This window comes from Lepus europaeus, chromosome 9 (assembly GCF_033115175.1).
Source record: "Lepus europaeus isolate LE1 chromosome 9, mLepTim1.pri, whole genome shotgun sequence".
NCBI classification, from domain to species: Eukaryota; Metazoa; Chordata; class Mammalia; order Lagomorpha; family Leporidae; genus Lepus; species Lepus europaeus.
The window spans coordinates 83824248-84112605 of NC_084835.1; the positions used below are offsets into that span (position 1 = coordinate 83824248).

A 288358-nucleotide genomic window follows, 5' to 3' on the forward strand; every position below is an offset into this window, starting at 1 on the left:
CAGAGTGGACAGTGAGAGAGAGAGACAGGGAGAAAGGTCTTCTTTTACTGTTGGTTCACCCTCCAATGGCCGCTGCGGCCGGCGCATCGCACTGATCCGAAGCTAGGAGCCAGGTGCTTCTGCGGGTCTCCCATGCGAGTGCAGGGCCCAAGGATTTGGGCCATCCTCCACTGCACTCCTGGGCCACAGCAGAGAGCTGGCCTGGAAGAGGGGCAACCGGGACAGAATCCAGTGCCCCGACCGGGACTAGAACCCGGTGTGCCGGCGCTGTAGGCGGAGGATTAGCCTATTGAGCCGCGGCGCCGGCCTTGTTTTGTTTTAATTTGAGAGGTAGAGTTACAGAAAAAGAGAAGGAAAGACGGAGAGAAAGGTCTTCCATCTGCTGATTCATTCCCTAAATGGCCACAGCGGCTGGAGCTGAGCAAATCTGAAGCCAGGGGCTGGGAGCTTCTAGTCGCCCATGCACACGCAGGGGCCCAAGCACTTGGGTCATCCTCTACTGTTTTCCCAGACCATAGCAGAGAGCTGGATCAGAAGAGGAGAAGCCAGGACTAGAAGCAAGCACCCATATGGGATGCCAGCACCGCAGGCAGAGGCTTAGCCTACTATGCCTACAGTACCGTCCAAGGCCAGGTGAATTTACAAAGTAAACTCTTTTGGCGATCCAGCTTAAGAAATAGAATGTTATTGGCAGCTAAGAAGCCTCTGTTTCATACTCACCACCAATTTTAAGAGGCTACCATACTCCAAGGTTACCACTATCCTGGCTTCTAATATTCATAGAAATGCATTCATATGTATATGCACTATATGTATTCAATCACATGTACACAGCATCACCCACTCTGGGTGCTGGCCCTTCCCTCCTGCATACACAGTGCATTTTCTTTGGTGAGATTCATTTTTGTGGCATATATCAACACTTCATTGTCATTGCTGTACAGTTTTCCATTGCAAGAGTATATCACAGGGGACCAGTGCTATAGCGCGTATCGGGTAAAGCCGCCGTCTGCTGCCGTCTGCAGTGCCGGCATCCCATATGGGTGCCAGTTAGAGTCCTGGCTGCTCCACTTCCGATCCAGCTCTCAGCTATGGCCTGGAAAAGCGGTAGAAAATGGCCCAAATCCTTGGACCCCTGCACCCACGTGGGAGACCCAGAAGAAGCTCCTGGCTCCTGGCTTCGGATCGGCTTAGCTCCAGCCATTGTGGCCATCTGGGGAATGAACCAGCAGATGGAAGACCTCTATCTCTCTCTCTCTCTCTCTCTCTGCCTCTCCTTCTCTCTCTGTGTAACTCCATCTTTCAAATAAATAAATAAATCTTTAAAAAAAAAAAGAGTATACCACAGGGTATCCTAGATTATATCAAAAATGAAACTGGAATTTCAGGATCCCAGAATATTTGATAATACTGTCAAATAATTTTAATAAGTGATTATGGGGCCAGCACTGTGGAGTAGCGGGTAAGGCCACTGCCTGTAGTGTTGGCATCCCATATGGGCGCCAGTTCTAGTCCCAGCTGTTCCTCTTCTGATCTAGCTCCCTGCTATGGCCTGGGAAAGCAGTAGAAGATGGTCCAAGTCCTTGGGGCCCTGCACCCACATGGGAGACCCGAAAGAAGCTCCTGGCTCCTGGCTTCAGATCGGCTTAGCTCCAGCCATTGTGGTCATCTGGAGAGTGAACCAGCAAATGGGAGAAACTCTCTCTCTCTCTCGCTCTCGCTCTCTCTGCCTCTCTGTAACTCTGCCTTTCAAATAAATAAATAAATCTTTTAAAAAAAAAAAGTGATTGTTCCAAGTTCTTCCTGAAAGCAGCAAATGAGTTCCAATCATTCCTCATGACCCACGACTTTTTCACAGAAATTCATAATGGATAATGTTTGCCAAACACATGCCTAGCTAGGGATGAGGTTGTAGGGTATAGCAGAAATCACATTCAAGCAAACCTCCAGTGAAGCATGCGATTGTTCTAGACCAGGAAGCTCTCATTTTTAAAGCATTGATGATCTATAAGACCACTTTCATCTACAAAAATCCTGGCTCATTTTGTGATTTTTCATGAGACGTATTGTTTTCTTCACCATTTACTTTCCCGTGTCTCCGTGTACCAGGCCCAGGACCTGCCCTGGGTGAACATGAGACAACAGATGCAAACATGTGTGCCACAGATGAGCTGCTTGGAGAGCAGAGATTGAATCGGTACAAAAACACTGACCTGCTGAAGGGTTTATGAAGGGTGAGTGGGAAATGAACAAGAGGAATTTTCATGAGTTTTGGACTCCAAAGTGTTGTTATATTTTGATCTGGACAGCAAGGCTGAGCTGGCAGCAGGCAGTGCTATGGCCACCAGGCACAGAGCACCCCACTGCCTTGGCAATACACCCTCCTATTCCTCCAAGCCTGGGCAAAGTGGGTGGGATGCTGCTTCCTCTCCCAGCCTCCTACCCACAAAGCTCTTCCCAATGAAAGTTTGAGCAAGACCATTGGGTGGGTGGAGCTGTCGTCTGTCCTCAGGCCCTCACTGCAAGGGAGACCTGGAAAATGTGAATCTGGTATTTTTAGCAACCATGGAAGAAAGGGGGCTCCAACCCCACAATGTTCAGATATTAGACCACCAGAGCTATACTTACTGATGATAACCACCACTGATGATAACAACAGCTAATGCCATTAACAGTTGGTCACCCTTCTGGGATAGTTTTTTTCATCACAACTAAACAGCAACCAAAAATTGTTATTCCTTGCTTTGTTTTATTTTATTTTATTCTTCTTTGTTTTCTACAATTAAAGTTCCCAGGATCCATAGCTTAGACTCACCCTATCCTGAAGGTACAAACTGTCACATGTCCAGAAGTGACACAACTTTTCATAGCTGTGCAAGATATGCAAAATCTTTGCCAAATGAGTGTTGGCCAAACAAGCCACTGTAGTTTCCCCTTATCTGAAGCAGCCATCTAATGGGGCAAGTTTTGCTCCCAGACCTGTAACATAATGACTTGGGATTGCTCAACCAAAGATCTGAATGCTTTCAGTCTCTCCTTTAAGCAAAGACAGCATAAGGTTCTCCCTCTAAGAGCCAAGAACACCTGCTTCCTCCCATCCACCCGGATGCACAGCCTCACAGGAACAAACACATGTCGCAAACACACGCACTGCCATCTTCCTTAGCCACCAGTTGTCCTGCCTGCCGCTGTGGCTAGCCAGGCCAGCTGGCTTCTGCATCACTGAGACTCCTTCATGGAGCCAGCCATGAGCAGACTGTGAAAGAGTCACACCTGCCCTTCCTCTCCTCTCTTCCCCCCATGCTTCTTCCAACCAGGAAGCTTGCCTTGTTCTCTCATGGGGGCTCTTCCCTATCTTTCCCACAATAGGGTAAGAAACCCATCAGCTCGGTCTGAAAGGAGAGGACTTCCTCCAGAAGAATCTGACCTAACATACGTCCTGGGTGGGAGCCCCAGTGCCTCTGCAAACCCTTGGTGAGCCATTGCAGGTGCTGCATTTGCCCTGGGACTTCTTGTAAAAGCAGATGCTCCTCAACAAACTCACCAACCCCTGATGGTCACCATGGCTTCTTTTTGCAGGATCACTTTCCTCTGAACCTAAAGATGGGGAAAGCCAAGGTGAGACGATAGAGCAGAGCATTAAGGAGGGGACTTGGTAATGAGTCTGATCAGGGCGTGTGTGTCCCCTACCCCCTCCTCCCATTAACCACCTTGGCTCCACGTTGGCCCCATCTGAGAGAAGAGTCACATACCAAGCTGGTGCCCCACCCTGTGTGCTTTGGGGCATGGTCTACTACCACTTAGCCGGTGTCAGTCCGTATCTCCAGCCTCATCTTCTGACCCTCCTTGGGTGGATAGTCTAGACTTTGTTCCTCACATCCCAAGCCCTCTCATCTCCCTACTGAATTCTCAGGAAACCACATTGTGTCACTCCCTACTCAACATGAATGCAGCCAAACCAGGTGCTGGAATGACCCTTAACAGTTTACGAGCACTTTCACAAGTATACTTAAACCATTTAATCTTCGTAGCAAATCTGCCAGTGGGTTGCCATTATGTCTATCCCACCAGTCAGGAAACTGAGGTTCCAAGAGGTTAAGGGATGGTCTAAGGTGACTCAACTATGCAATGACCCAGCGGTTCACATTAGCATTTTACCTGATATCATGTACTGGGGAACATTAGAGCCATTCCTGGAGGACTCAACACTTCAACTTGTCAGGCCTGAAACAGTGAGCATTCCCCATCTTTCTTGCCTACTGACCAGAACAAGGGTGAATCAAAAGAGAAAAAAAGGGTGAATCAAAGCCATAAGAGGGGTCGGCGCTGTGGTACAGTGGGTTGACACCCTGGCCTGAAGTGCCAGCATCCCATATGGGCACCAGTTCAAGACCCGGCTGCTCCACTTCCTATCTATCTCTCTGCTATGGCCTGGGAAAGCAGTAGAAGATGGCCCAAGTCCTTGGGCCTCTGCACCCACATGGGAGACTCAGAGGAGGCTCCTGGCTCCTGGCTTCGGATCAGCACAGCTCCAGCCATTGCAGTCATTTGAGGAGTGAACTATTGGACGGAAGACCTCTCTCTCTCTCTCTCTCTCTCTCTCTCTCTCTCTCCCTGCCTCTCTGTAACTCTGACTTTCAAATAAATAAATAAATATTTTTTAAAAAAGCGATAAGAACAGATATCCTTATCTTATTCTAGATCTTTGATCATTAAGGAAGATATGGTTTTTTTATAGAGGTTCATTATCAAGTTAAGGACATTCTTCCTATCCCTACTTTACTGAGTTTTCAGTCAGGAATGGAAGTTGGGTTTCATCAAATACTTGTTCTGATTCTAGTAAGGACATTAGAGAGTTCTGCTTTAGTCTCCTAATATGGCAAATTAGATCGATTTTTAAATGTTAAGCCAAGCTGGCGTTGTGGCTCAATAGGCTAATCCTCTGCCTTGCAGTGCCGGCATACCGGGTTCTAGTCCCGGTCGGGGCGCCGGATTCTGTCCTGGTTGCCCCTCTTCCAGGCCAGCTCTCTGCTGTGGCCCGGGAGGGCAGTGGAGAATGGCCCAAGTGCTTGGGCCCTGCACCCGCATGGGAGACCAGGAGAAGCACCTGGCTCCTGGCTTCGGATCAGCGTGACGCGCTGGCTGCAGCGCACCGGCCGCAGTGACCATCGGAGGGTGAACCAATGGAAAAAGAAGACCTTTCTCTCTGTCTGTCTCTCTCACTGTCCACTCTGCCTGTCAAAAAAAAAAAAAAAAAAAGTTAAGCCAACCCTGAATTCCTGGATTAAATCCTGCTAAGTTATAATGCTTTATCATGTTAATCCTGAATTTGATTTGCTAAAATTTTGTTAAGAATTTCTGACTCTAAAGAATAGAATGATTTGCTGTTTTTTGTCTTTTGTTTTTGTTATCTCTCTCTGGTTTTGGTAATAGGATAACACTGATCTTGTAGATTGAGTTTAGAAGTATTCCTTCCTCTTCAATTTTCTGTAATACTTTGTACATTATTTATTCCATAAGTGGTTGGCTTCACCTGTGAAGCTATTTGTGGCTGCTTGAGGCTGTGTGGTTGTTATTAAAATAAACAGATAATAATAATACAGGAAATGTCAACAACTGACAATGCCAATTGCTATTGTTAGTATCAACATCCTTCTCACCAACAGTAGACAGTGTCCTTATTTTTAATAATCCTTGCCAGCTCATAGGAAGAACGAAGCTGGCATCTGAATAATGTTCTAGCATAGCTTGTGGGACTGAATTCACAAAGAGCTCCTTCTCATTTGACCCAAATATTGCAGAAACCAATGGCTTCTGAGAATGAGCACTATCTCTATTTCTTTAAAAGATTATTTATTTATTTGAGAGGCAAAGTTACAGAAAGGCAGAGGCAGAGCGAAAGTGAGAGAAAGAGCAAGCGAGAGAGAAAGAGTGAGAGAGAGATCTTCCATCCACTGGTTCACTCCCAGATGAATGCAACAGCTGGAGCTGAGCTGATCCAAAGCCAGGAGCCAGGAGCTTCATCTGGGTATCCCACATGGGGGCAGGGGCCCATGGAGTTGGGTCATCTGCTGCTGCTTCTCCAAGCACATTAGCAGGGAGCTGGAATGGAAATGGAATAGCCAGGACTCAAACCAGCACCCAAATGGACTGCCAGGGCTGCTGGCTGCAGCTTAATTTACTATGTCACAGCACCAGCCAGAGAATGAGTACTATCACAGATGCCTTTGGCAATGTTTTCAGCCCCCTCACTCAGAACCCTCAGGTAGGCAGGTTGGTCCTCAGCACAGTTGGTTCTCACCCCTTCCTCTGCACCCATGATCTCCACCCCTCAAACAGCATGTCCCCTCTTTTGTACTCTTTAGATTCTCTCCATCCTTCTAGGCCGAATTGGTGGTCCCGCCTTCCCTGAAAACCTGTCAAGTCCACACAGACCTTTCTCTGAGTTTTTGTCACCCTGACAGCCAGAATACGCTAAGCCCTCTGTTTAACCCTACCTTATGCTATTTTTCATATATTTCTATAATTTTGAATGTATAATTAACTCTTAAAAAAAAAAAAAAGACAGAGACCAATATCTCCAGTCTGCTGGTTCACTCCTCAAGTGCCCACAACAGCTGGGGCCAGGCTAGACAGACACTGAGACGGCAAACTCAATCCAGATCTCCCACGTATGTACCAGGGATCAAATTACTTGCCTCCCAGAGTCTGCATTTGCAGGAAACTAGAATCAGGAGCTTGAACTCGAATTAAACCCAACTGCTCCAAATGAGGGCCATGGGCACCTTAACCCCTAGTCAAACATCTGCTCCTAAGATATTTATATATCCCTCAGAGTGCCTGATGTGAGGCTGGCTGATCTGTTTATTTGCACCTGATGTAAGGTTGACTGATTTACTCATTTTTAAAAGATCTATTTATTTATTTATTTGAAAGTCAGAGTTACAGAGAGAGAAGGGAGGAGGGGAAGGGAAAGATCTTCCATCTGCTGGTTCATCCCCCACGATGGCTGCAGCAGCCAAAACGGAGTCAGGTCAAAACCAAGAGCTTCATCCAGATCTCCCATGTGGGTGACAGAGGTCCAAACACTTGGGCCATCTTCCACTGCTTTTCTAAGGCCATTAGCAGGGAGCTGGATTGCAAGTGGAATAGCCAGGACTTCAACCTGCACCCATATGGGATGTCACTGTTGAAGGCAGCAGCTTAACCCACTATGCCATGACACCAGCCCCAGGTTGACTGATTTAAAGCCAGTGATTACAGCAAATTGTATAGCATTCTAATTTCACGATGCCTGCTTATTCCACAATAGTCCCACTGGAAAGCAAACACCAGGGAGATTGCCTTTTCATATCCAACTTTCTTTCATAACTGATTATGCAAGTTATATGTCAGATCTGTGTATCTCTTGGCTTTCCTACTGGCAAAATGACTGGCTTGACTTTTAAAAGAAAATCCTAAAAACGTGTGTGACAGAAGTTTTTCTCTCTTGTTATGACAGTGTTTTCGCCTACATTTCACTGCACTCTGTAATGAGGTTGAGAGAGCAAGTATCATGTTCTCACTTTACAAGGCCCATCTTTCCAGTCATGGCACTGACATGCTCTCCCTGGGCCTATGCTTGGTATCCTCTCACCATTCACTCCCTGGACCCCCTTTCACCACGTGCTACACATGCTAGTTTATGCTCCAGGCCTCGTACTGTTTCTGTGGCCTGCAAATCTACCCAGCTCCCATTCAGATCCATGTTCAAGTGAATTCCATTCATTCCTACCCCAGGGAGAATTAATTGGGCTTGAATATAAATTTTAGAAAAAGCACACTTTTATTTGCTTCATCATATACTTTAAAAAAAAAAAAAAAAAAACCTTGTAGCACTCATTAACAAAATGTGCCTTCATTTCAAAATTAAACATTGAGGTTGAAAGTCATGCTCCTTGTTGGAGAGTTGGTCAGTTATTTCAAAGGGCAGTGAGCATTCATTCTGATGGCCCAAACCCAGACTAGCAGTACTAGCAGGAATTATTAAAATACTCATGTTTATCACCAAAATCCACAAAACCTCTCGATATCATCGCTCTGTTTTCTGCCCCCTGTTTCTCCATGTATGAGCATATATTCCTTCTTTTTTTTCCTTTTTTTTTTTTTTTTTTTTTTTGACAGGCAGAGTGGATAGTGAGAGAAAGAGACAGAGAGAAAGGTCTTTCTTCCGTTGGTTCACCCTCCAATGGCCGCTGCAGCCGGCGCATCTCGCTGATCCGAAGCCAGGAGCCAAGTGCTTCTCCTGGTCTCCCATGCGGGTGCAGGGCCCAAGGATTTGGGCCATCCTCCACTGCCTTCCCAGGCAATAGCAGAGAGCTGGGCTGGAAGAGGGGCAACCGGGATAGAATCCGGCACCCCAACTGGGACTAGAACCCAGTGTGCCGGCACCGCAAGGCGGAGGATTAGCCTGTTAAGCCATGGCGCCAGCCGAGCATACATTCTTGAATGTGTTTCTATAGCTGTTCAAGTCCCTCTGTTGGCCAGGGTCTCCTGGCTATTTGGTTTCGCTCTCCTTTTCCTGCCTCCCCTTGTTGCTTTCCTGATGTTTTTATTGCTGTGACTCAGGCTGGCTCAGCGTTGGGTCATCCCAGGTCTTGGCAACGAGGAGTCAAAACGGACAGTGACTCTCATGGGCAGAGTGAGAGGGCAAGATGGAAACTCTCAGCACAGAGCCTCACGGGAACATTCCTCATGGGAATATTGGGGAAGACATCAATGCTTCGACTTGTTGCCCCAGAGGAAGCTAGCTCAAGCATATGACTGCGTGGTTATCTCCTTCTTGCCTAACCTGTGGAGGTCAACTGTTAGTTTAAAACTGGGTTACACCCAGCAGGTACCTTGAATGATCCTGAGTGTAAGAGGGACGCAGGGCCGGCGCCGTGGCTTAACAGGCTAATCCTCCGCCTTGCAGCGCTGGCACACCGGGTTCTAGTCCCGGTTGGGGCGCCGGATTCTATCCCGGTTGCCCCTCTTCCAGGCCAGCTCTCTGCTATGGCCCGGGAAGGCAGTGGAGGATAGTCCAAGTCCTTGGGCCCTGCACCTGCATGGGAGACCAGGAGAAGCACCTGGCTCCTGGCTTTGGATCAGCGAGATGCGCCTGCCACAGCGGCCATTGGAGGGTGAACCAACGGCAAAAAGGAAGACCTTTCTCTCTGTCTCTTTCTCTCACTATCCACTCTGCCTGTCAAAATAAATAAATTAAATTAAAAAATAAAAATAAAACCTATTATTATGGTTCAGATAAAGTTTTGATATTCCCAAAGGCCCATGTATTGAGCCTTGGTCCTCCAAGTCTTATGTCAACAGTTAGTGGATCAGGTCTGGCATTGTAGTAGAGCAGCTGCTCTACTTCTGACCCAGCTCACCACCAGTGCACCTGGAAAAGCAGTGAAGGAAGTTCGGCTCAAGTGCTTGAGCCCCTGCCACCCATGTGGGAGACCTAGAAGGAGTTCTGGGATCATGGCTTTGGCCTGGCCCAGCCCCAGCCATTGCAGCCATTTGGGGAGTGAACCAGTAGATGGAAGATCTCTCTCATTGTCTCCCCTTCTCTCTATATATAACTCTGCCTTCCAAATAAATAGAGTAAATTAAAAAAAAAAAAACTCAGTAGATTAAGAGTGGAAATTGATCTTATTAAGGCATTAAGGAAGTAGGGCCTAGTGGAAGGTCTTGAAGTCAGTGCGGAGAAATTTAGGAGGCGTGCCCTCTGAAGGTAGTTCCTCCAGGAAAATTGGTTATTTTTTTAAAGACTTTATTTATTTGAAAGGCAGAGCAGAACAAGGGAGAGAATGGGAGAGAGAGAGAGAGAGAGAGAGAGAGAGAGATTGATTCCATCCACTGGTTCGCATACTAAATGGCCGAAATGGCCAGGGCTGGACCAGGCTGAAGCCAGGAGCCAGGAGCTCCATCCTGGTCTCCCACATGGGTGGCAGGGACACAAAATCTTGGGCCATCCTCCACTGCTTTCTCATGTACATTAGCAGGGCTCTGGATTGGAAGTGGAGTGACCAAGATTTGAACTGGGGTTCATATGGGATGATGGCTTGCAAGCAGTGGTTTAACCCACTGTACCACAACACTGGCTCCAAGAGTTTTATTTAAGCAAAGTCCTGTTCAACTAGTCTCTCTCTGCTTCCTGGCTCACCATGTGATCCTCAGTCAACACACTTCCTAACATCCATCACCCCCAATCAGAGGCTAAACTAATAGGGCTGTACAATCTTGGACTGTGAATCTCCAAATTTATAAATCAAATTATACCTTCTTTCTTCCAAAGAAGCTCCTCTTAGGTATTTTAGTTAGAGTAACAAAAAGCTGACTAACGCACCTATTTACAGAGAAAATAACACTTTAGCTTTAAAAGTCCATGGTGTATTTTTGCAACTCCAGTTTACCATACACCTAGGGTATTTTTTAGTTCTTTTTTAAGGTGTTACTCCTTTGTATTTTACATAAAATTATCTATCCAGGAGTGTGTATCTAAAATTGAAAAACACTCCTCTCCTGAAAGATCTCCCAGACTCACCCTCTGAACTCCCTGTCCCCCACTTCTCATGCTTCCTGCCCAAGGACTGACTGGAGGGAAACCAAAGGCCCTTTGCCCCCTGGAGCTGGATGGGTTCAGCCAACAGGGAGCCTCCATGGGAAGTGGGCGAGGGAGAGTGGAATGAGGGTATGTATTCTCTTAGCTTACTTGGGCCAGGTCACCTTGAATGAGTACATTCCTCAGCCGGAGGTCTGGCTGGAGGTCTGGGGAGCCGCCGACTTGTGTGTGGCTTCCTCCTCACAGCCTCCTGTAACAGCCCTGGGAAGCACACCGTTCCTAGGGCCTCCTGACACCCAACCCACACTTTTCTAAACTGTTGCTTCATTAAACCTTCTGTGAATGTTCCTAATTTGATTGTGTCATTGATCCTGCCAATACACTTTAAAACATTTAAATCCTTATTCAGGAGGAGATCGAAATGTCATACTACATAGGGGAATAGACACTGACAGAATCTCCCCAACCAGGAGAGCATCCAACTCAAAGGGGAATCCTGGGTGAGTAATCCTTTGATTTCATTCAAGATAATCGCATCTCAGATTTACCATTTGTTTCATGCAAAGGTCCCATAACAGCCAAAACTTAGTGCCCCATAGCTGTAACTCCAATAATTGGGATTAATTAAAGTCTTAAGATTTTTTTAAGAGTTATTTATTTTATTTAAAAGACAGAGTTACAGAGAGGCAGAGGTGGAGAAAGAGAGGAAGGTCTTCCATCCACCGATTCACTCCCCAAATGGCTGCAACGGCAGGAGCTATGCCGATCTGGAGCCAGGAGCCAGGAGCTTCTTCCGGGTCTCCCACGTGCGTGCAGGGGCCCAAGGACTTGGGTCATCTTCCACTGCTTTCCCAGGCCATAGCAGAGAGCTGTATCAGAAGTGGAGCAGCCGGGAATCGAACAGGCACCCAAATGGGATGCCAGCACTGCAGACAGCAGCTTTACATGCCACAACACAGTGCCGGCCTCTTAAGATTTTAAAATTACCAAAAAAGAACAAATGCTGTCAGTTATTAGGAAGCTTTTTTTTTTTAAGTATTTATTTATTATTTATTTGAAAGGCAGGGTGAGAGAGAGAGCGAACAAGCGCATCAGCTGGAAACGGGCCAGGCCAAAGCCAGGAGCAGGAACTCCATCCGGGTCTCCCAAATGTGTAAAAAGTATTTGAATCACCATCTGCTACTTTCCTGGAAGCGTTAGCAGGAAGCTAGTTTGGAAGCAGAGTAGCCAGGATTTGAACCAGACATTTTTGATATGTGATGCCAACATCCCTAGCAACAGCTTACCCTGCTGTGTCACAACACTTGACCCCAAACATGATTTAAAATCACACTTGAAATTTAAAATCCTAGACATTCTTAAACTCTTCTCCCCTTTCTCTTCGAAGGACAAAGGGAAGTCACGTTTTTGTGCTACTGGTATAAGCAACTCTACTGTCATGATGGCTCAATCAACTGGTTAAGTTAGCTGATGCCAAAATTCAGCCTGAGAGCTGAGCTCAGCAGTGCTCACGTGTTTTACGTCCTGCATGCCAGGGCCTGTGCCTGACATGACACATGCATGGCCATACTCATCCTCAGGTCAGTTCTATGAGGGGGTGGTGTCTGTCTGTCTTTCCTGTCTTCTCTTTCATACATTCCCATCCTAAAAAAGCATCCGCCAGAGAACTAAGTGCCCTGGGCACCATGTTCCGGTCAAGGAGGAAGCCTGAGGTCCAAGTCGAAGAGTTCACAAAGGAAAAGTGTCCCTGCTTGGAGAGGGGCGAGGTCTCTCCTCACAGCACAGAGAGGAGGGATGAGGTAGTGGTGAGCAAGTGTGTGTGTGACATTTAAATGTCACTGGAGCTTTACAGCCCTAAAAAGTAAGTTAGCTTGAGATTCTGGGAGTCAGGAACGAAAGTTCATCTAAGTCTGTCCCAAGGCAGTGAAAGAAGTGCCAAATAAAGCCACTTCCTGTTTCTACCCCCTGCTGGTTGGGCTTACGCAGTAGACTGTGTTTCTTCAGCCCTGGGTGACTGTCTCTCCGAGGGAATCCTACTCCCTTTCTGTTGGTTCCAGACAGCCTGGCTCTGACATAAGAGCATGGGCTTTTGGAAGATAAGTAAGACTTGGCGATTACTCACTGGCCTGCCATGTCCCTCCTGAGCGGAAGTGAAGACAGGGTTAATTCAAGTTCAGACAAGAAGGAAGGAAGAACTTTGAAGAGATTATTTGCAACACATTAGCCCCAGACATAACAGTCAAAGCACAATAGGAAATATCAGCGTAGCACAGGGGGACAGCCCTGCTGTGAACAGGCACCCGATGCCCCTTACAGCTTACACCCATCCTCCAGAGTTCGGCCTGCCAGGCGTGTCTCTCTGCGGCCTCAGGTTTCTCAACTTTCAAAATAGACACCCAGAGAGGTTCCAGCAACCTCACAAAAGTGGCATGGAGTCAAATATGATTTTATGGGCTCAACAAAAAAGGAACTCTGAAATGCGAAGACCTTGCAAAAAGCCACTGTGTGCCCAAAACATCCCCAGTTGTCATCATCGCCTTTACTGAGACCCTAATGGAGACTAGCTACCTTTGAAATTCTCCTCCGGCTCTATTTAGGGAACTCTTGTTGTGTCACTTTCTTTGGGATTTTGCAATCCAGTATTCTACTAAATTTAAACATTCACCACCTCAGCTTACAAACAAGTTAGGCTCCAAAAGTAAATTTACAGGATGGTTGGTTAGCACTCAAAGATTCAGTTTCACAGAAAAACAAAGCTAAAATAAATCCATAATCCATGTGCAACCACACAAGCAGAAAACAATGCTGTTATAAAATGATAACACAGCTAAATAGAAAATACATATCTGAAAATGGACCAAGCGACAGTACATACACTAGCTTAAACCCGGGCACTTGAAACAGTCTCTCCTAATGCTTGAATGTTGCTTTTTGCTGCATTTTGAAGGCCTATGCTGGGCATAAAACAAGTTAACAAGAAGGGATGTAGGAAATTGAGATAGGATTCCCAACAAGGCAAAGCCACCCACACATTTCACTTCTAGGACTTCCCTGAGTCACTTCCAGCCTCCTCCACCATCTTTGTCTATCTGCTGACCACTTCCTGAGTCCCCCACCCTCAGCCGTCTATCTTCTTCCCCCAACTCCAGCATGGATGATAGCTACACACAAGATGTTAAGGGTTAGGGGAATGAAAGATTGACATTTCCATTTTTAAATTAATTTTAAAATATTAATTGCAAGGGACAGACGCTGTGGTGCAGTAGATTAAGCCACCACTTGGGACACCCACTACCCACACTGGAGTGCCTGGTTCCAGTCTCTGCTGCTCTGCTTCCTATCCAGCTCAGTGTTAATGTACCCGGGAGGTAGCAGGTGCTGGCTCAAGTACTGAGCCCCTGAAACTCACGTGGGAGATCCAGATGGAGTTCGGGGCTCCGGCTTCAGCCTGACCCAGCCTGGGATGTTGTTGTGGTCATTGTGGAGTAAACCAGCAGATTTCTCTCTCTCTCTCTCTCTCTCTCTCTCTCTCTCTACCACACAAACACGAACACACACACACACACTTCAACCATTCAAATAAATAAATATTTAAAAAAAATTTTTTTTGAGAGGCAGAGTGGATAGTGAGAGAAAGAGACAGAGAGAAAGGTCTGCCTTTGCCATTGGTTCACCCTCCAATGGCCGCTGCGGCCGGCGCATCGTGCTGATCCGAAGCCAGGAGCCAGGTGCTTCTCCTGGTCTCCCATGCGGGTGCAGGGCCCAAAGACTTGGGCCATCCTCCACTGCCTTCCCGGGCCATAGCAGAGAGCTGGCCTGGAAGAGGGGCAACTGGGATAGAATCCAGCGCCCCAACCAGGACTAGAACCCGGTGTGCTAGCGCTGCAAGGCGGAGGATTAGCCTGTTAAGCCACGGTGCCGGCCTTATTTTTAAAAAATTTTTAAAGAAAGAAAGAAAATTGCAGCTGTTCAATTGCCAGGTTGCCACCTAACCTGATCTGAAATGGCCAGGTGCACTCTGGTGATACCATATCTGTATGGAAGAGACTCATTCTATATTTTTTTTAAAGATTTATTTTATTTATTTGAAAGGCACAATGACATAGAAAGAGAGAGGAAGACACAGAAAGAAAAGATCTTCCATCTGCTGGTTTAGGCCCCGGATGGCCATAAGGGCCTGGACTGGGCCAGGATGAAGCCAGGAGCCCAGAACTCCATCCTGGTTTCCCATGGGGGTGCAAGGGCCCAACAACTTGAGTCATACTCTGCTGTTTTCCCAGGAGCACTAGCAGTGAGCTGGATTGAAAGCAGAGCAGCCAGGACTCAAACTGGTTCTCCAGTATGGGATACAGGCATCTCAGGCTCAACCCACTCTGCCACCATGCCAGCCATGGAGGCTCATTCTAAAATCAGTCTCTGTCTCTAGTTCCAGGTTGGGTTTTTTGCATTGAGGACTGACTAACTTGTAGGTTCCAGTTCAAAACAAAAATGCAGGGCCTCTTGTTAAAAACGAAGAATTCTGAGGCCAGTGCTGTAGCATAGTAGGCTAAGTCTCTGCCTGCAGTGTTGACATCCCATATGAGCACCAGTTCATGTCCCGGGTGTCTCTTCTGATCCAGCGCTCTGCTTATGGCCTGGGAAAGCAGTTGAAGAAGGCCCAAGTCCTTGGGCCCCTGCACCCACGTAGGAGACCCAGAAGAAGCTCCTGGCTTTGGATTGGCCTAGCTCCTGCTATTGCGGCCATTTGGGGAGTGAACCAACAGATGGAAGACTTTTCCTCTGTCTGTAACTCTGTCTCTCAAATAAAATAAATTTTTAAAAATTAAAAAATTAAGAATTCTAAGACAGAAAAAGCAAAGCATTTTTTTTAAAAAAGATTTATTTATTTATTTATTTATTTATGTGAAAGGCGGAGTCAGAGAGAAGAAGAGACAGAGATAGAGTTCTTTTATCTTCTGGTTGATTCCCCCAAATAACTGCAATGGCCACGGCTAGGCCAGACCAAAGCCAGGAGACAGGAGCTTCATCTAGGTCTCCCATGTGCATGCCAGGGCCCAAGCACTTTTGGTATCTTTTGCTGCTTTCCCAGGTGCATTAGCAGGGAGCCGGATCAGAACTGGAGTAGCTGGGACTTGAACCGGGGTCCATATGGAATGCTGGCATCCCAGACAGCGGCTTAACCCTCTACACAGCACAGCCCCTAAAGCAGAGCATCCAAGCAAGCACAGGCCCTGTACGTAGACTCTGTGTCACTGCACAGTAACACTGGCCTTGAAGATGGCATCAACTTCATAGACCACCTTGATTTTCCTGGATCACAGCCTGGCTCTTGGAAAACAAAGGTCATTTCCTGACCAGATTTCTCAGATGACTTCCTTTAGTTTTTTTTCACTGTGTGGGTTGTTCCCAGGACCCTTGAGAAAGTTGACTGGTTCCTGGCCTCAGATTCCCTTTGCCTCTAAGGCTGCAAGTCTGTCTGACTAAGCAGAGTGCCCTAAACCAGCAGTTATACTCCACCTCCCACGGGGGCCCCTTATGGAACATCTCCTGTTACAGACTTTCTAAAGCAGGAGCAGGTCGTTCTAGGGCCAAGACCACAAGCACATGGCTACATCTGGATCTTTTTTGCTTCAGTCTTTCTTTGGGTCTTTAACTAACATTAAACCCCAGCATTGTGGTTAATTTTTACTTGTCAACTTAACTAGGCTTTTGGGTGCCCAGACTTTTGGTCAGACAGTGTTCTGGGTGTGTCTGTGAAAGTGTTGTGGGATAAGATTCACATGTAATTGGTAGACTGAATAAAGCTGATGCTCTCTCTATTGTGAGGCTCATCCAATCAGTTGAGGATCTAAATAGAACAAAAGATTGAGCTTCTTATGGGGGGGGGGGGGGAATCCTCCTGCCTGACTACCTTGAGCTGGGACATAAATTTTCTTCTGCCTTTGCACTCAAACTTTCTGAAACACTGGGTCTTCTTGGGTCTCAAGCCTGCCAGGTTGTGGACTGAGACTTACGCCATTACCTCTCCTCATTCCCAGGCCTTCAAATAACAGAATGAGAGATTCTCCAAGGAATAATGACATCACTGGGGAACTGCAGGGCGTTGCAATGAGAATAAATGGACCATAGCAAGCTGTGGATGTATTCAAAGAGGTTCAGGCAAGGGGAGCTTTTTTTGTTGTGGTTTATTTTTTAAGGTTTATTATTTATTTATTTATTGACAGGCAGAGTGGATAGTGAGAGAGAGACAGAGAGAAAGGTCTTCCTTTTTGCCGTTGGTTCACCCTCCAATGGCCGCTGTGGCCGGCGCATCGTGCTGATCCGAAGCCAGGAGCCAGGCGCTTCTCCTGGTCTCCCATGCGGGTGCAGGGCCCAAAGACTTGGGCCATTCTCCACTGCCTTCCCGGGCCATAGCAGAGAACTGGGCTGGAAGAGGGGCAACCGGGATAGAATCCGGCGCCCCGACCAGGACTAGAACCTGGTGTGCTGGCGCCGCAAGGCGAAGGATTAGCCTGTTAAGCCACGGCGCCGGCCTTAAGGTTTAATTTCTTGAAAGGCAGAGTGACAGAGAAAGAGATCTTCCATCTGCTGGTTCACTCTCCAGATAGCTGCACTGGCCAAGACTGGGACAGGCCGAAGCTATGGAGCTTCATTGGGATCACCCATGTGGGTGGCAGGGGCCCACGTACTTGGACCATCTTTTGCTGCTTTTCCAGGGGCATTAGCAGGGCACTAGATTGGAAGCTGAGCTGGAACTCAAACCAGGGCTCTAATATGGGGTGCCAGCACCATAAGTGCCACAACACCAGCCCAAAGAGAAGTCTGTTGATTTTTTAAATTATTTATTTACTTGAGAGGCAGAGTTAAGACAGAGAGGAAGAGACAGAGCGAAAAGCCTTCCACTGCTCATTCACTCCCCAAATATCTGCAATGCCTGGAACTGGGCTGATCCAAAGCCAGGAGCAGGAGCTTCTCCCAGGTCTGCCACGTGGGTGCAGGGGCCCAAACACTTGGGCCATCTTTCACTACTTTTCCAGGCCGTAAGCAGAGAGCTGGATCGGAAGAGGAGCAGCTGGACACGAACCAGCACCCATATAGGATGTCGGCACCTGGGATAGAGGCTTAGCCTACTAGCTACAGCATCACCGCCCTCCCACCCCCAAGAAGTTTTTAAAGGCAAACATGAGGAGGATGATATCAGATGTTTTGAAGGAATAATTTTTATCACAGTGAAATAACCAGGCTGGACAGGCGCCCTTGTAAAGCAGTGCTTGTATACAGTTGTGGTGGCCTCTGTGTAAACCTGTGGTTCTGGCAGTGTCTTTCGTAATGGTTGCCATAAGGCACCGTGCACGAGAGCTCTCCCTTCACAGCCTCCTAGCTTTATTTATTTGTTAAGGTTGACATACTGACTGCATTTCCATCCTGACCACTTCTACAGCACTCAGACTGGAGCTACGCCACCAGATTCCCAGGGTCTCCAGCTTGCTAACGGCAGACCTTAGTAATGCTCAGACCCAGTAATTGTACAAGCCAATTCCTGTTTTACATGTGTGTGTGTGTGTGTGTATCTCCTGTTGGTTCTGTTTCTCTGGAGAACCCTAATACGCCCAGTCTATCCAAAAAGTACAGTTAGGGTTGAAAGGACTCATAGTGAACAGGATGTCGATGGCCTCCAGCCAAAGGCCACCAGAAGGCGTCTATAGCTGATCCAGTTGGGTTTACTACCCATCACATTGAGAAAGAACACACAACAGGGGACACATGGGGCATCTCAATAAGAGGGCGTTAGAAGGGCAAGTGTTTGGTATAGTGGTTAAGTTGCCCTTGGAATACCCACATCCCGTAGCAAAGTGCCTGATGGCAGCAGGTGATGGTTCAAATATTCAAGAACTTGCCACCCACGTGGGAGACCTGGATTGAGTTCTGAGCTCCTGGCTTTAGCCTGGCCAAACCATAGCTGCTGGGAGTATTTGGGAAATAAACCAATGGATGGAAGATCTCTCTTTCTCCCTCTCTCTCTCTCTCTCTCTCAAATAAAATGAAAATAAATACATTTTGAAAATATAAAAGAGGCTGTTCCAAAGAACCTATTACAGGAGTTGGGCTTTAGGGGAGATTGGAAAGGATGCAGAATGTGGCGATTTACCCAAGACTGCACACTGTCACAAAGTAGGACTGATTCTGTGATGGGTATCTCAATGAAACTTATCTTTAGGAAGAGCAGACTAGAGCAGGGGTAAAGTTCCAACTGTGAAGGAGCAGTGGTCACTTGTATTAGCTGAGCGACGGGGATGTTTGCAATCCTGTGGGTGGAATATTTACTTTACTTTTGTCTGTGCTTAGACAAAATTGTGAAGTGGCCGTGTTTAGTCTAAGTGACCTTGTCTGATGTTGGTGCTCTGTAAGAATGTTTATGATCCTCTGCTCCATGTTCTCAATTGCCTCCACTGCCCTGGTTCTCCTTGTCCTTCCTTCTACTCTTGACCAGTCCCTCTACCCTGGAAGAGACCTCAAAGTCTGATCATAGAGGCAGGGTGGGCTGGCTCTCCCTTGTTCTAGCTGGAGGGGTTCTGGGAACATCTCGGGGAGTAGCTGCAATGCACACAAGCTTTTCTCTTACTTACTGTGACTCCCTTTCTAAAATTTGGTTACCAAAAAACAATGTGCAATGTGGAGCTCTTTATGCGTCTTCACCAGGGCAGCTCATTTTTTTTTTTTAAAGATTTTATTTAGGCCTGCACCGCAGCTCAATAGGCTAATCCTCCGCCTGCAGTGCCGGCACACCTGGTTCTAGTCCCGGTCGGGGTGCTGGATTCTGTCCCGGTTGCCCCTCTTCCAGGCCAGCTCTCTGCTATGGCCCGGGAAGGCAGTGGAGGATGGCCCAAGTCCTTGGGCCCTGCACCCCATGGGAGACCCGGAGAAGCACATGGTTCCTGGCTTCAGATCAGCGCGATGCGCCGGCCACAGGGCGCCGGCCGCAGCAGCCATTGGAGGGTGAACCAACGGCAAGCAAAGGAAGACCTTTCTCTCTGTCTCTCTCTCTCTCACTGTCCACTCTGCCTGTCAAAAAAAAAAAAAAAAGATTTTATTTATTTGTTTGAAAGGTAGAGTTACATGCAGAGAGAGGGAGAGACAGAGAAGTCTTCCATCTTCTGGTTCACTCCCCAGATGGTCACAATGGCTGGAGCTGGGCCAATTCTTCTGGGTCTCCCATGTGGGTGCAGGGGCCCGAGGACTGCTTTCCCAGGTGATAAGCAGAGAGCTGGATCTGAAGAAGCTGAGCAGCTGGGACACGAACTGGCACCCATATGATGCCGGCACCGCAGGCGGAGGCTTAACCTTCTACGCCACAACTTACACCCCACCGATTCAGCTCTTATGACAACCCTATAACGAAAGTACACACAGAGTTACCAACAACAAAACACATCAACAATGGCAAAGAACTGCTCTCCACCCACCATGGAAAAGCCTCTATACATGAGACTAGATGTGATGTCGCAACTGTACAATTGCAAAATCAGAGAACCTTATTTCCAAGGGTGCACAATAATCTTCTTCAGGTATTGCTTGACCCTTATCCAAAGCCTGTATTGCTCTCTAATTAAGTTCAAATGCCTTACATCAATATTCTTACCAATTTGACTCTCAACTATTCTAGTGTCTGCAACTCCCCATCCCTCTTGTGTGCTAGAAGCCATGCATTCACTGCCCCCTGAACACATCAAATGCATTTCCGCATTTAAACTTCCTTTAGTTGGAATATTCCTCTACCTCCATCAAATACCATGATCCTGTGCTCCTTTATATTGTTATGTATGCTCTTATACATCACTGTTGTTGCAATAAGAGCTATGATAGATACTTCGCAAGATGGTCACAAGAACTTCCCCATGCCTCTTTGCCACTTCTACCCTCAGGGGGCAATTTGTGTCTTCACTCTGAATCTAAGCTTGAATCCGAATGTGACTTGTTTGGGCAATTGTATTAGTTAATACTTAATTGTATTGGTCAGTTTTTCATCACTATAACAAATACCCGAGAGAAGCTATTTATGAAAGGTTTGTTGTGGCTCGCACTTTTGCAGGTTTAAAGTCCAAGATTGGGCAGTCCCATTGGTCTGGAGTTTGATGAGGACAGGTGATGGCAGAATGCATGTAGAGGAAGCATCACATGGTGAGCCAGGAGCAGAGAGAAAGCACAGCCAGGGCCAACTCAGCTTTTACAACCAACCCCTTAGCAAGAAACTACCTTTCAAGGGTGTATCCCCAGGACTTCCTACTAGGCTCAACTCCTAAATACCCTAACTAGATTAAAACTTCATCCTTGTTAGTGTCATTCACTTGTGACTTCGGGATTAAACATCCGCAAGAGTTGGGGGTCAAATCTTGTTCAAACCATAGCAACAGTGTTGTGGTGCAATGAGTTAAGCCACCATTTGTCATGCTGGCTTATCTGGGTGCCAGGGTGAGTCCTGGCTGCTCCATATCTGATCCAGCTCCCTGATGATGTGCCTGGGGAGCAGCAAATTATGACCCAAGTGCTTGGGCCCCGCACCCACGTGGGAGACCTGGAAGTTCTTGGCTCTGGACTTTGGCATGGCCCTGCCCCAACTGTTGGGGGCATTTGGGAAGTAAAACAGAGGATGAAAGATCAAGATTCTCTCTCTCTCTCCCCCCTCTCCCATGCCATCTCTCTCGCTCTCTCTTTCACTCTGCTTTTCAAATAAATCAATTATTTTCAGCCCCAGCTAAGCCAACCTGTGCCAGAAAAGTCATCCTAGCAACTTGGAGTTATGAACAAAATAACAACATTTTTTTTTCCAGGCAGAGTGGACAGTGAGAGAGAGAGAGACAGAGAGAAAGGTCTTCCTTTGCCTGCCGTTGGTTCACCCTCCAATGGCTGCTGCAGTGGGCACGCTGCGGCTGGTGCACCGCGCTGATCTGAAGCCAGGAGCCAGGTGCTTCTCCTGGTCTCTCATGGGGTGCAGGGCCCAAGCACTTGGGCCATCCTCCACTGCACTCCTGGGCCATAGCAGAGAGCTGGCCTGGAAGAGGAGCAACCGGGACAGAATCCAGCGCCCTGACCAGGACTAGAACCCGGTGTGCCAGCACCGCAGGTGGAGGATTAGCAAAATAGCAACATTTTAACATGCCAATCCTTTTTGGGATAGCTTGTTATGCAGTGAAAGCTGACACAAGATTCTGTGCTCCTTCAGGAGAACTCAGACTCCAGCTTGCCCATGGAATAAGAGGTTGGCTTTGACAACAACGTGAATAGAGAACGCTGAGGGCTGGGGTTTGAAGGAGGACAGACCAAGACTACTAAGAGCTGAGAAATCTGGAAGTGCCTGGGAGGACTTGTGTCAGCCTTAAAAGCTGGGTGGGGCCAACTGGGTGATATCTGCCTTTGTCATGAAACTCTCTTATCTTACCCAGCTTAGCTGTAGGCTAAGCAGGTTAACACCTGCTGGATTCAGCTGATGGAGTGCTAGGAAGGGATGACACTTGGCAAGATCGATGCAGCCTAGGGCTGCATTTTCTCATTCCTACACATTTTCTCATTCCTTCATCCCTTCATCAAATGTTTGTAGGACACCTGCCACATGCCCAGTGTTGTGCTGCAGTTGAGGAGTGAGGAAATGAATAACCCTGGTGCTGCTCTTCAAGGGACTCTAGATGTAGAGGAGGGACAACCATCAGAACACCCCTGTTGGGCCAGTGCTGTAGCATAGGGGGTAAAGTCGCCGCCTGTGGTGCTGGCATCCCATATGGGCATCGGTTCGAGACTGAGCTGCTCCACTTTCAATCCATCTCTCTGCTGTGGCCTGGGAAAGCAGTAGAAGATGGCCCAAGTGCTTGGGCCCCTGCACCCATGTGAGAGACCCAGAGGAGGCGCCTGGCTCCTGATTTCGGATTGGCACAGCACCGGCTGTTGAGGCCATCTGGGGAGTGAACCAGCAGATGGAAGACCTCTCTCTCTCTCTCTGTCTCTGCCTCTGCCTCTCTGTAGTTCTGCCTTTCAAATAAATAATTAAATATTAAAAAAAAAAACTCCTTATCTTAAAAAAAAAAAAAAAAGAACACACGTGTGCATCCCGTTGAAGTTCAATAGGAGGAGAGTTTACCTAGAGAGCTCCTTAGTGCCAACGCCTATGTTTCTAGGGCTCATTTGCCTGAGCAAATTGATCATGTTGCTCTCCGACCTCTTCCACTTGTGGGAAGTCATGGATATTTTCCCAAGACTATAAGTTCATATTTTCTTAACCAGATTGAGCTTTTTGTTAGGGAAGCAAGGAAAAATAAGGATCCTTAATGACGGAGTCACCTAACGCTTTCCGAGGTGAGAACACCACACTGCCAGATCCTGGCACCACATTCTCTGGTGACATCAACACCTTGAACTGTGCAGTCTAACAAAAGGAAGCCACGTTTGTGTCTCCATGGCCTACCTGATCGTGGCTCCCCATTGTATTACAACATTAGCAGTTAGTGGGTATTGCGTACCTACTCTGTGCCAACAGATAGAAATGCTCTGTATGTTCCTCTCAGCAACCCAGGAGGCAAAAACAATGCTGATTTCCTTTTTCAGATGAGTGGCCTGAAGCACTAAGAAGCTAAGTGACTTGCCAGAGGTCACACAGCTGGGAAGTCCCAGATCTGGGGCTTGTTGCCAAGTGTCTGGGTTTTGCTATCTCTGCAGCTTGCACCGTTCAGATCTTGTCTATTAACAGCACTGTTAGGAAACCACGCTGCCTCCTGTCCTTTCCTGTCAGGCGATCCAGAACTTCAGCCTCCCTGCAGCCCAGCAGCTATTTGCGTGGTAAGTGGCCTTATGCTATTTTAGCTGTTAGAAGATGGGAAGTGCTCTTTATATATCTCTTTGCTTCGTGTTTGCTTTATCTTTTCTACAGTTCACTGTGAAGTAAGAGAGAACCTGCCCTGCTCTCCCCAGGCAGCTTATGAATGGGAGCCTTGGCGTACTGCCAGCCAGCACCTGCTCACCTCCAGAATCGCAGCGTTAGCTGTGCCCACTCCCCCTTGTCTGGCAGAGCCTGGCACAGCACGGTGGCAGTCTGCTGGCTGACAGCGTGAGTCAGGGAGTGAATCTACATGATGGGAGCAACCTGTCCCTGCCTTTTCTACTTTTAGTTAAGGAGGAAATAAATGGAAGGAATCATTCTTGCATTTCCTATAGGATATGCATTACTGGATAAACATGCAGTTAATTGAGATAAATTTCTTCCTTATAATTAATTTGTTCTATTAAATACAAAATAAAATACACATTTAGAATATTACCATTTTGCAGCTCCTAACGAAGTAATGGATCTAGGCAATGATTGCCAATAGCTGCTAAAAACCATGAAGTAGAAGGTCAACAGGGAACGGCTAGGCTTTTTTGTTTGTTTTCTCTTCTCAGCTTCATTGGGATAATATGACAAACAGAAATCGTATATAGTTCAGGTGTGTAGCTTGCTGTTTTGATCTATATAAACATTGTGAAATGACCATCACAATCGAGCTAGTTTACATCCATCACTTCACATAACTACCTTTGTGTATGCATGTGTGTATAGTGAGATCACTTAGGATCCACCCTCTTGGCAAATTTCAAGTAGACAATACGGTATTACCAGCTGCAGTCACTCTGCTCTCCCCTAGATTTCCACAACTGATCCATCTTGCATAACTGAAACTTTATATCCTTTGACCAACATCTCCCCAACATTATATGGTAGTTCTTATTTTAATGTTTTAAGGAATCCCTTGTTTTGTTTTATTTTTATTTGAAAAACAGAGATAGAAACAGAGAGAAATCATCCATGTACATGTTCATTTCCCAAATGCCTGCAATTGACAGGGCTGGTCCAAGCCAAAGCCAGGAGCCCAGAACTCAATCCAGGTCTTACACAAGTGAAGCAGGGACCCAAGTACTTTGAGACATCACCTGTTGCATCCCAGGATGTATCCCCTGTTGCATTAGCAGGAAGCTGGATCAGAAGTGGAAGAACTGGAACCCAAACCAGGCACTCTGTTACGGGATGTGGGTGTCCCAAGTTGAAGCCCAACCTGTTCCTTCCAGGGTGCTCATTAGCAGGAAGCTGGATCAGAAGCAGAGGAGATAAGGTTCAGACTAGCCCTCTGACACGAGATGGCGTTGAGAGCTGGCTTAACACATTATGCCACAATATCGGCTCCTCCTCTTGCCCTCCGAGTGTCCGTGGAGACTGAATGGAAGGATCCTTAACCTAACTCTTCGGTATGAAAATAAATTTCTAAGTGAAAAGATAAGGCCAATGTCTTCAATTTGTGACTCAGAGACGTCTCCAAGGCCCTGAGCCTCCTACTGCCAGAGTTAGGTCAATCTCTTTGGAATGCTCTCGCTGCCTTCTAAGCTTGTTCTCAGGTCAGGAAACAAATTTCAATGAAATTATTCAACTATACAGAAACATATTCCTTGATAATCTCATAAGAAATTTATAATAAATAGATCTTGATAATGCAACTTAAATCTTCTGATAAATTTGACTTCACCAAAAAAAAAAAAAAAAAAAAGGATATCATACTCCTCTTGATGTGATATAACAGGAAACTCACAGAGCCACCTTTGAAGTATTCTTATCAAATATTCAGCCTGAATCCAATCAGCCTCTAGATGAAACGATCAATTTATAAGAAGTAGGGAATAAAAATGCCTGTTAGATGATGCCGCAGGGATGCAGCGAAACGCAGTCTGGGAATTCTACAGGATAAATGATTTGGCTTCTGTAAGAAAAAAGTAGCAAGAAAAGAAAAGGAGGAAAAAAATTCAAAGAGACATAAAAGCCCCATTAACCAACGGGTGTTTCAGACCTTGTCTACATCCTGATTCAAACAAATCAACTGTTTAAAAAAAAAGGGGGGGGGTTATTTATGGAAAATTTGGACACTGTATACTAGATAATATTAATTAGTGTTCATTTTTAAGATATGATAATGGTAGTATGGTTCCATTTTAAAGATAGTTTTTTAATCTCTTAGCTTTACATTTGGAAATTTTTACAAATGAAAATGGTATGGTACTTGGGATTTTCTTTGAAACAACAGATGGGGATCTACAGGAATTAGGAAAGTGCAGGAAAAAAACAAGATTGGCCACGTGTTGATAATTACTGGAGCTGGGTCATGTGCATCTTTGGGTTGATTATTCTACTCTCTACTTTGATGTTTGACAATGTCTGTAATAAAAATGTTTTTTGTTTTTTGTTTAAAAAGCTAAGTCTTGGCGGGTAGGACCCTGTAGTTTCCTCTCTGCCTCTACTCAGTTTCCTAGGGCTGCCGTAGCAAAGCACCAGAGCCAGTTTGTGTGAAGAACAGAAATCTACATTCTCATCGTTGTGGAAGTTAGAAGTCCAAAATCAGGGTGGCACTAGGTGCCACTTTGAGTCCCGGCTGATCCACTTCTGATCCATCTCCCTGCTAATGCACCTGGGAGAGCAGAGGAGGCTGGCCCAGGTCCTTGGGCTCCTGCATGCACTTGGGAGACCTGGAAGAAGTTTCCGGCTCCTGGCTTCAGCCTGGCCCTGCCCTAGTCGTTGCAGTCATTTGGGAAGTAAAAATCTCTCTCTCTCTCTCTCTCTCTCTCTCTCTCTCTCTCTCTCCCTATAACTCTTCCTTTCAGATAAATAAAATAAATCTAAAAAAAAAAAAAAAGTCTGAGAGCAAGGTGCTGGCAGAGTTGGTTCCTTCTAGGGGCTCTAAGGGGAGGATTTGTTCTATCTCTCTTTCGGCTTCCCCCTTGTCATCACATTGTTTTCCCCCTGCCCGGTCTGGGTCCAAATCCTCCTTTTCTTATAAAGACACCAGTCATCATGGATGAGGGTCCACCCTAACAGTGTAGTTTCAACTTAACTGCCTCTGCAAAGACCCTACTTTCAAACAAGTCACATTCAGAAGTAATAGGAATTTGGATTCCAACACATGGATTTTGAGGGGTACAATTCTACTCCATCCGCACACCACCCCACAGCCTGGAAAATACAGCGTCCTCAGTCATGAGTGAGTACCAGCTGGAAAGCTGCCAGAACCCTCCCTTCTCCTTCGAGTCGGCTTGCTGCTGCAGTTTTGAGGATGGGGAGTCCCCTCCTCCCTTCCCTGGGTTTGTGGCAATAAGAGGGTGGTGATCAGGAGAGCATGCAGGTGGGGCTTTACAGCTCCCACAGATCTGAAGGGCTCTTTCCTGTGCTCTCATTTACCCTGACTTTACTGAGAAGCAAGATAATCAGGCAAGACCAAGTTCACTGCCCCAGGTTAGGTCCAACAGGGGCTTCCGACACTCTGGTTTTTCCCAGGCTCTGTGCTTTCCCCAAGCTCAGTGGCCATTTAACCTCAATTAAGGAGTACTCAGAACCCACCCCTGAAAAACCAGGGAGAAGGAGTAACTATTAACAAGCAGGGGCCCTGTTGACATGCTTGAAAGCCAATAAGGTCTCTGTAAAGGTAGCTTTACGCATTAATAATCAAAATGGAACAGGCCCACATCTGTCATAAAAAATGCAAAGTAAAATCCTTTTAGTCTCCAATATATTTAATAACTTAATGTAGATCCATTTATTTCTTTGATTTTTTTCCTATTATGTAAAAGAATGAGAAAATTAATCAGTTCAAAGTTAGTGACTATATGATCTATTTAAAAATGTTTTTTAAGTCTCAAAATTGGGCAATTATAGAACATTAAAGCATTTTGGATAAATGCTGTTTTGTCAGGCTACTTCTTTCCTTTTAATTTCAGGCTTACAAATCTTATAAAAATTTTTAATTTTTAAAAATAATTTTTCCTAAGTATTCACTGAAGAAAAATTCTGAAAGATCAGGAAAAGCAGAAAGAAAACATTTTATCCTAACCTCAGAGAGGCAAGTTTTTAACTTTAGTGAATTTTCTTCCTGCCTATTTAAGGTAACATTGTAACTATTCTCTATACAGCATTTTGATTGATTCCTACTTAATATCATACCAAAATTTCCCCCATGTCACTAGAATTCCTTGTAAACATCACTTTTTATTTTTATTTAAGTTTTCATCAAAGTGCTTCTAATATTCAGTAAGTACACAACTATTTTAATATTATTTATTTATTTGAGAATCACAGAGACAGATGGACAAGAAGAGACAGAGAAAGCTGGTTCTCAAGTGCTCGGTCATTCCCCAGATGCCAGCAATGGCCCTGGCTGGAGCCGAAGTCAGCAGTTGGGAACTCCACTCAGGTTTCCCGGAAACTCAATCACTTGAGCCATTACTTGCTCAAGGGTCTGCGCTAGCAGCAAGTTGGAGTCAGGAGTCAGAGCTGGGAATTGAACGCAGGAACCACGATATGACACATGGGCATCTTAACCAACGCCTTAGCCATGAGGTCAAATGCCTGCCACTATCAATCTTGAGTGTACAGATTTATGAGCTCCGACATGTATGTACTAATGGAATGAATGCCATCCAGATCTATTTAAAAAAAAAAAAAAATCCCAGCACTTCGGAAGGCTTCTTTTTGCCATCTTCAGTTTTACCTGTTCTTGAGCTGGTTTTAAATGGAGTCACATTGGGGCCGGCGCTGTGGCACAGCGGGTAAAGCTACTGCCTGCAGTGCTGGCATCCCATATGGGCACCGGTTTGAGTCTCGGCTGCTCCACTTCTAATCCAGCTCTCTGCTGTGGCCTGGGAAAGCAGTAGTAGATGGCCCAAGTCCTTGGGCCAATGCACCTACGTGGAAGACCCAGAGGAAGCTCCTGGCTCCTGGCTTCCAATTGACACATCTCCTCCGGCTGTTGCTGCCAACTGGGGAGTGAACCATCGGATGGAAGACCTCTCTCCCTCTTTCTCTCTCTCTCTCTCTCTCTCCCTCCGCCTCTCCCTCTCTCTCTCTGTAACTCTGACTTGCAAATAAATGAAATCTTTTTTAAAAAATGGTGTTTATAGTGTCCTTTGCAGGAAGAGATAAATCATTTATTCATTTTACTAAAGATGGATCCAATTTGAGGCTATTGTGAATAAAGATACTATGAACATTCCTATACTGCCTCTTTTGGACATAAACACTCATTTCTCTTGGATATACATCCAAGATTAGAATCGCTACATCATATGAAAAATATATGTTTAGCTTTGGTAGATATTGCCAAACCATTCTGCAAATTGGCATAGCAAGTTAACCTTCCACCAGCATCATCTGAGAGTTTCAGTTATTCACATTCTCAGCAACACTTGGTATTGCCCATCTTTTTCATTTTAATCATTCTCCTGATAGTGTCATTGTTGCTCAGTGTAGTTTTGATTCTAATGTCCTTGGCTACTATTGATGTTTTTCATTTAGATATCTTAGTGTGAAATGACCGTTGAAATCTTTCCATTACTTTTCCATTGTGTTGTCTGCTCTTTTTTATTAATTTATAGGAGTTCTTTATTATATCTCAGGTACAAGTCTCCTATTCTGTAGTTTGCATTTTCATTCTCTTAATGGTGTCTTTCGATGAATAATAGTTCTTAATTTTAATGAAGTCCAATATATCCATCATTTCTTTTCTGTTGAGTTTTCTGTGTCTCATGGAGAACAATCTGTCTACACTATCATGGAGATATTCTCCTAAAACATCATTTTTAATAACTGCATAATAATTTATTTCAGAATTCACCACATTTCTATTATTAGATACTTAGAGTGTGCCCTATTTTCCTTTACTGTAAATAGTAACTTAAAAAATTTATGACTAATACCTAACCCAGATCCAAGAAGCACAGAGATGGTTAGATACATTCTGAAGGGGGAGACAACAACACCCCACATGCTCAGTGTATCACATTCAAATTACCGAAGCAAAAGCAAACAGGAGATCTGGAAGGTAATCAAAGTGAAAAGAAGCATTGTATACAGAGAACAAAAGTGAGGATGACTGCAGACTGGAGGAAGGGTGCGGTGAGAAGGACCACTATGCTCCTAAATCTGTATATATGAAGTACATGAAATTTGTTCGCCTCAAATAAATAAAAAAACTTTTTAAATTTTTAAAAAAAGAATAATTGTAGACTACCCATGAGAAAATAAGAAGATAACTGGGTGACATATTTAAAGTACTAAAAGATGGGTCGGTGTTGTGGCACAGCAGGCTAAGTTGCTTCCTGCAGTTCAGGCATCCCATGGGAGCTTGAGTCCCTGCTCGGAAAGCAGCAGAAGTGGGAGATGGGATGGAGTTTCAGGCTTCTGGCTTCAGCCTTGGGCAGCCCTAGCTGTGGCGCTCTCTCTCTTTCTCTCTCCTTCTCTCTCTCTCTCTCTCTCTCTCTCTCACTTTGTGTGTGCGTGTGTGTGTAACTCTGCCTTTCAAATAAATAAATCTGTTTTAAAAAGTGCTAAGGTTGGTGCCGTGGCTCAACAGGCTAATCCTCTGCCTAGCGGCGCCGGCACACCGGGTTCTAGTCCCAGTCGGGGCACCGGATTCTGTCCCGGTTGCCCCTCTTCCAGGGCAGCTCTCTGCTGTGGCCCGGGAGTGCAGTGGAGGATGGCCCAAGTGCTTGGGCCCTGCACCCCATGGGAGACCAGGAGAAGCACCTGGCTCCTGCCATCGGATCAGCGCGGTGCACTGGCCGCAGCGCGCCAGCCGCGGCGGCCATTGGAGGGTGAACCAAAGGCAAAAAGGAAGACCTTTCTCTCTGTCTCTCTCTCTCTCACTGTCCACTCTGCCTGTCAAAAAAATAAATAAATAAATAAATAAATAAATAAAAAATAAAAAGTGCTAAAAGTATGGGGCCGGAGCTGTAGCATAGTAGGTTAAGCCTCTGCTTATGGTGCCAGCATCCTGTATGAGCACCAGTTCAAGTCATAGCTGCTCCACTTCCGATCCAGCTTGATACTACTGTCCTGGGAAAGCAGTGGAAGATGGCCCAAGTGCTTGGGCCCCTGCACCCACATGGAAGACCCAGAAGCTCCTGGCTCCTGGCTTCGGATTGGCCCAGCTCTGGCCATTGCAGCCATTTGAGGAGTGAATCAGCGATGGAAGACTTTCTCTCTCTTTCTCTCTCTCTCTCTCTCTCTCTCTCTCTCTCTCTCTCTCCTCTGCATCTCTGTGCCTTTCAAATAAATAAATCTTTTTTTTTAAAAAGTGCTAAAAGATTTCAATCTAGAATCCTACACCCAGCAAGAAAAAAGGGACTTTATCAGTCAAACACTGAGGAAATTCATATCCAGCAGAACCATTTTACTAAAAATACTAGAGTATTCAGTATTTGTTTAGGTCAAAAATACATATATATGTGTCTGTATATATATATATATATATGTATGTATAAATCAGACTGAAACTTAGATCTGCACAAACAAATGTTGAAAACTAGAAATGGAATCAATTAAAGTAAATAACGATTTTTTCTTATTTTTAATTGCTCTAAGAAGTAACTGACTCTTATTGCAAAATAGTAGCAATGCAGCACATGCTTCAGGCATATGTTAAAGTTATTATGATAATAGCACAAAGGGTAGGTGGAAGAAATTGAGAATACACAATTGTAAAGCCATGTGAAATGCCATATTACTATTTCAAAGTAAACTTTAATTAAAAATGTATATTTTATATCTTAAGGCAACTGTGGAAAAATTTAATAATTCTAGAAGGAATATCAAAAAGAACAATAAAAATGATCAAATAACCAAAGAGAAGGCAGAGAAAGGAGAAAGGATCAAGGAACAGATAGAAGAGAGAACAGCTAGCAAGGGTGTAGATTTAATTCAATCATCAATAATCACATTAAGTGTGCCCCAGTGGAGAAAGATATAACATGCAAAAACTAACCAGAGGAAAGCTGGAGTAATTATGTTAATCTCAGAGAATAGAAACTCCAGAACAAAGAACAAAGAGATAAAGGGATAAAGAGCAATATTGCATACTGATAAATGAACACACACCAAACAAAATCTGTTGGAACTAAACGAATAAATAGAGAAATTCCCAATTATGGAAGAGTCTTCACCATTCCTTTCTGGACAGCTGGTTGGACCGCAGAAGTAGGCAAAAACTCAAGTGCAGATGAGAAAGAGCTGAACAACGCACTCAGCCACGTCTTCTCTGAGATGTGAGAACGGCTCTCAGGGCCTTCTTCCACTTGTTGAGCTGGGCATCAGTGGGCCACAGTGTTGGGAGATTCTACATTATTTCTTTGGTAATCTCTTCCCTTCTGCTTTTATGAAATTCCTATTAGATGTTGGATTCTTAAATCTCGAATTTCTTCTTTTTATTATCATTGTTCCTACCTTCCTTAATTCTGTTGTCTTTATCTTTTTAATCTACATTCTGGGAGTTTTTTTTCTAACTCCACCTTTTACTTGTTCTGTTGGATTTTATATAACAGTTACATCATATTTTAGTTTTCCAAATGCTCTTTCTTGCTTGCCAATTATTTCCTTTTTCAGAGACTCCTTTAAAAAAATGTTTTAAAGAAGTATTTATTTATTTATTTGAAAGAGCATCAGAGACAGAGGAAGACAGAGATGGAGATCTTCCATCCTGTGGTTCACTAACCAAATGTCCACAACAACAAGTGCTCACCCAGGCCAAAGCAAGGAGCCAAGAACTCCACCCCGGTCTCCCATGCAGGTGGCAGGAACCCAAGTACTTGAGCCAGCCCCTGCTGCCTTCCAGGATGCACATTAGCAGGAAGCTGGATTGGAAGCCAAAACCAGGACTCAAACCAGTGACCATGATACGGGATTTAGGCGTTCCAAGCTGCAGCTTAACTGCTGAACCAAACGCTCACGTTTCCATCTTCACTTTGCAGCACAGAGGCTGAATGCATTGCTCAAGGTCACGTGTGCTTATAAAGCTCTGCTGTCACCAACACCCGAATCTGCCTCTGGCTGTGGTCTTACACGACCGCATTCCTCCCACTGCCCTTCCTCTGTCTCCTTTACTGGATCTTCTCTGAGCTCCTGTCTCTTTTTTAATTATATTTTTAAGCCTTTTAATATAGAGAGAGATTTCATAAACTTCATAGACACAATTCTAAGAATATAATACTTTCCACTTTCCCCCTTTTTAAAAAAAAATATTTTGCTGTAACACACTCAAATTGCTTTCTAATCACAGGCTTAATGCTCCTCTAAATAAAGAGTTCTGTGGGTGAGAAGCAGAGAGCCCACTGTTCCTCAGGAATACAAACTAGGGCTATAAAACGAATCAAATCACAAGATGTCAATTTCGCTCATATACATTATGGGGTTTTTGGGTACTGTGTATATTAGCTACCACGAATCAGAGAAAACGTGATACTTGTCTATTTGGGTTACAGATTTTTGTTTCAATTTTCTATCCTTCCTTCATTGTCTCTGTTTTCTCCAAGTTCCACCTGCCTCTCTCTCCTGGGTTTTTTTTTTTTTTTTTTTAATATTTATTTATTTACTTAAGAAAGAGAGAGAGAAAGAGGGAAAGGTCGTCCATCTGCTGGTTCACCCCCAAGATGACCCAAAAAGCTGGAGCTGGGTTGATCTGAAGCCAGGAGCCAGCAGTTCCACCCAGGTCTCCCACTCAAGTGCAGGGACCCAAGTACTTGGGCCATCTTCTACAGCTTCCCCAGGCCATAAGCAGAGGGCTGTATTGGAACAGGAACACCCAAGACATTAACTGGTGCCCACATGGGATGCCAGTGCCAGAGGTGGTTGTTTAGCCTACTATGCCATAGCACAGGCTCCTCCTAATTTTTTATTATCTGATTTTCATGTTAAGGCTTTTCTTCAATATCTCCTCATTTTGATTGGAAGGAACTTCTTTATATGCAAGCAGCAGCTTCAGTGTATGTGAAAGGATGGGTTTTTCTTTAAAATGCTGGAGTCCTTTCTGTGGGTTCTTCTTAAATGAGTTTTAATCCGTCTTTCTTTTGTTAGGGCCCTTCAGAGACTATCAATAAACACGAGGGGAGCTGGCCTTCTGGCACAGGGGGTTTAGCTGCTGCCTGCGATGCCGGCATCCCATATCAGAGCGCCAATTGAGTCCCGGCTATTCTGCTTCCTGGTCCAGCTCTGTGCTAACCTGCCTGGGAAGAAGCGGATGATGGCCCAAGTGCTTGAGTCCCTGCCACTCATGCGGGACGCTTGGATGGAGTTCCTGACTTCAGACTTCAGCTTGGTGCAGACCTGCTGTTGCCCACATATGGGGAGTGAACAATTGATAAAAGATCTCCTTGACTGTCTCTTGCAAGCCCAGTCACTCTAAATTCCAAATAAACAAGACGTTAAGAAAAAAAAAATTGGGATGCAGGGAGATATTAAATGTTTGGTCACTTGTGTTGTAGACAGGATAGGAGGAAAGGGTGGAGATCTCACAGTTCACTGATATTCACTTACTTGTTTTTAATTGTTTTATTTATTTAAGAGAGAGACAGAGCGCTTCTATCTGCTGGTTTGCTCCCCAAACACCTGCTACAGTTGAGGCTGGGTAGGGACCAAGGCTGAGAGCTGAGAACTCAATTCAGGTCTCCCACACGGGTGGCTGGAGCCCAATTATTTAAGCCATCACCACTGCTTCCCATGGCCTGTGCCAACAGGAAGCTGAAGTCAGGAGCCAGAGCCCCAGACGTCACACCGAGATATTCCACTGTGTGATGCTAGTGTCTCAACCTGTGTCTTAATCTCTAGGCTAAATGCCTGCCCCTACTTTCACTTAACTTTCCCTGTTGCTGAGGCCACCAATGCACCTGTATCCCTGCATCTGTGCCTTAGCACTTGTCAAGACTAACAACGTAGCTTGTGGAGCCGAGTGGAAACTGAAACTGCAGAGTGCCTTGTGATGGCAGAGCATTAACCCATAAGTCACACACATGTAAAGCAAGCCATCCAGTGTGCTTGCACACAGGAATAGCCTCCCTGTGTCCTGTGGAGGGGGCTGGTGGCCTAGTGGAGGATGAGGTTCTTATAAGAAGAATTCACAGGGGCCATCGCCATGGCTCACTTAGTTAATCCTCCGCCTGTGGCACCAACATCCCATATGGGCGCCAGGTTCTAGTCCCGGTTTCTCCTCTTCCAGCCCAGCTCTCTGCTGTGGCCCAGGAAGGCAGTGGAGGACGGCCCAAGTGCTTGGGCCCTGCACCCGCATGGGAGACCAGAAGGAAGCACCTGGCTCCTGGCTTCGGATTGGCACAGCACCGGCCGTGGCAGTCATTTGAGGAGTGAAATAACGGAAGGAAGACCTTTCTCTCTGTCTCTCTCTCTCACTGTCTATAACTCTAGCTGTCAAAAAAAAAAAAATTCACCTGGGGGTCCCCCTGCCCTGGGTGCAACCTCACACCTCCCTTGCCTGTGGTTTTTGAGGTCTCCAAAGAGGAGCCAGTTAAGGTTCTGGGGAACCTGTCTCCCTTCAGAGAGCCACTCTGAAAACCTTCTGCACTTTTAAAAAAATATTTATTTGATTTTTTAAAAAATTATTTATTTGAAAGACAGAGTTACTGAGAGGTTCAGGGAGGGAAAGATCTTCCATCCCCTGGTTCGCTCCCCAAATGGCTGCAATGGCTGGGATGGGCCAGGCCAAAACCAGGAGCCTAAAACTCCATCCAGGTCTCCCACGTGGGTAGCAGGGGCTCAAGCACTCAGGCCATCTTCCACTGCTTTCCTAAGTGCATTACTAGGGAACTGGATTAGAAGTGGAGCAGCCGGGACTTTAACTGGTACCCTTATGGGATACCAATGCTGCAGGCAGCAGCTTTACCCACTATGCCACAACACCGGCCTCTCTGCTCACCCTGTTAAAACAATGTGTTCAAATTTCTCCTCCATTATTTTCTTTAATTTTTTTCGTCTTCATGGGTAAAGATACTACTTGTTTCTTTACTATAATTTAGTAGAGTTTTAAAAGGAGGAGAGGTAAGTGTATGGGATTGATCTGCCATTTATGACTATGTCAAAACATCAGTAAAGAAATAATGACTGGGCCGATGTGTGGCGTAGAGGGTAAAGCCACTGCTCCAATTCTGATCCAGCTCTCTGCTATGGCCTGGGAAAGCAGTAGAAGATGGCCCAAGTCCTTCGGCCCCTGCACCTGCATGGGAAGACCCAGAGGAAGCTCCTGGCTCCTGGCTTCAGATCAGCACAGCTCTGGCAGTTGTGGCCAACTGGGGAGTGAACCATCGGATGGAAGACCTCTCTCTCTCTCCTCTCCTCTCTCTGTGTAACTCTTTCATAGTAAATAAATAAATCTTTAAAAAAAAAAAAAAGAAAGAAAGAAAGAATGACTATGAGAGACCCAGGATAACATGGAGTCCATTCAGACCTTAAGTGGCTGAATGTAAATCTTCCTGCTGGGCGGCCCTGGAGCCAGACTGCCAGGCTCCCATCCCAGCTCCACCACTCAGCAGCTGCGTGAGCAAGGCAGGTTTACCAGGGTGACCTTGTCCCAGAGTCTGCAGGAATCAGCCGCTAAGTCCACCTCTGCACTCTTTGTTGGTTCACCCTCTTTTTTCTCATTTGTGCATCCAAGTCCAGGCGCGCATGCCTAAAGGGCCTGGATTCCTCCCCCACCCCCATCCCTGAGCTGGGCTGTGAATGACTGGGATCCTGCTGGCCTGAGGAGGGACAATGGCTGCCCAGAACCTTTTAAATTAATAGCAACCAAAATACAAGCCCCATAGAATTAAACAAGCCTGTTTTGGCTAAATTAAATAATCCATCACAAAGCAGAGTAAAGCAGGCCCCAAAACAACAGTAACAGTTTGTCCACTTATATCTGTGCATCTGCCTATGTGTGGCTCTCGCTCCCCCACAGGGGTACACGTGCTAGAGGCCACGGCCACTAGAAACTCAGAACCAGACTGAAGTCAGCAGACACTCCACCGTTTTCTACTCTTGTATGTTTGTGGCTTTTTGAGGTCATCTAAGGTATTATCCACACACCTGAGAGCAGAGGCTGGAAGTTAGCACTTCAATTGGAAAGATAAAGGCAGCTGTAACACAGCCAACAGAGTTCTCATCTCCTAGGAAACAGAGTGACTACAAGGAAAAGGTGAATGGAATCCAGGAGGGAAAACCTAGTACAGCAGAATGCAGGCTGCCTGAACCTTTGATCCTACTTCACCCAGGCCAGCTTTGAAACAAGCTGTGCGATGCGTGAGGCGCTGGAAATCTTCAGGGGCAGAAGTACTGCACCTGCATAAACAGTCTTCTTGCTTCCTCCTAAGCCCATCAAAAGCCGACTCTTTGTTAAAGGAGATGCTCATGTTTCTGAGTTCATATTTTCCCTGTCAAAAGAGTGATTTCTTATTATTCTGGCGCCACTTGAGAGAAGAGGTAAAATTCCTAGATCTATTAGGAGAAATAGCATAGTTCCCAGAAAGAAAAGAAACTAGGACATGTTAGATTCAGAGGAAGTGAACAGAAACAGAGCCTGAACCAAAATGCTGCTGACTAGAACCAAAAGGTAGCAGAAAAGAAGAAACGTGAAAAAAACAGTATGATTCCTGGAGAAACAATACTGAATCTGCAAAACCTTCTGGAAAAGGAACATAGGGTGGATGGATGGATAGACACAGACAGACAGACAGGCAATCATACAAAAAATTAGTCCTGGGCTCTCCACACTGGACAGTCACTCCACCAGAGAGGAGAGCTGCTGAAGGGACACAGAATGTTTATCAGAGGGACCACCTTTGTTCCAGATATGCCCACCTCAGTTTGCAAGCTGGTGGCAGGACTTTCAAGGAGAAAGGGCAGTGGGGGGAGGGGGTGGGGAAGCCGTAGGAAACAAAATGGGTCCTGAAATTCTTAGGCAAACTATAAGTCAAAACACTAGTCACAGGATAAGTCACAAGAATAGCAGTTAGCTTTTGTTAGTTAAAATGTGAAAAGGAAAGGGAAGGTTAGTGTTTAGACAGATAGATAATTGATAGATGGATGATGTTAGATAGGAAGATAGAAACCGGCCTAGGTGTGTGAAAGGGGCCCAAGGAAAACAAAGCACCTGCAGAAAGGAAGGGACTGGGCCGGCGCCTTGGCTCATTAGGCTAATCCTCTGCCTGCGGCGCTGTCACACCGGGTTCTAGTCCCGGTTGGGGCGCTGGATTCTGTCCCGGTTGCCCCTCTTCCAGGCCAGTTCTCAGCTGTGGCCAGGGAGTGCAGTGGAGGATGGCCCAAGTGCTTGGGCCCTGCACCCACATGGGAGACCGGGATAAGCACCTGACTCCTGTCTTTGGATCAGCGTGGTGCGCCGGCCGCAGCAGCCATTGGAGGGTGAACCAACGGCAAAGGAAGACCTTTCTCTCTGTCTCTCTCTCACTGTCCACTCTGCCTGTAAAAAAAAAAAAAAAAAAAAAAAAAAAGGAAGGGACTGGTGCAGCCTTAGAAGCAGTACTGTGTTTTACACTACAAAGTCCTGCCCATGCCCCAGCCCAGGGGAGTCCCCTCTGCCTGAAACAAGAGGGCTACCCATAAAACCTTGGGAAGAATTTCACCTATTTCACACCTACCAAACCTCTGTCCCTGAGAAGAGGGTTGAAGGGAAGGAGAAGCAGTGGGAAGAACTGGACGCCATTCTGTCTCTCTCTCTCTCTCTTTTTTTTTTTTTGACAGGCAGAGTTAGACAGTGAGAGAGAGAGAGAGAGAGACAGAGAGAAGGGTCTTCCTTCCGTTGGTTCACTCCCCAAATGGCCACCACGGCCGGTGCTGCACTGATCCAAAGCCAGGAGCCAGGTGCTTCCTCCTGGTCACCCATGCGGGTGCAGGGCCCAAGCACTTGGGCCATCCTCCACTGCCTTCCCAGGCCACAGCAGAGAGCTGGCCTGGAAGAGGAGCAACTGGGACTAGAACCCAGCGCCTATATGGGATGCCGGCACCACAGGTGGAGGATTATCCAAGTGAGCCATGGCGCCGGCCCCAGTGCACTCATATTTTTAAAAACTCAAGCCAAACCCATACCATTAGATAAGACAGGGAGAAGGTGTGGAGATAGGATGTTCCAGATGACGGTTCAAAATGAGTCAACAGAACAAAGCTATTGTAAATCTGGCTGACTGCACTAACAAAGTGTCAGCGTCTTCTCTAAGGGGACATGATGGCTCTGCCCCTGTAGCAATATCATGCCACGTGACAGGTCCAGGAAACAGCTTGGAAAGGACTGGAGGTGAAATGGACCTCAAACATTGGAGGGCCAGCCGGGGTACTTGAACTCCACACAGTCACGGCAGTGACCCCTCACCCTGACTCTCACACTGCACTCCCCTCTTTCATCTGATTCCATTCACAAAAGGTAATATGCAATGTGGCATGTACACTGGCGTATTATTTTGCAATGAAATGGGAGGGAATACTGATATAGCATGGGTAAACCATGAAAACATTGACACTGAATGCAAAAATCCAGCACATAAAGATACATGTTGCAGAATCCACTTGTATTAAATGTCCAGCAAAAGCAAAGTTATGGAGAAGAAAATAGTAGTTTCCAGGGGTTGGGAGGAGAGAGTAATGGGCAGTGACTATTGATGGGTATAGAATTTCTCTCTGGGTAGATGACAATGTTCTGGACGTTGATATAGTGATGAATGCAACTCTATGAATATACTAGGAAACACTAAATTGGTGCACCTTTAAAGAGTTAATTTTCTGGGGGCCAGCACTGTGTGCAGCGGGTTAACACCCTGGCTTGAAGCGCTGGCATCCCATATGGGTGCCGGTTCAATTTGAGACCCGGCTGCTCCACTTCTGATCCAGCTCTCTTCCATGGCCTGGGGAAGCAGTAGAAGATGACCCAAGTCCTTGGGCCCCTATATCCACATGGGATACCAGGAAGAGACTCCTGGCTCCTGGCTTTGGATGGGTGCAGCTCTGGCTGTTGCAGCCAATTGGGGAGTGAGCCAGCATATGGAAGACCTCTCTCTCTCTCTCTGCCTCTCCTCTCTCTGTGTAACTCTGACTTTCAAATAAATAAATAAATCTTTAAAAAAGAGTTAATTTTCTGGTACATGAATTGTATCATAATAAAGGTACTATAAAAATAATAATTGATATTAAAAACTCAATGGGGGGGGTTAAACTACTGGAAAGAATAAGTGAACTAGAATATAATTCTGAAAATATGATTCTAAATACAATACGAAGATACAAAATGATAGAAAATACACAGAAAATTTGAAAGTCATGGAAGATACAGTGAAAATATCTAATACATGTCTAATCAGAGTTCCAGATGGAAAAAAAAGAGAGAAAGGGAGAGGTTGTATCAGAAGAGATAATGGCTGAGCGTTTTCCAGAATTGATTAATTACAATTCTCATGTTCTGGAAGCAGAAAAAGTTCCAAGAAGAATTTTTTAAAAGAGAAGAATGGACAGGTGTTATGGCACAACGGGTTAAGCCATTGTTCCGGACTCCCATGTGCCATATCAGAGTGCCAGTATGAGCCCTGGCTGCTTTACTTTCAATCCAGCTTCCTGGTAGTGCATCCTGGGAGGCAGAAGATGATGGCTCTAGTACTTGGGTTCCTGTATCCCACATGTGAGTCTGAAATGAAGTTCTTTTTTTTAACATTAGTTATACATATTTAACATTATTTTAGAAAGCTTTTATTTAATAAAAATAAATTCCATAGGTACAGCTTTAGGAATATAGTGGTTCTTCCCTCCATACCCGCCCTCACAGCCGAACTCCCATCCCACCTCCTACTCCCTCTCCCATCCCATTCTTCATTAAGATTCATTTTTAATTATCTTTATTTACAGAAGATCAACTCTATACTAAGTAAAGATTTCAACAGAGTGCACCCACACAGACACACAAAGTATAAAGTACAGTTTGAAGACTAGTTTTACTGTTAATTCTCATACAACTCATAAAAGACAGAGGTCCTACATGGGGAGCAAGTGCACAGTGACTCCTGTTGTTGATTTAACAATTGACACTATTATTTATGATGTCAGTGATCACCTGAGGCTCTTGCACTGAGCTGCCAAGGCTATGGAAGCCTCTTGAGTCCACAAACTCTGTCAGTATTTAGACAGGGCTATAAGCCAAGTGGAAGTTCTCTCCTCCCTTCAAAGAAAGGTACCTCCTCCTTTGATGGCCCTGAGATGACTTGGCTGTTGTGGGCCCCTGGGGAGTGAACCAATGGATGGGAGATATCTCTCTGTTGCTCTGCCTTTCAAGTAGATGAAAAAAAAATAAACACTTAAAAAAAGAAATCACATGGATACATCACAGCTAATTTAAAGAACACTGAAGACAAATTTAAGTCCTCAAAAGCAGCCTGCTGTCAGGGCCATGGCTTTGGTATAGCAGGTATGGCCGCCACCTGTGGTGCCGGCATCTCATATGGGTTCTGGTTTGAATCCTGGCTGTTCCACTTCCAATCCAGCTTGCTGCTATGACCTGGGAAAGCAGTAGAAGATGGCCCAAGTGCTTGGGCCCTGCACTTGTGTGGGAGACCTGGAAGAAGCTCCTGGCTCCTGGCTTCCGATTGACACATCTCCTCCGGCCGATGCTGCCAATTGGGGAGTGAACCATTGGATGGAAGACCTCTCTCTCTCTCTCTCTCTCTCTGCCTCTCCTCTCTTTGTTTAACTCTGACTTTCAAATAAAGAAAGAAAGAAAGAAAGGCAGCCAGTTGGCTTATTAGTCCATCACAATAAGGGACAAAATAATGATACATCCAACAAGTTGGAAGGGTTTAAAAATATGCTAAGGGGCCGGCGCTGTGGTGCAGCTGGTTAAAAGCCCTGACTTGAAGCACTGGCATCCCATATGGGCACTGGTTTAGTCCCGGCTGCTCCTCTTCTGATCCAGCTCTCTGCTATGGCCTGGGAAAGCAGTGAAGATGGCCCAAAGCCTTGGGCCCCTGCACCCACGTGGGAGACCTGGAAGAAGCTCCTGGCTCCCAGCTTCGGATGGGCACAGCTCCAGCCATTGCGGCCATCTGGGAACTAAACCAGCGGATGGAAGACCTCTCTCTCTCTCTGTCTCTTTCTCTCTCTCTCTCTCTCTCTCTGTTTCTACCTCTCTCTGTTACTCTGTCTTTCAAAAAAATAAAATTAAAATATTTTTTAAAATATGCTGAATGAGCCTGGGAAGGCAGCAGATGATGGCCCAAGTTTTTACAAAGCAGCCAGGAACAAAAATTAGATTACTGATTAATAAATAAAATTTGTGATGGTGCCTGCATTGTGGCACAGCAGGCTAAGCTGCTGCCTAAGATGCCAGTATCCCATATCACCCATGGTTTGAGTCCCAGCTGCTCCACTTCCAGTCCAGCTCTCTTTCTAATGTGTCTGGGAAGGCAGCAGAAGATGGCCCAAGAGTTTGGGTCCATGCACCCCAGATGGAGTTTCTGGCTTCTTGTTCCTAGCTTTGGCCTGGCCCCAGTCTAGGCTGTGGCAACCATTTGGGGAGTGAACCAGCAGATGCAATATTTCTCTCTTTCTCTCTCTCTCTCTGTAACTCTCCCTTTCAAATAAAATAAATAAATCTTAAAAAAAATAATGTGTGTGAAAGATGATTCCTCAACAGTGACAAAGTCAGGAAATAGCAAGATGGAATTTTCAATATGCTGAGACAACTATTAATCTAGGACCGTATGCCCATGGAAACTCTTGGAAGAATCAAGGTGAATTAAAGATATGTTCTGTCGGTTATGTCCCATCAGCCTTTGTGTACCACATTCCATTCTCTTCCTGGGTGCTACCTACAGAGGTGGCAGCCCTCTACTTGGCATTGTGGCTGCCCTCAGATCCCTGGTGAAGCCCAGGATCATCAAAAAGAGGACCAAGAGGTTCATCCAACACTAGTCAGACTGATATGTCAAGATTAAATGTAGCTGGTGGGAACCCAGAGGTATTTGACAACGAGATGTGCAGAAGATTCAAGGGCCAGATCTTAATGCCCAGCGTTAGTTACAGGAACAAGAAAACAAAGCACATGCTGCCCAGTGAAGTTCCCAGGCCACAGTGGCGAGGAGCTGGAGGTGCTGCTAATGTGCACAAACCATCCTGTGCGGGGACTGCTCACAGTGTTCCCTCCAGGAACCACAAAGCCATTGAGGAGAGAGCGGCCCAGCTTCCAACCCCAGTGCCAGGTTGCACAGCAAAGAAAACGAACAGACAGCTTGGGTGCATGTTTTACTTGTGTTTAAATAAGACCTTGAAAGCTGAAAAAAAAGATACTCTCTGTCAAACAGAAATAGTTTAATAGCAATAAACCTCTTTAATACTAAATAACCTCTTTAATAACTAATAGTTGCATTTCAGGGAGAATCAAAAGACCTCATAGAGGTCTAAGATATATGAAGAAATGGTTAGCAAATAACTCAATCAAATTATCAGTAAACCTAAATATTGTTCAACTTTTCAGGACAAATAGAAATAGGGTACATAATCTCAAGACAACTAGATGGGTAAAAATAAAGAGAAGGGGAAAAAGCAGAATGAATTTTTTAAAGTATAAGGGACGGGAGTAGGAGATATTTAGCCTAGCGGTTAAGATGCCATGCTCCACATCAGAGTATCTGAGTTTGATTCCTACCTCTAGCTCCTGGCTCCAGCTTCCTGCTAATGTAGACCCTGGGAGGCAGTGATGATCGCTCAGGTAACTGGGCTCCTGCTACCCACACGGGATACCTGGTTAGCGTTCCAGCTCCCAGCGTCAGCCTTGGCCCAGACCTGGCTGCTGTGGGCATTTCGGAAGCGGATGAGCAGATGCGACATCCTTCTGTGTTTGTGTGTCTATCTGTTTCTCTTCTCTCTCAAATCAGTAAATAGAACTTGTACAAGTAAGTGAAAAACAAGAAAGGATAAAAGAAACAAAAAAGAAAAGTAGGGTAATAGAAACTATACAATAGGTAATAAATAAATTTAAATGTAATTCTAAATAGTATAAATTCAGTTTTGAAGAAAAATTGGTTTCAGAAATTAAAAAAGAAGCCATTTGCTGGAGACATACCTAAAACATAAGGCACAAGGAGTTGAAAATGAAAGGGTGTGGGGGACGCTTCAACAGAGAAACAGGAGATATAATATATTGATGTCAGACAAAATAGACGTGAAGGTGAAACTGAAGGTACAGATATCCTGTCAACGTAAAGGAGAAATCTCTAAGGGAACAGTAAAGAAAGTGGAATAGTGACCTCTGAAGTCAGGGAATTCACCATTCTCTGGGAAGTTCAAATGTGGGCTGATGACTATTTGGAGGGGATGTCAGGAAGGGTCTTAAGACACCAGAGCACTAGGACTCAACGATCATACAGTTTCTCACAGTCATGAAAAGCCTAACCTTTTATCCCAATTTTCCATTGTATTTCAAATGTTAAGAGCTTGTAAGGCTTCAAATTTATACGTTTAGATGTATGGTTGCTTACTATGAAATTTTAAGTGCACATTTATGTCTGCAAAATATATCAGACAATTGTTTTCTTCTCTAATTACACACAATATGCTACTTCTCTGTAGCCTGTTGAAATTTCATTCTTTCATGGCTGGAAGCTTTTCCAACCAGCCAGATACTAGAAAGCTCTGACATTGCCTTCTGACAATGAACTCTCATTTCATTAAAAGGTCTGTTGCATATGTATGTATATGCCAGGATGTGGTTATGTGCATATCAGAGTGTATGCATATATACACACACGTGCACACACACAGGCATGTACATTTTCCAATCATTTCTCTGACACAATTAATTGAGAACATCTCCAAAGGGAAACTTTTAATGTCCTATCTTGTCTAACTTAAGCAACAACAGTTAGTTGTCTAAGTCACTAACAGATATCCAAAGAAATAAAACAATGCGAGGCCTTCTGAACAGGGAGTACCCTTTGAGGGTGGGATGGTTAGCAACTGCTGGCAGTGATGCTTAGCTGTTCTTTTACAATACAGAGCCTTAGGTTTTTTAACTGCTGGAACAAGATCTATCCAAAAATCTCAATGATTTTCCTGGGAGATCCCTGGGCCTGGGAGGGGACACAGGCAGCCCAACATGCTCCAAGATACTCCAAGGCTGGGGCCAAAGAGCCATCTTTTACAACCTCTCCAGAGAGTTCTGAATCACACCACTTTCTGAGAAACATGATTTCAGCATTAAAGAAGTATGACCTTTTTTCTGTGCTTTGAAATATCAATTTTGGATCAGATATTTGGCGCAGCAGTCCCATATGGGAGTGCCTGGGTTCAAGTTCTGGCTCCGCTTTCAAGTTCAACTTCTTGCTAATACACACCCTAGGAGGCAGCAGGTGATGGCTCAAGTACTTGAGTCCATGCCACCCATGTGAGACCTGGACTGACTTCCTGACTCCTGGCTTCACCCTCACCGTCCCTGGTGTTGCAGACATTTGGGACGTGAACCAGCAGACGAGAGATTTCTCTGTCTCCATCTCTCTGCCTCTCAAATAAAACAAATAGGAATTAAAATAGCAATTTCTCCAGAGCTTGATTGTTTTCTTTTACTAGACACATGGAGATTATAAAGATTTTGGAGGTGGTATCCTCATGTGTTTATTTTTTGGGAGATCCTCTTGAGGTTGTATTTCCAATCACATCTCATTTGTTGTCATTTATTTTGAAGGAGATCATGCTGTTTTTCCACTATGGTGGCCTTAGACCACACCGAAGAGTGTAGCACAAAGAAAAGACAAAAATGATCATGGTTAGTGGATGCAATTTCTATGATTTCAAAGGAGAATTTAGCAACAGAATCCAGAAGATAAACCAAGACAGCAAGAAGCTTATCATAGATCCAGTTACTGGAAGGAGGAGACAAGAATAATTAATTTCAGCTCCTGTAGTCTTTTACCGAGTGAATGGTCTGTTGTAATATAATTTGAAAATTTTATTTTAAAATTACTTTTAGATGACAATAATAGAGAAGGATTGGTAGAAAAAGTAAATGTAGATTTTAGCAAAAGAAGATAACAGAGCAGAAACTGGCTAACTTTGTTCTGTCTTCAAAAAGTTACAGAATTTAATATTTTTACCAGAGGTGCAAAAATAAATATCCTCTACTATACAGAATCTTGTCAGATGCAAAGAAAATGGCTGAGCTCAATCTGGCTTAAGAATTCATTATATAAAAATCACATAATAATTCATTCTTTACCTAGACTGTAAATGTCATATAGATTGAAACTCTGAGAAATAATTGTGTTCCTCTTATATATTCCTCACATGTCTTTAACACTGCTGACCATGTAATAGATGTTAAAAATATATATGGGGGTGGGGGAGCAGCGCTGTAGTGCAGTAGGTTAATCCTCTGCCTGAGGCGACAACATCTCATATGGGCTCCGGTTCTAGTCCCGGTTGCTCCTCTTCCAATCCAGCTCTCTGCTGTGGCCTGGGAAAGCAGTAGAAAATGGCCCAAGTCCTTGGGCCCCTGCACCTGCATGGGAGAACCAGAAGCAGCTCCTGGCTCCTAGCTTTGGATCGGCGCAGCTCTGGCCGTTGCAGCCATTTGAGGAGTGAACCATCGGAAGGAAGACTTTTCTCTCTGTCTCTCCCTCTCACTGTAACTCTACCTCTCAAATAAATAAATAAAATATTTTAATATATATATATAGGTCAAATAACTGCTTTTATTTTAATTTTTAAAAAGTTTTATTTATTGGCCAGCGCCGCAGCTCAATAGGCTAATCCTCTGCCTTGCGGTGCCGGCACACCGGGTTCTAGTCCCGGTCGGGGCACTGATCCTGTCCCGGTTGCCCCTCTTCCAGGCCAGCTCTCTGCTGTGGCCAGGGAGTGCAGTGGAGGATGGCCCAAGCCCTTGGGCCCTGCACCCCATGGGAGACCAGGAGAAGCACCTGGCTCCTGTCATCGGAACAGCGTGGTGCGCCGGCCGTGGCGGCCATTGGAGGGTGAACCAACGGCAAAAAGGAAGACCTTTCTCTCTGTCTCTCTCTACTGTCCACTCTGCCTGTAAAAAAAAAAAAAAAAAGTTTTATTTATTTATTTGAAAGGCAAAGTCACAGAGAGGCAGAAAGAGATCTTCCATCTGCTGGTTCACTCCCAAAATCGCTGCAATAGCTGGAGCTGGTCCAATCCAAAGCCAGGAGCCAGGAGCCTCCTCTGGTTCTTCCACACAGCTTCACAGGCCTAGGGACTTGGGCCATCTTCTACTGCCTTTCCAGGCCATAGCAGAGTTGGATCAGAAGTGGAGCAGCCAGGACTTGAACTGGTGCCCACATGGGAATGCCAGCACCGCAGGTGGCTCAGGCAGCTGCTTTAGCCAATCTCCCACAGCACTGGCCCCAATAATTGCTTTTTAAAAAGAAACCATTGTGAACTCACATATCCCTATGAAACTTCTGTACACTAAGTTAAAGAGAAAACTATTTAAGGCTTTCTGAGAGCAAAAACATCTCATTTGCAGACGGAGACAAATCATTGGTTTTCAGATTGTCCAGCTTTATGCGGAAACACAATGGAGCAACGCCTTCAAAGTGGAAGTGACCTGGGACGTAGATTTCTGTGTTTCCAACTTATCAGTCTGTAAATCGGATTTAATCAACTCAACATTTAATTGCATTTCTGGAGGAAAAAAAATCACATGAGCAGATGAGCCAACAAAAGGAAAATGGAGATAAAAAAGCGAAAGGCAGGGCTGGCATTGTGGTGCAGTGGGTTAAGCCACCACTTGCATGCCCTATCAGAGTGCGGGTTGGAGTCCTGACTGATCTGCTTCTGATCCAGCTCCCTGCTAAGGCATCTGGGAAAGCAGCAGATGATGACCCAAGTACCAGGGCCCCAGCCACGCATGTGGGAGATTGGATGGAGTTCTGGGCTCTGGGCTCTTGCCTCAGCCTGGACCAACCATGGCTGTTGCAACAATCTGGGGAGTTGAACCAGTGGAAGGAAGCTCTCTTTCTGTGTCTCTCTCCTTCTCTTGCTATCACTCTGCCTCTCAAATAGAACAAATAAATCTTAAGCAGAAAAAAAAGATGAAGGTATAGAATCCATGAAATAATGGTCACACTCAGAAGAGCAATGAAAAGACACCCCCACCCCTGCCTAGGCTGTAGGCTGGGTAGCAGGTATGAATGAAGACAACCAGTTCAGATTAAGCACACAGTAGGAAGACTTAGAGACAATTGTATTCGTAAGAAAACAGATTCACTTCAGCAAATAAGGGTGAATTAAGAGGCTGTATGAACCTAATGATAGAGTGGAAGTGATTGCATCTCCTGTCTATAAGAAAATAGTAATACATTTACAAGGCCTAAAGCCCAACAGATTATTATCAAGCCCCTTCTATCAGATTCTATTTGCCTCTCAATCAGAAAAATTACTTGTAGCTTAGACAGCACCTTTCTTAGCTCCTCTAATAAAGACTCTGTCCTTTGTTCTAGACCCTGTCTAGCGTACTTGGGCCTCATTCCTTTGTAATCATAACCTCTACTCTACCTCCAATGGCTCTACTCCCAACCTGTGTGTACTGATGGTCCTCTTCCCCACTTAATGCTGTATAATTGTTCAAACCTGGTTAATGCCACTCTTAGGATCATTGGTTACTATTCTCACTCTGTCTTTTATGGCCTTGTCTAAATATGATCGGAGTCGGCGAACTTGGAAGGCTTCCATAGCCTTGGCAACTCATGACGACAGCCTAGGGTGGTTACTGGTGCCATAAACTAGAGTGTCAATTTGTTGGGTCAACAACAGGAGCCACTGTGCACTTGCTCCTCATGTGGGATCTCTGTCCTTAATGTGCTGTACATTTTGATTTGATGCTATAACTAGTACTCAAACAGTATGTTTCACTTTGTGTGTCTATGTGGGTGCAAACTGTTGAAACCTTTATACTAAATTGATCTTCTGTATATAAAGAGAATTGAAAATGAATCTTGATGCAAATGGAAGGGGAGAGGGAACGGGAGAGGGGAGGGTTGCGGGTGGGAGGGAAGTTATGGGAGGGGAAAGCCACTGTAATCCATAAGCTGTACACTGGAAATTTATATTCATTAAATAAAAGTTTAAAAAAAAAATTGAAAAAAAAAATCTTTATTAACAATTTGACGCTCCTGTTCATGGCGTCAGTAATCTCCCTAGGCTCTAGTCATGGGTTGCCAGGGCTATGGAGGCCTTTAGAGTTCGCTGACTTTGATCTTATTCCGATAGGGTCATAGTCAAGGTGGAGGTTCTCTCCTCCCTTCGGAGAAGGGTACCTCCTTCTTTGATGGCCCCGTTCTTTCCACTGGGATCTCACTCACAGAGATCATTCATTTAGGTCTTTTTTTTTTTTTCCATGATATCTTGGCTTTCCATGCCTGCTATACTCTCATGGGCTCTTCAGCCAGATCTGAATGCCTTGAGGGCTGATTCTGAGGCCAGAGTGTTGTTTAGGACATCTGCCATCCTATGAGTCTGCTGTGTATCCCACTTCCCATGTTGGATCTTTCTCTCCCTTTTTGATTCTATCAGTTAGTATTAGCAGATACTTGTCTTGTTTGTGTGATCTCTTTGAGTCTTAGACCTATCAGAGCTATCAATTGTGAGCTGAAATTGGTCACTTGGACTAGTGCGATGGCATTGGTACATGCCATCTTGATGGAATTGTGTTTGAATCCCCTGGCACGTTTCTAACTCCACCATTTGCGGCCAGTGTTAAAATGGAAATGGCATAGAAAATTAATTAATTTGAAAAAAAAAATTCTGTAGGATCTCTGTCTTTAATGTGCTGTACATTGCTATTTAATGCTATAATTAGTAATCCAATGGTAGTTTTTTCACTTGATGTTGCTATATGGGCAAAAAGTTGAAATCTTTACCTAATATATACTAAACTGATCTTCTGTATACAAAGAGAATTGAAAATGAATCTTTACATGAATGGAAGGGGAAAGGGAGCGGGAAGGGGGAGGGTAGCGGGCGGGAGGGAAGTTATGGGAGGGGGGAAGCCATTGTAACCCATAAGCTATACTTTGGAAATTTATATTCATTAAATAAAAGTTTAATTAAAAAAAAAAAAAAGAAAATAGTAATACAGCACAAGCTTCCTGAAAAATAGGAAACTACAAAAAATCAGTCTATACAAAGAAAATTAAATGGACCATGATCCCATGATCCTGAATAGCATACAGACTATATAATGGATACTAAACCATTTAATTTTGGTTTTTGAAATACATTGTAGATACATGTATTGAGAAGCGTTGTATTTCCTCCTCTATAATGCAAGTATGTTTCTCGGTTCTGCAGAAAATAGTATGTACACAATTACAGTATTGGAAGTGCCCTTTTTTGGCTTTTAGTCTTTTAAAATCAACTTATACACAAGGCACAGAATAATTAATTTTAGTTCTAAAACATAATGGAAATGCTATAAACCTTCATGATGTAAGAACTGTGAGACAGGGAAGAAAAGGTCTAAAAATGTAGATAGAAGGGGTATAAAATGTAAGGGTGTATATATTCTTATTTTTTATAATGAGAGATACTATCTAAAGTTAAATGATCAAGTAAGCACTTAATATAAAGGAATAAAGTAAGCCAGTAGAAGAACTACAGCTAATACAACCAGGGAACTTTGGGAAGGGGGAGACAGGGATGCACTGGGATTGCACTGGCATGGAACTCTTAGGGACTGAAGTAAGCTTAGGAAAACAAGCAAGGAAGAAACAAAAAGCATTAACAAATGTGGAGAAGGGGAAAGAGTGAGGGGGGTGGTATGGCTGGAGCAGAGAATCCTTATAGATGAGCTCTAGCAAGAGGCTTAGGATAGTTGGTAGAGGACTAGGCTTGCAATGCTTGGCGAACAAGTGTGAGCCCGGGCTGGTTTCACACAGTAGGTGTTTTAGGAAGACCAACATAGTAGGACGGGTTATGTGTTGAAAACAGTGTCCTCAGAGCTGGTAGAAACTACCTAAAAGAGCCATTTGGGGAAGTGGTGTAGCACATGGTGTGGTATTATTAAGTTGTATAGTTTTTTTTTTTTTAAATGATTTATTGATATGTTTGAAAGGCAGAGCGAGAGAGAGAGAAAGAGAGGTTCACTCCCCAAATAGTCGCAATGGCCAGAGCTGAGCCAATCCGAAGCCAGGAGCTTCTTTCAGGTCTCCCACATGGGTGCAGGGGCCCAGGAATTTATTTATTTATTTGAAAGTCAGAGTTTCACAGAGAGAAAAGGAGAGGCAGAGAGAGAAAGAGAGAGAGAGAGAGAGGTAGAGAGAGAGGTTCTCCATCTGCAGGTTCACTCCCCAGTTGTCCACAATGGCCGGAGCTGTGCTCCTGAAGCCAGGAGCCAGGAGCTTCTTCCTGGTCTCCCACGTGGGTGCAGGGGCCCCAGGACTTGGGCCAGCTTCCACTGCTTTCCCAGGCCATAGCAGAGAGCTGGATCAGACAGAAGTGGAGCAGCCAGGACTTGAACTGGAGCCCATATTGGATGTTGGCACTGCCAGGTGGCAGCTTTACCTGCTGTGCCACAGCACCAGCCCCAAGTTTTTAAAAACTATATTTATTTATTTGAGAGGCAGACACGCACACACACACAGAGTCACAGGCAGAGTGGACAGTGAGAGAGAAAGAGAGAGAGAGAGAAAGAGAGAGAAAGGTCTTCCTTTTGCCGTTGGTTCACCCTCCAATGGCCGCTGTGGCCGGCGCATCGCGCTGATCCGAAGGCAGGAGCCAGATGCTTCTCCTGGTCTCCCATGGGGTGCAGGGCCCAAGCACTTGGGCCATCCTCCACTGCACTCCCAGGCCAAGGCAGAGAGCTGGCCTGGAAGAGGGGCAACCGCGATAGAATCCGGCGCCCCGTCTGGGACTAGAACCTGGTGTGCCGGTGCCCCAAGGTAGAGGATTAGCCTATTGAGGCACGGAGCCGGCCGCTCCCATCCATTCTTTTCTTCCTATATACCTTCAATGGCTGGGACTGGGCCTGCACAAAGCCGGGAACTGGGAATTCGATCGAGGTCTCCCATGTGGGCAGCAGAAACCCAACTATTTGAGCCATCACTACTGCTTCCCAGAGTCTGTATTAGCAGGAAGCTGGAGTTAGGAGTGAAGGAAGGTACTGGACCCTGGCACTGCAATATGAGATAGGAGCATTTATGCCAAATGCCTGTCCTGTCACAACATAGCTTTTATTATACCCCTTGGACCTAAATTTCTAAAAAATAGTAAAGACTCACTCTTGTGGTAGAAATGTATAGGTTATACTGATAGGCTTTGGGTGCTTTGCACAACAGTGAAGGAAGGGGCCAAAAAAAAAAAAAAAAAAGTTTTTTCTAAATCCTCTGAAATCTATTCCCAACTGGGAATGATCTGCAGATCTCCCCCTTCCTGTGCAACTTGACATGGGTTACTTCACTGAGTCTTCCTAAACGCCATCTAAGTGATACGCACTTGTGGTTGAAATCGTGGTCATCTTACACATCTTTTGTGAACCAAGGATCCATCACCTCTTACATTTCTTATCATCTGAAGTTCTTGATTTTCTTTTATTCCCTCCAAAATTAACAAGTTTTTTTTCTACATGTCAACATTCTTATTAATACAGCTTAATCTGAAAACATCTGACCTCAAATGTGTTCTTTCCCTTTGGAATCTGTGAAATGAGAGAAAAACTTTCTTTTAAAAGATTTATTTATTTATTTGAAAGTTACATACACACACAGAGAGAGAGAGAGAGAGAAGGAGAAAGAGGGAGAGAGAGAGGTCTTCCATCCACTGGTTCACTCCCCAGTTGTCCGCAATGGCCGGAGCTGCACCGATCTGAAGCCAGGAGCCAGGAGATTCTTCTGGGTCTCCCATGTGGGTGCAGGGGCCCAAGGACTTGGGCCATCTTCTACTGCTTTCCCAGGCCATAGCAGAGAGCTAGATCAAAAGTGGAGAAGCCAGGACTTAAACTGGCGCCCATATGGGATGCTGGTGCTTCAGGCCAGGGAGTTAACCCGCTGAGCCACAGCAGTGGCCCAGAAAAAAAAATTAAAACTTATTTTGAATATATCAATATTCACTTCATTGTGACCTTATCTTTTTGCATCAAAAGGTTTTCTCCTCCCAAAATAAAATTTCTAACATAAATTCAAGATTCCTTTATATGAAAAATTTTTAAAAACCGATATACCTTCTAAAATAATGAGTTTACAAAACAGCAGCAGAATTTCTAGGTACACATAATGTAACATGGAGGGGCGTTCACGGAAACTATGAAACATGATCATAAACGCTTATGAAAAATTATAACAAGCCCTCTACTTATTTTTAGCTATTTCACAAATACCACAAGAAAATTGGGCACAACTTGTGAAGAAACTTAGAAAAGTTTCTTTTTGTCATAAAGCAAACGTGTAAATCTTTCTCTCCTCTCCCATTGCTTCTTCCAACCCTCCCTCACTGCGCTGAAGAGATACTGGGTTCCTCCAGAATTCTGGTTGGGCGGGCAACTTCCAAACACCAGGGCTCTCCAGACGGGAGGTTCCGGCAAGGGGTTTTCCTGTCACTGGACTGAGGACTTTCCCAACTTCGACAATGATCTCTGTCAATTCATGTTGTACAGGCTTTGCTAGTGGAACAGGTGAAGCTTTGGAAAGTACAATATCCCCAGCTGTGCACTGCTGAAGGGCATTGTGAGCAAAGCAGGGATTTTTTTTTTTTTTTTTTTTTTTTTTTTTCTGCTTACTAAACTATTTTAAGAAATGGAGACTGAAAACAAGCCTGGTCACTCTCACTTAAAGTTTTTTGCTTTGCTGCCCCCAACCTCTTCCCCACAATCCATTTGTTTCAGACAGATGAAACAGCTACTGAAATTATGTGGCTGTGGTTACTTCTAGCTACACCTTGCAACCCCCATTTGATTTCCTTTTTAAAATACCTACCCAAATCTACTGCCTCCTGAGACTACCTTCTAGAATCCTGGGTGATTTTTTAACTGACTTAAGGTTTTCCTTCTTTCTTGACTCCTGCTTTTCTTAAAAGAAATAAACTTGAAAAGCTTGTCTACTTTTGAACATTTTCAGTCTCTTAGGTTGATTTCTGCCTACCACCAGCTTTACCTTTGTTGACTGTGTGTCCAAAGAGCATTGTCTTCAGGCTTGCTCCTCTTGCTGGCTGTCTCACCTTTTCCACTTCTCTCCACCGTCTGACTTCAGATTCCAACTGGATCCTTGACCTAGATGTTTCTAGCAGTTTTTCTGCTATGGTACACATTATAGCCCAGAGGAATGTCCAACCTTTGTGTGTGTGTAATTCCCAGTAGACTAGCAGCAAATCTTTCCTTTCCTCTCTGACTCGAGAAAGCCAACTGGAACACAACAAACTGGGAGTGACATTTTTATAGGAATAATCTGCAGTCTGCTCTAATTTATGCTTTAAATATTTATTCTCAACTTTTGGTTTCAGACCAAGGTGGAACAGTGAGTAAAATATGCTTCCTACTAAGAACAGCTAAAAACTCCAGGCAGTGGATACGAAATACACAGAAGATGGATGAGTGGAGAGAGAAGGCAATTAGCTGCAGATCTGTGGATCTGAAGAATGGCAGAGTATCCAGTTCTCTGGCTTTTCCTCTTGTCTCATATGCCCTGGACCAAGTGCCGGAGAACTGCACAACCCAGGAACACCACAGAAGCAGATTTAAAAACAACACTCTTTCTGACCAAAGGACTAGGAAAGGGGCAACCTAGCAAAGCTGAAAACATGTAGGGCCAGCGCCATGGCTCACTTGGTTAATCCAGCATCACATATGGTTGCCAGATTCTGTCCCGGTCGCTTCTCTTCCAGTCCAGCTCTCTGCTGTGGCCCAGGAGGGCCCAGGTCCTTGGGCCCTGCACCCGCATGGGAGACCAGGAGGAAGCACCTGGCTCCTAGCTTTGGATCAGTGCAGCGCCAGCCGTGGCGGCCATTTGCGGGGTGAACTAACGGAAGGAAGACCTTTCTCTCTGTCTCTTTCTCTCACTGTCTATATCTCTACCTGTAAAACAAACAAACAAACAAACAAAAATGTAGATAATAACTGCCCTATTCCAGCCAAATGCCCCAGAAAAAAGAGGCCTCACCCTATCCCAGTTGGTAAAGGATGAATAGACAGCTCAAACTCTCACCTTGTGGTTCAAGACCCTTTCATCCCCTGCTTGGGGAGGTGTCAAAGAAGAACAAGTGGGGTGCTATCCCTGTCCAGTTAACAGAGTGGCTTGCACAAAACAGGTAAAAACATGACCCAACTATACGATTGAGTTTAAAAAATCAATCTTAAAAGATCATATCATAAACATGATTCCTCTTCTGTAACATTCTTGGAATGACAAAATCCATAGAGGTGGAGAACAGGTTAGTGGTTGCCACTAGAGACGGTGGAGGTGGGAAGAGTGGGTGTGACTGTAAAGGGCTGATTTCAGGGAGATCCTCGTGGTGACGGAATAGTCCTGTATCTGGATTCTGGTGTGACAAAATGGCACAGAACTATACAGACACATTGTACTGTGTCAGTTTTCTGTTTTTGCTTTTGTACTACAGTTATGTAAGATACAACGGCTGGGAAAAACTCAATGAAGGACTTTTCAGTCCGGTTTTTAAGACTTCCTGTGAATCTTTGATAACTTAAAAGTAACAAGGTAAAAAAAGTTATCCTTCAATCTTGATACTTCAATACTTGATACTTGATACTTGATGGTCATTAATGCAATAATCTAAATATTCCCAGCTTTCTGGGGACATGCTGGGATGGGTACCATTCTCAACTCCTTGGCAGCTGGAAATGGCCAAGTGATTTGCGTTGGCCATTGAAATGCACACATAAGAGACTAGGTTGCCTATGATCTGCCCCATGCCCATAAACTGTCTTTACCACTGAGGAGCCCTGTGCCACTATGGATTCCCCTTCAGCATGGGTTCATGGTTCCCTGTAGAGTCCTCACTGACCACAGCAGTGCTGGACAGGAACTAGAATTTGGGACGTTTGGATATAGCCATTTGGCATGGTACTACATCTATTAAGTCAGTTACTTCTCCACCTCCCATAATGCCTAAAATTGAACCCTCTCAACAGCAGAGGCAAGCTCTGACCGCCTCCTCACTGGTTCTACCTGCCCCAGCTCAGGCCTGCCCTCACTGCGCTGACACACCCTCACTGCCTGACCTCCCACCATCTCCACACAAAGGATACTAGGTCCAGGTTTCCACCTCCATCTAGTTTGCCCTCTTTTATTCCTGGGCCTCAGAGCAACATAAGGACACTGACCGTGGTGAGGTGCTGTGCACAGAGGAGCAATGGGAAAAAGCACACCCATGTACGTGACGCTGTAGTACATGGCAGGACTTGGTTTGGCAAAAGCAAAAATAAAGAAGAAAAAAGTCAGAAACAGATAGCGTCTGCGTGTTCTGCATGACTTCACATACTTCGTGCCACCTGACTCCCGGGTGGGCTCATCTTTGTTCAGCCCTCCTGTATCCAACACTCCTCCTTTCTTCCCCTCCCCCAGCTCCTGACGGGGTTCTAGGCAACCAGTGGCTTCTAGCCTTGGGCAGTTCAGTCTGCCTCAGGCAATTTCTCCAACTCTCCATTACAATGGAATCCATCCTAGGTACTCTCCCCTTGCTTTCTAGCAAATTGGAAACAAGGAGGCCTTATTCACAAGTTGAAAGACTATTAGTATCATTCATTTTAAAGAGAGCCTTACAGAAACAACACAGAGTTGATTTCCTGAAAGGAGCAGCCCCTCTGGGGGTTGGTGGTGGTGAGGGTGTCACCACAGATAGGCTACTTCCTGTGGGATCAATTTCACCCTGTCCCCAGGAACGGGTCCTGCGGGGGTTAATTCTGCCTACAGTAAAATCATAGAACGCCCGGAAAATCCTTGAACTAGCCCTGAAATCATGGAAAGTCTTCTGCAACATTAGCCCGCCCAAAGGCACCACTCCGCCCTGAGGCGTGCATCTGTGTAACTGCAGGAACCCGCAAGTCTTCAGGTGAGAGGGAAAGGGGAACAGGAGCAGCGCTGGGAAAGCCGAGCGAGGTCTTCATCCTGGACTCCCCGACCTGTGCCTTTTCACCCCTTCCTGCTTGGCAGGTCTCGACCCTGTCCCAGGGCCTCCAGTTTCTTCCTGCTCTCAAATATGCTTAGCCTCTTCCCCCCCCATTTCCTGTTCTTTTACCAGGTAAAGTGAAGGCCGATTTTTGAATGAATAGGAGTGGGTAGATAGGGGGTGTTGAAGAGTATTCCTACCTGGTTATACAACCGGGCTATAAAAGTGCATTTCATTAGTGTAGAATGCAAACAGCAGACAATTTTCCAGATGCCTCAAGGGGTTTTTGTTGTTTTCAATTGGAAGGAATTGTGGCAATCAGCTAAAAAATGTACTACTATTCTGGGTTACTTAATGGTACACAGATATGTTTTTTTAAAAATTGTTTTTGTTTTTTATACATGCTATAAAATTAAACTTGTTTCAAGCGCAGAATTACATTATTTTTAGTGCACCAGGAGTTGTGAAACCACTACCACAGTCCAATGTTAGCACATTGCTAATGCTAGAAACAGATCTCTTGGGCCCCTTCAGTCATGCCCCCACTCCTACCCTGGCTCTGTAACTGATAGTCTGTATAGAGTTGCCTTTTTCCAGACATTTAATATAAACGGAATCATACAATTCATGCTCTTTGGAAACTGGCTTCTTCCCTTAGCTTACAAGTATTTGAGATTTATTTATTTATTTGACAGGCAGCTACAGAGAGGGACACACACATACAGGGCAGGGGTACTTCCATCTGCTAGTTCACTCCTCAAATGGCCACAGGAGCCTCCCATGTGGATGGCAGGGGCCCAAGCACTTGAGCCATCTTCCATTGCTTTCCCAGGCACATTAACAGGGAGCTGGATCAGAAGAGCAGTTGGGAGTGGAACCAGCACTCACATGGGATGTCAGCAGAGCAGTGCCCGCTTCAGCCTTCTGCTTGTGAGGTTCCTCTCTGTTGGACCATCTACAAGGACTTTGCTCCTTTTTAATGAATAGTAGTCTACTGCATAAATACACATTTTGTTTATCTACTCCGCAGTTCCTGGACATTTGGATTGTTTCCACTTTGTGACTCTTATGAAATGTATGTGCAAGTTGTTTTGTGAATGTAATTTCAACTCTCTTGGGTCTATATCTAGATGTGCAATTGTTGGGTCATATGGGACTTTTGTGTATAGTTTTTAAAGAACCTGGCAAATTTCCTGAAGTGGCTTCACCATTTTACATTGTCACAGTGGGTGAGGGCTCCAATTTCTCATCTCTTCACCAACGCTTATTGTCTTTTTTAACACAGCCCTTGCAGTGGGCGTGAAGAGCTTTCCCATGGTTGTTTTTAATTTGCATTTCCCTAGTGACTAATGTTGAATATCTTTTTATGTAAATATTGATCATTTAAATAAGTTCTTCGGTAAAATGTCCTTTTCCTCATTTTTATTGGATTATTAGTCTTCTCATTCAGTAGTAGGAATTCTTTATACACATATATTCCTGGATTCCAGTCCTTCATTAGATGTGATTTGCAAATCTTTCCTCCCAAGTATATTTTTGGACACAGGCTTTCTGAAAAATCACATCTTTATTTCAAAGAGAATTTTTCTTGTGGAACATTACCAGGCTAGTCATAACAGACTGTGTTTCAAAAAACAAGCACTCTTTAAAAAAAATTTTGCCTTTTAACTTTCATTTTAGAATACTACTTGGAAGATGTAGATAAACACAAAATAGAATAGTGAAATTCCAGAAAATCTCCTATTAAAATTTTGCAAATTTTTTTTTTTTTTGGTTACATGACCATTTATTTAAAACTTTTCAATGGGTCCATTTAAATAATAGAAATCTCTTAGCATTTCAGTTATTGGTTGGCAAGGCCTAAGATACAGATCTCTTAACAAGTAGAAATCCAATTACTAAAACCACGGTTGGCTGTGCCCGGAGCGAGCGAAGCAGCAGCGTTTGGTCTTCAGGGCGGGCCACGGCTGGGTACTGGAATTGGTACTAAGGAGGAGTGCTTCCCAAAGGGGGCGCCGTGGCAGGCACCCCTCGGGGTGCAGCGCCGAGGACACTTTCCGAAGCAGCCCCCGTTCTGCAGGGATCCCGGCGATTCCAGTCCCCCGAGGCCCGGCTGTGGCCTCCCCTCCCACCGCCCACCCCGGGTCCGCAGGGCCGGACGCGGATCCGCCGACAGCCCTCCGGCTGCAACCCTCCGTGGAGCGGTGAGGGCACCTCTGTTTCCTCCCAGCCCGTGACCTGCGGGACGTGAAACGGCCCGAGTTTTATTTTTACTTGCTGCGGCAGCATCTTTTGTCCGTACGCAGGTTCAAGGGGTAGGGGTAGGGGTGGGGGTGGGGGGGCGGGGAGAGAGACCGCTCGGCCGGGACGAACCCCACGCAGACCCGGCCACCTGAGGGTCGGGCTGCGGGCGGCAGCCACGCCGACACGCCAGAACCTCCCAGGCCCGGAGGGCAGCGCGGCGGCCCCGAGGTGGGCTCGCCGCTGGGGAGGGGGCCGGCGCATCCGGGTGAGCGCGCGGCGCCCCCGCCGTGCCCGAGCAGCCTCCCCCGCGCAGCCGCACGGGCCGCCGCGCCGAGCACGCGGCGCGCGGTGTGGACCGCGCCGGAGCGGCCTGCGGGGCGGCCCTGTGGCCCCGGCACGCCGCGCTGAGGCAGCCCAGAGCTAGCGGCGGCGGCGGCATGCCGGGCGGCCCAGACTAGCGCGCCGAGCCCGCGAGGCCGGGCGCGGAGGCGGGAGCGGGCGCGGCGGAGGCGGGGCCCGCGGCGGGCCCGCCCGCCCGCCGGGGGAGCCGCCGGCAGTGGCCGAGGAGGCGGCGCGGCGGACGGCGGCCCGAGAGTAGCGCCCGCGCTGCGGCCCGCGGGACCGCGCCGCGACCGCCCGGGCCGGCCCCGAGGAGCGCTCGCCGCCGCCGCTGCCGCCGCCGCCGCCGCAGCCGCGCGCGAAGCGAGGTGAGTGTCCGCCTGCGCCCGGGCCGTCCCGGAGCCGCGGCTTGCGCGGGGCCGGAGGAGGAGGCGGAGGCGGCGGCGAAGGAGGCCCGACCGCGTCCGCGTCCCCGGTCCCTTTGTGGCCGGCGCTGCCGGGGGCCGGGGCGCGAGCGCGCTGGGCGCGGGGTCCGGGTCGGGGACTCCGGGGCCGCCGAACACGCGGCGTCTGTGGTTGGCAGCGGCGGCGAGCAGCGAGTTTCCGTCCTAGTTTGACATTGAGTTGGAACCGTTTTTTCTTTAGAAGACGGAAGTTTGTTTTATTGACAAAAATATCGCTAAATATGGCTTCTTGGTTCGGCCGTGTGTGGTACTTGGAGCCGCGGTGCCAGCCCGACCCTCGGCGGTCGGCGCGCCGGGGGAGGGGAGGACTCGCCGGCTGCCGAGGCAGGGGGCTTCCCGGGCGCTGCCCACGACGGGGACCCGGCCCCAGTGAGCAAATGTGTGTGGCTGGGAAGTAGCGGACTTGAGATCCTGTGGCAGCCCTACCTGGAAGAATGAATGAATGAAAATAGCATTTCTTCACCCTAGACTCCTACTTAAATATTCAAATTGTGATCATTTGCATCGTCATTGCCTGTCTCACCTGGCTACTTTTCTAAGTGAGGGTCATGTCCCCTTCCCCTCCAGTTTATGACCTTGGCCTAATTCTCACTGAGCAACCAACCCTTAAACCAAACTCGATTTTTTTTTTTTTTTGCAAGTGTGGGCAATAGAGTAGCTTTTGTGATTGTGAACTGTTGCTGGCGGGCAGAGAATGTCACCTTAATCATACCTTCTGTGTAGCTCACTGCTATATAATCCTGTCCAAACCCTGGGAGCTAGGAGGTCTGGTCCTCATTTCACAGATGAAGAAGTTGCCCTGAGGAGTTCTAACTTTCCAGATCACAGGCTAAGCGGCCCAATTGGGATTCCGTCGTGGACCTTGTTAGTCTAGTGCCCTTTACCTCACATCTGTGTCTACCCCAGGACTGACCAGTGTGGTAACCGCAAACCACATGTGGCTATTTAAATTAAATTTTAAAAAATCAACTCTTCAGTCACACCAGCCACACTTCTAAGTGTTCAGCAGCCAAATACGTTGAGTGGTTACAGTTGAACAGAGGTGGTCTGTGCCATACGTCCATTTATCCGTTAGATAACCTTTGAATGCTCTCTGTCAATAAGGCACAATTGTAAGTCCTGGGTGTACTGTGATGCAGGAGAGAGACAAAATATCTTTGCCTTAATGGAGTTTGCATGTCACATGATAGTTTGAGGATGTTTCATCAGAACCTTGCTGTTCCAGGTGTGGTTCATGGACCAGCAGTATCCTCATCACCTGGGCGTCTGGAAGAACTTCAGAATCTCAGGCCCCACCCTGCACCAACTGAATTACTACTACTATGACCAGATTCCTTGTTGTTTGTGTGCACTTTAAAATGGAGACACGTTTATTCAGATGTGATAACTGAATGTAATGATGGTTGGTTTGGAACTTCTTTTAAGCAGCAGGCTGCAGGACTCTTGGGAGCACTCTACAGTTATGCAAATACTTGTTAAATGCCTGGCTTCCTCCATGGAATTTAAACTTTATGAGACCAGAGATTGTGGCTTCCTTTTCCAGCTATGTATCCCTGGAGACTTTATGTGTCTGGAAAGCATTAGGCACTTAATAAATGCTTGTTGAGTGAACGAAGGAGAAAACTAGGATAGTCACAATTTGTTAATTCCAAGGAATCACAAGGGAGGTAGTTCTCATGGCATCAGGTGAGAGCATGGGGCCCAAGTCTGAATGAAGAGAGATCTTTCTGTAGCCTTTTCATGGAAGCCTCACCTTGGCTGGAGTTTGGCTTCTGGCTCACTTCCATGCCATACTTCTCTTTTTAATAATATAAAATATTAAGACATTTGAATCTTATACGTGTGTTGATCCCTCTGATACAGTTTTTAAAATTTATACTCTGGTTTTTCTTTAAGTCGTATAAATCTTTCGCCTTTTACAATTTTTAAAATTTAAATTACAGACTTTGTTTGGATTTTATAGCTTTTTTTTCCATTAATATTCTCTTTCTGTTCCTAGGATCCAATCCAAGGTACCACATTGTAGTTAGGCATCTTTAAAAAAAAAAAAAGATTTATTATTTACTTGAGAGGTTGAGTTATTATAAGGCCGCCACAAACCACACCAATCACCTGAGTAAGGGAAAGGGTTTATTGGGGGGAACCTGACAGACCAGAGGGAAGGGGTGAAGAGGGAGAAGAGTGTGAGAGATAGAGAGACAGGCAGAGAGAGAGAGAGATCAGGAGATGGAGAGAAAGAGAGCTTCGTGTTCAGGAACAGGTCCTTTTAAAACTGCCCGGGGCCGGGCAGGAAAGTAGGAGCTCCAAATCCCATTAGGATGGGGGTGGGGTTGACACGGGTGGTTGGGCCTTGTGGGTACTTGGCTTCCATCAGTAGCGGTGAGGGCTAGAGCCTAGGATAGTGTCAGGACTGTGCCATTTTACTAACAGTTATAGACATAGGGAGAGACAGAAAGAAAGGTCTTCCATCCACTGGTTCACTCCCCCAAATGACCACAAAGGAGGGAACAAGGCCAATCCGAAGCCAGGAGCCAGAAGCTTCTTCCAGGTCTTCCATGTGAGTGCAGGGGCCCAAGCCCTTAGGTCATCTTCTGCTGTTTCCCCAGGCCATAGCAGAGAGCTGGATTGGAAGAAAAGCAGCCAGGACTCAGTGCCCATATGGAATGCCTGCACTGCAGGTGGGGTGGGGGGGGTAGGGGGGGTTTAGCCTACTATGCCATAGTGCCAACCCCTAGGACATCTTACCATCTTAGTCTTTGGTGGCTGATAATTTCTGTCTTTCCTTGTTTTCCATGACTTGGTAGCCTGGAGGAGGAGTACTGTCCTGGTGTTCTTTGGTGGCCAGCTTTCCGTACATATGTTTTCTAGTTCTGGGAAAAGGCTCTTAAACTCAAGAAAGTAAGGGCACAACAGGGATAACCCCATTTCAGCTCCCTCTTATTTGTTTATATAATGCATATATCTCTTATATAACAACAGTGCAACTTTAGTACTTTGTTTCAGTAACAGAATTCTTGGATACAGTTCCTGATTGGTTGAGATTCAAGAGTGTTACAACATTACAGTTGTGAACTACCATTTTAAAATAAATGGAGTTTTTATGATGAATTAAGAGCTGGACTGAGATCGAGAAGGAAATGAGAGAGAATAGATAAAAGGCAATAGTTCAGGGTGACTGTGGTGAGGAGAATGACATGATGGAAGGAGTGGGGCAGATGCGTAGAAGAGAATTATGAGTGTTTGTTCATTTATTCAGTGAATATTTATTGACTGGTTATGGTGTGCCAGACCCAGTGCTAGAGACTCAAGATAATTGGGGAATGGATAGTATTAAGCAAATAAGCATGCAGATTAGTATGTACATAATTACAGCTCGTGATGAGTGCTATTAAATAAAAGAATGCTGGAGAGAGTGTTGGAGGATGGATGCTGCTTTAGGTTGACTGAGCTGGTAAGGAAAACTCTGAGTAAGTTAACATTCTAACTCCTGCCTGTGGCTTGAAATTTTTTTTTAAAGTTTATTTTCATTTTATTTGAGAGGCAGAGACTGAGATGGAGAGAGATCTTCTATCTGCTGGTTCACTCCCCAAATGCCGGGCAAAGCAGAAGCCAGGCACTGAGTCCAGGGCTCCTATGTGACTGGCCAGGACGCATGTACTTTAGCTGTCACCTTTGGCCTTCCAGAATGCACATTAGCAGGAATTTGGATTGGAAGTGGAGTAGCTGGGACTTGAACCAGGCACTCCAATATGGGATGTGTGGTCATCCCAAACAGCGACTGCTGCACTATCCTCCTGCCCCTGTCCTTGGCTTTTGGAGACCTTCCAGTAATTACCTCCACACTACTTGCCCTGTCTTCCTCTTACTTCACCACACACACACACACACACACACACACTGCTCTTTCTCCATAGGCAGCATGCATATTTCTGGCTCTGTATTTGAGTTCCTTTTTTTTTTTTTTTAAAGATTTTATTTTTATTATTTATTTGAGAAGTAGAGTTTCAGACAGTGAGAGGGAGAGACAGAGAAAGGTCTTCCATCCGATGGTTCACTCCCCAAATGGCCGCAACGGCTGGAGCTGCACTGATCCGAAGCCAGGAGCTTCTTCCGGGTCTCCCACGCAGGTGCAGGGGCCCAAGCATTTGGGTCATCTGCTTTCCCAGGCCACAGAAGAGAGCTGGATTGGAAGAGGATCAGTCAAGACTAGAACCAGCGCCCATATGGGAAGCCGGCGCTGCAGGCGGAGAATTAACCTACTGCGCCACGGCGCCGGCCCTGAGTTCTTTTTTCTAAGACAGCTCCCCCTCCACTTGAACTTGTTTAAATATTACCACTTATTCAGAGATTTACTCGTATCCCATCTCCTTTATGAAGGTGTTCTTTTTTGATTTATGCCTGTGCTTGTCACTCTACTTGAATGTATGGTGTCTAAGGGTAGAGTTGATACTTTACATTTATATCTGTGTACCTCACTTAGTCCAACATAAAGTGAGGGTTGATGGGACATCCATTCTGAAGTGTTCACATTTGGGTGGTTATCCTTAGAATAGTGAATAGAAGTGCAGTTTTTTTTCTCTTTTAATTAAACCCTTTTTATTGTGAGGTAATCATAGAAGCATTTGTAGTTATATGAAATAATTCAGAAAGATCCCACGCACCTGTTGTTCCTATAGAACTATAGAATAATATCACAACTGTGATAGGGGACAGTCAAGATATAGGACATTTTCATCTCTACAGAGTTTCCTTATGTTGGTCTTTTATATCTCAACCTACTTCCCTCTCTCTTTCTCCTCCTTAAAAACCCTGGTAAACACTAACACTAATCTCGTTGCCCATTTCTATAATTTTGTCATTTCAAGAATGTTTTATAAATGGAATCAGACAGCAGGTACCTTTTGGAATTGGCTGTTCCACTCAGCATATTCTCTGAAGATTCATCCCGGTTGTTACATGTATCAGTAGCTGCTTCCTTTTTATTGCTGAGTGGTAGTTCATAGTATGGATGTACTTTTATGATTATTTCAGCCATTCATTCATTGGACATCTGGCTGTTTCCAATTTGGGGTTATTAAAAATAAAGCTGCTGTAAGCATTCATGAACAGTTTTCTGTGTGGTAGTTGCATGTTTCATTTTTAAAGAAACTGTCAAGCTGTTTTCTACAGTGGCTGTACCAGTTTACATTCCCACCAGTAGTGTGTGATTGATCATTTTCTAGGCATGCTTGCCACATCTGCCGTTGACACTGTTTTTTGTTTTAGCCATTCTGAAAGGTATGTAGCGATAGAGAGAAAGTGAAAGAGAAAAATGCTTCATCTGCTGGTTCACTCCCCAAATGGCCCAAAAGACAGGGACTGGGCCGATCCGAAGCCAAGAACCAGGAACTTCCTCCGGGTTTCCCACGTGGGTCAGGGGCCCGAGCACTTGACATTCTGTGTTTTAAAGTTTTATTCAGTGTAGTATGAGACTTCCTCTTTGGTCCATGGATACTTGTGAAGATTCTGTCTAGATTCCAAGTGTTTGGAGACTTTCCTGTTACCTTTTGTTTGGTTTCTAATTTGATTCCATTGTGGTTGGAGATACACTCTGTATGATTTCAGTTTTTTATTAAGTATTTTATTTTAATCCTATTTTTTTAAACTTTTTTTATTTACTTGAAAGGTAGAGTTACAGAGAGAGAATGGGAGAGACACAGAGTGAGAGATCTTCTATCTGCTGGTTTACTCCTCAAATGACTGCAATGGCCAGGGCTGGGCCACGCCAAAGCCAAGAGCCCGGAAATTCATCCTAGTCTCCCACGTGAGTTACAGGGGACAAACACTTGGGCCATTTTCTACTGCTTTTCCAGGCCCATGTTTGGGAGCTGAATCAGAAGTGGAGTAACTGGGACTAGGACTACTGAGATGCTGGTATTACAGGCAGTGGCTTAGCCCACGGTGCCACAGTATCGGCCCCATCTGTTTTTGTTTTTGATTTCCACATTGATTTTAGTTTTTAAGTTGAGATTTGTTTTATGACCCAAAATTTGGTTTGTATTGGTATATAGTTTGTGTATGTAGTTTGTGTGCTGGTATTGGAAGGAGTTATTTTCTAAGTTGATGGTGATGTTGACTTCTGTGTCTGCTTATTTTCCATCTGTTCTGCCAGTTTTTGAGAGAAGAGTGTTGAGGTTTCCAATTATAATTATATTTATTATAAATTATATAAATATATAAATTATATAATATAAATAATTACATTTATTATATATAATTGTGGATTTGTTTGTACTTTCAGATTTTCGGTTGTTTTTGCAGCTCTCTAGTGCATGCAGTTAGATTTGTGTATTTTCTTCATGGTGTGTTGGCTTTTCTATCATTATATAATGTCCTTCTCTGTTTCTAATAATTTTCCTTGCTCTGAGTTATACTTTATCTAATATTAATGTAACCATTACTGCTTTCCTTTGATTGTGTGATACATTTTTTTCTATCCTTTTTAACTTTTATTTTTTAAAGATTTATTTATTTGAAAGGCAGAGTTAATGGGGGCAGGGTAGTGGGAAGAGAGCTCTTTCATTTGCTGGTCCACTTCCCAATCGGCCAGTTTGTCAGGTGGTAGCTTAACCTGCTGCATCATAATGCCAGCCCGTATCTTTTTATTTTCAACCTGCCTATATAGCTAAAAGTAAATTTATTTATTTTTTAAAAATATTTATTTGTTTATTTGAAAAGCAGAGTTACAGAGAGAGAGGTCTTCCTGTCCACTGGTTCACTCCCCAAATGGCCACAACAGCTGGAGTTGGGCAGATCCGAAGCCAGGAGCCAGGAGCTTCCTTTGGGTCTCTCACAGTGGTGCTGGGGTCCAAGCATTTGGGCCGTCTTCTACTGGTTTGTTTTTTTTTTTTTTTTGCCAGGCAGAGTTAGTGAGAGAGAGTTATAGACAGTGAGAGAGAGAGAGAGAAAGGTCTTTTTTCCGTTGGTTCACTCCCCTAATGGCCGCCACAGCCGTCGCTGCGTCGATCGGAAGCCAGGAGCCGGGTGCTTCCTCCCAGTCTCCCACGTGGGTTCAGGGACTCAAGTACTTGGGCTGTCCTCCGCTGTCCTCCCAGGCCACAGCAGAGAGCTGGACTGAAGAGGAGCAACCAGGACAGAATCCGGTGCCCCAACCGGGACTAGAACCTGAGGTGCTGGCGCCGCAGGCAGAGGATTAGCCTAGTGAGCCACGGCGCTGGCCTGTCTTCTACTGTTTTCCCAGGCCATCGCAGAGCTGGATTGAAAGTGGAGTAGCCAGGACTGGAACTGGCATCTATATGGGATGCTGGCACTGCAGGCTGGGGCTTTAACCTGCTGTGCCATAGTGCCAGCTCCAGTAAATTTCTTGTAAACAGCTCATAACTGAGTCTTACTTTTAATCCATTTGGCCAGTCTCTGTTTTATCAAGTAGTGTATTTAGACCATTGACACTTGGTATGGTTATCATTTTATTAAGGCTTAAGTCTGCCATCTTACTTTTATTTCCTGTTTTGTTCCCTCTATATTTTTTTTCTTTCTCTGACTTCATATAGTTTACTTGAATATTTTAAACAGTTTCACTTTGATTTATCTGTATTGTTTTTTATCATATTTCTTTGTGTAGTTGTTTTTTCTTTATGTTGATTGCTCCAGATGTTATGTTATAGGTACATAATTTATTGTCTGTTGGTGTTATTTCCAGTGAAGAATAGAAACATTACTTTCTTTTGCATCCCCCTGTTTATAATTGTGAATTTTCATCTACGTAAATTTAGAATCACATCAGGCAGTTTTATAAGTGCTTCCACAGTCTAACATAAATTGGAAAACTCAAAGGGAGAAGGAAATACTACTGTTTTTACCCAAAGCCTGTTGTATTTGCTCATATTTTTTACTGTGTTTTTTCTTGATAGCTGAAGATTTCTTCTTTTATCAATTCCCTAATGTTTCTGGAACTTTTCTTTGCCTTTTTTTTTAGGATATGTCTTCTAATGACAGATTCTTCTAGTTTTTTGTTCATGTGAGAATGTCTTAGTTTTTTCTTCATCTCTGAAGGATGTTTTCTCTGAGTAAAGGACTTTGTGTGGATAGTCTGTTCTTTCAGCACTTGTGAAATATTACAGCCCCTTTTTCTAGTCTCCATTGTTTCAAATTTGAAATCCATTGTCATTGAGATAATTTGTCCTTTTTGTAGTTAAGGTGTCATTTTCTCATTGTTCTTAGGATTTTTTTTTTCTGTAGTTTTCAAGTTTCATGATACATCTTTGTGTGGATTTCTTTGGATTTATCTTATTTGAGGTTTATTCAGCTTACTGAATGTGTAGGTTTACTTCTCTTGTCAATTTGGGGCGTTTTCACCATTATTTCTTTGAGTACTTTTTCAATACTCTCTTTTTCCTCTCCTTTCAAGACTTATGACTTGAATGTTAGATCTCCTTTCAATAGTCCACGAGTTTCTGAGGGTTTATCCTTTTATTTTTTAGTCTGTTTTTCTTTGTTGGGTACTGTATATTCATTTGTCTTCCAGTTCATTTCCTTTTATTGTGCTGTAGTCTACCCACTAAGCTTTTACTTTTGGTGTTTTTCAGCTCTAAACTTCCCATTCAGTTCTTTATATCTTCTGCTTGTTTTCTGAGGCTTTGTATTTATGTATTTTTAATTTGTTTCAAGCATGCTTGTACTTGCTGAAGCATTTCTGTTACAGCCGCTTTAAAGTTGTAATTCTAATGTATCTTGTCATCTGGGAGTTGACATCTGCTGATGTCTTTTTTTTCCAGTTTGAGCTCATTCTGGCTTTTGGTATGCTGAATGATACTATTTATGGAAGCCTGGACATTTTTATATTAGGCTATTAGATTCTGGATTTTATTTATTTTTCTATTTTAGCTGTTTTTTTGAAAGTTAAATTTATGGGCCAGCATTGTGGTATAGCAGTTATAGCATTCTATACGGGGGTTGGTTGGAGACCTAGCTGCTCCACTTCCCATCTAGCTTCCTGCTAATATGCCTGGGAAAACAGTGGAAGATGGCCCAAGTGCTTGGGCCCCTGTATCCATGTGGGAGACCTGGAAGAAGCTCCTTATTCCTGACTTCAGCCTGCAGCCTGGCTTAGCCCTGGCTGTTGTGGCGTGAACCAGAGGATGGAAGACCTCTCTATCTGTTCCTCTCCCTGTAACTCTGCCTTTCAAATAAATAAATCTTTTTTAAAAATTAATTTTAAAGGGGCCGGCACCGTGGCTCAACAGGCTAATTCTCTGCCTAGCGGCGCCGGCACACCAGGTTCTAGTCCCGGTTGGGGTGCTGGATTCTGTCCCGGTTGCCCCTCTTCCAGGCCAGCTCTCTGTTGTGGCCCGGGAGTGCAGTGGAGGATGGCCCAGGTTCTTGGGCCCTGCACCCCATGGGAGACCAGGAGAAGCACCTGGCTCCTGCCTTCGGATCAGTTACACTGCGGCGGCCATTGGAGGGTGAACCAACAGCAAGCAAAGGAAGACCTTTCTCTCTGTCTCTCTCACTGTCCACTCTGCCTGTCAAAAATAAAAAAAGAAAAATAATTTTAAATTTTTTCTTGTATTTATTGAAAAGAAGAGAGAGAAATTTCTCCCATCCACTGGTTTGCTCCCTAAATGTCCACAACTGCCAGAGCTGGGCCAGGCCAAAGTTGGGAGCCAGGAACTCATTTCAGAGCTCCCCTGTGGGGTGGCAGGGACTCAACTACTTGAGCCATCACCTGCTGCCTCACAGGGTGTATTGTCTAGAAGTTGGAATTGGGAGCAGAGCTGAGATTCAAACCCCAGGTATTCCCATGGAATGCAAGCACCCCAGGTGGCATCTTGAATGCTAAACCAAGCCCCTGCCCCTACTTTGATTTTTTTAAAAAACTATTTTTAATTAACACATAGTAGTTAACGCATACTTATGAGGTACAGTGTAACATTTTTTTTCCCCAAAGAAACCTTTTATTTAAGGCATACAAACTTCATGAATTTCATAAGTACAATTTTAGGAATATAGTGATTCTTCCCACCATACCTGCCCTCCTACCCACACTCCCACTCCTCTTCCTCCTCTCTCTCCCATTCCCAGTTCCATTCTCCACTAAGATCCATTTGGATTAACTTTATGCACAGAAGACCAAACTCTGTACTAAGTAAAGAGTTCAACAACTTGTACGAAAAAATAAAAAATAAACTGTTCCTCAACAGTCAAGACAAGGGCTGTTCAAAGTCATTGCATCTTGAAATTGTAGTGTGACATTTCAGACCACGTATATGGTGTATAATGATCAGATCAAGGTAATTTGGCAAATCATCCCCTCATTTATAATTGTGTTTTGGGAACAAACAAAGTCCCCTCTGCTAGCTGTTTTGAAATCTACAATTAATAATTGTTGATCATAGTTATCCTGCTATGCTGCAGAACATTAGAATTATATTCCTTCTTTCCAGCTGTACCTTTGTACCCATGAACTATCTTCTCCAGCTGGCTGTTTTTTGAACACCTCTCCAGGAGGCAAAGGTTGGGACAGAGGGGTTTTCACTAGGGTAAATTAGAAGTATGTTCTCCCTACTTGGCCTTCCTTGACTCGAGAGTTAGAGTATCTTGTTATTTCCAGATGCAGACACAGGTCTAGGACTCCTAGTGGAGAGGTTTTGGAAGGGTGTCTTGTTACCAGCTCATGTGGATGGAAGCTTGGGTTCCATAGTTGGTATGGAGGGGTTTGGGTTGTCTTGTTATATAGCCTGATGAGTGTGTGAAGTCTCGGTTATTTACTTGACTTTTGTTGACAGGAGTGGAGTCACAGTTTTTTCTGTGATACGTGTCTGAAATAGAATGTTTTTTTTTCCCCCGAGATACTTTTTCTTACTAGGATGTCCTTTCCTCGTCCTTTAGCTAGGGAAAGGGTTTTCTTGGGGCTTTTGAGGTCCTTCGTCAGTCCACCTTCTCACTACACTTAAATGCTTAAATGCCCTAGATTGGTTTTACATTGTGTTGGTTGTACTTTGTGGTGAGAATGGGATGCTGTGGGGCAGCGGGTTTAATGCCCTGGCCTGAAGTGCCAGCATTCCGTATGGGTGCTGGTTCTAGTCCTGGCTGCTCCTCTTCTGATCCAGCTCTTTGCTATGGCCTGGGATAGCAGTAGAAGATGGCCAAAGTGCTTGGGCCCCTATACCCACGTGGGAGACCTGGAAGAAGCTCCTGGCTCCTGGCTTCGGATCAGCTCGGCTCCGGCCATTGTGGCCATCTGGGGAGTGAACCAGTGGATGGAAGACCTCTCTCTCTGTAACTATGTCTTTCAAATAAATAAAATTAATCTTTTTTTTTTTTTAAAGAATGAGGAGTTGTGTGTCCACTTCATTGTCCTAGAAGTAGATGTTGCTGACCAGTATTTAACATTCACTTTTTTTTTTTTTTTTAAGCTTTTATTTATCTGAAGGGCAAAGAGAGAGAGAGTGGGAGAGAAAAAGAGAGGTCTTGCATCCATTGGTTCACTCCCAAATGGCCGCAACAGCCAGGGCTGGGTCAGGGTGAAGCCAGGAGCCAGGAACTTCCTCCTCGTTTCCCACACCGGTACAGAAGCCCAAACACCTGGGCCATTCTCTGCTGTTTCCTGGGTGCATTAACAGGGAGCTCGATCAGAAGTGGAGCATCTGAGCCGGTGCCGCGGCTCATTAGGCTAATCCTCCGCCTTGCGGCGCCGGCACACCGGGTTCTAGTCCCGGTCGGGGCGCCGGTTCTGTCCCGGCTGCCCCTCTTCCAGGCCAGCTCTCTGCTGTGGCCAGGGAGTGCAGTGGAGGATGGCCCAAGTGCTTGGGCCCTGCACCCACATGGGAGACCAGGATAGGCACCTGGCTCCTGCCATCGGAACAGCGCGGTGCGCCGGCCGCAGTGCGCCAACCGCGGCAGCCGTTGGAGGGTGAACCAACGGCAAAGGAAGACCTTTCTCTCTGTCTCTCTCTCTCTCTCACTGTCCACTCTGCCTATCAAAAAAAAAAAGAAGTGGAGCATCTGGGACTTGAACTGGTGCCCATAGGGTGCCTGGTGGCTTTATTTGCTATATCACAATGCCGACCCCACTCTTGTTAGGCTGATTTTTGCTTTAGGTTGATGTAAAATATGAATTTTAAGAAAAAGAACAGTTAAAAACTACAGTATTTAACTCCCATTTAAAAATTATTGGATTCGGGCTGGTGCAGTGGCTCACTAGGCTAATCCTCTGCCTGCGGCTCCGGTACCCCCTGTTCTAGTCCCTGTTGGGGCGCCGGGTTCTTTCCCGGTTACTCCTCTTCCAGTCCAGCTCTCTGCTGTGGCCCGGGAAGGCAGTGGAGGATGGCCAAAGTGCTTGGGCCCTACACCTGCATGGGAGACCAGGAGGAAGCACCTGGCTCCTGGCTTCGGATCTACGCAGCACGCCGGCCATAGCGGCCACTAGGGGAGTGAACCAATGGAAAAAGGAAGACCTTTCTCTCTGTCTCTGTCTCTCTCTGTCTCTCTCTCTCTCTCTAACTCTGCCTGTCAAAAAAAAAAAAATTATTAGATTCAGTAGATGCGAAATGCCTGTCAAATTGCTATCAAAGTTTCTGAGTGCTAACTTTTTTTTGTTAAAGATTTATTCATTATTTACTTGAAAGTCAGAGTTACACAGAGAGAGAAGGAGAGGCAGAGAGAGAGAGAGAGGTCTTCCATCCGCTGTTTCACTCCCCAGATGGCTGCAACGGCTGGAGCTGTGCTGATCTGAAGCCAGGAGCCAAGAGCTTCTTTCGGGTCTCCCATGTGGGTACAGGGGCCCATCTTCTACTGCTTTCCCAGGCCATGGCAGAGAGCTAGATTGGAAATGGAATAGCCGGGACTTGAACCGGCGTCCTTATGGGATGCTGGCACTGCAGGTGGCGGCTTTACTTGCTACACCACAGCGCTGGCCCCTGAATGCTAACTTTCAACCTCTATTCACCGCCTCAGGGTCAAGGTACCAGTTTACTGTCCAGGGATTCCATCTAACTCAGGGGACAGTGCTTTGGCATAGAGGGTAAGGCTAGCACCACTGGCATCTCATATGGTTGCTGGTTTGAGTCCCAGCCGCTCCACTTCTGATCCACCTCTCTACTGTGCCCTGGGAAAGCAGTAGAAGGAGGTTCCTGGCTTCAAATTGGCTCCGCTTTGACATTGCAGCCATGTGGGGAGTGAACCAGCAGATAGAAGACTTTTCTCTCTCTGCCTCTGCATCTCAAATAAATAAATCTTTTAAAAAGCTACATCATGGGTTGAGGACAAAAGAGAACTAAAACAGCTTTGCCACAGGGATTGGAAAAGCATAGTAAGATGGTCTGTGTTCTAAAACTTGAGAGGGAAAAGAGAAAGTAGAGCTAAGAAGAGTGTTTAATTTTAGACTAAGAAGCTATAGGCAAGGCTGGAGAATCATTGATGAACATTCTGGGACATTTCAGTGCATGAGCTAGATAGACGCTCCTGGAGACAAAGGACCTTTTGTGGGAGAAACTTTTTAATGGAAATGCTTTTGAGTTAGAGGAGAGGGTGCAACACTGACAACTTATTACCTGGTCTTTGTGCTGTGGTGGACTCTTCCCTCTGAAGAGAAAGTGTGGAGTACTAGGACAACAGTGACGTGCTTCAGACAGAATGGAATCTAGGTTATTGGTAATTAGAGATAGGGCTACAAAACACAAATTAAATAATACAGATTTTACTGGCCATGTGCCAAGCCCTATTCTGGTTATTGACCTGTATTAACTCATTTGATCTTTGCAGTGAGATTATATGACACAGAGAGGTGGATGGTGAATTAGGATCTGTATTTGTCCCCATATATGTGCTTTTAACGTGACACTCTGGCTCCAGAGGTCATGGTTTTCACCACCAAATCAGATGACTTATTAAGGTAGTTTGTGCAGTATTGAGAGGATGGAGAGTATGGATGTTGTTTCATATAGGATAGTAATTTCAAAAGACTGAGGGATGGGCTGGTGCTGTGGCATAACGGTAAATACACTGCCTGCCACACCAGCATATTATTATGGGTGCTGGTTGAAGTCCCGGCTGCTCCACTTTTTATCCAACTCCCTGTTGATGCTCCTGGGAAAGAAGCAGAAGATGGCCCAAGTGCTTGGGCCCCTTTACCTCACATAGGAGACCCAGAAGAAACTCCTGGTTCCTGGCTTTGGATTGGCCCAGCCTGGCCATTGTGGCCATTGGGGAGTAAACCAGCAGATGGAAGATCTCTCTCTCTCTCTAACTCTGCCTTTCAAATATATATATATATATATATACACACACACACACACACATATGTGTGTGTATATATATATATATATCTGGGGGAAGGAAATGAGGCTAATTCATTAGTTCTGGTGACTCTGTGTACAGGAATATACAGTTACACTTTTAGATTTTCATATAAGTGGGTGAAGGAAAGAGAGTAGTCAGTCATTTGACATCTGAGAGGATGTTGCTATTAACAACAACGAGGTGGGGGAACCCCAAGTTTATGATGGCAAATGAGTTTGTCTTGGATGTCATCCAGTTGTAGATGCTGGAGAGGGACTCCAGGTGGAGCTGTCTGGCAGGCATCATAGTAGAACTGAACCTTGTGGAGAGGGGTCAGGACTGGTAGTACGGATACAGATGAGGGTCATCAGCATTGAGATGATGAAGACAAGGAGTACTGAAGAGGGCTAGGAATAAGCCCAAGGGGATACTTAAAAGTTAGCGACCTAGAGGAGGAAAGTTTTTTCTGTCCTCATTGAGTAAGTATTTATTGAATATCTGTTGTGTGCCAGATACTCTGAAGATAAAACAGACATGGTTTCTGTCTTCGTTGATTATACAGTTTAACAAAGCATACAAATATAGAGACAATTAAGTAAATAATGGGTAAATGACATTTCAACTGAGGTAGAGTTCAGAAAGACTTTAATAAGACAAAGCAAGGGGCATGAGGATTCTGGTAAAAAGAATGGGATATGCGGAGGCCATGAAGCAGCAGGTACTTACTTTGCTCAGGGAACTGAAAGGTCACGTGGCTGAAGGGACATTGGTGGAAGGGAAAGTAGGGTGGAAGGTAGAAAAAGGGACTAGGGACAGCTGGTGGGCGTCGTTGTTCTCCATACTGTCTTTGAGCAGGTGAGTGCTCTGCTAGATTTTAGACAGATCCTCTCTGCTGCAGTCTGGAGAATGGGTAGGATGGGTGAAGAAGAGGCAGGATTAGTTAGGGTCTCTTGCTGGAGGCTGGACTAAAAGGATTTGAAGTGGATATGTCTGAGGCTGAGCAGAGCAGTAGGCTTTGGTGCTTCTCTGAGCAAGCTGCTCTGGCACTCCCTGACCTTTCCTTAGTGCCCCATTTTTCTTTATCATAGAACACGTTGTCACTCAGTGTAGCTCTCTATGACTGTTCTAGATTGTGAATTCCTTAGAAGAGGGTGAGGGACTTTTATTGTTCTCTTAAGCACTAGAGCCTGTTGCCTGAGAAATGATCAGTAACTAGTAAATCACTTTACTTAACTTTTGCCTTGGACTGAGTCCTTTTATTTCCCTTAAAAGAAACTCTTTTTAAGAGACTGGAGGCTGGTAGCGGTGTTACAGGGGAAGAGAGAGCATGCTGAATGGGGCCTGTGAGAAGGAAGCGCAGAGGAGGCCACATGGTTTTCAGAGGTGCTTTCAGATGTCCAGCCATTGAGAGGTCTGCATAATTTCCTCACCTGCAGAATTAGAAGAGGGCGAAGTCAGGAAAGCTGAGAAGGGGCTTGATAATGTTAATCACGAATATCTAGTGATGTTGAACAGATAGGACTGTGGAAGGATTTAATGTTTTTCTCTGTTTTCTTTAGTTTGAGCAGAGGTAGGAGCAGAAATCATATTACAAGGGAGCAGGAGTGAATATATGGTAACAATGTGGTATAGCAAATGTGGACCATTTCTTGAGGAAATACTGTGAAGAGGAGGAAGAGGGATGCTGTAAGCTTGCACTGGGGGTAGTTGAGGGAAATACTTTTTAGGATAGAAAGAAGCAGAGCCTATTAATGGAAACATCAGGGAGTGGCCTACTAGGGAAGTAAGGAGGATGGGTCAGTGTGATGGTGACAGGGACAGGGAATGTCTGTTGAGATGCACTAGAGGTGGCAAATACCCTATTGCAAGGGGCAGTCATTAATCAGCTTCTAGGATTTTGCTATTTGGTTGTTTGCTCATTGGAGGTCTTGTTTTACAAGATAATCCAGAAACCTTGATCTTTCAAGTGAAATGTTCTGCTTTTTAGATATTTGTAACAAATTTATTTATTTATTTTTAAAGATTTATTCATTTGAAAGAGTTACAGAAAGAAGCAGAGACCAGAGAGAGCGAGGTTTGCCATCTCTGGTTCACTTCCCAAATAGCTGCAGTGACCAGAGCTGGGGCCAGTCTGAAGCCAGGAGCCAGGAACTTCTTCTGAGTCTCCCATGTGGTTGCAGGGGCCTACATATGTGGGCCATCTTCTGCTGTTTCTCAGTCCATTAGCACGGAGCTGGATCAGAAGTGGAATAGCTGGGACTCTAACTGGCATCCACATGGGATGCTAACACGGTGAATTAACCTGTTGTGCCGCAGCACCAGCCCCTTTTACTAGCATTTTAAAAGGAAGTCAGGGGGCCGGTGCTGTGGTGTAGCAGGTTAGACCACTAGTTTTAGAACCTGTGAAAATATCTAATTCAACATAATTGAGAATTAAAAGGAGAGGTCTTAAAAACTAAAGAGAGATACCAGATTTCTGTTATATTTCTAATAGCTTCATAGACTAGTAGCCCAAAACATTCCATTTCTATAGCTTGAGTATAAGTAGTCCTGGGAAAGTCTTCTAACAGGGTTTTTTTCTTTTTTTCTTTTTCTTTTTTTTGACAGGCGGAGTTAGACAGAGAGAGAGAGAGAGAGAGAAATGTCTTCCTTTTTCCATTGGTTCATCCCCCTAATGGCCGCTACAGCCGGCGCTGCACTGATCCGAAGCCAGGAGCCAGGTGCTTCCTCATGGTCTCCCATGCAGGTGCAAGGCCCTTGGGCCATCCTCCACTGCCTTCCCGGCCACAGCAGAGAGCTGGACTGGAAGAGGAGCAACCGGGACAGAACCAACGCCCCAACTAGGACTAGAACCTGGTGTGCCAGCACCACAGGTGGAGGATTAGCCAAGTGAGCCACAGTGCTGGTTTCTAACAGGGTTTTTAAAACTTTCTTTGGCCGGTGCCACGGCTCAATAGGCTAATCCTCTGCCTTGCGGCGCCGGCACACCGGGTTCTAGTCCCGGTCGGGGTGCCGGATTCTGTCCCGGTTGCCCCTCTTCCAGGCCAGCTCTCTGCTGTGGCCAGGGAGTGCAGTGGAGGATGGCCCAAGTGCTTGGGCCCTGCACCCTCATGGGAGACCAGGAGAAGCACCTGGCTCCTGCCTTTGGATCAGCGCAGTATGCCAGCTGCAGCGCGCCGGCCGCAGTGTCCATTGGAGGGTGAACCAACGGCAAAGGAAGACCTCTCTCTCTCTCTCTCTCACTGTCCACTCTGCCTGTCAAAAAAAAAAAAAAAAAAAAAAAAAGCGCAAACTTTTCTTTCAGAGAATTTAAAGCCAGTAGCACTTTGGGGAACAAAATACCTTATGAGATCTTTCAGGTTGAGCTTTTTTTCATAACATTCGAAGTACAGAAATAGAATAGTATAATGAATCTTTATTTATCATCATCTCACCTCAGTTATTATCAGCATTTTGACAGTTTACAATCAGTAGCTTTTACGTGCTTACATTTGGCTCCTTTTCCCAGGTAAACTTTGGAGCTAAACTTTGTGTTTCTTGCTTCAGAGTTTTAGTTGCCTGCATATATATACACATATATTACAGTATTGTTCACTTTAGCATCATAAGGATGTGGAGTACTATGAAAGCAAGTATTTTTTTAGCAGCTATAGTGAAACAATTGTGGATGTTTAGCCATTCATATTTGTTTATGTTCAGATAAGGTGAGTTACACTATGCTAACAGACAACCCCAAAATCTTAGTATCTTTTTAAATTTATTTTTTAATGAATACAAATTTTATAAGTACAACTTTAGGAATATAGTTATTCTTCCTATCATACTCACCCTCCCACCACTCCTCCTCCTCCCTCTCCCCTTGCCAGTCCCATTCTCCATTAAGATTCATTTTCATTTAACTTTGTAAACAGAATACCAACTCTATTACTAGATAAAGATTTTAACAATTTGTGCAGGTGCACACACACACACAAAACTATTTGAGAACTGACTCATGTTAATTTAACAATTAACACTCTTATGTATGTTGTCAGTGACACCTGAGGCATGAGGTGCTTAGGCTATGAAAGCCTTTTGAGTCCACAAACTCCCATCAGTATTTGGACAAGGCCATAAGCAAAGTGGAAGTTTTGTCCTCCCTTTAGAGAAGAGTACATTCTTCTTTGATGGCTACTTCTTTCTGCTGGGGTCTCACTCACAGAGATCTTTGACACAAAACAATTTTTGCCACTATGTCTTGGCTTTCCATGCCTGAAATGCTCTCATGGGATTTTCAGCTAGATCCAAATGCCTTAGGGGCTGATTCTGAGGCCAGCGTGTTACTTAAAGTATTTGTCATTTTATGCGTCTGCTATTGTGGACTGCTCCCCATGTTGGAACATTTTCTCCTTTTTAATTATATCATTATTACCAGATACTTGATCCTATTTATATGTTCACTTTAACACTTAATATGATCACTTTAACAGTTAAGATGGCATTTTTACCACCAAGCTTAATGGGATTTGGAATTCCATGACAAGTTTTTGAACTGTACCTTTAGAAGTAAGTCCATAGGAATGTATGCAGAACTATACAGCTTTACAGGTACAAACTTCCTCCTCCCTCCCTTATTCCCACTCCTATTTTTTTACTGAGATCTACTTTCAGTTGACTTTATACACATATAATTAACTCTGTTAAGAGTTCAACACATAGTATGAAGAAAACAAAACAAAACAAAAATGAAACTGTTCCTTGACAGTCAAGACAAGGGCCACTCAAGTCATCCCTTCTTGAAATGTCAATTTCTCTTCTACTGATTTCTACTGCTGTAGTAGTTCTCACAGATCAGAAAGAACATAGGGTATTTGTCCCTTTGGGACTGGCTTATTTCACTAAGTTTGATGTTTCCCAGACTCATCCATTTTGTTGCAGATTATCAGATTTCATTTTTTTTTTATCACTGTGTAGCATTCCATAGTGCACATATCCTGTAATTTCTTTATCCCATCTTTGGTTGAAGGGCTTTTAAGTTGATTCCATGTATTAGCTATTGTGAATTGAGCTTCAGTAAACATGGAGATGCAGATAACTCTTTTGTTTACTGATTTAATTTCTCCTTGGTAGATTCCTAGGAGTGGATGGCTGGGTCATATGGTAGGTCATGGTAGGTCTATATTCAGACTTTTGAGGTATCTCCATACTGTTTTCCATAGTGGCTTTACCAGTTTACATTCCTACCTACATCCATGCCAGCATTTGTTGTTTATTGATTTCTGTATGAAAGCCATTCTAACTGGGATGAGGTGAAATCTCACTGTAGTTTTGTTAGTGTCTTAAGATAATAGATGTTGTTTGCTTTGTTACTGATTGGCTAGAGTCTCTGTCCTGCCTCATTTTCACTCTGGGACCTAAATCAAGTGAGCAGTTACTGTTTTCAGTGTTGCCAGTGCCATTGCAGAGGGAAAGAGAATGGGACACACTGTTAGATTTTCTGCATGAAAAGTGTTCCTAGCCTCATTTCCTTTGGCCTTATCAAGTCATATCAAGGGGATGGAAAAGAGCAAACCTGCTATGCCCTGTGAAGAGATCCAGAAATATTAAGTGAATAGCACAAACGACTCAGTTTTGTGGCAAGTATAAAAATCTCATCTGGCTTTCAACTTTATGTGTTGCAGCTAAGGCTCTAAGACTTACTGTCATGGAATAATTGCCTTGAGTGATGTTCTGCTGGAGTCCTTGGTGTGTCCTTGTGTTCTGTAGTATCTTCCCACTATCAGGTCTGACCTTTGTTCATTTTCATACTGCTTGCTTAGGATGCTTGAGTTTGTGTGCTTGTTGTAGGGTCAGATTAGATATGAGTACTTAACTAGACCCAGAGTAAGGGTAGTTGAGCCTAGGAAGAGTTAACTTCTCTCATGTGCGAGTCTGGATGTAGTTTATGGCTGGTGTGTGGTGGCTCTGTGTTTTCCTGGGATGTTGGCTGTCCTTTCATACCTGGTGGTGACTACGAGTTTGGTCTTCATTATCATATATATATGTTATATATATATATATATATATATATATATTTATGTTTACATATTTATATTTATACACACACACACACACTCATTTATTTGAAAGGCATAGCTACAGAGAGGGAGAGGCAGAGAGAAGTCTTCCATCCGCTGGTTCACTCCCCACATGGCTGCAACGGCCAGGGGTGTGCCAGACCAAAGGCAGGAGCCAGGAGTTTCATCCAGGTCTCAAGGGGCCCAAGCACTTGGGCCATCTTCTGCAGCTTCCCAGGCACATCAGCAGGGAGCTGGATCAGAAGTGGAGCAGCTGGGACTCGAACTGGCGCCTATATCAGATGCTGGCACTGTAGGCGGTGGCTTAACCTGTTATGCCACAGCGCCATCCCCTTGAGCCATCCTGCTCATATTGCACACATTTGAATGGAGGAAAGGGCATGCCCCCATCTTTTTTGTTTTTTTGAGATTTGTTTTATTTATTTGAAAGGTAGAAGAGGAGAGACAGAAAAAGATTGTCCATCTGCTTGTTTACTCCCCAAATGTATGCAACAGTGGAGTCTAGGCCAGGGCTAAGCAGGACCCTGGAACTCCATCTGGGTTGCAGGATCCCATGCACTTGGGCCATCTTCCCCTGTTTTCCCAGGCACATTAGCAGGGAGCTTGATAGGAATTGGAATATTCAAAATTTGAACCAGAACTCTAATATGAGATGGTGGCATTGCGGGTGGCTTCACCTATTACACCACAACACTAGCCTCTCCAGTCCTTTTTAGATATCTCTGAAATTCACCCATGACTTTCTCTCCTAAAGGAAAGCTAAAAAGAACCTCATTGCAAGAGAGATTGGGGAATTGTACCTTTATTCCAGTGGTTCATGTGCCAGCAACAATTGAACTCTGTAACTACAGGAGAGGCATGACTTTTGGGAGACATCTCACAGCGTTTTATATGTTTTCAAAAATTTTGACACATATTTAGGATTACCTTGTCAGTTTTTATTTAAGAGTCTATGGGAATTTTGGGGGGATTACTTTGTATCTAGACAGCAATTTTCAGAGCATTACATTTTAGCAGTATTGAATCATATGATCTGTAAGTTTGGATGCCTCGATTTAGTAAGGTCTTTTAGGATTCTTCTCAGTATTTTTTGTGTTCCAATGAAGTGGTCTTAATACTTACTGTTTGTTTCTGAAATGTTTTTTCTGATGCTACTGCAAAGGATATTGATATTTCATTTTCCGGTTGTTCACCACTAATATACAGAACTGCAGTTGATTAGATTATGTTGCTTTTTTTTTGGTCAGGATTTTTTTAAGTTTGCTTGCTAAATTTAATAATTTCTTTGAATTTTACTGAGTTAAAAACTAATTAAAATTTTAAATTTAAAAATTAAAAAAATTTTACTCATAAGTAAACATGTAGTTTATAAATATAGATAGTTGTATTTCTTCCATGATTCATGTATCTTAAACATAAGCTATGCATGAGGCCATATCTTGGTATGGAAAGTCTAAACTGCCTCTCACAGTTTCTGCTCTAGTATTGTTTCAGTCAAACTAAACAAAGATTCATTTGTTCATTTACTAAACATTTTATTAATATATATCATGTACTTCAGGTTTTGTACTAGTGAAAGACACAAAAATGAAATAATAACTGAAACCTGTCTTCAAGGAATTCACAGTTGGCAGAGAAACAGAAATACAGGTTGAGCATCCCATTTCTGAAATAATTTGGTCCACAAGAATCCCTAGGAAGAAGGTTTGGATTTTAGAATTAGGATGTTTAGCCGGCGCCGCGACTCACTAGGCTAATCCTCCACCTTGCGGTGCCGGCACACTGGGTTCTAGTCCCGGTCGGGGCACTGGATTCTGTCCCAGTTGCCCCTCTTCCAGGCCAGCTCTCTGCTGTGGCCCGGGAGTGCAGAGGAGGGTGGCCCAAGTGCTTGGGCCCTGCACCCCATGGGAGACCAGGAGAAGCACCTGGCTCCTGGTTTCGGATCAGCACGGTGCGCCGGCAGCAGCGCACCAGCTGTGGCGGCCATTGGAGGGTGAACCAACGGCAAGCAAAGGAAGACCTTTCTCTCTGTCTCTCTCTTTCTCACTGTCCACTCTGCCTGTCAAAAAAAAAAAAAAAAAAGGATGTTTAACTATGTAAGTAATACCAGTATAGCATGATAAATGCAATAATAAAGATCCTTACTAAAGTTATAAAGGATGCTTGTTAAAATGACAGGAAAAAAGGAATAGCTGACTGCATCATTTACCTCTTTTTCTATGACACAGGAAATTAAGTGGGTCACCTTTGTCCAAATTAAACAGTAGCCATTCAAGGAAGCATTGTCAATCCAAGTGTAGGTATTTTTTCTTACAAGAACTTGCCAGTTCTTCTCTATCAGTGAACAGAGTGAAAGCTTTCTAAAAAGAAACCCCTAAACCTACTACAGCTAACAAGAAGTATATGTATAATGCTTTTAGAGTATGTAATTCCTTTCATTATAAACCCCAATTTCCTGTAATTCCATTGACTTAGTTTTTTTTTTTTTTAAATCAAATTAATATTTCTTTTGGTCTTTTTTAATATGGCGATATTTGCTCGTTAACTGACTTGCCACTAGTATTTTGTTTTACTTTAAATCTTATCCTCATTTACTGTTTTCCCTGCATTTTGTCTTTAGGAAGTTGATCGGTGATTGCTATTAGTGGTGCTTTGGAGGATATCTACATAACAAGCTTAGGTTAAAATTGAATTTTTATCCAAAAAAATTCAGACAAGTTAAACTGCTGTCAGTTTACATAGAACATGTGGGACTACATGAGATATTAACAGGGCGTCGTTCCTGCAGCCGTCTCTTGGGATGTGGAAATGGTTTTCTTTTTCAGCTCTCTTCTTTAAGATGACGTTTTCTCTTGAATAATATTACCTGTAGCTCATTGCTACCGTGGAACATCTTTTCTGTTTGCTCTGTCAGATTCTGTGTTAAATGTATGAATTGAAAGCACTACTTTAAACATTTAGTTATTTAGATTAATTGTAGCTCTGATTTTTATGTTTTAATTCTTCACTGTTGTGGCATTTTAGATATTGTAGCTGTTTCACAAAAATGTTTCATATAAGAATTATTTCTAAAAATTAAAGGTAACAGAAATCATCAGAAACAGTTAAGCAGTGACACGAGACAAAGTGAAGTTTTTTTTTTTTTAAAGATTTATTTATTTGAAAGAATTACAGATAGGCAGAGCGCACGCGCGAGAGAGATTGATTCCATCTGTTGGTTCACTCCCCAAGTAGCTGGACCTGAGCCGATCCAAAGCCAGGAGCCAGGAGCTTCCTCTGGGTTTCCCACGTGGGTGCAGGGGCTCAAGGACTTGGGCCATCTTCTACTGCTTTCCCAAACCATAGCAGAGAGCTGGATCAGAAGAGGAGCAGACGGAGCTAGAACCAGCGCCCATATGGGATTCCGGCACTGCAGGCGGCGGCTTTACCCGCTATGCCACGGCGCTCCTGGCCCCAAAGTGAAGCATTTTTTTGCATATTGATTATAAACAACTGCCATTCTTTGCTTAATATTAATCCTGTAAGGTTCTCTTTCTGTCTGTATTGAACATGTTATAATACTGACATCCCAAATAGTATTTTTTATATTTAAAATGAAATTATTCCTTCTAATCTGGTTTGTTTTCAGTATACATAATAGGGGTAGGAGAGAGTTCTGATAGTCATTATTCTGAAACTAATGGAACCCAGGTCACTTCAGTTTCTTTTTTGAGTCTCCGTTATGCCTGGAACCATGTAGGTATACTTCTATGGAATCATAAAGAGTGTTCAACTTTCCAGGAATAGGACTAGCTACATAATTTTTGAGTCCAGGAGAAAATTAAAAGATGAGGTCTCTCATTCAAAAACTGTTTAAGATCTTTAAGACAGTGACAGCAGAGAATTAAGCAGAATGCAGAACCTTTTCAACTTTGGGGTCCTATGTGATTACACATGTCAGAGGCCCATAAAGCCTTCCAGTCTGCAAGTAAATTTTTGAGTTCATTTAGCTCAAGACCCTCTTACATACGAGGATGCATAACATGTTGATAAATTATTACTGTATAGTGGGAGCAACATATTAAAAATCTGTGTGTTCCTGAAGGTTTTAATTTTCTTGCCACCTTTGAATGTCTGTGCCTATTTTGGCTGTGCAATTTAAAATTACTTTTAGTTTTTTGCAGTCACTGCAAAAATAATGACATTGGCAGCTGAAGTAAATAATCCTAACTAATTTGATTCTGAATTTTTTCCCAATTCTTCCAACTAGTTTTTTTTTTTTTTTTTTTTGACAGGCAGAGTGGACAGTGAGAGAGAGACAGACAGAAAGGTCTTCCTTTTGCCGTTAGTTCACTCTCCAATGGCCACTGCGGTAGGCGCGCTGCGGCCGGCGCACCGCGCTGATCCGATGGCAGGAGCCAGGTGCTAATCCTGGTCTCCCATGGGGTGCAGGGCCCAAGCACTTGGGCCATCCTTCACTGCACTCCTGGGCCTAGCAGAGAGCTGGCCTGGAAGAGGGGCAACCGGGACAGGATGGGTGCCCCGACCGGGACTAGAACCCGGTGTGCTGGCGCTGCAAGGCGGAGGATTAGCCTAGTGAGCCGCGGCGCCGGCCGTTTTGTTTGTTTTTAAAACATCTTTTTTGGGGGCCAGTGTTGTGGCACAGTGGGTTAATCTGCCACTTGCCGCACCAGCATCCCATATTGGAGCACCGGTTGTAGCCTGTCTGCTTCACTTCTGATTCAGCTTCCTGCTAATGTGCCTGGAAAGCAGTAGAAGGTTGTCCAGATAGGGCCCTGCCACTCATGTGAGAGATATGGATGGAGTTTCTGGCTTCACCTGGGCCCAGACTTGGCCGTGTGGCCATTTGGATGGAGGATCTGTCTCTCTGTCTCTCCCTCTTGCTCTGTTACTCTGCCTTTAAAAATATATCTTTCCTCTAGTTGCTGTCCCCCTGTAAAATTTATTGCTTTGGCTTAAATTTATTTATTTTTTCCGTAAATTGAGAGCTCTTGAAAGACGCACAGGCAGGAGGATGAAGAAAAGCCAAAAGCCTTTGTATTCTATGAAGTAGATAATGAGCACTTTACAGCTGAGAATGGTACCTGTGCAAGTGAGGCAGAGAACTTATTGCTGTGCTCACAGGATGTGTGGGAGATTAGCTAGTATGTTTGTTTGAAAACCTAGTATATGCATTCCTGTTACTGCAAGTGTGTGTGTGTGCGTGTGCGTGTGTGGTTTTTGTTCTGTTTTTTATTTAGTTGAGAGACAGAGAAGGAGAGAACACTCCCATCTACTGGTTCACTGCCCAGAAGCCTGCCAGGGCTGGGTTTGGGCCAGGCTGAACTCAATCCGGGTCTCCACTTGGATAGAAGGTACCCAACGACTTGACCCATCCCTGCTGCCTCCCAGGGTGCACATTAGGAGGAAGCTGGAATCTGAAGCTGGGGGGGCGACTCTGGAAACTTGAAGCCAGGCACTCAGATATGGAATCAGGCATCCCAAGTGGTTATCTTTTATGCCAAGTGCCTGCCTCAGTTTTTTTTTTTTTTTAATTAAGCTAATTATTTTATTAGCCAGTAATCAGATTTTTTGTGTTGTTTTTGCAAAACCACTTTAAACTTAGGTAAATTTGTGACTGCTGATAGAAATGAATGGAAGCAGCAAGCATTAAGCATGATTCATGTTTAAATCACTCTAAAGCTTGAAGGCTGACCGCCTAATAGTTACTAGAGGGGGGTATTTTCATACCTTGTTTTGTTAGCATACCTAATTTTGTGTGGTATTTTAATTCATAGAGACTGTGATGCAAATTAGACCTTGTCTTCTAGCATTGCATGCTCAAATGAACATGCTGGATAGCCAGTGAAGAGAAGCACTAGAAAAATATGAATAAATAAACTTTATAACATGTGACAATTAAGAACATGATGAAGTTAAAAGAGTTTGTAATGTAAACAACTACTATATATAATAGAGATTCCTCTAACATAAAAAAATAAGCTAAGGACTGGTGGCTTTTTTTTTTTTTTTTTTTTAAGATTCATTTATTTATTTGAAAGGCAGAGAGAGAGAGGCCTTCAATCCCCCGGTTCACTCCCCAAATAGCCACAACAGTAGGAGCTGTGCCAATCCAAAGCCAAGAGCCGGGAGCCTCCTCTGGGTCTCCCACGCAGAAGCAGGAGCCCAAGGACTTGGACCATCTTCCACTACTTTCCCAGGCCATAGCAGAGAGCTAGATCGGAAGTGGAGCAGCAGGGACTCAAACTAGTGCCCATATGGAATGCCAGACTGCAGGCAGTGGCTTTACCTGCTACGTCACAGCACTGGCCCCCAAAACATTAATATTTATATTTCAACATTTCAACAGTTAGAGGTGGGGCACTCCTAATGGAGTGCCTGGATTCAGTTCCTGACTATGGCTTCTGACTCTGCTAACACAGACCTGGGAGGCAGTGATAATGACTTAAGTACTTGGGTTCCTTCCACTCAAGTGGGCGACGTGGATTGTGCTCCCAGCTTCCTGGTTGTAATTTGGGGAGTGAACCAGTGTATGGGAATGAGTACTCTCCACCTCTCAAATTAAAAAAAGAAGTTAATGTAGTAAGCTATATTAAAAAGTCTTTAAACTATGGTACAGAATGGAATATCCCCACAGCACGCTCACCTGCATCATACTGTCATACACCATTACCATGCCAGAGGTCTCTATCGATCCCCTGGCCAACCAGTACCTTAACCAAGAAATGAGTAAGAAAGGGAAAAGCATGGCTTCAGGGACCTCTCCCACCTCCCTATCCCCCAAAACATTATGAACTTTAACCTAAACTGCTCCACCTTCATCTGTTCTATACTCTGGAGCTTAGTAGAAGATTTAAAAATCTTTCTTACTTAAAAATGTATTCCAGGGCCGGTGATGTGGCATAGCAGGTAAAGTTGCCACCTGCAGTGCCAGCATCCCATATGAGTGCTGGTTCAAGTTCTGGATGCTCCACTTCTGATCCAGCTCTCTGCTATGGCCTGGGAACAGTAGAGGATGGCCCAAGTCTTTGGGCCCCTGCACCTGTGTGGGAAACCAGAGGAGGCTCCTGGTTCCTGGCTTCAGATCAGCCCAGCTCTGGCTGTTGCAGCTATCTGGGGAGTGAGTCAGTGGATGGAAGACCTCTCTGCCTCTCTTTAACTCTTTCAAATAAATAAATAAATCTTTTTTAAAATGTATTCCTGTTATTAGTTTGCAAACTGTTCACCAATAACAACAATCCTTAAAATGTAGATGATTTCCAAGGAGCTGCAGGGTCAATGCTTTTTGTACTATAACATATCATTTGTCTTTTTATTCTCATTCTCTCATAAGTATACAGATGAATTCCTGAGGATATATTACATATGGTATCAACAGACTGAATTCAAAAGAATCATCATCAAGCTATGAGAGGCCAGACAGTAATGAGATTTTCACAAATGTAAATAATGCCAACTCAACTAATTTTTTGTTTTCAAATGCAGTATTTTTCATTAAAATGTATGTATATTAACATGTAATGGGTTTACTATTATTAAATGATTTTTGAATTGCTAGGTAAGCTTTAATATAGTAAACATATATCAAACTTACAAAATAAATTCCTTGGAGTTTTCAAGTTTATTTGAAAGGCAGAGACAGAGACCTTCCATCAGTTGGTTTACTCCCCAAATGCCTGTAAGCAGGCTCCAGGCTGAAGCCAGGAGCCCATAACTTCCTGTGTCTTCCATGTGGGTGGCAGAGAATCAAGTACTTCAGACATCATCTGCTGCCTCCCAGGCATGCATTAGTTGGGAGCTGGATGGGAATTGAAATTCAGAACTACTGATCAAATGATAAAATCCAAAATTCATAGTTTAAAAAAATCCATGTCTTGGGCTTGTAGCAAGTAAAGCTGTGACCTGAGGTACCAGCATCCCACATGGGCACAGATTCAAGTCCAGGCTGCTCCACTTCCAATCTCACTCCCTGCTAATGTGCCAGGGAAAGCAGTGGAAAATGGCCCAAGTCCTTGAGAGCTATCCCTATGACGGTGCTGTGGTGTAGCAGGTAAAATCGCCATCTGCAGTGCTGGCATCCCATATGAGCACCAATCCAAAGCCAGGAGCCAGGAGCTTCTTCCGAGTCTCCCATGCCGGGTGCAGGGGACTAAGCACTTGTGCCATCTTCTACTGCTTTCCCAGGCCACAACAGAGAGCTTGATCAGAAGTGAAATGTTTGGGTATTGAACTGGCACCCTTATGGTGTGCTGGCACTGCAGGTGGCGGCTTTACCCTCTATGCCACAGCGCTGGTCCTGATGGTGTTTATATAAAATATGAACTCTAGTTTTATTGCCTTTTTTTGAAGAGAGAGAAACTGAGAGAAAAAGAAAAACAATGAAAATAGTTAAAAGGCAAAAAAATCTGTCCTGGGTTTGGCCTTAAATATTTTAAGGTGTGATCTAATAGCACAACTTCATATGTGATCCTTATGAAATGAGAAGAAACTTGTTTTAAAAGATCTATAAATAGAGTATATCTCTATAACTGATAGAATGAGATATAATTGGACAAGTTGTGTTCTTGATTAGCTTTAACTTTGAAAAGAACAGCCTAATAATGATACCAATTAAATTTAATTATCTTTAGAAATATGAAAGATAATTTTAACCATTAACCATTGATTCCATTGTGTTTATTGAAAAATTTAATTATTTCATTTTTGGAATTGTGTTTTAAGTTTTTTGTTTTTAGAAAGAGTTGTTTATTTGAAAGAGTGACAAGGAGAGTGGGAGAGACAGAGAGACAGAGAGACAGAGAGAGAGAGAGCTTCCATCTGCTGATTCATTTCCCAAATGGCCAGGAGCCTGGAACTCCATGCTGGTCTCATACGTGGGTGTGGACCATCTTTCGCTGTTTGCTTTGCGCATTAGTAGAGAGAGAGCTGTATCTGGAGTACAGCAGCCAGGCCTCAAACCTGTGCTCTGATACTGGATGCTGGCTTCTTCTCAAGGGGCAGCTTAACATGCTGCACTACAATGCTGTCTCTGCTTAAATATTTTCAAAATTTTAATTTAATTTTATTTTTTTGAAAGGCAGGTTGAGAGAGAAACAGAGTGAAATCTCCCATCTCTCATTCCCTAAATGGTTAGTCAGGCTTGAGCCAGGCCAGAGCCATAAGGCAGGAACTCAAATCTGGGTGCATTTGGATGACAGAGACTCAACTACTTGAGCTATCACCTTGTTACCTGCTGGGTTGTAAATTAACAGAAGCTGGAATGGAAGCAGAGCCAGAACTTGTACCAGGCACTCTGATAAGGGGATGCAGGCATCCCAAGTGGTAGCTTAGCTACTACATCAAATGCCTGCCCCTATCGTGTCTGAAAATTTTATGTTTAAGAAAAATTAATTGGCGGTATTTGGCAGTATGTTATTGGGAGTAAAAAGTATCTTAGCAGTAGTTGCCTTTTGTAGACTGTAGGACACAGGGAGGCCCTGTGACACAGGAGATTAATCTTCTGCCTGTGGCGCCTGCATCCCATATGAGCACTCATTCTAGTCCTGGCTCCTCCTCTTCTGATCCATCTCTTTGCTGTGGCTTGGGAAAGCAGTAGAAGATGGCCTAAGCACTTGGGCCCCTGCATCTGCATGGGAGTTTCAGAAGAAGCTCCTGGCTCCTGGCTTCAGATTGGCTCAGTTCCGGCCATTGCAGCCATGTGGGGAGTGAACCAGCGGATGGAAGATCCTTCTCTTTGTCTCTCCCTCTCACTGTCTGTAACTCTACCTCTCAAATAAATAAATAATTAAAGTTAAAAAAAAAAAAAAAAGCCGCTGCTGTTACGGAGCGGATATGGCTGCCTCCTGCAGTACCAGCATCCCATATGGGCACCGGTTCGAGTCCCAGCTGCTCCACTTCTAATCCAGCTTTCTGCTGTGGCCTGGGAAAGCAGTGGAAGATGGCCCAAATCCTTGGGCCCCTGCACCCGTGTGGGAGACCCGGTCCAGGCACCTGGCTCCTGGCTTCGGATCGGCACAGCTCCAGCCTTTTATGCCATCTGAGGAGTGAATCAGTGGATGGAAGACCTCTCTCTCTGTCTCTCTGTCTCTGTCTCTCTCTCTGCCTCTCTGCCTCTCCTTCTCTCTGTAACTCTAAATCTTTAATTAAAAAAAAAAAGGATTGCTGGGCACTGCTGACCCTTCTTACTTGACCACTCAGTTGCATCTTTCCAGTGTGTGTATAATCCAGTTTACTTATGTTTGTTGTTTGCTATCTGCTCCTCTCCCACATAGGCACTTTGAATATACTAATCTTTGGTTTGCTGATTTTGTGCTAAGTACCTGGAATAGTGTCAGGTACCTATGTTAGTTGGATGAATCAATTTTCCTTTGGCTTTCAATAATGAAGTTACATTCCTTTTGGAGTAAAAGACTTAGCAGAGTATTTGAAGCTTTTGATGCTTTTAAACCATGTATTATGGACAGTTAAAAATACTGGATTTGAATATTCAAAAAATATATATTTTTAAAAGATTTATTTATTTATTTGAAAGGCAGAGTTACAGAGAGGCAGACGCAGAGAGAGAGAAAGGTCTTCCGTCTGCTGGTTCACTCCCCAAATAGCTGCTATGGCCAGAGCTGTGCCAATCTGAAGCCGGGAGCCAGGAGCCTCTTTCAGGTCTTCCATGCAGGTGCAGGGACCCAAGGGCTTGGGCCATCTTCTGCTGCTTTCCCAGGCCATACCAGCGAGCTGGATTGGGAGTGAAGCAGCCAGGACTAGAACCAGCGCCCATGTGGGATGCCAGCACTGCAGACTGGGGCTTTAACCTGCTGTGCCACAGCACCAGCCCCTAAAATCTTTTTGCAGTTGGTAATTGAGCTGACATGTAAATAAGGAAATTCCAGGGAGGTATGCTGGTAGTGATACTTTTTGCTGTGCTGGGAGTTCCAGTGTCTGTAGAACCCTGGAACCTAGAGCTTTGGGTTATGCTGGTGACCATAGGATACTGGAGAGAGTAGAAATCCTGAGACCTCTTAAAGCTGAGTCTCCCTGAAAAATGTCAGGGGGTAAACTAGGAAAAGGTGAAAAAAGTAAAAATGATAAAAATTTAAGAAGTAAAAAAATGTGTCTCAAATTAGGAGGGGTTGTTTGTCTCAGCTTTTTTTTTCCTTTTCTTTTAAATGTTTATTTATTCATGTTTATTTATTTGAAAAGCAGAGAGAGAGAATCTTCCATTTGCTGATTCATTCCCCAGTTGCCCATAGTGCCAGGACTGGACCGAAGCTGGGAGCCAAGAAATCATCCAGGTCTCCTATGTGGATGGTAGTGACTGAGTTCCTAAGCCATCACCCGCTGTTTCTCAAGTACATTAGCAGGAAGCTGCGTGGGATTTAAAGGTGAGGCAGGACACTCCTGTATGGGATACAGGCATCCCAAGCAGCACCTTAACCTGCTACAAAACAGTTCCACTGCTCAAGTTGGTTTGGTTTTGTTTTTAAAGATTTATTTATTTTATTCAAAAGGCAGAGTAATACAGAGAGAGAGGGAGAGGGAGAGGGGGGTAGAGAGAGATCTTCTATCCGCTAGTTCATTTCCCAAATGTCCTCAACTCCCAGGATTGGGCCAGGCTGAAGCCAGGAGCCTGGAACTCTATCCAGGTTGCCCACGTGGGTGGCAGGGGCCCAAATACGTGGGCCATCTTCATTTGCTTTCCCAGTCACATGAGCAGGGAGCTGGATTGGAAGTAGAGCTTCCAGGACTGGAACTGTTGCATTGCTGTTTGTGGCTTAACCCCTTCACCACCAATACCCACCATTTCCTTAGATTTTTACTTACAAAAATAGTAGTTTGTCAGTCCTTGCTCTCTGACACTAAAGTTTATGAATTATTATTTTTAAAAGATTTATTTATTTGAAAGGCAGAGTTACACAGAGAAAAAGAGTCAGAGAAAGAGGTCTTCCATTCAGTAGTTCATTACCCAGTTGGCCGCAACGGCCAGAGCTGGGCCAATTCAAGGCCAGGAGCTTCTTCCAGGTCTCCCATGCAAGTGCAGGGGCCCAAGGACTTGGGCCATCATCTACTGCTTTCCCAGGCCATAGCAGAGAGCTAGATCGGAAGTGGAGCAACTAGAACTCAAACTGTCACCCATGTGGGATGCTGGTGCTGCAGGTGGTGGCTTTACCCGCTATGCCACAACACTGGGCCCTAGTTGATCTTTCTTGTGCAGTGAGATAGCATTATGTGCAGAACTGTTACCTTACAAAGCTGTAAAATTATTTTATATTTATCAAAAAATATATGTTCTTTGATTATGTTTAAATATGTCATTGAAAAAATTTGTAGTTATTCTTCCTGAATCTGTTATTGTAAGAAGTGAGCTTGTGAGGGTAGGCTATAACGTAGTATTTGCATTTGGAAAAGACTGCTCATGAATGAACTCAATTCTTATTTTCTCCAAAGCTCAAGTGAAGAAATATCTGCAAAAAATTTATCTTTTAGTCAACATTTTTATTGGTAATAAAGACAAACGTGTGCAACTATTCATTCTATTTCCGAGTGTTTTGAGCTTTTAAGTAGAATACAATTTTGAAAATTAGATGGAATCTTTAAAAAAACATAAGAAATATTTTGAGTTATTGATATGAATTAAATAGAAGAATTATTTCAGAGACTTTTTTCAGTGGTTCACTTGTTCATTTTCTGTGAAGTTGTTAGGAAAATAACAACTTCATTGTACTGGGTTTGTTGTGGTTGTTTTGAGAACAAAAAACAAGGAGTCTGCCCCCGAAAAGAACTGAAAAAAAAATTTTTTTCAAGAAAAGGCACTAGAAATGTCATAACCTAAAATGGGTATGTTCATTATCAAGGCAGAAGCAGCCTGAGACTGCAGGGAAGATCATATTGAGGGAGTGAGCAGAGAATAGCTGTTCACAGAAAAATCAGAAGGAGAGAATGTAGACCTACCATTAACAGTTTTAAACTAAGAAAGATAATGTCATTAAGGAGGAAGTTAAATAAAAAACCAAATGAGGAAAAGCAACAAAACAAAAACCTATGTAAACAAACTGCTGACCAGCAAAGGAAAGAAAATGAAGGGTCTGTTTGTTTTGCAGTATGTAATACTTGTGATAAATCTATGAGGTTGATTCATGAGTAGCTAGAATACTGTCATTCTATAGCATGCTAATAAATAAAACAATCTTTTAGTATTATTTTGTTTTTTCCATGGTAAGTAAATGTTTTAGATTATTATCTTGGGCCAAAATCTAAAATCTATCCCCTACCCTAAATTTCTGTTTTCACTTATCTGTTGAGAAAATTAGAAAACTTTTTAGATCCTCAAAGGTTAGTTAATATCCAAATGGTATCAGAGGTTGTTTTAAGGAAGTAGTTCTCAATCCTTTATGAGTATAAAAAATTATCTTTGTTTTTTCTTATTCCTTGCCCTACTCTGAGAGACTAGCATCTTATAATCTTGTTTGTTATCTGGTCTGGCAGTGGCAGTACTTGTGACAACAGTATGGTAACTGTGCTTTTAAATGTGGTTGGCAAATTGCTGTTGAATTTGTTATCTACTGTGGTTGGCCACCTCATAGAGAATATGCATGTTATTTTGCATTTTTACTAGATCTGTGGGCCAACAGTTGATGGTGGGTAAGATGGAGAATCTTTTTAAAATCTGAAAAGTAATTTTTTTTGAAGATTTATTTATTTATTTGAAAGGCAGAGTTAGAGAGAGGTAGAGGAAGAGAAAGAGAGGTCATCCATCGCTGGTTCACTCCCCAGATGGCTGCAATGGCTGGAGCTGGGCCAATCCAAAGCCAGGAGCCAGAAGCTTCTTCCAGGTCTCTCAAACAGGGGCCCCAAGGACTTAGGACATCTTGTATGGCTTTCTCAGGCCATAGCAGAGAGCTGGATAGAAAGTGGAGCAGCCAGAAATGTAAACAGCACCCATATGGGATGCTGGCACCGAAGGTGGCGACTTTACCTGCTATTTCTTGTCCCCAGTCTGGTGTGTTTTGTTTTGTTTTGTTATTTTTTATTTTTTTTTAGATTTATTTTATTTATTTGAAAGACAGTTACAGAGAGAGGTAGAAACAGAGAGAGAGGTCTTCCATCCACTGGTTCACTCCCCAGATAGCTGCAATGGCCGGGGCTGTGCTGATCCGAAGCCAGGAGCTAGGAGCCTCCTCCTGGTCTCCCATGTGGCTGAAGGGGCCCAAGGACTTGGGCCATTTTCTTTTCTTTTCTTTTTTTTTTTTCGCCGGCCCATACTTGGGCCATTTTCTACTGCTATCCCAGACCATAGCGGAGAGCTGGATCGGAAGAGGAACAGCTGGGACTAGAACCGGTGCTCATATGGGATGCCAGTGCTTCAGGCCAGGGCCCTGTTTTGTTTTTTTATTTTTTGACAGGCATAGTGTACAGTGAGAGAGACAGACAGAGAGAAAGGTCTTCCTTTGCCATTGGTTCACCCTCTAATGGCCGCCACGGCCGGCGCGCTGTGGCCAGCGCACCGCGCTGATCCAATGGCAGGAGCCAGGTTCTTATCCTGGTCTCCCATGGGGTGCAGGGCCCAAGGACTTGGGCCATCCTCCACTGCACTCCCTGGCCACAGCAGAGAGCTGGCCTGGAAGGGGGGCGACCGGGACAGAATCCGGCGCCCTGACCGGGACTAGAACCTGGTGTGCCGGCACCGCAAGGCGGAGGATTAGCCTTGTGAGCCGCGGCGCCGGCCTCTGTTTTGTTTTTTAATAAAAAATTTAAAACCAGGGTAGTCTTTGGTGTAGCTGTTAAGATGCCACTTGGGACACCTACATCCCATGTCAGAATGCCTGGGTTCATGTCCCAGTTTTATTCTTGATGATTTCAGCTCCCTGATGTGCACTCTGGGGGACAGTAGGTGACGGGGTTCAAGTAGTTAGGTCCCTGTTACTGTGGTATACCCGGATTGAGTTCCAGGCTCCTGGCTTCAGCCAGGTGCAGGCCCAACTGTCGTCATTTAGAGATTGAACCAATGGTTTGCTGTTTCTCTGCCTTTCTTAAAAAAAAAAAAAAAATTGATCAATCCTATAGAAAAGCACAGTTAGCAAAGATGAGGAACAAGTAATGGACCCACCTCTCCCATACATCTTATCTTAATGTTTTGCCCTGCTTCCTGCTGTGTTAGTGTTAGGTTTGACTGCCTCTAAAAGATCCCTGCATTTCACTTTGTCTCACAGAAATGTGCACTAAATAGGATAGAGGATCCTCCCCTGCCCCCCCATCTCAGGATATGGCAGCTGTGTGGTTATCAAGGACCCAGCTGCTTTTATCTTTCCGTTTTGCAACCCTGAGCTTGTGATTTTCCTTTTCAGAGTTAACTCATGGTGGCACAGAAGGTCCTTGCATCTCCATGTATGTTTACATTCCAGGCAGCAGGGTCAAGAAAGGGGTAAGGGGAAAAGAGGCCATCTCCTAGTGAAGTCAGTCCCTTTAAGTATCTTTCCAATAGCCTCACCTAGTGACTTCTGATTATATCTAATTGGCCACTGTAATCTACAAGGCAGGCCAGGAGATATAAATTTCCACATTTAGTAATGCAAGAATTGGGTAAGAAAGAAGAGGAGACTAGATATTGAGTGAACAACTATCTATCTGCCACAATTTAGATTTTTTTCTCCCAAGTTCTGCTGCAGTTGAAGCTCTTCTTTTCTTCTTCAGAAATAACCACTAATATGAATTTGATGTATTAGCCTCATGCATATTCTGTCTTTACAATGTATTTCTATCCATCAGCAATGTGTCTTTTTCTAACAGGTTTTAAAATTGTATATAAATGGAACACACAATTGGTAATTTGCTTTCTTTCTGTCATTTAACATTGTTTACTCATATTGATGCACCTAGTTCTAGTTGAATCTTTTTTTTTAATTAATTTATTTTTTTTTGTTTTTGACAGGCAGAGTGGACAGTGAGAGAGAGACAGAGAGAAAGGTCTTCCTTTTGCCATTGGTTCACCCTCCAATGGTCGCCGCAGTAGCGCGCTGCGGCTGGCGCACCGCGCTGATCCGATGGCAGGAGCCAGGTGTTTATCCTGGTCTCCCATGGGGTGCAGGGCCCAAGGGCTTGGGCCATCCTCCACTGCACTCCCTGGCCACAGCAGAGAGCTGGCCTGGAAGAGGGGCAACCGGGACAGGATCAGTGCCCCGACCGGGACTAGAACCCGGTGTGCCGGCGCCGCTAGGCGGAGGATTAGCCTAGTGAGCCGCGGCGCCGGCTTAGTTGAATCTTAAACTGTGACATAGTATGCTTTTATACAGCTCATGTATCCATTTTCCTTTTAACGTAGGTTTTGATTGTTCTTTTTTGGCCATTATAAACAGTGCTGCAGTCACATCTTATATATAAGAGTTTTTGTAGGGTTTGTACCTAGAAATGGAATTTACTAAGTGGTAAGGTCAGACTTTGTTTGGTTCTTCTGAATTTTTTTGGATTGCTCTCCAAATAGGCTGTGTGAAATTAAATTTGGAACCATGCATCCGATTTCTTTATTTCTTAACAGTCCCAGCTCTTGATTTTTTGCCAGTCTAATGAGGCAGAATTTATTTTCCTGAATACTAGTGAGGCTGAACATATTTTTTAATGTTCATTGGTAGTTTTGGTTCTTTGTCTGTTACTTTATACCTTTTGGACTTTTTTTTTAGATTTTTTTTTTTTTAAGATAAAATGACAGAGAGAGGAGAGATAGAGAAAGAGATCCTTCTTTTTTTTTTTTTTTTTTGCCCTTAACTTTATTAAACTTTTATTTAATGAATATAAATTTCCAAAGTATAGCTTATGGGTTACAATGGCTTCCCCCCTCCCATAACTTCCCTCCCACCCGCAACCCTCCCCTTTCCCGCTCCCTTTCCCCTTCCATTCATGTAAAGATTCATTTTCAATTCTCTTTGTATACAGAAGATCAGTTTAGTATATATTAGGTAAAGATTTCAACATTTTGCCCATATAGCAACATCAAGTGAAAAAACTACCATTGGATTACTAATTATAGCATTAAATAGCAATGTACAGCACATTAAAGACAGAGATCCTACATAATTTTTTTTTCAAATTAATTAATTTTCTATGCCATTTCCATTTTAACACCAGGTTGTTTTTTTTTTTTTTTTTCATTTCCAATTCTCTTTCTATACAAAAGATCACTTCAGTATATAATTAGCAAAGACCTCATCAGTCTGCGCCCACACAGAAACGCAAAGTATAAAAATACTGTTTCAGTACCAGTCATAGCATCACTTGGCTTTAGACGACACATTAGGGACAGATCCCACATGGGGTGTAAGTACACAGTGACTCCTGTTGCTGACTTAACAATTTGACACTCCTGTTCATGGCGTCAGTAATCTCCCTAGGCTCTAGTCATGAGTTGCCAGGGCTATGGAAGCCTTTAGAGTTCGCTGACTTTGATCTTATTCCGATAGGGTCATAGTCAAAGTGGAGGTTCTCTCCCCCCTTCGGAGAAGGGTACCTCCTTCTTTGATGGCCCCGTTCTTTCCACTGGGATCTCACTCACAGAGATCATTCATTTAGGTCTTTTTTTTTTTTTCCATGATATCTTGGCTTTCCATGCCTGCTATACTCTCATGGGCTCTTCAGCCAGATCTGAATGCCTTGAGGGCTGATTCTGAGGCCAGATGTTGTTTAGGACATCTGCCATCCTATGAGTCTGCTGTGTATCCCACTTCCCATGTTGGATCTTTCTCTCCCTTTTTGATTCTATCAGTTAGTATTAGCAGATACTTGTCTTGTTTGTGTGATCTCTTTGACTCTTAGACCTATCAGAGCTATCAATTGTGAGCTGAAATTGATCACATGGACTAGTGCGATGGAATTGGTACATGCCATCTTGATGGAATTGTGTTGGAATCCCCTGGCACATTTCTAACTCCACCATTTGCAGCCAGACCGATTGAGCATGTTCCAAATTGTTCATCTCCTCCCTCTCTTTTTCCACTCTTAGATTTAACAGGGATCACTTTTCAGTTAAAATTTAAACACCTAAGAATAATTGTGTGTTAATTACTGAGTTCAACCAATAGTACTAGAACAACAACAACAACAACAAATACTAAAAAGGATAAAGTATTACATTGTACATCTAAAGTCAGGACAGGAGCTGATCAGTTCATTGTTGCTTATAGTGTCCATTTCACTTAACAGGTTTCCCCTTTGGCGCTCAGTTGTCACCGATCAGGGAAAACAAATGATATTTTTCTCTTTGGGACTGGCTTAATTCACTCAGCATGATGTTTTCCAGATTGCTCCATCTTGTTGCAAATGACTGGGTTTCGTTGTTTCTTACTGCTGTATAGTATTCTATGGAGTACATGTCCCATAATTTCTTTATCCAGTCTACTGTTGATGGGCATTTGGGTTGGTTCCAGGTCTTAGCTATTGTGAATTGAGCTGCAATAAACATTAATGTGCAGATGGCTTTTTTATTTGCCAAATTAATTTCCTTTGGGTAAATTCCAAGGAGTGGGATGGCTGGGTTGTATGGTAGGGTTATGTTCAGGTTTCTGAGGAATCTCCAGACAGACTTCCATAGTGGCTTAACCAGTTTGCATTCCCACCAACAGTGGGTTAGTGTCCCTTTTTCCCCACATCCTCTCCAGCATCTGTTGTTGGTAGATTTCTGAATGTGAGCCATTCTCACCGGGGTGAGATGGAACCTCATTGTGGTTTTGATTTGCATTTCTCTGATTGCTAGTGATCTTGAACATTTTTTCATGTGTCTGTTGGCCATTTGGATTTCCTCTTTCGAAAAATGTCTATTGAGGTCCTTGGCCCATCTCTTAAGTGGGTTGTTTGTTTTGTTGTTGTGGATTTTCTTGATTTCTTTGTAGATTCTGGTTATCAATCCTTTATCTGTAGTATAGTTTGCGAATATTTTTTCCCATTCTGTTGGTTGCCTCTTCACTTTCCTGACTGTTTCTTTTGAAGTACAGAAACTTCTCAATTTGATGCAATCCCAAATGTTAATTTTGGTTTTGACTGCCTGTGCTGTTGGAGTATTTTCCAGGAAGTCTTTGCCTGTGCCTATATCTTGCAGGGTTTCTCCAATGCTCTCTAATAATTTGATGGTTTCAGTTCGTAGATTTAAGTCTTTAATCCATGTTGAGTGAATTTTTGTGTAAGGTGATAGGTATGGGTCTTGCTTCAAGCTTCTGCATGTGGAAATCCAATTTTCCCAGCACCATTTATTGAATAGACTGTCCTTATTCCAGGGATTAGATTTGGATCTTTGGTCAAATATAAGTTGGCTGTAGATGTTTGGATTGATTTCTGGTGTTTCTATTCTGTTCCATTGGTCTATCCATCTGTTTCTGTACCAGTACCATGCTGTTTTGATAACAACTGCCCTGTAGTATGTCCTAAAATCAGGTATTGTGATGCCTCCGGCTTTGTTTTTGTTGTACAGGATTGCTTTGGCTATTCGAGGTCTTCTGTGTCTCCATATGAATTTCAGCATCATTTTTTCTAGATCTGAGAAGAAGGTCTTCGGGATCTTAATGGGTATTGCATTGAATGTATAAATTGCTTTTGGGAGAATAGACATTTTGATGATATTGATTCTTCCAAGCCATGAGCATGGAAGATTTCTCCATTTTTTGGTATCCTCTTCTATTTCTTTCTGTAAGGTTTTGTAGTTTTCATCGTAGAGATCTTTAACGTCTTTGGTTAAGTTTATTCCAAGGTATTTGATTGTTTTTGTAGCTATTGTGAATGGGTTTGATTTTAGAAGTTCTTCCTCAGCCGTGGCATTGCCTGTGTATACAAAGGCTGTTGATTTTTGTGGATTGATTTTATATCCTGCTACTTTGCCAAACTCTTCGATGAGTTCCAGCAGTCTCTTAGTAGAGTTCTTTGGGTCCCCTAAATAAAGAATCATATCATCTGCAAAGAGGGATAGTTTGAGTTCATCCTTCCCAATTTGTATCCCTTTAATTTCTTTTTCTTGCCTAATAGCTCTGGCCAAAACTTCCAGAACTATATTGAATAGCAGTGGTGAGAGAGGGCATCCCTGTCTGGTACCAGATCTCAGTGGAAATGCTTCCAACTTTTCCCCATTCAATAGGATGTTGGCCGTGGGTTTTTCATATATTGCTTTGATTGTATTAAGGAATGTTCCTTCCATACCCAGTTTGCTTAGAGTTTTCATCATGAAAGGGTGTTGTATTTTATCAAATGCTTTCTCTGCGTCTATTGAGAGAATCATATGGTTTTTCTTCTGCAGTCTGTTAATGTAGTGTATTACGTTGATTGTTTTGCGAATGTTGAACCATCCCTGCATACCGGGGATGAATCCCACTTGGTCTGGGTGGATGATCTTTCTGATGTGTTGTTGCATTCTATTGGCCAGAATTTTATTGAGGATTTTTGCATCTATGTTCATCAGAGATATTGGTCTGTAATTCTCTTTCAATGTTGCATCTCTTTCTGGCTTAGGAATTAAGGTGATGGTGGCTTCATAGAAAGAATTTGGGAGGATTCCCTCTTTTTCGATTGCTCTGAATAGTTTGAGAAGAATTGGAGTTAGTTCTTCTCTAAATATCTGGTAGAACTCAGCAGTGAATCCATCTGGCCCTGGGCTTTTCTTTGTTGGGAGGGCCTTTATTACTGTTTCAATTTCTGTGTCAGTTATTGGTCTGTTTAGGTTTTCTATGTCTTCCTGGCTCAATTTAGGGAGGTTGTATGTGTCCAAGAATCTGTCCATTTCTGATAGATTTCCCTGTTTGCTGGCATACAAGTCCTTGTAGTAATTTCTGATGATTCTTTTTATTTCTGTGGCGTCTGTTGTTACGTTTCCCATTTCATCTCTGATCCTATTGATTTGGGTCTTTTCTCTTCTTTTTTTAGTTAGTTGGGCCAATGGGGTGTCAATTTTGTTTATTTTTTCAAAAAACCAGCTCCTCGTTTGGCTGATTTTTTGTAATGTTTTTTTGGATTCAATCCTGTTGATTTCTTCTCTGATTTTAATTATTTCTCTTCTCCTACTGGGTTTGGGTTTGGCTTGCTGCAGATTTTCTAGATCCTTGAGATGATTTGAAAGCTCATCTATTTGGTGCCTTTCCAATTTCTTGATGTAGGCACCTATTGATATAAACTTTCCTCTTAACACTGCTTTTGTTGTATCCCATAGGTTTTGGTATGTTGTGCTGTTATCCTCATTTACTTCCAGAAAATTTTTGATTTCTCTTTTAATTTCTTCTATGACCCATTGTTCATTCAGGAGCATGTTGTTCAATCTCCATGTGTTTGCACGTGCTCTAGGGATTCCTGAGTTGCCAATTTCCAATTTCATTCCTTTGTGGTCTGAGAAGCTGCATGGTATGATTCTAATTCTTTTGAATTTGCTGAGACTTGCTTTATGGCCTAGTATGTGGTCAATCCTAGAGAGGGTTCCATGTACTGCTGAGAAGAATGTAAAGTCCTTAGATGTAGGATGAAATGTTCTGTAGATATCTGTTAGATCCATTTGGGCTATAGTGTCATTTAAATCTACTGTCTCCTTGTTGATCTTCTGTCCTGTTGATCTGTCTATCTCTGAGAGTGGAGTATTGAAGTCCCCCAGTACTATTGTATTGGGGTCTAAGTCTCCCTTTAAGTCCCTTAACAAGTCTTTTAAATAAGCTGGTGCCCTGTAATTAGGTGCATATACGTTGATAATCGTTATATCTTCCTGTTGAATGGTTCCCTTAATCATTATAAAGTGCCCCTCTTTGTCTCTCCTAACAGTTTTTGTGGTAAAGTTTATGTTGTCCGATATTAAGATGGCTACGCCCGCTCTCTTTTCATTTCTGTTGGCGTGGTATATCTTTTTCCAGCCTTTCACTCTCAGCTTGTATGGATCATTGTTGGATAGATGGGTTTCTTGTAAGCAGCAAAAGGATGGGTTTTGTTCCTTAACCCAATCAGCCAATTGGTGTTTTTTAACTGGACAGTTCAATCCATTAACATTCAATGTGACTATTGAGAAGGAGTAACTTTGCCCTGCCATTTGCCAAAGATATTTTCTAATATCTGGTTTGAGATTCCTGTGTTCTTTTGCTGTGAGGTTTCCTTCCTTTACCTTCTTTCATATTGGTGACCGTGTTTCTGTGTTTCTGTATGTAACACATCTTTAAGCATCTTTTGCAGGGCTGGACGAGTGGCGACAAATTCTTTCAATTTCTGTTTGCTGTGAAAGGTCTTAATTTCACCTTCATTCACAAATGAGAGCTTTGCAGGATATAGTATTCTGGGCTGGCAGTTTTTCTCTCTTAGTACCTGGGCTATATCTCGCCATTCTCTCCTGGCTTGTAGGGTTTCTGATGAGAAATCAGCTGTAAGTCTAATTGGAGATCCTCTGAGAGTAATCTGGCGTTTCTCTCTTGCACATTTTAGGATCTTTTCTTTGTGTTTCACTGTGGTGAGTTTGATTACGACGTGTCGTGGTGAGGATCTCTTTTGATCATGTTTATTAGGGGTTCTCTGAGCTTCCTGTACTAGGATGTCTCTGTCCTTCTCCAAACTTGGGAAATTTTCTGCTAGTATCTCACTAAAAAGGCCTTCTAATCCTTTCTCCCTTTCCATGCCTTCAGGAACTCCTAGAACCCGAATGTTGGGTTTTTTAATAGTATCCTGTAGATTCCTGACAGTATTTTTTAAATTTCTGATTTCTTCTTCTTTTCTTTGATTTGACTGTTTCCTTTCCTGTTCTCTGTCTTCTAATTCCGATATTCTCTCTTCTGCTTCACCCATTCTGTTTTTAAGGCTCTCTAATGTGTTTGCCATTTGATCTATTGAGTTCTTCATTTCATTGTGGTTTTTTGTCACTATCGCAAATTCCTGTTCCACTAGTTTTTTCATTTCATTTTGATTCCTCCTTAATATTTCATTTTCACGGGAGAGATTTTCTATCTTGTCCATTAAGGATTTCTGTAGTTCAAGAATTTGTTTTTGAGAACTTCTTAATGTTCTTATCACTTTTTTGAAATCTGCTTCTTGCATTTCCTCTATATCTTCATCTTCATAATCTTGCATTGGCGTGTCTTGTTCACTTGGGGGCGTCATAGTGCCTTCCTTGTTCTTGGTACCTCCGCTTCTATGTTTCTTGCTTGGCATGTTAGAGATAATTTGTGGTGTTTTTGTTTTTGTTTTTTTCTCTCGTTATACTATGCCTCTAAGTGAGCTGTCTGCTTTGTTGGAGCCTTAGGGGCTGTGTTGGGTGTGGCCAGAGAGCTATGCTTGTTTCTTGAGGTTTAAGGCTGTGTAAAGAGCGACTCTCCCAGATTACTTGCTCCTTGCTGGCTCTCTCTCTCTCTCTCTCTTTTTTTTTTTTTTTTTCTTTTGACTCAGTTGGGAGTGGAGTTGAGGGTAGTTGAAATCTGGCCTCTGTGAGTATTCGTTTGATCTACCCCTGGGACCATACACAGAGTTTATGCAGCCCTCAATGTGTTCTCCAGTTTCACTAAAGATACTGAGTTTGGCTGAGCTTTACATATGTAAAATCGCGGTGCTCTTTGTTTTGCTTGGTGAGTGAAAGGAGAGGCCTCTGTTCCCCCTCCCCCCAATGTCTCGGACTTCTCAGGTCTTTGTCTTACCCTCCTGGGTTCCCGCGCTGGCGAGATTCTGTGGCTCTGGCTCCTCTCCCGCCGCTGCCGCTCGGCTCGTCTCGGTTGGTTTTCCACGCGGTGGGTTCCCTGTAAGTCCTCTGTGTCTCATCCACAAGATCCGGAAGCGTTTCCTCTGCAGTTTTTTTCTTGAGTCTTTTCCTGAGGCTACAGTAATTCCACTTTTATGAAAGTTTATTTTCCCAAACTAAGGCACACGTCCTCACTATCCGCCATCTTGGCTCCGCCCCCAAGAGATCCTTCTTTTGCTGATTCACTCTCCAAATGACCTGGGTTGGGCCAAGCCTAATCCAGGAGCTTGGAACTCCAGCTGGGTCTCCCACATGGGTGGCAGGGACCCTAGTATTTGGGCTGTCCTATGCTGCTTTCTCAGCACGTTAGCAGGGAGCTGGATCAGAAGTGGCGCTCCTGGGCTTAACCTGCTGCGCCATAACAATGGCCCCTTTGGACAATTTTAGATTGTGTGTTGTAGTTTTTGTTTTGATTTGTTGAAGTTTTTAGTATATTACTGACACTTTTTAAAGATTATTTATTTAGTAGCTGTTTTTCTTTTCTTTTTTTTTTTTAAAGATTTATTTTATTTATTTGAAAGACAGAGTTACAGAGAGAGAGACAGAGACAGAGGGAGGTCCTCCATCCGCTGGTTCACTTCCCAGATGACCGCAACGACCAGAGCTGAGCCGATCCGAAGCCAGGAGCCAAGGCCCAATTGGCTGCAACGGCCAGAGCTGGGCCAGATCAAAGCTAGGAAATTCTTCCAGGTCTCCCACATGGGTGCAGGGGCCCAAGGACTTGGGCCATCTTCTGCTTTCCCAGGCCATACCTGAGAGCTGGATCAGAAGAGGAGCAGCTGGGACTAGAACAGGTGCCCAAATGGGTTGCCAGCGCTTCAGGCCAGGGCTTTAACCCACTGTGCCACAGCACCAGCCTCGGCTATTTTTCCCTAGTCTTTGGTTTATCATTTAAATGTGATGCTTTGATTGTATTTTTTAAAATTATGTTTTTAAAGAAGATTATGTATTTGAAAGCCAGAGTAAAAGAAGAACAGAAAGAGATCTTTCTGCTGGTTTATTTCCCAAAGGCCCACAACTGGTAGGACTGGGCCAGGCCAAAGCCAAGAGCCAGAAATTCCATCCAAGCGTTCTATGTGAATGGCAAGAACCCAAAGACTTGGGACATCATCCACTGACTTCCCAGGCACATTATCAGGAAGCTGGATCAGAAGCGGAGGAGCCAGGACTTGAACCAACCCTCTAGTATGGGAATTGGGCACAGTGGATTAACCCACTGTGCTGTAATACCTGTGCCACCCTACCTCCCAAATTAGTTTTTATGTAGTAGAAGTTAATTTTTTTTTGCTTATGGCTTGTGCTTTTTGAGTGTTGCTTAAGAAATAATTCCCTATCCAGTGACATATAGATACTTTATTTTAAAGTTTTAGAGATTTATATCCTTAAATTCTTAAGCTATCTGGAATTGAATTTTTTTTTTTTTTTTTTTTTTTTTGGTATAGTGCAGGTTAGGAGTTTTACTTTTGCATACGGATGAACGTTTGTTACAGAGACCGTCCATTTCACATTGATTTATGATGTCATCTTTGTAATATACAAAGCTTGCATATCTGTGTGGGTCTAATTTGAGTTCTGTTCTGTTTCATTGGTCTTTTAATTTATCTCTACCTGTGTACCATGATGACTTAATTCCCATAGCTTAACAAGTGGTAGACTGAAGTCTGACCTTGTTTGGAATTTTAATCGCTTCCTTGGCTTTATTCAGTTTGTGATTTTTAGGATCTACTTTAAAATTCTGTAAAAACTATGTCCAGAATTTGATTAGAACTATATAATAAGTACGTAGATTAATATTGAGAGAATTTGTTTCTTTATTATAGTAAACCTTCCACACATGAGCATGTTATCTCTTAAATTTTTAGTGTTACTTTTAATTAAGTTTTTTTGAAAGGCAGAGTTGCAAAGAGAGAGAGAGAGAGAAAGTGAGAGAATCTTTCACCCACTGGTTCACTCCCCAAATAGCCCCATCTGTCGGTGGTGGGCCAGGCCAAAGCCAGGAACCTAGAACTCCATCTGGGTAGCAGGGGCCCAAGTACTTGGGCCGTCTTCTTTCTCAGGTTTGTTAGCAAGGAACTGCATCAGAAGTGGAGCAGTTGAGATACCTGCATCATAGGCTGTGCCTTATCATGCTGTGTCACAGTGCTGGTCCCTCTTTTTTTTTTTTTTTTTTTTTTTACTTTTATTTAATGCATATAAATTTCCAAAGTACAGCTTATGGATTACAATGGCTTTCCCCCCATAACTGCCCTCCCCTTCAATTATTTTTTTAAAGATTTATTTTATTTGAAAGAGAGAGAGACAGACACAGAGAGAGAGGGGGAGGGAGGGAGGAAGGGAGGGGTCTTCCATCTGCTGGTTCACTCCCCAGTTGGCCGCAACGGCTGAAGCTGTGCCAGGAGCTTCTTTCGGGTCTCCCACATGGGTGAAAGAGCCCAAGGGCTTGGGCCATCTTCTATTGCTTTCCCAGGCCGTAGCAGAGAGCTGGATGGGAAGTGGAGCAATCAGGACTTGAACCGGTGCTCATATGGGATGTTGGCACTGCAGGTGGTGGTTCTACCTGCTACACCACATTGCTGGCCCCAACCTCTTAATTTTTTAAAGGTCTTTTTTTCTAAGCAATTTTCTAGTTGTTATTGGTACAAAAGAATTTTATTTTTTATGATGATCTTTAGTATCCTTGCTAAAAGTTGTCATTAGCTCTAATTGTCTTTATTTTCTTGGGTTTTCCATAATTATGCATTTTCTTTTTTAAAAGATTTATTTACTTATAAATCAGAGTTACACAGAGGCAGAGAGAGATCTTCCATCTGTTGGTTCACTCCCCAAATGGCTGCAACAGCTGGAGCCGGGCCAATTGGAATCCAGGAGCCAGGAGCCTCTTTCGGGTCTCCCACGTGGGTGCAGGGACCCAAGCACCTGGGAGATCCTCTGCCGCTTTCCCAGGTCACAGCAGAGAGATGGATCCGAAGCGGAGCATCTAGAACCCGAACCAGCGCCCACATAGGATACCAGCCCCAGGTGGGGGTTCCATCTGCTACTCTATATAGCACCAGCCCCTCCTTTTATTTATTTATTTATTTATTTATTTATTTGAAATGCAGAGTTACAGGCAGAGGCAGAAAAGAGAGAGAGAGGTCTTCCATCCTCTGGTCCACTCCCCAAATGGCCGCAAGGGCTGGAGCTGAGCTTCCTCCAGTCCCCTATGTGGATACCGGGGCCCAAAGACTTAGACCAACCTTTGCTGCTTTCCCGGACACATTAGCAGGGAGCTGGATAGGAAGTGGAACAGGGAGACTCAAACCAGAGCATATATGGGATGCCAGTACTGCAGGTGATGGCTCGCTATGCCACAGGGCAGCCCCTTTCTTTCTTATTCTTAAGTCTTGTATTTCTTTTTCTTGTTTACTGTGCTGGATAGGCTCTCTAGTAAACTGTTGACAGAAAGAAGTGATAGAAGGCCTCTATCTTTGTCATTTTCCTAGCTTTAAAGAGAATGCTTCCAACACTTCACCAGTAAGAGTTTTGTTTACTCTGGATTTATAACAGGTGTCCTTTGTCAGATTAACAAAATTCTGTCCTACTTCTAGTTTCTCAGGAATTCTTTTATTTATGAATGGGTGGTAGATCGTATGACTTCACATGATGTGGAGGTCCTTTAAAACTGTGCAGTTCCATTTGCCCCACCTCCATCCTTTGCTTAATTTTGTTATATATTGCACTCTTATATTATTAAGTTATATATTACAAAGTTATAATTTCTGTTTTAAACAGTCATGCCTTTTAAGAAATTAAGAGAGAAAAATAGGCATATATATTTATATAATTTTTGGTGTCATTTCCTCTTATAGACATGAGTTTCCATCTGGTCTGTGAGAGAGAAGTTGTTTCAGTGTTTCTTTACTTAAAAAAATTTGTTTCATATGAGAAGTCAGCCATTTCCCCCTCTGTAATATTGTATGCCTTTTCCCCCTCTGACTGCTTTCAAGGTTCTCTCTATATTTTTAGTTTTCAGCCATTTGAGTGTGATACGCTCTACTAGTATTTATCTTATGTTTTCCCCTAAGTTTTAGACATTTTCAGCTATTATATTTTCATATACTTTATCATTTTCTTTGTGCTCTCCTTAGGAGACTCTGATTGCAGGAATGTTTAATTTTATGATGTATCATAGTTTATTGAGGTTCTGAAATTAAATGTTTTTTTCTTTCTTTTTAGAACTTCAGATTGGATGGTGTCTTTTGATCCGTCTTTAAGTTGACTGGCCAAATATTCTTTTGTCTTTTACCTGCTATTAAACACAACGAGTGAATTTTCCATTTCAGACTTTGTATTTTTATGTTCTACATGTTCTCTGTGGTTCTTTTTTATTGGATATTGGATATTTTGGATGATGTGTTTTCGTGACCTTCAATTCTGTTTTTCTTCTGAGGAGTTGATATTTTGTTGTTCTAGCAGGCAATTAACTGACTAGATTTAAGCTCCAAACTGTTTTTTTCTCCTGCATTGGACAACAGCTGATACTTTTGTTCAGTGCTTTCAGCCATCTAGCTGTTTCTTTTCTTTGGTGCCTCTGGAATTTGTTCTGTGTTGTACAACCCAGGGTTCAGCTCAGGTTTGCGATGGAATTTCTGTACTTACTTTGAGATTCTATTTTTCTAGGATTTTCCCCCTGTATTAATCAGCTTTCCATTATTTAAAATGTCTAAGAGAAGCTCCTTACAAAAAAGGAGATTTATTTGGGCTCATGGATTGATGTTCACAGTCTGAGATGGGGTGGTCTCATTTGTCTGGTGTCAGATGGAAGCTGGCAGTTGCAGTGCACATGTAGGAGGATCGAGTACAAGGCAACCCAGGAAGCAGAGAGACACACAGAAAGTAGCAACTTCCTCTACTGTCTGTGTGGTTTCTCCTTATGATGCCATCATGGTTTGACCGTGGGCTGCATCCTAACAGCTCAATCCTATCCAATCCAGTCACTTTTTTTTAAGCTTTTATTTAATAAATATAAATTTCCAAAGTACAGCTTATGGATTACAATGGCTTCCCCCCCACCCCCATAACTTCATTCCTACCCGCAACCCTCCCATCTCCCGCTCCCTCTCCCTCTCCCATTCCATTGGCATCAAGATTCATTTTCAATTATCTTTATATACAGAAGATCAATTTAGTATATATTAAGTAAAGATTTCAACAGTTTGCACCCACACAGAAACATAAAGTGTAAAATACTGTTTGAGTACTAGTTATAGCATTAATTCACATTGAACGACACATTAAGGACAGAGATCCTACATGAGTAAGTGCACAGTGACTCCTGTTTTTGACTTAACAAATTGACACTCTTGTTTATGGCGTCAGTAATCTCCCTAGGCTCTTGTACTGAGTTGCCAAGGCTATGGAAGCCTTTTGAGTTTGCTGACTTCGATCTTATTCCGACAGGGTCATAGTCAAAGTGGAAGTTCTCTCCTCCCTTCAGAGAAAGGTACCTCCTTCTTTGATGGCCCGTTCTTTCCACTGGGATCTCATTTGCAGAGCTCTTTCATTTAGGTTGGTTGGTTGGTTGGTTGGTTGGTTTTTTGTTTTTGTTTTTGTTTTTTTCCAGAGTGTCTTGGCTTTCCATGCCTAAAATACTCTCATGGGCTCTTCAGCCAGATCCTAATGCTTAAGGGCTCCCTCTTCACACGACTTAATTGGATGAAACTTCTACTCTAACCCATTGACCAACCATTAATGTTCATCCATTAACTATAAACATAAAACTTTGGGATTTAAATGTCCTGCATGAGTTTGGAGAGCAAATTCTGCTTAAACCATAACCCCCCTCATTTCTACTTTCTCTGCTAGCTCTGTTGATGCCTCAAACCAGTAATAGTGACTTCCTTCTTGAGTTTTAGCCACTCTGACCATATAGGCTGGCATCTACCCTCAGGCAAGAAGTAAATAAAGGCACCTCTCATCTAGTTTGTATTTATTTCCTCTTCTCAAGGGTAGGCTTCTTCTCAGTTTCTGCCTTTTAGTAATGCTCCAGTGTCTTAAAATTGTTGTTTTTGTATTTTGGCCTGAGATTATCATTGTTATTTCTAAGTATAGTATAAACTATTCCACTGTTTTATGTGTGAATCTTCTATGTTTTCATTTTTTAAAAAAAGATAAAAAGATTTATTTATTTATTTATTTTGAAAATCAGAGTTAGAGATATTCTATCTTCTTCAGAGAGAGAGAGAGATCTTCCATCTGCTGGTTCACTCCCACAGATGGTGGCAATGGCCAGTGCTGGGCAAGGCTGAAGTCAGGAGCCAGGAGTTTTATCCAGGTCTTCCAGTTGGGTGGCAAGGTCTCAAACACTTGGGCTATCTTCTGCTGCTTTTCCTTCCTAGGCCGTTAGTAGGAAGCTGGATCAGAAGTGGAGCAGCGAGGACACAAACTGAATGGGATGCCATCATCACAGGCAGCGGTTTAACCTGCTGTGCCACAACCTCAGCCACTGTGTTTTCAGTTTTAAATTTTCTGAATCCTTATGTTTATGGTGTATGTGTTATAAATATCATATAGGTTTTCTTTTTTTAAAAAAATCTGAATGTGACAGTTTGTCTTTGGTTACATTTAAAAGTTGTGTAATCTTAATTAAAAGTACTTTTAAAAGATTTATTTTTATTTTAGCAGGTAAAGCCGCTGCTGCATCCCATATGGGTGCTGGTTCGACTCCTGGCTATTCCACTTCCGATCCAGCTCTCTGCTGTGGCCTGGGAAAGCAGTAGAAGATGGCCCAAATCGTTGGGTCTGTACATCCATATGGGAGACCCAGAAGAAGCTCCAGGCTCCTGGCTTCAGACTGACTCAGCTCTGTTGCTGCCATTTGGAGAGTGAACCAATGGATGGAAGACCACCCCCCGTCCCGCCAACTCCATAATTCTACCTTTCAAATACATAAATATTTATTTATTTTTTAAAAGATTTATTTATGTATTTGAAAATCAAGTTACACACAGAGAGAGAGAAAGAGAGAGAGAGAGAGAGAGAGGTCTTCCATCCGATGGTTCACTCCTCAGATGGCCGCAATGGCTGGACCCACACCAATCTGAAGCCAGGAGCCAAGGGCTTCTTTTGGTTCTCCTGCGTGGTTGCAGGGGCCCAAGGACTTGGGCCATCTTCTGCTTTCCCAGGCCATAGCAGAGCAGCCAGGTCTCGAACTGGTACCCATATGGGACGCTGCTGCTTCAGGCCAGGGTGTTAGCCCACTATGCCACAGCGCCGACACCAAATAAATATTTTTTAAACATTTATTTATGAGAGGGATTGATTCTTATTTTCTGGTTCACTCTTCAAATGCCTGCAACAGTCGGGGGACAAAAGCCACGTGGGTAGCAGAAACCCAATTAAAACTATTACCATTGTCCCCTAGTGTGCACATTAGCAGGAAGCTGGAATTTGAAATGGAATTCAGACTTGAACCCAGGCACTCTGGTATGTGTTATAGGTATCTTAACCATTAGGCCAAACGGCTACCCCATTTTTAAATCTTATTTAGTAACTGAAGCATTGAGATTTATTTCTGTCATTTCATTTTTTGTATTCCACATGTGTCATTCTTCCTCTAATTTTTTAAAAAAGATTTGTTTATTTACTTTAAAGGCAGAGGTACAGGCAGAGTGAAAGAGAAGGAGAGGGAGAGAGAGGTCTTCCATCTGATGCTGCACTCCCCAAATGGCTGCAATGGCCAGAGCTGAGGTGATCCGAAGTCAGGAGCCAGGAGCTTCTTCCAGGTCTCCCATGTCAGTACAGGAGCCGAGGACTTGGGCTATCTTGTACTGCTTTCCCAAGCCATGGCAGAGAGCTGAATCAGAAGAAGAGCAGCTAGAATTAGAACTGGCGCCCATATGGGATGCTGACACTGCAGGCGGCAGCTTTACGTGCTTTGCCACAGTGCTAACCATAAAATGCATTTCTTCCTTATCACATTGAGTTGTTTTCTGGTATTTTCATTCATTTGATAAATAATTCCTGAGCTCTTCTGCCTTGTGCTGAGCAGTGTAGCAGTGTTAAAATATAAGTCCTGGGCCAGTGCTTTGTGTAGCTGGTAAAGCCGCTGCCTACAGTTCTAGTGTTGGCTGCTCCACTTATGTTCCAGCTCTCTGCTATGCCTTTGAAAGCAGTGGAAGATGGCCAAAGTCCTTGGACCCCTCCATCTGTGTGGGAGTTCCGGAAGAAACTCCTTACTCTTCACTTTGGATCAGCCCAGTCCCAGCCATGGAGGCCGTTTGGGGAGTGAACCAGTAGATGAAGACCTTTCTCTTTCTGCCTCTGCTGCTCTGTAAATCTGTCTTTCAAATAAATAAATAAATCTTTAAAAAATACATATATAAGTCCTTATACTGTTGGTACTTATAAGATAATTAATACATATTTTGGTCTATATTAGTATTTGATGCTACAATGCAAAGTAAAGCATTAAAAAAGGATAAATAATAGCATTGAGGTAGAGATGCTATCTTGTGGATGATTCTGCTGTCTTAAGACATTTCATAACATTTTCTGCTCAAGTGTGAAAAACATAATTTCCGTGGTAGAGAAGCTGTGCTGTAACTAGAAAGTCCCAGAAAAACAAAGATTTCAGAGCCAATAGCACATGGGAGGTGAAGCTTTGCACTTGATGGATTTCCCACAGGAAGTGTGGTTAGTGTCAAAGGGGTCTGAGATTATCCAGGACAGAGTGGGAAGAACCAATAAAGGACACTATGAAGCATGGTTAGAAAAGTGGAGGAACAAAGGATGACCCTGGGTACAAAGAGAAGTTTTATTTATAGCCTGTCTATTTAAAAAATAATTTTAGAGGACTGAAACATCAAGTAGAATGAGTCTGGGTAAGAGACTGGTATTGGTAGTTATGTTGGTAGGGACTTGATCAAGTTAATGGTTTCATTGAAGTGAAGCTGGCCCTTAGAGGTGGAGAATAAAGACAAAACACATAAAGTTAGCAAAGAAGAGAGAATTGTATTTGAGGGAAGAAGATATCATTAATGAAACTTGAGGGCTAAGATTGGTATTGTGGCAAAAATACACAGCAAAACCTTAGAAAACATTGTAGCTCCCTGACCTGGAGGAAGTTCCTGATGGATTTTTTACTTCTCAGTAATTATTCCCTGAGATGCCTGGGGTTTTCCATTGTTGATGGTGGTGGTGTATTTCCTGTTGCCTAGGTTCATGGCTGCAAGGAAAGATTCATATTTTCTGAAACCTCAACACATTGTACTACATGACTAGGCATTTGTTAAGAGAGAAAGGAAACTTGGAAAAAAAATTAATGACACATTTTGGCTATTGCTCTTCATGTTTCTTAGCATGATAGCTAAGAATTTTTTTTTTTTAACTGTTTATTTGAAAAGCAGAGCAATGAGGGGGGGTGGAGGGAGGGAACAAGAGATGGACATACACAGAGAGAGAATGAGAGAGAGAGAGAGAGAGAGAATGAATGAATGAATATGAATGAGAGAGAGAGAGGTCATCCACCACTGGTTCATTCCTCAAATGCTGGCAACAACTGGAATTGAACTGGACTAAGTTGAAGCCAGGAGCCAGGAATTCCATCTGGGTCTTTCATGTGGTTGGTAGAGACTCAAGTACTTCCAGGCAAATTGCCAGGAAGCTGGATCAAGCTGGATTGGAAGCAGAGTAACTGGGACTCAAGTCCAGGCACTCCAGTATGGGGTGAGGGCATCTCAAGCAACAGCTTCACTTGCTGAACCATAGCACCTGTCCCCAAAGATTTCTATTTTGAACATGTCCATTCAACCCTATGTCACAATTCTTCTGTTTGCTGTTCCCCACACATTAGTTAGACTTTTCTGTTTGTCTACCTGAAATACTCTGTTGCTTTTGCTTTTTCCTAACTCAATCCACTTCCTTAGTCATTTTCCTAACAGTTTTTCTGCTTGGTACATGGTAGTCCCTTGCAATTCCTTCCACCTTTTACAAAGATATATATAAAGGCATTTTATAAATTGTGACATTTTAGACAAGCTTACTGTCTTAGTTTGTTTTCTTTTGCTATGCCAGAATACCTGAGGCTAGTTAATCTTGAAAGTGGTTTATTTTGACTCACAACGTTAGAGACTGGGAAGTCCAAGGTTAGGTAGTTACATCTGGTGAGAGCCTTGTACAGCATGGTAGAAGGCGGAAGGACAAGTGAGCATGTGCAGAAGAGGTAAAACACAAGGGGGTAGCTTTGGTTCATAACAACTTGTTCTCTCAGTAACTCATCCCATGATAATTAACCCTCAAGAAAGGCATTAATCCTCCTAACAACTTTGTTATCTCTTAAAAGCCCCACCTTTCAACACCACCACAAAGGCAGTAGAAATTTCAGCCTGAGTTTCAGAGGGAATAAATTCTATTCAACCATAGCACTTAAATTACCTATCACCCCAAATTGTAAGTATGCTGGGATAGGGATGGACTTTTTTTTTTTTCTTTCCCCCTGAGAGCCGGGATGGTGGTGTATGTGCGTCAGACCATTTAGCATCACATCTTGCACATATTTGACAAAGTTTGAGTGAATTAGAGATAGATGTTTCTATGGTAGATTCAGTAATACTTTGTCTAAGATGGACAGGTTGCACCCCAAGTTCTAGTTTGTAGCCATTAAATTTATATTGAAATTCTACTTCTATACAATTTCCTGTAAAAGTAGACTTCTTAATATATAGCCTTTACTGATTTATTGCTGCAGTATTTTGTTTTTTATTCATGAGACACATACCTAACTAAACCAGTGATTGTAGTTTGTAGAGTGCTGTATCAGGATATTTTTGACTATAGTAGACTTCCTAGTTAATCATTGAGGACTTTATCTTCTCATATGAGAAATTTGTACATAGGAGATTTCAGGGTTGGTCTAGCTCTGTGATCATCTGAGTCTTGTCATCATCAGCATGTGGAAGATGGCTTTTCTCATCGCTGTGTGATGGTTATAGCAATTTTAAGTGTGCTGTACAGTCTCCAAAAGTAGTGGAAAAGCCTAGTTTCTCCTTCTGTATCTCTGAGGGCATACAACTTTTCCAGAATGGTTCCCAGTGGACTTGCCATTGGGTCTCATTGGTCAAAGTTTGTCAGTTCCACTGGCCAGAGGAATTGAGTGACCATGGTTGGCTTGTATTTTTCAGGAGTAGATAACTTAGTAGCAAGTGATCACTTAAATTCAGTTTGGGGTCTAATGCAGTGAAAAATGTGGGAGTAGGATAAAGAGCAAATGATGTCTGCCACAAATGCTGTTCTGTGCCTTTGACGTTTGAACCTGGAAGGTTAATATACTCATAGTATTCTTTAAAAAAAAAAAAAAAGATTTATTTATTTGAAAGGCAGAGAGAGAGAGAGAGAAAGGGAGGGAGGGAGGTTCACTGCTGGTTCACTTCCCAAACAGCCACAACAGCAGGAACTGCACCAATCTGAAGCCAGAAGCCAGGAGCTTCTTCCTTGTGTCCCACAAGGATGCAGGGGCCCAAGGACTTGGGCTGTCTTCTTCTGCTTTCCCAGGCCATAGCAGAGAGCTGGATTGGAAGTGGAGCAGCCGGGATTCGAACCTGCATGCATATGGGATGCTGGCTCTGCAGGCAGCAGCTTTACCCACTTTGTCACAATGTCGGCCCCCTTCATAGTATTCTAGGAGTAGGAAAGATAATTTTATAGTATTTCAATTGAGTTTCATTTTGGATTTCAGTAATACTATACTCATTGACTCCTTCATTCATGTAATAGACATTGACTGAACTGTTGTGGGACAGATACTGTGCTTAGCATTGGGGAAGTATCTGAACAATATACAGTCTTTGTACTTAGGTGGCAACAGAGTCTTAGGTGGAACAGAGTCACTGAAGTAAGGGGGTAGAAGAGAGTCATTCTGAAATAAACTGATTTTAAGAAATTTATTTTTCAACAGGAGATGTGGGACATATGGATTTGGGATATGAATTCATTTGAAAAACCACTGTGGGGTAAGTTCATGGTTGGGAGTGAATGCCTTCAAGGTTGTGCTTTACTTTGAGATTTGATCTTATAACTCTGTAGACTTCAAAACTTATATTAATTGGACTTTTTGCCTCATATTCGTTCAAGGGAGTGACTCATACTAAATCCTAGTAAGTTGGAAAATGTAAACATAAAGCACAGTCCCCTAGTGATTAACTAATATATTCACTTCTCATTTGGGTGGCCAATTTAAATAAATGAAGAACAGCTTCAGAAATCATAAGATAACTTATTATATAGGGTTTAACTTGCTTGAGCTTAGCAGTAATCCTGTCATGTGATATGGAAATAATTTGCAGAGCCAGTGTTAAAGGTACAGAGTTTGTTTTTTTTGTTTGTTTGTTTGTTTGTTTGTTTTTCGGGGTTTTTTTGACAGGCAGAGTGGACAGTGAGAGAGAGAGACAGAGAGAAAGGTCTTCCTTTTTGCCATTGGTTCACCCTCCAATGGCCGCTGCGGCCAGCACATCGCGCTGATCTGAAGCCAGGAGCCAGGTGCTTCTCCTGGTCTCCCATGCTGGTGTAGGGCCCAAGGACTTGGGCCATCTTCCACTGCACTCCCAGGCCATAGCAGAGAACTGGCCTGGAAGAGGGGCAACTGGGATAGAATCTGGCACCCCAACCGGGACTAGAACCCGGTGTGCCGGCGCCACAAGGTGGAGGTTTAGCTTGTTAAGCCGGCTCAGAGTTTGTTTTTGAGTTTCTCTTTGTAGTATCTTAAATGACCATTTCAATTCTCACTGCATCAAGTACATGTATAAAAGATTACCAGTTGTTTGTTGCATCTAAGAAAGTGCCTTTAGAGATATTATTTAATATTTACTGAGTGTATTATGATTTAGGAGTTTGTTGTGCATGCCTTCATTTAGTGGAAGGTGGGTGTGTCTTTCTTATTGGAATAATGATTCAGGTTTTCACAAATACTGCTACTAAAGTCAAATTACTAATAAGGGTTGGGGCTAAAATACGAATCCAGATTTTAACTTAGGCTATTAGTTATTCCCTGATGTTTTGATATGCTGATTGTGTTGGTTGTTCCCAAGACTGCATTCCCAGGTTCAGTGTTGAGCTAGGAGGACTCAGGATTTAGTACAAGATTGTACTAATAGGTAAGATTTATTACAGCAAAAGGATACAAAGCAATATCATCAAAAGGGATTAAGCCCAGAGGAAACCAGATGTAAGTGTCTACCAGTCCTCCTCCTGTGGAGTCTCATAGAGTGTGCTTAATTCCTCAGCAGTGAATTGTGACAATACATGTAAAATGCAGTTACTAGAGAAACTCAGAGACTCAGTGTCCAAGGTTTTTATTGGGGTCTGTCACATAGGCACCCTCTGCTTTTAGCACATGCCACAATTCCAGAGTCCCAGAATGAAAGCAGGTGTTTAGCATAAGCCATATTGTTTATGCAAACGATTTAGACACAGTGAACCACACTTGAACATTTAGGGAAAGTTTTATATCATTGTGGAGAACTCTGATTCAAGTTCCCAGACACCAGGCAAGGACCAACCTTGCCAACCAATCCTTTCTAAGGATAGCAATTTCATGCCTGCCATGTTTCTCCTGAAAATTGATTTATTCATTTAAAGAAACTGTGATCGGGGCCAGCATTGTGGCATAGTAGATAAGGCCACTACCTGTGACTGGCATCCCATGGTGGTGCTGGTTTGTGTCCCCGTTGCTCCACTTCCAATCCAGCTCTCTGCTGATGGCCTGGGAAAGCAGCAGAAGATGGTCCAAGTGCTTGGGCCCCTGCCACTCATGTGAGAGACCCAGATGAAGTTCCTGGCTTCAGCCTGGCCCAGCCCTGGCCATTGCAGCCAATGGGAGAATGAACCAGTGGATGGAAGATCTCACTCTGTCTTTCCCTCTCTCTGTAATTCTGATTTTCAAATAAATAAATAAATCTGAAAGGAAGGGATCAAAGGAATGAGTGAACTAATTATGTACATTTAGCCTCTGACAAATAATGGAAGAAATAGATGTCATGGTAAACCAGTTTTTTAAAAAAATTAGTTACTTTTGTTTTATTTGAAAAGTACGAAGATAGAGCTCTATCTACTGGTTCATTCCCCAAATGCTCACAACAACCAAGTCTGGGCCAGGCCAAAGCCAGGAACCTGGAACTCTTGAGTCTCCCACATGCGTGTAGGGACCTAAATACTTGAGCTATCATCTGCCTCCCAGGGTGTGCATTAGCAGGAAGCTGTATTGGAAACAGAGGAGCTGAGACTTGAACCAGGTACTCCATTATGGGATGTGGGCATTTCAAGTGGTAGCTTAACACACTGTACCAATCACCTGCTCCAAAACCAAGTTTTTTCATGTATCTGTTTTGGGTGGTCCTAATCATCGATTTGCTAGAATTCGTAACCCAACACAAAGTTGTATTCATGGCTAAGATGTGTTACAGCAAAGAATACAATGTAGGAACTGCAAGAAAAAGATATAAACAGGTGAATGCTAGGGAGATCAGATTCAGACTTTTAAGTCTCCCCTAAGAATTACATGGACACACTTTGCTGTCCATCTGTAACAGAGACATGTAGAAGATATCTCTAAGCAAGGTAAGCACACAAGTGTTCTTAAAGGAATCTGGTCACTTAGGCACCTTTCTGCTATATGACTTTCCTGGTGACTGAAACTTGGTATTTTAGGTATCAGGTGCACATCATGTTTCTTGATGGTTATTTTACTTTTTTTTTAAAGATTTATTTTATTTATTAGTTATTAGTTACAGAGAGGGGTAAAGCCAGAGAGAGGTTTTCCATCCTCTGGGTCACTCCCCAAATGACTGCAATGGCCAGAGCTGAGCTTATCCGAAGCCAGGAAGGCAGGAGCTTCTTCCAGGTCTCCCACGTGGATGCAGGGGCCCAAGTACTTGGGCCATCTTCACTGCTATCCCAGGCCGTAGCAGAGAGTTAGATTGGAAGTGGAGTGGCCGATACTTGAACCTGTGCCCATATGGGATGTCGGTGCTGCAGGCCAGGGCTTTAACCCACTGCTCCACAGCACCGGCCCCTCTAGATGGTTATTATTTTAAATAATGCTGACAGACTGGTACATTCAGACTCCTTTCCTGGAACGTACTAAATAAAATCATTAACTAGTGACTGTGAACATTCCAAGAGTTTAGTTCTCTGACGTTGGCTAAGGTCATTGCCAGCTTCAGGCATCCCCTAGAGATTAGCAAGACTGAGTAATAGACCTGCTTTGTTAACTGTTTCCTCTCAGTGTCTGAATGCAATATTTAATGCTAGATATATTCTTTTTTGAATATGGTAGTATTCTAAACTTAAAAATATATATAACTGATAGTAGAAATAGTTGACAGATTTTCTCTGAAGGGAAGTTTTGTAAATTCTTGTCTTTTAGGGATTTATGTAATGGTGATTTCACAGTTTTCAGTTTTGCTCACAATATTTTTATTATATAACAAGCATATGCTAGAGTTACATCAAGATATTACAGTTTACCCTTCCCTTCATGACGGTATTCCTTGTGATGGCTTTTAAATGCGGTGGGATCCCTCTTTAGAGAATTTGCAGATTCACAGAAATAACAGTTTTACAGAAAGCAGATAAAACCCATAGTCTAAAAATTGTCTGATTCCAGGGTTCGAAGCTAGTCTTTATACTTTATTTATTGATGTTTGCTAACTGTTTTGTATTACATAAAAAATAAAAAGTGGTTGGGGAAATTTCCATGCTTGAGAAAGGAAGTTGAATTAACAAAGATAAATATTTCCTTATTACATAACTTCACAGACCATTTAGTATACTATATGATAGGAGTCTTCCAGGGTGAACAGAATGTTCCCTTAACTTATTTGACCATAGAATTTCTTGAGTGAGGCCTGCCCAGGTATGGGTTCTACACTAGCAACATTCTTTAGAGTAAAATGAGAGACTGGCAAACTGTTTGAAGGACAGTAGTAAGCCATTAAAGGATTTGAGGTAAAGGAGAGACAGAAACAAAACAACTATAGAAAAACTTTGGGTGCCGGAGTTGTGGAGTAATGGATAAAGCTGCCACCTGTGATGCTGGTATTCTTTATGGGTGCTGGTCCATGTCCTGGCTATTCCACTTGTGATTCGTTTCCCTGCTAATGGTCTGGGAAAAGCATCCAAAGATGGCCCAAGTACTTGGGCCCTGCACCTACATGGGAAACCCAGATAAAATCCCTGACTCCAGCCTTGCCCAACTCCAGCCATTGCAGCCATCTGGGGAGTAGACCAGTGGATGGAAGATTGATCCCTCTCTCTTCCCTCCCCCTCCCCCTCTCACTTCTCTCCCTCTCTCCTCCCATCTTGAGTCCCTCCCTCCCTTCCTCCCTTTTTCTCCCTCCCTGTCTCTCTCCCTCTCTGTGTCTCTTCAAAAATAATGTTCAGGCCCAGGCTGTGGCATAGCAGGTTAAGCTGGCATCTACGTATGGGCAACAGGTTGTGTCTAGCTGCTCCACTTCCAATCCAGCTTCTTGCTAATGTACTTGGGAAAGAAGTAGAAGATGGCCCAAATGCTTGGGCCCCTGCAGCCACGTGGGAGGCTTGGATGAAGTTCCTGGCTTCTGGCTTCAGCCTGGCCCAGCCCTGGCTGTCAGTGGGTATTTGGAGAGTAAACCAGCAGATGGAAGATCTCTTTCTCTCTCTCTCTGTCTCTACCTTTCTCTTTCTAATTCTGACTTTCAAGTAAATAAATAAATCTTTTAAAAAATATCATTTTTGGGAAACAATTGAGGGATGTTTTTAGAATTCTCTTGAGTTTAACTCGTCTTCACATCATCAGCTTCTTTTTATGATCTGTGAGTTTTTGGAGTTAATTTCTCAGAACAGAATTGTTCTACCACAGATATTTGGATATTTTCAGTTACTGTATTTCTTATGTAGTTGATGAAATAGCATACTAAGTAACCAAATGGTCAGTAATGACTACTGCATTCTTTGCTTGTAAAAACAAGACCTTTTAAGACCAGGAATAAAACAAAGATGTCTGTATTATGCTGGCAGTATAATACAGTATAAAGTGGCTAAATTTAAAATCAATCAATACAAATCAGGTGCATTTTTGTAAATCAAGAATCAAAATGATACCATTTCCCATAGAAAAAAAGAATCTAACAAGTGTTTTACAACAAGTTGTTAATTTTGAAAAATCTTAATAAAAGTTCTAAATAAATGGAAAGGTAGAACATTTTTGTGGACTTAAAGACAATGTTGTAAAGGTAGCAATTTTTTCCAATTATTTGTAGATTTATTTCAGTCTAATCAGAATTGTAACTTTTTTTTTTTTTCTTTAAAGATTTATTTTACTGGGGTTGGCATTGTGGCACAGCAGGTTAAGCCCCCACCTATGATGCTGGTATCCCAGATGAGTGCTCGTTTGAGTCTCCGCTGTTCCATTTCCAATTCAGCTCCTTGCTAATGGGCCTGGGAGGACAGCAGATGACTGCCCAAGTGCTTAGGCCCCTGTCACCCATGTAGGAGACCTGGAGGAAGCTCCTGGCTCCTGGCTTTGGATGGGCTCAGCTGTGGCCATTTCCACCATTTGGGGGATTGAAGCAGTGGATGGAGGATCTTCTCCCTGCCACCCCATGTCTGTATCACTGCCTCTCAAGTAAATAAATAAATTTTTAAAAAAGTTTAAAAAAAGATATGCTCTAAGCTGTTGAAGATACTTGTAATACTTGTAACTGATACAAGACTGTATGACACAAGACTACATAATGCATAAGGCTCTTTACAAACTAATAGGAAGATAAAACAACCCATCTAGTATGATTAAGCAGACATAGGTTAGAGAAGAAGAAATGAAATGAAATAACAATGTCAGAGATAATGGGGAAATGTAAATCAACGCTGCATTAATTAACATTGTAAGAAATTAAATAGTCTGACAACAATAAGAATTGCCAAGGATACAATACATCTACCAGAACTCTGAGGTGGTTTGCTTTAACAACCTGGGAAATCAAGTTGGTGGTATCTAATAATATTGAAAATTACATACTCCATGACCTAACATCCTTACATTTATACTCTGGATCAGAGGTTAGTATGAGTTAAGAATGGTTTTTAACACTTTGAAATGATTGAAAAACATTAAAAGAATATTTTGTATTTTGTCATATGAAAATTATAGGATATTCAAATTTTGCATGAATAAACTTTGGAATATTGGCACACTAACTCATTTATACATTAGTTGCAACCACTTTGATGGTATAGCACCAGAGTTGGATGATTTCCACATATTGTGTCCTGCAATGCCTAAAAATCTTTACTGTCTGGCCTTTTGCAAAAAAGTTTGCCAGTTTTTGCACTAAATAAATACGTTTGCATATATGTAACAGGACACATGATCGAGAATAGTGAGAGCCAGACTGTAGTTGGCCTGGCTAGGTCGTTTACTGTGACCCCGGGGCAGGGTCTGTTACCAGAATAAACACTTTCAGGAGGGAGGACATGGAAGGAGTAAAGGCCAGAATTATGATCATCTCACTTTGTCTGTTGTACATCTGTTCTTTAGGTGTAAAAGAGTGGGTGTCTTTTGACAAAGCTTTATGGATACCAGGGCTATTCTGAAGTGGTTGTGATGCGTAGAAATATTAGATGCATTTCTTTTTCTTCTTCCCTAATAAGGACATTTAAGACACTGAGATATTTGAGTCAGATCAACATTACAAACTTGCCTTAAAAATGACATATCTACTCCCTATTTTATTTTTTTTAAAGATTTTATTTATTTGAAAGAGTTACACAAAGGGAAGAGAGGCGGGGGTGGGGATCTTCCATCCAGTGATTCACTCCCCAGCTGGCTGCAATGGCTGGAGCTGCCCTGCTCCAAAGCTAGGAGCTAGGAGCTTCTTCTGGATAGCCCATGGATCTCTGTGGGTGCAGGGGCCCAAGGACTTGGGCCACCTTCTACTGCTTTCCCAGGCCACAGCAGAGAGCTGGATAGGAAGTGGAGCAGCCGGGCCTCGAACTGGCACCCATATGGGATGCTGGCTGAAGCTTCAGGCCAGGGCATTAACCCGCTATGCCACAGTGCCAGCCCTTACTCCCTATTCTTAGTGACTATGACACAACACAATTTTTAATGAGGGCATGGATTTGTAGTTAGTTCCATAACTTCTCTTTTCTGTGTTTGCAAGCACTGTACATTGAGTATAAGTTAGATTATAAATAGGAAAAATAAAAAAAATTTTTAAAGTGTTACTAGGAGTTACTTAGATTCTGACGTTCTGTAGATACTAAACATTGTATACTCTAAATGGGAACATTTGAGCCAACAAATTTTACAGGAATATGTACCATGAGTACCGCAGGCGATAAGCTTATTCCTCTGGTCTCCAAACTTGTGGTAGTGCTGGGAAGTAATTAGAAAAAGAGAACATTCAAGTTTATATGGAATATGCATCACTTTGGGTATGAATTTTGAATTGATTTTTACTATTTTTTGTTAAATTCTCAGGGAGAATGAGAATGTGCTGAAATCTGAGAGTTGTTTCATTCTTTTGGCTTCTGAATTTGCCTTCTCACGACTTAAGTTTGACCAAGTTGGCAACTCAAAGACAGTTGGCAGAAATACTGGCTTAAACACTTCTCTGCCTCTCAGATAAATAAATTAAAAAACAAAAACAAAAACATAGACTTCGTAGGAATTGGGAATGATTAAACTGAAGCCTAAGGAGATAGAGCCAGTGAAGCTAGTAGGTTTGGATGGTCAAAACAGCTGCTACTTTGTTTTGAGAACTTTGGCTTCAGTTATCTATTCACATTTTTATTATAATCAGACCTAAATGTATTTTTAACTCTATGGTAGGGCGCTTGTCCTTGTGCCAGTTTTCTCCTCTGATTTGTAGTAGCACCTTTCCAGTTTTCCACATATGTGTGGACTTGTTTATGGGTGCATATGGGTTTAAATATTTCTGCTTTATTATAAATCCAGTTCCCAAAGGCTTATTTGGATGTTGATTAGAATTATAATGAATTTATAGATTAATTTCAGGAATAAGCTGATTTTTTTTCACTTAAGGTGGTATATTTATGCTTTTTAGGCAGATGTTTTAATCCCTCAGATTCCACAGTTGTCTCCATGTCTTGCACAACTTTTGTTAAATGTATTCCCAGGGACCTATGCTATGGCATAGTAGGTTAAGCCACCACCTGCAGCACTGGCATCCATATGGCTGGTTTGAGTCCCTGCTGCTCCACTTCCCTGCCAATGGCCTGGGAAAGCCGTGGAAGATGGCCCAAGTGCTTTGGGCCCTGCACCAACGTGGGAGACCCAGAAGAAGGTCCTGGCTCCTGGCTTTGGATCGACCCAGCTCCAGCTGTTGGGGCCATTTGGGGAGTAACCAGCAGATGGAAGACCTCTCTTTCTGTCCCTCTCCCTGTCTGTATCTCTGCCTCTCAAATAAATAAATCTTTAAAAATATGTATTTCCAGATACCTTCAGTTTTTGTAGTTATTTTGAATATACATTTTAAAAATTTTGTGTGCTAATTAGTTATTGCTACCATTTGGGAGCATGGTTGATTATTATATGTTCATCTTGTATTCAACCTTGATGCTATCAAGAATTGGCTTTAATGGTTTTTAGACTTTCATTGTAGAAATTATGTCATCTACAGATGATAATTTCCTCTTTTCCTGATCTTCAGTTCTCTTTCTTATCTAATTCTTAGGCTCCCAGTACATTGTCAAATTGATATGAGGATATATAACTTGTCTTATTAGAAATGTTACTAAAATGCACAATGTTGTGATAGACAGTGCTTTTGCTATGAAGAAGAGTCCCAGATGGGGCTGTTAGTCTCCTCCCTGTGAAAGAATGCAAAATTGCTAAGATGAAGGTAGCACCAGCAGTCTTTGGAAAATGTGGAAGGTTCTTCCCTTTTCTTTTCTCTCCTTTTTTTTTTTTTTTTTAAAGATTTATTTATTTGAGAGGCAGAGTTACATAGAAGGGGGTGGGGAGAGACAGAGAGAGATACCTTCCAACTGCTGGTTCACATCCCAAATGGCCGCAACAGCTAGAGCTGGGCCAATAAGGACAGGATTTTCTTGTGGGTCACTCACATGGGTTCAGGGGCTCAAGTACATGAGCCATTTTCTGCTGCCTTCCTAGGCACATTAGCAGGGAACTGGATTGGAAGTGGAGCAGCAGGGATTCAAACTGCCGCCCACATGGGATGCTGGTACTGCAGGCTACGTCTTTACCAACTATGCTGCAGCACCAGTCCTGGAAGGTTCTTTCTTTAAATTTCTTTTGTTTTCTGAGCTTTATTTAAAGTCTCTGGGTCTAATGTAAAATTATTTTCCACTGCCTCCTAGATTATGCCTAGTCTTTTTGAAAGAAGGGAGACCATGTTAATGTTCTTTTGTGGTTTTTTTTGTTTTGTTTTTTAGAAGATTTATTTATTTATTTGAAAGGCAAAGTTACAGAGAGGTAGAAGCAGAGAGAGAGGTCTTCCATCTGCTGGTTCATTCCCCAAATAACCACAACAGCCAGAGCTGGGTCGATCCAAAGCCAGGAGCCAGGAGCTTCTTCTGGGTCTCCCATGTGGGTGCAGGGGCCCAAAAACTTGGGCCATCTTCTGCTTTCCCAGGCCGTAGCAGAGAGCTCACTTTCCAGCGCTGGTGTGTAGGCTCTCAGCTGTTGGAGTCCCGAGCCGTGGGCACCCACACTCTCCACGTAAGTCCACCGTGACCCTCTAATTTTGGTAGAGTTTTCTCTGCCGTTTTTTCCCTAACTCTTCCCTGAGACTACACTATCTCCACTTTTTAAAACTATCTTCTCCTGGGCTAGAGCAGTAATCTTCCTCTCTACTCTGCCATCTTGGAACTTGCCCATGTTAATGTTCATTATAAAAGATCATTATGAACCTAAAAACAAATGTATGAATAGAACACAATTTTTAATAATTTAGTCCCACAACTATAAAGAAACTAGCCCATTTTACCTTGAGAAAAAAAAGTCATGATAATTTTAAAAGGCTGATTTTGGGATACAGTAATTTTTTCTGGTAATGGAAAACATTGTGTCGAAATATAAAATTATCTTTGAATTTCTTAGCTCAAATAATGAAGTCTTAAAATAGTTTTACTGTATTATTTTAGGGTTTGTTGTTTTGTAATCTCTTAAAGTACCCAAATTTGTTGTTGGACAGTTCTCTTCAACCCTGACTCCTGCTTCTCATCTGCTGAGTTTTTTTTTTTTTTTTTTTTTTTAATTTTTGACAGGCAGAGTGGACAGAGAGAGAGAGACAGAGAGAAAGGTCTTCCTTTGCCGTTGGTTCACCCTCCAATGGCCGCCGCGGCCGGCGCACCGCGCTATTCCGAAGGCAGGAGCCAGGTGCTTCTCCTGGTCTCCCATGCGGGTGCAGGGCCCAAGCACTTGAGCCATCCTCCACTGCACTCCCGGGCCATAGCAGAGAGCTGGCTTGGAAGAGGGGCAGCCAGGACAGAATCCGGCGCCCCGACCGGGACTAGAACCCAGTGTGCCGGCGCCGCTAGGCGGAGGTTTAGCCTGTTGAGCCTCGGCGCCGGCCCCCATTGAGTTTTGTGTGCCTTTTGGATCAGGGTCTCAGTTTTCTTTGTATCCTTAATATCAAGGACAGTGAAGGGCATACAGAAGATGCTTAATAAGGTGTAAATAATAGAATAACTTTATGATAATTATGGAAAAAGTAGAGTTTTTCATAACTTTACTAGCTTTTCATAAAATTTAAATGATTGGTTTACTTATTGTGTATGAAAATTAGCATGTTATCTGCAGTGCTTGGTGCAGGTAAACAATTTTTAAAAACAACTCTTTAGTAAGCAAAATTATCTTCCTTACTTAAAGAAACATTTTTCCATTCTTTTATACTTTATATACCTGATGGCAGTGACAAACATTTGTGGCAGCACACTTGGTACTTTGTCTTTGATTTTTAAAAGATATATAACTAGCTTTATTTTTTTATTAACATGAGCAATCAATTTTAAGATGTTGTTATTTATACTCAGTGAGATTTTACCTTTGATTCAGTTATGCTAATTTAAATGAAACTATCAAGTAATTCATTATAACTTATTTTTCCTAATATATTTAACTAAACAGCATGTTTGAGTGTCAAAATAGCCAGAATGCAAGGTGCATTTGACAAATGGGAGAATTCTTTGGGTCTGGGAACTGAATGTGAATATACAGAAAGGACTGGGAATCACTGGTTGTTTAAATTCCTGTGGTAATTACTATTTAGTTTTTGCTTTAACATGTAATATAATATAGCAGTTAAACAGAAAAGTAGTTTAAGACTCATGTGTTTAATGGACATGAGATAGTAGTTTACTATTTGATTTTCATTTTTAATTACAAGGAATCAAATACTTTTCTACATGTTTATTGTCTATTTAGGTGTGCATTGTGCCTGTTTACATCCTTTACCCATTTTTTATTGGATATTGCTTTGGAGGAGCTATTTTTATAATTGTGAAATTTAATATTATTAGTGGAATTAATTCCTGTTAGCTGATATTCATATTATTTCATATAATTCATTTTCTAGTTTGTGACTTTCTAAGTCAGTCTTCTCTTTTTCTCTCTATAGGGTATGAATGTGATTTCTGATGAAACTGGATTGGAATAATTTTGATGATCTTTGTATATTTATATATATATTTTAAAATTTTGCATTTGACTTAAAGTGCCATGAGAAAATTTGCATACTGCAAGGTGGTCCTAGCCACCTCCTTGATTTGGGTACTCTTGGATATGTTCCTGCTGCTTTACTTCAGTGAATGCAACAAATGTGATGAGAAAAAAGAGAGAGGACTTCCTGCTGGGGATGGTAAGTGATATTTTATAATAAAGCTGTTTTGATAAAGATATCACTAGTTTTTACTAATATATTTGGATAATATAAACTTAATTTTTTAGATTAATAGAAATTCCTAGCTTTCATATATATTATGATCATATTTCCTACAATTTTTGGTGGGTTCTTCCATCAATTAAAAGTATTAGAGTATCATATTGAATTGCTAAATTCAGTATTGGTGTGCATTATTAAATGTAAACATTCTACAAGTTACTTTGCACTACCAAACAATGTTAGGAATCTCATAGTTGAACTGTCAAAATTGTACAGAGCAATCTAATGCCATACTGCTAGGTAGAGTATTAAAATTGTTGTAACATGTTGTCAAAAGAGATTTTTCCTGCACTCCCATCTCAGTCTTATGAGGAAAAATCTTTATAGTTAAATGTGATCTGAGAGTTCTTTTTGCTAATTCTCTAGATAACTCCAGTTAACACTTTAAGAGAGTGGCTTTTGAAAAGATCAAGATATGGAATAGGGCTACAGTGAGATCACTTCACTATCTGGAATGGAAAACATAACAAATATGAAAGATGTAGAGAGGTAATACTGATATTTTTGGCAGGGAACACTTGGAAAATTAATCTCCTTGTGTTCAGACCAACAAACAAATGTTTTCCCTTTTCCCCCTTCTCTTTTAACTGTAATAATAATGGCTGCACTGAAGATCAGTAATTCAGCTTTTCTTGGCTCTGAACTTTTTGTGATTAGTTAAAGAATATATGTTTATATAAAGCACTTGTACTATTTTTGGGAATAACTTGCAAGTAATTACTCTGTTCTTTCAACATAAGTTTTCTGTGAGTATTGTAGCTCCTTAAAATTTTTCGTAGTTTTATAGTAAGAATGGCATTTGAACCCCTAAAATTAATATTCAGAAATGTTTTGTTGGATTAGTAACTGTGCCTACTTAACCATAATTTTTAAAATATTCATTTGAAAGGCAGAGAGACCTTCCATCTCTGGTTCACTTCTCAGATAGCATCAATTGCCATTTGTGCCAGGCCAAAGCCAGGAACCAGAGTCAGAGAAAGAGGTCTTCCATCCACTGGTTCACTCCCCAAATGGCCATTAGCAGACAGCACATTGGAAGAGGAACAGCAGGACACCAACCAGTGCCCATATGGGATGCTGGTGCTGCAGGTGGAGGCTTAGCCTAGTACTCCACAACACTGACCCCTCAAGCCATAATTTTAATAGTTGAGTTTATATAACCAGTCTATTTATTTCTTCTTGAGAAATTTGTCTGAAATTAGGCTTAGTTGCTAGCAGTAGATGTTGGTAATACTGAGGCCAACATTTAACTTTAATTTTCACTTTTTCCATATGTCTTAATGAAATATATTTTTATTCAGTCATTCTATTAATTTGCATATTTACTTTATGGCTCAGATGTTTAAAAACTTTATTGGATAAGCCCTAGAGTGACATTTACTCATAGAGTCTACTATGATGAAGATGGAGTATTTGTAATTTGTTTGGTAATAGGGTTTTTGTTGATCCTGGCAAGTGCCAATTTAGGGAATGATAAGCTTGGAAGGGAAGGCAGTGGAATTGATGTACCAGTGGAGTAGCAGAGATATGTAGCATTTTCTTTAGAAAGCTTTGGCACAAAGAAGATGAGCTAGTGCAATAGGTTAAAAGAAAAAATAGAGCCAAAGTTGGTGTTCTTTATGTATGTATGTATTATTTATGTTGGGGAAGAGGTTTAAAACATGGAGAGAAAGAAGATATACTTGAAAGAGCAAAGTCTCAGTGCGTGAAATAGCGTAATATCAAAATCATATGAAGGAGCTGGCATTGTGGCATAACAGGTTAACTAGCCTCCTGCAGCACCAGCTTACCAATGGGTACCATTTCAGTTTCCTGCTGCTCTGCTTCTGATCCAGCTCCCTGTTAATGTGCAAGGGAAAGCAACAGATGGTTCAAGTGTTTGGGCCCCTGCCACTCACATGGGAGACTTGGAAGAAGCTCCTAGCTCCTGGCTTCATTTTGACTCAGCTCCACTTGTTGTGGCCATTTGGGGAGTGAACCAGTAGATAGCAGATCTCTCTCTCTCTCTCTCTCTCTCTGCCTTTCAGATAAAGTAAATAAATTTTTTAAAAAACACATGAAAAGGATATTCTGAAAGAAGATTCTAAGGTTAAGTTTTGAAAACTACTAGTGGCATGAACTTCAAAAAGGAGTAGGTTTTGTACAAAATACAAAGTCTGAAAAAGAACATGGAGCTGTGAGATAATATCATTGCCTCCAGAGAGAAGGGTGATAAGCAAAAGATTCTCCAAGGAAAGGTGATGTCAGTGGGGTTTTGGAGGGGAGCTGGATTTCAGTTAAATCTGTGCCCTGTGTGTGTTGTGGACCAGGTGATTAAGAAGCTTTGTGGAAATTGGATTGCAGAAAACTCAAGTTTTCTGCTTGAGTCCAGGATAACATACATAGTTTAAAAAAAGTGGAAAGAGTACAGTCTCAGGGAAGAGTTAGGGAGAAAACAGCAGAGGAAACTAAGTAAATTGGACGAACACAGTGGACCTACGTGGAGGACAAAGATGCATGCAACTTAGGACCCCACCAGCTGAGAGCCTCCATTCCAGTATTGGGGAACAAGGTAAGAGCAGACTGTAGCAGCCCAAGCCACTGGCAAAAAAGCTACAGGAAGAACCTAGAGGGAATCTAGCTTGGAGCCCCTTTGGGGATAGTGTACCCACCAAACTAGAGGAGAAACAAAAGGGGGGCATGTTTTCTCTCTCCCCAGTCATCCTGCAAAGTTACCCTAACAAGCTGACAAAGAGCAAGTGCCATTTTGGACATGCGTAACAGCTATGCCAGCACCAAGCCAAGTGGAGACTCCTGAGTCTTGTGGGGAAAACAGACTGGGGGCTGGGTGCTCATGTCTCTGAGAGACTTGTGTGCTGGGAATGTGAGAACATTGAGGCTGTGTGGGAGGACGCAGGGTGTGGCAGGGACATCGGGCAGGCACTGTGGGAGGCTCCACATGATCAGGGCTCCCTGGTTACCTGGCAAGAGACGTTGCTGGAGAATCTGAGCTTACACTGAGGACTGCACAGATCCTTTGTGTGGTCCTTGTGGCAGAGCGGATGAATGATATACTCACTGGGGCTAGCACCCAGGACTGGTCTCCTTTGAGGAGAGGAGCTCAGCTGAGTCTATGCTAAAACACAAGAGAAAACCTCCCCTTTGATTTAAAAAAAAAAATTACCATGCCAAAACTGGGTGTGTTACCTCAGACACACCCTTCACCCTGGAGCACTGAACAGCACTCTCTGGCCACTCCTACCATACGCCTCTAGTTATTCCCTGAAAGCACAGTCCTCTAATCCAATCAGGCATAGTCCAAAGATAAAAGCCACAGCAAAAAATCAAAGAAACCAATGAGTACCCCATAAATGCTGAATAACAAATGGACCAATCCAAGAAACAAGAACAAGGAAGACAACATGACATCCCCAAAAGAACACAACACCTCAATACTAGATTGTGAAGATGATGAGATTGAAGAAATGCCAGGAATGGAATTCAAAAAATTGATCATAGGATCACTTAGAAGTAATCAAAAGCAAATGCATGAACTAATAAAATCCATACATGACATGAAAGAAAATTTCTCCCACAAAATTGAGATCTTGAAGAGAAATCAAAATGAAATCTTGGAAATGAAGAATTCAATAGAACAAATAAAAAAAATACAGTGAAGAGCCTTAACAACAGAATTGTTGAAGCAAAATTAAGAATATCTGAGCTAGAAGACAAAGCACAGGAAATAATACAGTCAGACCAAACATAAGAAGAACGAATTAGAAAACTATAAAACATTGTTGGGAATCTACAGGATACTATCAAATGACCCAACATATGAGTTGTAGGGGTTCCTGAAGACATAGAAAGAGAAAGGATTAAAAGGCCTTTTTAGTTAAATAATTGCAGAAAATTTCCTTAGTTTGGAGAGAGAAAGGGGCATCCAAGGAAAGGAAGCACATAGAACTCCTAACAGACATGATCAGAGAAGATCTTCACCATGACACATTGTAGTCAAACTCTCCACAGTAAAACACAAAGAAAAAGTTCTAAAAGTGTTGCTTTCAGAGGATCTCCAATTTTTAGACTCACAGCAGACTTATCAGAAACCCTACAGGCTAGGATAGAATGGCAAGATGTAGTCTGAGTCTTAAAAGAACTGTCAACCCAGAATACTATACCCTGCAAAGCTCTCATTTATGAACAAAAGTGAAATGAAGACCTTCCATGACAAACAGAATCTGAAAGAATTTTTCACCACTCATCCTGCCCTGCAAAAGATGCTAAGGATGTGATGCACACAGAAGAAATACAGAAGTATGGTCATCACAAGAAGGTAAAGGAAGGAAATTCTTCAGCAAAACTACAAAGGAAATCCAAAGGAAAAAACAGGAATATTTATGGAAAAATGGCAGGGCAAAGTCATTACTGACAATAGGCACCTTGAATGTAAATGGCCTCAACTGTCCAGTTAAATGACACAGGCAGACTGAATGGATTAAAAAACAGAACCCATCTGTTTGCTGCCTACAAGAAACATCTCACTAACAAAGATGCATATAGAGTAAAAGCAAAAGGATAGAAAAAGATACTACATGCTAACAGAAACCATAAAAAGAGCTGTTGTAGCCATCCTAATACCAGACAAAATAGACTTTAACACACACACACACACCCCCCACACACACACATACGACAAAGAAGGGCACTATGTAATGATTAAGGGATCAATTCAACAGGAAGATGTGAGTATTATAAACATATATGTACCTAATTACAGGGCACCTGCTATTTAAAATAAATTTTAAGGTATCTAAAGGGAGATATGCACCCATGTGGGAGAAGCTTCTGGCTTTGGCCTGGTCCAGCCCCAGTTCTTGCAGCCATTTGAGGAGTAAACAGCAGATGGATGATCTCTATTCTTTCCTTCTCTCTCCTTCTCTCTCTCTCTCTCTCTAACTCTGCCTTTCAAATAAATAAATCTTTTTAAAAAATGAGCTCATATATTCAGTTTATGGATTTGAATGCTGTATTCACTATTTTTATAGATGTAGTTTCAAGTAGGAATTGATTCTTCATGCCAGCACTGTACTAGATTTTCACATCAATAAAATGATTCATTTTCACATATTTGTATTCGAATTATATCAGCTGTCAAACGTTAGGAAACCTTGAGAAAACAGTTTATAGAAAAACTTCCAAAATATTTCTTTAAACTTATTAAAACCTTAAAAATATAATTAGTAAAGGCTTTCAGAAATTTTTAGTCTTAAGAATTGAGCATGAAATTGGAACAAAGACTGAAAAATATAAGAATGTTGAAGTGGCAGTTGCCAGTGATTTTAGTTATAGAGTATATTTTGATTTAAAAAAAAAAAGTGCTACATTTCATTGCGTTTTACATACTTTGGTTTGTAGAACACTTATAAAATAAGCCGCTATGAAAGCAAAAGCATTCCAGTTATCGTTTTAAGTCCTATACCAATTTCACAGATGTTAAAAAGCACAAACACTTTTTTGAGATGGATGAATTGTAGACAATAAAGGTGATGATTGTGTAATAAATTTGGGAGAATAAAATTTAGCTTTTAATTAGTAATTTTCCCTAAAGTGGAACCATATAACTTTAGTCATTTATTCTTTCAGAGGGAAATACACATTAGAGATTTGAAAAGAGTTACACATTAGAAATTAGAAAATTAAAGTACAATCAGATGTATGTCATGTAGCTTCTGTTTGTTAATTGTGTTTATAGGTTTTCAGAGTGGGTCTCTAGTTTTTTTTGACAGGTTTTATGAAACACTTCTTGTCACTCAAACAGATTTAACTGAGGTATATAATAAAATAGTTTTGTTCTCATAATACTTTGGAACACCTTGTCACTTCCTTGCCAAAATTGATTTGATTCTTATATTTTTTCAGTCCTTTTTGAAGTTCCCGCATATAAAAGGCTGATAAGGAGAGTACATAGTTAATGCTTACCATATTTTTTTGTTAGTTGCGTTCTAATTCTGTAAGTGCATTAGTAGTAAAAATATATTTACTTGCTATATACATTTTATCCAGGTTTCTTTGCCAAGGGAAACCCATTTACAAATCCATTTAATTCCTTATGATATTGTAGTTTTTTAGAGCATGATAGCGGAGTCGTGGAGTAATCATATCACATTTGATTAATGACAGTTTTAAATGTGGCTCTGAAATCTCATGTGTATCACTAGATTAGAGTAGTAAGGTGGACACTATACTGGAATTTCAGATTATTAGTGAGTACTGGGTGGTCACACTTGTAAAATATCACAGAAGCAGACTTAAGTGTTGGATATTTTTACCTGGTTTTCTCCCTCTTTCCCCCTTCCCCCTCTCCCCAACTCCCCAACTCCCCCTCTCCCCTACTTCCTCTCTGCCCCTCCCCCCTCCCTCTCCCCCTCACTCCTCCCCCTCACTCCCTCTCTCTCCCTCTCCCCCTCGCTCCCTCCCTCCTCCCTTCTCCCCCTTCCCCTCCTTCCCCCTCCCACTTCCCCTCCCCCTCCCCCCCCTCTCTCTTTTTAAGAATTATTTATTTTATTTGAAAGGTAGAGTTACAGAAAGGGAGAAGCAGAGGCAGAGAGAGATCTTCCATCCTCTTCTCACTCCCCAAATGGCCACCTTGGCTGGAGATGGGCTAGTTTGAAGCCAGGAGCCAGGAACAACTTCTCAGTCTCCCATGTGGGTGCAGAGGCCCAAGGGCTTAGACCATCTTCCACTGCTTTCCCAGGCACATTAGCCAGGAGCTGAATCAGAAATAGAGCAGCTGGTACTCCAACTGGTGCCTATCTGAGATGTTGGCACTGTAGGCAGTAGCTATGCCACAGCACTGACCCCTTGTCTGGTTCTCTTAAGATCTCAAGGTCATCAGTGATGGAACAAGATTTTGAGTTTCTGGCCATACAGTTCCTTGTGTTATAGCCATCAAATTTATACCTTGAAGTACTTATAGCAACACTTTTTGAATCCTCTTTCATATATCCTCATGGAAATTTTCAGATGCAAACAAAAGTAGAATAGAAAATTAAACTCCCATGTTTTCATCAAAGATGTCTTCTAGAATTGTCAGCTTGTGGCTAGTCTTGTGGAATGGAGGATTACGTTTTATCTTTGTGCCTCACCCTAACCCCTTTTTGTTGTTGAAGAAGAGGAAATTGGATTATTTTTCTTTTCCAGAGTTCCAGAGTCAGGATTTGCATCTTTTTTTATATTTATTGTGTCCCTTTGTCACCTGTATTTCTTACAAATTGGTGATTAAATCCAGAGGCTTGGTCATATTCAGCGTTTTTCCCCCATTCCCAGCAGAACACATTTTTATACATGGTGTGTGTGTGTGTGTGTATACTAATACTCTTGATTTACAAAGTGGGAAGCATGTAAATACTTGGCTTTTTTTTTTTTTTTTAAAGTATCATGTGAAACTGAATCAGGACACAGGCAAAAAGAATATTTGTATCAGGACCACCAGATGTCTCCCACCTACTTTTTGGTTATCTGTCTCATCCACCAACAATCATTGCCTCCTCCACAACTCTGCTGCTTTTTATTGACCCCCGAATGTCTACTCCCAAAGTCTGTTGATTGCTCTTTACTTTCAGGGAAAGTTAATAAATAAGCAGAAATTATGAATAGTTTTATAATCTATGCTTTTGAAAGCTTACATGGGGCATTGTATTTCAGTATTTATTTTATGGTTTTTGTTACACTTGTTGAAAATTTTTTTTAAATCTGCTAACCTTATATTTGAGGAGCTTGTGTTTAGAAATGTATTTTACTTGTTACATCTCAGTCTGTGGCTTTAACCCGCTACACCACAACACCAGCTCCTTCCCTTCCCTTTTAGGTGACAAAATTTAAAGATTTGTGTTTAAAAATTGTATTACTGAGTTTTCTAATATTGTAATATTTCTCTTAAAAGCACGTTTTTTTCTGAGAAAAGGGGAAATCACTGTTTTTGTATACTTTTTTCCTTCATGGTTCTCTGAAATAGATTTTTATATTCTGGACAAATTTTGTTCAGAACACAATGAATAATTTCATCTTCTGCAGCCCTGGTGTCAGGTCATTGGTTTTCTGCCACCATCTAGAATAATCATTCTGCAGAACAGCTTTTCAGCTAGTATTGTTCTGGAACATGATGAAGCCTGACTGAAGAGAGTGGATTTTCTGATGCCTTTATGTCACCCCTTTTTGGTAGCGACCTTTCAAGGACACCCAAAAAACAATCTACAGGAAAACAAAACTTTCAGCTTTAAAAATAAACGAGTAGGGGCTGGCGCTGTGGCACAGTGGGTTAAAGCCCCAGCCTATGGGCGCTGGCTCTAGTCCCAGCTGCTTCTCCTCTGATCCAGCTCTCTGCTATGTCCTGAGAAAGCAGTAGAAAATGACCCAAGTCCTCGGGCCCCTGCACCCACGTGGGAGACCCGGAAGAAGCTCCTGGCTCCTGGCTTCGGATCTGTGCAGCTCTGGCCATTGTGGCCATCTGGGTAGTGAACCAGTGGATGGAAGACCTCTCTCTCTGTCTCTGCCTCTCTCTGTAACTCTGTCTTTCAAATAAATAAAATAAATATTTAAAAAAAAATAAACAAGTAATGTATAAAACATTTTTATACCATTCTTGGCTTCACCCATTATCTCACCCCTCTCCTTTAAAAGATTTATCTATTTATTTGAAAGAGAGAGGCTGGCACCGCGGCTCAGTAGGCTAATCCTCCGCCTGTGGCGCTGGTACACTGGGTTCAAGTCCCAGTTGGGGTGCCGAGTTCTGTCCCGGTTGCTCCTCTTCCAGTCCAGCTCTCTGCTGTGGCCCAGGAAGGCAGTGGAGGATGGCCCAAGTGCTTGGGCCCTGCACCCCATGGGAGACCAGGAGAAAGCACCTGGCTCCTGGCTTTGGATCAGTGCAGCGCGCCGCCCATAGTGGCCATTTGGGGGTTGAACCAACAGAAGGAAGACCTTTCTCTTTCTCTCTCACTGTCTAACTCTGCCTGTCCAAAAAAAAAAAAAAAAAAAAAAGCGAGAAAAAGGAAGAGATACAGAAAGAGAGAGATCTTCCACTTCCCCAAATGGCTGCAATGACCAGGGCTGGGCCAGGCCTAAGCAGGAGCTTCATCTGGCTCCCCAACATGGGTTCAGGGGCCTAAACACTTGGGCCATCTTCTGCTTTTTTCTTGGGCACATTATCAGGAAGCTGGATCAGAAGTGGAACAGCTCGGAATTGAACCAGTGCTCCTGTGGGATGCCAGCATCACAGTTTGTGCCTTTAACACTCTATGCTAAAACACTAGCCCTTTCTCTCTCCTTTTGGATGATAAGTTAATATATCATAGAACCTGTTTTTCTTGGAACAGTATTTTAAGGGCTGGCCTTGAGGTGCAGCAGATTCAGCTGCTACTCAGGACACTGACATACCATATCACAGTGCCAGTTCAAGTACTGGCTTCTTCGCTTCTGATCCAGCTTACTGCTAGTACACCTCTGAAGGCAGTAGGTAATGACCCAATCGCTTGGGCCCTTGCCACCCATATGGGAGACTAGGATGGAGCTCCAACTACCTCTTCCCTTTCTCTTTTCCTCTCCCTCTGTGGCTCTGCCTTTTGGATAAATAAATCAATACACCTTTAGTTTAAAACTCATATAATAAAGAACAGGGCTGGGACCAACATTGTAGCATAGCAGGTTAAGTCCGTGGCCTGCCTTATGGGCACTGGTTTGAGAACTGGCTGCTCCACTTCCAACACAGCTCATTGCTAATGCACCTGGGAGAGTAACAAAATGTCCCAAGTGCTTGGGCTCTTGACACCCACGTGGGAGACCCAGGTGGAGATCCAGGTTCCTGGCTTTGGCCTGGCCTGGCTTTGCCCCAGCCTTGTGTCCATTTGGGAAGTAAAACAGCAGATGGAAGATCAATCCATCTCTTTCTCACTCTCTCTCTCTCTCTCTCTCTCTCTCTCTCTCTCTCTGACTCTGCCTTTCAAATAAATAAATTTTTTTTTTTTTATAAAAAGAACAAGGTTTTAGAATTACTAATCTGGCATTTTTAAAATATATACTATATGTATTTTTTAATATGTACAATATCAATATATCCTATTACATCTGATTTAATCCTTTTCATGAAGCTTTACATAAAGCTGATTATTATGTCTACTACTATCAAGTCTAGAATTTTCATCTTGATCTACTTTGAATGATGTATTTACTTACATATTCAGTATATAGTTAAAAAAATCATATAAGGCACTATGCTAATTAAACTCCACAGAAGGTACATGGATGAATCAAAGCCAGAAAGATCATAATTGGGAAGGAAGACTGTGTAACACAAGTTTAACAGTTATTATAAGAAGAGATAGCAATTACCTAGAGACCTGTAAATGGTGGGGTAGTTGAGGAACAAATGATCACTGTAGAAAGATTCAGAAAACCTTGAGGTGAGAAAAACCACTTTAGTTGGGTCTGGAAGGACAAATATGGATTTGATATTGCAGAGATCAGAGTAGGAAGGGGTTGTAAGGGAGAGGACCTGTATGAGAAAAGATATGGAAGCAAGAAAACATAAAACATTTGACAGAAGGTAAGACTGGCTGTTTGACAGAAGGATGAACTATTGGGGGGTGGGTGAGGCAGGCCCGTTAAGTGATGGATTTGAGAAGTTAGGTTAAATTCTTTGTTACCCCCCCCCCAAAAAAAAGTTGGGCTTTAGGAGACCATGGACCTAATAAGACTATGTGTTAGGGAGGTTAATGTGACAGTATTTGAGATAAGAAGACCAATGCTATGCCTCAAATCAGATGAAAGGTGCAAGTTGAAGAATTTTTGGGTTAGGATGGTTAGGGTGGAAGTGGAAGACAGGCTGGCCCCCTTGGAGATGTTAACAGATTGAGAGAGGGTGGGCTCAGAGATGGCTCTCAATGTTGAGGGCACAGTTTAGACTCTAAAAACAGACTCATACTATGAGTTGTGTTTTCTTCTTAGTTCTAGAGCCAGTACAAAAGCCTCACGAAGGTCCTGGAGAAATGGGGAAACCAGTCGTTATTCCTAAAGAGGATCAAGAAAAGATGAAAGAGATGTTTAAAATCAATCAGTTCAATTTAATGGCAAGTGAGATGATTGCACTCAACAGATCTTTACCAGATGTTAGGCTAGAAGGGTAAGTACCTGTTGTGACCCTCACTATACTTGAAAACATGTTCTGAATTCCCAGTAAATTGTACCTTAGTGCTGATTGTTCTTAAGGTGAATGCCATATTACTAAGTTACTACTTACCCCATTTAAAACAATGCTGATACAATAATCAAGATAGTACTGATCATTAGGACTATATATTTCAGGCATTGGTAAATAATTCTTTATCTTGATGGATTGGTTGGGGATTTTAAATTTCATTGCTACCAAACTATTCATATATTCAACCCTTTTATAAAAACATTCAAGCCGGCCGGCGCCGCGGCTCACTAGGCTAATCCTCCGCCTTGCAGCGCCGGCACCCCGGGTTCTAGTCCCGGTTGGGGCACCAGGTTCTGTCCCGGTTGCCCCTCTTCCAGGCCAGCTCTCTGCTGTGGCCCAGGAGTGCAGTGGAGGATAGCCCAAGTGCTTGGGCCCTGCACCTGCATGGGAGACCAGGAGAAGCACCTGGCTCCTGGCTTCGGATCAGCTCCGTGCGCTGGCTGCAGCACACCAGCCATGGCGGCCATTGAAGGGTGAACCAACGGAAAAGGAAGACCTTTCTCTCTGTCTCTCTCTTTCTCACTGTCCACTCTGCCTGTCAAAAAAAAAAAAAAAAAAATTTCAAGCCATGTGTGTCTTGAAACAGTGAAGCACATAGTCCTAAGTGTGTCTGCTTTGACCTCTCTAAACACCGATTGGTCTTATCCCTTGTGAATTTTTTATAAATGGATTCATTCAATATATATACTCTTTCATGTCTTTGAGAGTTATATTTTATGTATCAGAAGTTTATTTGTTTCCTTTGCAGTGTAGTGATTGGCTATGTGAATATTACCATAGTTTATTTATACATTGATAGACATTTGGGTTGTTTCACATTCTGATTGTTATGAATAAAGCTATTGTGATGTTCTTGTGCATGTTTTTTGGAAGACTTAAACTTTCATTTTTATTTGGTATGTATTGGGGAAGCAAATAGGTTATACATTTGTATTCATTTAGTATGTGCTGCCAAACATTTTTCTAAAATGTACTAATTTGTGTTTCTGTCTGCAGTATAATAGGTTGAGTTGCTCCGTGTGAAGAAGGTAATAAAAACTATTTATGCTAATGGACAAATAGGCTCCTTTTTTTTTTTTTTTTTTGAAAGAGTTACAGAGAGAGGTAGAGACAGAGAGAGAGGTCTTCCATCTGCTGGTTCACTCCCCAGATGGCGACAATGGTTGGAGCCGTGAGTTTCTTTTGGATCTTCCATGGGAGTGCAGGGGCCCAAGGACTTGGGCCATCTCTTACTGCTTTCCCAGGCCATAGCAGAGAGCTGGATAGGAAGAGGAGCCACTGGTGCACATAGGGATGCCAGTGCTTCAGGCCAGGGCTTTAACCCGCTGCGCCACAGTGCCGGACCCAGCCCTGTTTTTAAAAGCCTGGATACTGTGCATCTAACAAGTAGATTAAGTGCACATGTATGTTCTGACTGCTGAGACCCCTTAGCCACCTTGCCTTATGTGGCTCCCATTAAGGCTGACAGCCAAGCTTTTCCTTTTCTATGCAAGAAGTTCGAGGATCTTTATCAGCAGAATTGGACTAGTTCTAGAGAAGCAGCAGCAGCAAAAAGGACCACCCCTAAAGGGGGGAAAAGCCCTACAGAACTTGACATTGGAGATTCTCCAAGTTGAAGGCTCAGGCTGGTTCTCCTTATGCAAAAGCCCCATTCATATATTCAGGGTTCATATTCAACTTTATGATATCCTATTTTTTTAAAGATTTATTTTATTTTATTTGAAAGGCAGAGTGAGTGACAGACAGAGGCAGAGACAGAGAGAATGAGATCTTCCATGTGTTGGTTCACTCCTCAAATGGTGCAATGGTCGGGGCTGGGCTAGCCTGAAACCAGGAGCCAGGAACTCCATCCAGGTCTCCCGTGTGATTACAAGGTTCCGAGCACTTGGATCATCTCCTGCTCATTTCCTAGACATTCTAGCAGGGAGCTGGATTAGAAGATGGCCCAAGCGGTGGGGCCCCTGCACCCACATGGGAGACCTGGAAAAAGCTGTTGGCTCCTGACTTCAGAGCAGCTCAGCTCTGGCTGTTGCAACTATTTGGTGAGTGAACCAGTGGATGGAGTGAACCAGTGAATGGATGACCTCTCTCGCTCTCGCTCTACCTCTCTATGTAACTCTGTCTTTCAAATAAATAAAATAAATTTTAAAAAAAGTATGAGGCTAGTGATTAGTTACATTTGGGAAGGAAAAATGATACAAGAGCGGGGGCACTTGTGGTGCTGATAGTATTTGGTTTCTTCATCTGAGAAGTGGTTGGTTTCATGGGTGTTGCTGTGCTGTAACTCATTCAGCTCAAATTTGGGTTCTGTGCAGTCTGCATTTCTGTTGTACTTCTTAATAAAATCAGCTTGAAAACAAGTAGAAGGTGAAGTAGTGGAGACTGCAGCATAGCAGTGCTACTGAGGCAAGGCTGCTGTGAGGAGGAGGAAAGGTGTTGTCCTTTAAGGTGGGATATAGTACAGTGTGTTTGCTCCAGTTGGGAGAAAATTTAAGAGGGGAGTATCATAGCAAGAGCCTAACACTGGAGCAGGTGAGAAGGGATGTGGTTGGCTGTAGTTGGAACAGAGGTAATTCAGACACTGTGTAGCAGGTAGAGCACACTATTTATGATCACAGATGCATACAGGATGGTAAGTGTGTTGATGTGAGTATAGAAATTCTCACTGATGGCTTTTATTTATTTTTTATTTGGGGGGAAATTGGAAACAATGTGAACTATGAATGAGGAGGATGGGAGAAGTATTGGAAAACTGGAGGTGTGAAACAGTTTGAAGTTCATTAGGAAATTCAGTAGGATTACTGAGAGCGTGCTTGAGGTTTGTTGTAAATTTAAAATGAGGCCACTAGGCATGGTCATATGTTTTCTTTCCTTTTTGTTTTTTTAAGGATTTGTTTATGTATTTTGAAAGTCAGTGTTACAGAGAGGGAGAGACAGAGAGGCAGATCTTCATCCACTGGTTTCACTCCCCTAGAGGGCACAACAGCCAGCATTGGGCCAGGCCAAAGCCAGAAGCCAAGAGCTTCATCTGGGTCTCCCACATGGGTGGCAGGGCCCAAGCACTTGGGCCATGTTCTGCTGCTTTTCATATTCCATTAGCAAGGAGCTAAATTGGATATGGAGCATCTGTCACACGAACCAGCACCCATATGGGATACCTACCATTGTTACATGGAGCAGCTTTACCTGCTATGCCACAATGCTGGACCCCATATGTTTTCTTTGGTCACATTTGGCAACTCAGATACACATGCAAGACCAGTCAACAGGTTGAATGGAAAGCCAGACAAGTGTTGCAGAGAAACAGAAAGATACAAGATAGTGATTAATAATAAGGAGCCCTGGAGCTAAGAAGTGTAGAGGTTAATAGAAAGTAAAAACATGGCTGGCACGCTGGCACAGCAGGTTAAAGCCCCTGCCTGCAACCTAGGTATCCTTTGTGGGTGCAGGTTGGAGTCCCAGCAGCTCCACTTCCAATCCAGCTCCCTGCTAATGTACCTGGGAAAGCAGTGGAGGATGTCCCAAGTCCTTAGGTCCATGCAGCACGTGAAAGACCTGGAAGAAGCTCCTGGCTCCTGGCTCCTGGCTTTGGATCTGCTCAGCTCTGGCCGTTATGGCAATTTGGGGAATGAACCAGTGGATGGAAGACCTCTCTTTCTCTCTCTGCCTCTAACTCTTTTAAATAAATAAAATAAATATTTTTTTTTAAAAAAAGAAAGTAAAAAGATGAAAAGTAAGGACTAGAGGTTTCAATGACAAAACTATATTATTGGAATGGGAACAAACCAGGATTGGGGCATGGAGGGTTGGAGAGTGAGTAGGAAATGGTGACCAGAGACTGGGATTATTAAATAGAGATTATCAGACATGGTCTTGGGGGAGGTTTGACATAAAGGTAAATAGTTGGGGGGCCAGCCCTGTGGCGCAGCGGACTAAAGCCCTGGCTTGAGGCGCCAGCATCCCATATGGGTGCCGGTTCTGGTCCGGCTGCTCCTCTTCTGATCCAGCTCTCTGCTATGGCCTGGGAAAGCAGTGGAGGATGGCCCAAGTCCTTGGGCCCCTGCACCCATGTCGGAGACCCGGAGGAAGCTCCTGGCTCCTGGCTTTGGACTGGCACAGCTCTGGCTGTTGCAGTCATCTGGGGAGTGAATCAGTGCATGGAAGACCTCTCTCTCTACCTCTCTTTGTAACTCTTTAAAATAAATTTTAAAAAAATCTTGAAAAAAATAGTAAATAGTTGAAATATAAGGTAGCTAGGAGTATAGCATGAAATAATGCGTGTATTTCACAGTCTCAATAGAAGGTAGGAGCAGAACAAAGATCTAAAGAATCATAGGATTGATAAATGGGTTACATGGATATTGAAGTGATCAAGAATGTCTTAAGCATAGTGACAAAATTCATAGAGAAGCTGCTAGATGACTAATAAGGAAGGGTGAAATTTCACATGGTTTGTTCTTCAAAAGCTTTGAGCTGCCTGTCTTGAGTCAGTGAGGAACAAAACACCTCCTTCCACCTGCAGGATTCCTCGATGCATGGATGTTAAAGACCACCTGGACAGCATATTCTTGATGATACTTTAATTCATGCTACAAGAGGAACGGAATGTTCAGAAAAGAAATTGTGAATACAGGGGATTTTACTGATAACAATAACCATGAATTCCAAAGAGCACAATAGAAATGCTTTAGCAATCAGGACCTTTATTTAACCAAATAGCAATTAGAGGTTTGAATAATTTATAATGACCTAGAAGTCCTGAGTCTTTGGCTATTTGTTCATAGTGTTATCTTCAGTAGGTTTGGATTTTATATTGTTTTTCACTACTAGAACTATAATTATGTCTCTTGTCATTTTTCACATTGATACTTTTTTCTTTTTCCCTTGAACATTCTTAGTAACAATTTGCAATTTTTCATTTTTGTTAAAAGAGAAGCTCTTTTGTTTATCCAATTATTTTTAAAATTTGTTTTCTATGTAATTTGCTTCTGTTTTCTCTTTAATCTGTTATTTTCTTTAGTTAAATTTCAACCCATTTAAAATACTAACATAATGAATTCATTAGAGACTACATCTGTGAGTTATTTTAGTGCATCCTGCTAGCTTTATCTGTACTGCTCTTATCGCATTTATTTGTAAATAGTTTGTACTTCCTGTTTGATTTCTGTTTAACCCAGAATGATTTGGAAGTACATTTTAAAGTTTCTATGTATATTTCTTTTTTATCTTTTGAGTTTCTCATTTTTAAAAAAATTATTGATTTCTAGATTACTTTCATCATGGGCAGGGAACCTAACCTGTATAGTAACACACTCTATTTGACCTGGATTGGTTGTTTTTTGTTTTTAAAGGCAGAGCAACAGACAGAGATCTTCCATATGCTGTTTTCCTAACCAAATTCTCCTCTAACATCCAAGACTGGGCCAGGCCAGAGCTAGGAGCCCAGAACTGAATCCAGGTCTCCCGAGTAAGTGGCAAAGACCCAAGTACTTGAGCTGTCACCTATTGCCTCCTAGGATATGCATTAACAGGAAGCTGGAACAGAAGCAGAGCCAGCACTTGAACCCAGGCACTCCAGAGTGGAATGCCAAGGGCCCTCTCTGAAACCTAGATCTGTGTGACCAAAAAGCGATGAGCTTTGTAATCTTTCCTCAGGACAGGTATATGGCACAGCAGCTAATTTGCCACTTATATTGTAGTGCCCAATTCAGGTCCTGACTACTCCACTTCTGATCCAGCTTCCTGCTAATGTGGAACTTGAGAGGGAGCAAGTGAAAGGCTCAAGTAGTTAGGTCACTGCAACCCACCCGGAATCCTGGATCAAGTTCCGTGCTCCTGGCTTTAGCCTGGCCCGGCTCCTGCTATTGCAGGCATTTGGGGAGTGAATCAGCAGATGGAAGATTCATAGTCAATCTCTCTGTGCCTTTCAAATTAAGAAAAAAAAAAAGGCATGTTCAGTATTGCAGTCTTTTATTTGGGAAATAAAGCAAGATATCTTAAAAATAAAATCTACACTGGAAAATAGCATTGTTTGGTTTTCTGCTACTTCTGTTTTCTATTTTACTGCACATGATCTCTTGGTTCTGGTTAAGTTGTATTTTTTTAAATCTGTCACTATGATTGTGGACTTAGCAATTATTTTTACTCATTCTGTTTTTTTTTAAGCCTGCATCATTGGGTGCATTAAAGATAATTCATAGTATATTGTTAATTTTTTAAATGCAGTGTTCATTGTATCATTATTAAATATTTTTCTCATTTTGATATTGCTATGTGGGTACATAAAAGGTTTGTAGAAAATGGAATTACAAAATATTTTGGGAACAAAAGTTTGAAATCAACCCATGTTCTCACAGCGTGCATTTTCCATTAGCTTTTGAAGACCCTATATACAAAATCTTTAGTTACTTAGTATTTTCCTGGTATGTCTGTCCTCTCCCCGCCCTCCCTCCCCAATTTCCCTGTTTTCAGCCATAAATTACTTTTTAAAATTTTATTTATTTATTTATTTATTTATTTATTATATATATATATATTTTTTTTTTGACAGGCAGAGTGGACAGTGAGAGAGACAGAGAGAAAGGTCTTCCTTTTGCCGTTGGTTCACCCTCCAATGGCCGCCGCGGTAGCGCGCTGCGGCCGGCGCACCGCGCTGTTCCGATGGCAGGAGCCAGGTGCTTCTCCTGGTCTCCCATGGGGTGCAGGACCCAAGGACTTGGGCCATCCTCCACTGCACTCCCTAGCCACAGCAGAGAGCTGGCCTGGAGGAGGGGCAACTGGGACAGGATCGGTGCCCCGACCGGGACTAGAACCCGGTGTGCCGGCACCGCAAGGCAGAGGATTAGCCTAGTGAGCCGCGGCGCCGGCCTATTATATATTTTTTATTTTTGACAGGCAGAGTGAACAGTGAGAGAGAGACAGAGAGAAAGGTCTTCCTTTGCCGTTGGTTCACCCTCCAGTGGCCGCCGCGGCCAGCGCACCGCGCTGATCTGAAGCCAGGAGCCAGGTGCTTCTCCTGGTCTCCCATGGGGTGCAGGGCCCAAGCACTTGGGCCATCCTCCACTGCACTCCCGGGCCACAGCAGAGAGCTGGCCTGGAAGAGGGCAGCCGGGACAGAATCTGGCACCCCGACCGGGACTAGAACCCAGTGTGCTGGCGCTGCTAGGCGGAGGATTAGCCTGTTGAGCCACGGTGCCGGCCTCTTTTTTTTATTTTTTAATAGGCAGAGTTAGAGAGAGACAGACAGAAAGGTCTTCCTTTTCTGTTGGTTCACCCCTCAAATGGCCGCTATGGCTGGCGTGCTGCACCGATCCGAAGCCAGGAGCCAGGTGCTTCCTTCTGGTCTCCCATGCGGGTGCAGGGCCCAAGCACTTGGGCCATCCTTCACTGCCTTCCCGGGACACAGCAGAGAGCTGGACTGGAAGAGGAGCAACCGGGACAGAAACTGGCGCCTCAACCGGGACTAGAACCCGGGGTACCGGCGCCACAGGCAGAGGATTAGCCAAGTGAGCTGCGGTGCCAGCCAGCCATAAATTACTTGTTTTAGGAGAAACATGATTTTACTCTAGGTGTATCTCTACGAGAAGGCTGGACTTAATATTTTTAAAAAGATTTATTTGAAAGAGTTGCACAGAGAGAGAAGGAGAGAGAGAGAGAGAGGTCTTCCATCCTCTGGTTCATTCCCCAGTTGGCCATAATGGCCGGAGCTGTGCCAATCCAAAGCCAGGGGCCAGGAACTTTCTCCGGGTCTCCCAAGCCAGTGCAGAGGCCCAAGGACTTGGGCTATCTTCTGCTGCTTTCCCAGGCCTGTTAGCAGAGAGCTGGATCAGAAATGGAGTACCTGGAATGCAAATCAGCCCTCCAATATGGATTGCCTATGTCACAGGTGGCAGTTTATCCCACTGTGCCATGACACGGGCCTTGTCTACTCACTGCTTGACTCCCAAAGTGGAATCACAGAGAACTGTCAAATTCACATTTAAATATCCCCATGCCAAACTGGACAAAACTGGTCAGTGTGTGATCTTATGGGCAGTTGCTGAAGTATAAGGGAAAATAGTGTGGGACAGCCCCTAGAGTACAGCTTTGTCACCACCTTTTTTGAATCCAGGAAGGTTTTGGTTGTTCTGAGGCATGGGTTAACCAGTGGTATTGCTGGCTGTGTCTCGTCCTCTATCTGCTGAGAACCTTGACTGCCTTGCAGGGTCTCCAAAGGCACATTTCCTGAAGGAAAATGGAAGGAAGCTTGGCATTGTCTCACTGTTAAGAAGAGTTAAGTAGAAGAAACAATCACTGAATAACTTGTGTGATGTATGATCTTAGGGAAGGAGGTTTAAGACAAATTCTAGGTCCTCTAGTATTCCGAATCCATCCTATGTAATTAATCTTAGATATTTAAGAAGTAATAATACAATTCATTGAATATTTATTATGGCTTAATATACATTTAAACAGTTGAGCAAAGTAGTAGTAATGTGCCAAGTTTACAGATAAAGAAACTTGGACTTGGGGTATTTGTAAAAGTATAAGAGGGTGTCAAAAATTTATGGAAAATGGAATTAAAAGATAATGTGAACTTTCCATGAAGTTTTTTGAAGCCCCCTCATAGGGTTATTGAGTGACCTATTTTAATTTCAGTCTCTGTCACAATGCATGTGATCTTAATCACTTTGCTTTACCATTGCTTTTATGGTTAGATCTTAGCTGATCTTCTATGAATGAGAACATGCAGAGTTTGAGAAATTTCTTGGCAGGTACCCAGCCACCTGCTAAAATATTGAGTTGCCCTTGATAAATACTAGCAACAAACTGAATTTAGTGGGTAACAAAGAATGCACTGAAAATTAGTTCAAAGGAACATAAAGAGGATTGGACATACATTTAGAAACTTAAAAATTCTTTTTTTTTTTTTTTGGTGTTTCTTTTTTACTGTAATCTTTGATATATATGGAAGAAATTATATATGGATGATTGATGAATAACAAGTTTTATCATAAGTTGTAGATTCAACTTGTTATAATTGGCAATATGCATCTAAAACTCCTAATACAATATAAGAAACCTAATAAAACAGTCAGCAAAACTTTTTAGGCTGGTGCCCTGAGATAGAATAATTAGAGTGGGACTCTCATACTTGAAAAAACATCAAGTGACTTTCCTGCATTCCTAAATTATTAGGTAATTGCATGAATATATTTTCTGGTCAGCCAAGTCTTGCTGAGATGACCAGTATCCTAAAAACTAATAATAATTTCTTTTCAGAAACACCTCTGAGTCACTTAAGGCTAACACTAGAGCTACTCTGACTAGAATTTCCTACATCTGTATTTATTCAGCAATCCTTTTACCAACTTATAATGAGTGTTCCTTCTGCCAGCCATCTTTTACTTAGTGTTATACATAGAGACATGATGAACCCACTTGTATGTTCAGTCATCGTTTAAAAACTAGAGACTTTTGTCAGCTCCACCTCCACTGCAGCGTGTAAGTTAATCCTATTATTAGCTTCAGCTCACTATGGAAGTGATGGTGTAGTGTGAAAAACCTGCCTGTCTCCACTCATATATTATTAGGATGTGGTCCCTGGGTTTTGAAATCGGTTGCAAATACATAGGAAACTAAGCAAAAGGAAATAAAGTTATCCAACGTGAAGTAATGGGGGAATATTGTGTAGAAAAGGGAAAATATTCATAAAATACAACAAAACTATGGATAATGTTTTACATAGTCCTAATATAAACATTAAATGATGTTGTAACCTGACTTAGGCAATAGCTACATTAGGAGACTGAGATGCTAAGAAGTGTACATTTTGAGATGGGGGTAGGAGTGAAATAAATGAATCCTCGTACTCTGTATAAGAAATCAGTACACATCTAGAGATAGGGAAAAAGTCAAGAAGTATATGTGAAAATGCAGTACTTAGAACTATGGTGGTGGCCGGCGCCGTGGCTCAACAGGCTAATCCTCCACTTTGCGGCGCCGGTACACCGGGTTCTAGTCCCGGTCGGGGCACCGGATTCTGTCCCGGTTGCCCCTCTTCCAGGCCAGCTCTCTGCTGTGGCCCGGGAGTGCAGTGGAGGATGGCCCAAGTGCTTGGGCCCTGCACCCCATGGGAGACCAGGAGAAGCTCCTGGCTTCGGATCAGCGCTGTGTGCCAGCTGCAGCAGCCATTGGAGGGTGAACCAACGGCAAAGGAAGACCTTTCTCTCTGTCTCTCTCTCTCTCTCTCACTGTCCACTCTGCCTGTCAAAAAAAAAAAAAAAAAAAAAGAGCTATGGTGGTAACCAAAAGAGACAGGTGGAAGAACTAAAAATGCTCATATTATGTATGGGAAGAAAAAAGGCAGAGATATGAGGGAACAGCTTCCCACCCCCCACCCCACCCCCCGGCTTCAGAAAATTGGTCTGTTTAAGCCATGTACATAAATATTATCAAAGTAAAAATGCGAAAAGTGGCTCAGGTAACTTTAGTTTCTCAATATCCTCACAACACTTACTTTTGAGTGTCATCTTTATTACAGCCATTCTGCTAGATATGGAGTAGTACCTCATTGTGATTTTAATTTGCATTTCCATAACAATGATATTGAGAGTCTTTTCATCCATTATTGGCCATTCATGTATTTTGGTGAAATATCTCCAGATCTTTTGTCCATCTTTAATCATTTATTTATTTCTCTTCCTGTTACTGAGTGATACGTTCTTTATATATTCTGGATATAAATCCTTTATCAGATCCATTATTTGAAAATATTTTCTCCCAGTTTTTGTCTTCTTTCATTTCCTTAGTAGTACCTTTGAAGCATAAAATATTTAATTTTGATGAAGTCAAGTGTACATACTTAGTGATAAAGGATTGAAAACTTTCTCCCTAAGTTCAGAAGCAAGGAGATGTCCGCTTTTTTTTCCCCCCAAACATTTATTTATTTATTTGAAAGGCAGAGTTACAGAGAGAAGGAGAGACAGATTTTCCATCCTCTGTTTCACTCCCCAAATGGCCACAACGGCCTGAGCTGGGCCATGCTGAAGCAAGGAGCCAAGAGCTTCTTCTGAGTCTCCCAAATGGGTGCAGGAACCCAAGGACTTGGGCCATCTGTCGCTGCTTTCCCAGGCACATTAGCAGGGAACTGATCAGAAGTGGAGCAGCTAGGACTTACACCAGCATCCATATGAGATGCCAGTGTTGCAGACAGCGGCCCCATGTACCATGCCACAATGCCAGCCCAAAAGGATGTCCACTTTTACCACTTGTTCAGTAGTGTGCACTGGGTACAGGGGGAAAAAATAAAAAGAGCCTCAAGAGAAGTTTCTTTCTGTTCTATTTTTTTTTTAATTTTATTTATTTATTTTTTTTGACAGGCAGAGTGGATAGTGAGAGAGAGAGACAGAGAGAAAGGTCTTCCTTTTTGCCGTTGGTTCACCCTCCAATGGCTGCTGCAGCTGGCACACAGCGCTGATCCGAAGCCAGGAGCCAGGTGCTTTTCCTGGTCTCCCATGCGGGTGCAGGGCCCAAGCACTTGGGCCATCCTCCACTGCCTTCCCGGGCCATAGCAGAGAGCTGGCCTGGAAGAGGGGCAACCGGGATAGAATCCGGGGCCCCAACCGGGACTAGAACCCGGTGTGCCGGCACCGCAAGGCAGAGGATTAGCCTGTTAAGTCATGGCACCGGCCCTCTTTCTGTTCTAAAAAACAAGAAAGGGTTATTAGAGGAGAACTCCTACTTTTCTTTTCTTTCTTTTTCCCTTCTTTACTAGCCCAACCTCCAGGCAGTATTGTAAGGGTAGCCCAGTGATAGGAGAAGACTATACAAGCAGCTAAAACTCTTAGGGACAGGAACCCTCTGTCTGACAGTTCCCTAGGGCAGGATAGGATCCCATTGCTTTTCATTCTCTCCTACTGTGCCTAGAACATAAGACAGTCCTGTGAAGTACACAGCAGAGCAAGGAAACCTAAAGCCCTAGCTTTTTAGGGATGGTGGGAGATCCAGCATAAAATATACCAGTTTTCTCCCAATTATAGATTCAGTGCAATCCCACTGAAAAATTCCAACAAAATATTTAAAAATTTATTTGGAAAGGCAAAAATGTAGAATACCTAAAGTAATTTTGAAAAGGAAAAATAAGTTAGAGAAAATATAGTATACAACTGCTGTTGTTGGCAAAGAGAAACATAAATTAGTGGAAAAGAAAGAATAATGTTCAAAAATAGACCCAAACAAACATGGCTTTTATTTTTGACAAAGATACAAAACCATTCAATAAAGATTATCTTTTTAACAAATGGTATTGAAGCTATTAAGATATCCGTATGCAAAAGCTCAAATCTACCTAAATCTTATGTTATATAAAATTTAACTCAAATTGGATCATAGTTCTAAATTTGAAATCTAAAAGTTTGTAACATTTAGGAGAAAATATTCAAAGCCTAAAGTTATGCAAAGCATATATAGGCATGGTTCCCGAAGCTTAATTTCATTAAAAAAAAAAAAAAAAGTTGATAAATTGGACTTCATTGAATTTTAAAATTTTTCTCTTAAGGATGCTGTTAAGAGAATAAATGACAATTTACAGAGTGTGAGAAAATGCTTGCAAACCAAATATCTGAAAAAGAAGTTAGATTCAGAATATATAAAGAACTTTTAAACATATAGACTCCTTTGAGTAGAATGTGGTTTGTCATTACCAAAACTCATGGTAAGACTTGGCTCCTTCAATGTATTGAGGGGTGCAGCTTTCAAAAGGTAGGTGTTCATGGGGCATGACCCCTTTTAGAGTATCAGTGCTTGTCTTTATGAGCACCCAAAAAGACTTTAGCCCTTGGGGAAGTACAAATTAAAACCATAATGATTTAACATTCTATAGTATTTAAGTGGCTAAAATAAAAATATTGACAGTATAAAATGCTGGTAAAGATGCAGAACAGTTGGATTTCTTACACATTTCTAGTAGGGGACACTTTCTGCCAGAGTTTATAAAGTTGTACCATATAACCCAGCAAACCCATTCCTGGGTATTTACCCTAGAGAAATGAAAAGAAAATATGTTCACATAAAATCTGTATATAAATGTTCATAGCAGCAATATTTATAAAGGCCAAAAACTTGAAACAACTTGAAAAGTGAATGGCTAAACAAACTGATATATCTATAGAGTGGAACACTATATATAAAGTAGCAAACTATTGGTAAACACAACTTGAATGAATCCCAAATATATTGTACTAAGTTTACTAATCTCAAAGATTAAATACTGTATGCTATTATTTTTATATGACATTTCTGAAAAAATGAAGCTATAGTAATGGAGAACAGATATTGATTGCCAAAGATTAAGTATAGAGGCAGAGTGTTACTGCAAAAGGATAGTATGAGGGAGTTCTTTGGGGAGATGCATCCGTTCTGTGTTCTTGGTGGCTACACCAACCTATACATGTATTAAAGCTCTAGAATTTACCCCCAACCCCTGCCAAGTCATTCAATGAGAAAAGACAAAATACCAGATATTGATCAATATGTTAGAGTAACTGGAAAATGTTCCATGTTAAGTATCTGCTTAAGCTGAGCTTACGTATTCCCTGTTGTCCAGCAGTATAGAAATGTGTACAGTCACCAGAAACATGTCCATACGTGATGATCAGAACTATTTTCTTTTAAAAAAAAAAAAGATTTATTTATTTTTTACTTGAGAGACAGAGTTACACAGAGAAAGGAGAGGCAGAGAGAGAGAGCCTTCCATCGTTGCTTCACTCCCCAGATGGCCGCAACAGCCAGAACTGCACCAATCCGAAGCCAGGAGCTTCTTCCGGGTCCCCCACATAGGTGCAGGGGCCCAAGGGCTTGGGCCATCTTCTATTGCTATCCCAGGCCAGAGCAGGGAGCTGGATCGGAAGTGGAGCAGCCAGGTCTTGAACCAGCGTCCATATGGGATGCCAGTGCTTCAGGCCAGGGCATTAACCCGCTGTGCCACAGCGCTGGCCCCGATTACAACTATTTGCATAAAGACTGCAAAGCAACCATGTCCATCAATAGGAAAATACGTTTTCATATGTATATATATTCATGTAATTGGCTATTATGAAGCAGTGAGAATGATCTGTTATAAATGATAGGATATTTACAAACATAACGGTAAATGAAATAATTGAGACACAAAGGAATATACCCTGTCAGTCATTCTCCAGGTGTCATCCTGAGACTTTCAGTGGTGGCTGAGTCTCTTTTAGGGAGTCTCCAAGGTCAAAAAGCTTATGACATTAACACATCATCTACTATATTTGCTTTTATTCTTCAGCTAGTATATTTGTACAGTGGAATTTGAGAGGCTGTATGGATAACTATTCATGCAGGAGGCAGAAACCAATAATTTGAACGAGAAAGTTTAATATAAATGATTAGCTGATTAACTAAAATGGGATGAACTATAAAGGGGCTACAGACAATTACATTAAAGATACTCTAGGTCTAGGGGAAAAGTACTAGGAAGGATATACTTGGGCAGAGAACTCCCTCCCTAAAGCTGGGATTCAGCTTCTCATTGGAGAAGGTCTGGTTGTAGCTCACTGGAAAAGTTTGCTGTTTACCCCTGGCCATACCTGGTGCATAGTTCCCTCTGGAGCGAGGGCTGGTAGACAGTCCTAACAGATGTTCAGAAGTAAACCTTGGAATGTATTAGAGCCAGAACAGGCAAACAGGAACCATCCATCCAGGTTGCAAGCAGCCGGACTTTGGAAATGCTGGGAGACTCAGTAAGAATCTGCTTGTAGGGGCTGCTGTGTAAGTGAATGCCTCTGGATGTCTATCATACTCTGCTGTCAACCATGCAGTAGAAGGGAGAAGAAAACAATGGAAGCTTATAAGAAACAGGAAGGGGGCCAGTACGGTGGCATAATAGGTAAAGCCGCCGCCTGCAGTGTGGTATCCCATATGGACTGTGGTTCGAGTCCTAGCTGCTCCACTTCCAATCAGGCTCTTTGCTATGGCCTGGGAAAGCAGTAGAAGATGGCCCAAATCCTTGGGCCCCTGCACCAGCATGGGAGACCCCGAAGAAGCCCCTGGCTCCTGGCTTCAGATCAGCACAGCTCCAGCCATTGTGTCCAACTGGGGAGTGAACCAGAGAATGGAAGACCTCCCCTCCCCTCTCCTCCCCTCTCCTCCCCTCTCCTCCCTCTCATCACAGAACAGATAATGAAAGGTGGATCTGGAGCTAGCTGGCAATAAATTAATAATGGGCACTCTGTATGACACTGATGAGCCATCTCTGGTAGCTGGTGTAATATGCTTTTGTGATTTTTTAGTATGTGCTTTTAAAATTTCTGTTTTAATTTATAATATAAATATAAATCCAAATGAAAAATCTTCGGAAGATTTTCATTTCTAAACATGTAAAGGGAGTATAAGTCAAAAATTTTTAGAATTACTGCTTTATATTACTTCCTTTAAGTTCCCCAAAGTAGACAAACCCCATCTATATTGCTCGAAATCCAATAGAGTGGTAGGGCCATAAAGGATTCCTCCGAGATATTGATAAGGGTATTTCCTCATCTGGTGCTGACTCTCAATGCAGGGTGCAGGGGGTAAAGCTGTTTGTAACACATACCATTGTCTGTGGCCTTTCTGCCCATCCTCAGTTGTGTCCTTGGATTCCACTCCTCCATACATGCACATGTACACATAGACACACAGACAAGTCATTTCTCCGCTGAAAAGCTTAGCTAGAATTCTGAAAGTTTCTGGTGTATTGCAAGTGCCTTATGCCTCTCCCAGGTAGGGAGTTGTATGTGTAGGTTTGTACCTGTCCTGAGATTAATTATGATTTTCCTGTATTTTCTGAGTTGCTTCAAGAGAATATCATCCTTTATGAATGTGTTATGGTCTATGAATAATTAAATTTAACTGTTTGATTTAGGAAATTATTTCCTTTTTGTCATCCATTCTTTTATTTTATTTTATTTTATTTTTTTTGACAGGCAGAGTGGACAGAGAGAGAGAGAGAGAGAAAGGCCTTCCTTTTTGCTGTTGGTTCACCCTCCAATGGCCGCCGTGGCAGGCGCGCTGCAGCCGGTGCACCGCGCTGATCCAAAGGCAGGAGGCAGGTGCTTCTCCTGGTCTCCCATGCGGGTGCAGGGCCCAAGCACTTGGGCCATCCTCCACTGCACTCCCGGGCCATAGCAGAGAGCTGGTCTGGAAGAGGGGCAATCGGGACAGAATCCGGCACCCCAACCGGGACTAGAACCCGGTGTGCTGGCGCCACAAGGCGGAGGATTAGCCTGTTGAGCCACGGCGCCGGTGTCATTCTTCTGGATTCTAATTTTGTTTCTCTGTTTCTTCCATCTAGTGTTATAGTATTCCTGTAGTGTTACTCCTTTAGAATTTAAGTTTTAGAAATTTGATTCTGTAACATATCTAGAGATTAAATCTGGGTTATCACTGCTTTTCTGAAGAACTTGCTTTCTTAGATTTTTCAGTCTCCTTCCTGTCTGCTTGCTAATCATGGATATGGCTAACAATACTGTTTGTACAGTGTATGTATTGCCTGAACATCTTCTGTGTATCATTTGTTTGATTTTTTTTCCTTTTAGGTATTTAGTCAACAGTGGCTATTTGCTGCTGCCCAGTTCTTCTATAATAATAAATAGGATTAGGGCAAGTGTTTTGGCACAGTGAGTTGGGCTACTCCTTGGGATCCTTGCATCCCTATATCAGAGTGCTAGCATCTCCACTTCCAATCCAGGTTCCTGATAATGCATGCTGGGAGGCAGCAGACAATGACCCAAGTACTTGGGCCCCTGCCACCCACACGAGAGACCTGAATGGAGTTCAGGGTTCTTGGCATTGGCCTAGCATAGCCCTTGCTATTGCAATCATTTAGGAAGTAACCAGTGGATAGAAGATCTCTCTTTCTCTTTATCTATGTGTGTCACTCTGCCTTTCAAGGATATGATTTAGATAAGCACTAAAAAAATAATAAGTAAAATTAACTTGGAAAAAGAGGTAATATATATGGCATTAGACAATTTCGCTAAATACTGTAAAAAAAAAAAAAAAAAGAAAACTCTGAACTCCCTTTACTCATACTTAGTCCTTTGCTGATTTTAGTCTTGTTTCAGCAGTTTGGGTCAGGCATTTAGGATCTATCCTCCCATAAAAACACCGAGTGTCTTGGCTTGCTCACCTGTAATGTACATAAACGTAGTCTTATCAAATATATGAATAATTCTGCCAACATTTATAAAAGAAATATTATTAGGAATTTATTTTTTGTCCTAAAGCCTTGGAAATTTGTCTCCTGGACTCCACTTCTTTAGCCTTGCATGGAGGAAAGGAGGTACAGATAGGGTGGCAGGCTATGTGAGCCTTCCACTGGGTATTGTAGTGAACACAGAGTGACGGGAGTGGATGGTGAAGTGGAAATGTGCCATGGCTCCGCTGGATCAGTGGCTCGATTGTAAGGTTACTGGTTATAGGAGATGAAGACCCTGCTGTGAAAGGGGTCTTGGGAATGGTGGAGAGACTAGGAGGGGCAGAAATGGGATATACTGAAGGAGTGTGAAAACTACTTTCTTTTTTTTTTTTTTTTTTTTTTTTTTTTGGTTGACAGAGTGGACAGTGAGAGAGAGAGACAGAGAGAAAGGTCTTCCTTTGCCGTTGGTTCACCCTCCAATGGCTGCCACGGCTGGCGTGCTGCGGCCGACGCACCGCGCTGATCCAATGGCAGGAGCCAGGTGCTTCTCCTGGTCTCCCATGGGGTACAGGGCCCAAGTACTTGGGCCATCCTCCACTGCACTCCCTGGCCACAGCAGAGAGCTGGACTAGAAGAGGGGCAACCAGGACAGAATCCGGCACCCCGACCAGGACTAGAACCCGGTGTGCCGGTGCTGCAAGGTGGAGGATTAGCCTAGTGAGCCACGGCGCCGGCCTTTACTTCCTTCTTTCATCTTGGAAGAGGGAAGGGACAAGAGCTGATGGGGGCCCTACAGTGGGTGACCTCTTCTTCATTTCTCCTGTCCACCGCGTTACCTTGTCACCTTGATTTCCCTTCCCTTTTCTCCACCTGCCAGTCAGCAGACCTAGGGTAGAGTGTTCAATAAGTAACATAGGGTTATAGTAGCTTTTTATTGGTGTTTTCCTCATTTCCTCCTCCTCTCCTTTCTCCACTCTTGTTGGCAGGTGATAACAGAGGGAACTGGAGGGTGCAAGGTGTGAGGAGTTTGGAAGAGAACAGGGAAGAACAGGAAGAAAGAGAAGGCTGGAGCTACTGTTACAGTCGGGGACACTAAGGGGCAAAGTGTGTAATCTGTAGGGACACATGTTCTAAAGCATCTCTTGATAGCTGGTTGCTTACTGTTCTCTAGTAAGTATGTTACCTAGAAGCTACATCTAGCTAACAAGCTTGAAAGAAGAGATGCTGTCGCTTAACAAAGTGCTAGAGATATACAGTTAATTTGCAGATTTTATATACATATATTTTGTGTATGTTTTGTCTTTCTGATGATTACATGTTCAGGCATAAATGCTCTTTACCAAACCAGATGCATGTTGATGTTTAATTATGGAGGTGGCAGCATCAAGAGTGTGATCAGCCGAGACCAGGTGTGGCGTCTTCAGTCAGGCTCTTCTACTGCTTCCAAGTCTCTGTTCTCTGTTTCAGCTGTGAAGTGTGGCTTCAAATATCTTCTTTACAGAGTGATGTAATCAGTACTCCATAAATATTATGTCTCTTTCATGGAAGTGGTATTTTTATTGAGGTTATTCAATTCTAAATTCTGATGGTTCTGATTTTGCTTGTTTAATTGGGTTCTTGAAACACATTCATTCTGGTATTAAAAACAAATCAACCAAAAACATTCATCAAGAAGAGGTAATTAATTTTGAAAATAAAAAGTGACATCTTTAAAATAATTGCCGTCAAATATATAACTTTAAAAAGTTCTGTTTATTAAACATGCAATGTTAACCAAAATGTCAATTGAAAAAGTATAAAGAATCCTACCGTGGGAGCAAAGTGTTTTCATTGTTCTGTTACCCCTTCTACTCGAGATCTATTTATTGTGCTATATTAACAGTCACTTTTTATAAAGGCATTTGCTTTGTCTCCAGGTGTAAAACAAAGGTGTATCCAGATAATCTTCCTACAACAAGTGTGGTGATTGTTTTCCACAATGAGGCTTGGAGCACACTTCTGCGAACTGTTCATAGTGTCATTAATCGCTCACCAAGACACATGATAGAAGAAATTGTTCTAGTAGATGATGCCAGTGAAAGAGGTAAATTTTAATTTTAATGCCAATAATAACCTACACTTTTTGTCACCAATAGTTGAAAAACTAGTTGTTATTATTTTTAACCTAGAATTTTATACAAATTTATGTTTTATCCTACACATTTTTATAGTAGGGTGGATGTTTTGTGCAGCAGTTAAGCCACTGCTTGACCCACCTACATCCCATGTTGAGGAGCCTTAGTTCAAGTCCCAATTCCACTTCCAATTCCAGCTTCCTGTTAAAGTGTACCCTGGAAGGAAGTGGGTGATGGCTCAAGTACTTGGGTCTCGGTCTCTCCACGTGTAGGAGGCTTATATTGGATTCTAGGCTACTGGTTTTGACCTGGCCCAGCCCAGGCAGTTACAGGCATTTGAGGAATGAACCAATGGTTGGAAGATCTCTTTCTCTGTCCTCTCCCTCCCGCCCCAGCTAGCCATCTGTCTCTTCAAATAAATCAAAATTTTTTTTAATTCTATGCTACATTGTATACTTAAATTTTTTATGGCATTTGGACTCATCCAGAAATGCAAAAACAGTATACCTTTATGAAACTTAGCATTTAGTTTGTGGTACATCTTCATCTTATTTTAAAAAAATACTGTATAATGTAAATAGCAGAGCAATGAAAAACTCACATAATTTTGTTAGGATTTTCTCTGTGGGAAGCTGCAGGTCGGAGTCAAATGGAGACTGGATCTTATCTATAGAGATGAATCCAAAAGTTTGGTTCTGAGTGAAGTAGAAAGTATCTTTGACAGCAAAATGAGCCTTAGCTGAGTGAGCTTTAGTTCTCTAGATTTTTCTTAGGTTTTCCTATTTATTTCCAAGTTTCAGGAATGATGTACAACTAGGTGTATAAAAGAATGAGGAAGGGTGATAAGGTGCTGTGTAATATGACACAACTTACAGTCAGTCTCTACAGTGACCATTTCCCAAATGTGCTTCAAAGAATTTTTAAGGATTTTTCTTAAGTTTAGCATCCCAAACTATTTCATGGTATTTTAAGTTAACGTTATTTATTCTGAAACCTTATTGGAGATTTCATACAGCAGAGTACTATAGTAAATGGTATTTCCCAGTCTTTTTTTTTTTTTCCACAGCACATCTGTTTGAGTCATTGATGTCATGTGTTCCGCCATTATTACTGTGCTCACGTGAATAAATTTTGTAGGAAAATACAAAAAGTAGCTTTGTACTGCTTTTTCTTCCCTTCTTCAACCAGCCTTGAACTTCATCACTTAAACCTGTGTTAGTGTTTCAGCTTGATGGCCTAGTCTTTGATTGCATCTGCTAAGATGTTTTAGTTAAGCATCAGACCTTCCCCTTCCTGTGCCCACCCTAACTATGTGTATTTAATAATAACTGAGTTTAACTGCACTATATTATTGGGAATAATTTGTACATTAATGACAATTTAAATCTTACAATTTTGCCAGATTGTACAGGTACAAGTGAAGAATAAGATATATCCTATGTCCTCAAGTACCTTCTTAATCTAATTAATGAGTTGATGATCATACAGAATATTAAACAGGACAATGCATATTGTAACTCAGTACCAAAATGATTGAGAGCTGTTACAAATTAAGAATATCATAGTAAGGGCCAATGTTATAGCATAGCTGATGAAGCCATGGCCTGCGATGCTGGCATCCCACATTGACGCCAGTTTATGTCTCGGCTGCTCTGTTTCTGATCCAGCTCTCTGCTGTGGAGGATGGCCCAGGTACTTGGGCCCCTGCCACCCATGTAGGAAACCCAGAGGAAGGTCCTGTCTCCTGGCTCTGGCCTGGCCTAGCACCAGCTGTTGTAGCCATCTGGGGAGTGAACCAGCAGGTGGATGTCCTCTCTCTCTGCAGCTCTTTCAAATAAATAAATAAATAAATCTTAAAAAAAGAATACCATACTAAGAAGGAATTATTGTTGACAAGAATATAAATCTTATGTGGATAATTTGTTTGCTAGCACTTAATCCCTCCTGAAGAAAATTAACCTAGGGGCCTGTGGCTTAGCAGGTAAAGCCTCCACCTGCAGTGCTGGCATCCCATATGGGCACCGGTTCAAGTCCTGGCTGTTCCGATTCCAATCCAACTCTGCTATGGCATAGGAAAGCAGTAGAAGATGACCCAAGTCTTTGTGCCCCTGCAACCACATGGGAGATCTGGAAGAAGGTCCTTGCTCCTAGCTTTGGATTGGAGCAGCTCTGGCCGTTGTGGCCATCCAGGGAGTAAACCAGCAGATAGAAGAATTTTCTCTCTCTGCCTCTGCCTCTCTGTGACTCTACCTTTAAAATAAATAAATCTTTTTAAAAATTAATGTAAATTAATTTTTTTTAGATTTATTTACGTATTTGAAAGAGAGAGAGGGAGAGACAAAGAGCTCTTCATCAACACATTCATTCTCCAAATGGTTGTGGCCCAAGCTGTGGCCAGGCCAAAGCCCGGAGCCAGGAATTCTATCCTGGTCTCCCATGTGGGTGGGATGCAAGTGCTTAAGCACTTCTTCTAGGTCTCCCTGTGGGTGCAGGGGCCCAAGGACTTGGGCCATCTTCTACTACTTTCCCAGGCCACAGCAGAGAGCTGGATCGGAAGTGGAACAGCTGGGTCTCGAACTGGGGTACATATGGGATGCTTGCACCGCAGGTGGCGACTTTACCTGCCACAGCGCCAGCCCCTAATTATTCATTTATTTAGTTAATATCTACCCTCCCCCAGTAGACTGCTTCCATCAGGGCTATTTGCTCACCATTATCTCCTCAATGCTCTCAGTTCCTTTACATAGTAAACAGCCTAAAATTCATTGAATGAATGATCTATCAATCATTTAATCCTCACATCTGTTTCTTATCTGTGCACACTTTGTAAGGAATATGCATAGCACACACAGTCTGCCCATGGCCTTAGGATACCTGATTTCATAGTTAATCTGCTCCTGCTGAGTAGGTCTGTTTATTAAAAGAAATACGAAGTAGGTGCTATAGTTATCCCCTTTATTTTTGAAGTTTTGTTGATGAAAAAAATGAGGCTTAGTGTAGTAGGGGATCCCAAACTATTTAAGTCCAGGGCTTGACCTCTTAACCACTGTGTGCGTCACTTCTGATGGAGCTCTACTGTTAGAAGATCTATATTGAAGTCAGTCTGGACAAATCTAGTTCATGTCTGAAGATACGTAAACACCATCTCAGAGGGTTAAGACTTAAATTTTTTGTCATATTCCTAATCTAACTGTTGTTTTTCCCATTTAACACAGGGAGTTTTAGAGGGGTCAGACTTATTAGACCCTCAACTCCTTGTTCCTCTTACGTATATGTTAGGAGTTCTGTCCAGTACTTCTGATGTTGCTGTGAACAGTGAAGTTTTCCCTGACATTCTCTCTCTCAGAACCTCACACTCCCTGACGGATGGGTGCTTCCAGATCTGTGTATAAGTCAGTAGGTAGCAAGATATTCTAGTAAACAAGATTCTCCCTATCTTTAGATGAACAGTATTCTCTAACCACACTTAGTTAGCTCCCATACCTTAATTTTTGTAAAATGAAGTTTGAATAGATAGTTCTAATCTCCCAGCCAGTAGTGAGCCCATAATTTTATATTGATACACAGACAGCTATTTCTTAGCTTTATTGCATGAAAGCCACAAATATCTCAAAGATGCCAAGAAAATGTGTGTGATAGCATATTTTTTGAGTTACTAGACCACAGAATTATGAATTTTTCTTTTTGTTCATGGACAAAACAGAGTATTATAGCTTTCAGAGATGTAGATCTTGGATATTAGATAGCTTTGGTTCTTAAAAAAGCATTTTTGACCATTTTTCAGAAAAACGTGGTAGACATATTGTTTATGATACAACAAACCTTGACTGATGTAATGTAGGAGAATTTATTTCATACCCTATAACACATGAGATTCTGATCAAATTCTGGATATAAAGTATTTATTTTAACTTTGTATCTGATCAGATGCTTACACAGTCCTGACTTCTCTCTGGAGTTTCCTTCTAGAATTTTCTTGCTGTGAACAAAAATACAGGCTTTGAATTTTGGCCGACTTGGGTTTGAATCTTGGATCCATTCCTTAAAAAGCTGTTACTTTGATAAATTCACTTAATATATTTTAATTTCTAAAATATTCATACTAACACTTAACCTCATAGGGTAGTTTGAAGATTAGATAGAATCTATAAAGTGAGTAGCATTGTACTTGACAGAAACAAAATGTTAGCTGCTGCTGCAGAACGTTACTTTTCTCTGGGTTGGCACTACCCCTCTACATTTTAGTCAGAATCAAGTAGATCTTTCTGACCCTAAAATTGCTCATAAAATCACAGTGATAGTTTTCAGATACTCTAACTCAAATGCAGATTAGGAAATATGAGCAGAAATGGAAACTGTCAAGTCTTCGGTATAGTGTCTAAGGGACACAGACCTTTCTCTTTCACAGTTTTCATGTTCCTCATCGCTTTTTCATGTAGTTGTTTCTGGTTTTACCGAACAGGCAGTTATTTCACTTCCATTTGTCTTCCCCACACCAACCACCATATAGGAAACTCTTTGGATCCCTACTGTTAGTATTTAAGAGCTCCTCAGGCCGGCGCCGCGGCTCACTAGGCTAATCCTCTGCCTGCAGCGCCGGCACCCAGGGTTCTAGTCCCGGTTGGGATGCCAGTGCTGTCTCCATTGCTCCTCTTCCAGTCTAGCTCTCTGCTGTGGCCCGGGAAGACAGTGGAGGATGGCCTGAGTCCTTGTGCCCTGCACCCTCATGGGAGACCAGGAGGAAGCACCTGACTCCTGGCTTCGGATCGGCGCAGTGCGCCGGCCGTAGTAGCCATTTGGGGGGTGAACCAACGGAAGGAAGATCTTTCTCTCTCTCTCTCTAACTCTGCCTGTCAAAAAAATAATAATAATAAAATATATATATATATATAGAAAAAAAGAGCTCCGTAGTACATTGACCCTGATTTCCTTGACCTTCCCATTACTAGAGTCCTATGAGACAAATCTCGTTATAGGAGTGCCAGTATTCCCATCTCGAATATTTCCTTTGCTTGAGAAATTATCCTCATACCTACTAGATGAGGGTTAGTTGGAAAGATGTTTTGCCCTATTACCATCAGTAGCTTCTCTGGCATAAGTTCTACAAACTCACCTTATCTGAAAAATCTTGTTTGTTTCGAGAAGACTGTACTTTTTCTGTGTTTTTGTTTTAATTCAAAAATCCATGCACAATTTTTCATGAACTTTTAAAAAATTTATTTGAAAGTCAGTCACAGGGAGAGAGAGATCTTTCATCTGCTAGTTCATTCTCCAGATGTTCACAACAGCCAGAGCTGGGCCAAGCTGAAGCCAGGAGCCTTGTTCGAGTCTCACGTGAGTGACAGGGCCCAAATATTTGGGCCATCTTCTGCTGCTTTTCTCAGGCCATTAGCAGGGAGCTCACGTCTCGGCTGCTTTTTCTACAGTTTAAAGTCAGTTGTGAACTTTGGGCACAGCCTCTTATCTGAATTCTTCATTGTAGCTGTTGATTTTGCTCCACATAATTCCCTTTCCTCTCTTCCTTCCTTTTCTCTTTTCCTCATCAGACTGCCTTTCTCTCTTAAAAACTTTTTTTCCTTCTTGTCTGTTAAAGATCTCTCTTTGGCCTTGTAGTTACAGTCCAGGATTTCTGTTATGAACTTGACATGACTTCCTGCCTCCTGATAAAAGAAATGTATAATCAAAAGATGTAATCACTAAAACAGTTTGTTTCTGCCTATGGAGAAATCCCACAGCGGTGGCATTCTCTGTCCTCTCTCTGTATTGAGGTCTGGATGTAACGCTTTTAAATTGTTTCCTATTGCTGATGCTTACTTATGATTAGAAAAAAGCAGCATTCATCCTGGACAGGTCAGGGAAACGTGATAACATTCCTGTCCTGAGCCCAAAGGCACTCTCCGGCCGGCAGCTTGAGCTCGTGCTCTCATGAAATAAAAAACTTCCTTCAGTGAAATGGATTTGTGAACCAGGGAACCTCACAAGGAGTGCTCACTGAGAATATGTGTTGAAGGAATTTTTATTGCAAGTCAAAATTGCTTTACATCTGGCTAGCACTGCATCACACTTCTTTTTCATACTATTCCTTTTTCAGATTTTTTGAAAAGACCCCTGGAGAGTTATGTGAAAAAATTAAAAGTCCCAGTTCATGTAATTCGAATGGAACAACGTTCTGGACTGATCAGAGCTAGGTTAAAAGGAGCTGCCGTGTCAAAAGGCCAAGTGATCACCTTTTTGGATGCTCATTGTGAGTGCACAGTGGGGTGGCTGGAGCCTCTCTTAGCCAGGATCAAACATGACAGGTAATTTGCTGTAATCTGTGAGTTTGCCTTCTGTACATTTGTCTTAAACTGTGTGGTGGGTTGGACCATTCTATACTTGTAGAAATCTTAAATGTAAAAATGATTTCCTAAGCATCTTTTAAAATAATGCCAAAGAACACTCTAAATGAAATCTGAGCAAGGCCACATTCTAAAATCTGAAGAAGTGTTTGCACACTGTCTTGTTAATGGGAATGGATTGGGAAGCATGCACAGTATTATGTGTTCAGTTCACTAAATGGGAGAACAGATGAACAATGAATTCAAGGGAGATGGGATAAAACCATTTACTTGTGCCTCCTCCCCAGGCTAACACTGGGGCAGGCAGGTCATCCCCTCTCTAACCACATTGTTACTAGGACTGTAGCTCTCAGCTATAACACAGCAAGAAGTAGAAGGAGCTGGAGAAAAGCACATTGTGTCCTGAAATGCTCAATTGTATACAAAAGCACTGTAATCTTAGATAATACAGGAAGAGCATTGGTACAGTGTGCACCTGTAGTTGTAGTCTTCCTGTTGTCTATTGCTTGACACTGATTTAGTTCTTGTGTTTCAGGAGAGAATTTAATGTCTGCTAGACCCATGTTAGTTGGATTTCTGCTTGTTAATGCAGTTTGAGCTAGAGGCTGTCTATCTTAGTTTAACATTAAGGGTTAGATTTTAGTGGGGTAAACTTTCACCACTAAGGGGAATATGAGGAGAACTGAAGCTACTGCATTGGTTATGTTAGCAAATGCTGGATTTACTTCTCTCCTTTCAAACATGAATAAATAAATAAATTAGGCCAGTGGGAAAATCCAACATCTGGAGGAAAGAGGAACTTTCCTGAAGAAAAAAAGAAATGGATTATCTCTGTAAACTGCTCTAAGTCACAGATGAACCTTTAGCAGCAATAGCCAAAACTCTGAGAGAAAGGGCAGTGTGAGGTGGTAAGAGAAGTACTAAAGAAAACTAAGTGAAATAAGGACCAGAGTGATTTCCAGTGTGAGTTGTACTAGAATGTTTCAGAAAGTTTGTGGAAAAGTTAAAAATTTATTTTGGTGCCAGAAGATTTTCTTAATTCATCTTTTTGAGAGAGAAAGCCATCCACTGGGTTCACTCCTCAAGATGCCTCCCACTAGGGCCCGAGTGGGGTAGGAGCTGCAGTGCAGTCCGTGTCTCCCACATGGGTAGCAGGAATCCACTTACTTGAGCCATCACTTTTGCCTCCAGTGTATGCATTAGCAGGAAGCTGGAATAGGGCTGGAGCTGGGACTTAAACCCATGTACTCCAACATGAGATGTAGGAAGCCAGTGCCAGCCCCAAGTGTAAAAACAATTTGAAATCCATGTGTACTCGTATAACATAGCTTGACTGGTTGGTTTAGCTTAATATTACAAACCCTATTATTGTAATATATTCCACTAGCATATTTTTAAATCTTTGACTATAAATTTTGGATTTAAAACTGGTGATGGCTTCCATAGATACAGAAGTAAGTTCACTAAAATTTAACATTCACTTCTGATTAGGAAATATTTAACCAACTGTTATAAAATGGAAATTTACTAACTGAAGAAAAGATAACTTTTAAAAAAAAAAATCTTAAGCAAACATCACATTTAATGAGGAAATGTTGAAAACATTTTTTGAAGAGATAGGGAACAAGAATGCCCCAAATTATTAGTCTTAAGTTTCATTGTAGAATCTGTTTTATGGAATGGAAAAAAAAAATGCTTTGTCACTTGCAGATGATGTGCTTAACTGTGAAGATAAGTAATCTACCCATAAAATAAAAGAAATAAGAACTTAGCAATGTTGCCAAACATGAGGTCACAATAGAAAAGTCAGTTGCTGGGGCCGTCGTTGTGGCATAGTATATGAAGCCTTCACCTGTAGTGCTAGCATCCCTTATGGGCACCAGTTCAAGTCCCAACTGTTCTACTTCCAGTCCAGCTCCCTGCTAATGTACCTGGGAAAGCCCAGAAGATGCCCCAATTACTTGGGTCCCACACCCATGTGCGAGACACAGAAGAAGCTCATGAATCCTGGCTTCAGCCTGGCCCAACCTGTGACCATTTGGGGGATAAACCAACAGATGGAAAATTTCTCTCCCTGTGTGTGTCTCTCCTTCCTTCTCTCTGTTTTTCTGCCTTTCAAATAGATAAATAAATCTTTAAAAAAAAAAAATCAGTTGCCTTCTTCACACGAACAAGGAATGATTAGAAAACACAGTGTAAAAAGAAAATATACCATTTATACTAGCAGTGAAGGTAACAGACTGTACTTAGGAATAACTTTATCTAAAGATACATAAAATAAATTAGTAAAATGATTTTATAACTAAATGCTTAATTAAAATTATATAAAAATAAGTGGAGACCAGGAGAAGCACCTGGCTCCTGCCATCGGATCAGCGCGGTGCGCCGGCCGCAGCGCACCAACCGCGGCGGCCATTGGAGGGTGAACCAACGGCAAAAGGAAGACCTTTCTCTCTGTCTCTCTCTCTCACTGTCCACTCTGCCTGTCAAAAAAAAAAAAAAGTGGAAAGGAAGATGAAATTTCTGAATAGAAAAGTTAATATCCTTAAAATATCAGTTCTCCCCAAATTGATGTGTAAATTCAATGTGGTTCCAGTTGGGGTCTCAACAGAATTTTCTTTGAGTAACTGGACAGGCTGATTCTAACATTTAAAAAGAAATGGAAAAATAACAGATATACTAATATGCTCCTGAAGAAGAATCAGGTTCCTGAAGGAGAATCAAGTATAAGAGCTTTCCCTGTCAGACAGAAGGACTTGTTGTAAAGCTGTATTGGTAATGGCAGTGATGTATTGATGCGGGAACTCAGATAGTCTGGTTTAATAGGGTTGTGTCTAGAAACTAGCCTGTTTTTATCTGCAGACTTCATTTAGACAGACTTACGACAGCAGGCGCTGATAATTACATCAGAAAAAAGGAACAATTGGTTATCTATAGTAAAATAAATGAAGTTAGATACTTACCAACATCATACTCAAAATCAGTCACTTGAGGATTAAAGACTTAAATGTGAAAAGCAAAAATCTGTTTTATAAAAAAAAAATAGCATTGGAAGTTATCTTCATAATGTCAGGGGAGGGAAAGATAAATAAAACATAAGTTGGTTGGGTAGATACCACATATTGTAAAATAGGGCTACCAAAGGCTAAGAGGCATCTTTCCTTAGAAAGGGCTGGGGACATTTATGAGGGGTTTTTTTTGTTTTGTTTTGTTTTGTTTTGTTTTCAGATTTATAAAAATAGGCACAATGATAATTGAACATTTTTTAAATATATGGTTAGTTTGAATGAAAAAATACAAACCTCAGGGAAAACATCCTTTCTAGTAATTAGAAAACAAATTGTGAAAATCTTGAGAAGTTAATGTTAATATATTGTCAGAAATGTAAGAAAATAACATCCAAAGTTGATAGCAATATGAAGAAACTACAGGGAGGAAAATATGCATATATGTTCAAAACTTCTGGAAAGCTGAAGAATAGTGCCTTTAATTCAGTAACATCACTGCTGTAAGTTAACTCTTAAAGCAAAATATTATGATCATGTTCATGTAGTATCTTAATAGCAAAAACCTATGAAGAATACAAATGTCCAAGAGTTGTTTAAGATGATTAAATATGTAGTAACTACAAGCATTATTTTTGAAAACATAGGAATGTTTTTAAGTATTTTTACATGTGGCATATATGTAAAAGTATGAATGAGAAGGGGACAGAAGGTTATTGGCCAGTAATTAATTATAGTAGTTGGTGTAGTACATGGCAGAAAATTTTTTCACTGCTGTCTTTAACATTATAGAATGTTTTATTTTAAAACATTTAGTATGCAACCGTTACACAGTCATAGTAGGCATCAAACAAGAGTGTTTTAAGTTTTTTTAATTTTCTTTTATGATTTTAGGAGAACAGTGGTCTGCCCTATCATTGATGTGATCAGCGATGATACTTTTGAATACATGGCAGGCTCTGATATGACCTATGGTGGGTTCAACTGGAAGCTCAATTTTCGCTGGTATCCTGTTCCCCAAAGAGAAATGGATAGAAGGAAAGGTGATCGAACTCTTCCTGTCAGGTAATTAATTAGTCAGACATCTTTCCTCTAGTGTTATTGACAGGATTGTGAAGCTTTGGGAATCATGAAAAAGGATTATAAGACTATGAAAAAGGATTATAAGACTATTTTGGAAAACTTAAAATCATTTAAGTTTTCTTATAGTGTATTTAAGAACCATCTTTCACATGCATATTTTAAAGAGGATTTTTTTCCTCCAGTCAGAAGAACTTTTTTGTTTATTGTATAAACCTAGAGTTTGTGAGAATTGATGACAACATCCATATGTGTTGATTGGTTCCTATATGAACATTTTGGAGATGGTTAAGTCTTTAATTCAGTTAAAGATTAAAAATACTGGGTTTATGTCACACTACTCCTTAATTTCAAATGTCTATATGCAAAAATATTACCTAAAACTGGGTCTTTGTACTATAATGTAAGATTTTAAATTCAGAACTGTTCCATCTGGATGGTAGTTACTGGCTGGGAAGGTTAGAAAAGCTTGTTTCTAACATAAGAATCACTAGAATTAACACACATTTTATAAAAAAGGATTTCCATTAATGCATTTTCTGATGATGTTGTTCTATATTTTGTCATATATAGTTTTTTGTTTTTTTGGAAAGGGATAAAAATCTTGATAGTGTTCAGAATATGAAGTTGAGACTTTAGGGCTTTTTGAACCATCCTACTATTTATCCCACTTACATCAGCCTCTGCTTCTATAGTAATTAAGAGTTCCTTCAGCTCATACCCTTGTGAGCCTCTTAGATCTGCTTTCTTATGAATTCCAAGCTGAACTAGGCTGTTCTTTTACAGAAATAAACCATTCCTGGTCATATTTAGAAGAAATATATTGATTTTACTTTGCACTTCATCTCCTTTACAGTATTTACCACCCGTTAGATCCTGGCATGCTAACTCTAACCTGAGTCTAGTCGATTAGTATAGTAAACTGCCTTTATAGTTGCTAGGAACTATGGAGTGGGCACAGAGACAGATGAAGAGGGTTTCGGGAATAGCTTCGATTTAAGGAAACACCCTTAGAGTGTAGCAGACCGGGGTGCCTTGGCAAAAACTGACAGAGCAGCCATAGCAATCAGCATTAATAGGTTACTGGTTATATCTGATACAAAAGTCCCTGGGGTCAGGGAAAAGTTTCTTAAAGAGTATAATAAGAGTTTATTCTGTAGTTATAATAGGTGTAAAACTATGGTGCTTTTAAATGGTTAAAATTAATGGCATAGTATTATGATTGAATTTCAGAACACCTACAATGGCAGGAGGCCTTTTTTCAATAGACAGAGATTACTTTCAGGAAATTGGAACATATGATGCTGGAATGGATATTTGGGGAGGAGAAAACCTAGAAATTTCCTTTAGGGTAAGTTCCCTTTGAGAGAATAAGTGTTTATTTAACTCCAAATATGGATATACTTTGATTATTTGTTATCTGTAAATAAATATGAACATCAGATTTAATACATTTAATCTAACTTCGAAGCCTTCGTTAAATAAAATGTTTGGTGATACTATTAAGGCTGTTTGGGCAAATAGTTATCATAATAGTTCAGCTATAAAATTTATACAGGATTCCCTTGTTTTTAATTTCTGTTAATTTCAAGGACATAATCAAACTCTTAAAAAATTAAAAACTAATGCTTCGGCTCTTAACTGCCCAAAACATAAGTTTACATTATATAATATGCCTTTTCTTTCTATGAAAATTGTTCTCCTAGATAAAACCTGGTCACTTTATCAGTTTTTATTTTTCTATAAAAAGAAAAAGGTGAAATAATTCTGAAATGACTCTAAATTAATTTAACACAGTTGACTGTAGCTAAGATCTTTGCATTTTATGGTCACTAAAATCAACATATGATTGATAACATTGTATATTCTTAGTGAATTTTAGTCACATAGCTTATAATGGAAATCATACTAAAGTATACCGTAATCTGAGCCAGCAAGCTCACTTAATTCTTAGTGAATTGCTTTGCTGACTTGTAAAAGGAGAAGTTTGGACTCTAAGTTATCCTGGAGATCCTATCCAGGCCAGCACTTTATGACCCTGGGAAGACTTGGAGGTAGGCATTGAATATTTAACAAAATTGAAAATTCTCAAAAGGTGATTTTAATTGCAAATAGCAATGAGATTTTTAACTTAGAAAACTGTATTTTGAAAGGATTCTGTTAAATTAAGGAAATAAGCCTTTAATTAGGGATCTATCTTTTGTCCTTTTTTGTTTTTATTCTAATAAAGACAATAGACATGCTACAACTGTTTCACTGAAGAACCCACAATGGCTCCAATTTAGAGTTTTAGTTTCTGTGTAATGTACAAGTTGTGACATAAGTTTGGAGAGAAGAAATAATGAATTTGGCTTGTGTATTCCGTGGTCAGTTTTTTTTTTTTTTTTTTAAACCATAAACCAATTAGTAAATATGTTATACACTTAAAAAACTTGCACATTTCATAAAGCCATATGTCCATGTTAACAAGGGCTGGTTGCAGTTCATCAGTTTGAGTTCATGATCCTCTTAAGAGTCATAGCCTGCATCTAGCCCTCAACCTATCTTTTGCTGTATTTTGTAATTATTTTTATTGGACCGCGAAAATTAGAAACATTTGCTGCTAAGGAACTACTGGCTGTGTAACCATATAATAGGAGCCCCATGGTTTGCCCTGGATTCCGTGAAATTCCAACTGACACTCAATAATCAGTGTCTGATATGGCTCCCTTTGTTGCTGCTCTCAGACTTGATAGTGTGGAAGTAGTTTGGAAGGCTTTTGCAGATCACATTTTTAAGAGGCACCATGGGAAGATTAAGGTGAACTTTTCCTGGTTACCCAGGATTGTCTTACATGGCACTCTTTCCTGTTGTTTTCAGATTTGGCAGTGTGGAGGAACTTTGGAAATTGTTACATGCTCACATGTTGGACATGTGTTTCGGAAAGCTACGCCTTACACGTTTCCAGGAGGCACGGGGCAGATTATCAATAAAAATAACAGACGACTTGCAGAAGTGTGGATGGATGAATTCAAGAATTTTTTCTATATAATCTCTCCAGGTTAGCTTATTTTGCATTAGAAAAATAGTATACTTTCTTGTCCTTGGAAGGCACATAGTAAGAAAGTTCTTTGCAGAATGACTATACATTATTAGCAATAATACAAAGTTATCCACATCAGTTTTGCTATCCCTGGTGTTACCCATATTCTGTGTTTTTTTTTTTTAAAAAAAACCTAATCCTATTTGACTGACCTCTGTTCCTATGAAGTTTTATTTTGTTAATTTTCATCCATTTTCCGTACTTGTATGACTTTCTCTGGATTCTTTACTTTTTTAACCAACATAACAATATTGTTGTTTAGCAATGAGTCATGAGCACTCTATAAGCCGACCCCTGATGCCATCATAAAAGTCTTCCATGAGACCATTAGGTATTACCAGCAAGTGCAGAGCCTATGTGACATGCGCTTTTGCATTATTCAGTTTTGTGGAAATAGTGGTCCAACAATCCTTTTTGTTTTTGTCTTAACATAAACTTTTCTGATCCCATATGACATATTAGTGTATAGTATTTTGGTCATATATTGCATTCTCCCATAAGCTTAATTTTTGCCTTGAAAAATTAAAATGTACTTTAATGTCTTCCTTGTTTTATACTTTGGGAGGTAAATTCAATGTTAATTCATTGATTTAGTCACACATCACCTAAATGATTCCGCTTTTGCCATTCATCTGCCTTTTTAGAGTCTACATATAAGCAGATGGATGTATGTTACTTAATAGAACACTAATAATTCAGAATCAATTGTTTCTTTCAACAGGTGTTACAAAGGTAGATTATGGAGATATATCATCGAGACTTGGTCTGAGACACAAGCTACAGTGCAAACCCTTCTCTTGGTACCTAGAGAATATTTATCCTGATTCTCAAATTCCATGTCACTATTTCTCATTGGGAGAGGTAAAAAATGTATACATTCTGTGTAGTTACTATGTTCTTAAAAAATAGAGATTAAAGTTCCAACAAGGAAAGTACCATTATGTTACAATCATATAATCTCAAGTGTAAGAAAGTTCTTATTAGTTGACAATGGCAGTATTTACTTTATAAGTTGAAGTCTTATTATCATGTTATATTTTGTTAAAATAATAATGCAGTATCCCTAACCTCTCACAGTTGTATTCTTGTTACAGTATAGCAGTATCTTTTGTAAACTTACTGTTTTAACATACTAACCCCTTTAATTGAAATCATATATTCATAAGGTTGAGGAACTTCAAAGTCAAGAGAAATCATAAATAACTTGAAAGACCATTCATAATTGTATTTTGGACACACATTTATCTTTCCTTTGTGTGTTTTAAATCCCTCAGTTTTTATAGGAAGGTTAGAAAGAATATTGGTAAACGTGTTTGGTTTTGCCCATGCTTTTTGAATTCAAATTTTATTGAAATTTAAAATAATTTGCTTATTGTTTATAATAGTTATCACAAATTAATTGTGCTTTGGAATTTAGCCTTTTTGTCCCTATGGGTATCCATATTTTAGGATTTGATATAGAAGAGTTTTGTATTCTTACCTTTTGGTGGATCACCAGGAACTATTTTTTGTGCCCTATTCTACCATATTCACAGAGTATCTTTCTTCCAACATGTTCAGCACCTAGGTCAAAATTGTCTCAGAAACCTTGATTTTTCTACCTTCTCTTTGAGAACACAGAACTGTCTTTACTGGTAGCCTTTACTGAATCTATGTTCTACCCCTGTGCTCCCCTGAAACAAGCCATTCTTTTCATCTATTTGTTTCTCTTCTACTTCTTAGTTATCATTCTTTTGTTTTCATGTTTGACCTAAAGATTTCTGTGTACATTCCTGAATTATTACAATCTACTTTAAGCTAGTACTTTCACCAATTCGGAAAAAAAAAAATTTAAGATTTATTTGTTTATTTGAAAGGGTGAGTTAGAGAGAAAGGCAGAGATCTTCCATCCGCTGGTTCAGTCTCCAAATTGCTGCAACAGCCAGGGTTGGACCAGGCTGAAACCATGAGCCTGGAACTCCACATAGTTCTCCCTGGGTGGGCCATCTTCCACTGTTTTCCCAGGCATAACAGTAGTGGAGCAGTGGAGGCTTGAAACAGAGCCCATGTAGGATGCCGGAATTGCAGGCAGCAATTTAACAATGCTGGACCCACCAACTTGCAGTTTAACTGACATTTTCCCTCTGGTTTTTGGAACAAAAGCATTTAGCTACTACATCCTGCCTAGAAGCAGTGCTTTGCTTATTGTAGTATGATACTCCAAGCTGTTTGTTAGACCATGAAAATTCTCAGTATCTTTTTTTAATCATCTTCTAACTCCCCAAGAGCTGCCTTTTTTATATCCAGAGATTTTTCAACAAAGCTCAGTAGTGGATAGTAAATCTGTTTATGATCACCTTTTTTTAAAATAGTTTAGAATAGGATATGTGCATGTCCACTGGACACAAGAAAGGGATTTTGTTTTTAGTTGGTTTTGTTCTGATCTGCAGTAAAAAAGTTTGGAAACCACCAGTTTTTACGGTAGATGAGCATTTTCTTCTGTAATCTTATATTACCTTTTGTAGCATTTGCTACCAGACGTTTCTTGTATCTTTGGTTAGCCCCTTTTTTCACTGTTCATCTTTCTGGTAAAAACACATGCTTTTCTTTATCCTGTGCCTTCTTTCCCAAAGAACACAGAATTTTTTCCCTGTTGCAGTGTAATCACTACCTCTTCCACCCTTTGGCTCAAACTCTTTCCTTGAAATTTGGCTTATTTTTTTCTGGGGCAGTCTTAGTCGTTAAAAGGTATTACTTGGACATAAGCCTTTTGTAAAAGAGATTTAGTCATCCTTATTTCAATCCTATAATCACTTGGCTTCCAGGCTCTGGAAAAGGAGAAGCGAGAGTTCTGGTAGGACAGAACTATGGTTGTCTGTACACAATAGCCTGCAGGCCCAATTCAACCTGCTGCCCATTTTTGAAAATAAACTTCTATTAGAACATGATCATATACTACTTTTTAACTACAGCAGAATTGAGTAGTTGCCACAATATATCCTAAAATATTTATGGTTTTAACAAAATGCGTTGACCCCTAGGATATGCATTGAGCAGCAGTCACTGGCATCCTTCCTTATCCTCACTTACGTATTGTTCCAGCTTGTCTTTAATCACTGGGAGCCTTTATGGATGGATTTTCTCTAGTTGATAAAGCTAAAATTAAATTTTTTCTTGTTTCTTTCTTCATTTTTTACTGCTTAAGTCTAAGAATTACCTTTTTACCCCACTCCTTCTCCTAAAGAGTTTAGTTTCCATTGACTTGACATACCTGGGGATACAGATATACTGTTGGATCTTGCCTTTTTTCCATGATTCTCTCACATAATGACATGTTTCTTTGACAGACTGTACCATCTGCAATTCATTGCAAGTCTTTATGATTTTTTAATTATAAAATAGGCTTTTAGAAAAAATACGATGCCAAGTGTGTATATGTTAGGATGGGGCACCCAACCTTTCTGTGATTAAAAAGGATAGGAGGGGCCAGCGCCGTGGCTCACTAGGCTAATCCTCTGCCTACAGCGCTGGCACCCCGGGTTCTAGTCCCAGTTGGGGCGCCGGATTCTGTCTCGGTTGCTCCTCTTCCAGTCCAGCTCTCTGCTGTGGCCCAGGAGGGCAGTGGAGGATGGCCCAAGTCCTTGGGCCCTGCACCCGCATGGGAGACCAGGAGGGGGCACCTGGCTCCTGGCTTCAGATCAGTGCAGCGCGCCAGCCATAGCGGCCATTGGGGGGTGAACCAACGGAGTGAAGACCTTTCTCTCTGTCTCTCTCTCTCTCACTAACTCTGCCTGTCAAAAAATTTAAAAAAATAAAAAAGGATAGGAGGAGTTACAGCACAAATAATGGTATGTGTAGATAGAATCACCACCAGTCCCTCTGCAGGGGTTAAATCTTCATGACCCTTAGTATAAGTAACCTCCCAGGAGGTTGTCACTTAAGTCTTTTCATCCATTCAACAAATATTTAAGGACTTACTGTATAATAGATATGACTTTGAATACTAGGAATATGGGTTAAGCGTGTGGTGCAGCAGGTTCACACCACTTGGAACACCTGCATCCCATATCCGAATGCCTGGTTCAAGTCCTGGTTACTCTACACTTCAGATCGAGCTTCCTGCTAATGCACCTGGGATACAGTAGGTAAAGGCCCAAGAACTGGTTTTCTGCCACCCGAATGGGCGATCATGGAGTTTCTGGCTCCTGGCTTTGGCCTGGCCTAACTCCAGCAGTTTGGGTATTTTGGGAGTGAACTACTGGATGAAAGTTGAAAATTTTTAAAATTTTTTTTTTTTATTTGAAAGAGTTACAGAGAGAGCTAGAGACAGAGAGGTCTTCCATCAGCTGGTTCACTCCCCAAATGGCTGCAATGGCTGGAGCTGAGCCAATCCGAAACCAGGAGACAGGAGTGTCTTACCGGTCTCCCATGTGGGTACAGGGGCCCAGGGACTTGGGCCATCTTCCACTGCCTTCCCAATGCAGGATCCAAAGTAGAGCAGCTAGGACTCAAACTGGCATCCCTAGGGGATGCTGGTGCTGCAGACCAGGGCTTTAACCCACTGTGCCACAGCGTTGGCCCCCGATGTATCTCGTAATATCTATCCATTTCTCTCTCCTTCCATTCTTCTCCCCCCCTTCCAAATAAACAAATCTTTAAAACATAACAATAGTAATACAACAATGAATAATATAGAGATCCTGCTGTTGATTTCCAGTCTGTAGGGAAATATAAATTGTGAAAAATACACAATAGGTAACAGCAAAAGGAATGGAGAATGCTAAGTGTGGATAAGGGTGCCATTTGTGTAGGGTGATTGAGAAAGGCCTCTCATAAGGTAGCATTTTAGCAAAATTCTAAAGGCAGTGAATAAGCAAAGCCATACAAATTTCTGGGAAGAAGTATTAATGGGCACAAGGAAAGAAGGAATAAAGGTTCCTAAGATGAGCGTGTACTTGGCATGTTCCAGGGACACCAAACAAGTCAGTTCTCAGAAACAGTAAACAAGTTGAGAGGGTAGTATCAGGTAAGGTCAAAGATACAATGAGAGCTTGTGGGCCATGGTGACACAGTTTTGGATTTTATTTGAGTAAGATGGGAAGCCATAGAGAGAGATGTGCATACTTTCATTAGAAGGGATCAGATTGTCTGCTTTTTGGACAAAAACTACATGGCAACAAAGAGAGTAGTCAAGAATTCTTTAGCCTGAGACAGTGATACTCTGGAGTTGCTCTACTGAAATGAAAAAACCTATGGAAAGAGCAGATTCTGGAGGAATTCAGTGGTGCAGTCTGGTTACACATTATACTTAAGGTCCAAATGGAGATTCTGAGTAGGTAGTTTACAGTTTTTAAAAATGCAATTTGAGCAGCCGGTGCTGTGGCGCAGTAGGTTAATCCTCGACCTGTGGCGCCAGTGTCCCAAATGGGTGCCGGTTCTAGTCCCAGCCGCTCCTCTTCCAATCCAGCTCTCAGCTTTGGCCTGGGGACGCAGTAGAAGATGGCCCAAGTCTTTGGGGCCCTGCACCCGTGTGGAAGACTGGAGGAAGCTCCTGGCTCCCACCTTCAGATAGGCGCAGCTCCGGCCGTTGCGGCCATTTGGGGAGTGAACCAGCCGACAGAAGACCTTTCTCTCTGTCTCTCCTTCTCTCCGTCTGTAACTCTAACTTTCAAATAAATAAATAAAATCTTTATTTGAAGGAAGAGTTGGCAGTGAAGATCTAAAGTTAAGGGTTGTCGTTGTTTAGATGAGTTTTAAAGGCACAGAACTGCATAAGGTGACCTTGAGTGCATCAAATACAGGAGGGCAAGACAAGACTGAGGACTAAGCCATAAGAAATTGCACAGCTCAGAGTTGACAGTTTTGAGAAGGAATTAACAAAAAAACCAGAAAGAGATAGGTAGAAATGGCCAGTGAAATAGGAAGTGTCCCAGAGACTAAAATGAAGGGTATGTTTGAAGAATGAAGAGGTGAGCACCTGTGTTGAATATGGCAAAGGAGTCAAGAAAGATGGGTACTGAGAATTGGTCATTGTATTTAGCCACAGTGTCGAGACTGCCCATAGAGATTGTTAGGGAGCTCTGATAGCTTCAGGAGAGAAAAGGAGAAGGGCTGATCATGAATTAATACAGATCTTAAAGGAATTCTGCAAGGAAATAAAAATGGTGTTAGCTGGAGAAGAATGAAAATTTGAAGGTAAAAAAGAAAGGACCAAATTCACATTCATTAGGATGGCTACTATATTTTAAAACAAACAAACAGATATTAGCAAGTGTTGGAAAGATATTGGAATACTTGCTCCTATTTCCATACCACACTAGAAGACTGATAATTGGTTACATGTCCTCAAAACTATGTGGAACTGTGAGAAACTGATTCAACATCACTAGAAAATATATTTGTTCCTAAATTTTCTCTTCTTCAGCTTAATTCCCACCAAACTAAAATCTTCACCCTACTAGAATCCTGAAAAAAAAAAAAAAAATTCCCAGAATCTACCCCTGGTTTTTTTGTGTCTTCAAGGAAATATCTTGCAAACTCCACAGGAGCATATTCCCTGAAAACAATCTTTTGTAGCCACCCAGTATGTAGAGGAGAGCAGATGTCCTTTCAGCTTCAAAGGAGCCACGTGTTTATTGAGCCTTACAGAATCCTCTCTGCCATCTAAAGCTATTCAGGGATTAAAACATCACAGCTGCTCCCTTACAGAAGTCGATACATAGGCCATCTTATTGGAGACCCACATCTGGTCCCTTACCACGCATCTCACCTGGGCCTCACTGAGCTTGTCCTGCTGATCCAGTTAACAGCTGAAGGGAAGTCATGATGTCCAAACCTTGGAGAAACTGCACTTGTAACATCTAGTGGTCAGAATATCTCCCGTATCAGGAAACAACCAGAGTTAATTATAGGAATATTTGTGAGAATGGAATAAACTTTGATATAAGGACTTCAAAAGAGTGCATGGGAAATGTGTGTTATGAAAAACCTATGCATGGATTTCAGAATTTTTTTGCTCAAAATAAGTTTACCTTTTAATTCTGTTTTTCCACGAACTTTTTGAAGTACCATTGTGTACACTCTATAAAATAGTGCCTAGCATAGACAATTTACTTTTTGTCATTTATTAGCAATATCACCTAGGGAAGCAAATATTTAGAAAATAAAAGAAGCCCTGTTAAATTTTGGGAGAATTCTGGCGCTTTTTTTTTTTTTTCCAGTTTGTTTTGAGCTTGGGTACAGAATACACAATTTTTCCAAATAGTGTTCCATATCAGAGAGAGAAAAGCAGAGGATAACATTGGTTCTAGTGTAACCATTCCAGCAGCATTTATCACCTTTCTTCAGCAACCTTTACAGCCTATTTGGAAGAAAAAAGTTGAGGAAAACAGAGGATGATAAAGTTTGTAATTCTTTTAAAAAATGTGTAATTTTTTAAAAAAAAATATGTAATTTTTTTTTTTTTCGACTATTCAAAAGCAGAGAAAAAGAGAGCAAGAGAGATCTTCTGTGTGCTGATTCACTCCTCAAATGCCCACAACAGCTAGGCTCCCCAGGCAACAGCTTAACACTTATAATTTTGATCAGAAGTTCAAAGGGTTGGAGGGCATTTGGCTTAGCAGTTAAGTCACCTCTTAGGATGCCTTTATTCCATGTCAGAGTGCCTGGTTCAAGTCCTTGCTCCTTTGCTTCCAGTCAGCTTCCTGCTGATATGTACCCTGGGGGCAACAGACAGTCTTACCACCCACATGGTGACCCAGATGGAGTTTAGCTCTTGGCTTTAGCCTGGCTCAGCCCTGGCTGTTGCAGGCATTTGGGAAGTGAACCAATGGATAGGAGCTTTATCTGTTTCTGCCTCCAAAATTAAAAAAGAGTGGTATTTTAGGTGAACATGTGAGATAAATACTTAGTTCCGCTGTGACAAGATGTGTCTTAGTATTTTTTCAAGTAAGATGGCTATCATCAAAAACTAACTGATCACTTCCTGGTATATTGGAAAGTGTGCTTTATTCAGAGTTCTATTTAACTATAAAACCTTTGGTACAATCTGTATAATGGTTCCTGGATTAAAATAATAAATATGATGTAAATTATGAAAGAATTCCTGGGCACTGATAAAAGGTATTGGACCCAGAAGGAAAAAAAAATAAAATAAATAAAAACAGCCTTGAGGTTTCCAGTTTGAGTAAGTGGACAAGTTGTAGTGTTAGTAATAGAAAAAAGGGTATTAGGAGAATTGGGGAAGTTTTTGGAGGAATGATAGTGTAGGTTTGTTTCAGGCAGCCATCCCAAAATGTTGTGATGAGAAAGTGTTAGTTTTTTTTAAAAAGAATTGAAAGCTTTTTTTTTTTTTTTTTTTTTGAATGAACTGAGATGGAAGTGGCTAGTGATAAGGTGATGGTGCAGATTATTACTGTTGCTGACCCTGCCTGTGGTAGACTGTGATACAGGTACCTGGGTGTGTTTGTTTCACATAACTACAGCATAGGGCTGACACTTCCTGGCAGTTACTGATCTTAAAGAGTTTAGACAACTTGTATTTAAACTTTGGTCTCTTCTCAGAATCTCAGTTCTTATGCCTGACTTCCTGAGAATAATACCATTCTTAATGCATGTGCCTTTGAACCTTTATAATAAAAATGCATATGGAAGATCTCTCTGTCAAAATAAATCTTTAAAAAAATTTACTTAAGGCCGGCGCCGTGGCTTAACAGGCTAATCCTCCACCTTGCGGTGCCGGCACATTGGGTTCTAGTCCCGGTTGGGGCGCCGGATTCTATCCCGGTTGTCCCTCTTCCAGGCCAGCTCTCTGCTATGGCCCGGGAAGGCAGTGGAGGATGGCCCAAGTCCTTGGGCCCTGCACCCGCATGGGAGACCAGGAGAAGCACCTGGCTCCTAGCTTCGGATCAGCGTGATGAGCCAGCCGCAGTGGCCATTGGAGGGTGAACCAACGGCAAAAAGGAAGACCTTTCTCTCTGTCTCTCTCTCTCACTATGCACTCTGCCTGTCAAAAAAAAATTTTACTTAAATTTACTTATTTATTGACAGAGAGAGGTAGAGCCAGAGAGAGACAGGGATAGTTCTTCCATCCACTGGTTCACTCCCCAAATGACTGCAACGGCCAGAGCTCAGCTGATCTGAAGCCAGGAGCCTCTTCCGAGTCTCCCACTTGGGCTCAGAGACCCAAGGACTTGGGCCATCCTCTACTGCTTTTCCAGGCCACAGCAGAGAGCTGGATTGGAAGCGGAGCAGATGGGATACGAATCGGCACCTGTATGAGATGGCAGCACTGCAGGCCAGGGATTTAACCTGCTGTGCTACAGCGCTGGCTTCATCAAATAAATTTTAAGTATGTATGTGGGGGGCCAGCACAGTGACATGGTGGGTTAAGCCACCACCTGCAGTGCCATCACCCCAAATGGGCGCCGGTTTGAGACCTGGCTGTTCCATTTTCAATCCAGCTTTCTGCTATGGCCTGGGAAAGCAGTGGAAGATGGCTTAAGTCCTTTGGCCCCTGCACCCACATGGGAGACCTGGAAGAGGCTCCTGGCTCCTGGCTTTGTATTGGCACAGCTCCGGCTGTTGAGGCCAATTGGAGAGTGAACCAGCAAATGGAAGATCTCTCTCTCTGCCTCTCCTCTCTCCGTATAACTCTTTCAAATAAATAAATAAATAAATCTTTAAAATAAATGAATGTATATGGACCAGTTAGTGCCTTACTGAAGTATTGGAATAATATTCAGAGTATACATTTGTTTATAAAAGTGAATGGCTTCTTGTTTATGGTTGTAACTTTCCCCCCTCTTTATCACACACAGTTAATTTTTTTTCCGATTTGACACAACAGTTATAGTCTATTGTGCATCTCCCTCGCTTACTTGATACAGTAACATCCATGGAAATAGATTTAGGACTTTTAAATGTCCTTTAATTTACTATTTGCTTTTAAACTGCAGCACTATAGAAGAAGCAAAATTTCCAGGGATAGTGCTTAAAATATTCCTAATTCTGATGGTGGATTTAAGTTCTTTTTATATAATCAACAAGTAATCAACAAGTAATTAATGAAAGAATGGAGTTCACACTACACCACACTTAGGTTTCCAGTAAGCCAGGCTGTAAGTCCTTTGACTTGAATACCCACCTAAATTCTCTTTAGAAAGTAATGCCTTTCAACAAGAACAGTTAAGGGCAACTGGCCCAGATCCCTGGCCCTTGAATTTTATGATGGCTCCCTAGAACTACAGCCAGACCAGCTTCCTCATCCCAGCTGTTGGGGGATGGGGAGGACAAGGAAACAAGCAGAGTCTGAACAGAGATCCTTTCTCCCTCAGTAAAGCCAGGGACCTTGTCCTGCTGTGGAACAGGGCTGCCACTGGGGAGCTGGAGGCCCACCCTCAGAGCCCCTGAGACGAGAGCATGTTGTGTGCTCATCTTCTAGCTAAAGAGAAAGATCTGTACCCAGGGAGCCCACATAGCAGAGCTACCCTGGGCTGAGCCTGCATGTGCTTGAGGAGAACCAGGGAGATGCTAGCAAAGCCGAAGGCCCCTCTCTCCCTTTGACCCTACACTCCTGGATCCAGGCCCTAATGACCCAGTGACCACTTGCCAAGTGGATCCAGGCCCTAATGACCTCCCACTAAAACACAGAAATTATATAAACAGTCTGTAAGAACTTTCTATACTAACAGATTTTGGGTAGCCCATTTTTGTCCCCAGACTGAGTAGCCTTTATCCGAGCAGCACTAGGGAAGGTTTTTAGTGGGTATATGTGTCTGCCAGTCTAGTTAACTTCTCTAACTCATGATATTTTCCTTATTTATTGTCCTATAGATTCGAAATGTAGAAACAAATCAGTGTCTTGATAACATGGCCAGAAAAGAGAATGAAAAAGTTGGAATTTTTAATTGTCACGGTATGGGAGGTAATCAGGTAAGTACCTTCATAAATCTTTAAAAGGGAGCATTTGTGAATTTAATTTTGCTTTCCCATGACATTCAGTAAATATTTTTGTACCTTTAAAGTAAAAATAATACATGAATAAAAGTGAAGGGAGCCTTCAATCTTAAGGATTTTTTACTGAAACATTTGTAGAAGGCCTCTGTGAGAACTGTAATTCCGTTGGGGAGCACAAAACTGATTTTGCCCTTTTTAGTCAGGTGACAGACCTTGAGAGCGCTCTCAGTGTATGCAGACATCTCAGGGTTGTTTGCTTTCCTCTGAGTGAACTTAATGACAGCTTTTCTGAGTCATTTTATTCTCCATTACTTTAATAAAGCCCAAAATTTATGTTTCTTGAAGTACTTGTTTTTTTTTTTTTTTTATTGTTAAAGCTTTCTGTGTATTCATTTTTGTGTTCCAGGTTTTCTCATATACTGCCAACAAAGAAATTAGAACAGATGACCTTTGCTTGGATGTTTCCAAACTTAATGGCCCAGTCACAATGCTCAAATGCCACCACCTAAAAGGCAACCAGCTCTGGGAGTATGACCCAGTGGTAAGTTATCTAGCTGCCTGTAAGAATAAAATTACATGTATTATGGGATTTATTTACTTTAAAGGAATGAAATTTTTTTCGAGATTTGTTTATTTATTTGAAAGGCAGAGTTACAGAAAGAGAGCGAGAGACAGAGATCTTCCATCCACTGGTTCACTCCCCAGATGTCTGCAACTGTGAGGGCTGGGCCAGGCTGAACCCAGGAACTTCATCCAGATCTCCCACATGTGTAGCAGGGACCCAAGTACCTGGACAGTCTGTTGTATTCCCAGGCCCATTAGCAGGGAGCTGGATCAGAAGTGGAGCAGGGGCTGGCAGTGTGCTGTAGTAGGTTAAGCCTTTACCTGTGGTGTCATGTTCCAGCTGCTCCTCTTCCAATCCAGCTCTCTGCTTATGGCTTGGGAAAGCAGTGGAAGATGGCCCAAGTGCTTGGGCCTCTGTACCCATCTGGGAGACCTAGAGGAAGCTCCTGGCTTCAGCTCGGCCCAGTTCTCACCGTTGTGGCCATTTGGGGAGTGAATGTTAGGTCAGTCAAGCATATCTTAGAAACCTTGCCCCCTCGTGCCATGTCTAGCTAGTCTTTTGGCTTGTTTTTCTGCTTTGTAGTTCTGGAACCAGCATCAGCATCTTCCATGTCTTTTCTCTGCTTCCTTTCCTTTAGCTTAGAAAATTAGAAAACTCATTTTCTGTTTCATGTTGGGAAAAACTTGACTTTCTGCATGTCTGTCTTTTCTCCTGCTTTGTGCCATAGAGAACAAATGGCCAACTTCTGGCACGCAGACTCTGGGTCTCCAGGTCTCCTCCAACACTGGCTGTTGCCTTGACCTGACAGTGTATAAAAACAGCTCCTGAATGCAAACCCAGGAGCACCCCAGTCTATTTTTCTTAACTTCCCCACAGTACTTACTGTTGCTAAGCAGTTGATATTTTCAAATCCACATATCCCTTGGATGCAGTACTGTTTAGGTTCTTCTCTTAGCTTTCTCTCTGTTCTGTTGTGCATTTGGCTTGCTCTGCTCCTTTCTCTCCCTTAACTGGCGATGTTGTCCAGTTAGGACTTTGGCTACCTTTCCTCCCTGTATTGTGTCATATGCAAACCCTGAACTACTTTAATAATCAATCTGCTGCTCCCGCTTCTGCCTGACAAATCCAACCTATTCCTAAGAACTGTGCTTTCCGCCATCTCCAAGAATCCCAGCTGGAAGTGAGCGCTCTCATTCTGACTTAATTGTCTCTGGCCTCCATGATGCTCTACTTCATGGTTGTTTATCTAGCAGTCTTTTCTCCACTGTTGGGCTATTAGATCCTAGAGAACAGAAACCACGTTTGACAAAGCCTTAGTCTGCTTTCATAGCGTCAAACTATAGTAAAAGCAGTACTAACTACAGTAGTAGCTCAGTAAAGTAGCCATTGGAGATGGGCTAAATATTCTGTTCCAGGGTTGCCCTTACTGCATGTTATTGCCATTTTTAGTGTCACTGCACCATGCACACGGCAGGATGTAGGACATCTTTCTTCAGACAGTAAGTTAGTTGCCAGTTGTACCCTACAACCATGTGACAGATAAAATGTTTTTAAAATGATAAAGCTTCTCACTTTTGAGATATTGGAAAATAATGTTAATTATGCAGTATAGAACCTGTTAACAGTAGCTTAAATGGGGGTTTCATTTCTTATCTCTGGAGGTACATGCCTCTGGTGTGGATTCAGTGGCACAGTTATGTCAGTGATAACATTGCTGTAATATTCTGGCTTTTCCTTGTGTCTGCAAGATGGCTGCTGCAGCGCTCACCGTCACATCCCAACTGAAGGCAGATAAGGGCATCCTGTCATATTGTTGCATAAAATTTACATGACACAAAGATCTTTTGCTTTGACTGCTTATGGTTGTTCTTCTGTAATAAAATGTGGATTTAGATCCAGTTACAGCTAGAGATTGAGGACAGGAGGTAGGTATGTGTGTGTATATACATATACATATACATATATATATTTAGGTTAGTAGTGAACTTCATGCAATGATTAATTACAGGTTTTATCCTCATCTGATATTTGTTGCTTGCTTGTCCAGTTCCCTCAGTTAAGCTTTCTGTATGTGAAGACCAGTTGGTTTGGGTTTGGCCTTCTGCAGAGAACTGTGATGAGAGCGCCACAGAACTCTGTACCGGCCCTCAGCAGCCAGAGGCTAGTTTGGGACAGCATTGCTCACCAGAGCCCCTATCTCTTGTGGGTCTTCTCACCTCCTAAATTATGGAGATTCTATCTGGATATCAAATAGGTGCATTCCTAGCCTGGAGCAGTAACCTATGTTCGATGTGAGTTTATTTTAATGAATCTAGATAAGTGAAAAAGACATTTTTAGAAATTGGGATGAGAATGGGATGGGATGAGAAAAATTCAACTGATCGTCTACATTTTTTATTGTGCTTGGTTCTTTGTTGTTGTTTTTAGAAACTCTGACCATGGGCCTGATGAAAGATGCTACTGAGAAATACTTTGTAGGGACTTCTGCAGTGCTTGGGGGTTCTTGGGCATTGTTTTGTCTTACACAGACCAAAGGCGTTGGCAGCAGTGTGCACACAGAGCCGTGGCTCTCTGGCTGCTTGATCATGCTCTGAGCTGCTCAGGACATTGCTAAGATGTTGAGTTTTCCAATAAGTACCATATATTAAGTATGTACTGTGCGTTAGACAGCACTTTATGTAGATTAGCTAAGTATTTCCTCACAGAAACCCAGTGAGGTAAGTGTTTACACTCTTATATATGAGGAGACCAGAAACTGAATCACAGAGCAGCTAAGTTTTTCCTTAGGATCTCATAGTTGGTTTGGATCACATCTGTTTGACTGCAAAGCCCATTCTCTCGACCAGTAAACTACGCAGTCTCTGCATGAAAAAGTAAAAACAACCACAGTCATGTGACTTTCTCCCAGGTTCAAAGTGTGCTGTACTGAACCTGAAGTCACTGTTGATAGAGATATCTGCAGATGTATCCTGTTATATGCAAGTTGTCACTTTTACCACAACACAGAAGAAAAATAAATAACTGGAAGCTATTAGGTTTGGTTTGGCTTAAAATTCAAATAGGTACAAAAAAACATTTCATGAAAATATTCCAGAGAAAGGAATTATATGTTAAAACTTAAAAGAACCAGATAAGAATGTTAATAAACCTAACACTTAGTGCATATTCCTACAACGGCCTTGGAGAGCTTGACCTGATCAGAGTACATTATTAGAATCATTAGATCACTGAAATTGTATGTTAACTCTCAGCTGTCCTGCCCTTTTGAAATGCAGCAAATCTAGAATGTAAATAAGTTCATAGGCAGATACTTGTATATATCCTCCAGCTATTCATTATCTTTATACCTTAGAAAAATGCTAAAATATGTAACATGGTATTCATTTTTAAGAAGAAAAATCCCAGGTTATCCAGATTGTAAACCCAGTCTGTCTAACTCCAGATTCCTTCCTTCTGCACTACACCAGTGTAGTCACAAGGATAGCTCTGGATTTGGTGTGGAAATAGACGTAAGACTGTCTCACTAAAGCTCAAGCATCCCAGTATTCTCAGTCTGGGGCTCAGTGGAAGATACATAATGAAATTTCTCTTGAAATGAATTATTGCAGTCTAAAAAATTACGTCCATACATAATTTAAAATGAAGTACCTCAATACGGGCCTGTTTGAACAATTCTGTAAATGATACTTGGTTTTTAAAAATAATGAACTGGCTGGCGCTGTGGCTCAATAGGCTAATCCTCTGCCTGCGGCGCCGGCACCCCGAGTTCTAGTCCTGGTCGGGGTGCCGGATTCTGTCCCAGTTGCTCCTCTTCCAGTCTAGCACTCTGCTGTGGCCCAGGAAGGCAGTGGAGGATGGCCCAAGTGCTTGGGCCCTGCACCCACTTGGGAGAGCTGGCTCCTGGCTTCGGATCAGTGCAATGCGCTGGCTGCCACTTGGGGGGTGAATCAACGGAAAAAGGAAGACCTTTCTCTCTGTCTCTCTCACTGTCTAACTCTGCCTGTCAAAAAAAAATTTTTTTTTGAGTCTTCAGAAGGACCAGAGTTTCTAAAAATTTGAGCAACCCTATTACAGGGAAATGAAATGATTTTGAAATAGCTCTTTGAAAATAGGTTGAGGATCCTAAATTAGGAACCACTAATCTGCCCCCCCCTCCCTTTTTTTTTAAGGAATTGAAGCACAAAAAAGTAAAGTTTCTCATAGTGTTACAGAGCTTATACCAGAATTGGTACTTAGAATTTGGGTCATCTTACTGCCAAGTTCAGTGTACTCCCATTGAACCCCATGACCTTTCTCCTTCCCTTCACTGCTCTGAAGACTCTCTTTGATTATATACCTTTTCTCCACTATTTTCTAAATAATTTGTTTCCAAAAAACAGTTTCTACCAAGAATTTAATAATCATCAAAAATGATTGGTTTTCATTTTTGTTTCTGTCACTTTCAGAAGTTAACCTTACGGCATGTGAACAGTAATCAGTGCCTGGACAAAGCCACCGAAGAGGATAGCCAGGTGCCCAGCATTAGAGACTGCAGTGGAAGCCGGTCACAGCAGTGGCTTCTTCGAAACGTCACACTTCCAGAAATATTCTGAGACCAAATTTACAAAAAAAGAAAAAATAATGAGACTGGGCTACCTCAGCATACATTTCTGCCACACTCTTCAAGTAGCAAAAAAAAAAAAAAAAAAAAGGAAAAGTGCTTTCCTCCTCTGCAGGATGTAAGGTTTACCAGCCATTAAAACTTAGACTCTTCTAGCTTTTCACTAGCTGTGAACCAGCCTTCCTGTCCAAGGACGTGAAACTGCATAGTAGTGAGACTGTGCACACTGATGTTTACAAGGGTGAAAGAATCTTTCATCAAGAGTCATGGTAAAGAATATTCAGACAGTGAAACAGGCAACAACATGCTTTCTGGAGAGCTACACCTTTTATGGTTTGCTTGCACAACAGTAATTTTTACTGACCGTGCTGTCACAGTGAAGAGATTTCCAAGATTTTTTTTCCTGATTAGAACTGGTAGCCAGTATATTAAATATTGATATAAAAATAAATGAAAATGAACTGGAACCGGATTCAGAATCATGAAAACATTTTTACAACAATAAATAAACTATATTAAACAGGGTTTAAAGGAAATTAGAACTATGAGAAGTACAATTTGTTATAGTATAGTATCAAATTTCTATATAGATTTTATACCTCAGTGGGGAAAAATAACTGATTATAATGACATTCATTTTGTTTTCATCTGTGATAGTCATGGATGCTTTTATTTTCCTTGGGGTGCTGAAATTGAGCTAAAAAAAAAAAACAGCTCTTTGAATATAGTTTTAATTTCTTTCTACAGTATTTTTTATTTGGTTTGTGGGCTGTTGGAATTGTAATTTTTAATTGCCTTCTAAAAAATGAAGATTTAACATAATATCTAGTCTCAACCAAACAAGTTAGGTCTCCCAGTTGCTCTTGGGTCAGCTGGCTTACACACACACACACACACACGCAAATTTCTTAACATATTTTCAACTTCTTAGCTTGATTCAACAGATTATACTTAATACCCAAGATTCATACTACTGTACTACAGATTTGTTTTCACAGCAATAAGTGTTAAGTTCTTTATGATTCCACTTAACAAAGGCCTACAGAAGTGATACATAATTTGGGTATTAGGAGATAATATATTTGATGAGTTTTTCTGGAAAACCTTTTCCACTCCATACTCAAATGTACTTCATTGTCAAGTGCATATTTAGATCAGATTCTTCAATTGTAATGTTGATTTGCTTTTTTAAAATAAAATTTTCTTGAGAATGTTCAATTGGCATTTTTTAATGAGTTGGCAGAAGTGCAGCTATTATTCCATATAGCTGCTAGTCCTGCATTTCTTCCCTAAATTCCATTTATGTAAAATTGATTTTTCTCTGAATTTAATGCCACAAAAACACCTGAGTATCAATTAAAAGTTAATTTTTAATCTCATAGAAAATCTCACTTTTTTCATGATATGTAAAGCAATCCATTGGTAAAACTGCATATATTTTTCTTCCATTTGTTAGATTCTATTTAATGGTATTTGTTTCTTTGATTATCAAAGACTTCACTGCAGGCAGTGCTATTTCTTGTGTCTAAGAATGTTTCTGAAAGTTACATCACCAATGATATTTGCCAGGCTGAGAGTACACAAATTTGCTCATATCCTATTCAAGTTAGTCAACATCAAGCACATATGGATGCTTCAGGGTAAGGCTCTAGGACGGAATGCGTAAACTGTGTCCCTAGGAACTTTGAAATGAAGTAGGTGGGTGCTGCGTGGAATTTTTTCTTATTCCATGAGCTGTGTGTGAATTCTATCTTCAGTAGGCCTAATGCTTGAATAAATCAAATGTCTAATCAATAAATTATTTTCATGCTCAGAATTGCAGGTTTTTGTACTCCAGCATAGTTTGGTCTTACTCTATACTGTAAGAAAGCTCAACAGCAATGTGATTTAAGGTTTTGTTTTTTTTTAAAGTGGGGAATGTGAGTGACTTAATTCATGGGTACTTTTAGAACCTAATAGATAATCCCATTGCCTTTATTTTTCTAATTAAAGAATTCTTAAATACTTTGAAAATATAAAATATTCCTAAATAGTTGTGCCTTATATTGGTTTTATTTGAAGTTAAAATGAATCCCTGTTCATGAAAGTTATTTGTAGATTAGGCAGCTGCTGACTACTGTACTGTAAGTCAAATTGGGAAGAATGAACGAAAAAGCAAAGGATAACAAGGTGGAATTAGTATTCTATCATGAAGAATTACTAGTGTGACTATTCAGGATAATTTGCATCTCATAAATATATTCACCCACCCCAATCCCAATATATTTTATTGTGTTTCCCTGTCCTCATTTGGCATTCTTGAGAAATGGTATTTTGTTCACTGTTCTGCAAATGGAGAGCACCATGGAAGCCATGTCCTCATTTTCTTGTTCTACATTTAGCTGAAAAACAGAGGTTCCTTTGCTCTCTTCATCTTCCAAGAAATGCACAAGGAGCAAATTTAACTCTATAGTTACATATTCTTCCAAAAACAAAGAAATTCAGAAGGTAGTGTTTCTGTGGTGATAACTATGAGAGTTTGTACACAAAGAATTACTTTCTCTACCATTGGAAAATATAGATCTGTTTCCAGTTATGTGACATTTCTTCCATCTGGTTACTTGGTGATTTCTAAGCATTTCCTTGATAAATTTAACAGAACTAGTAATTTGGCAGGATATGAGACAAATATATAAAACTCAGTTTTGCAAATCTGTGCATTAGTATCAAACACTTCAAATTAAAATTTAAAATATTTATAATAGCATTAAAAAAAAAGTATCTAGGAAGAAAGCTGTTCAAGACTTCTACCCTGAAAACTGCAAAACAGTGCTGAGAAAAAGCACAGAACATGACGATAAATATACTGTGTTTATGAGTTGAAAGACTGAATAATGTTAAGATATCAGCATATTATTGATTTAATGAAATTAAAGTTCCATGAAGCTGTATTGTAGAAATTGGCAAATACATACAGAAATGCAGCAGACCCAAAATAGCCAAGATAATATTGAAGAAAAAAATAAAATTGAAAGACTACATTTCATCAATTTTAAGACTTCCTGTAAAACTACAGCAATTAAAAAAGTGAAGCACTAAATTTATAATAAACAAATAGTTCAATAGAATAGAGCATACAGAAATAGATCCCATATATATGTGGTTATTTGCTTTATAACAAAAATCATCAAACAAGTTAGTAAAAATTTAAAAAGGAGGGGGGATTTTGATAATACCTTTATGAGAAAAAAACTGAATATTGATACCTTCTCTTCATTACATACACTATTCGAAATGGATTATAGATCTAAATGTGAAGAGCAGAACACTAAATCTTAGAAAGTAAAGTGTAGAATCTTAATGGCCTTAGGTTATGTGAAGATATCTTAAGACACAAAAGCTATTAACACCAAAATGCTGATGAATTTCATCCAAGTTAGGGACTTCTCAACAAAGGTGCTCTTAAAGTGAGAGGGCAAGCCATAGCCTAAGAGAAAAGCAAAGAATCTTTAAAAACCATTGCACAGCAATCCAATATAAAAATGAGTGACTTGAATGCACACTTCATAGAACCTAACAATATACAATTAGCATAGAAAAGGTGCTGAACGTTAGACATCAGGGAATGCAAAGTGAAATCACAGGGAAACGCCTGCCTAGCTGTGAGAATGGAGCAACTGATGGAAGTGTAAGGTGGTATAGTCTCCTTGAGAAACAGGTTCTCAGCTTCTTACAAAGGTAACCATATGCATATTCAATGTCTCAGTGATTCCACTTCTAGCAATATGCCCAAGAGAAATCAGGATATATTCCCATAATAAGATTCATAGAAGAATATTCCTAGCAGTTTTGTGTGTAGTACTTCCAAACTGTAACTGCCAAATATGCATCAGCAACTTAATGGATAATCAAATAATGATAATGTTGAGAGATTGGATACTGACTCGCTATTAAAGAAAATTCTTGATTAAACAGTAGGGATAAACCTAAAAAACTCTTAAACACGGAAAACTAGAAGCACTCTTTATGTGACGCTGAAGAACTGGTAGAACCGGTGTGGGACAGTTACCACCAGGAGCGAGTATAGACTGAGACAACATGGAAAAATTCCCTGGAATGATAGGACGGTTCCATGTCTTAATTTGGGTAGTGGTAACATATGCAGACATAACTTGTGTTTCCAAATTTATTGGAAAAAGTTATTGAGCTGAATACTTGGGATTTTATTTTACTGCAAGCAAATTATATCTCAGTAAAATACTATAGAAAATGATGAAGTTATTGGTCCTGCTGGCATCAAGGTTTTCTAAGAAGTTTACTGCTGCAAAACAGAAAGGCTAAATAAATTTAACAAGAAATACTTTTAAGTGGAATGCTGAGCTCACGAGAAAATATGAAAAATCCATAAAGGTTAAGAAAATTTCTGAAAAGTGGTAAAGAAACTTGAACCACAATAGCAACTATTAGATATGACAGCCTTCTGTCTTTTAAGAACAAAATATAATGTGGCAGTTTTGAGAATAGGAGTTCAGAACTTGGACCTGATCAAAATTTTGGAATTGAACTCAAGATCTGCTTGGAATATTCAGTGGAGTTGTCTGTGGAAGCCTGCCTGTAAAGGAAACCATCTGACTCAGGCCAGTGTTGTGGTGCTGTGAGTTAAGCTGCCATCTGTGATACCAGCATCCCAAGTGAGTTCCAGTGCAAGTCCCAGCTACTCCACTTCCAGTCCAGCTTTTTCTCTGCTAACGCACCTGGGACAGCAGATGGCCGAAGTACTTGAGTCCCTACCAACTACATGGGAGACCCAGGTGGAGTTCCAGACCCCTGGCTTTCACCTGACCGAGCCCAGCTATTGTGGCCATTTGTGGAGTGAATCAATGGATGGAAGATAAGTTTCTCCTTTACTAAGTTTGCCTTCCACATGAATCTTTTTTTAAAAAAAATTAAAATCTGGTACTGCCCCTTCTTTAACAGAGTGAGATGAGATAAAGATGATGCCATCCCCATGCACAGAACCTCTTACAAAGATGAGAAATTTAGGGGCCAGTTCTGTGGTGCAGTGGGTTAAAGCTCCAGCATCCCGTACAGGCTCCAGTTTGAGTCCCGGCTGCTCCTATTCCAATCCAGCTCTGCCCTGGCCTGGGAAAGCAGTAGAAGATGGCCTAAGTGCTTAGGTCACTGCAACACGTGGAAGACCCGGAAGAAGCTCATGGCTCCTGGCATTGGATCAGCTCAGCTCTGACGTTGCAGCCACCTGGGGAGTGAACCAGTGGATGGAAGACCTTTCCCTCTGTCTCTACCTCCCTCTGTAACTCTGCCTTCCAAATAAATAAATCTTTATAGAAAAAAATGAGGAATTTAATGCCTTCATGAAGCCTTCAGGTCATGAAAGTAAAGCCACTCTTAGATTTACACCACCTACTGGGGCCAGTGTTGTGGCACAGGGAGTTAAGCCAGTTTGAATCCTGGCTACTCTGCTCCTAATGCCTCTTCCTACTGATATGCCTTGGAAGGCAGCAGAGAATGGCTCAAATAAAACACTAGTCTTGGGGAGAAAAAAAAAAGTCAATCCAGGCTCCTACAACACAAATTTGGATTTGGAGTCATTATCAAAAGAAGTGAATCCCTGAATGTTGGGGCCAATGTTTTGGCATAGTGGGTGAAGGCATTGCCTGCAATGCTAGCATCCCATATGGGTGCAGGTTCATGTCCTGGATGCTCCATTTCTGATCCAACTCCCTGCTAATGAATGGCCTGGGAAAGCACCCAAAGATGGCCCAAGTGGTTGGACCCCTGCCACCCACATGGGAGACCCAGCTGAAGCTCCTGGCCTTGGCCTGGCCCAGACCTGGCTATTGTGGCTACCTGGGGAGTGAACTAGTAGATAAAAGATTCTCCCTCTCTCCCCCACACACACTCTGACTTTAAGATAAATAAATCTTTAAAAAGAAAGAGTCTAAGAGTTAGTAACACATTTAGACTGACATTTTTTTTAAAAAGGAAAATTTTTTTAAAAATTAGAATAAAGTACTAGACATAATGAAAACTAAAATACATCAGTGACAGAAATTAAAGACCTAAATAAATATCACATATCCATGAATAAGAAAACAATATTAACTGGTTGTCATAAATGTGTTCAGGGGCTGCAGCATAGAGTGTAAAGCTGCCATCTGCAGTGGCTGGCATCCTACATGGGCACCGGTTCCCAGCTGCTCCAATTCCAATCCAGCTCTCTGCTACAGCCTGGGAAAGCAGTGGAGGGTTGCCCAAGTCCTTGGGCCCCTGCACCCATGTGGGAGGCCTAGAGAAAGTTCCAGGCTCTTAGCTTTGGTTGGCCCAGCTCCAGCCTTAGCAGCCATTTGGGGAGTGAACCAGTGGATGGAAGATCTCTCTTCTCTCTCTCTGCCTCTGCTTCTCTGTAACTCCACCTTTCAAATAAATAAGTAAATTTTTTTTAATGTGTTTAAGTGCTGCCCTGGCACCCATTTTCAGATAAGACAGATTTGAAACTCACACCCATCACCTTTTCCCTAGTTAAAACTCTCTTTGTGAGGTTATTTGTAATTTAATATACTTGCTCTTTATCTAACTGTCCCAAAATTTAACACATCCCACAGCTGCTGATTTAAATGCAATCTGATAGTCAAAATCACAAATTCCCTTCCAGTGTGTTTTCTTTAAACAAGCCAGTACAAAACCTCCTAGGGAAAGCCTACAGGAAAACCTCTATGGAGCCTTAATAAAGGCACAGCTCTATAGATTCTCTCCCTACTCTTCCCACTGGTTGAGCTCTTCATTGCCTCTAGACTTCCTGATGCCTCTCATGGGTACCCTCACCTCTGCAGATGATATGAGTAATAAAAGTTGTCTGATTGATGAATTTTGGTTTCATTTCTCGCAGTTGACTCACACACCTGAACCTAACTTTCCCCAGTCAGCACTATCTTAGAGAATAACCATCTTGGTTTATAGCCACTCTGGACAGAAAGACCTCAAGACCAAATTAGAAAGAAACATAATAGCAATCCCCACAATGGTAATATTCTCCAAACTGATCTACAAACTCAATGCAATCCTCAAAATCCCAAGTGCCTTTATGTATGTGTGTGTGTGTGTGTGTGTGGAAATTGACAAATTTCCAAAATTCGTATAGAAAATCAAAGATAGCCAAAGCTATCTTGAAGAAAGAAACAAAGTTGGATTACTTACACTCCATACAGGACAGTGTGATATGGTATAAGGATAGACATAGAGCAACTGAAAAGAATAGAGTACAAAAATATCTGCATGTGTTTATGGTCAATTGACTTTTGAATTTTTTTTTTTAACTTATTGAGAGGCAGAGAGACAGAGATATTCCATCTGCTGGTTCAATCCCCAAATGCACACAACAGCTAGGGTTGGGCCAGGCCAAATCCAGAAGCTCAGAACTCAACCCAGGTGTCCAGTGTGAGTGGCAGGGACCCAACTACTTGAGCCATTACTTGCTGCCTCCCATGGTGGACATGAGCAGGAAATTGGGATCAGAAGAGGAGCTGAAACATGAACCGAGGCACTCAGATAAGGGATGCAGGCACACCAGGCAGCATCTTAACTGCCAGACCAAACATTTCCCCTGGTCATTTGTTTTCAATAAGAGTACCAAAAAAATTTAATGAACAAAATAATCTTTTCAACAGATATTGATGGGACAGTTGGATATTTCCTTGTGGACCCCTTTACTACCCTATACCCCAAAATTCAATGGATCAAAGATATAAATGTAAAGGACTGAAACTATACAACTCTTAAAGCATCAGCATAATCTTCATAACCTTGGATTAAGCAGTGGTTTCTAAAAAGTAGGAAAAAAGGATAAATGGGAGTTAAAAACTTCTGTACATCTTCAAGGAAAAGTCAAAGAACCCACAAAATGGGGATAAAATATTGACTATAGTCATATATCTGATAATGAACTTGTGTCCATAATACATAAAAAAATCTTTACAATGCAACAAAAGGTAACTCTTTTTTTTTTTTCAATGAGCAATGTCTGTTTGAACAGACATTTTGCTAAAGAAGATGCCAGCGCCGCGGCTCACTAGGCTAATCCTCCACCTGTGGCACCGGTACCCCGGGTTCTAGTCCCGGTCAGGGCGCTGGATTCTGTCCCAGTTGCCCCTCTTCCAGGCCAGCTCTCTGCTGTGGCCCAGGAAGGCAGTGGAGGATGGCCCAAGTCCTTGGGCCCTGCACCCGCATGGGAGACCAGGAGAAGCACCTGGCTCCTGGCTTTGGATCAGCGCCATGCACCGGCCGCAGCGTGCCACCGGAGCGGCCATTGGGGGGTGAACCAACGGAAAAGGAAGACCATTATCTCTCTCTCTCACTGTCCACTCTGCCTGTCAAAAAAATAAATAAATAAAAGAAGATAGAGACAGCCAATAAGAATATTAAAGGATGTGCTACATCATTAGTCATCTAAACAAAATATATTGGGGTTGGTGTTGTGGTGCAGTGGGTTAAGTCACAACCTGTGAGCCAGCATCCCATATGGGCTCTGGTTCAAATCCCAGCTGCTTCACTTCTGATCCAGCAGTGGGAAAGCAGTGGAAAGTGGCCTAAGTCCTAGGACCCCAGAACCTACATGAGAGACCCAGATGGAGTTCCAGTTTCCTTGACTTCAACCTGGCCCAGCCCCATTCAATGCAAGTGTTTTGGGAGGGAACCAGCACATGGAAGACCTCCCTCTGTGTGTCTCTCTGTAACTCTGCCTTTCAAATAAATAAATCTTTAAAAAGCAAACATTTTGTAAATTTAACCCAAAAATTGAATAAAACCTATCAAAACATACATGCACAGGACTTCAAGATGAAACTACACAATGCTGATGAAAGAAATCAAAGATCTGAACTGTAAAGGTACAAACATACCATGCTCATAGATTGGAAACACAGTAAAGGTGTCAGGTTTGGCTTAGTTGATGTATGGCCATCTCTCAATATCTGCAGATTAGTTCCAAGACACCCCCCACTCTAGACACCAAAATCCACAGATGCTCAAGTCTTGTAACATATTATGGTATTTGCATGCAATATGTGCAAACCCTCCTGTGTAGTTTGTCATCTCTAGAATACTTTTAATACCTAACATAAATGTCATAAGTAATTGTTAGACTGTATTGTTTAGGGAATAATAACAAGGGAAAAGTCTGTACATGTTCTGTATAAACAGTTTTTTTTTTTTTTCAAAATTTTTGATCTGCAATTTGTTGATCCCATGGATGTGGAACTTGCAGCTACAAAGGGTAGACTGTACAGGTCTAATTAAATTTCTATAAAAATCTCAGCAAGTTTTTTTGTGTAGATATAGATTAAATTATGCTTTAATTTACATAGAAAGGCAAAGAAACAAGAAATAATTTGAATACTTTTGAGAAAAGATGAATGAGATAAATCAGTCTATCCAACATTGAGAATTATAGTAGATAATAGAGAACTCAAAAATAAACTCCAGGGCACACTCTGGGCAGTTGGTTCACCTTGGCAGAGAGGGGCAAGTGTTGTAAACACACCAGCCATTGTGATCATACCCTCCCGACTGCTGATGATAGAGACCTGCCACACCTAAGTTGGGTGTTACTCTGGACTCTTATCCCACCTCTGAGCTCTGGGTGGAGCTCCCTGGTCACACCCAGCATGCATCTCTGGATGTCTACAGAAGAAGGAAGCATTCCACTGAACTATAGAGGCACATTTTAAAGAACAAAGCCTTCAGAGGAGATAACAAGTGTTTCCTCTGATGCACAAAAACAAATGTGGAAGTACAAGAAATATGAACAAGTTAGACAATATGACTCCCCAAAAGGAACACAACACTACTTCACAGATGAGGAGATTGATGAAGTGCCCGAAAAGGAACTCAAAGGAATGATCACAAGATTACTCAGAAACACAGAGAAGCAAATACATGAGTTAAAGAAACTGTGCATGACATGGATGAGAATTCTGCCAGGAGATAGAGATATTAAAGAAAAATCAAACAAATATTAGAAATGAAGAATTCAATATTTTTAAAAAAATGCATTGGAAAGCCTTAACAACTGACTCAGTGTGGCAGGAGAAAGAATATGATAGCTAGAAAACAAATCTTCGGAAATTTCTCAGGAAGACAAAAGAAGGAGAGGGGAGGAGCAGGAAGAGAGGGAGAAGGAGAAGAAGGAAAAGAAGAAAGAAAAACTGAAAACAGTGTTCAAGATCTATGGGATGCCATCAAATGACCAAATATATATGTCTTAGGTGTTCCTGAAGGTACAGAAAAACAAAGACTTAGAAGACTTATGCAGTGAAATAATAAGAAAAAGTTCCCTAATTTGGAGAAAGTTATGACAGCCAGGAAAAGGAAGTACATAGAACTTTTAATAGACATGATCAGAAAAGATCTTTATCACAACACATTATAATTAAACTTTCAAAAATAAAACATTAAGGAAAGATCCTAAAATATGCAAAAGAGAAATCCAGATTATGTTTTTAAAAAAAACTTCAATTAGATTGATAGCAGAGTTCACATCAGAAACCCTACAGGCTAGGAGAGAATGGAGAGACATAGTCTAAGTCCTAAAAGAAAAAAAATTGTCAACTAGAATACTGTACCTTGCAAAGCCCTCATTTATAAATGAAGGTAAAATAAAGACCTTCAAAAACAAATTGAAATTGGAAGAATTTTTCACCACCCAGCCAGCCTTACAAATGGCACTTAACAATGTGTTATACTCAGAGAAATATAATGAGCGTCATGAAGGAATGCAAAGGCAGAAAACCTGGTAGAAGTACAAAGGAGATCCACGACAAATATTAGGAATATTTAGGAAAAATTACAGGACCAAGTCATTATTTATCAATAATAACCTTGAATGTAAATGGCCTAAATTTTCAGTTAAAAGACCCAGCTATTTACTGCTTACAAGAATCACACCTCACCAACAAAATATACACAGACTGAAAGTGAAAGGATGAAAAAAGATATTCCATGCAAATGAAAATCAAACGAATAGGAGTAGCTATCCTAATATCACCCAAAATAGAATTTAAGACAAAGACTTAAAAAGAAGACAAAGAAGGGCATTATCTAATGGTTAAGATATCAATTCAACAGGAATATGTGACTATAGTAAATGTATATGCATCCAATGCTAGGGCATCTGGCTATTTAAAATAAATGTTAAAGGATTTAAAGGGAGACATAGAGTGAAAAGCAGTAATACTGTGGGACTTCAACATCCCACTTTCATCAATGGACAGATCAACTAGACAGAAAGCCCACAAAGAAACATCAGAGCTAATCTACACTATTGACCAAATGGATCTAATTGATATCTAGAGCGCATTTCATCTCATAGTTGCAGGATACACACTCTTTTCATCAGTGCATGAACAGTCTAGGATATGCTAGGCCAAAAAACAAGTCTCAACAAATTTAAAAAAAAAATCAAAACTGTATCATGTATGTTTTCTGACCGCAATGGAATGAAGCTGGAAATTAATAACATAAGAAACTCTAGAAAATGTGCAAACACATGGAGACTTAACCTGCTACTAAATGAACAGTGAGTCACAGAAGAAATCAAAAGGAACTTAAAAATCCTAGAAATGAATGATGACAACACAACAATTCAAAACTTATGGGATATAGCAAAACTAGTGTTAAGAAGAAAGTTTATAACACTCAGTGCCTAAACCAAGTAATTAGAAAGGCATCAAATAATTGATCACACAATGTATCTTAAGGACCTAGAAAAACAACAAACCAAACTCAGTAGGGAGCAATAAATAATAAAAATTAGACAAGAAACAAAATTGAAATAAGACACAAAACATGGATGAAATTCTATGAAAATTTTCAGTGAAATAAAAGAGCTGTTTTTGGAAAAATAACCAAAATTGACAAGCCAATGGTCAGGTTAACCAAAAGGGGGTGTGGAGGGGGGGAGACCCAAGCTAATAAAATCAGAAATGAAAAAGGAGATGTTATAATAGATACCACAGAAATTAAAAAAGAATAATCAGGAATTACTACAAATAGCTATATGCCAAAAAGTTTTAGAAAATCTAGAAATAGATACATTTCTGGGCACATACAATTTACCAAAATTGAGTCACAAAGACATAGAAAACCTAAATTAGCCAATAACCGAGATGGAGACTGAATCAGTAAAAAAAGACCCTCCCCAAATCAAAAACCCAGGACTGGATGGCTTCACTGATTAATTTTATCAAATTTTTAAAGAACTTGAGAAAAAACTTAAAAGGTCACTCTCATTCATAATACCTACCAAAAAAATTTAAATACATTGAAATAAATTTAACTAAGGAGGCAAAAGATCTCTACATCGAAATTATAAACATTAAATAAATAAATAGAAGACACACAAAAAATGGAAGACTCTTCCGTGCTTGTGGATTAGAAGAATCAATATCATCAAAATTTCCATACTATGCAAGGCAATTTACAGATTGAATGTAATCCCTATCAAAATACCAAATTGGGTCTAGAAAAAAAAATGATCCTAAAATTCATATGGAAACAAATAAGACTCTGAATATCTAAAGCAATTTAAACAATAAAAACAAAGCTGGGGCATCATATCAGATTTCAAGACACACAACGAGGCAGCTATAATCAAAACAGCCTGATACTGGCACAGAAGCAGACTTGTGGATCGATATAACAGATTAGAAACCCCAGAATTGGGGCTGGCACTGTGGCACAGTGGGGTAAGGCCTCAGCCTGCAGTGCCAGCATCCCTTATGAGTGCCGGTTCAAGTCCTGGCTGCTCCTCTTCTGATCCTGCTCTCTCTTATGGCCTGGGAAAGCAGCAAAAGATGGCCCAAGTCCTTGGGCCCCTACACTCGTGTGGGAGACCTGGAAGAAGCTCCTGGCTCCTGGCTTCGGATCAGCTCAGCTCTGGCTGTTGCAGTCATTTGGGGAGTGAACCAGTGGAATGGAAGACCTCTCTCTCTCTCTCTCTCTTTCTGGCTCTACCTCTCTCTGTAACTCTTTCAAATAAATAAAATAATTCTTTAAAATATGTTAAAAAAAAAAAAAAGAAACCCCAGAAATTAATCCTTGCATTTACAACCAACTAATCTTTGACAAATAAGCTAAAGTCACTCCCAGGAGTGAGAATAGTCTCTTCAACAAATGGTGTTGGGAAAATTGGATCTCTGCATGCATAAGTATGATATAAGACACCTACCTTACACCCTATACTAAAATCAACTCACAGTGGATAAAGTATCTAAACCTAAGACCTAACCATTAAATTACTAGAGCGAAACCTAGGAGAAAATGCAAGACATTGCTCTAGGCAAAGACTTCTTGGATAAGATCCCAGTAGCACAGGCAATAAAAGCAAGAGTAGACAAATGGGATTACATTAAGCTAAGAAGCTTCTGCACAGAAAAGGAAACACTCAACAATGTGAAGAAGCAACCAATGGAATGCAAGAAAATAATTTCAAACTATACATCTGATAAAAGATCCATATCTAGAATATATAAGGAGTTCAAGAAACTCAACAACAAAACAAACAATCCAGTTAAGAAATGGGCTAAGGATATGAACAGCCATTTTTCTAAGAATGAAATGCACATGGCCAACATATAAATGAAAAGATGCTCGGATCACTTGCCATCAGGGAAAAGCAGATCAAAACAACAATGAAGTTTCACCTTACCCCAGTTAGAATGGCTATAATCCAAAAATCAAAAAACACAAATGCTGGCAAGGATGTGAAAGAAAAGGTACACTAATACACAGTTGGTGGGAATGTAAACTAGTACAACCATTATGGAAGACAGTATAGTTTGCTCTGATATCTGAAAATAGATCTGCCATACGACCCAGCCATTCCACTCCTAGGAATTTACCCAAAGGAAATGAAATCAGGATATGAAAAAGTTATCTGTACACCCATGATTATAGCAGCTCAATTCACAATAGCTAAGATATGGAATCAACCCAGATGTCCATCCATCACCTGATGACTAGATAAAGATAATGTGATATATATACACCATAGAATACAACTCAGCCATAAAAAAAAGAATGAAATTCAATTTTTGGCAGCAAAATGGATTCAACTGGACACCACTACACTTCGCAAAAAAAGCCAGATCCAGAAAGACAAATATCATATGTTTTCTCTGATTAGTGGTAACTAATATATAAAGTGCAAAAAATTGTACTGCATATAAGGAAAATGCCATCTTGAAATTTGATTATTGTATATAGCCCTTGTCTATACTCCTGAGGAACAGTGGTCTTTCTACTTAACCACTTGTTGAATTGTCTATTTAGTAGAGCATTAAGCTGATGATTATAAAGTCAATTGAAAGTATGTCATCATGGGCTGGCACTGTGGCGCAGCGGGTTAACACCCTGGCCTGAAGCACCAGCATCCCATATGGGCACTGGTTCGAGACCCAGCTACTCCACTTTGGATCCAGCTCTCTGTTATGGCCTAGGAAAGTCCTTGGGCCCCAGAAGAAGCTCCTGGCTCCTGGCTTCAGATCAGCCCAATTCTCTCCTTTGTAGCCAACTGGGGAGTGAACCAGTGGATGGAAGACCTCTTTCTGTCTCCTCTGCCTCTCCTCTCTCTGTGTAACTCTGACTTTCAAATAAATAAATAAATCTTTTTTTAAAAAGTATGTCATCACAAAAATTAAAAGAAAAATAAGAAAGCAAGGAAATGGGAAGGAGGGTGTAAGGGAGGGAGGGAAGTAGTAAAATGCTCTTAGAACTGTATATAGAAGGGGCTGGTGCTGTGGTGTAGTGAGTAAAGCTGCTGCCCATATGGGTGCTGGTTCAAGTCGTGGCTGCTCTACTTCCAATCCCAGTTCCCCGCTAATGTACCTGGGAAAGCAGTGGAAGATGGTCCAAGTCCTTGGGCCCCTGCACCCACATGGGAGATCCAGAAGAGGCTCCTGGCTCCTTGCTTTTGTGTGGCCCAGCCACAGCTGTGGCATCCATTTGGGGAGTGAACCAACACATGGACAGTCTCTCTCTCTCTCTCTCTTTCTCTCCCTTTCTTCTTCTATCTCTGCCTTTCAAATAAATAAATATTTTTAAAAATCATATATGAAATACATGAAATCTGTTCCACTTATATAAATAAATTTAAAAATTAACTTAGAGTCTTAAGTGTATGACCTAAAATTATAAATTACAAGAATACATAAAGGGAAAGTTTTGTGACATTGAACTTGGCAATGATTTCTTAGACATAACACTAAAAGCATGGGCAACAAAAGCAAAAATAGATAAATGGAACTGCTTCAAACTTAAAAATTTTTGTGTACCAAAAGGACAATAACATTTGGAAATCCTGTATCTTATAGGGGATAAATATTCAGTATAAAAGAACTCTAGTATTTCTTTTTTTTAAAAAAAAAAAAGATTTGTTTATTTATTTATTTGAAAGGCAGAATTATGGACAGAGTGGTACAGAGAGAGAGATCTTCCATCCACAGATTCATTCCTCAAATGGTCACAACAGCCAGGGCTGGGCCAAGCTAAAACCAGGAGCCTGAAACTCCATCTGGGTCCTCCAGTTGGGTGGCAGATGCCCAAACACTTGGGCTATTTTCTGCTGCTTTTCCCACGCCATTAACAAGGAGCAATATCAGAAGTGGAGCAGCCAGGACTTGAACTGGCACCCATATGGGATGCCAGCATTGCAGGCAGTGGCTTAACCAGCTGTATTACATTGCTGGCATTAGAACAATGAAAAAGCAAATAGTGTTTGAGGCTGGCATTGTAGCGCAGCAGGTTAAGCTGCCACCTATGACACCATCATCCCATATGGGTGACAGGTTCGAGTCCCAGCTTCCCAATCCAGCTTTCTGTTAACGTGACTGGGAGAGCAGTGGAAGATGGCCAAATACTTGTCCCCTGCCACCCACTTTGGGGGATTAAGTTCCAGGTTCCTGTCTTTGGCTTCACCCAGTCCCAGCTATTACAGCTATTTGGGGAGTGAACCAGCAGATGGAAGATTTGTCTCTACTTTTCACTCTTTCAAATAAATAAATAAATCTTTAAAAAATAGCTTGCCCTAAATGGTGGCATTAGAAATGTGCCAGGGGATTCCAATACAATCCCATCAAGGTTGCATGTACCAATGCCATCTCACTAGGCCAAGTGATCAATTTCAGTTCACAATTGATCATACTGATAGGTCTAAGAGTCAAAGGGATCACACAAACAAGACAAGTGTCTGCTAATACTAACTGATAGAATCAAAAAGGGAGAGAACGATCCAACCTGGGAAGCAGGATACACAGCAGACTCATAGAATGTGTGGCCTCAGAATCAGCCCTTAAGGCATTCGGATCTGGCTGAAGAGCCCATGAGAGTATTTTAGGCATGGAAAGCCAAGACACTCTGGCAAAAAAAAAAAAAAAAAAAAAAAAAAAACAAAAACCACAAACACCTAAATGAAAGATCTCTGTGAGTGAGATCCCAGTAGAAAGAATGGGCCATCAAAGAAGGAGGTACCTTTCTCTGAAGGGAGTAGAGAACTTCCACTTTGACTATGACCCTGTCTGAATAAGATTGAAGTTGGCGAACTCAAAAGGCTTCCATAGCCTTGGCAACTCATGACTAGAGCCTATGGAGATTACTGACGCCTTAAACAAGAGTGTCAATTTGTTAAGTCAACAACAGGAGTCACTGTGTACTTACTCCTCATGTAGGATCTCTGTCCTTAATGTGTTGTTCAGTGTGAATTAATGCTATAACTAGTACTGAAACAGTATTTTACACTTTATGTTCTGTGTGGGTACAAACTGATGAAATCTTTACCTAATATATACTAAACTGATCTTCTGTATATAAAGATAATTGAAAATGAATCTTGATGCGAATGGAATGGGAGAGGGAGTGGGAGATGGGAGGGGTGCGGGTGGGAGGGAAGTTATGGGGGGGAAAGCCATTGTAATCCATAGACTGTACTTTGGAAATTTATATTTACTAAATAAAAGAATTATATATATATATATATACACATATATACATATATATATATATATGACTAAACTAAAAAAAATAGCTTTATTAAAAAACAGACCAAGGACTTGAATAGACATTTCTCCTAAGATGGCAGATAAATGGCCAACAAGCAGATGAAGATACTCTGTGGTGAGATTCTTGAACGGAGACACAAGACTGGGCTCCAGGCATTGCCTTATATGCAATCCTAGTTTCTTTGACTCCCTTATATGGTTACATACCTTCCAGTTGGGTACTTTAAGGCTATAGGGTTACGCATGCATACACAGTTACTGGTTAGGCTGCCTTGCCCTTTTCTTTGTTCTGGGAGGGTCCTCACCTTCCCTTTGGAAGCCCCTACCTCAACTCAGCACCACTAATAAACAGAGAAATGCAAATCAAAATCACAATGAGAAATTTCTTTCACATTTTTTAAGACGGCTACTATTTAAAAAAAAAAATAAGCAACCCGGATGCTGATGCTATGATGCAGTGGGTTAAGTTGTCACTTGTGGCACAGACATCCCATATCAGATTGCTAGCTGCTCTGCTTTCAATCCATCTCCCCACTAACGTACCTGGGAATGTGGCAGATGATGGTCCAAGTACTTGGCTCCTGCCACCCATGTAGGAGATCCAAATGGAATTCCAGGCTCCTGGCTTCAGCCTGACCTGGCTTAAGCCATTATAGCCATTTGGGGAGTAAACTGATGGATGAAAGATCTCTCTGTCTCTCATCTCTCTGCCACTCTGCCTTTCAAATAAATAAATAAACATTTTTAAAAAAACAGCATATATTGATGAGGATTGTAACCCACCTATACTACTGATGTGATTCTAAAATGGTAAAATTGCTACAGAAAATAGTATGGAGGTTCCACAAAAAATTAAAAATATAGCTACTATGTGATCCAGCAATCCCTTCTCTGGTTATATTCCCAAAAGAATTGAGAGCAGGTCTCAAAGAGATATTTGCACATCCGTGTATATAGCATTATTCACAGTTGCGCAGAGGTTGAATTAACCCAAACATCTACTGACAGATGAGTGGATAAACAAAAGATGCTACAAACATATGATGAGATATTATTCATTCTTTAGAAAAGAAGGAAATCCTGTCACATGATAAATATGGATGAACCCTGGGGATGTTATGCTAAGTGAAAGTGACAAAAAGGCAAATAATGTATTATTCTGCTTCTGTACATATTCTACTATGTTCTAACGTAATCAAATTCATAAAAATAGAAAGAATGGTTGCTACCAAGAACTGAGGCGAGTATAGAAAAGATGTAATGGGCACTGGGTCTCACATTTGCAAGATAAAAATGTTTCAAAGATTTGTTTTACAGCGTGATTGTGTTAACATTCTTGAGCTGTACTCGTAAAAATGGTGAGGAGGTAAATTTTATTTGTTTTTAGCATAATGTTTTTAAAAAGGAATGAAGTATTGATGTATGCTACAACATGGATGTACAACATGGAAAATATGCTACATGAAGGAAGCCAGATATGGATCGTATGATCTTACGTTTATGGGATGTTCAGAATGAGCAGCCATGGAGACCAAAATCAGATTAGTGGTTGGCAGGGTCAGAGGGAAGAAGAAGTGGGGGATGACTGGAAACATGAAACAGACACATGGCTTGTTTTTGAGATTATGAAGGTATTCTGCGATTAGATAGTAGACATGTTGCACAAACCACTGAATTGTATATTTAAAAATATATTTATTTACTTGGAAGGCAGAACTAGATTAGAGAGGGGACACTCCCCCAAATGGCTGCAACGGCCAAGGAGCTGGATGAGAATTGGAGCAATGGGACTTGAACCAGTGCTCATGTGGGTTGCCAGCATCACAGGCACTGGCTTAACCCACTGCACCGTGACATCAGCCTCTGAATAGTGTGTTTTAAAAAGTAAATGAACATGGGCTGGCATTGTAGTGTAGCAAGTTAAGCCAGTGCCTGTGATGACGGCACCACATGTGGGCTGCAGTTTGAATTCCAGCTGCTCCACTTCTGATCCAGCTCCCTGCCAACACACCTAGGAAGATGGCTCAAGCACTTGAGCCCCTGCCACCCACATAGGAGAAGCTTCTGGCTCCTGGGTTCTCTTTCTGGCCACCACAGCCATCTGGGGAGTGAACCAGCAGATGAAAGATATCTCTGTCTGTCTCAATAACACTGCCTTTCCAATAACAAATTAAAAAAAAATCTTTTTTTTAAAAAGTAAATGAAGGGCCAGTGCTATAGTGCAGCAGGTTGAGTCACCACCTGCAGTGTCAGCATCCCATGTGGGTGCTGGTTTTAGTCCCAGCTGCTCTGCTTCCTATCCAGCTCCCTGCTAATGTTCTTGGGAAGCAGTGGAAGATGGTCCAAGTCCCTGGGCTCCAGCCACCCACATGGGAGACCCGGAAGAAGCTCCTGGCTTTGGCCTGGCCCAGCCCCAGTTGTTGCAGCCATTTGGGGAGTGAACCAGTAGATGGAAGATCTCTCTCTCTCTGACTCTCCTTCTTTCTCTTTAACTTTTTCAAATAAATAAATTTATTATGTATGTAATAAATTAGATATGTTATATATGATAAAACTGAAAAATCTGAAGGTGAAATAAAGACATTTTCTGCAGATGATAAGGAATATCAAGAGAACTTTATGCTGAGAGGAAATTCAAATTTACAAAAGGGAATGAAGAATACTACAAGTGATAAATACTTCCAACAACGACAGAAACGCAGAATACTCAGGAATCCAGGAAACGGAGGGGGCAGAGCAAGATGGCAGTTAAGATGCACCCGTGACTGTCTCCTCTCTGAGCCAACATTTTAAGCAGCTATTTATACACCACGTCGCCATCATAAGAGCTAAGGAAGCCGGGTGAGGGACCACAGTGCTTGGCTTTGGTATAATAATAAGAAAAGACATATTAAAGAAGACAGGAAGCAAAGAGCTGCCTGCATCACCCCCTCCCCAGCTCCTAGTAACACAGTGTAGAAAGAGATGGTTCTCACTTAGGGGAGGGGGAAGGCAGGCCACACTTGTCACTTGAAACCCAGTGCCAGGTCTGCTACCGGGAAACCCAGAGCTGACCAGGGCCCCAGCAGTCCTGCCCAAGGCTAGCATATGCACACTGAGCCTCTGGATGCTCCTTAGCCAGGCAGCCAAGGAACACCTCCACCAACCCTCCTGCAACCTTGGGTAGACAAGGGAGCAAGGTTCCAGCTGCTGGGGAGTAAGGGGGGAGGTGAACCTGGGACTCTGCCTTGAATCTCAGCGCCAGGCCTCCCCTGGTGAGACCTAGCATAGATAAGGCCCAAAGGTCTCTCTGCCCGAGCCAGTGCTCACAGACTAAGCCTTTAGATCTGCCCGGGCATCAGGGAGCCATTTGCCCCACGGAATGGACTCAGTTTGGCCTGCATCCTACCTAGCCTTGGGTGGGCCTGGTGAGCACCCTGAGACTGAGTAGGGCCTGGTGACTAAGACCCAGGTGTGATCCAGCTTACTGCCAGCCTGGGTGTCCAAGTTAGTGCTTCCGCCATACCACTTCAACCCCCAGCAGACAGCAAGGAGCAGACGCCAGCCACAGGAGCAGGGCTGCTAAGTGTGTGCAGAGCTCTGCCTTGAAGCTCAGACCCAACATCAGATGCAGACCACAGGCCTCTATCCCCAGGGCAGTACTTGCAGGAGACTCCAGACACGCACCAGCAACAGATGGAGACCTGCACCTCGGTGGGAGGGATGAAAATTTCGAACTGCCTCACCTCCAGCCTTGTAGAGAGAGGCTTGGCATGCATCTGCAAGACAGTTCAGGGCCCCATGGCTCCAAGACTCAGGTGCAACTCAGCTTCCTATCAGACACAGGACTACTTATTCCATTTATCTCCAACCTCAGGCACCATGGAGAGAGCAATGGTCATCTTGGGAAGAAAAAAGAAGGAGATGGGTGCCAGACATAGCATAGAAACCTGGGGTTTTGGGGCCAACGCTGTGGCATAGCGTGTTAAAGCCCTGGCCTGAGGCACCGGCATCCTATATGGATGCCGGTTCTAGTCCCGGCTGCCCATCTTCCAGTCCAGCTCTCTGCTATGGCCTGGGATAGCAGTGGAAGATGGCCCAAGTGCTTGGGCCCCTGCACCACATAAAGGAGACCCGGAGGAGGCTCCTGGCTTCAGATTGGTGCAGCTCCGGCCATTGCGGCCATCTGGGGAGTGAACCAGCAGATGGAAGACCTCTCTCTCTCTGTCTCTCTACCTTGCTCTGTAACTCTGTCTTTGAAAGAAAGAAAGAAAGAAAGAAAGAAAGAAACAAACAAACAAACAAACAAACCTGGGGTTTCATCACAGGGACCCACATACCTCTGCCTTTGAGCTGATGTTACTTCGATCCCAGCCATGCTACTGCCAATGCAGGTACCCAAGCAACTGCCTTGGGATTGTGGGCTGGCACTCCCACTACTCAAGCCACAGCAGACTGAGAGCCAGTGCCCCCGCAGCCTAAGACCCTGCATTGTAGGCGGCTATTAAAACCCATGCACCTGTGCATGCCATGCCCTCACTGCCATTGCCATTGTTTGCTGTGGAAGAAGATGTAGGGAGATGGCTACAGCATCCAACTGTAGCTAAGGGTGAAATAGCCCAACACACCATCACCCAGAGGCGCCTCTTCAGGAAACAGTCTTTCGCTGCAAAAGGCACTCACTAAAAGTAATAGAACAACTGATGTGCCAGGTGCACAGTTATCAACACAGGGAGTGGAAGTCTGAAAAAGCCAGGCGCTGTTATGCACCCAATGGTACACAACAATGCTTTAGTGACGGCCTCTAGAGAGAAGGAGACTGACTAAATACCTGCTAAAGAATTCAAAAGAGCAATTATACAGCTGTTCATTGAGATACAAGACAAGACAGACAGATGGCTGAATGAAATCAGGAAAGCAATGCATGTGATAAGAAATTCAGCAAAGAGAGAGAGAGTTCTTGAAAAAGAACCAAACAGAAATCTTGGGAATGAGTAATTTAATAAGTAGAAAAAAATACACTCAAAAGTCTCAAAAACAGACCAGATCAAGCAGAAGAATGTCAAGAACTTGAAGACAGGGCTTTTGAAATATCCCACGTGGACCCAAAAAGAGAAAGGAAATGAAATTTAAAAAATGTATCCAAGGCCGGGACATTAAAACAACAAATATTAGAATTCCAGGCGTCCCTGGGCATGGGAGGAGGAGCAAAGGCACAGAGAACCTGCTCAGTGAGGTAGCTCCTAGAACTCTCTTCAACCTTGAGAGAGATGAACATTCATGCACAGGAGGCCCGTAGGACAACCCTACAGACACGACCAGCAAAGATCCTCCCTATAGCACACTGTAGTCAAACTCTCAAAAGTACCGCACAGAGAATTCTAAAATCTGCCAGAGAAAAGCGTTGTCGGACTTACGTCGCCCCCATTACACTAACAGCAGATTTCTTAGCAAAGACTTTACAGGTGAGGAGGGAATGAAATGATATATTCCAAATTCTGCAAGGAAATCTGGCAAGCAGGAATACTATACCCAGCAAAGCTATGCTTTGTAAATAAAAGAGAAATAAGGACTTTCCAAAACTAGCAAAACCTGAAGGAATTCATCACCACCCGAAGGACTTTATAAAGGATGCTTAAGAGAATCCTACATACAGAGAGCAAGTGCAAGGTAACCATCATCGCTAAAACACGTCAAAGTATAAAACCTACTAGGAAAACAGCAGATATTCCAAAAACACAGAAGAAAATCTCTAAATGACAAGACTAAAGCATTACTTATCAACAATGAACTTGAATATAGATGCACCAAATTCCCCAATTCAGGACCCACTCTCCTCTTTGGAAGCCTCATCTGCAAAGCGCACATAAAAAGGCGGCGGCAGGTCCAGCATCACATCTGGGCACAACCACGCTCAGAGGGAGAAAAGCCATCTCTTTGTAGAGGCAAGAAAACCTTTTCTAGAACCTCACTCTTTGCAGAACACTTATCACAGCTCATTGCTTGGTTGGGGACACTTGCCAATCATCAAGCCATTGGAGGAGGGGCTGAGAATACACGGAGAGGTTTACATGAATCCTTTAGGGCCAAATGGAGTCGGTAAAACCACTGTGCTGACCACAAGGACGTCATTGTCCTGCGGCCCAGTGCCTCTCTGCCAGGATCGCCCTAGTAACTCCCTCCAGGCTCTCTTCTTGAAGACCTTGAGAGCGCTTACTCTGGTGGCCGGGGACACTGAGGAGTTCCCTCATCCTGACCGCTAGAAACCCAGAGCTCCGTTCCTGCTCATCCCCCGGCCACTGCACCGGACTCTTGGCATCAACCTGACTTTGTCTTATTTTCTTGTCTTTGCTTCCTCCTTAGCTGTATTTCCTCATTGCTTTCTTTGCAGACACTCTGAGCACTGGTCACAAAGCACAGTTTATTCAGCAAAAGCTCTCCCAGATAGAAGAGCCCTTGCTCCCAGGAGGACGGAAGCCATCTCTGGACGCCTGTTTGGATAGGCTGTGTGTTTGAGCTAAGAGTTCACAGCCAATGAATCCAACTGAAGGGTGTGGCCAAGGTCATGACTGGGTTTGCCCCAGCCAGCCAGGACTTCCCAGGGGACTTGCACTTGGAGGGCAGAGCAGGGGAGTGGCAGGGGGCAGGTCAGGAACAGTGGCTGCAACCTATACTGGGCTGGAGCTTGTTCCTGTAACTACCCCTCAGCTATCTTTGGGTGCCCCCTCCACTTGGGAGCGGCCCCTCACCACTTTGGCCTAAATCCACAGCTGTTTACCACTTTCAGGTGCTGCTTTCTGACCCTTGACCTAAAGTCACAGCTTACCCTCTCTGCCACCCTCCTTCCTGCAGGGTTTGGTGGCAGCCGAGTTGGTGGGGGGCATCTCCCGGTCAGTTCCCCCTTGTCCTTCCCTGCCCTGGACCTCCAGTGTGTGTGTTGCCCAGGTCAGGGGAAGGCTTCTGGAGTCAACCTCCAGGTGCTGGTTCCACTTGACTCTCAGGAGCCAGGGCCCGTCCGCTGGGCCCCGGTCACTGTATAATCTCTGCCGCTCAGGTGGTAGCAGGAACCTTAGCCTGCCCATACCTGAGCAGATGCCTCCAGGCAGGCACCCTGATCCACCCATCCCTGGAGTCATGAGGGCAACGCTCTGGGCGAGGGGAGGGGCTGAGGCTCCTCTAAAGGGCTGTCCCCTCTCCCCCCACCCCTTTGCTTTTCAGAGTCTGGGGTCGGACCTGGTACGGACTGTGCCTGCCCCAAGGCCTGAGCTCCTGCCTCACAGGCTGTGAAGAACTTTTCACTCTGTCCTCAACTCTGGGCCTCTGCCAGATCTCAGGACAGCAGGCAGCACCGTGTCACACTTCCAGCGGGGGCTGGGGACAGAGTCTCTGAGAGGCCAGGACTAAGGGAGGAGGCAACGTGACACAGTGGAGAGAGCACAGGTCTCGAGTCAGGTGGCCATGGGTTCAAACCAAAAGCAGGCCACCTAGCAGCTGAGGGATCCTTAACCTCCCAGGGGTCTCCCAGGAGCTGTGCCTTCTCCAAGATGCCTTCGTTGAGGCCAACGCTGTGGCATAGTAGGCTAAACCTCCACTGAGGTGCTGGTTCATGTCCCAGCTGCTCCTCTTCTGATCCAGCTCTTTGCTAATGGCCTGCGAAAGCAGAAGACGGCCCATGTGCTTGGGCCCCTGCACCTGCGCAGGAGACCTGGAAGAAGCTCCTGGCTTCAGATTGGCCCAGCTCCAGCTGTTACAGCCATTTGGGTAGTGAACCAGTGAATGGAAGATCTTTCTCCCTCTCTCTCTCTGCAACTTTGCCTCTCAAATAGATAAATCAAAAAAAAAAAAAAAATCTTAAAAAAATAAAAAGTCTACCTCGCTGTGAAGTTAAAACACACTAACAACTGATTTCCCCCCCTCTTTGTCCTCAGTTTCTGTTGCTGAGGCTGGAGCATGTGGCAAGGGTAGTTGGTCCAGGCTGTGTACCAGATCAGACCACGGGCAGCTGAAACAGGTTCTAGTCCAGAAGCATCTAAATCTAACATCCCTTAACATGACTTACATCCCTTACATGACTTCATTGGACTGTGCCAAGGAAACATTTAAAACTGAAAACTGCTTGTGGGCTGGGGACATGTGGGTGATGCGGCACAGGGGGCTAGGCTGCCCCTTGAGAAGCCTGCAGCCCACATCAGAGTGCCTGGCTCAGGTGCTGGCTACTCTGCACTTTTGATCAATCTCCCTGTTAATGCACCTGGGAGGCAGCCAACCATGGCCCAAGTACATAGGTTCCTGCCACCCAAGTGGAAGACCTGGATGGAGTTCTTGGCTCCTGGCTTTGGCCTGGCCCAGCCCTGATGATTGCAGACATTTGGAGAGTGAACCAGTGGAAGGAAGATGTCACTCTCTGTGTCTCTCCCACTCTCTCCCTGTTAGTCTGCATTTCAAATAAATGAATTTTTAAAAATTATTAAAAGAAACCAGAGCCGGCGCCGTGGCTCAATAGGCTAATCCTCCACCTTGCGGCGCCAGCACACCGGGTTCTAGTCCTGGTCGGGGTGCCGGATTCTGTCCAGGTTGCCCCTCTTCCAGGCCAGCTCTCTGCTGTGGCCAGGGAGTGCAGTGGAGGATGGCCCAAGTGCTTGGGCCCTGCACCCCATGGGAGACCAGGAGAAGCACCTGGCTCCTGCCTTCGGATCAGTGCGGTGCGCCGGCCACAGCACACCGGCCGCGGCGGCCATTGAAGGGTGAACCAACGGCAAAAGGAAGACCTTTCTCTCTGTCTCTCTCTCTCTCACTGTCCACTCTGCCTGTCAAAAAAAAAAATTTAAAAAAAAGAAAAGAAAAGAAACCAGAGGATGGAGACAAGATAATATTCACTCTTCTGCAATTCCATGGTTACTAATCCCAGCCCACTTGACCCCACCCCACACTGGCATGTTCCTGCCAGGAACAGTTGATCCACAGACCATGGACAGATATAGGGATAGGAAAGCTCACACAAGACAGTGGACCTGGAGAGGGACAAGTCTCAGCCAGTTTCCCTCATGATTGCAGACCCAAACTCCTGGGTATGGTGTTATATATGGCATGAGTGTTTGGTCTAATAGTTTGGACTCCAGTCGAGATATTGGTATCCCATGCTGGAGTGCCTGCTTTGAGTCCTGGCTTGCTCCTAACTCCAACTTCCTGCAAATATGCAACCTGGGAGCCAGCAGTTGATGGCTCAGGTGGTTAGGTCTTTGCACACACGGGAGACCTGGATTGTGTCCCCAGTGCACAGTTTGCGGCTGGGCCAGTTGCTGCAGGCATTTGGGGGAGTGAACCAATGGGTAGGAGCTCCGTGTGTCCATTGCTCTGCCTCTCAAGTAGATTTTTTTTAAATCCAGTATTATCAAATAGAATTCAATATTAGATTAAACCAAGTGGGGGGGGATTATCTCAAAATGTAGCTCAGGCTCAGAAGAGAATATATGAATGTACTGGACTGGAGGATGCTTGGTGAAACTTAATAAATTGTTTTAAAAGCATGAGTTTAACATGCTTTCTCTAAAGTGTTCTTGTAACTTTAACTGGTTATTCAAACCTATAGCCAAAATTATATTTAATGATAAAACCCCAGAGACTTTGCTATTTAAATCAAGAACAAAACAAGGATGCCTGCTATCACCATTACTATTTAACAGTGTTCAGGAAGTTCCGGGCAATGCATTAGGACATGAAACAGAAAGGCGAGGCCAAAAATACCATCCAGAACAACAATTCATTCTCGTTACTTGGTGGACACTTGTGATTTATTTGTTCAGTAATTCACCAACTATATAGACACAGGGGGCTGCCTCTCTGTCTCACACCACTCAAGGGGTCTGAACGCCAGCTCCCTGCCCTCATGGTGCTGACATGCTGGGGGGAAGGGGGTGGGTAAAAGAACAAGTCAACAATGAGGTATGAACCTTGAAGATGAAAGCAACTGGCAGAGCGACAGCTGGGGAGGGGCCGTTCCAGGGAAGGTGCACAGCCTGAGGTGGGGACACTTGATCAGGGCCCCAAAGGCACAAAAGAACACGCTGTAGGCTTAGTGGGTGGTGTTCCATGTGGGGGAACAGCAAAGGCCCTGGGACAGGGACAAGAGCTGCAAGCTGGAAGACTGACAGCACAGCATGACCAGTCACAGTGGAGCCTGGAAATGGATCCAACGGGGCGGAGGAGCAAGCAGGAGCCGGATCCCATGGCCATGGCAGGGACTCAGATTCTGATCTGTCTGTGATGGGAAGAATGGTTTTGAGTGCTGCAGCAGCATGAGCTGACATGTCTCAAAAGTCACTCAGGCTCCTGTACAGAGAACCTCCTGTGAGGGTTAATAGTGCTAGCAGGGGTCCAGCAAGAATTTTTTTTTTTTTTTTTTACAGGCAGAGTGGATAGTGAGAGAGAGAGACAGAGAGAAAGGTCTTCCTTTTGCCGTTGGTTCACCCTCCAATGGCCGCTGCGGCCGGCACATCGCACTGATCCAAAGCCAGGAGCCAGGTGCTTCTCCTGGTCTCCCATGCGGGTGCAGGGCCCAAGCACTTGGGCCATCCTCCACTGCCTTCCCAGGCCATAGCAGAGAGCTGGCCTGGAAGAGGGGCAACCGGGATAGAATCCGGTGCCCCAACCGGGACTAGAACCCGGTGTGCCGGCGCCACAAGATGGAGGATTAGCCTGTTAAGCCACAGCGCCAGCCCCAGCAAGAATATTTTAAGAATCCAGGGGCCATGCACCCATGTGGGAGACCCAGAGAAAGTTCCTGGCTTCAGATTGGCACAGCTCCGGTCATTGCAGCCGTCTGGGGAGTGAACTGGTGGATGCTGCCTCTCAGTAACTCTGCCTTTTAAATGAATGAATGAATGAATGAATCTTTAAAAAAGAACAAACCTTTAAGAAGAAAAAAGGATTCAGAGGCTAGCACTGTGCTGCAGTGGGTTAAGCCACAGCCTGGGATGCTGGCATCCCATAGGGATGCAGTTTCTAGACCCAGCTGCTCTACTTCTGATCCAGCTCCCTGCTAAAGCACCTGGGAAAGCAGTAGTCCTTTGGTGGACTGGAGGCGTGCCCTCAGAGGTGATGGTGGGCCCCCAGTCACTCCCGGGCTTCCTGTCTGGCAACGTGCTGTCTCCCTCCCAGGGGTGCTCCCACTGAGATGTCATCTGCCATTAGGCCAAACCCGTGGGGCTGCCTGATCTCGGACTTTCACAGTCTGCAAAACTGTGGGCCAAATAAACTTCCCAAGTTAGCTTGCCCCAGGTATATCTTTACAGTAACCGAAAAACAAGAATAAAACACACTCCTGATGTCGATTTTGGCCCAGTGAAACCCATTACGGGCTTCTGGCCTGCAGAAGCAGGATCGTATCCCCGGAATCCTGGAATAAACCCCACGATGTGCAGTTCTTTCACAGATTGATGAATTGCAGATATCTTAAGGGTTTTTGCGATGATGATCTGTAACTTACGTTCTTGTACTATCATCCTGTGGTTTTAGAGAAGTTTGTGCTGACTTCATGAAAAGGGTTTGGAAGTAAACTTCCTGCTTCTGGGAGAGACTTTAAAGGATTGGTATAGAATCCTTCGAATGTTTAGAAGTGTCAGTATAAACCATCCGGATTTGTAAATTTTTTTTTATTGTATTTTTAAACCACAGCCCCAACTTTTCTAACTAATCCTTCTCAGGCTGGCTGAAGGTGGTGGTTGGGAGAGTTGGTCCTCTTCACCTACATTGCTGAATTTTTTGTAGAGTTGTGCTGTCTCCCTTACTATCCTCTTGGTCTCTGCAGGACCTGTAGTAGTATCCGGATTCATTCCTGTTATTGCTAATCCATCTCCTCTCTTCTGTCAGACTTGTTAGAAGTTTCCCAGTATTTTTAATCTCTTCAATGAGTCCATTTTGTCAATTTTTTATACTTCTGTTTTCAATTCCATTGATTTCTGCTTTTCTTATTTACTTCTGCTTGCTTTGGACTTGTTTTTGTCTAATTTCTGAAGGTGAGAGCATACATTAAAATTTTTTTATTTTCATGTATTTGAAAGGGAGAGAAAGAGGGAGGGAGGAAGGGAGGGAGGGAAAGAGAGATCTTCTCTCCACTGGTTTACTCCCAAAATGCTTACAACAACCAGTTCTGGGCCAGGCTGAAGCCAGGAGTCCACAAGTCTATCCAAGACGCCTACATGGTGGCAGGCTCTCAACTGCTAGAGGGATCTGCTGCTTCCGGGGTGGACAGAACAGGAAGCTGCAGCGAAAAGCAGAACCAGGACTTGAACCCAGGGACTCCAAGAAGAGATGTGGCCATCCCAAGTGGCCTTTTAATCAGTGCACCAAACATCTGTCCTAAGAGCATACATGGTTGATGTGTTTCTGCTTTCTCATCTAACTATCCAGTGCTGTACATTTCCTTGGTTTTGCCTCACAGTTTATATATTTTCACTGCTGTTAGTTTAACTTTAAATTGCCATGAAGATTTCTTCTCCAGATAGGAGATTATTTAGAAGTGTGCTGTTGGGGCCGGTGCTGTGGTACAGCTGGTTGAGCTGCCACATGCAGCACTGGCATCCCATATGGGCGCTGGTTTGAGACCTGGCTGCTCCACTTCCAATCCAGCTCCCTGCTAATGTGCTTGAGAAAGCAGCAGAGGATGGCCCATGTAATCAGGCCTCTCCACCCACTTGGGAGCCCCACATGAAGCCCTTCTTCAGTCTGGCCCAGCCCTGGCCATTGTGGCCATTTGGGGAGTGAACCAGGGGATGGGACATCTCAATCTCTCAAACTCATTCAAATAAATAAAAATTTTTTTAATGGGTGTTATTTAGCTTCCAACTATTTACAGATTTTCTAAATTTCCTATTCATTATGTTTGTGGAGTACTCTATTTTTCCTTTCAGTTCTATCTGGTTTTGCTTCAGATTTGCTGTGTGGGTTTTTGGCACATACACACAGAAGACTGCAAGGTGTTCTTGAGGCATCGACTCTTCTCAACAGCAATGGTCCTCTCCCTCAGCAGTTTCCTTGCTCTGAAGTCTAATACTGCAAGCACACCTTTATTTTCATTAATGCTTGCATGGCAAGTATTTTTACATACTTTACTTTCAAGCTCATATCATATTAGAAGTGAATTTCTTGGCCAGCGCTGCGGCTCAATAGGCTAATCCTTCGCCTAGCGGCGCCGGCACACTGGTTCCAGTCCCGGTCGGGGCACTGGATTCTATCCCGGTTGTCCCTCTTCCAGGCCAGCTCTCTGCTATGGCCCGGGAGTGCAGTGGAGGATGGCCCAAGTCTTTGGGCCCTGCACCCGCATGGGAGACCAGGAGAAGCACCTGGCTCCTGGCTTCGGATCAGCGTGGTGCACTGGCCGCAGCACACTGGCCGCAGCAGCCATTGGAGGGTGAACCAGCGGCAAAGAAGAGCTTTCTCTCTGTCTCTCTCTCTCTCTCACTGTCCACTCTGCCTGTCCAAAAAAAAAAAAGTGAATTTCTTGCATATAGTTGGGCCATTTTAGAAACTCAACCTACCAGTCTTTGTCTTTTAATTCTTGCATTTATTTATATTTAATATAATTACTGATGTTAAGCTTAAGCCTGCCAGTTTGTTGTCTCCTTATTTATTTGAGAGAGGGGATGGGGGAAGAGCGAGTGAGCGAGCAAGTGAGCGAGCAACTCCCCCCATCTGCTGGTTCACTGCCCAAATGCACACAATGGCTGAGAATGGAGCCAGGAGCTAGGAACTCAATCCAGATCTCTCATGTGTGTGGCAAGAACTCAGCTATTTGCGCTATCATCACTGCCTCCCTGGGTCTACATTAGCAGAAAACTGCAGTCGGGAGCCAGAGCCAGGAACCAAACCTGGAAATCGAACCAAGGTGCTCCAAGATAGGATGTAAGCCTCTTAAGCCCTAGGTGGAATGCCACTCCATGCTGTTCTATTTTTTATTTTCTGGTTGTTTCCTCTGCTTTTAATTTCTTGGTTTCCTTTTTCTTGCCTTCTTGTCATAGACTTCAATCTCATGTTTTTTGAAATGTAAATCTCTGTACAGTTTAAGTAGAAACTCAATGTATTACACATATACTAGGTCACAGTCTCCTGATACTAACTTTTCTCCATTCAAATGCAGGGGTAGGTTCTTGGCATTCCCCTTTTTAAACTGTGTTGTGAATGTATGTGTGAGGTTCTTGGATCAGAAGCTGGTTTCTTTTTAAAAAAAATTATTTTATTTGAAATGAAAGACAGAGAGAGAGGCAGGAGGCAGAGACAGAGAGAAAGAGAGGTCTTCCATCCACTGCTTCACTCCCCAGATGGCCGCAACAGCTGGAGCTGTGCTGATCTGAAGCCAGGAGCTTCTTCCAGGTCTCCCTCATGGGTGTAGGGGCCCAAGGACTTGGACCATCTTCTCCTACTATCCCAGGCCATAGCAGAAAGCTGGATCAGAAGAGGAGCAGCCGGGACTAGAACCGGCGCCCATATGGGATGCCGGCGTTTTAGGCCAGGGCTTTAACCCACTGCGCAACAGCACCAGCCCCATGAAGCTGGTTTCTTATTAGCTGCCTTACAAAAAAATCAGAAGCGTGTGCTGCCCTTGTGTCCCTAGGATGATGGAGCGAGAGGAGGGCCAAACATCTCACCAGGACTGAATTGTAAGGGATGAGCACAGAGAAGCCCATTTGGCCATTTACACATAGGAGAAAGGGGCCACCGCATCTCTCTCCTGCTCTGAGAAAGTCTCCTTGGAAATGTTTTGCACGTAAGTGACTTAACGTTGGGATAAATTAGTATCTGCAGAGGCCGAACGAGCCCAGCATGTCAGCTGTCACAGCGTGTAAACACTGATGTCCTGGGTTTCAGCCGTTTTGAAATTCCAGGACCTAGGAAGACGAGGTTCTAACTCAGCTGCCCGGCCACTTGGAGAGGTGCTCGGCTCTGCCGTTATGGAGCCAAATCTAATTCTACTGATACGTGACAAGCAGCACGCTTCTAGAGGAAGGAAAAACAAACGTCCTCTACCTTTACGGGAATATTCACTCTGCCTCTGGCAGCTGAGGAGTTTACGAGAATGCCGGAATCCAGGGAAGAGTTGTTGTCTCCTTTTAAGTTTCTTCACTCTCCCCCACTTATAATCTGATTGTCCTCACTATGTTCTGCATATACCCCGAAAGCCACATCAGGAAAAATTTTAAAAAACCCAGCAATTTGTGCTTCAACTTTCAAATACAATTTAGAAAACTCAGAAAATGGAAAAAACTATTGTATGTATTCATTTTTTTCTTCCTTTTTGATGCTGGGACAGCTTTATTATAGTTCACATACCACACAATTTACCCATTGAAAGTGTGCAATTCAGTCATCAGAATCAATTTTATAGCAGTTTCATTACTGGGGAAAAAAAAAAACTCTCTTTATCTAGGAAACCACCCATCTAATTTCTCTTTGTAGAGTTGTCTGTCCCGGACATTTCCTATACATGCCATCTTGCAGTATGTGGTACTTTGTAACTGGCTTTTTCCCACAAAGCATCATGTTTTCAAGGTTCATCTAGATTCCATTGTGTGGCTATGTGGATTTATCCATTCATCCATTGATGGACACTTAGGTAGTCTCCACTTCGTGGCTGTTCTGAATAAAGCTGCTATGAACATTCCCAGACAAATTTTGTGTGCATATATGCTTGCTTTCTCATGAGCATGCTGGCACATTCAGGAGTGAACTTGCTGAGTCATGAACTCTTAATGCGTTTTGACAAACTGCCGGCCTGCTTTTCAAAGCAACTACGATGTCTTCCATGCTCACTGTCACTCATGAGGATTCCGATTGCTCTCCACCCTAGCCAGTCCTTGTGATTGTCTGTCTTTCTCTACAACCGTCATCATGGATTTGGGATTGTAGCTCACTGTGGTTTTGATTTGCATTTCCCTGATAGCTAATGACCTGGAGCTCTTTCCAATGACTTACTGACCATTTCTATACATGTCCAAGAGGAATATCTGTTCAGATCCTTTGTGGACAGAATTTTATGATATTGTAAACGTCCATGATATTTTATACATACAAATTCCCTATCAAATAAATGATTTGAAATTTTTTTTGCCATTTTGGGGGCCAAAAGATTTTACTTTCTCGATGACACCCTTTTAAGTAAAAAACTTTTAAGCTCTAACAAACTACAATTTATTTCTCCTTTGGCTGCTGTGCTTTTGGCGTTATATTTAAGAAACGGCTGCCAAATACAAGGTCACAAAGATTTCCGCCTATGTTTCCTTCTGAGTGTCTACAGTTTACCTGGTAACTTGCGGACTTGGGTCCTTTCTGAATTCCCTTATGCAAGCGAAACAAGGGAAGGGGTCCAGAGTCACTCCTGCCTCGCCTCCTTTCTGTTTTAAGAGCTTCCTCAAATCATGCTCAGGAAGGAGTATGGCAGGCAAAAATTCTCTTGGTTTTTCTCCACCTGGGAGTGTCTTCATTCACCCTGAATCCCTAGAGCACAGTTTTACTGGACACAGAATCCTGGGCCGACAGTTCTCCTAGCACGTTGAAGAATGCTGCGCCGCGTGCTCTGGCTTCGGATGAGAGGTTCGCCGTCGTTTGAATTGCTTGTTCTTCACAGGCAAGCTGTCATTCTCTCATGATAGCAACAACGTTTTCCTTCGTCTTTAGTTTTCAGAATCTGGGGAGGCGGTGTCTGGCTATAGCTTGCCTTGGGCTCGTGCTGTCCGGGATTTGCTCAGCTTCTGGAATCTGCAGGCTTCTCTCTTCCCAACTCTGCAACACTCCCGGCCACTATTTCCCTGGATACCTTTTAGTCCCAGGCTTTCTCCCATCCCCTCCTGCAATGGCAGCGACACCAAGGTTTGGCCTTGTTAGAGCCTCACAGGTTCCTGAAACTCTGGGTTTTTTCTTTTTAGCCTGGTTTTTTCCCCTCCATTGTTCAGATTGATTAATTTCTACTGATCCACTTTCAAGTTCGCCAATTTTTTCCCTCTGTTCATTCTTCTGTTGAGCTCATTCGGTGAGATTTTCGCTTGTTAGATTTGCACTTGTTATTGTAACTTTTTAGTTCAAAAATTTCCATTTGGTCTTTTTTTTTCCCCCCTGAGATTTTCTCATGATTTCCTGGGAATTTTCTATTTCCTTTTTAGGGTTCATTTATTTTGAAAGTCAGAGTTGAACGAGGAAGAGACAGAGAGAGATAGGTTTTCCCATCCACTGATTCACTTCCCAGATGGCAGCAATGGCCCACACTGGGTCAGGCCAAAGTCAGGAGGCGGGCGCTTCATCCGGGTCTCCTGCATGGGTGCAGGGGCCCAAGGACTTGGGCCGTCCTTAGCTGCTTTCCCCAGGCCATTGGCAGGGAGCTGGACAGGAAGCCGGGCTGGTACAGGAACCAGCACTCACACGGGAGGCTGGCGGAGCAGGCAGTGACCCTACCAGCTGTGCCACGACGCCAGGCCCCTGGACATGAATTTTTGCATTTGTTTGCAGCATGGCCGTCACTGCTTATTGAAACATCTTGACGGTGGCTGCTCCGAAGCCCCTCGCAGGTAGTTCCAGAACGTGTGCTGTGTCAGCGTCGGCATCTTTGAAGTCTCCCTCCTCCCAAGATTTCTCCGCTTCCCGGCATCACGGTGCTTTTCACCCTGGACGTCCTGGGTATCACGAGGCTCTGCTCTTACATTTTCTGTGTCTCCCAGGTGTCCCCGGACCCATGCGGTGGGGGAGGGGCGCGCTTTTCAGCCAGGTTGGGGTGGGAGTTTCCTCTCCAGGCCTCCTGCAGTGCTGGGAGGCAGAGGAGGGACTTCGTGTCACTTCCTCTGCTGGTGGGGGCTGCTCAGGCCTCACATGGCCTTCTCCACACCCCCAGAACTAGGGGTCCAAGGCCTCTTGTTTCTCTCAGTCAAGGGCAGAAGTCTAGGATCCTGTTTGTCCTTTGCCAGCAGGAGTAGGGAAGAGAAAGGTTTTTCTTCCGTGGTGTTAGCTGGAGCAGGGCAAAAAAAAATTTTTTTTTTTTTTTGGTTTGTTTTTAACATGACCTGGCTTGCTGGGCTGCCTCTTTCCCAGTCGTTCAGCTGGAGCAAGCAGCCCTGGCTTGGCGCTGTTTTGATCTGCAGGCTGCACTTGGGGAATATAGGCAGAAACAGAACACAACACAACACCCAGGAAATTCCCTCCAAGCCCCCGGCTGGTCTGCCTTGTTCTCACCAGCTTTTAGTCTCCTCGCAGGAACGCCACGGCACACCGACTGCTAAGCTCGGCTTCGCGAGCGCCGTCCCCTCTACCATCTGTGTCGGCCTTCTCTGTCTGTTGTCACTGGTGATCAGAAATGTGACTCAGAACACCACTGGCGTATTAGCCTGCAGTTCTGTAGCCTGGAAATTTGGCATGGACCAACACTGAGGTATTGGGACTAAGCGTTAAAACAGCAGTTGGCAATGTTTGCATTCCATACTGGAGTGCCTGGATTCAAGTCCCAGCTCCGATTCCAATTTCCGCATGCCACTGATGCATGCTGGGATGCACAGATGATGGCTTAAGTACTTGGGTCCCTGCCACCCACACAAGAGACCGCGACGGAGTTCCCAGCTCCTGGCTTCCACATGGGCCAGCCCTGGCTGTTGTGGGCATTGGGAGAGTGGACCCGTGAAAAGAATCAATCAATCAATCTCTCTCTCTCTCTCTCTCTCTCTCTCTCTCTCTCTCCATCTTTCTGTCTGCCTCTTTGCCGGAGGTGGCCTGCCTGGCCCTCTTGGCTCACCGCTTCTGTCTGCAAAGCCAGCCGCAGTGGCTCACGCGCTCCCCTCTCACTACTCTGCCCTCCTGGTCTGCTTCCCTCTTCCACGTTAAGACACTTGTGATATAACGGTCTGCCTGGATAAGAGGTGGGCGAGGCCTCGCCCTGGGTCAGGTCCACACCTGCCCTTCCCGGAAGCAGGTGTGGACTCTGCGTCATTGGGGCCGGTGCCCTGCGTGGCCTCAGACCCAAGGCATCTGTGGAATGTGCAGCAGCTTCCAGCAGGTGAGAAGGACCAAGTGGGGCTCTTGGAATCTGCACTGAAGCCAGAGTCCTTGCCTTCGAAGCTGGATGGGGCCCGACTTAGGAGTCCAGGCCCCCGATCCTCCAGGTCCAAGAGGCAAAACTGAGCCAAGCAATGTCTCGGAGAGTGCGCAGCCTGGGCCTGGAGGCCACCAGTCACAGGTGCCCCTGTGAACCCTCCGTCTGCTGTTGCACTGAGACTTGGGGATTGCCCCTCCTGCTTCTGATGTTAGTCATGACCCATGCAACTGCTCCCATGAGAAGCCCTGGCTCCCCAACCCTCACACAGGGATGGAGAAGACAGACTTCCCCCGAGAGGAACTTGGCTGAGGTCCCACAGCTCACAGGTAAGGACAGCTGGATCAGGGCCGCTGGGTGGGAAAACAGCATTTTGCTAAAACTTGGGCTCTGGAAGAGTGGAGGGAAAGTAGGGTGGAGAGGAATCCTGCAAAGGTCACGCCCCAGGCAGTCTGGGCCTGTGACACAGGGAAGGCCACAGCAGGGAGCCTGGAGGGGCTTGGATCCCCTCCAGGCCTAAGAGATGGGGAATCAAACAGGAGGGGGAAAGTTAGGGAGGGAAAGGTATGGAAGACAAGAAGGGGCTGAGCATCCATGGCCTCCCCAGTCCCCAGGTCAGCTCAAGGCTGGAGCACAGGCTGGCGTGGCCTTGGTAGCCTCACTTCTACCTGAAGTGGGGACCAGCGCTCCACGCCTGACCTGGCACTGCTTTCAACCTGCTGTGCCATCTTCAGTCACCTGTCAACTCAGGTCTGTCTGTCTGTCCTAGGGAAATGAAGGTGATGCTATGAAAGGTCCAATTAGGCTAAACATGCTGGGTTGACTTGGTCAGACACGGCAAGCTGTGGCTTCCCCATTCATTCTGCAAACACAAAGCACCTACTATGTGCCAGGCTGCAGGTGTGGACTAGGCTTGCCACATCTGCTGGCACAGAGGAGCCCAGAGTGCAAGGGTGTGCAGAGCGGGCGAGATGCCGATTTCCTTAGAGCCTGGCATGCAGAGGTGAAGCAAACCACAGCTCCCTCTGACCACGTGCTTAGAAACATGGCACTGTGTGGCTCACCGCCCCCACACACCAGGAGGCTGGGCCAGCCTGGGCAGGGCTCCTGTGGCTGGAGATGCCCCCTGCAGCAGCTGGATGTAGACGGGGACAGAAAGACCTGCAGGACAATGGGCTCTGCAGATTCAAATGACCAAAGCCAAGCTAGGCACAGATAACAGAATCAATAGGCCAGGCGGATGCACTTGACCTTAACAGAAACAAAGGCAAATAGGCAGTGTGAAGCCAAGCACCTAAGCCCCAGCTGACACCAGCGCGCAGGACCCGGAGATGAATCACACAGATCATGGGTTTCCAAAGCCTGGGAGGTCCCCTTAGAAGGGGCCTGAAGGCATGGTCTGGGCGGTGTTGGGCTCAGAACACAGTACCCTGAAGTACGGCTCTGGCATGCGGAGTGCTTTCAATGGAAGAAAAGCAGGCCTCAGGAGCAGAGGCCGGGCTCACGTCCTGCCCTCCTTTTCTCCCGCTCCCCTTTCTCTTCCAAAGCCGGTCATGAAACTGGACTCCCTCTCCCCAAAGCCAGCCATGCCATCTAGAAATCTGGAGCCAGCATCGAGGCGTAGCAGGTAGAGCTGCTGCCTGTGACACCGGCATCCCAGTCCCGGCTGCCACGCTTCCGATCCGGCTCCCTGCTGTGCTGGAAGATGGCTCAGGTGCTTGGGCCCCTGCCACCTATGTGGGAGACTCAGATGGAGTTCGAGGCTCCCTGGCTGTGGCGGCCATTTGGGGAGTTAAACAGTAGATGGAAGACTTCTGTCTCTCCTTCTCTATAACTCTACCTTTCAAATGAATTTAAAAAAAAAAAAAAAAACCTGAAAAAAAATTCTAGAAACCTTACTCTACTGTTCCCTCACTCTCCCATGTGGGAGCTGGCCATAAAGAAATTCTTATCCTATGCTTGTCTGAGAGGGGCGCTTTCCCATAGGCAGGAGGAAGGAATTCACAGAGAGCCGAGAGGAGTCTGGGCAGACAGCTGTTGCTGGCTTCCCCCCTGCGTGTTACTGTTAGGTCAGACCCTTTTCTCTAATCACAGGGTGCACAGCTGTCCATTCTTCATCAAGCCTAAGCACAGAAACAATTTATCCTCGGCCTTTGGGTCTTCATTTGTGAAGGCTCCCATGTCTACGTAAACCTATGATGAAGTCAACCTGGTATGGTTTTCTCTTGTTATCTTCTTTTCCTATAGGAGTGTTGGCTGTGACCCTTATGATGTGGAAGAAGTGTATCATGCCCTTCTTCCAGGGAATACCAAAAGGACACCAGCCTTCCTGCAGCCTGTGGGGGCAGGTCTAGTCTTGCTTAAGACAGGTCACTGCTTGGGCCAAGACTTTAGGCCACTCTGTCCCCTGGGTCCCAGGCTGGGGAAGGACTAGAAGTAGTGATGGCTGCTGGTGTGATTAGAGTCCACCATTGACACCTCCCCAAGGTCCCAGGTCCTGGGAAGTCACCAGAGACAGTCAGTGGCATGACACATCCCCCTACCATGGGGCAGGCACACGAAGCCCCACACCATGCCAACCAAGAGCAAGGGCTTCTGGGGAAGGTGTCGAGTTGCACCCCAGCTTGCCCACTGCTCTCTGGATTTTCATGTCCACCTGGGCAAGTCCCAGCTCTGAGGGTACAGCAGTAGCTGCACACACTGAAAGCACCAGCCCCAGCCAGCTACGCACACGGAGCACTGGGGAAGGTGCATTGGCCCTTGACCTTGCTCTCTCATCCAGGCCCCCACTGGCCTCTGTGGAGCAGAATCTCCATGGGGTCTAGGAGGCACCCCATGGACACCAGGGGAGCAGACCCCCCATTTACCCCTCACAGTGGTGCCCTCCAAGGATTAAGAGCTCGAAGTGAAATATGGACTCCTTGGACTTCAAATTCCAGCCCTACCCCAGCCACAAAAACATCAGAAACTCTGGGGTGGCCAAACATTAGTGTTTAACAGAAAGGAAAATTATGATTCCAATGCAGGTATTCATGATGCTGCTAAAGACTTTATTTAGCTTATCATTAAGGAGGAAATCTGTAGGATGTTCCAACCAGTTCAGAGGAGGATCTGCAACCAGGCTGTTGACCCAGAACTGAGTCTTCTCTTGACACCCCCAAAACTCAAAAACCTGTACCCCAAAACCTTAAAGCCCCTTCTGCCTCCCCCCAACTTATTCTTTAACTACAGTTTCTGTTAGGAAGTTAGAAATTAGCCTGTGTGTGTATGTGTATGTGTTGTATGTATGTGTATGTGTGTATACATGTGTATTGTGCATGCGTGCATGTGTGTTTGTGTATGTATGTATGTGTGTTTGTGTATGTATGTATGTATGCGTGTATGTATATATGTGTGTATGTGTGCATGTGTATGCGTGTATGTGTATGTATGTGTATGTGTGTGAGTGTGGATGTGTGCGTGTGGATGTGTGCATGTGGATTGCGAGTGTGGATGTGTGAGTGTGGATGTGTGTTTGTGTGTGTGAGTATTTATGTGTGTGTGAGTGTGCATGTGTGTATGCGAGTGTGAGTGTATATGTATGTATGTGTGTGTGTGTGATGACCCTAAGGAAAACAAAGCACCAATGGAAGGAATGCAGCAGCGGCAGAAGCTCACCTTGGAAGCAGCCCAGTATTCTGCACTGCAAAGTTCTGTACCTGCCCCACAACTTTATAGGGGATCCCAGTCTTCCCCCAAGGAAGGCAGCTGAGGGGAATCCTTGCTGCTGGGCACCAGGTGGTACCCGGTCTGATAATGCTGGGTAATAAAACCCTGGGAGGAATTTCATGTATTTCATATCCAGCAAACCCTTTGTCCAGGACAAGGTTGGGAGCAGGAGCAATGGTGGGAAGAACTGGATTCCGTTGGCTTATAAGCTCAAGTCTGAATAGAGAGCGTGCACTCAGCCCTTTGCCAAGATGCCCACCTGGTCTAGCAGGTGTGTTTACCTGGGCTCAGTTCTCTCAGCCCTTTGCCGAGATGCCCACTTGGTCTAGCAGGTGTATTTACCTGGGCTCAGTTCTCTCAGGTCTTTGCTGAGATGCCCGCCTGGCTTCTTTTCATCAAACCACATAACCTTGCTTACCCCAGTCTGAATGGCTGGGCCCTCTCAAAGAGCTGCCTACCCCTTCTGACAGATGCCTGCCCCAGTAAACCTTGCTCCCTTCTTAGCACCGTCTCTCATCCAAATATTCCCTCGACTCCACCATCTCTGCTTAACAGTTCCAGCCATAAAAGCCAAGTGACCAAATCGCTGCTTCTTATTGTTTTTATGGACGTCACCACCACGCCAGCCTAAACTAGCCTCACCTAAACCACAGCACATGTGCAAAAAGGATTTCAACCTACAGACGGCGTCCAGAGCCGAAGTCGCAACCCCCAGAGTTGGAGGATGAGTGGAGACAGGAGAGCCTAACAGCTCTCAGGAGCGAGGAGCCCCACAGACGACAACACCTCTTCCTCTACTGATCTATCCAGTGTCCTGCTGTGGGTCCACCAATCAGAAGTTGCTCTGCTGAGCTGTCCACACCCCGATTTCTCTTTCTTTTTTTTTTTTTTTTTTTTTTGACAGGCAGAGTGGACAGTGAGAGAGAGACAGAGAGAAAGGTCTTCCTTTTGCCGTTGGTTCACCCTCCAATGGCCGCCGCGGTAGCGCGCTGCGGCCGGCGCACCGCGCTGTTCCGATGGCAGGAGCCAGGTGCTTCTCCTGGTCTCCCATGGGGTGCAGAGCCCAAACACTTGGGCCATCCTCCACTGCACTCCCTGGCCACAGCAGAGAGCTGGCCTGGAAGAGGGGCAACCGGGACAGGATCCGGTGCCCCGACCGGGACTAGAACCCGGTGTGCCGGCGCCGCAAGGCGGAGGATTAGCCTAGTGAGCCACGGCGCCGGCCCGATTTCTCTTTCTTGACACAACGGAACTTTCCCCAGACCCAGAATTGGGGCAACACATTTGGGTTTCGCCCCATCTCCATGCTGGTTGGCCACACAGCTGAAGCCTTTCTTTTCCCAAAGACCCATATCACAGGTTGGTTTTTGTGGGGAGGGCCGGTGAAGGGAACAACCCAAAGGTTAAGAGTAGACACATGTACACATCAAGGATATGGAAAAGAACTTGCAAATGGGTCCCAAACTGGCTTTGCCCCGTGTGTGGGGGGGTACTGTTCCTCCCCTTAAAGAATTCATTTGCGGCTGGCGCCGCGGCTCAATAGGCTAATCCTCCACCTGCAGCGCTGGCACCCCAGGTTCTAGTTCTGGTCAGGGTGCTGGTTCTGTCCCAGTTGCTCCTCTTCCAGTCCAGCTCTCTGCTATGGCCCGGGAAGGCAGTGGAGGATGGCCCAAGTGCTTGGGCCCTACACCCGCATGGGAGACCAGGAGAAGCACCTGGCTCCTGGCTTCGGATTGGCGCCAGCCTTAACAGCCACTTGGGGGGCAAACCAACGGAAAAGGAAGACCTTTCTCTCTCTCTCACTGTCTAACTCTGCCTGTCAAAAAAAAAAAAACCTCATTTGCATGACCGTGAACAGGCTTACTTTGCATCACTGAGTCATCTATAAGGTACAGAGTTGTGAAATAGCACTCAGATAACCAATTCAGTTTTCCATTAAAGCATACATTTCCCCTACATTTAAGAATCCTTAGCCGGTAATCCTCTGCCTTGCGGCACTGGCACACCAGGTTCTAGTCCCGGTTGGGGTGCCGGATTCTATCCTAGTTGCCCCTCTTCCAGGCCATCTCTCTGCTATGGCCCGGGAAGGCAGTGGAGGATGGCCCAAGTCCTTGGGCCCTGCATCCGCATGGGAGACCAGGAGGAAGAACCTGGCTCCTGGCTTCGGATCAGCGAGATGCGCCGGCTGCGGCGGCCATTGGGGGGTGAATCAACGGCAAAAAGGAAGACCTTTCTCTCTGTCTCTCTCTCTCACTATCCACTCTGCCTGTCAAAAAAAAAAAAAAAAAAGAATCCTTAGCCGGAAGGACCCCGCCCCCACCAGGACATGGTCACTCCATGGCCCCTTGTTCAACCTAGGGATGCCAGCCACAGCAGCAGCCCCAAGAGCGGCAGAAATCCAGGTAACCTTCACAAGTCCCTGGAATTCCTGCAGGATGGATCATTACGGCTTGGTAGTAACACACTCCTGAGTGCTTCAGAACCCACTCAGAAAAGCAATTTATTTTTATTGGGAGTTCGAAATAATTTGTTCTTAAAAGGAATGGATTTGCCAAGGAGTAGCCAGCTTTAATTACAGCCAGACAGCAAAAGAACATCAACCCGAGCCACAAGGATTGCCTTTAACACCTCAAGGTAGGAGGCTTTTAATGGGACTCTACCTAGCTTTAGCGGCAGGAGGCAAGGAGTCAAAGCTTCTGGAAGAATCCAGCTTTTGTGCAAGATGCTGTCAACCTGGGCATAGAGGATGGAGGGGCTCAGAGGAGGTCATCTCGGCTCCCACGCCTTGGCCCCGCTGTGCGTTACTGGGCTTGCGTTGCCTCAGCTGATGCCGTTTCCCAAGCTTTGTCCATACCCCTGCTCAACCGGGAGGCGGGGTAAGGGAGGGGGCTGGGAACGAAGTCCCAGGTAGTTTATCTGCTGGAATGATGCTTTGTGAGCCAGAACAGAGCAAGCCCCCTCGGGCCAGCATCATTCCCAGATCAAATACACCCTCCACAGCACCAAGAACTTAGAGCTGAAAATGGGCCGGGGAGCAGCAGCCTCAATACAGAGCAGCCTTTCAATAAGTACTCTTTCGGCCTTTCTGGTGTGAGGATTGGATGCCTCCTACCCCCTTTCCTGGGAGTGGAGGTTTAGCCTTGGTTTAAAATAATCCAGCAGCTGACCTAGGCGTCAAGAAATACTTATTGCCACCAATACCTGGGGATGCTGTGCTGGGGCCCAGGGTGGCCAAGACAATCAGGCTCGGTCTTCCAAAAACACAAGCACTGCCCCGCCCTGCACAACAGGAGCAGGTGGACTTGGGTGCAGGAGGGTTGGTAGAATTGGGGCTCAGAGTGGGCATGCGCGGGAAGGGTGGACAGGGCTGAGGGAGGCAGGGTCAAGGAAGAGGGTGAGCAATGGAGGGGTGCAACCCCTGCAAGGCCTCGTTTGCTTAGTAACCGTATTTTCAGCACCTACTGCATGCAAGACTAAAATAAAGGGAGTCCAGGAGTTTCCCAATCTAGGTACCCCAGAATATTACAAGGTGTTCCATCAATAAAGGATTCCTGGACTAAGCAGGTCTGGAAACCTCGGTAGAAAATGAGCAAGTCTTTAGATTCAGCCTGGGATGCCAGGCGGGGAGGCCAGACCGCTGTGAGCAGAGCGCCCTCTGGGGGAGATCCCTAGGGTTGCATGGCAGTAGGTTACTCGGCTCCAACCCTGTCTGTGAATGACACTGAGGCTCTGGGGAGGTAGGAGGCTTGTCTGGACCCTGCTGAGCTGTGGCTAAGTGTCTGATTTTCAGGGAGACAAGACAGGCTTGCTTCCACCTGCCCTGCCTGTGGTTTTCTCTAGGGAATTCACGCAGCCCCTGCTGATTGCACAGGACCCCAGGGGTCACCATGGAGGTGGGCACAGGGAGAGACTGCCTGAGGCACAGCAGGTGGTTGCACACTAAGTCCGTCCAAACTCACTGGAGGAGCAATGTTAGGGTGATACATACAGGATGCTGAAGGCGCTGCAGTGGTCCCTGGGGGGAGGGAGGGGGTGGGAACAGGGCCCCCTGGAGCTCAGTGGGACTTCAAAGCAGAGAGGCCAGTCCCTACCCCTGTCATGGCCACTTCCTTGAGGCAGGAACCCTGCCCAAGATCCATGAACGGACCACGCCCCAATACACGGGCCTTTGGGGGACACGTACATCGAGTTCTGTCCCTGGGCACCAAAGGCTTGTGCCCCTCTCACAGGGCAGAATGCACTCACCCCTCCCCCCAAAGCCCCAGAATCCTTCAGTCAGCCCATAAATTAGTCAGAAGTCCAAAGTCTCATCCGTGACCCAAGGCAAACTCCAACGGTGAGCCTGAAAGCAACAAAGCACACACCCCCAAGATCCACTGCGGGACAAGGACAGGCCCGGGGTGTAAGTGTCCATTCCTCAACAGAAAGACTGGCAGAGTAGAAAGAGTTCATCGGCCGGCGTTTCACACCGCTCCTATCTCCATCTTTCAGGGGTCTCCACAGCAGCTGCCACCCCTTCACTGGGCAGCACTGTGCTAGGGGCTCCAGGCAGGGCCTCCCACCCTGCAGCCCGACCCTGCATGGCCTCCCGGATCTGCCTTGGAAACCGCCATGACCCTGGCGTCCTGCCCTGTGGGCTTTCCCTGCCGTTCCTGACACGAACGCCATCCGCAGCTCCGAGTGATCCATTCTGCACCGGCAGGGCAATAAACCCAAAGCATCCGTGCGCAAACAGACCCCTCACAATGAAGATTAAGCTCCGAGGAACGCAAACTGAATCCCTACAGGACACGATGCTCGGACACGCGGCGCACGGCACCGAAACGTGAGGCTGTTCCGGAACCGTCTCCGGTGACCGCAGGCAGCTGTTGCAGGTGTCGCTGCTCCCGCCCGGGCCCGCCACGCTGTGGGCGGGAATCCACTCCATCCTCACCACTGAGCAAGCGGGGGAGCTCTCCCAGTGCACCCTAAACCCACCCGCGCCCCTCCCAGCGAGCCGAGGTCACCCCCTGCACCGTCTGTCAACAGCGACATTCCCCGGGGCTCCGGTGCTCTCTTCTGTTTTTTCCCTCTCTTTTCCAGGGACCTTTAAAAATCACACCCGTGACAGCAAACAATGGCAGAGCCCTACTAAACCTGCAGCTGAAACCAAGTTTTTTCCAGACTCGGTAGGTGCCTTTATTTACAAAAAAAAAAAAAAAAAAAATCTAAAAAGCCAGAGGTTAAAATTCATAAAGCTGTAGATCAGTGACAACACCACCAAGCTGGTTGATCCTGTCCACTTGTTCTTCAAGTGGAAATTAGCCAACAAACACCATTCTGTAGCTGCTTCTGTTTTGAGAGGAGTTTGCGGTTCATTCCAGTTAGGTTAACTTAGTAAGAATTTAGATTAAATCCTTAATGATATCAAGGTGCTAAGGCCTAGTGCACACAGCATTCTAATTAAAACATCAGCCATATGCTGGATGATCTACCAAAGTAAAAATAACCTTTCCACAGAGGCAGCTCCTTAGGAAAAGTAACAGGAGGATAAAAACCAGTGAACACAACTCACCCACTCCGCCATTATTCAACATCCTGCCGCTGAGAACCAGCAACCGGCCACCTCCCGCCACATAATCCCTGAGCCTGGGAGGCGTCTCACCTTGCTGGCCTCTACCCTCCCGCGGCCTCCACCGTGCCGTCACTCCGGAGCTCCCGAGGCATCGCCCGGTCTGCACTCCAACCCCACAGCGCAACTCCGGCCTCCCAGACTTCCCTTTGAAAATCTCGGTGGAAGCGGCCGCGACCCCGAGACTCTTGTATTCCTCACACCTGCGAAATCAGCCTCAGGTGGGCGTGGATGCCACGGTCCGCCGGCAGCACGAGCCGCACCTGGGCCTGCCTGGACCCGGGCTGCAGCCCAGAGTGCTTCGCAGGCTGAGTGCAGGGAAAGGCATCCCGAGGGCGCCCTGGGGTTCAGGGTGCACCTGCACCCTGCCTGGCCTCTGGCTGCCAGGCAGCCTGGGGCAGCTCTGCCTGCCATGCCTGGGGTCTTTCTCCCTTCTTTTGCTGTTCCCACGTGGCCCCCTCTCATCTGGCGCTTTCCCTCTCTCTCTTTCTCATCCCAGACAAGCTCCTTCTCCCGCCAGGCTGCGCATTTTCCTAATCTCTCTGTGCTGCTCCTTCTGCTCTGGGTCCTGCTCTAAAACTAACAGTAGCCAACGTGCCCCACGCTGAAGCCTGAACGCTCTGCTGCCTTGAAATCTCCTCTGCCAAACAGGTGCACCTCCTGTACTTCGGCCCCCCTCCCCACAGTCTCCGGACAGGGACCCAACGCAGCCAGGCTCTGCCACAGCGTGGCAGGGGTGGCCTTAGCCCAGTCCTCAGTAGACCTTGCTTCCACTGACAGCTCATCAGTATGGCCCTACTGTCTACTTGCCTAGGGCCATCTTGAGACATTCTAGCTCTTTCCTAGTTGTTTCATCATCTAAGCCTTCACCAAGAGTCTCTACCTCTCATGCGGCTCTACTCACAGCCTTCTAGGCTCTTCCTAGCTTGGTCCTCTAAACTCTTATGCTGCCTTCCATTAACCAATTCCAAAGCTGCTCCCGCATTTTTCGCTACAGTAAGTTCCCCTGATTAGTACCAACTTTCTGCCTTCGTCAGCGTTTCCTCACTATAATAAACACCTGAGAGGAGCCACTTTGGAAGGAAGGAGGTTTGCTCCAGCTCATGTTTTTGGGGGTTAACAGTCCTGGAATGGGGTTGCCCCGTCGGCATGGTGTCGGATCAGAGCAGCAGATGGCAGAACACAGGCAGAGGAAGACTCCCTTGCCAACCCAGGAAGCAGAGTGAGCAGGGTGGCCTGACTCAGGCTTACATAACCACCCCTCTGGTGAACCACCTCCCAAGAGCACACCCCCAGTGGCGGAAGGACTCTCCTTAGGCCTACCTCCTAAACATCATAATTGGATCAAGCGTCCATCAACCATTAACCATTACCATTAATTCATTACTCATTAACATAAGGCTTGGGAGCCAAGTCTTTAACACACGACCCTTTGGGGGACACCTAAACCAATGCACACCCTATAGCAATATGTATCCCATAACATCATATTGTAAACCTCAAATGTACCCAATAAAATTTAAGGACAAGACAAAGATGTGCGTCTGGTGGTTCTTCCAGCAGGTGGCACTGTCATACAAGCAAATAGTTGCTGACCAGCCCAACAGACATAGAATCTTTAAAATTGATTTTGCTTTCTCTTGCTGCGAGTCCTCTGCTGTATCACCAGGAATTGTTTAGATAGGTGAGAGGGGAAAGGGAAATGATACCAGAAGAGAATATGGAGTATCAGGAACTAAGATCAGAAATGGTAAATATTTGGGTAAGTAGAATGGATTCCTCTCTCTTTGAATTCTTTAAAATAAGTATGACATTTGAAACAAAAAATACATCATTTAAAAGGGTTACAAAGTATATAGAGGTAATCCATGAGACAGTTACAGTAGCAAAGTGTTAGAACTATATGGTGTTAAAACTTTTACTTCCCTTGAAATGGTGACATATTAATCCTAAATAGACTGAAATGGTGACATGTTAATCCTAAATAGACTGGAAATTCATGTATACTATAATCCCTAGAACACGAAAACATATAAAAGAGAAACTGTCAAAACATATTGGTTAACAAGCTGGAATACTAAAAAATGAAATTTAAGTAACTCAAAGAGAAAAAATGAATGAAAAAATAGAGGGAACAAATAGAAAACAAATAATAAAATGGGAGACCCAAATTCAAACATATAAATAATTATATTAAATGTGAATGATGTAAACACACCAATTAAAAGACAGAGATTGGCAGAATGGATTTAATAAAACATGACACTTGGTGGGCATTGGGCACAGTGGTTAAGATGCTTCTGGGGATGCTTGCTTCCCATATCAGAGTGCCTGGGTTCGGGTCCTAGCTCCTCGGATCCAAGCTTCCTGTTAGTGTGCACCCTGGAAGGCAGCAGGTGATGGCTCAAGTACTTGAGTCCCTGCCACCCACATGGGAGACTTGGATTGACTTCCAAACTCCTGGTTTCAGCCTGGCCCCACCCTCGATGCACAGGCATTTGGAGACTATACTACATCTCTCTCTCTTTCAAACAAAATGAAAATAAATAATTTTTAAATTTTTTAAAATAATAAGTTATCCAAGAACAGGAACATGCATCTCTAAGAAATTCATTTCAGGGTCCGGCACTGTGGTATAGCAGTGCCAGCATCCCATATGGGCACTCCACTTCCATTCCAGCTCACTGCTATGGCCTGGGAAAGCAGTAGAAGATGGCCCAAGTCCTTGGGCCCCTGCACCTGTGTGGGAGACCCGGAAGAAGCTCCTGGTTCCTGGCTTCGGATTGGCACAGCTCCAGCCATTGCAGCCAATTGGGGAGTGAACCAGCAGATGGAAGACCTCTCTCTGCCTCTCCTTCTCTCCCTGTGTAACTCTTTCAATAAATAAATAAATCTTTAAAAATTAATTTCAAACATTATAATATAGGTAGGACTAAGAAAAAAAATATAAAACAAAAAGCCCATGGAAACCCTAACCAAAACAAAGCTATAGTATTAATATCAAAGTAGACTTCAGAGTGAAGAAACTGACCAGGGTTAAGGAGGGAATTTCACATTGACAAAAAAATTATTTCTCCCTCCAGTTCAATGATCTTCAAAAGATCATGAAGGGGATCGCTGGGTCTCCTAGAGTGATAAACATAAAAGAAGTGCAGGGTGGGAAGTGGGGTTGGGGCTACGGTGTGGCCTCTGCATTACAAAATAAAGCCCTGGGTATCCTCAAAAAAAAAAATTATTTCTCCCAAGAAGGCATAATAATTCTTGAGAATAGAGCTTCAAACATAAGAAGCAAAAAAAAAAAAAGCAAAAAATATTAGAACAGGAAAGGACTAGACAGGTGACAATTACTACTGGAGACTATAACACTCCTTTCCATGTAACATATAGAAATAGTAGATAGGATAGAGAGGATAGAAGAACTGAACAACATTATCAACTTACAGAACAATATGCACAACAGAGCAGACCACCCCTTATTCTGAAGTGCACATGGAACCGGTTCAAATCACGGGTCATAAATCAAATCTTAATCAATTTAAAAGGATCAACATCAAAGCATGCTCACTGACCATAATGAAATTAAACCAGGAACAGAAAGATTTCCAAATGCTAGGAAAGTAAACAACACACATTTTAAAAGGAAATTAGAAGATATATTGAAATGAAGTAAACCCATAACAAATCAAAATTGGTGGAGACATAGCTTAAGGGGGAAGGGAAATTTGGCACATCAAATACTTACATTACAAAGAAAGAAATGTCTCAAAACAAACACTTGAGCTGCTGGGAAAAGGGGACAAAAATCAACACAAGCAAGCGGAAGGAAGGGAATGATAGGAGTCATCATTTATGAAACTGAAATAAAAAACAATAGAGAAAAACAGTGAAACTAAAAGGTGGCTTCCTTGTCAGATCAATAAAATTCATGTCCTTCAGTCAGACTGACAAATTTAAAAAGAGCGAAGGCACCACTTACCAAATCAGGAATGAAAAAGAGAAGGTAACTACAGACCCAACAGATACTAAAACAATAGCGTGTGTCTACACGTGACCTTGACAAGTTACAGGAGATTGACCAAATTCTCAAAAACCACAAACTGTGAAAGCTTACCCAAGAGGAAATGGATACCTCAGATACTCCTGCAACAATTTTTAAAATTGAATTTGTAATCTAAAACTATATTTTACAAATCTTCAAATCTGAACATTTTCTCTAATAAATTCTTTTTTCTTAATAGTTTTATTGAAATATAATTCACATGCAACACAGGTCATCCACTAAATGTATCCAATTCAATACTTTTTGTGATATTCAGAGTTATACAACCATCATCACAATTAATTTTAGGACCTTCTCACCACTCCAAAAACAAAGCTTGTCTGTATTAACAGTCACGCCCCATGTTCCTCTAACCCTGTAGGCCTTGGTGGCCATTAATCCACTCTTTCTCTATGGATCTGATTCAGACATTTCATACAAATGGACTACTTATGGTCTTTTGGACTGGTTTATTACACTTTCCAGAATTTTCCAAGGTTTATCATATTGTAGTATGTACCAGTATGGCCTTCAATTTTTCTACAAATAATTTGCATTGTGTGAATATGCACATGAAGATGCCACATTTGATTGATCCATTGACTTTTGAGTTGTTTCCACTTTTTGGCTATTATTAATAACATAGCTATAAACATTTCTGTGCAAGCTTTTATATGGATACTTTTTTTTTTTTCTTCATTTCTCTTGGATACAAACACCTTAGAGTGAAATTGAAGGTCATATTGTAAGTCACTCTGTATTTATTGTTTTGAAGAACAGCCAGTTTTTTCCAAAATATTTGCACAATTCACATTTGGACTTACAGTGCATGAGGACTCCACTCCCACCTCATCCTACAGCACTTGTTATAATCTATTTTAAAAAAGCAAGAGCCCGAGTGAGTGTGCAGTAGCCTCTTATTGTAGTTTCGGTTCGCATCTCCCTGAGGGTGGGTAATGATGTTGATCCTCTTTTCATTGCTTATTTGCCATTTGTATATTTTCTTTAGGTAATTACCTAGCCAAGTCGTGTGCCTCTTAAAGAATGGGTTATTTGTCTTTCTGTTACTGAACTGTAGGTATTCCTTCTGTATTCTAGTACAAGTCCCTTAGACGCATAATTTGCAAACTTTTTTCCTGTTCTGTAGGTAGTCTGTTCAGTTTCTTCATGGTATCCTGAGAAGCACAAAGTCTTTCCTGTAACTTTGGTGAAGTCCACTTAACTTACTTTTTTTCATTGGTTGCCTGTGCTTTTGGTGCCATAGCTGAGAGTGCTTATTCTATTCTAAGGTCATGAGGTTTCCTCTTTTTGTCTCTCTCTCTGTCTAAGGGTTTTACAGTTCAGCTCTAACACTGGGTCTAGGACCCATCCTAGGCCTACGCATGGTGTGAGGAGGCCTCTCTCACCTGCGAGCATCCAGCTGTCCCAGGACCATTTGTTGCGAAGACTACTCTTCCCCCACTGGACTGTCCTGGCAGCCTTGTCAGAAATCAGCTGACCATGAATGTAAAGGTTTATTTCTGGGCTTTCAATTCTATTCCATTGGTCTATATGTCTGTTCTTGTGCCAACACTACACCTTCTTGCTACTGTAGCTATATAGAACGTTTGAAATGGACAAGTAGGAATCTTCCTATTTTGTTCTTCTTTTTCAAGATTATTTTGTCTCTTCTAAACTCCTTGCATTTCCATATGAAACTTGAGATTAGCTTTTCAATTTCAACACAGAAAGGCACCTGGAATTTTATAGGGATTGTGTTGGATGGTAGCTCAGTTAACAACATTGTCTTCCAATTCATCGGCATGGCTTGTGTTCATTTATTTAGGTCTTCTTTGAGCTCCTTAACAATGCTTTATAGTTTTCAGAGTTCAAGTCTTGCACTTGTTTAGTTAAATTTATTCTTTTTTCCCATATTATTGTTGAGGTTCAGAAAACAGTACCCCAAAGTATGGCACTTTGGGATCCTGAGAACTTTAAACCACAGGAGATTAGAAAGCCTCAGAAGCAGTGTTGAAACCAAGGTCGCTGCCCTTCTGCCCTCCTGCCTCTCACCCCCTCCTGCCCTGAGTACAAGGAGGGGCTTCTCTGAAGTTCCGTTGTCTCTCTAAAGGTAGATCCTCAAAAAAGGAACCCAACTGCTTGAGTGCCCACCCCAGGAATGTTGTCCTGGGAAAGAGGAACTGTCTCACAGGAGAAGAGACTGAAGGTTAACACCACGCTCAGACTCTCAAACAGGCTAGCACCTGTCTCACTGAGGGCTCATTCATTTTTCCCATCCCCTCCATTCTCCTGTAGGAAGAGGGTACATATGCTTCTATACCTCACTAGGGTTTGGGGGCATCCACTTTTCTTTCACCTGATCTCCCCATGCACATAATAAATTTGTAACTTTTTCTCCTGTTAATCTGTCTACTGTCAGTTTGTTTCATAGACTCAATTATGGAAGCTTCAAAAGGCAGAGAAAAAGTTTTCCCTCCCCTACACTATTATAAATGGAATTGTTTTCTTAATTTTATTTTTGGATTCTTAATTGCAAGCATATAGAAGTACCATTGATTTTTGTACATTGATCTTGTGTTCTGCAACCTTAATGAACTTGTTTATTAGTTTCAATAATTTTTGAGTACAGACGATTTTCTAGAATCAAGGTCAAGTCATTTGAAAACAGAGGCAGTTGAAGGAAAGATCACATAAGACAGTGCATGTGCCAGGCACACGGCCAGCACTCACTCACTGATGGTTTGCCTTATGTATCCCTGTTGGGCGCTACCTCCCCCCGCACCCCCAGAAGTGGGGACCCCCTCTCCTCTGCAGGGTAACCTCTGGTTGCCTTGCTCTTTGACTCAGCTCCCAAGAGATGGGCCGCATGGATGCTGCCCTCCCTGAGCCAGTTACTGGGGGCTCTCAGTGGCTTCTGAGCCTCATCATTGACCCCTGGCTCCAGCATCTTCTCTAAAGCAGAAAGCAATCAGAGGCCTGAAATGTGCCCGCCCACTTTCTCGGTAACAGGGAAAAGAGAGGGAATGGGGGTCCTCACATCCTGGGTTCCTTCCTCCCAAGGCAGGGTCTCCACTTGTGAGTCCTAGGGGGAGGAGGATCTAGGGCGAGGCAGCAGGGACTATGAGGGGGCAGCCCCAAATTCTGAAAGACTCCACATACACAGAAGCATGAAGAGCTTCGGAAATGCTTATTGTAGACCAACATCGTTTCCGTCTTTTCACATCTTTCTGTACCCATACTTATTCCACGCCTGTATAGTGATTTGTAACAACTCAGTGCCTTTTCCTTGCTTGCCCACATGGTCTGGGCCCTGTTCCCAGTTCTGAGATGGCGAAGGGGCTGAGCTGGGCTGGGTGGATTTGAGCACTCTGTGGCAGAGTCCACCTTGCACCAGGTGGCTCTTAGGTTGCTCTCTGGGTTCTGGGGCTTGGAAATGCAGTCTCCTCTCATTCAGGGCATGGGCCCAACAGCATCCCCTGGCTGCCCCCAGAGTGGGCCAGGCTGTGGTGGGGACAGAGGCCCTGCTGCCTCCAAGATGCAGATGGCCTCCCCCTGTACCTGGTTGATCCCACCACCCAGCTGTGCCCCAGCCAGCTGCTGCCCACCCAGGCCTCAGGCCTATCTTCCCAGCCTCTCTGTGAGGGCAGCAATGCCTCCTCCAGGGCCACTGTGAAGGTGAGGGGGGTACCTGACACACAGCAGAGACTCAGCAAGTGTCAGTCACCTCCCCACAGGTCTCTCCCCGGCGTCAGCTGCTGAGTACGGCTCCTTTGAGAGCTGTCTCATTTAGTCCTGGGGTTTCCTGTGACAAACAAGGCAGGTAATGCAAGGGTACTGGGAAGCCCCAGGCAGAAGGACCCTCTCAGCCCAAACATGGATCCCAAGCCTGAGCTGGTTCCAAGCCCCACACCCTATGGGCTCTCCCCCATGCCAGGTCCTCACACCAGCAATACTCCCCAAACACAGGACTTCTCAGAGACTCCTTCCCTTGTCTGAATGACTACTCACAGCACGGAGCAGAGCCTGCTGAAAGGGGGCCTGGTAGCATTTTGGAGAAGCATTGCCCCCAGTCAGTTTTGCAGCCCATTTGCATTTAAATAGATTCTTGAACTCCTTTTCTGAACTTCACAATAACAGAGCCTTGAAAGTGCTGACTAACAGGGCTGTGCGTGCTTAATTTTCCCTTTCATCCTAACACTGCTGTATGGTCTTATCTTAGCCATTCCAGTTCAAATGACACAAAAGCACATTGAGGGTTTTTTGTCCTTTTGGTTCAAAGGCAGAAGAGCTCCCGGGCCTGCAGACAGGGCAGGTGTGCCTCCCCCCAGGCTGGCCCACCTGTTCTGGGCTGGTCTCAGGGGTGGGCTTCTTGGAGTGGGGTCAAGTGGGGAGCCCAGTGGCCTGGGGGAGAGCTCTGTGGGTTATGACCCCATGGACAAAGCAGAACTGTCCTGGAGGTCAGCTGGCGTGGCTCTGGGACTGGCTCAGCCATCTCTCCGGGGCTGGTCATTGCGTTGTCTTCCACGGTCATTACCGCAAAGTCAAGGATGCAGACCTGCAAGTAAGCGAGCAATATTTCAAAAGAAGGTCAAACATACTCAAACCTTGCTCATTCTTTCTTATTTATTTATTTATTTATTGACAGGCAGAGTGGACAGTTAGAGAGAGAGAGAGAGAGAAAGGTCTTCCTTTTTTGCCGTTGGTTCACCCTCCAATGGCCACCGCGGCCGGCACGCTGCGGCCGGCGCACCACGCTGATCCGAAGGCAGGAGCCAGGTGCTTCTCCTGGTCTCCCATGGGGTGCAGGGCCCAAGAACTTGGGCCATCCTCCACTGCACTCCCGGGCCACAGCAGAGAGCTGGCCTGGAAGAGGGGCAACTGGGACAGAATCTGGCGCCCCAACCAGGACTAGAACCCGGTGTGCTGGTGCTGCAAGGCGGAGGATTAACCTATTGAGCCGCGTGCCAGCCTCATTCTTTCACCACTGGATGCGCTTTGATGTCATTCCTGTCACTGTGCCTCTATGTGGAAGCATTAAGATAGTGGTGCTCCTCGGGCTCCTGCTGCTGCCCAGAAACCAGCCCAGCTAGGAGCTTTGCAAACCAGTTTCCTCTCTGTTTCCCCGAACAGCCAATTGTACTGGCCGTCAGGACACTGTGAGTAGCAAGTGGCTCAACTTCAGGTGCTCCTTTCCTGTAGCAGCCCAGCAAGTCTTCATTTGCCCTACGTCTCGTGGGGCCTCTGCTCGCCTGGCCTCCCCCAGCCCCATGGGTGAGATATCAGTGAGCTCTGGGCAAGACAGCACAGTGTGACCTCTGCTTCTTTGACGGGTCTGCTGTCTTCATTTGTTTTCTGTTACTATCACAATATAAGTACGACCAGGTGATCCATAAAGAAAATGGGTGTGGGGCTGGCGTGTGGCGCAGCAGGTTAGGCTGCTGTTTGCGAGGCTGGCAACCTAGAGCAGAGCGCCAGCCGGAGTCCTGGCTTCGCTGCTTCTGATCCAACTTCCTGCTATCATGCCTGGGAAAGCGGCAGACAATGGCCCAGTACTTGGGCCCCAGGTGGGAGGCCTGGACAGAGTTCCTGCTTCCTGCCTGTGACCTGTCCCATCCCTGGCTGTTTGTAACCCCTGGGGAAGTGTATTTCCCCTTCGCTCTGTCACTCGGCCGCAAATGGATAAATAAACCTTTAAAAAGAAAAAAGAAGGGAAAAGAAATTCGTTCAGCCTATAGTTCTGGAGATCCAAGGGCAGGGCACCAGCCTCTCTGCTTCTTGTGAGGGCCTCATGGCTGATGGCACCAGGGTAGACACGGATGCTTCATGGCAGACAGGCATGTGTGGGAGAGCAAAGCGCCAGGGGTAACCTTGATCTGCAACAACCTGCTCTCACAGTACGTCACCCAGGCTCCAGAGGTCCAGCTCACTCCTCAGAACATAATTCAGCTTCTTTAGAAATACATTAGTAATGCATTCAGGAGGGCCGAGTCCCTGAACCCGCCTGAACACCATCTCATTGTAGATAAAACTTTTTTTAAAGTTTCATTTATTTATTTTCATTTTATTTGAAAGGCAGAAAGACAAAGAGCAAGATCTCCATCAACTGGGTCAGTTCCAAAATGCCCACAATAGGTAGGGTTGGGCCAGGACGAAGCCAAGAGGCAGGAACTCTGTCTGATTGTCCCACATGGGTAGCAGGTGCTCAGGGACTTGAGCCATCACCTGCTGCCTCCCACGGTATACATTAGCAGGAAGCTGGAACTGGAAGCAGATCGAGGACTTGAACCAGGCACTCCGACATGGGATACAGACATCTCAAGCAGCATATTTACCGCGTGCCAAATGCCTGCCCCACCAACATGAGTTTTGACTGGAACAAAACATACCCAAACCACAGCATCTACAGATTAAATTGGTGTCGAGGTGAGACCAAGAAAAACAATTTTGATTACTTATGAGTGCACAGGAATCTCAGAAAAAAAAAAAAAAAATGAGACTCAGAAAAAAAGTCAAACGATTTTGTAGCATCCCAGGCTTCGGAGAGGAAGAGAGGGGTTTGGGCTTCCGGGCAGTGATGCAGGCAATTGCAGGAGAGCAAGCGGAAGAAAGAGGAGGTGCATAGATGTTGCACTGCGTGCAGCTAAAAGTCTCCCAGGTGGTACAAGTTGTCTGGAGCAGCTCTCATCCCCAGATGGACTCCTCTACCAATGGAAATGTCCTTCACAGAAGGTGACATCGTACTCTATTTTAAGCAGTAGAGAGGGAGGTAAGACTCTTTTTCTGCATTAACTGGTTCTCAGTTCCTTCTAGCTCCAAGTAATGAATGTACCAAGGCAGCGTATTTGGGTGTAGTGTGTTCAGAACACTTTCATGGCATCTGGTGGTTCCTCCCAGAACAGCCACACTCAGCACTGCACACGAAGCTAGGTCAGCACACAGGGCCACGCAGCACTCCATCCACGCCGCCCAACACAGCCAGTGCATGCCGCTGGCGAGAAAGCCCTGCTACAAGGGGCTGCTGCATGGTGTGCACAGCCTCTCCCTCCCTGGCGCTGAGAAAACTCCCCAGAGGGGCCTCGAGGCCATCCTCTACTGCAGGCCTCTACTCACCTCTCCTGCGAGGCACTTGGGCATCAGCTCAGTAGATCCTTTCATCCTCAGGACATCTCCGGGCTCCCACCTGGCCCTGAATGGTGGCAGCAGCCTCCATCCCTCTCCCAACCTGCTGCTCTTCACCTCCTGGGTATCCATGATGTGTCTCCTCTTCTCTAGGACATACTCTGGCTCCCTACTGCCCACCACAACCACTGCTGGCTGTTCCTTGGGTCTCAGGGATCCTCCCTACCCTACAGTCCAATCACTTTTTAGAATAAGGGTCCCAGGGGGCAAGCATTTGGCCTGGTGGTGAAGATGCCTGTTAGGTGCCTGCATCCCATATTGGAGTGCCTGGGTTCAGCACCTGGCTCCTGCTCCTGACTTCACCTTCTTGCTAATGCAGTCTCTGGGAGGCAATGGCCATGGCTCAAGAAACTGGGCTCCTGTCATGCACATGGGAGACCTGGGCTGAATTCCTGCTTCCTGAATTTGGCCTGGCTCAACCCCAGCCATTGCAGGCATTTGGGAAATGAACCAGAAGATGAGCACTCTCTATTTGTCTGCCTGTCTGTCTGTTTCTCTGCCTGGCTTTCTAAGAGAGAGAGGGTGACTGACGTGGTCTAGATGCCAAGTACCTGAGTACCCAGCCCCACAGCCTCCCGTCCTTGCTGGGCCCCGTAAGCCCTGCTCATTCATCAAGGCCGGCTGTTGCTCGGGCCTCCTCCTTGCTCTCTTTTTAAAGCCTGCTCCAGTGTCAGCACCGACATGACCTCTGGTCCTTTGTCCCTTTAGGAAGTGTCCTACATGCACATGGGACAGGACATCTGACAGGCATTTTAGGCAGAGGCACCAAATGGCACCAGCTGCCATGTGCCAGGAGAGGTGCAAAGCCAGGAGTCCTGTGGCTCCTCCAGTCCTCACCCACAACAGGGCGAGGAGGGTTAGGAGCTGGGATGGGGGTTTTCTCTTTACCCCAGCCACAGAGAGGACACTTGAACAGCTGGGCTGGTGGCCTCTGGGTCTAACAGGCACCATACACCATATTGATGCCTGCTTACAAAGTGTTCAGAGCCAGGGGCTGGCTGCTTGCAGCACAGGGGAGAGCAAGGGTGGAAGGTGGGGTTCTTGTCGCCAGGGTCCTGCAGGGGAAAGAGGTGAGAGTATGCTAGGCAAGAGAAGCCCAGTGCTAGCCCCAAGGCTGTAAAGCAATGACACGTTCCAGTCTGAGGGGCTCCTGCAGCCTGGCTGAGGTGCAGAGGGCCTTGGGAGCAGCGAGAGGAGATGGGGCCAGGCCAGAGTCCTGACACCCTGACCACTCTCCCTCCTGCTTGGTCTCCCATGCAAGGAGAATTGCTGCTGATTCTAAATTGTATTTATTTATTTTCATTTATTTGAAAAGCATAGAGACAGACAGATACACACATATAGAGGGAGAAGGAGTGGAGGGGGGAGAGGATCTCCCATCTGCTAGTTTACTGCCCCAATGCCCACCACAGCCAGGCTGTGACCAGGGCAAAGCGAGGAGCCCAGAACTTCATCCAGATCTGCCACAGGGGTAGCAGAGACCCCAGTACTTGAGCCAGCACCTGCTGCCTCCCAGGATACGTATTAGCAAAAAGCTGGAATCAGAAGCAGAGCCAGGACTTAAACCTAGGCCCTCTGATGCAGAATGCAGGCTTCTCACGTGGAATCTTTGCCTCTGTGCCAAAAGCCCTGACTCTAAGGCCTCATGTGCATTCCCCAGGCTGCTCTGCACCCTCTGCAAGGCACTGCCTTCTTTCCATCTCCGCCTGGACATCTGATCGACCCCAAACTCAACGCATCCAACTCCAAACTTGTGAGTTCTCCTTCAAAAACTGTCCCTCTGGGGCCCAAGCTGTGGTGTAGTAGCTTAAGCCTCCACCAGTGGAGCTGGCATCCCATATGGGTACTGATTTGAGTCCCAGGTACTCCTCTTCCTATCCAGCTCCCTGCTAATGTGCCCGAGAAAGCAGTGGAGGATGGCCCAACCACTTGGGCCCCTGCACCCACATGGAAGACACCAAAGAAGCTTCTGGCTCCTGGCTTCGGATTGGCCCAGCTCCAGCCATTGCAGCCATCTGGGAGTAAACCAGTGGATGGAAGACCTCTACCTCCTTCTCTCTGTAATTCTACCTCTCAAATAAATAAATAAATAAATCTTAAAAAAAAAAAAATACCTGTCCCTTCCAGCCAGAAGTCACGGAGCTGCCTTGAGTCTCCTGGGTCCACACCCAATCTGCCAACATACCTGGTCGACTGGCCCTCCAGTGGTCACCTGCATCCAGCCATCTCTTGCCAAGCCCAACCTACCTCTCCACATCTACAGCCACCTTCTTTTGTCTAGACCACTGGCCTCCAACTGCCCCCTTTGTCCTCTGCTCCCAGCGGTTTATTTTCTACACAGCAGGCAGAGCAATTGATGGAGCAAGGATATAAAACTCAGTCATTTTAGGTCCTTGTTACCCTGCCTTCTTTCTACTTTAAATTTTTAATTTGTTAAAGATTTTTTATTTATTTATTTGAGAGGCAGAGTTACAGACAGTGAGAGGGAGAGACAGAGAGAAAGGTCTTCCTTCTGTTGGTTCAGTCTCCAAGTGGCTGCAACAGTTGGAGCTGCACCGATGCGAAGCCAGGAGCCAGGAGTTTCTTCCAGGTCTCCCATGTGGGTGCAGGGGCCCAAGGACCTGGGCCGTCCTCCACTGCTTTCCCAGGCCACAGCAGAGAGCTGGATTAGAAGAGGGGCAGCCGGGACTAGAACTGGCACCCATATGGGATGCCGGCGCCTCAGGTGGAGGATTAACCTACTGTACCACAGTGTCAGCCCCACCCATGTCTTCTTTCAAGAGACCAGTTCAGTCTGACATCCTGTATTGTGCCCCACCCCACCTCTGCACTCTTCTTCAGGTTTGAAAGCCAACAAAAAACTTGGAAAACCTGTATAGAGAAGCTCACCATATTCTACTGCACCCCACCCCCACCCCTAGCCCACCTAAGATGTAAAAAGGCCCAGTCTGCTGGGGTCTGGGCCCTCTGCCATGTGTTCAGTCTGTGTGCAGGCTGGCAGTTGGTCAACCTCTGCAAGTTTACTTTCTTTGAATAAATTCGATCTGGCTATGAGTTCATTCCCTGTCTCCTCTGTTTCTTCCCCCGCTTTTCCTTACAGCAATGCTTTCAACAACCTAGCTCAAAGCATTCGGCTCCCTGGCTTAAAGCTCCCAGTGGGTTCCCACAGACTCCAGACTTGAAGCAGCAGCTCTGCACAAGATTCCACAACCCCCCAACTCCCGCCTTGCCAACTCCATTCCTGTGTTCTCACCAGGGCTCCTCCCTCCTGATTTAGGTTCTTCGCATACTCTCCTTCTGAAATGCTCCACCCCTAGATCTCATCTTTCAGGGCTCAGCTTAAGCCTCTTCTCCCAAGAGACACCTTCCCTGACCCCACCCACTTCCCTGGAGATTTCTTTCCTGGGCCACACCTGAGAATCACCACGACCAAGCTCCTCCTGCGTTGTCTTGGCGGCCTTCCTTTGTGTGGCTCTCAGGCTGGTGCTGGTGCTGTCCTTGGTGCTGGAGACATGGCTGGGATCCACGCAGACCTGCTGTCCCGCCCAGCCGGCCATCCTCAAGGCAGCCTGGCACAGAGAAGAGGTGTGGCAAACACTTGTTAGAAGTTGTTGTTTTATTAAAGCAGGTGTGTAGGGAGTCAGTCTGAAGTCGCACAGATATGGACTATGCAAATCAAACCAACTGGAGTATACCAGCAGGCATTTTTTGTACCCCACAATGAATCCTTGTTTAAAGAATTCTTTTGTAATGGAAATGATCTTCCTCCCTCCCAGCTCTTTGTTGCTCATTTTCCCTGGGGTTCAGGGCTCCTCTCACACTCTATGCAAAATGCATGTGTGCCTGCAGCCCCTACTCTCTGGCTTACCCTTCATGTCTTCCATTAGATCCTTGAAGGAGTCCATTACGCTGAAAGGGTCAGAAGACGTGGCTCTGGCCTCTGCCCTTCTCTGAGCACCGTTCTGATGGGGCCCTTTCCGGGTGAGTCAATTCCCTGATGATTGTCTGTTTGGAGAGAATGGCTCTTCATTAGCCACAAACTTCCAGCCAGGCAGCATTAAATGAATCACTGGATCTACGCACTCAGTGAGAACCCTGACATAAAAAGCCTAAATGTACTTTCCAAGACTAAGAGAGAAAATATTTTCTGCCGTACTTCAAAGAGGCTGCAAGCAACAAGTCTTGGGAGGATGTGAAAAGCTTGCCTGGTACTCAAAGCGGCTGAGCCCCTGCACATCCCCTGGGAAAGAAGAAAGGGCACTCCTGGTTTCAAGCTGCCGCTGGATCTCACAGTGGACTCCGCTCACTGAGAGATAAAGGATTTCTTCTCCCCACTTGAACAGTGCAGAGGGATTTTTGGGAGGCACAGCCCCTTGGGCAGCACCCCTTAGGGTAGAGACCTAAGCTCCAGCCCCTTGCATCTAGGAGTGAAATCTCGGCCAACTTCCTCTCCCATTCCACAAGCAACTCAGATACCCCATTGCATCATTCTCTGGTTCTGTTCCCTCCCTGGTGTCAAAGGAAGACGCCAGCCACCCTGTGTGCCCCCTGGAAGCCAGAGGCACCCCCTTCCCAGCCCCCAGGACTCTATCCCAGTCCCCTCCCATCCTGACTGCCTGGGTTGGGGGAGGGAGGTGTGGGTCTTGTTGATGTTCATTTGGCAAAGACTGCCAGGAGCACCCCTGTAGTTACACACGGTGAAACTCCATTTTGCATTGCTGAGGGAGGCCGACGTCAGGGAGACCCATGGGAGTCTCCGTAGGACTGCGTTTGGAAGCCATGGCATAGACTTGAGTTCTCCAGATGCGGAGCCGAGGCTTGAGGAGAAATCCTGTGAGGAACAATGAAGTAGTGCAAAATCTAGAATCAGTAAAGAAGCCACAGTCCCTTGTATTAGCCACACACGGGGCTCTACCAGTTGCTTTTGGGATTTGGACAGTGTTCTTGTTGATTTCAATGCCCAGGCATGGTTATGGAGTGGCTGTGTTTTTTTCTTGGCCCGTCCCGGTCCAGAGAGGCACAGACCAATGAAGGTGTTCTATGAGACTGCTTTGTCCTAACCACACCCAAGCCTTCAGGCCCGGCCGGTCAGCTGCCAGCTCCACTCCCTGCCCGCTCTTGGCTCTCAGCTTCTGTTCCCGCTCTGATGTGGTCCCCAGTTTTGTGCTGTCCTCTCTCTTTGCTGTGGCCTCTTTGCCTCATCTCTTCACTTTCAGGGGGCTTACACCTCTCCCCTACTCTGTGTCTTCACTGTCATTTTTTAAAAGACTTATTTATTTATTTAAAAGGCAGAGTTACAGAGAGTCAGAGAGAGAGAGAGAGAGAGAGAGGTCTTCCATCTGCTGGTTCACTCCCCAAATGGCCGCAATGGCCGGAGCTGTGCTGATCCGAGGCCAGGAGCCAGGAGCTTCTTCCGGGTCTCCCACATGGGTACAGGGGCCCAAGGACTTGGGCCATCTTCTACTGCTCTCCCAGGCTGTAGCAGAGACCTGGATGGGAAGCAGAGAAGCCAGGAATGGAACTGGTGCCCATATGGGATGCGGGCACTGCAGGTGACGACTTTACCTTTTTTTTTTTTTTACAGGCAGAGTGGACAGTGAGAGAGAGAGAGAGAAAGGTCTTCCTTTTTGCTGTTGGTTCACCCTCCAATGGCCGCCGCGGTAGGCGCGCTGCGGCCAGCGCACCGCGCTGATCCGAAGCCAGGAGCCAGGTGCTTCTCCTGGTCTCCCATGTGGGTGCAGGGCCCAAGCACTTGGGCCATCCTCCACTGCCCTCCTGGGGCCATAGCAGAGAGCTGGACCGGAAGAGGAGCAACCGGGACAGAATCTGGCGCCCCTACCAGGACTAGAACCCCATGTGCCGGTGCCACCGGCCAGCTTTACCTTTTTTTTATTTATTTTTATTTTTTATTTTTTTTACAGGCAGAGTGGATAGTGAGAGAGAGAGAGTCAGAGAGAAAGGTCTTCCTTTTGCCGTTGGTTCACCCTCCAATGGCTGCTGCGGTTGGCGCGCTGCGGCCGGCGCACAGCGCTGATCCGATGGCAGGAGCCAGGTGCTTCTCCTGGTCTCCCATGGGGTGCAGGGCCCAAGCACTTGGGCCATCCTCCACTGCACTCCCGGGCCATAGCAGAGAGCTGGCCTGGAAGAGGGGCAACCGGGACAGAATCCGGCGCCCTGCCTGGGACTAGAACCCGGTGTGCCGGCGCCGCAAGGCGGAGGAAGCTTTACCTTTTTTAAAGGACTTTGCAGACAGCAAAGGCAGGTGTCGTCACCTCCGAGTGAGCATTTGCCTGGGAGTTCTTCGGGGCCTTCAGCTGAGCTGACTTCCAGAAATCTGCTGCTCACTGAAGTCCTTGTATCCTTTGCAAGGGAACACCGGAGAGTTGTGTTTAACACAAGTCCTTTCCTTGACAACATGAGAGAAACCAGCATGGATCACAGGCTGATACTGGGATGAAGAAAGTTCCAATCCCCTTATTGAACAAGAACTGGTTTTTTCCGCAGGCATTCCACTTTATCATCTACTCCACACTGAGCCTGCAGCATCCTAGGGAGTCTCATAGATTCATTTGTTTTCCAAAGTGGATTTCCCATGGCTGAGTAACTTTGTTCTTTTATGTCTGGAGGAGCAAAAATATTTGCTTCTTACAAACTGCCAAGGTGGTGAACAGACACGTTAATAAGAAGCCTCTTGCTCATCTGTGATATTCAGTAGTTTTAATTAGCTAAGTGCACAGCTACTAAGGTATAAATTATTAAAGCCACAGGGGAGAATGCCCTTTAATGCAGTGACATCCGCCTACCGTCTGCCTCAGCAACTTGGCTGCACTCAGTGGCGCCCTGTGGAGAAATAACGGCGATATTACACAGGAATCATCAGGACGCAATCCCACAGGCCGGGGCTGTTCCACATCTGTGTGCTCCCGTGAGAAGGCAGAGGACGTATCGCTGTGGATAGCCCACGAGGGAAAGGCAGCACTGGGGATGGGAGGTCCGGCTCCAGGTCTGCCAGTCCCCAGCGACCCCATGGATTGGGGCAGACTTGTCAGAGAGCAGGGGATGGCAGGTGCAGGAGCTGTGTGGAACTGCCTTGGCAAATCCCACGGATGGCACCATTTAAAACACCTCGTGCCTGTAGGTGCCATCCTGGTTTTACAGAGCTGGATTCGGTGTAGACTGGGATCGGTTACTAGAAGCGAACACAACCCCGGAAAAAGAAGGGCGTGTTACTAGAGAGCAGCCCTGCTTATCAGCATTAGGTTCCACGCCAACACTGTAACAACGCCACCTACTGGAATGTCTAGGGCAACTGTTGTGTGATTTCGCTTCTCAGCTCCATTTAAGTGGTAAGGAAAGAAGGCTAGAGAGATTGATAACATTTGGAGTGATACAGCTCCATTTGAACTCATGTCTGACTCAGGGTCCCCTCCTCCCAGAAGCCCTCCCTGACTCCACATGCCCTCAGCAGACCCTGGACCTGCCAGATTTCAGGAGCAGGGTAGGAACGTTGTTCTCAGTTATTCCCAAATAACCGGCCCAGAGCAGCTTCTGGATGAATTCCTCCCGAACCCACGGAATGCCAAGCGTGTCCCTCCCTCCTTGGTGGCCAAATACCATCACCTCTCCATCTCTGGCTCACGCTCCCCGCTACCTGGCATGAAGACTGTATGAGGAGTCACTTGTCGCCCATACAAACAAAAAAAGTTGTGAGCATTAGGGGCCGGCGTCACGATGTACCAGGTTAAGCCACTGCCTGCGCTGCTGGCATCCTGTATCCTGGTGCTGGCTCAAGACCTGGCTGCTCTGTGTCTAATCCAGCTCCCTGCTAATGTGCATGGGCCCCTGCCACTCATGTGGGAGACCTGGCCATTGTGACCATTTAGGGAGTGAACCTGAGGATAGAAGATCTCACTTTCTCTCTCTCTCTCTCTCCCTCTCTCTCTGCCTTTCTCTTTCTCTCTCCCCTTCTCTTTCTGCTACTCTTCTTTCAAATAAATGAAAATAAATCTGTTAAAAATAGTAATGAGAGGCCGGCGCCGTGGCTTAACAGGCTAATCCTCCGCCTTGCGGCGCCGGCACACCGGGTTCTAGTCCCGGTCGGGGTGCCGGATTCTATCCCGGTTGCCCTTCTTCCAGGCCAGCTCTCTGCTATGGCCCGGGAAGGCAGTGGAGGATGGCCCAAGTGCTTGGGCCCTGCACCCGCATGGGAGACCAGAAGAAGCACCTGGCTCCTGGCTTCGGATCAGCGCGATGCGCCGACCGCAGCGGCCATTGGAGGGTGAACCAACGGCAAAAAAGAAGACCTTTCTCTCTGTCTCTCTCTCACTATCCACTCTGCCTGTCCAAAAAAAAAAAAAAAAAAAAAATTTAAAAAAAAAATAAAAAAAAAATAGTAATGAGTATTAAGGCTGAATTTTTTTCCATAAACAGAACATGAGAGACAATGGAGAGAAGGCGTGAGGGCTGGGAGAGGCTCACATGGCTGCGAGGACAGCCCTCCACCCCGAGCTGCATTTTGGAACTGAACTCCTGCTGGCAGCCGCATGCTGGCGAGCCATGGCAGGAGGGGACCAGGGAGCTCACCCCGAAAGCCAGAGTTCTATGCAGTCGGAGGGGTGGAGACAGCCCACTGCAAGGTGCCACAGCCCCAGAGGGCGGAGCGGCAGCCAGGGCCTCATTTTAAACGTAGGATCATATCCTCCGTGAGTTCAAAACAGAGGAAGAGAAAGCATTCCAAAGAAACAGTCTGCTTGGGTCTGGCAGGGAACGCTGGGTGGGTCAAGCTGTGGGTGATGGTATCAGACAGTGTGGAGGCAGGCTGGGCCTGGCTCCTGCTGGGCCACTTTCTGGTGCAAATCAGCTGTTCTCTGTGCTTCAGTCAAATCCTCTGTAAAATGCATGTGACATTGGCTCCTATTTCACCAGGTTGTTCTCCATGAAGAGCTCAGAGCAGGACCTGGTCAACGTGGGTTGAACACCTGCCATGGGCCTGCATGGTGTTAAGTTCTATACCTGTGTGAATGAATGCATGTGAGCCTCACACAGCCCCAAACAGCATGATCCTCATTTTACAGACGGGAAAACGAAGGCACAGACTGCCCATGGAGCTTTGCTAAGATCACACAGCTGAGAAGGGGCAAAGCGAGGGACTGAATCCGGTGCAGGACTCCCTCTCCCTAGGTTGAGCTTTCCTGTCCTTTTGGGTTTTTATGGAGAACTTATTATAAATGCACGACTGATGAAATCCTTGCTCACGGTCACTAGTGTTCAAGGTAACCTTCTATCCTCTTCACCTCTACCCTCCCTGAGGTTGGCTGGCGGGGCTGAAACTTCCAAGGCTTTACCTGCCACTGGCTTGATCTGCTGGTGACCAGTACTTGTGCTGAAGCTCCCTAAGGGTTATCAGCCATCAGTCAATCCATTAGCATCCTAAAGGCATTTGTGAGTTTGGAGAGTCCAAGGATTTTAGGAGTCTTATACCAGAAAATGGGATGAAGACCAAATATTTATTCCACAATATCACAAGCGGTGTCCCCTAAAGGAGCTACTGAAGCCCTGTCCCCCAGTTCCTGTGACTGTGATCTCACTTGGAAATAGGGTCTCTGCGGAATAACCAGGGAAGGATGAGGCCACAGTGGATTGGCGTGGGACTTAATCCAACGACGGATGTCCTTGTAAGAAGAAGGTAATTTGCACACAAACACACAGAGAGAATTCCATGTGAGGACAAAGACAGAAATTAGGATGATGGATCTACGAGTCAAAGATGGCGAGATTCCAGAAGCCAGGAAAAGCGAAGGCTCCCTAGGGTCTTCAGGGATGGGACTTAATGTATTCGTAAAAGACAACAAGTTATTTGGTGTAACATGCAATTTCCCCTTGCGGGGTTTGCTCCCATCACTGAGACCAGGCATGCTGGTTATCACATCAGCACCGACTTAGGCTGGGCCCCGCAGAGGACCTCTCAAGCAAGAAGACAGGTGCAGGATTTCCCCACTTTGCTGACAAGGGGTGGTCTGCCCAGAGTCTCCCACTGCAACTCAAAGTTGGCCCCCCAGCCCATCCCACTGTGAGGTTCTGAAGGAAAATCTTTCTGTCACTGCACTCGATGTGAACACGACACGCTGAAAGCCACACAAGGGACCCAAAGTCCAAACCAGGCCGTAGATGTCAACGGAATCCTGACCCGCCGCAGCCCTGGCAGTGACCAGCCCAGGAGGCTCCACACTCCAAGGACGTTTCCTTCCCTAGTGATTATCCCTGCTCCTCCCCCACTTGGAACAGACCAGAGAGAGCCAAATATGCACCATCTCTACTCAGCCCACCTTGGCCTCCCCAGGCCCACAGCCTCCGGCCAGAGCAGCCCTGAAGCTGTCCCTTTCTCACCAGGAAACTTCCCTCTCCCACGCCTGCCCTGGCGACTCTGCCCGACACAGGGGCCGAGGCTGTGGAGGACTCCTTGCCGTGGCTCTGGGCACACAGCTTCTCCCCATTCTCATTCAGGCAGCCTTTGTTTTTGCCATATGTGTCTAGATCTGTTAATAATATTTCGCTTATACAAGAGTTCAGACAACTGGTGATGAAATTTAGCGAAAGAACAGGCTCTCTGTGATAATACCATGCCTGGCCTCGGGTGATGAAAGCAAACCCAGTAAATGAAAATTCCATTTTACACTAAAATAAATTCTTTCCTTTTAAGAAGAATTGATTAAATCCTGTCTCCACTGTTAACTTTGAAATATTGCTGGCTCGCCACCCACCTTCCCCACAGGCTGACTCTTAGCAAGAAGGAGCAATGGTGAGGGTAGGGATAGATTCTTTAAGTGGCATCTGGCCAGGATGCAAGATCTGGTGAGAGATGTGGAAACAGCAGGACCCAGTGGCATGTGCCCTGCAGAGAGGGAAGGCCAAGGGTAAAGGGCACACAGGGAACGCCCCCTCGGGCTGAGGCCAGCAGGTACGAGCCATAGCTTGGACAAAGAGCTACTGAGCAGATCCAAGGCAGAATCACTGCAGGCATGAAGACCATGTCTGAAAGTGGGAGGGCAGGGCCCAGGACTCACAGCTGGAGGGCATTTGTGTGAAAAGACTGAAAGGACACAACCTGCCAGCCATGGTAGCTGAGGCTAATGGGGGGAGGGGGTGGAGGGAGGAGAAAAGAAGCCTGCCAGAGATTTAGGTATTTATTTATAAGACAGAGAGCAGAGAGAGAGAGAGAGAGAGAGAGAGAGAGAGAGAGAGACCATCTTCCATCTGCTGCTTTACTCCCCAAATGGCTGCAATGGCTGGGGCTGGGCTAAGCTGAAGCTAAGAGCCAGGAGCCCCATCCAGGTCTACCACATGGGTGGCAGGGACCCAAGCACTTGGGTCCTCTGCTGCCTTCCCAGGTGCATTAGCAGGGAGCTGGGTCAGAAGCAGAGCAGCTGGGCTGGAACTGGTTCTCTGATAAGATGTGGCAGCACGGCAGGTGGTGGCTTAACCTGCTGCGCCACAACACTGCATCCCCCGCCCCCGCCAATTTTTAATTTTGTCGCGTCGTGTGTTCCTTTTTATGTTTTCTGTGTGTTCTGCAATTAACATCTATAACTTCTTGAACGAGAAAAGTGATTTTTAAGAATATGAGTATGGGGGGTGATAAAAGACGTATATCATGTAAGACATCCTGAAGCCATGGTTTAAAACGTCACCTCAGAGGAGATCACTCAGAGGCAAGCTGTGCACTTGTGCCATTTCACCTGTGACTTATGGGAAGTGTTGAAACCTTGGACAGTAAAGATGCTGTCAGGATATCCAGGGGCAGCCACACAGGGGCCCTGGCACCGGCTGTTCCCTCTGCCTCAACACTTCTCCCCCAGGCGTCCTCTGCCCCAGCATCGATCAGACCTCTCTATGCAGAGATGCAGCCCCACTCTACCCCTTGTGCATTTGCCCGTCGGCTGTCTTCCCCTCCCTGGAACACGATATGTGCCCCGCAGAGCTGAGGTCTGTGCCCATTGCCGTACTCCTGGAGCCTGAGACGACAGCTAAAACAAGTGCTCACAAAGCTTTGTGAAGTGAACCAGCTAATCAATGGCCAAATGAAACCTCTTGGAGGTTTCAGGGCACATACAGCATTGGATCTAAACAGCCAGGTCTCTCCTCATGGCCCCTCTGAGGATGGGAAGTGCCCTAGGCTCTCAAAGCAAAGCAAAGGTCTTGGCTATTCAAAGGATTCAGTCCCCAGTGAGCTCTTCCATCCATGAGAAATGGGATTGAGAAAAGTTAGGTCTGTAGAAAACACACTGAAGCCCGCAAAGTCAACTCCCACTGAGAGGAACCAGAATTCCTTAGAGAAGTGGTTCATTTCATGTCTGGGACTGGAAGGGCAGATGATGAACTTGGGATACCTCGCCCTGCCTGGAAGCAGCCTCGGACTAGGAAGATGATGACAGAAAAAGGCCCAAGGCCCAATCAGGGGCTCGGGCTGCCCAAAGGTGGAAGCTCTTGAGTAACAGCGGCAGTGTTCTGCAATACATCGAATACATTAAGATCTATACGTTTATATCGATACTAAAAAAGCCTAAACAAGGCAAGGTTAATTGGTCACCTTGGGAAGCTGCTAAGGCACAAACTTGTTATTGTGAAAACTGGCCAAAGGAAGGGGAAAAATTGAGTATATATCTAGCTTTCCTTAATAAACTGTATTTCAGGATAACAAAAAAAGAAATATTTGTGTCTATAGAAAGCCACTCAAACTAATAAATAAAGAAACAATGAGATAGTTAGAAAATCATCACTTGGCAAAGCCCCAGTGAGGTAATGGATCCAGGTAGCAATAATCAATGGCTGCTAATCAATAAGCAAAAATCAATGGAGGATATTACACTGGGGAGATCAGGGTGGGAAACTGATCCACGTCAGCTAGCATCACTGAAGGTGGGGGACCAGACATACCTGTCTCTTGGGGCAATGCAATAGGAAGTACACAGCACCACCCAGAAATGAGCAGGAAATATTCTCTCTCTCTCTCTCTCTCTCTCTCTCTCTCTCACACACACACACACATATTGTTATAAAAGCTCAAGCCTGGCCTCACCAGCTCCATCCCTGGCTTCCTGTTGGGGATGTGAACCATTGCTTCCACTTGTACTCCCATTCTTGCCATCTGATTGTCAAGTTGGTTTTTTTTTTTTTCCTTAGAAATTGTACCTAAAAACCCCAGTGCCATGGGGTTCTTTAAAGATTTTCCTCTCTTGGAAGCCCCCCTGCGTGCCACTCTGGCTGGAGGTCTTTGTCTCTAATAAATCTTTTTAAATCCAAAAAAAAAAAAAAAAAAAATTACGTGACTCTGGGGCCAGTGCTGTGGTGCAGCAGGGTAAAGCCCTGGCCTGCCACACCAGCATCCGATATGGGCACCAGTTCAAGTCCCAGCTGCTCCACTTCCGATCCACCTCCCTGCTAATGTGCCTGGGAAAGCAGCAGAAGATAGTCCAAATGCTTGGATCCTTCTGCACCCACTTGGGAGACCCAGAGATAGCTCCTGGCTCCTGGCTTCAGTTTGGCTCAGCTCCAGCTGTTTCGGCCATTTGGGGAATGACTCAGCAGATGCAAGACTGACTCCCTCTCTCTCTCTCTGTCTCTCCCTCTCCCTCTCTCTAACTCTTTCAAATAAATAAATCTTTTTTAAAAAAGAATTATATTATGCTTACAATTTGCTTTAAATTATTCCAGCAAAATATATAAGAGGGAGAACGGTTGAGATAAGAAGCTTGGAGCTAGCATTGTGGCTCAGTGGGTTGAGCCACAGCTTGGGATGCTGTCAATTCCATTTGGGCACCAGTTGAAGTCCCAGCTGCTCCACGTTTGATTCAGCTCCCTGCTAATGCCTGGGAAAGCAGTAAAAGATGGCCTAAGTATGAGCCTCTGCCACCCACATGGGAGACCCTGATGAAACTTCTGGCTCCTGTCATCCATTTGGGGAGTGAACTGGTGAATAGAAGATCTCTTTCTCTCTACCTGTCCCCCAACCCCACCTCTCCCTCTCTCTGTAACTCTGCCTTTGGAATAAATATTTTAAAGATTATTTATCTATTTATTTGGGAGGTATAGTTACAGACAGAGAGAGGGAGAGACAGATCTTTTTTTTTAATAATTTATTTTGTTTGAAAGGCAGAGTGAGAGAAAGATAAAGGGAGAGAGGGAGAGAGGGAGGGAGAAAGAGAGAGAGGGAGAGGGAGAGGGAGAGAGGGAGAGAGGGAGGGAGAAAGAGAGAGAGAGAGAAAGAGGGAGAGAGGGAGAGAGGGAGGGAGAAAGAGAGAGAGGGAGAGAGGGGAGAGATCTTTCATCTGAAGGTTTACCCCCAGTTGGCTGCAATAAGCCAGGAGCCTGGAACTTCATCTGGATCTCCCACATGGGTAACAGGGGTCCAAGTACTTGGGTCATCTTTTGTTGTTTTTCCAGGTGCATTAGTAGGGACCTGGATCAGAAGTGGAACAGCCGGGACTTGAACCAGCATCCATATGTGATGCCAGTGTCACAAGCAACAGCTTAACCCAGTGTGCCACAACTCCAGCCTTATTCTTTATTTTCTGATGTCCAATTTATTATAGATCAACACTTTTATAAAAAAAAAAAGTGATAAAAAATCAGACATACAAGATGTAAGTTCAGATTTTTCACTGGATCCAACATATGAAAAGACAAAAGAATTTACCAGTCACATATTTTCATGAATGTGTGCATGTAAGTGATGAATATTAGAACTGTTATTACATTCATAACTTTTTGTCATTCCACAATCATAACTTAGAATGTTATGAGTAAGGCAGTGATTTCTCATACTAAATGCCTCTGTAATAGCTTGAACAAAATAATGCACATATCAATATTTAAAGATTTTAATGTGATAAATGAGTTTGCCTCTTGCTTGTTAATTTATCTCATCTCACCCAGATCGATGACAAGGCTGCTCACAGAGAATAACAGGCATCTAAGCTTCCCTGGTTCTCTGGCTTGATCCTCCTGGAGACATCAGCCCCAGAGAGATACAGTCAATGGCAGAAGAGCTTTTTTTAAAAGATTTATTTATTTATTTGAAAGTCAGAGTTACACAGAGAGAGGAGAGGCAGAGAGAGAGAAAGTCTTCCATCCGCTAGTTCACTCCCCAGTTGGCTGCAATGGCCGGAGCCACGCCATTCTGGAGCCAGGAGCCAGGTGCTTCTTCTGGGTCTCCCACATGGGTGCAGGGGCCCAAGGACTTGGGCCATCTTCTACTGCTTTCCCAGGCCACAGCAGAGAGCTGGATTGGAAGTGGAGCAGCCGGGACTCAAATTGGTGCCCATATGGGATGCTGGCACTGCAGGTGGTGGCTTTACCCGCTATATACCACAGCACTGGCCCCAACAGAAGAAATTTTAAAGTGATTTCAGCAACCAAGAGCATTCATTGTTAGCTTCTATTTGAAGTACAGCAAAGATGGCATTTTTTCCCCAAAATTCACCTTCAGGCCTTATTTAGTAGCCAGTTCCACCAACTTATCCTACAAAGTTGTAGTTCAGTTAATTTTTAAAAGAGATTTATTTATTTACTTGGAAGGCATAGTAACAAAGACAGGCTTAGACAGAGATTTTCCATTCACTAGTTCACCTGCCAAATGCCTGCAACAGCCAGGCCCAAGTCAAGAGCCAGGAACTCCATCTGGGTCTCCCACATGGGTGGCGGGCACCCAGGTACTTGAACCATCATCTGCTGCCTCCCAGGTGCATTAGCAGAGAGCAGGATCAGCAGCTGGATCAGCAGCTGGGACCTGAACCAGTGCGCTGATACAGGATCACAAGCAGCAGTTTAACCCGCTGTGCTGTAACACCAGCCCCATATTATACAAATTAATTTTTGAATCTTGTATTCATCAACTCAGGCTACATAATAAAATGTCATAGTCTGGATAGGTCAAACAACAGAAATTTATTTTCTAACAGTTTTTTTTAAAATATTTATTTATTTATTTGAAAGTCAGAGTTACACAGAGAGAGAAGAAAAGGCAGAGAGAGAGGTCTCCTATCCACTGGTTCACTTCACAATTGGCTGCAATGGCTGGAGCTAGGCCGAAGCCAGGAGCTTCTTCTGGGTCTCCCATGTGGGTGCAGGGCCCCAAGCACTTGGGCCATCTTCTACTGCTTTCCCAGGCCATAGCAGAGAGCTGGATAGGAAGTGGAGCAGCCGAGACTCAAACTGGTGGCCACATGGGATGCTGGCACTGCAGGCAGTGGCTTTACCCTCTATGCCACAGCACCAGCCCCTAACAGTTTTAGTGGCTGGGAGCCCAAAAGCAGGATGTCAGCATTGTCGAGTTCTGGTGAGGACTTTTCCTGGCTTGCCACAGCCACCTTCTCACTGGGTCCTCATGCGACAGACAAAGAGATCTCTTTCTCTACCTCTCCTCATAAGACCACCAATCCTATTGGATTAGGACCCTACCCTTATGAACTCTTGTATCCTTAATTACCTAAAGCCATATCTACAAATATAGTCACACTGAGGGCTAGATCTTCAACATACAAGTTCGGGGGGGAGAGGTGGAGCACAAGGCAGTCCACAGCAGATATTAAACTATCCGTATATCCCTAGAATAAATTCCACTTGGCTATGGTATATAATCCATGCGTGGGTTTAGATCCCAGCAAAATTCCTGAGAATATTATTTAAAAAAAGGGAGAGGTGTGCGCTAGGCACAGCAATTAAGACTCAGAGTACCTGGTTTGAGTCCCGTTTCAGCTTCCAATTCAGCTTCCTGCGGATGCACGTTTTGAGAAGGCAGCAGATAACGGCTCATATACTTGAGTGTCTGTCACCAAGAGACCCAGACCGAGTTCCTGACTCCTGGCCTCAGTCTGGCCCAGTCCTGGCTGCTGCAGGCATCTGGAGAGTGAACCAGCAGAGGGAAGATCTCTCTGTGTCTCTCTGTTTCTGTCTCTTGTTCTCTGTTCTCCCTCTCCCCAACTCTCTGCTTTTCATATAAAAATAAAAATAAATAAAAATTTTAATTAAAAAAAGTGAAAGGGAGGGCCCTTGTCCCTCCCCTTCATAGCCATGGCAAAAGGTAATAGGAGGCACAGCATGCCAATCACCTGGCCTGTGCCAGTGTAGTCCTCCTGGTGGTCTGTGTCCTTAGCAGATGAAGCCCACCTTTTCTGGGGTGGACTGGGAGCTCTCACACACCTCTGCCTTCCCCACAGGGGACAGCATTTGCTGAGAAACACAGGACCCCCCGCTGCGCTTTCCCAGGGACAGCCCACCCACTGCGTAGCCCAGCTTCGGGAGGCGCCAGCATCCAGGAGGCCTGTACATGTCCACTACTCTCCCACTGTCCTCTTTCCACCAGTGCAGAGGCCTCCAGTTCGCAAGGACTTTGAAGATCAAAACGGATCTGGAATGCTAAGTTTGGGGGTGACCACTGTGAGGCCGATGGAGACCTGAGTGTATTTATTGCTGCAGGGAGAGACGCTTAGTATCCTACCTTTGGATTTTTATCACTGCACTCTTTGCCTCCCGACCTTTACCCCTGCATATTAAAAGTCCTAACTCAGCGTTCACTGCTTGAGTATTCACACTTGTAAGTATCTCAGGGCTGGGCAGGTGCTCCAGCCAGGTACTGTTCAAAGCCAGTCACATTCGAATTCCAGAGCCATAGCCACATGTCAGTTTCACGCCAAATTTCTACCAGCTATAATATCCCACTTACTATGGCCTTAACTACGGCTATAACCAGAAGCCTTTCATCTTGTTTTCAGTATTAGTAGACAGGAGGATTCCAACCCTTAGACATGAAAACAATTTAAAATAGGCTTTACTAGTCGCTTCCTTGACTTCTCTTGTTTTCCCCATGGAGCTCATTCACTGAACCCCTGCCCTCGTGCCCAGCTGCCCCACTGAGCAGATGCCAGGCTGGCCCAGGAACAGCGTGGATCAGGGCTCAGGGGCAGGCCTGAATCTGCTGACGGGTAGCCTTTCCCGGTCATGCTTAGCATATTTCAAAGGAGACTGTGACCTCAAACAGGCGAACTGTTTGGTAAGTCAGGTGATTAAAAGTCTCGGCTGCTGTGCACCTGCCGCCCAAGAGCAGTTTCTGCAGTGTCTGTGGAAAGGCGTTGGCAGAATGTGCTCCCTCGGGATGAAGTTTTCTGCCGAGTTTTAGCCATTTTGAAACTCTTGGGTTGTTGAATATTACAGTGAACAAGAATAGTGGGTTCAGCTCTACCACCTGCAGCGTCATCATCACATATGGGCTCCATTTTGAGTCCTGGCTGCTCCACTTCTGATCTAGCTCCCTGCTAATGCTCCTTGGAAAGCAGAAGATGGCCTTGCACCCACGTGGGAGACCCTGGCATCAGTCTGGCCAACAGCACCTGCCATTGCAGCCATTTGGGGATGGAACTGGATAATGGGAGAATTTTTTTCTCTGTTTCTTCTCTCTCTCTCTTTCTCTGACTCTGTCTTTCACACGTCCCCCAAGACGTCCTAAGAGTGATTAAGTCAGTAACATCTATTGCTATGTTGCCAGTTATAGTTAATGCCCTTTAAAATAGAATTACGGTACTTGGTGGTTTACGTAAGAAAACAGGAAGTCTTGAAAAGAAAAGCAAGGAGAAGCAGCCTTTGCGGAAGTAGCAGAACAGGAGCATCAGCTGGACCTTCTTCTCATCACAGGGTCTGGAGCTGGGAAGGGACGACGGGATGTGTGGGCCTTCGATTTCATGGTGAGGTCTGCAAGGGATGTTAGTACTGCGGGGCACGAGGAGGCTGATGAGTGAGTTTGCCTCCACGGGAGCAAGGCTCTGCACTGTGTTGGTCAATGGCTTTAATGCTATCAATGGGGCTCCCTATTAGGACTCCAAGGCCCTGTCTGTGATTGATCTGATCTTGTCAACATCTTTAGCAATCACTTTGATGCTATTCTACTTTCCAACAAAGAGAGAAAATGATAGACTGGGAAGAGAGAAAATGATAGACAATAGAGTCAAGATTTAAAATTATCTTGGCAGTCAGGAACTTCAAGTTAACATTAAAAGAGATTAATTTGAACACTTACTTGTAAATCCTGAGTGTGAGGGAGACCTGAAAGAATTCTTGTGGAAAAAAAAAAGACCAAGTGATCTCAGTCAATGCCAGGCTCAATGTCAAACAAGTATGTGTGGCAGGTGAAAGATGATCCAACAGGAGTCTGCATCAATCCTTTGCAGGGAGCAGGAAGTCGGGGCTGCACCTCCCTCCCCATCGACTGCCATGTCTGCGTGTTCTGCTGGAGGCTCTTTACTGACTTGCAGTGCCCAGTCTTCCTTTCCCTCTCTCCCTGACCCTTGGCCAGCACCATCATCTTCTGTGCTGGGGCCGCTTCCATGTCCCCAGGCCTCAACTCTCAATGATAACCCATTACTCACAAGGCAAGTGCAAAACCTTGGCTTGATAACTCAAAGCTGTCTATATCTTAGCCAGCTCCTCTTTCCAGAATCTCCATTCTCACTACACTTCCCATTCAAACGTGAGGATTCACCATTCCCTAAATATATCCCGTCATCTCTAACCTTAAGAAGTCAGCTCAGGGCCAGCACTGTGGCATAGCAGGTAAAGCCACTGCCTGCAGTGCTGGCATTCCATATGGGTGCAGGTTTGAGTCCTGGCTGTTCCCTTTCCAATCCAGCTCTCTGCTATGGCCTGGGAGAGCAGAAGATTGCCCAAATCCTTGGGCTCCTGCACCCACATGGGAGACCTGGAAGAAGCTCCTGGCTCCTGGCTTCGGACTGGTGCAGCTCCAGCTGTTTGGGCCACCTGGGGAGTGAACCAACGGATCGAAGACCTCTCTCTCTCTCTCTCTGCCTTTGCCCCTCTGTAACTCTCCCTTTCAAGTAAATAAATCAATCTTTAAAAAAAAAAAAAAAAGTCAGCTCACGGTGCTTGGAGCTGGCATTGTGGCATAGCAGGTAAAGCCACTACCTGCGATGCCGGCATCCCATATGGCCGCCGGTTGGATCTCATCTGCTCCACTCCTGATGCAGCTCCCTGCTAATGGCTTGGGGAGCAGTGGAAGATGGCCCAAGTGTTTGGGCTCCTGCCATCCACGTGGGAGACCTAGATGAAGCTCCTGGCTCCTGGCTTGGGCCTGGGCCAGCGCTGGCCATTGCAGCCATCTGGGGGAGTGAACCAGTGGAATCTGTTTACATAGAGCAAGAGCAGAATGAGGATGAAGTACCATTAGCAAATCTGAACCAGTGACCTTGGTCTGCAAAGCCGAAGCCACCAGGAAAATCAGGTCAGAATAGGCAGCACTGGCTACACGTCAAAGTGGGACTCTTCATCTTTCCACCCTCTTCTCCTGGGTCAGAAGCAGACAAACAGAAACCAATAGTCCACTTACCTGAGCAGACATGTAGAATCGATGGTAACTGACCTGCCACTAGCTTCTAAGTCTTGTCATGGTGTCAGGTAGGAAGGAGGGAGAGGACCCCACAAATGGGAGGTGATCTTTTAACCCACAGCCTCCTGGCCCTGTAGTAAATACCATCCAGCGACTGTCCTGTGAGCTGACCAACCACAGACAAGTAGGGCAGAAAGAGAAGCATGAGAGAGGGTGCAGAAAGGGTCCGTTCCCCAGTGGGAACTCAGAGAACTGGACATTGTTTATACATGTATAAGGTGGCAGGCGCCGTGGCTCAATAGGCTAATCCTCTGCCTAGCGGCGCCGGCACACCGGGTTCTAGTCCCGGTCGGGGCGCCGGATTCTGTCCCGGTTGCCCCTCTTCCAGGCCAGCTCTCTGCTGTGGCCAGGGAGTGCAGTGGAGGATGGCCCAAGTCCTTGGGCCCTGCACTCCATGGGAGACCAGGATAAGTACCTGGCTCCTGGTTTCAGATCAGCGCGGTGTGCCGGCCACAGCGCGCCGGCCGCGGCAGCCATTAGAGGGTGAGCCAACGGCAAAGGAAGACCTTTCTCTCTGTCTCTCTCTCTCTCACTGTCCACTATGCCTGTCAATAAATAAATAAATAAATACATGTATAAGGTAACTATCATGCCCACTTCCTCATACATAACAGGCTAAATTTGTGATTTACGTTTTAAGACTGGTATAGCCTGGGCCCGCACTGTAGCATAGCAGGCTAAGCCTCCACCTGCAGTGCTGGCATGCCGTATGGGAACCGGTTCATGCCCCTGCTGCTCCTCTTCCTATCTGACTCTGCTATGGCCTGGGGAAGCAGTAGAGGATGGCTCAAGTGTTTGGACCCCTGTACCTGTGTGGGAGACCTGGAGGAATCTTCTAGCTCCTGGCTCCGGGCTTTGGATCAGCCAAACCAAACCAGCGGATGGAAGACTTTTCTCTCTGTCTTTCCCTCTCTGTCTGTAACTGTGCCTCTCCAATAAATAAATTAATTAAAAACCAAAAAGAGTGGTAGGGCCAAGGTTGAGTCAGCCCAGGACGCGGCAGTCAGAAAACTGGCGGGGGGAGCAGCGCAGGATTTGCGTCATTTCCAGGGATGAGAGGGGGTTTTCTGTATTCCAGAAATGGGTGAAACATACTCATAGTGACTGAGGGGCGCTACAGGGACATGGGTTAAGGCTCTGACAACGTCAGGAAGACACTTCCAACCATCAGCCCTTCAAACGGAGGAAGGGCTCTGTTGAGGGGCCGTGTGAGCTTAGAGCGAAACAAAGGGGACTCTGGCCCAGAGAGGGAATTAGACTCCAGAGCTCCCAAATCTGGGCCGATGAACTTCATGTGGGATTTGAGAGAAAGATAAGGGCGTGACTTAGCCAAACATTTCAGAGCCAGATTTACATTTTTAAAATCCTATTAAAAAACAAAAGAAATCCCATTTCTTTTCTTTTTTATCCACTCTGTAGATAATGTATTTTAAAGACACTGCACAGCCCACGTGTTCAGTTATGTTGTATTATCATTAGGTCTTTAGAATCAAATATAATCAGTCTCTGGGAATATTGGGGTTTTGCACCATTTATGTCTTGAAATCATCTCTATGCAGGCTGAAATGGATTAAAATAAGCTATTTTTTCCCTCCAAAAGGTCAAGGTTATCTATTGCTTTGAAGCTGCTAACTAGCTTTATTTATAGGGATATAGTTGACATTTGAGAAAATGCTGTATTATGTATGAATGTGGACTCCATTTAAGGGTCAGACGGTACTTAACTTTTTGTTTAATTTTTAACAATTTGTTGCAAAAAGAACAAATCTGAAAGAGTTCAGGGCAAATTATGGCCTGTGTATATTTAAATACACCAATGAATAAAAGTTACCTTCCAGAGACTAGAGTGACAGATACTTGTAATTTTTCAACTGGGTGACGGCTCTTTTAATTAATGCAGTGAACTTGTTTATTAAATCATCTTAATCATAGAGGAAATAGCTATATTTCGTTTATCATGTATTTGATGTGATTAAAATTTTCAGGAGAAAAAGAATATCTGAAAGGTATTTTAACATTTTTATAAATTTCTCAATGACATTTGGGGCAAAAATACGAGCTATATTTTGTATCCCGTGTTGAGTTCTATTTCTAAATCACAAGTTGAGTTGGACTGGTCAGAAGCAGCCTGTTGTAAATCAGCGGCTGCTGCTACGATTCACCAGAATAAAACAAATTACAGAAAGGTTGTTTATTAACTTGAGCTCCTTTATTCGTCATTTGCCACAATTTTATTTTATAGTCTCATTTCATTCCAGTGCTTTCTCTATCATAAAAAATGTCATTAATTTCTCTTAATATTTCATATTAATTTGTCAAATCAAGCTTATACATAGACTGGTTCTGCCAGGGATTTGGTTGGAGTTGGGGAAACCAATTCAATATACCAGTATCATGGGTCAAATAGCAAATCCAATTTTAAAATGTGTATTGAGCAGCCGGCACTGTGGCATAGTGGGTTAAGCCACTGTGCAGTGCCGGCATTCCATTTGGATGCTGGTTCAAGTCTCAGCTGCTCTACTTCTGATTCAGCTCCCTGCTAATGCGCTTGGGAAAGCAGCAGAAGACGGTCCAAGTGCTTGGGCCCCTGGACCCACATGGGAGACTCAGAAGAAGCTCCTGGCTCCTGGCTCCTGGCTCCTGGGTTTGGCCTGGCCCAGCCCTGGCTATTGCGGCTATTTTAGCTGTAAACCAGCAGATGGAAGATCTCTCTTTCTCTCCCTCTCTCTCTCTGTACTCTGCCTTTCAAATAAATAAATCTTTAAAAAAAGAATGAAAGAAAAGAAAAGATACCAGCTGGGACTCCCATGTCCCCAATCAGAGCACTTGGGTTCAAGTCCCAGACCAATTCCCAAGTCCAACTTCCTGCCAATGCAGACCTGGTTGGGTCTCTGCCACCCATGTAGCAGACTTGGACTAAGTTCCTTGCTTCTGGCTTCAGCCTGGCCCAGCACTGGCCATTATGAAAATTTGGGAGTGAGCCAGAGGATGGGAGTGTCCTCTCTCTCCTTCTCCTTCTCTAATAAATTAACTAAAAGTAAATTTTTAAAAAAGAAAACAGGGTGCTGAGAACACCCATCAGAACCACTTCCAGGGTCTGTTAATAGTGTAGATTCTGGGCCTCCTAGGCTGCCTCCAGGGACCTGTGTGCTGTTACATCACGGTCCTTGTACACCCAACAGCCATTTCATTGCTGCCTTTTATAATTAATTCCAACAATAGTGTTGTCTAAATGCTGCATTGCTTTGTGTAGTCCTTTCTTGGAATCAACTCCAATTTCCATCAGTGCCAGTCAATCAGTTTTTGCAGCCCTGCCAGTTCATACAGACACCTGACACTGCCTGCTGTCCACTGTGGAGCAGCTTTGAGAAAAAGAGATGATTTTGCCTTTTCTGCTTCCATTCTCACCCTAGGTTGTTTTTTTCTGTTGAACTAAAAAAAAAAAAAAAAAAATCAGACATTGACTCTGTGTGTTTAGGGTATCTTTTTCTAGCTGCATTAGGGCTACCGTTGGTGTTATAGTGGCAGAATAAATCCCTGATGGCTACAATGCACCATGTCCAGATGTTCTGGCAGTAAAATTGTGCCCTCAAAATGAGATCCGTGGCGCAGATGAGGTCCTCAGGAGAACTCCTTAACAAGAGCGGGGTCCAGTGTGTTCAGGCCTTATACCCTTGCCCTCACTCGCTGTCCTGCTCTCCCCAGCCTGGTGGATAGAAGCTAGTTTTGTGGTTTTTTTTTAAAGATTTATTTATTTATTTATTTATTTGAAAGGCAAAGTTACAGAGAGGCAGAGAGAGAGGCAGAGAGAGAGAGGGAGAGAGGGAGGGAGGAGGGAGGGAGGGAGAGAGAAATCTTCCATTCGCTGGTGCACTCCCCAAATAGTCTCAATGGCCAGAGCTGGGTTGATCTAAAGCCAGGATCCAGGAGCTTCTTCTGGGTCTCCCATGCAGATACGGGGGCCCAAGCACCTCTATCTTCTGCCTTCCCAGGCCATAGCATTGAGCTGGATTGGAAGTGGAGCAGCTGGGACTCAAACCAGCACCCATATGGGATGTTGGCACTGCAGGCAGCAGCTTTACCTGCTACACCACAGTGCTGGCCCCAGAAGCTAGCTTTAAGATTGAAATGTTTTGGGGCCAGCGCTGTGGCATAGTAGGTTAATCCTCTGCCTGAGGCACTGGCATCCCATATGGGCATAGGTTCTATTCCCGGCTGCTCTTGTTCCCATCCAGCTCTCTGCTATGGCCTGGGAAAGCAGTAGAAGATGGCCCAAGTCCTTGGGCTCCTGCACCTGCATGGGAGACCGGGAAGAAGCTCCTGGCTCCTGGCTTCGGATCAGCGCTGTTCCGGCCATTGTGGCCATTTGGAGAGTGAACCAATGGAAGGAAGACCTTTCTCTCTGTCTCTACCTCTCACTCTCTGTAACTCTACCTCTCAAATAAACAAATAAAATCTTAAAAAAAAAAAAAATGAGGCCGGCGCCGCGGCTCACTAGGCTAATCCTCCGCCTTGCAGCGCCGGCACACCGGGTTCTAGTCCCGGTCGGGGCGCCAATCCTGTCCCGGTTGCCCCTCTTCCAGGCCAGCTCTCTGCTGTGGCCCAGAAGTGCAGTGGAGGATGGCCCAAGTCCTTGGGTCCTGCACCCCATGGGAGACCAGGAGAAGCACCTGGCTCCTGCCATCGGATCAGCGCGGTGCGCCGGCCGCAGCGCACCTACTGCGGCGGCCATTGGAGGGTGAACCAACGGCAAAAGGAAGACCTTTCTTTCTGTCTCTCTCTCACTGTCCACTCTGCCTGTCAAAAATTAAAAAAAAAAAAAAAAAAAGAATGAAATGTTTAAACATCACTCTCCAATTGCCCCAGTCAAATGCTATGTGCTGTGTGTTGGCATAACCTTACTATACAAAGTTCATGATTTAACTTAGTTTCCCCCCTCCTTCTGGCGGCCTTGACCCAAATGTGTTATATGATGAATAAATAGGATGTGGTATACCCATGCAATGAAAACGAATAAATCATTTGGCCCCAAAAAGGAATGAGTGAACCCAAAGAATCATGTTCAATAAAGGATTTAGTCACAAAAGAAACTTAGACGACCCCTTGGGGCCAAGCCATAGCACACCTGGACCCAAACGGCAAGTTCACAGGGAGGGTTCTGGGCTGAGAGACTCTGAAGGATGGCTCACCAATCTGGTTCTGGAATCTGGCTCTGCCAGTTTACTGGCTTTATGACCTTAGTCAAGACTCAGATGTCTCTGAACCTTCCTTTTCTCATGAGTAAAACTAGAAAAACAGCATCTTGATTTTTGAGGATCAAATGAAACTGTGTGTCTTCATTGTGGTGATCTGTCACAGAGATGGGCCCGATCACCCCTCCCACATCAGTACCCTTGGTCATCTCCCCCCATACTGATTGTGGTTTAGCCATGTGACTTGCTTTCACCAGAAAGGAGTTGAAACTGTGCATTGGTGTTTGCTTTCTTGTACCATTCAGCCCACCGTGTGAAGGCATTTGGGCAGCCAGTGGGAGACACGTGACTCAGATGTCATTCAGCCTAAAACCCAGCCTTGTGAGTGAAGCCATCTTAGGCCATCATGTCTCTGTGAAGCCACTGATGACTACAGCCATAGAAGTGACTCCAGGTGCAGAAGAACCAGTCAGCAAAGCTCAGCCCAAACTGCCGATCCACAATTCAATGGCCACTCGGAATACCCTTGTAGTCACACAAAGTTGCCTTTATTTAACTTGCTGCAGCTAAGGAGAGTTATGCCAGAACAACTGTGAGGGGGGAGTTGGGAGGGACTCATTACAGGGTTTGGGTATCTGCTGGGTTATACTATAAAGGGCATAAAAAAGTAGGGGTCAGTGCTATGGCACAGCAGGTTAAGTCACTGAATGCAATGCCAGCATTCCATGTGAATACCAATTCGGGTCTCAGATGCCCCACATCTGATCCAGCTCCCTGCCAATGTGCCTGGGAAGGCAGCAGAAAATGGCCAAGTACTTGGCCCCCTGCCACCCACGTGGGAGACCTGGATGATGTCCCAAATTCCTGGCTTCAATATGGACCATCCTTGGCTATTATGGCCACTGGGGAGCAAGCCAGTGTATGGAAGCTCTCTGTCTCTCCCTCTGTCTATGTATAACTCTACCTTTCAAATAAATAAATAAATCTTAAAAAAAGAAAGAAAAAAGAAATCAGGGGCCAGTTTTTGATTGAGCACTGTCAGGAAGTAGGGGCCACTTGGTGCCTGGATCTCTTGGTAGCTTTTGTCTACATTGTAGGAAGATTAACACAGGGTTAGAGCTATCTGTGCTAACTGGTATCAGTAGGAATGAAGGATATTTAGCTAATTTTGAACTACAGAAATTCTTTGTGTTTGTGTAGTCCCGATGTATGGGACTACACAATGTGTTGTTAGGCAATTTTGTCATTGTGTGAACGCCACAGAGTGTACTTAAACAAACTAAGATAAATATGAGGCCGGCACCGCGGCTCAATAGGCTAATCCTCCGCCTTGTGGTGCCAGCACACCGGGTTCTAGTCCCGGTTGGGGCACCGGATTCTGTCCCAGTTGCCCCTCTTCCAGGCCAGCTCTCTGCTGTGGCCCGGGAGTGCAGTCGAGGATGGCCCAAGTGCTTGGGCCCTGCACCCCATGGGAAACCAGGATAAGCACTTGGCTCCTGCCTTCGGATCAGCACGGCGGCCATTGGAGGGTGAACCAACAGCAAAAGGAAGACCTTTCTCTCTGTCTGTCTTTCTCACGGTCTACTCTGCCTGTCAAAAAAAAAAAAAAAGAGAGAGAGAGAGAGAGATAAATATGAAGTCACTAGGTGAGATAATCTTTTTTTAAATTTTATTTATTTATTTGAGAGGTAGAGCCACAAACAGAGAGGGAGAGATAGAGAGGGAGGTCTTCCATCTGCTGGTTCACTCCCCAACCTACTGCAATGGCCGGAGCTGGGCCGATCCAAAGCCAGGAGCCTCCTCCAGGTCTCCCACATGGGTGCAGAGGTGGAAGGCCCAAGTGGATCATCTACTGCTTCCCCAGGCCATAGCAGAGAGCCGGATTGGAAGAGGAGCAGCAAGGACCAGAACTGGCGCCCATATGGGATGCCGACTCCACAGGTGGAGGATTAACCCACTGTGCCCCAGCACCAGCCCCAGTGAGATAATCTTAAGGCTCCACTGTCACATGCAGCCCACCACCGACAGATGCTATTCATGACTGTAATTCAGGCATGACCACACAATAGGCTTGTCTCTGTCTTATGCCAACACAGTCAAAGCAAGGCTTTGGATCCCTACGGCTGCCAGCTGCTGGTTGTTAGAGACACTTTTTTACTTTCTTACACAGAATGATGAGCCAATAAAGTGGTCGTCTGAAGTCTCCACATTTTGGAGTAGTTTTAATTCAGTGACAGAGACCTGACAGGAGCGCTCTGCAATGCCCACAGCGCTGTGTGGACTTCCTACCTCTTTCAGTGGCAATTTAGGTAGGAAGTTCCAACTCCATGAGGTTCCAAGTGGAGGAGGTGGACAGAATGCAGGCAGCCAACCGGGTCTGATGAGGTCAAGGGACAGGAAGGGGCCTCAGAACGGAGGTGGCCATACACCTGCAGCAGGCGGGGCCTTTAACCACCTCCTCCTTGTGCCTGTCCCTGCCTCTTTCAGAAGACGATGCTTCCCAGGGTCAGACCAGGATGCCCTGTCTGCCTTTCCAGTCCCTCTCCATCCAGGGACCACTGCTGGCTTGAGAGGCTAAAGACCTAGGACGCACTCCCAGAGAGCTCTCCTCGGCTGTCATCTCTGACAGGCAAAGAACGGCTATGATCATCCCTGTATGAACAGCCTACTCTGTCCACAGCTTCTGGGGTTCCACCATCATAAACCACATTGACGCTTGTTCGGTTTTTGGTAAAAGGACCTGCCTGCCATTGCTCTGGGTACAGAGAGCACTGACTCATTCTGAGGAGGCATAGCGAGGGAGTAATACTTCTTGGTTATTGTTTCACCCCTTGAATGGCCAATAATCTAAGAGTGAACTCTTGTGTTTTTCAACCAAGTGCTTTTAGCGTCCATCTCCGCCAGTCAGACCCTGTCATCAGTCTCCCAAAGACAGGCCATGTTTCTTGCAGTTACTTCTTCGCTAACCAAAACCTTCAGTGATTTTCAGAGAACAGAGGGCTGTAAATCTAATTTTCTTCTTATGCAAACCCTACGGGCTGCTTCCTACTGACAGTTTACAAATGGACACAAGCTTTAACCAACTTCTGGGAGGTTTCCTTTCACTCAAGTCCAGGAACGTTTTTCCAGTCACTCTCAGAGCCAAAGGCCGTGACTTTATCAGACAGAACCTGTCAAAGCCAGGACTAGAAGACCAGAAGACTGGAAAGCAAACTCTCAAACCAGCTGCGTGAAAAAGGAAGAGAAGAAATCCCGGTGGGAACATTGGGACATCTGTCTTGGTTCTCTGAGTTCTTAAAAGAAAATGAGAAGTGCTTTCTTCAAGGGTGTTGAATTACATTGTAGATGAGAAACGAGCATTACTAATCACAGGGGACCTTTGACTGTCAGTGGATCCCTCCTTGTACTGTCACACCAGCGGGCAGCCAAACACTGGCACAGTCAGACATAGCAGTGCGGCCACAATCAACTGGCTCATCCTCTCCCCGCTGTGGAGTTTGTCAGACAATACCAGCATTAAAATCAAGACTCTGAAGTCATGGTCACTGAGCCCAACACTTCCACCCTTGGTGAAAAGCCCTTGGCCAGATCCCTGGTTCTGTCTCCTCCGACTGATGTACACAGCTCAGTTCCCCTGTGCTGGCACCCATCTCCCAGGATTGCTCTGAGGAGCAAGGGAGAAAGCACAAAACTGCTTTGGAAAATAGAAAGTAACAAATACATGCTCTATAAATTTTATCATTTTTTTACTTTCTTGGAATATTACCACAAGTCCATCATAAGAGGGTAAATGGCAGCAACTTAAAACATGCCTCTCCTCCATAACAAGAATAACTTGGGAGGTCCTTGCAGAGAAGAGCCATTTCCAACCCATCTGTACATCTATCAAGACATGTATCCCCCAAGGACAGGTACCCAGGGTGTGTTTCTGAACAGACAGAAGACAGAACACTGGGCGGCTGGAAAAGTAGATGGGCGGGTTCATGGGTGGATGGATGGATGGATGGATGGGAGGGCGGGCCAAGATGGCAGCAGCTTTGTGGATATTCAGGTTGTCCAATATTAAACTACGTCCACACCAGTAGGGACAGAGCCTTTTCCCTGTGTCCCTCTGGCGTCCCCCTGTTGCTCTGGCCACCATAGGTCCTCACCCTCCCACAGAGCCTGCAGTCCTTTCCACAGTCTTGCACAGCATTCCACACTGGTAGGCAATCTAAATGGTAGGCGTCCACACCCCACCCAATCGTGAATTATTTTTGAGTAAGTCTCTTCTGCTTAGATGAGTGGCTGCTTCAATCCTAGGTAAGTTTTAGGCTAGAGGCCTTCGGACAGGTTTCTTAGTAAATCCTGCGAATGAGATAAAATTTATTGCCAGCATTTCTTACCTTGTAGGGTAAAACTCCTTAAAGCTATTGCATTGCAACCCGAAGTCCCTTAAGGCTTTAATTTTCATTGTTGAGCTTTTTTTCTATGCCATTCTCTGAACTTCCCAAATTGTGATTTTCTTTGTGCTGGGTGACTTTTTTTTTTTTTTTTTTTTTTTTTTACAGCCAGAGTTAGAGAGAGAGAGAGAGAGAGAGAGAAAGGTCTTCCTTTCCATTGGTTCACCCCACCAAATGGTCACTATGGCCGGCGTGGCGTGCTGCGCCAATCCGAAGCCAGAAGACAGGTGCTCCTCCTGGTCTCCCATGCGGGTGCAGGGCTCAAGGACCTGGGCCATCCTCTACTGCCTTCCCAGGCCACAGCAGAGAGCTGGACTGGAAGAGGAACAACTGGGACAGAATCCAGCGCTCCAACCGGGACTAGAACCCGGAGTGCTGGTGCCACAGGCGGAGGATTAGCCAAGTGAGCCGCAGCGCCGGCCGGGTGACTTCTTTTTTAAACTAGTTTTTTCTCATATTAACTCACTTTCTTCATAGTATGGCTTTGGGAGATTTCTGTGAAGGGAAATGCCTGCTCTGAGAATCATGACCATCAGGCGAATCCTGGAAGAACGTGTGGCAGTCGTGTGGCAGCCTCTGCAGGCACAGTTCTTTTCCAGCCATGTTTGGGGAGAAGAGGTGTTGGTCTCACTCAGGTCCATGCTGGCCACATCCCTACCGCCTATGCCATAGCTCTCAGCCTTACGGCCTCCAGCCGCTCCACTGAGGACCACAGCAAGGCATTCCAGTACTGTGGCCTTCACCCTACGACTCAGCTCGGAGAAGGCAAACCCCTGCTCCACTCCCCGCAGTTCCGTGCCATGATCTTGGGCAGTCATGCCCCTCCTCACACATACACACACTTCCTAAAAAAAGATCATTTTCAGAAGTAAAACTGTAATAACAACAAGGGAGAAAGTATTTTCCATGGCCACGTTCATTATTGTGTTGGGTACTAGCTGAGCTCTTTGTCTATCTTCCTCTTTCCAGACCCCAGGGTGTACCCCATAACAAATAGCTAAGAGGTTGATGAACAAGCTCTCTGGGTCATGGCCTTGAAACAGTGGGAGTCTTCAGAAAGTTATTGGAAAACGCATACTGTGAAAACACTATGCATGGATTTCAAAACAATTAGCATCAAATAAAGTTATCTTTTAATTCCATTTTTTTAATTAAAAATTTTTTTTATTTGAAAGGCAGAGAGACATACACAGAGAGAAAGAGAGATCTTTCAAATGCTGATTCACTTCCCAAATGGCCACAATAACCAGGTTTGGGTCCAGCCAAAGCCAAGAGCCTAGAACTCAATCCGAGTCTCCCTTGTGGATGTCAGGGACTCAAGTCTTTAAGCCACCGCCTCTGCCACCGGGGTGCACAGTAGCAGGAAGCTGGAACTGAAGTGGACCCAGGAGTCAAGTCCAGGCATTCTGATATGGAACGTGGGTGTCTCAAGTGGTGACTTAACCACTATGCCCAACTGTCTGCCCCTTAATTCCACTTTTCCACAAACATTTGGAAGTCCCTTCAAGTGAACTCTTCCCTTGACCTGAATGGGGGTTCCTAGGAAGACGCCCCTCCCACCGCCCCACCCCCCTACCCCTCTCAAGGATTCACTCATAGCACAAAGGGTACCCGTGAGGCAGCATTCATTCTCAGGGCTGGAGAGCAGGAAGGGGATTCTTGAAGCCCCAGTCTTTTCGTGCTGCCTGTCACTGCTTCTTATAGGCAAAAGCTGTATCGTCTACTATTTGAAGAAGTTTCATCAAAGGGAAACTGCTATAAGAAACACAATAGTTAGCATCCAGAATGGGTGCCATAAGGGAGACTGTACACGCCAGGGGCAGGCAAAGAAATCTATCAGCCACTTCTGCAGCTTGAGAAGGGAAAAACATAGTGGCTGTCACCCTCCAACAGACAGCACATTGAATGATATTTTATAATTAGCCTCTACTTCTCTGACTCAAAGAATGAAAGCGCTGGAATATCTCAATTCCCTCCATCAGAGCACCGGGAAAGAAACATTGCGGCAATATCACGGCAGCCACCTCCAACAGCACCTGCCAAATAAGTGGAGATGTTCTCCTGCCAACATTACTCCCCATTCCCCCCCTCTAGAGAACTGGCTGAATTCCCTCTTTCACATAATGTAATATGCATTTACTATTCCTGTTTTGATAAAGTATAATAATGATGGTGCCAATTCGTAACATGTTGGAAGAAATACAACACAGAAGCTAGAAGCTTCAGTGTTTGCAGGGTGAACCAGCCACACGATCTCCAGGGGCAGAGAGCTGATATGTGTATCAACATCCATTGCTATTCCCACCACTCCCCAGCCCCACTGTGCTCCCTGGAGACCCCAGCACAGCAAATGGCCTTGGGGAGCTCCTATACAGGACTCCACATACTCATGGCCCCTGCCCAGGAAGGCCAGCTCCGCGGGTTTCCAGGGCGCACCCTGTGCCTGTGAGCTGAAGCACTGAGCCACGGAGGCAGGAAGCACTTGCAGCATGGCTCCCAGCAGGTGGTGACAGTCACCTGGGGGTGAGAAGTGCACTGGTTTCCAGGGCCCATCTGGGAAGAGGTAGGGGACAGCACCCACAATCCAAGCAGACAGGCTCATCATTGCCACGCTCAGGACTTTCCCCGCCAACAGGAGGCTTCTGTAATCACAGCACATACAGATCTTGAGAAGGAAAGAAATGAACTCTGAGTTCCCCCTGTGCATCATGGGCTGCAAAGAAGAGAGGAATAACATTTCTGTTTTCTGTCGAGGCTTCCTGGTTTGCAAAGCACTAGGTAAGGGTGTATTTTTAAAGTTAATTAATTCATGAATTTGAAACGCATCCAGAAAGAGCTCCTGTCTGCTGGTTTACTCCTCAAACACCTGCAATGCTTGGGACTAGGCCAGGTCAAAGCCAGGAGCTGGGAACTCAATTCAGGTTTCCCACATGGGTGGCAGGGACCCAGCTACTTAAGCTAATAGCTGCTGCCTCCCAGGATTTGCCTTGGTAGGAACCTGGCTCAGAAATAGAGCTGGTGTTTGGCACTGTGGCATAGTAAGTTACGCCACCACTTACGATGCCAGCATTCCCTATCAGAGCACTGACTCAAGTCTTCCAATCCAGCTTCCTGAAAACGTGCCTGGAAGGCAATGGAGGATGGCCCAAGTGCTTGGGTCCCTGCCATCTGTGTGGGAGACATGATGGAGTTCCTGGCTACTGGCTTCAGCCTGGCCCAGACCTGGCTGTTGCAGTCACTTGAGAAGTGGACCAGTGGGTCGAAGAGCGCTCGCTCTCTCTCTCTCTCTCTCTCTCTCTGTGTGTGTGTCTCCCTTTCTCTCTGCTGCTCTACTTTCCAAGTAAATAAATAATTAAAAAATAATAATAAACAGAGCCTGGATTCAAACCCAGAAACTCTGATGTGGGATGTGGGTGTCTCCATCAGCATCTTAACTGCTAGCACAAAGACCTGACCTAGGGTTCAGCCGTTTATTTATTTATCTGTCTATCTATCTATCTATCTATCTATCTATCTATTTTAAGATTTACTTACTTATTTGAAAGGCACAGAGGCAGAGAGAAAGAGAGAGATCTTCCATCCACTGGTTCACTCCCCAGATGACTCCAAAGCCAGGAGCTTCTTCCGGGTCTCCCACACGGATGCAGGGGCCCAAGGACTTGGGCCATCTTCCACTGCTTTCCCTGGCCATAGCAGAGAGCTGGATCAGAAGTGGAGCAGCCAGGACACGAACAGGTGCCCATAGGATGCCGGCACTGCAGGCGGCAGCCCCACCTGCTATGTCACAGCACTGGCCCCTATGGTTCAGCCTTGAATGAAGGAATTCAATACAGGGACTGGGTTGACCAGGTGACAAGGGAGCAGAGGATTTAAAGAGGGATCACAAGAAAAGGCAGAGACGAGCCACAGCAGGAAGCCACTGATGTCCCAGGGTTCACCAGACACTGGGCGTGAAGGGTGTTGCTGGGAGACAAAATCAGCAGAGGCTGAAACTACGGTGGGAAGGCCTCATGGGAGTGGTGAGCCCAAGGGAGGGCCGTCTGGAAGAAGCTGGAGTCGGGGAAGAAACGCGGCCACCACTGAGAAGCAAGAAGCAGAGCAAGGAGTTCTGCACCAGGTGTGGCCTTTTCTCCCTCGTCTAATATTCCACCAGTCTTCCGATTGGCTCTGCCTACCAGAAAGCATCAAGTAAAGGAGTCTGAGAGGGAAAGAGACACAGAGGAAAAGCCGGAATGGGTCTGAGCCACCCAGTCTTTCTCTCTGCCCTCAAAGACTGATGAAGAGGTTGGATGGCCATCCCATAATACACTCCAGTGTAGCCCTCCGGCACTGCCACATCCTTGGAAGGAGGAGTAAGTTGCTCAGGAGTGGGGATGAGGGGCTGGTGCTGTGGTGTAGTACGTGAAGCAGCCGCCTGCTATGCCAGCATCCCATATGGGCACCAGTTCGAGTCCCGGCTGCTCCACTTCCTATCCAGCTCTCTGCTGTGGCCTGGGAAAGCAGTGGAGGTTGGCCCAAGTCCTTGGGCCCCTGCACCTGCGTGGGAGACCTGGAGGAGGCTCCTGGCTTTGGAATGGCACAGCTCTGGCCTTTGCAGCAATCTGGAGAGTGAACCAGCGGATTGAAGACCTCTCTTTCTCTTTCTGCCTCTCCTTTTCTCTCTGTGTAACTCTTTCAAATTAAAAAAAAAAAAAGGTCTGTGTACTAGTACCCGGCAGAAGATTCCGCCGTGGTTGGGGGTCGCCTGGTGGCCCTACTACTGCTGGTGGCGGTCTTCCTGGGGCTGGGTCAGCAGCCACACGCTGAGCCCAGCCTCCCAGGCCTCCAGCACTGCTATGACTGTGGGATGCGGGGCATGGGAAAAAAAAAAAAAAAAGGAGTGGGGACGAAAGATCCCGGGAAGAATTTGGAGACTTGGGATCTGGGAGGACCGGGGTCATGACTTTGCTCAGGCTGGGTTTCTGAGGATGAGTGGATTCAGGGATCTGAGGACTGGGGTTGTCTTGGACAGCAGCAGAAACAGAAATCCTTAAATTCCACTAGAGGGGACTGGTACTGCAGTGCAGCAGGTAAAGCCGCTGCCTGAAATGCCGGGATCCCATATGGGCACTGGTTCGAGTCCCGGCTTCTATGCTTCCAATCCAGCTCCCTGCTATGGCCTGACAAAAGCAGAAGATGGTCCAATTACTTGGGCCCCTGTCACCCAGATGGGAGACCCAGAAGCAGCTCCTGGCTCCTGGCTTCTGTGTGGCCCAAGCCCTGCTTTTGCAGTCATTTGGGGAGTGAACCAGCAAACGGAGGATCCTTCTGTCTCTCCATCTCCCTGTATAACTCTGACTTTCAAATAAATAGATATGCAAATTGTTGAAATCTTTAGTTAGTACAGAGTTGGTCTTCTGTGTACAAAGCTAACTGAAAATGAATCTTAATGGAGAATGGAACCGGGAAGGAGAGAGGGAGGAGAAGGAGGGGTGGGAGTGTGGGTGGGAGGGAGGGTACAGTGGGAAGAATAATTATATTCCCAATGTTGTACATATGAAATTTGTACTTCTTAAAAATGAATTAATTAGTAAGAAAAGTGAACTGTAAAATAAATAAATAAGTCTGTAAGAAAATTCCACTAGGGACCTGGGCTAGAGATGGCCCAGGATAAGGCGGAGGGAGAGAAATCAGGCTGGGGCCTCCAGTTGTAGGAAGCTGCTTATGTAAACTTGCCATGGCCTTGCAGGAGACAATCTACATGCTATTTGAATTGCTAATGGTTTGCATTTTAATAAAAGTCCTTTTACTTCATAAGGTTGGTGGTAGGTGTGCTGTTGTATGCTGCGATAGCTTAATGATTACAGATTCAAGCAGGCTTGGACTGGAAGTCCAATGCCATGGCTCACTCTCAGGGCCTCAGACATCTAACCTGCCCATTTCCTCTTCTAGAAGATGGAGCTAACACCTGCCTCACAGAGTTGTTGGAGGATTACAAGAGACAATGAATTTAGCAAGGAAGCACTTAGCACAGAGCCTGCCTCCCCAAAAGTGCTCAAATAGTGATGCCCAGTCTGCAGGGGCAAGAATTCCCTTGCTACCTCCAGCAGGACCACCCGGCCCAGAGGCCCCCAGCACTCCCATTGCAGGCTGGGCCCATGGGGAATGGCCGCCCTGCCACCTGTCCTTGCAGCTGGATGCTAAAGGCACCCAGAGAGCAGGCTAAGGTGGTAAATTACCTTCCAGCCTGCGGCTCATGGGTCACAGGAGCAACTCCACAAATCACAGCCCTTTAAGACAGCCCCAGAAGCAACAGGAAACAGAAGAATGAACGTTGGCTGGGAAAATTTACAGCCCTCTACTGGCGGTGGGCATCTGCAGCAGGATGCATGCTGAGTGGTGTGGGGAAAGAGAGACCCTCATTAGACAGGGAAAACCTGCTGTGTGGTCCTGCTGGGGTCTAGGGACCGGGCACCCTGGAGGATGAGAAGCTGTTGGGTGGCGCTGGGAATGTGGACAGACCTGTCTGAATGCCTTGGGCCCCTGTCTGGACTCCATACAGCTGGGAGGACCTCCCTGGTCCAGGGTGACAGGGATGAGGGAGGGGCAGGAGGGAGCTGAACAAGAGAGGGCTGGAGTCGGAGAATGAATCAAGCCAACAACAGCATGAGTAACAGGCAGGCAGCAGCACTTAACTCAGGGAAGAGTTGCCCAAGGTGGCCATGCGGGTCACTGGGGCGTCCCCAGAAGAATGAATCACTTCTCCAGGGACTGCGGCTGCTCTTCCAAGGTTTCCATCCCTGACTTTAGCACAGGCTGTAATTTCTTTAGAGCTCCCCTCTATTGTCAGGATGCACTCACAGTAGCTCTGCTGTTCTGTCTGGTGTTTGAAATAATGACCTCAACAACAACAACAACAACAAAAAAAGCAGCAACACAGTTTTTGAGAGGTGGAGAAAGAACAGAGTAGAAAAAACTCTGGAAACCCTAAGATGGGCTGTGGTCTCTGGGGAGGACAGCACCCACTCCCACACTTTCCCTGGACATCACCAGGAGCAGGGGACCAGGCAAGGCTGCCCAGCTCTGCCCCTCGCTGTCTAGAATGAGACAGACAACCCAAGGAATGGGGTTCAAAACAGACAGGACCCGTGCTCTGGTGGAGGGAGGAAGCAGTCCACACCTTTGTCCCCAGCCCAAAGGTGGGTGGGAGGAGAGGACAGGGTCAGCCTGATGAAAGTGTGGTCAGCATCTTGGCCAATGGGGGCCCTGGATGGAGTCTACAGGGTGGGGCTGGCAAGGGACTTCCAGGGGATGGAGCTTCAGCCCAGGGCAGACACGGGGCCACCAGGCGTGTTGGATGAGTGTGGAGTGGTGTGTCTGGGAGCTGTCTTCTATCAGCAGGGACGTGATCACAAAGGTTAAAATGTGACCCAGGTAGTGCACTACCTGAGAGAATTTGGTAAATGCTTTACCAACACTCAGTCTGTTGAATTTTGGAGGCTGCAAAGAAGAATTAGAGCCTTGTCTGGCCAGGCCAACAGTCAAGGGTGACGCCCAGGCTTTCTCTGTGAGGAGGGACTGTGGCGGGCATGGTGTTGCAGCCCAGCCCTGGGGGCCTGTAGGACAGGCTCCAAGGGGATGGCAGAATGCATGGGGCAGCGTGCTTGTATGATGATTGTCAGCCTCCCTGTCACTGTTCCTGCTGCCACAGCTGCCCAAAACATCCATCCCTTGCCACTCCTGAGCGTGCTGCCCACAGTGGGCCCGTGTCTGCGGGGCCAGTGGGACAGCTTCAGCTTGGCACAGCCTCTGCAGATGCAAGCACTTGCCTACCTCAGCTCCTGGCACTTGAGAGCTGTCACAGTGGGGTGGCCCGCTGCAGGTGCACCTATCTCCACAGGAGCAAGGCTGTCAGCTGGGTTCTGTCTCTGAAATACATCCTAGACCACCCAAACACTCAGAGAGCTCATAAAAATGCCGCACAATATAAAGCTGTGCTTTCACAAATACCGAAGTAAGATTCAAATGTGTTTAATCATTTAGACCTCCAGCTTGGTGAGACGGGTCCTGGGGTGGGGAGAGGGCCCTGCACAGGGAGGGGGACATCAGCATGGGGAGGGGGTGGCTACATCTCCACAGGGAGATCAGTCCAACAAGTAGAAACGCTCAGGCGAGGAGGGCTGGGTTTCTCACTGAGCTACAAGCGAGGTGGGAGAAAACTGGAACACACCCTCTGGTGCTGGGTTGGAACTGGGAGAATTGGGGGCTCCTGGTTACACACATAGTACATATGTACGCATAAAGAGAGAGCAATAGAGACACAGGTGTTTGTGTGTATGTGTGTGTATGTCTGTGTGGCCCATCATCTGTTGCTATCACAGAATACCCAAACCACAAGACATACAAAGAAGAGATTTGCGCTCACAGTTCTGCAGGCCAGAGTCCCACAGCACAGTCTCACTAGGGTGAGGGGAGGGCCTTGTGCTATCAAGTGCTGGCAGAATGGCAGAACGGGCGCTGAGCCTGTGTGAGGGAAAAAGCAGGCAGCATGGGCTCTCAAAGTAACTGACACTCCCACGAGAGCAGCTTGACCCATAGGGGTTGGGGTCCCCACAACCCAGATATCAGACCCCATCTCCAAGCCCTGCTACACTGAAGGCCAGTTTTCCAGCATGTGAAATCTCGGGACACCCCCAGACTATAGGCTTTGCGGACGCGTCCCAGCACGTGGGGTTCACTCTGCATGGCACACTCTCAGAAAGGAGGGACAGTCTGAGGACTGGGCGTCTCCATCAGTCCTGTCTATAGGGAGGACTGAGCAGGGCAGGCATAAAGCTGGGATGCTAAGCAGCAGCAGCCACTCTGCTCCGCCAGGACAGAGGGTGCTCGGTACTGTGTGAGCTGCACTGGGCCTAGGCGACATTAGGAACTGGCACTGTTCTATCTCAGTTTCCAGGTCTCAGAGTGGCCGTGTCCTGCAGCATTATGTATGTGCAACAGGAGAGCACACTGGGCCCAGCTGTGTCAAGGCAGCTGTACAACAGGGCCCAGCTGCATCAGACCATGCCCCAGCCCTCAGGGACAGCCTTGTTCTTCCTTGGTGATAACGGATTATAACCCACTGGACAAAATAAGACTCCACAAGTCCATGCAGACATAAAGGACGTAACGAACTAAATTGGGAGGGGCATCAAAAATGGGAAGCTTTCAAATGAATAGACTTTGTTCTGGAGCAGTTTTGGTTTCCAGGAAAGTCGAGTAGAAAATATATATCCTGGGGCCGGCTCTGTGGCACAGTAGGTTAATAATACTCCGCCTGCAGGACCGGCATCCCATATGGGTGCCGGTTTGAGTCCCGGCTGCTCCACTTCTGATCCAGCTCTCTGCTGTGGCTTGGGATAGCAGTAGAAGATGGCCCAAGTTCTTGGATCCCTGCACCCACATGGAAGACCAGAAAGAAGCACCTGGCTCCTGGCTTTGGATCAGCACAGCTCCAGCCGTTGTGGATTTGGGGAGTGAACCAACAGAAGGAAGACCTTTCTCTCTACCTCTCCCTCTCACTGTCTGTAACTCTACCTCTCAAATAAATAAATAAAACATTTTTAAAAAATAAAGAAAAAGAAAATATGTATTCCTGCTCTTCCACTCCTTCCTCACAGCTCCCCCTACTGTCAACATGTTGCATGAGGGTAGTATACCCATGTTACAACTGATGAGGCGATAGTTATACATTATTAGTATTATTATGTTAAATGTTTATTTCTTTCATCTTCTTGAAAAGCAAAGTGACAGAGAAAGAGGAGGGAGAGAGAAAAAGAGCTTCTATCTACTGGTTCGCTCCCCAAATGCCCTCAAAAGCCAGGGCTGGCCTAGGCCAAAGCCAGGAGCCATTAACGCCACCTGAGTCTCCCACATGGGTAGCAGGAACTCAAGCACTTGAGCCATCATCATCTGCGGCCTCACAGGATGCATTAGAAGGAGGCTGGGCTCAGTCTGGGATAGGAGCTAAACCTGCTGCACCACAACGCCGGCCCCACACATCATTATTAACTGAAGACCTTCACTTAGTTAGGGTTCACCCTAACATATTCTATGGATTTGGCCATCCACAGTGACATGTCTCCATCATTGTAATGCAATACAGAATCACTTCAGTGTCCTAAACTCGCCTGTAGGCTGTGTCAGGCTCCCGCTCTCATGGCCATTGCAGTGCTTTGAGCTCCACAGGCACAGCACCCGGGCAGGTGAGAGCTGCGCACACGCTGGAAGACTCTGTGCCTTGCTAAGTTAAGCACAGGCAAAGGAGATCCTAAGAGGCCGAGCAGCAAATGTCAGCAGGTGCATTCTTTGTGCAAACTTGCCAGGAGAAGCACCTGGATGCTTCTACCCACTTCTCTAAAAAGAGCTCAGAGAAGGGGAAGACCACGGGTACTAAAGAGTAAACATGAAGACAGCAAAGGCAGACCAGACTCGCTATGAAAAAGAAATGAAAACCCATAGCCCTCATAAAGGAGCAACACAAAGGAAGTTCAAGGATCCTAATGCGTCCCAGGGCTCTCTTGTGACCATTTGCTTGGTCTGTTCTGAGCATTGCCCCCAAATCAAAAGAGAACATCGCAGCCTGTGCACTGGCAACTTTGCAGAGAACCTGGGAGCGAGGTGGAGTAACACTGCTCTGATGACAAGCATCCCCAGGCAAAGGACTACAGGACAAATATGAAACAGTGCCTGCTGCACAGCTAAAGGAAGGCCAGAGGCTGAAAACCCAAATGAGAAAAAGGAGGAAGGGGTGGAGGACATGGAAGAGGGGGAGGAAGATGAAGAAGAAGACGATGATGATGATGAATTAGTTGGTACTGACAGTTTTCATTTTCTTGTCTTTAAACCATTTAACCACGTGTATATAACTCATTTATTTTAAAGAAATAAATTGACATGTAAGGATGTGTAATATCTGTTTGTAAACTGTACAGCATCTTTTTTTTTTTTTAACAAGTTAACACAGTACTAAATGTGTCTATAGATGGTCCTGTCCTGGTGGTATTTTCAATGCCCACTAACCCTGCATGGGATAGTGTGGGGACTGTAAGCTGGCATGGACATTCAAAGGAGATTCTTGTTGATGCACAGCACAAATTCGTTGCATATGGGGACAGTGGTTTTTTCCATCTTCAGTTGTCTCCAGTACAGCTTACTGAAGTAATTGTGATTCTGTTAACTGTAATGGCAAATTTTAAAGTTGCAGCTTTGGGGCCTACACTGTGGCATAGTGGGTACAGCCACCACCTGCAGTGCCAGCATCCCATACGGGTGCCAGTCCTGGCTGCTCCATTTCCAATCCAGCTCCTGCTGATGGCCTGGGAAAGCAGTGGAAGATGGCCCAAGTCCTTGGGCTCTTGCACCTAAGTGGGAGACCTGGAAGAAGCTCCTGGCTTCAGATCAGCCCAGCTCCAGCTATTGTGGCCATCTGGGGAGTAAACCAGCGGATAGAAGACCTCTCTCTCTGTCTCTGCCTCTCTGTAACTCTGCCTCTCAAATAAACAAATAAGTAAATCTTTTTTTAAAAAGTCGCAGCTGCTTCATTGATATTCTGAATGCTTCCAATAAAAACAAAGTTTTTAATTAGGAAAAACATGACCTGTACTCTGTCGCCCACTTCCCACCCCCTAATAACCACAGACTTTTAACTTCCTCCATAGTTTGGCCTGTTCAAGAATGTCAGATAGCCTGCTCACAATGGCTTTTTTCACTTAGAAACACACAGTTAAGGTTCCTCCATGTCTTCATGGTGCTTAATGACTGATTTCTTTCTATTGCTAAATAATACTCTACTGCCCATGGCTGGTGCTGTGGCATAGTGGACTAAGCATCCACCTGCGGCACCAGCATCACATGTGGGCACCGGTTCATGTCCCAACTGCTCCACTTCCAATCCAGCTTCCTGCTAATGTGCCTGGGAAGGCAGTGGAAGATGGCCAGTTGCAATCATTTGGGGAGTGAACCAGCAGATAGAAGATCAATCGATCAATCAACCTCTCTCTCTCTCTCTCTCTCTCTCTCTGCCTTTCAAATATTTAAATAAATAAATCTTTTAAAAAATCATAATGTAGTATCCTGGGTGAATTTCTGGAACAGAGACTCTCTGGATATTAGGTAAAAACTAAGGAAATTTGGATCAAGCATGGACTTCATTCAATAATCATGCATCAGTCTGGATTCCTCAGTTGTGATAACGCAATCACAGCAGAACTTACGGACAACAGAACTGGGGGTGACACATACTGAATTCTCTGTACTATATTTGCAAGCTGTTTTGTAAGTGTAAAAATTATTCTAAAATGAAATGTTTACCTAAATGTAAAAAAAAAAAGAACTGATAGAACATCACCATTTTGCAACCACCCATGGAGAGAACGCAGTTACTAAGCATTAGCACTTGCCATGGCCACAAGGAGAAACAACTAAACATTGTTGCCTCCTATAGTCTTGCCAAAGGAATTAAACTTGACTCAGGGCCAGTCTGTGTCCAGCTGTCACTTAGAGGAAACTCGGAAATCAGAAGAGTATGTTCATATGTACCACAAATATATAATCAATAGAATCCGATATCTCCAATCAATAGGAAAAGAAAGCATCAAAATGAAAAATGAGCAAGGAGAATATAGAAATACATTTAATAAAAAATAAGACCTCATCCTTAAAAAGATAAAAAGGGGTTAAAAAATTATAAAGGAAAATGTAAAACTAATTATATTTGATGACATAGATGTAAACCTAGAAACCACCACAATCAACTGGAAACTATTAAAAATAACAGTTTTAAGCAAATAAGTTTTTATTTATTTATTTATTTATTTGAAAGTCAAAGTTGCACAGAGAAGGAGAGGCAGAGAGAGAAAGAGAGAGAGAGAGGGAGCACTTTCATCCAATGGTTCACTCCCCACTTGGCCACAATTGCTGGAGCTACACCGATCTGAAGCCAGGAGCCAGGAGCTTCTTCTGGGTCTCCCACATGGGTGCAGGGATCCAAGAACTTGGGCCATCTTCTATTGCTTTCCCAGGCCACAGCAGAGAGATGGATTGGAAGTGGAGTAGCCGGGACTCAAACTGGAACCCATATGGGATGCCGGCACGGCAGGCAGCAGCTTTACCCACTTCGCCATAGCGCCGCCCCAAAGCAAGGAGGTTTAAAAAATTAATAAACAAAATGCATAGCTTTTAGGGGCTGGCATTGTGGCACAGTAGGTAAAGCTGCTACCTGTGATGCTGGCATTCCTTATGGGCTCCAGTTTGAGTCCTAGCTGCTCTACTTCCAATCCAGCTCCTTGCTAATGGCCTGGGAAAGCAGAAGATGGATCAAGTTCTTGGGACCCCTGCACCCATGGAGGAGACTTGGATGAAGCTTCTGGCCCCTGGCTTTGGACTGGGCCAGCTCCAGCCATTGTGGCTATTTGGGGAATGAACCAGTGGATGGAAGATCTCTCTCTCTCTCTCTCTCTCTCTCTCTCTGTCTCTCCCTTTCTGTAACTCTGCCTTTCAAATAAATAAATAAATCTTTTAACAAAAATCCATAGCTTCCCTACATGCAACAATAACTAGCTAGCAAACAAAACAGAGTAAATGAGTCCACTTCAAATTAACATAAAAACAAAGTAAAAATAGCTAAGAAGAAGATTGTTTAAAGTGTGCGATATGAAGAAACATTTTACACTCTATTCTCGCAAATGAAAGAGCAAATGAGTAAGGCAAGATAGAAAAAAGCTACCATTTAAAAAGGTATCAATTTTCCCTAAATTTATCCACAACTTCAACATGATTCCAGTAAAAGTTGCATCAGTTCAACATCCAAATAAAAAGCAACTTCAGAAGGAACGAACAAAGAAAATGGTAGGAAAAATTATCAAAGAAACATTACAATTTCTCACGAAATATTCAGGATTGAAAGGTCTCTTTGAATTCTCAGCACAATAAACAAAGAAGGAGAAAAAGCCCACATAAAAGTGTTTGA

The 288358-nt window shown here is 44.1% G+C and overlaps 1 protein-coding gene and 1 pseudogene across 4 annotated transcripts; one reads left to right on the top strand and one right to left on the bottom strand.

Annotated features, from left to right (window-relative positions):
- Nucleotides 1–52880: 52880 nt before the first annotated feature.
- Nucleotides 52881–53696, bottom strand: LOC133766351 (small ribosomal subunit protein uS17m-like; annotated as a pseudogene).
- Nucleotides 53697–59440: 5744 nt separating this feature from the next.
- Nucleotides 59441–191049, top strand: GALNT1 (polypeptide N-acetylgalactosaminyltransferase 1). Of its 4 annotated transcripts, none has more exons than XM_062201557.1 (13): nt 59441–59461; nt 115530–115584; nt 127213–127452; nt 138517–138691; nt 157865–158031; nt 164154–164361; nt 168300–168470; nt 169719–169836; nt 171345–171525; nt 172289–172428; nt 182380–182478; nt 182909–183043; nt 187513–191049. In XM_062201557.1, exons 3-13 carry the CDS (start codon nt 127314–127316, stop codon nt 187657–187659), a joined length of 1680 nt encoding a protein of 559 aa, XP_062057541.1. In that variant the 5' UTR covers nt 59441–59461; nt 115530–115584; nt 127213–127313; the 3' UTR covers nt 187660–191049. The 4 variants fall into 4 exon arrangements, with proteins under 4 accessions (XP_062057541.1, XP_062057542.1, XP_062057543.1 ...); XM_062201558.1 differs by lacking the exon at nt 59441–59461 and adding an exon at nt 65305–65360; XM_062201559.1 differs by lacking the exon at nt 59441–59461 and adding an exon at nt 91182–91265.
- The last annotated feature ends 97309 nt before the right edge of the window (nt 191050–288358 follow it).

Bases quoted from the DNA above. Each gene is read 5' to 3' on its own strand.
- GALNT1 (XM_062201557.1), top strand. From the start codon at position 127,314: ATGAGAAAATTTGCATACTGCAAGGTGGTCCTAGCCACCTCCTTGATT. The intron at 164,362-168,299 runs GTAATTTGCTGT...TTATGATTTTAG, and splicing joins GCCAGGATCAAACATGACAG to GAGAACAGTGGTCTGCCCTA. The intron at 171,526-172,288 runs GTTAGCTTATTT...TTCTTTCAACAG, and splicing joins TTTCTATATAATCTCTCCAG to GTGTTACAAAGGTAGATTAT.